Genomic DNA, 267766 nt, shown 5'->3' with positions numbered 1-267766 from the left:
CAGAACCATCAGATCTTTCTGCCTTAAGCTGTTAAAATGTTTACCTGCAGTTAAGATTATGCCCTTTACATTAGTCTTTATTTTTTATCATTTTGTTCAATTTTTTTGCTTTATATTGTCCATCTATATAATTGTTTTTTACACTAGTGTTATAGATTCCAGAAAGAATACAGTTCAATTTTGTTGTAAGTTATTTCATGACAATAAATGTTTTGATTAAAACATGCAAACCTGTTCCATTATTCCCATGAAATAAATGTTGACAAATACACAGAAACAAGTTCTCTGATTTGCATTATTCATGCCTAAACATCAAGAGTTGTGATTTATTTTTTTAATGTACCTTGTAAGGAGACTTCCAGGAAGTAGTCCGAATACTTGGCCATATATGACTTGGTCTTCTCCAAGCTGGCCATAGGCCAACCATCATGCAGATCTCCATCCAGGACGGCGATAGACAAATAGTAATCTATGAAATGAGCTGCTGTAGGAAGGTACAAATTCCAGCTGAATGTTTCCAGCAGGAGCAGCTCCATGTGAAGTAAGCCCTGCTTGGTCAGAACTAGGTTCATGGAGCTCATGGACCCCAGGCTGTTCAAGGTTTCCAGCTTTGGCACACGGTCCTCTCTTTCTTCAAATTTACCTGTAGGAACCAGAACAAAAGTGGATCTATTGGTCCTATCAACATAGTGACGAGCTACTCAAAGGCAGGGACGGAGAGATCAAAGATGCACATACTTGCCAGAAGAAGACAGGAAAGTGAGACCATGTGAAGCTGCTGGACCGTGACATCATAGCGGTCCATGAAGAGGTCCAGCAGGTAGACGGCCAGGTGTCTGGCCGCGGGGCAAAGACGGAAGCGGTTGCTGGTGATGGCAATGAGGTCTGCAAAGTATCGTCTGAGGTTCAGCTGAGGGGACTGACCTTTGTAGGAGGGCAGTTTGAGCTCCTGTTAGAAAACACATTGATTTTTAATCAATAATCCATAGTGAGGCTTAACTGTAAATGGGCTAAAATATTCAACAGAAGATTGTTTGGTTATGCATTGATTAAACACTGAGAATATACACTGATCTGGTATAACATTATGACCACAGACCATTGAAGTGCACCGTTGTGGCTGTAGGTAGTTGGCAATATTAAGCAACAGCAGGCCAGCTTTTTCAAGTGAATGAGTTGAATAAGGACCAAACAGTGATGGTATCTATCAAAGGTGGTCCAAGGAAGGAACAGCAGTAAACTGGTGACATTGTCTTGTGTAGCCAAGGCTCACTGATGCAGGTGGGGAGTGAAGGCTGGTCTGTGAGGAAGTTAATGCTGATTCTGATAAAAAGGTATCAGAATCAACAGCCCATTGCAGTTTGTTGCACCTTTGGCTGCAAATCAGTCAGGGTAACCATGCTGAGCCCTGTCCACTAACACTGGGCAATTGTGCATCAAAGCTACAACAGAAGACGGTCTGAAATTACTTTTCTCTTTTATATCACATGGTTGGTTGGGTGAGGTTTACCTGGGAAACCTATGGAACCATGATGCACTATGGGAAAAAGGCAAGCCAAATGAGGAAGTAGGATGCTTTGGGCAACATTCCGCTGGAAAACCTTAAGTCCTGCCATCCATGTCGATGGCAGGCCTTTGACAAATATCACCTACCTTAACATTGCTGCATCCATTTATGGAAACATTATTCCCTGGTGGATAGTAGCATAATGCATCCTGGTCCAGTTTGAGCTAATAACTGCCCTCAAACTCCCCAGATCTCAATCCAATAGAGCAAGTCAGATCCATGGAGGCTCCACCTCACAACGTCTAGAACTTTAAGGACCTAACATCTTGGTCCCAGGTACCTTAGCACATCCTCAGGGGTGTAGTAGAGCCCATCCCTCAACAGGTCAGGGAAGAAACAAGGGGACCCGCACACTGATAAGCATGTGGTCATAATGCCATGCCTGCCTGGTATAACATCAATCAAATACAGCATGAATTAAAAAAATCAAAAGCAATATAGATGCATTCAAATAATTATTTTTCTCTATTGCTCAATTTGATGATCAGTCGCCCTCACTTTGTATCTGAGTGCCTGGTAAATATCTGCAGCAAGTTGTCCCTTCCACCATTGGTCCTCTAGCTCCATTTAAGACAACTTCTGGAAGACAAAACCGGGAAACAGCGATTAGTACACTCATGCTATGGGCTGAAGATGCTCTCAACGTTTCAAACGTAACGTTTGCACTCAGAATTGTAACAGTTCGAAGCGTAAAGGCAACATAACCGTTCACGATTAGCGACCCGTGGTGTCAAAACTCAATCGGATTTTCCGATCCGTGACGTGGAAATGAATGATAAGTGCAGACTCACACAATGAGCACATGTGCCTAGCACTGCGTGTAGTTTCACTGGAGCAAAGTGCAGTTTAATCTAGCCGCTCATTGTTGGCTCGCAGGCTGCAGCAACACGAGTTCTTCAAACTACGCAGGTGCGTTCAAGTGCTGCTCGAAAAAACGCACTGCTCCGGGTTGTCAATCAAAACAACCGACCAAAAAACGCCAGGAGACCAAATAAATAGGATTGGTAAAGTGAAATGTAAATCAAGCTATGAATCAACCACTTTCAAAGTAATTTTCCGTTGTTGATTTATTCATCACATCATAAACGTTTTCATATCTGTCTGTAATCATTGTTTGTTTGTAGTGAATTTATTTGTTAAACTAAGGAACCCAGCTTGAAGAGTTTGTTTTGTTATACTGAACAATTAATTACAGCTGCATCTCTGGAGTTTCCCAGGGATCGTCTCTTAGATAAGGTGAGTTTTTTGTTAGGACTTGAAAGCACCACCACTTCACAGTGCACAAGACGCCGCCAATTACAGGCTAATATAATCCGTGCGTGTTTTTTAGTAATTGGATGTTTTCATCAAAACCATTAGAAGAAAACAGAAAAAAATAAATAAAAAAAGGAAAAATTAATGAATAAAAAACCAAGTCAAGCTCCTTATTCTGCCACCAGATCAAATACTTTGACTGTATAAGACGCTGTTTCGTCTGTACACCTTAAAGGTGTAGTCCCACATACTATTTCCACCACAAAACTATATATATATGAACAGGATCATATAAAATAATTAAATATCTAAAATATGGATGAGCTCGAAAAAAAGAGTCATGGGGGTGAAGTATACTTAGCACAAACTGAGCTATGGAGGGAGATACAATATGAGAAAATAGACCAATTTTTCCTTTTTCTTGGACAGTTTTTATTTTAAATTTGGACAGAAAATTAAAACTATTTAAAATTTCAACGCACCTACTGTATTTCAATTTAATACTTTTGTATTTTGGCTGCTCGATGGCGCAGTTGGTAGCACTGGATTAGGAAGGTCCTGGGTTCGATTCCCAGCTAGGGGTCTTTCTGCATGGAGTTTGCCTGTTCTCCTCACGCATAAGTGGGTTCTCTCTGGCTTTCTCTCTGGTACTCTGGCTTCCTCCCACAGTCCAGAAACATGACTGTTAGGTTAGTTGGTCTCTCTAAATTGAACATGGGTATGAGTGTCTGCATAGTTGTTTATCCTGTGTGTCTCTGTGTTGCCCTGCGATGGACTGGCGACCTGCCCAGGGTGTACCCCGCCTCTCGCCCGTAGACTGCTGGAGATAGGCACCAGCTCCCCCTCGACTCTGTATGGAAGAAGCAGGAATAGAAAATAGATGGATGGCGGGCACCTCATGCCCGCCATAAAGTATGGCAGGGGATCTATGATGCTGTGGGCCTGTTTTTCTTCAAAACTGCTGAGAACCTCATTAAAGTCAATGGTATCATGAACTCTTCAAATATTATAGAAGTGGTTTCTTGTTGGCAAAAGGGTGTCACACGAAGTATTTTAGCAGTAGTACCAATACAGGTCCTTCTCAAAATATTAGCATATTGTGATAAAGTTAATTATTTTCCATAATGTAATGATGAAAATTTAACATTCATATATTTTAGATTCATTGCACACTAACTGAAATATTTCAGGTCTTTTATTGTCTTAATACGGATGATTTTGGCATACAGCTCATGAAAACCCAAAATTCCTATCTCACAAAATTAGCATATCATTAAAAGGGTCTCTAAACGAGCTATGAACCTAATCATCAGAATCAACGAGTTAACTCTAAACACCTGAAAAAGATTCCTGAGGCCTTTAAAACTCCCAGCCTGGTTCATCACTCAAAACCCCAATCATGGGTAAGACTGCCGACCTGACTGCTGTCCAGAAGGCCACTATTGACACCCTCAAGCAAGAGGGTAAGACACAGAAATAAATTTCTGAACGAATAGGCTGTTCCCAGAGTGCTGTATCAAGGCACCTCAGTGGGAAGTCTGTGGGAAGGAAAAAGTGTGGCAGAAAACGCTGCACAACGAGAAGAGGTGACCGGACCCTGAGGAAGATTGTGGAGAAGGGCCGATTCCAGACCTTGGGGGACCTGCGGAAGCAGTGGACTGAGTCTGGAGTAGAAACATCCAGAGCCACCGTGCACAGGCGTGTGCAGGAAATGGGCTACAGGTGCCGCATTCCCCAGGTCAAGCCACTTTTGAACCAGAAACAGCAGCAGAAGCGCCTGACCTGGGCTACAGAGAAGCAGCACTGGACTGTTGCTCAGTGGTCCAAAGTACTTTTTTCGGATGAAAACAAATTCTGCATGTCATTCGGAAATCAAGGTGCCAGAGTCTGGAGGAAGACTGGGGAGAAGGAAATGCCGAAATGCCAGAAGTCCAGTGTCAAGTACCCACAGTCAGTGATGGTCTGGGGTGCCGTGTCAGCTGCTGGTGTTGGTCCACTGTGTTTTATCAAGGGCAGGGTCAATGCAGCTAGCTATCAGGAGATTTTGGAGCACTTCATGCTTCCATCTGCTGAAAAGCTTTATGGAGATGAAGATTTCATTTTTCAGCATGACCTGGCACCTGCTCACAGTGCCAAAACCACTGGTAAATGGTTTACTGACCATGGTATCACTGTGCTCAATTGGCCTGCCAACTCTCCTGACCTGAACCCCATAGAGAATCTGTGGGATATTGTGAAGAGAACGTTGAGAGACTCAAGACCCAACACTCTGGATGAGCTAAAGGCCGCTATCGAAGCATCCTGGGCCTCCATAAGACCTCAGCAGTGCCACAGGCTGATTGCCTCCATGCCACGCCGCATTGAAGCAGTCATTTCTGCAAAAGGATTCCCAACCAAGTATTGAGTGCATAAATGCACATGATTATTTGAAGGTTGACGTTTTTTGTATTAAAAACACTTTTCTTTTATTGGTCGGATGAAATATGCTAATTTTGTGAGATAGGAATTTTGGATTTTCATGAGCTGTATGCCAAAATCATCCGTATTAAGACAATAAAAGACCTGAAATATTTCAGTTAGTGTGCAATGAATCTAAAATATATGAATGTTAAATTTTCATCATGACATTATGGAAAATAATGAACTTTATCACAATATGCTAATTTTTTGAGAAGGACCTGTAATTGTGCCACTGAAGATTTTTATGAAAAACTACTATTTCCTACTATGGGATATTAACCTCACTAATTTATTTACTCAAATAAAATAAAAAAATCAGTGTATGATTATGCTACTGCACTAAAAGATGCATTTATTTTAAGGGTTTTTAGATGCTTTACTAAAGGTGCAGCAGTATAACAGTAAGCTTTAGAAACATCATTTTACTTCCCTTACAATCTTCCTCATTGTGTTGGGTGGAACATTTAGCTTCCTCATCCAGCGTTGTTTGTAACACTTTCTCTTGTTTTAAGCATTTTAATTACTACATGGACCATTTCCTGGATTGTGAAGATCAACACACGTTTGCCTTGCTTTGATTGCACATTCTCTATTATTTTCCATTTTAAAGAGTGGCAAAGAGAAATGGGCCTGTACCTAGCATCACATCTTTTGCACAGTAAAACAACATCATACATAGATTACTGCATGGAATCAGAATTCAAGTTAACTCAGTTTATTTATACGGTGCCAGGATGAACAGTTCTGATTGAAGTTAAGGATCAGCTTGTATTGTGTATTTGCCAAAGGTAGGTCATAAATCAATCCATGAATAAAATGATAGAAAATATTCTCTTAGATTTTTCATTCAGAGATTTACAGCCACCACTGTCTGTCTTGTATGTTGTTTTGACATGTAGTGGTTCTGACCCACCTCACTTAGCTCCTCATTGTTCTGGCACATAGGAGGAAGATCATGTTGGTGGGAATTGACATGTTCTTTTCCTCTCTCTCATGAAAGTGAAAGTGAGTGACAAATGTTTCCAGTGGTATCTTGAATGTTTGCCAATCTAAACAAATGAAAATAATCACATATTAAACATATGTATTCATGCGCATAGGCTGGTTAAACATCAGTGATGGTAATGCTGAGATATTGCTGTTTGGAGGGAGCCAGATTGACCAAACATCTCCTCGAAGAGGTCATCATGCTGTTGAGTTCAAATAAAGACAAGTCGATTTTAAATTTGGCCCCCTTACTTTGCACCACAACACAAATGCTGTTTAACTCAAATCACTAGAAGATATGTTAGCCTTCCAGTAGTTTGTAAGAGATTTCAGAAGCATGGGAGATTTTACTAAATTTCATATAATGCACTTTTCAAACTGGGTTTTAACCAGTTCTCCAACTGATGACATCCTGTTGTTTCACACTTCAAAAAATTAATCAGCCACTAAATTCCTGCAGGACATTTGTATAATTAGGCATTTACCTCCCAAAGGGAAATTCAGTAAAAAAAGAAAACGGATACTTGCATACACACCGCTTCCCTTTTAGATAGTTTTGTGTTTATGGCACCATTACCTGTTTTAGATCATCAAACAAGACAAAGATAACCTTAGTAAATGAAAAAAGCTGTTTTCAAATGATGATTTCATTTATTAAGGAAATAAAGCCATCCAAACCAATCTGGCCTTGTGTGGAAAAGAATAATTGTCCCAAGCCTGATTACTGCCTGATCTGTAAAATTCAAAAAATACTTAAACAGAACCTATCTGGCAACTTGAAATAGGCGAAAAGAAGGCAGCACATCATGCCTTGAGCAAAAATAATTCAAGGATATAAAACAAACTCATTGATATCTCTAAATCTAGCTTGATAACTTATACAAAACCAGTTCTGTGACTTTGGGACTACAATGAACCACAGTGAAGGCCACTATCCATAGATGAAGAAAACATGGAACAGTGGAGAACTTTCCCAGAAGAAGCCAGCTTACCAACATTACTTCAAGAACACATCAACGCCTGATTCAGGAGGTCATAAAACAGCCCAGAACAACACATAGAGCACTGCATGTCATGAGTGGAGGTGGCAAAGAACCAATGTGGGAGCAGGACATTGGCAGGCACATGAAGGATGAATACATTTTAATGAACAGACTAAAAGTTACAGGATACAAAGGAAAACTCAAAAATCAGGAGTAACAGGAAAAGCAAGATTAACAGCAAAGCAGCTGGACAAACAGACAATCCCAGGATGAGAGAACAGAAAACACAGACTTAAATACAACATAGGATTAACAGAAATACATGGAAAAACAGGTGGGCACAATTAACAGAAACACAACACAGGTGCGGATCATGACACTGCATGACACACATTTTCCTTAGCTAAGTTCAGAGTTTATGATTCAACAATGAGAAAGAGACTAGGCAAAATGGACCTCCATTTAAAAAAAATGCATTTATTTGCTTGCAATATTTATGTAAAGATATTAATTGCAAATCCCATTGTTTTCCTCTCAGCCCCAATGGGCTGAGACCTATTAGTAATACCAACTGCTCAATTGTTAACTCTACTGAGGTGGTGGAGAGTCTTGTTTGTAATAACTTGGGAATGTCCCTCTGAGGAAACCATGGCTGATCAGAGTAGGTGGCTGGTGGCATTCCTCTCTTAGGTGTCATCAGTTTCGTCTTAAAAAGCATGATTAGCATGATATAACCAATCCCGGTGTTTGCTGCAGACTTGACTCCACTATAGAAGTGACATCTTGCATTTTTACAAACATATTTGTGTTTCAAGTCTTGTTTGGATGTTTGCAGTTGAAAACATCTTCAATATGTTACTAGACAGTCAAGCCCTGTACACTATTTCTTAGCTGTTACAGACAAGGGAACAGCAGCTTGTTAAGTCAATTGTAAAATGTTTCATCTAATAACAAGAACATCTGGCTTCTCTGTGGTAAAGTATGGATAAGAGAACATTTCACTTCCTGATTGCTGTGAAAACATATTAGGTTTTTGAAAACCAAATCATGCATGGTTTTGATGTGCAACGACAGAATAGAAGGGGAGAGGAAAGGAAAAATAAGAGAGAAGAAAAAGCCAGGAGATTAAAACAATTTTCATGCTGGGATCACAGATGATAAGGCTGGCTCTACAGTGGTGCATGCTAAATTTTTAACAATAATAATCATCTTTATTGGTCATTGCACATGTACATTACAACAAAATTTGTCCTCTGCATTTAACCCATCCCTTATAGGGAGCAGTGGGCTGCCATTGTGCGGCGCCCGGGGAGCATTCTGAGGCTAAGGGTCTTGCTCAGGGACCCAGAGTGGTAATCTGTGGGAAATTTATACCACACAGGGATTTAGTTAACAGGCATGGTCTGAATGATGCAGCTGGAGACTTTGGTTAAGACATTTTGATTCAAGTCAGTCATGCATTTTTTAAATTGTTGGTACTCTGTACACTTCAAACTTTGAAGGACTAACAAAGCCAACTGTTTGAATACTTTTTTTTTTTTACCTAAAACGCAGTCATATTCAAAGTAATCCCAATTTGGACTCTGGCGCTTTATCCCAAGTTTTGCTGACATGACGCCAGGTGTGGACGAACCGCACAGATGACTTGACTGACGTACCCGCCATCTGCTGGCGGAATGCGGCACAGCAAGAAAAAAACAACAATATCCAGAGACTTGACTTCATACTTATGCATGAGACACACAAACGAAAACTAACCACATTATCTATATAAATTCAGTTAATTTTAGTTAGTTTTGTGAACACTTATTAGAGTTTCAGTTAGGTTTCATTTTTGGCATTGTCTCGTTTTTATTTTTATTTCATTAAACGAAAATGTTTTTTTTTTACTTCTAGTTTTCGTTATTTCGTTAGTTTTCGTTAAAGATAATAACCTTGATAGGAGCCCTCCTGGATGTTTCACACCATTGCCGTCGTTGCTCTGGCAGCTCTGACTCACCCACTGGGAAATCCGACCTAAGTGTAGTCTTCCTGTTGTATTTCTGACTGGGAATTTGAAAAATCTGACTTCCAAGTACAGAGAAAACGCACCATCAAACCCTGACCTGTCTGCTGTGTTCCCTGGTCTTTATCATGCTGTTTATTTATTGATGTTTTCTAACAAACCTTTGAGGCCTTCTCAGAACAGCTGTATTTAGAGGAGATTTTGTTGCACACATGTGCACTCTATTTACTGATTAGGTGACTGAAAGCAATTGGTTACAATTGGTTACACATTTTTTTATTTAGGGGTATCAGAGTAAACCAGGCTGAATGCAAATGCACACCTTGATTTTCTGATTTTGTTAGTTAAACTCATACTCGTACTCGTCGTCTTCCGCTTATCCGGGACCGGGTCGTGGGGGCAGCAGACTCAGCAGAGACGCCCAGACGTCCCTCTCCCAAGACACCTCTTCCAGCTCCTCCGGGGGGAGCCCAAGGCGTTCCCAGGCCAGCCGAGAGACATAGTCCCTCCAGCGTGTCCTGGGCCGTCCCCTGGGCTTCCTCCCGGTGGGACGTGTCTGGAACACCTCCCGAGGAAGGCGTCCAGGAGGCATCCGGTATAGATGCCCGAGCCACCTCAACTGGCTCCTCTCGATGTGGAGGAGCAGCGGCTCTACTCCGAGCCCCTCCCGGATGGCCGAGCTCCTCACCCTATCTCTAAGGGAGTGCCCGGCCACCCTACGCTTGTATCCGGGATCTTGTTCTTTCGGTCATGACCCAAAGATCATGGCCATAGGTGAGGGTAGGAACGTAGACTGACCGGTAAATTGAGAGCTTTGCTTTTTGGCTCAGCTATCTCTTCACCACAACGGACCGGCACAGCGCCCCCATTACTGCGGCAGCCGCACCGATCCATCTGTCGATCTCCCGCTCCATTCTTCCCTCACTCGTGAACAAGACCCCAAGATACTTAAACTCCTCCACTTGAGGCAGGAACTTTCCTCCAACCTGAAGAGGACAAGCCACCCTTTTCCGGTCGAGAACCATGGCCTCGGACTTGGAGGAGCTGATCTTCATCCCAGCCGCTTCACACTCGGCTGCGAACCGCCGCAACGCGTGCTGTAGGTCTTGGCTAGAGGGGGCCAGCAGGACCACGTCATCTGCGAAAAGAAGAGACGAAATCCTCTGGTCCCCAAACCAGACCTCCTTTGGCCCTTGGCTGCGTCTAGAAATCCTGTCCATAAAAGTTATGAACAGGACCGGTGACAAAGGGCGGCCCTGCCGGAGTCCAACATGCACCGGGAACAGGTCCGACTTAGTGCCGGCAATGCGGACCAAACACCTGCTCCGCTTGTACAGGGAACGGATGGCCCCTAATAAAGGGCCCCCGATTCCATACTCCTGGAGCACCCCCACAGGGCATTACGATGGACACAGTCGAATGCTTTCTCCAGGTCCACAAAACACATGTGAACCGGTTGGGCAAACTCCCATGAATCCTCAAGTACCCTGTAGAGGGTATAGAGCTGGTCCAGTGTTCCACGGCCGGGACGAAAACCACACTGCTCCTCGTTAAGCCGAGGTTCGACTATCGGCCGGACTCTCCTCTCCAATACCCTGGCGTAGGCCTTACCAGGGAGGCTGAGGAGTGTGATCCCCCTGTAGTTGGAACACACCCTCCGGTCACCCTTCTTATGAAGGGGGACCACCACCCCAGTCTGCCAGTCCAGAGGCACTGTCCCCGTCCGCCACGCAATGTTGAAGAGGCGTGTCAACCATGAAAGCCCTACAACATCCAGAGACTTGAGGTACTCAGGGCGGATCTCATCCACCCCTGAAGCCTTGCCACCGCGGAGCTTTTTAACCACCTCGGTGACTTCAGCCTGGGTGATCAAAGAATCTGACCCTGAGTCCCCATCCTCTGTTTCCACCAGGGAATGCGTGATGGCAGGATTGAGGAGATCCTCGAAGTACTCCTTCCACCGCCCGATAATGTCCTCAGTTAAAGGTCAGCAGCCTCCCACCCCCACTATAAACAGTGTTGGCGAAGCACTGCTTCCCCCTCCTGAGGCGCCGGACGGTTTGCCAGAATCGCTTCGAGCCCAACCGGTAGTCCTTCTCCATGGCCTCACCGAACTCCTCCCAGGCCTGAGTTTTTGTGCAAGGAGGAACAGGAGGAGCGCTGCCAGAGCCCTGCAAAATAACCTCCAGCAGGCCACAAATGTGCATGTGTCTCCACAAACGGTTAGAAACTGACTCCATGAGGATGGTATGAGGGCCCGACGTCCACAAATGGGGGTCGTACTCACAGCCCAACACTGTGCAGGATGCTTGGCATTTGCCAGAGAACACCAGGACTGGCAAATTCACCACTGGCGCCCTGTGTTCTTCACAGATGAAAGCAGGTTCACACCGAGCACACGTGACAGACGTGACAGAGTCTGGAGACACCGTGGAGAGAGATCTGCTGCCTGCAACATCCTTCAGCATGACCGGTTTGGCAGGGGGTCAGTAATGATGTGGGGTGGCATTTCTTTGAAGGGCCACACGGCCCTCTATGTGCTTGCCAGAGGTAGTCTGACTGCCATTAGGTACCGAGATGAGATCCTCAGACCCTCAATACTGAGCCTCATTTTGACCTGTTTTAAGGACATTACATCAAAGTTGGATCAGCCTATACTGTGTTTTTCCACTTTAATTTTGTGTGTGACTCCAAATCCAGGCCTCCATTGGTTAATACATTTGTTTTCCATTGATGATTTTTGTGTGATTTTGTTGTCAGCACATTCAACTTTGTACAGAACAAAGTATTCAATGAGAATATTTCATTCATTCAGATCTAGGATGTATTATTTCAGTGTTCCCTTTATTTTTTTGAGCAGTGTAATAAACTGTTGAAAGTTTGTCCATCTAGAGCCCACTGGTTGCCATTGTTATACTAAAAACCACAACGATTGGGGGTACCTCTCTCTGTAAGACTGATTATAACCATTGGAAAAGAGAAGGAGTCACACAGATAGCAGGAATGGAGGCTTTTTATATACATTTTCACTATAAGGTCCCCAGTCCAGCCTGTTGTTTAGGTGAACACTGAGGTCAATGCCGGTTATTGACCAGATATACCAGGGGGGCCAGGGTGGGGCCAGTGTTTTTTTTAGGGCAATATTTCATCATTTCATATATTAAGTTAGCCACAGAGCCCATTGCGGCTCTGGAGCTGCAGGTTGCAGCCCCCTGATCTAGCAGATAAAAATTGTGATCCTATCTCAATACGGCTGAAGCTAAAAGTGGAAAACCTTAATTTTCAAATCATTGTTTAAGCAAATCTGTAAAGGTAAAACATTAAGAGCATATCACCATATGTAATTGATTTAGTATTGTGTCTTCAGTCTGACAAACTGTAAGAAATGAAAATTACACACAGATGTAGTCTGTCTAATAATTAGGTGACCTCTGATGGCAGTTGTTTTCACTGAATATTATTTAGTAGTGTCAGAGTATAGGAGGCTGATTCCAAATGTATATGCCCCACCTTTTCAATTTACTAGTTGCAAAAAAAGAAGAAAACCGTTCATCCCTTCAACGTCCCAGTTGTGCATTGTTTCATGCTGCTCTGTCACATAAATCCCGATAAAATACGCTGAGTTCTGTGGCTCTTAACTTGTTAAACTGCGTAATGAGTTCCAGAGGAATGAATAATTAAGCAAAGCAATGTAAAAGCACTGAAGGCAGTTTGGCTGAAGGCATGAAGCGGCTCAGTATTTGTGTGGAGCTACAGGCCTGGGACGGCAGCAGTAGCAGCAGCAGCGCGGAGGCTAAAGGCTAACGTAGCTCACAGGCTGAAATCCCCGGATGAAACCATCATGGCTGCCATCCGCTGAGCTGTCAAGCTCTCCACAAAAGAAAAAGGTAAAGAAAAAAAAAAAAAAAAAACACTGGAGACAACTTAACATTTATTATGAATTTATTCAATCCGACAGCTTTGTCTGCGGTAATAACTCGAAGCTGCGCGAAAACGCGGTGGTGTGCGGTAACTTTATCGTCGCGCTTTGTGCTGTCTAAGTTATTTCGTCTTTGTAAGCTCCCCTTAAGCGTCACGTTAATTAGAACCGCTCAGTTCCCAACCGTTCTTGTCACTAAATACGTGTTCAGATATAAACACAGAGGCTCAGCCGCTCACTCGTCCTCTAACTTTATTTCTCTGGGTTCTCTGTGCGTTGCAGGGCCAGTTTGTATCGCTTTGTTGTGGTTAAGTTTAACTAAACAATGGACCAACGACCCCCCTGGCTGTGTTTGTGCACGGTCGTGTTAAGTTTCGGTGCATTTCTTGTTTTAGTTTTTTTTAACATGCCGCGAAAAATAAGAGTTTTTTTTAATTTGGCGTTTTTTTTAAGTGGTTCTGAGTCTTGTAGGTGAGGTAATTGCAGCTTTCTGCATGTTGTGGCTGATAAATATCCGTGTTTGTTGTGGCTGACAGTCATGTCCGCACAGTGGCATTTTTAACCAGGGCCAAGCAACAGGTGGACTTAAAAAAAAACAAGTCAGTGCAGCTTTTTATATGAGCTTACTGTTAATTATGAACCTGCATTTCAAACGCATAACCATGCTTGGTGTGAAAAAATTAAAGCACATTGAATATGTTTTGCAAAATGTGCCTTTTACCTTTTAAGCAATGCTGTTTTTATTAACTCGTGCATATTTTCAGCACCAGAAACCAGAAGAAAAATGGATATTTGCACAGCCAACTCCACAGGCCATACAAAACGACGCATCAGCAAGAAGAATAGAAACTGGCGCAGACGGCTCCACCTCAGGAAAACTGTTGTTCAGCCCCCAGCTATGCAAAACGAAGATAAGAATGGACCAAAGAAGATAGCAAAGAAGTGGGAGCAGAACAGCGTGTGGCCCCCATCAAAGGAGCCTCCCCAGGAAGCCCGCGTGACAAATGATGGCGGAAGTATGCTCAGGTTCCCCTGCTCTCAATGCGAGGAAATCTCGGAATATTCCCCCAAAGACCTTGTCAAACACTTTGTGGAAAAACACAGAGGGAGTCAACCAGTTTTTTCCTGTCATATGTGCACTTTTAGTGCCCATGAATTCTCCTACCTTCAGGTTCATCTTCTAAGCCACAAGGACACTTTTTCTAGCTGCAGCATGTGCAAAGACAACGTTCAGCGCACATGGCCTGAGTTTAGTGCACACCTGACAATGTATCACTGCTCGGACGGCAAATATTCATGTGAAACCTGCAAAAAATTCTCCACATGTGACTTTCGGATGTTTCTAGAGCACATATACAGCCATAATTTAAACATTGAAGAAGTTGATGGTGATAGTTCGCTGCACACAAAGGACAAAAATAATCTTCCAACCACTCAGACTCCATGTTGTCAATTCTGCGGCTTTGAGGCTTCTGAGAAATGGTTGATTAATAAGCACGTTAAAGCTACCCATCCTTGCCAGAATGGTAATCAGAGGAAAGACAGGAGGCAAGTTCATTCCATAGCAATGAAAGCAAATAATCCCATCCCCAGCGTAAAGACGAGGTTAACAAGAAGTACAGTTAGGGACACGTGCTGGTTGACACAGGACTGCCTTTCTCTTCCAGGGAAAGAGTTTCTGGATACATACTGCCATCTGTCTGATCCACAAACAACACTAGAGCAGACCCAGCAGTTCTTAATGCAATCTGTTGCCGTGGAAACCGACGACCAGAAGTGGACCAAGGCTCTCAAATCCGTTCTGTCGAACGTTCCTCAGAAAAACGTAGAAAATGGCATCACGCCAAACACATCAGATCTCGCCGTCCTCACAGTCAAGAACAAGATAACAGTGGCTCAGAATGGTGCTGCTTATGCTAAAAGGTTGAAAATGACCTCCACAGATAAGGAAGCTTCCTGTCCTGAAAGTACTGATGGCGACTCTCTATGTGCAAGTGACCAGAACGGATTTAATTTAAATTTTAAAAACCAGGCGCCGTGTTTGCCGTCGCAGGCTGAAAACAAACCCTGTAATGGCCTCTCATCATCTGGCATTGGCACGCTGGAAAACCGAGGGAACCACAAATTAAAGACCGATTTAGAAATCCAGGAAAACAGTCAAAAACGAGAAGAGCCCAATGATGGTTACAGGATCTGCAAGTCAAGTGATTTAAAGTTGACGAACGAAAGTGAAGGGAAGACATCTGCTGGTAGAGTCTTAACGAAAGGCAAGATACAAAAACGACGCCGGAGAAGAAAGGCAAGATTTAAAAAAGTGCAGAAAAGTTCTGAAGGGGAGGCCTTAAAGATAGTTATAAAGAAGAAAGCAGTGAAGGGGAAGCAGTGGATTTCACAAAGCTCTTTGTCTCCAAGAGAAGAGGTTAAGCTAGATGGTCATCTGGAGCTCCCAAATCATCACCTGGTGGAAAATGTTCAAAAGGTCCAACCAGTGCACGAAGTTGACCAAAACTGCATCAAAGGTTCCCCGGCAGACTCTCTGGACCAGTCTAAACAAGCCGCAGTCTGTGAATCTGTAAGGCCAACAGGGCCTGAAGATCTTGCGTCTGAAAATGAATGTGACATGCTCAGAAGCTTCCAGTTAACACATCAAGAAATTCAGGACGACACAGAAAAGTCGCAGCATTTCTCTGACAAAAGCAGGTCTGCTGAGGGAACAAGCCAGACAAATGCAGTGGCTGCATCGTTGACTGATGTGGGGATGCCTCCTGAAGATCTGATGCTCCAAACATCCCACTGCACCACTGATGGTGAAGTGATGGAGGAGAAGATAGGTTCTGCTGCTGTTATGCCACATGGTAAGATGGCAAATTGTTTCTGCACATTAGGCATGGGCCGGTTATCGGTATTAAAAAGACAAGGTTTCAAAACCGCTAAGACCACTTTCTGCTAGGAGAAAGTGCTGGAGCTTCCTCATTCTGTTTGTGGATAGAGTGCTGCCCCTCCCTCACCTGTTGGGGCGCGCTGAAATTTGGCTGTTTGGAAATATTTCGGTTCATGAAAAAAACCCAAAACTCTAAACCCAGAGGATTGCTAACACCCCTCTATGTTTTAAAAGTGCTTCACTAACAAATAGCCTGAGTAAATTACCTGCTTATATCAGTGTGTGTAAATTTATAAAGAACAGACAAGGGTAAAGTAAATTATTTTGAACAATATACCCTTAAACTACTAAATTATGAGGCTGTTTACAGTAAAAGTATCAATACCCCTTGACCTTTTTCATATTTGTCATGTTACAACCCTGCTGGAAGGGGAAACTTACACTTATTTTATTGATGTTTTATGTTATAGACCAAGCACATGATTACCTGCAGGAAAAAGGATTCGTGTTTTTCTAATTTTAACAACTACAAACCTGAAAAGCTTTTCTGATCAATTCTCTTCAGCCCACTGTCAGTGAATACTTTGTAGGACCACCTCTAGCTGTAATTACAGCTGCAGGTGTTTTAGGGTGTCTCAACCAGCTTCCTTCGAGCTCTGGCTCGGTCAGATCCAATGAAGGAGAACTGAGAACAGAAACATTCTTTCCATAGATTTTTAATTAGATTTAGTACTAGGCCGTTCTAACAGATGAAAATGTTTCAATCTAAAACAGGGGGGGGTAACTCCAGTCCTCAAAAGCTGTTGTCCTGCATGTCAACCTGGATGACAGAAGTGAAAGCTTCAGTGTGAGGCCCATACAGAACATCATGACATGCTGAGGAGGTGATTCAGCTGTTAACTGTGCTGGTTGAGCGGGGACACCGCCCTCTTAGGACTGGAGTAAACCATTCCTGTTTTGTTAGTTGTTCTGCTGGAAGGTGAACCTACACCCCAGTTTCAAGTGTTTTGCAGCCTCTAACAGGTTTTCTTCCAGTATTGTCCTGTATTTAGCTGCATCCATTTTTCCATCAAATGTGACCAGCTTCCCCAGCATGATGCTGCCACCACTGTTCTGAATCCCATACCAACTACAAAGTTGTACAATAGTATTTTTCTTCTTATTTTTCTTTGAATCCAATATTTCTTATTTTTACAGGGGAATTAAATTTGGAAGACTCCTGCCTCGAACGTCCAGCAGAGCAGAGTGATAAAATTGTTGAAGGATTAAGAAATGAAGAGGTGCCGTCAGATTCCAGCCTACATCTCTTCAGCGGCATCTGGTCACCTCAAGGTATAACGAGTCAACAGGAGTCCTCACCAGGTGCTAGACATCAGCAGCAGCTGGTCCCAAAACACCAGCTGAGAACCTTGAAGTTAGTTGCCATAAATCCCTCCCAGCTGGTAAAGCGTCCGGCGGGAGACCAGCCCGTCGTGGTGCTAAACCACCCAGATGCCGACATCCCCCAGGTGGCCCGCATCATGGAGGTCGTGAACAAGTACAGGGAGGTGCGGAAAGTCCTTCTCTCCCGTCGGACTTTGAGGGCTCTTTCTGCTCTGAGCGGCGAGGCCCCAGAGCCGAGTGATCCGACCGAGGATCTGGGGGAGAACTCCTCTGTACAGGAGAGGTTCACCCTGAGGCTGAAATTCCGTCGGCTGAGCAGAAAAAAGTACGAAATAGTGGGTGTGGCCTCCCCCAGCCAGGAAGCCGCATCAAAGTTCTCCTGCTGGTTTTGCGGCAGGATCTTTACGAGCCAGGCGGAGATGATGGTCCACCGGCAGCGGCATCTGGTGGACTGGAAGAAGCCAAACTGTGAAAAGTCTTAAACGTCACACACACTGGATGGAAAAACTCAAATCTGGAAAAAGGAAAAGAAATGTTGGAAACACTTTTTTTTGGTCTTGTGATTTCTTTTTACTTTTTTTGTTTTGATAAATTGATGATGCTTCCTGGAAGGTTCACGTTCTCAGGGTAAAAAGTTACCTTTTGTTTCTCTTCCAGTATGACTCAATACAAAGTGTTTCATTGATCTGTAATTATTTGTTGGGCGTGTACAATGTAGTTAATTTTTATTGTTTGTGTTTTGTTTCCGTCAATGCTTTATTTAAGGTGATTTAGGTACACTGTCACGTGGAATCTTTTATTAAAACACTGTAATCTGTTTATTTGCCATGCCATCTGTTTTCCGGAGCAGATTATGTACGGGTAGGCTATACAGTGTGGTAGCTGTCATATTTATATTATTAGAGGCAGAGAGCTGTAGGTTACTCAGATATACCAAATGTGTGTATAAAAAAAAAAAAGTACAATAAGCTGTTTTATTCAACATTTATTTATCCTGCTTAGATTTAGTCTTAATGCTTCTTTTATGCATTATTTTTGGACGTCAAAGGAATCGTTGTATTTTTTAATTCTTTTGTATAAACTCTTCTTGTTCAGAAAATATATTATTTACTGTGAGAGCTCTATTTTTCATGCATGTATGATTTGGATGTTTATATCCCTGATCACAAGATTGTTTTAAATTCTGTTTTTTGATGTCAAATTGACAAAAACAAAAGATCTAGAAGATTTGAGATTTCGTTGCTTTGGACTTGAAATCATGCTAATTGTTGAATTGCACTATGAAAGGAGTTTTTTTTTTCCCTGTTACCTCACCTTATTGGGCCTTAGCCTTTGACAATCTCAAATCCTGCTGTGGCTCTCTGTTTCACTAATATGGCCACTGTCCCTTTATTTAAATGGGAAATGTGTGCTAAGATCCCTGTTTCCAGAGCATCATCGATGATTTCAAAAGAATTTAACTTAATTATCCTTGTACATAGTCCTGCTTTTGGTACTGTAAAAAATAATTAACCTGAGAATACTCACCAAGTGCCTGGCAATTATTACTATGCAATAAATCTGCATGGGTGTGACGGCATTACTTATTGAACAAAGAATGAAACATTCTTGTATTCCCTTCCGAATGATGATATGAGCAGAGTCAAACAGTATAAAGAATTTTATTTAAACAAAATTTAACTGTTAAAATAAAATGTCAACCTCCCTTTTGCTGCGGTAACACTGTCTCATTCCGTATTAATTTCAGTGGATTGTTTCCTGAGCATGAAAAATCCTAATAAAACATGAGTTAAAAAGTTTTCTGGGTCTATGGTACTTTGCTTCTGTGTGGCCAGCAGTTCAGCTCACATGACCTCAGCTAAACAGGAAGTATTAAAAACGTGACTGTTTTACAGTGAGGCGGCTGAAGTTAAGAGACAGGTTGTAAACCTGTCTTAGAGAACACCTACCGGCAAAATTTCTAGCTGTAGATCATCGTTGATGTCACATTTAGTCATTTGCATTGCTTAACATGACAACATGAAACGGCTTTTAAATATATGAAGAAGTTGATGAGGTAAACATGCAAGGCCTTGCAAAAGTATTTACACCCCTCAAACTTTTTCATCTTCCAATTGGGAAAACTATTGAAGTTTGCAGATGACACCACTGTCATTGGACTGATCCAGGACCACAAATAGGCCCAGTAGAGATTGTACTTTCTGAGGCAACTCAAGAAGTACAAACTTCCACAGGAACTGCTGGTCATCTTCAACACTGCCCTCATTCAGTCTTCCTCCATCTCAGTGTGGTTTGACTCATCTACAAACCAGGACAGGTCCAGACTGTAACAAACAATCAGGTCTGGATCATGACCTTCCCTCTATCCAGGACGTATAAAGATTTAGGGTCAGCTAAAGGACAGCTAAAATCTCTGCAGACCTCACAGACCCTGCACATAAACTGTTTAGACTGTTACCTTCAGGTCGGTGCTACAGAGCGCTTTCTGCTAAAACTGGCTGCTAGAGAGACACTTTTCCCCCCAGGCTGTTTCTCTGATGAATACTTAACAGTTCCAGAACAACACCATGCATACTTTGATCTCACATTATATTCTATTGTAAAGTCAATTGTGTATATATGTACATATTGACTCTACCTCTGCTCCAGTCTCTAGTCTTATGCAGCCTCTAATGAGTTTTTTTCCTCTCCTCTCCACTGTTGCTACATACAGGGGTTGGACAGTGAAACTGAAACACCTGTCATTTTAGTGTGGGAGGTTTCATGGCTAAATTGGACCAGCCTGGTAGCCAGTCTTCATTGATTGCACATTGCACCAGTAAGAGCAGAGTGTGAAGGTTCAATTAGCAGGGTAAGAGTACAGTTTTACTCAAAATATTGAAATGCACACAACATTATGGGTGACATACTAGAGTTCAAAAGAGGACCAATTGTTGGTGCACGTCTTGCTGGCGCATCTGTGACCAAGACAGCAAGTCTTTGTGATGTATCAAGAGCCACGGTATCCAGGGTAATGTCAGCATACCACCAAGAAGGACGAACCACATCCAACAGGATTAACTGTGGACGCAAGAGGAAGCCGTCTGAAAGGGATGTTTGGGTGCTAACCCGGATTGTATCCAAAAAACATAAAACCACGGCTGCCCAAATCACGGCAGAATTAAATGTGCACCTCAACTCTCCTGTTTCCACCAGAACTGTCCGTCGGGAGCTCCACAGGGTCAATATACAGGTCCTTCTCAAAAAAATTAGCATATTGTGATAAAGTTCATTATTTTCTATAATGTAATGATGAAAATTTAACATTCATATATTTTAGATTCATTGCACACTAACTGAAATATTTCAGGGGTTTTATTGTCTTAATACGGATGATTTTGGCATACAGCTCATGAAAACCCAAAATTCCTATCTCACAAAATTAGCATATTTCATCCGACTAATAAAAAAAAAGTGTTTTTAATACAAAAAACGTCAACCTTCAAATAATCATGTACAGTTATGCACTCAATACTTGGTCGGGAATCCTTTTGCAGAAATGACTGCTTCAATGCGGCGTGGCATGGAGGCAATCAGCCTGTGGCACCGAGGTCTTATGGAGGCCCAGGATGCTTCGATAGCGGCCTTTAGCTCATCCAGAGTGTTGGGTCTTGAGTCTCTCAACGTTCTCTTCACAATATCCCACAGATTCTCTATGGGGTTCAGGTCAGGAGAGTTGGCAGGCCAATTGAGCACAGTGATACCATGGTCAGTAAACCATTTACCAGTGGTTTTGGCACTGTGAGCAGGTGCCAGGTCATGCTGAAAAATGAAATCTTCATCTCCATAAAGCTTTTCAGCAGATGGAAGCATGAAGTGGTCCAAAATCTCCTGATAGCTAGCTGCATTGACCCTGCCCTTGATAAAACACAGTGGACCAACACCAGCAGCTGACACGGCACCCCAGACCATCACTGACTGTGGGTACTTGACACTGGACTTCTGGCATTTTGGCATTTCCTTCTCCCCAGTCTTCCTCCAGACTCTGGCACCTTGATTTCCGAATGACATGCAGAATTTGCTTTCATCCGAAAAAAGTACTTTGGACCACTGAGCAACAGTCCAGTGCTGCTTCTCTGTAGCCCAGGTCTGGGGAATGCGGCACCTGTAGCCCATTTCCTGCACACGCCTGTGCACGGTGGCTCTGGATGTTTCTACTCCAGACTCAGTCCAATGCTTCCGCAGGTCCCCCAAGGTCTGGAATCGGCCCTTCTCCACAATCTTCCTCAGGCTCCGGTCACCTCTTCTCGTGCAGCAATTTCTGCCACACATTTTCCTTCCCACAGACTTCCCACTGAGGTGCCTTGATACAGCACTCTGGGAACAGCCTATTCGTTCAGAAATTTCTTTCTGTGTCTTACCCTCTTGCTTGAGGGTGTCCATAGTGGCCTTCTGGACAGTAGTCAGGTCGGCAGTCTTACCCTTGATTGGGGTTTGGAGTGATGAACCAGGCTGAGAGTTTTAAAGGCCTCAGGAATCTTTTGCAGGTGTTTAGAGTTAACTCGTTGATTCAGATGATTAGGTTCATAGCTCGTTTAGAGACCCTTTTAATGATATGCTAATTTTGTGAGATAGGAATTTTGGGTTTTCATGAGCTGTATGCCAAAATCATCCGTATTAAGACAATAAAAGACCTGAAATATTTCAGTTAGTGTGCAATGAATCTAAAATATATGAATGTTAAATTTTCATCATGACATTATGGAAAATAATGAACTTTATCACAATATGCTAATTTTTTAAGAAGGACCTGTACACGGCCGGGCTGCTATAGCCAAACCTTTGGCCACTCATGCCAATGCCAAACGTTGGTTTCAATGGTGCAAGGAGCACAAATCTTGGGCTGTGGACAATGTGAAACATGTATTGTTCTCTGATGAGTCCACCTTTACTGTTTTCCCCACATCCGGGAGAGTTACGGTGTGGAGAAGCCCCAAAGAAGCGTACCAACCCAGACTGTTGCATGCTCAGAGTGAAGCATGGGGGTGGATCAGTGATGGTTTGGGCTGCCATATCATGTCATTCCCTTGGCCCAATACTTGTGCTAGATGGGCGCGTCAATACTTGTGCTAGATGGGCGCGTCACTTCCAAGGACTACCGAACCATTCTTGAGGACCATGTGCATCCAATGGTTCAAACATTGTATCCTGAAGGCGGTGCCGTGTATCAGGATGACAATGCACCAATACACACAGCAAGACTGGTGAAAGGTTGGTTTGATGGACATGAAAGTGAAGTTGAACATCTCCCATGGCCTGCACAGTCACCAGATCTAAATATTATTGAGCCACTTTGGGGTGTTTTGGAGGAGCGAGTCAGGAAACGTTTTCCTCCACCAGTATCACGTAGTGATCTGGCCACTATCCTGCAAGAAGAATGGCTTAAAATCCCTCTGACCACTGTGCAGGACTTGTATATGTCATTCCCAAGACGAATTGACGCTGTATTGGCCGCAAAAGGAGGCCCTACACCATACTAATAAATTATTGTGGTCTAAAACCAGGTGTTTCAGTTTCATTGTCCAACCCCTGTACATGCTCAGTATGAGGGATTGCTGCAAAGTCAACGCCAGTGACTGTCCACTGTCTCTACATGCTCATCCAGGAGGAGTGAATGCTGCAAGTCTCTGACTCGATGTAATCTGCTGGGTTTCCTTAGATAGAAAAACGTTTTATCCAATTTGAATAAATAACTGAATCTGACTGCACTGTTCAATGGTTACGATTAATTGCAATGTATGTACCTGACTTTGTGAAGTGCCTTGAGACACCATGTGTTGTGAATTGGCGTTATATAAATAAACTGAATTGAATTGAATTGAATATAAAGGTTGTACTGTTGTCCAGGTTGCCCGAATTTAGCTCCAATGTCTTCCCATTAATTCTGACCAGTTTCCCTGTCCCTGCTGAAAAAAGCATCCCCACAGCATGATGCTGCCAGCATCATGTTTCGCCGTGGGGATGATTTGTTGGGACTGATGTGCAGTTTTATTGTCTTACATGTAGGCCAAAAGTTGCATTTTGATGTCATCTGACCAGAACACCATCTTCCAGATATTAGCATTCTCCTACATGGCTTGCAGCAAACTGCTGACGGGACCTTTTAGGACCTTATTTCAACAATAGCTTTCTTCTCGACACTCCTCCATAAAGGTCAGATTTGTGCAGTGTATGACTGATAATTGTCCCGGCAACAGTTTTGTCCACCTGAGCTGTGGATTTCTTTAGCTACTCCCGAGTCAACATCTAAGCTGCTTCTCTGATTAATGGTCTCTTGAGTCGGTTGGTGGATGGCCATGTCTTGGTAGATTTTAATTTCTGCCAAACTCTTATTTTCAGATGATGGATGGAATTGTGCTGTGAGATGTTTAAAGCTTTGAAAGTAGTTTCCTAACTCAACTTCCTTGGTTTTCATGATGCTGTTTGTCTACTGATGCTCTCTAACAAACCGATGATGTCTTCACAGAACAGCTGGATTTGTTCTGAGATTAAATTACACACAGCTGGACCTTTTTACAAGGTAGATGACAGGTAGTTGCACTGGATTTTATTTAGAGGTTTTAGAGAAAAGAGGGCCACACCATGTATTACTATTCTTCCACTTCACAATTATGGGCTACCTTGTGTTGGTCTATCAAATCTAAATCTAAATAAAATACATTGAAGTTTGTGGTTTTAATTGTATTTGACTAAACAGCTTTCTGTTATTACATAATTGCTGGTGGTGACAGTATAAATATCCAAGCACATATTATGGTTTCAATCACTTATTTTGATGAGATCCTAATATAATTGTGTATTTACACCCACTTTGGCATTTTCCCCCTTTGGATTGAGTTAAATATGGCCTATTTTCAAATTTTATTTAGGGTTTGAAAAGTCTGGTAAGTATGAAGAAAACTAAATTATATGTAGAAAAATAGTATTTTGACTTTATTGGTTATTCCAATTTCTAAAAAAACAAATATGTGATGTCATAAGAAATCAGTGTTTTTTTCTACATTGATTTATTTTTAATCAAAAAAACATTTTTCTCTAACTTGCAACTCTTTAACACACCAACCACTTCAGAAGCAAACGTCGGCCTTATGTTGGATTATGATTTCTGGATCCCCAACCCAGCTACCAACTATTTTCAAGGTAAATGTTTCGTACCCAATTGTTCCAAACAAACGTAGAAACTAGAAACGGGGAAAAGTCTGAAAGCTTAAAATAGTAAATGTTCAGGAATCATGCTTGTGTGATTCACTTCTACATCAGACGGTGCATAAAAAATAGGTTTATAACAAAAGAGAGAAAAATAAATCAAAAGAAAAAGCTTTGAATATCATTAGGAGAATTTAATACAATGTCAGAAAAAGAAAACAGCACCAAAACAAACATTTGGGGAAAGGTCTTACAGAATATTTCTACAGTATTTCTACACAAGACTAAGCATTCAAGTATTTTACAAAAATAATCTTTAATAGAAGTGTGAACATCTACTGCTTAAAAGGAGAATGCTGAAGCACACGAAAGAAAGTGCCAGATCCAAGAAAGTTTTATAGGTGGTAAAATGCAAAAGCTGTAATCACCTCAAACGCCCCCTTGTAAGTAGCACTATCATGATGCCTATATGCACCTAAGGAAATGGTCACAATGAAGGAAACAATAGGTGGAGCTAACGAAAATGTCATTCTGAAAAAAAATAAAAAAGTCAGCATAAAGCATAAACCACTGCTTATCATGTACAGCAAGAAGAACACTTGCTGTACTTTAAAACATTTCTCCTAACTAAACATCTATGAAGGCCAGTCCCATCCCCCATGTGGAAAAATCAAGACTGCAGTGGAATCCTGCAAAAAGCTGTTGAGCAGCTGTTGGGCTGTTTTAAACCGTAACTACCATGCAGCTGCATTTTAAACACATGCAACTCTGTGTTTACTTGGACACACTTTGAAAATGCAGTTAGGTGGGAAAGATGCAAAGAGAAAGAACACGGGCCTTGCACTGTGAACCTCAGAAGTTCTTCTACAACCATTTGGTTGAGATTGTGATCTATGGCTTTACAGGATAATAAAGCTTGGTGGCGTCTTTGGTGTTGCTCTGACTGTCGATCAGCACCAGAAGATTCCTCTGGTGGTTCTCTATGATGTGGGAGACACTGCTGAAGTACTGAAGAGTAAACAAGAGAGAAAAACATGAATTTTAAATATTTTGAGGTATATTTTTAAAGCTGGAATGCTCCGCTGTTCAGTTGCATATCTGATTCTATTAGGATGTCTAAACTTCACTCTAACACACTTATATCTACATTAACCTGCATGAATGTCCATTTAAGTTTGGCCTCGATTAAAAAATTCATTTTTTAAAATTCATTGTGAATTCATTTGTTCCATACAGGGTCAGACATATACTGTATACACAAGCAAGCCTGGTCAAAAGATTTGATTTGGGGTCCCTCTTCCAGTTTAGAACATCAGCTCCACAAGCATCATTTCTATGCAGATTTGGTGGAATCTGGGAGAAGGGGGGAAAGTTTAATTAGCTGAGCTTAAAACCAATCATGGATAATTGGTTCTTTTTTGCTGCTCAATTTATTTTATTTTCTGCTGGTCCTAAGAAGTGGCTTAGTTCACTTATGCCTTGGGCTGGCTCTGTATATGAGCTTAAGTATACACATACTGTATATCCCTAGCTAATTTGGTAATAATTGCACAAAAAAACACCACAGGTACTAGCAAGATTCTGGCTGGATATTTGAATGCCCTTCTGGTCAGAATTGGTATTGCTCATTAAAGTCGGCTGGTTTCCTGGCAAGAACTCGGTCCATTTATTTTCTATAGAACTGAGTTTCCAGAAGCTTTGTTAGTGTTAGTCTACTTTATCCATTCTAAAACCTGTTTCGATGTGTGTTTGAAAGCCTCGTCGCGGTGGGAAACCCATATTTATCGCAGTTTCAATCAGCTAGTTCAAGGTTCTGCAACCTGTGGCTCTTAAGGCCCTCAAAAGTGGCCCTAAAAACAATCTTTGGGTAAAGATGGTAAAGCACTGAGTTCTGTTTTTAAATAAAGAGTTAATAAATAAGATTAGTTCTAGTAGTTTTTCTGTGTTTTTATGAAATATGTTTTGTTAGCTGGACAAAGACTAAAGGCTGCTAACCCCAGCTCTAGTTGGTGATGTTAGATTAAAGTTAAATAATTTAGAAGCACTCTCCTTCTTTATTCCATTTACTGAAAAATGCCCTCAGCATGAAGCTGACACCTCCGTGCTTGACAATATTTTTAGGTTTGAAGCCTCACTTTAACTCCTCCAAATATTCTTCTTGTCACTGTGGCCAAATAGCTCAATCTTTGTCCAGTCTGACCATAAAACATTTCACCAGAAGCTAAATATTACTGTTGTACTTGAAGGTGTTGAGAGCAGGGGTTTCCTTTTTGATTGGTACCCTCAGTCCCTGAGGTTGTAAGACTTGCTTCACTGTGATAATGGCGTTCCAGCTACCTCCAGATTATATTTGGCTAGAGCCTTGGAGGTTTCACAACATCTCAGCCAATTTCCTTTCACCCCTACAGTAAAGACCAAAATTATTCATATTCCCCGGACCCATATAGGGATTTAACATTATTTCCGTTCAACCAAGAAGTTACTGTCTGATGGGAAAATAATTAGCCATCTCTAAAAGCCACTAGGACAATGTAAAATGTAAAAATCTGTGTGCATTTACATGTTATTAAAAATGGCATATCTAAAAAATAATGAAACAATCTTTACCGAGATTGCTGCAATAAAATGCTTCTTACAACTGCTGACCAACTTTTTTGCCTGTTTCCACTGTTAGTAACATAAAAAGATCCCTTTAAGTCTAAAGCCACCAGGGGTATGAATAAATACGTAACTTTAAGTGCAACAATTTGGGTGAAGTGGTTTAGTCATAGATTTAGTGTTTCAACACGGTAATGATCCCAAACACAAATTAAGACTAGCTTTAGAAAACCTATATGGACCTCCCTAAAAGCCCCAACCTCGACCCTATTCAAAATCAAAAGCCAGGTCCAAAACAGGAAACCAACCAGTTAGAAAGAGCTCTACCAGTTCTGTAAAATAGGGTCCAGCCAGAATGATCCCAGTAGCTTGTTGATCGGTATAAACAGTGTGTTTCATTGTACCAAGTTTAACAGTTGAACTTGTTACACTTGTCTATCTCCAGCGGTCATGAGGTGACAGCCTCAATGCAAAGACACACAGGTGCAAAAACCCATGCACCCACACTCAGACCTGAGGGCATTTTAGAGAGAACAATTAATATTCATCTTTTTGGACTGTGGGAGGAAGTCAGAGTACCTGGGGAGAACCCACGCATGCACGGGAGAACATGCAGACTGCAAAACAATGTCTCTGGCCGGGATGTCTCTGACCCAGGACCATTTTGTTGCAATGCAACAGTCCTAATAACTCTGCAGCCCCAATGAAACAGAATGTTGTATTATCATTCCACCCTAGAAAAGTTTAAAAGGATCCTAAAAATCCTCAAATTAATAGGGAATTTATCTCAAAGATAGGTGTATTTACAGTGCATTTATGACCGTAACCACACAAGCAACAACCTCTACATTACAAACTGGACAAATTTAAAAATGTGTCTTATGTTAGAAATTCAAACAAGGAAGCTGTACCTCCTCTCCTTTCTTCTCTCTTCCCAGAGCATACTGCCTAATGCTCGGCATGAAGCGGATTGGGATGTTGTAGACTCTGCCATTATAAAATACTACTAATGTGTAGGGCTGGCGCACATCCTGACCGGAGCTCTTTCTTACCATGAATGCACCGTCCTGAAACAAAAAACATTCCCAGTCAAGCCCAACAATTTTACAGACAAACACTTTCAATCACTTCTCATTCATTTCCATCAGATTCATACCTTATTTGATCGCAATAAGGCATCGTCTGCAGTCTTGCGGTCACACGTACTTGCAAACCAGGGTTTGTTATAAACATCTGCATCCTGAAATAAAAGCAGTTACAGGGCTAAAACATTTCAAATCATACCTCTTCACATTAAAGTAGATCTAAGAGCACACCTTGTCTTGGTCTGTTGACCCATTTTCAGCAGCAGCATTTCCCCTCTCAGCTGGTTCTGAGACAACAAACAGAAGAACTGGCATCAGTTAATTTTGAAGAGCAAAAGTTGAGTGTGAATAGTTGTGAACATGCTGTGCAACCCAGTGTGGACCAGAACTTACTTGGTGGTGTAATGTGTGGCAGAGGGAATCTGCATGAAAGTAAAAAAACAGCAAAACACAGTAAATAAACAGCAAGAAACTGCAGAAGCACTGGCAAAGCTTAAATAAATTGCATAGTAAAATTGTGCATTGAACGCCTTACTTTGGTCGTTTCAGATCCAGTGAGAAAGCTTTCGGACACGGTTTCTGTTCAGTGTGCATCACAGGCAGGGAGTTACCTTTGAAAACACAGGCATCCTAAAATTAGCCGTGTTTCTACTTAGTCATTAGAATAAACACAGTTTCTAAAAAATAAATATCTTCAGTTCTTTTCAGAAGTATGTATACCCTTTCAACTGTTTCACATTTTATCATGCTAAAACCACAAACCCCACTGTGACTGAGTTAGATTTTATGTTTAGATTTTAACACAAAGTTGCTCATAAACATGGAGCAAAAACAAAAATGATACTTGGTGTTCAGGTTTTTTAATACAGACTTGTTTGGACTGGATTTAATTTTGGGGTAAAGGGAGTTGAACACAAACGGCATGCCACACTTTTAGCATTTATTTGTAAAATATTTGAAAGCAGCGCATAAATGTGAAGTGGAAGGAGAATTATATTTGGTTTTCATGTTTAGGGGAATCAGAGTTAATGAGGTTGAATGAAAAAAGCACACAATGACTAATTTTCTTGCCATTTCCTAAATATTTACAATTTTGTGTTGGTCTATGATATATAATCTCAATGAAATCTGTTCAAGTTAGTGGTCATGATCTGACAACATTGTCAAAATTAATGTAATCCAGCATAACCTTTGACATTAAAATATACATTAGCCACAGAACTGAAAGTCTATTGTTTTTGTATTTCACTTACTTTCAAATTGTCTTGGTTTCATATCTTGTCTCTGCAATAAAAGTCATAAGTGGTCAGAATCACAAAATAAAAGGTACCTTATCAATAGAAATTCTTATCAAACAGCAGTCCATGAGAAAGAAAGTTTTGCCTTCAAGACTTTATTAATACATTAACACATTCCTACCGGCAATACAGGCAGCTTTGGTGACCTGTAAATATAATGGCAGATCAGATATAATTTTAATCCTGTCATCAAGTAAAGCTTAATGATGTGTTGACAGGGTAGGTAATGCTTACTCTCTTGTTAAAGGTTTGGGTAGACGGGGAGGGGGAGGACCACCTGGAGGTTTATGACAGAAACCTATGAGAGAACAAAGAGTACAAATATCTTTAAACTCTGTTTTTTAATGCTTTAATTTATACAAGTTACATATTGCTTACAAAATGGCCTCTAGATAACACAGAGTTATTCCTTATTTGAACCTATACTCACTATTATTTTGATCACAGAGTTCATATTCATCATCGTCTGTGGGTTGCTGGGCCTGTAGAATATGCAAAAATACAGTTTGTGTCCAATTTCTGCTGAGTCTAGAATTTTGATCCTGCTGTTCCACATTTGACTACACTTACAGAAGGTGTGGGTCCCCACTTGTTCAGCCTGTAAAAAGAGATTGCTATGGGTAAAATAATCAATAAAAACAGTCGTGCAATAAAACTGAGTATTTAGACTTATCAGTTCTTTGAGCATCTTTGAAAATGTCCTACCTAGGGCTGGGTTTTGGTAAAGGACACTGTGGTGGTGGACAAAATCTAAAGGAAAAACAGATGTAAGAAGTATTTCTAAATTTCTCATCACTATAAAATAAACAGTAAGGAGTATTTTAATTATTTACAAAAAACTAAATACAGGTCCTTCTAAAAAAATTTGCATATTGTGATAAAGTTAATTATTTTCCATAATGTAATGATGAAAATTTAATATTCATATATTTTAGATTCATTGCACACTAACTGAAATATTTCAGGTCTTTTATTGTCTTAATACGGATGATTGTGGCAAACAGCTCATGAAAACCCAAAATTTCTATCTCACAAAATTAGCATATTTTATCCGACCAATAAAATAAAAGTGTTTTTAATACAAAAAACGTCAACCTTCAAATAATCATGTACAGTTATGCACTCAATACTTGGTCGGGAATCCTTTTGCAGAAATGACTGCTTCAATGCGGCGTGGCATGGAGGCAATCAACCTGTGGCACTGCTGAGATCTTATGGAGGCCCAGGATGCTTCGATAGCGGCCTTTAGCTCATCCAGAGTGTTGGGTCTTGAGTCTCTCAACGTTCTCTTCACAATATCCCACAGATTCTCTATGGGGTTCAGGTCAGGAGAGTTGGCAGGCCAATTGAGCACATTGATACCATGGTCAGCAAACCATTTACCTGTGGTTTTGGCACTGTGAGCAGGTGCCAGGTCCTGCTGAAAAATGAAATCTTCATCTCCATAAAGCTTTTCAGCAGATGGAAGCATGAAGTGCTCCAAAATCTCCTGATAGCTAGCTGCATTGACCCTGCCCTTGATAAAACACAGTGGACCAACACCAGCAGTTGACACGGCACCCCAGACCATCACTGACTGTGGGTACTTGACACTGGACTTCTGGCATTTTGGCATTTCCTTCTCCCCAGTCTTCTTCCAGACTCTGGCACCTTGATTTCCGAATGACATGCAGAATTTGCTTTCATCCGAAAAAAGTACTTTGGACCACTGAGCAACAGTCCAGTGCTGCTTCTCTGTAGCCCAGGTCAGGCGCTTCTGCCACTGTTTCTGGTTCAAAAGTGGCTTGACCTGGGGAATGCGGCACCTGTAGCCCATTTCCTGCACACGCCTGTGCACGGTGGCTCTGGATGTTTCTACTCCAGACTCAGTCCACTGCTTCCGCAGGTCCCCCAAGGTCTGGAATCGGCCCTTCTCCACAATCTTCCTCAGGGTCCGGTCACCTCTTCTCGTTGTGCAGCGTTTTCTGCCACACTTTTTCCTTCCCACAGACTTCCCACTGAGGTGCCTTGATACAGCACTCTGGGAACAGCCTATTTGTTCAGAAATTTCTTTCTGTGTCTTACCCTCTTGCTTGAGGGTGTCAATAGTGGCCTTCTGGACAGCAGTCAGGTCGGCAGTCTTACCCATGATGGGGGTTTGAGTGATGAACCAGGCTGGGAGTTTTAAAGGCCTTAGGAATCTTTTGCAGGTGTTTAGAGTTAACTCGTTGATTCAGATGATTAGGTTCATTGCTCGTTTAGAGACCCTTTTAATGATATGCTAATTTTGTGAGATAGGAATTTTGGGTTTTCATGAGCTGTATGCCAAAATCATCCGTATTAAGACAATAAAAGACCTGAAATATTTCAGTTAGTGTGCAATGAATGTAAAATATATGAATGTTAAATTTTCATCATGACATTATGGAAAATAATGAACTTTATCACAATATGCTAATGTTTTGAGAAGGACCTGTACATTGTCACACAACATTTGACATACCGTATTTTCTGCAATTTTGTTAGAAAATGTATTGTATTTTACAGGGATTTTATGTGTCAGACCAACACAAAGCATAGCATAATTGTGAAGAGGAAGGAAAATTATACACACTTTAAAAAAATTCTTTACTACTACTAATGAAAAGCATTGTGTGCACTTGAACCACCTTTCACTGCAATCAGGAGCTACTTCTTGGGGTATATCTAGCTTTGCACAGCTGCTGAAGCTTTTGTATATTCTTGGTTAGAATAGAGAAGAGCATCTATGAAGATAAATTTCAAGTCTTATAGGAGATACTCTATTGGATTTAGGTCAAAACTTTGACTGGGCCATTGTAACACTTGAAAATGCTGTGATGTAAACGATTCTGTTGCAGCTCTGCCTGTATGTTTAGGGATGTTGTCCTGCTGGAATGTGACCCTCTGACCCAATCTTAAGTATGTTGGAGCCTCTAACATGTTCATACAGTTTTTAGATTTTTATTAGTGAAAAATGTTAAAAACCCTGAATTATTTTCCTTCAACTCTACAATTATGCACCAGTTTGTGTTGGTCTATCACATATAATCGAAATGAAATACACTTAAACTAGTGGCTGTAATAAGACAAAATGTGAAAAAGTACTAAGGGGTAATAATACCTTTGCAAAGTGCTGTATAAACAACATAAACATAAATCACTGTGAAAAGCTGACTGAAATGACAGTATCTATTAATTATTACTTCATATGTCTCATTACTATGCAACCAAGACTCTTTTAGGTAGTTTGTCTTTATTTCTTGTACAGTTGCAGCTGTTTTGATCATTGGGGTATATTTCTCCAACATATGACCAGATAAATTAGAGAGATTCTAGCAGAAGAAATACTTTTCTAAAAGATAATTAATAGATTGTTGGATAATGTTTGGGGGTTAGTTGTTGAAATTTGACTATTTAAGAATTACACTATTGGTCACAAGTTTTAGAAATGCTTTCTAATTAAATGGTTTTCTTTATGTTAACGACTATTTACATTGTACTTAGATTTTCACTGAAGGCATCAAAACAGTGAATGAACACATATGGAATTATGTAGCAAATGAAAAATTGTACAATAACTTTAAAAATGTTTAATATCTTATATTCCTTAAAGTAGCCGCCCTTTGCTGTGATGACTAAAATAAGAGGTTCACTGACAGACGGCTAAAGGATAATATTATTATCCTTTAGCTGTCTGTCAATGAACCTCTGGAAAGTTCTTTCAAGACTCTTTGGAAAACCATTTCAGGCAACCACCTCATGAAGCTCATGGAGAGAATGCCAAGAAACGCCAAGAGAGCAAAGCAGTAATCAGAACAAGGGGTGGCTATTTGGAAGAATCTAAAATATAAAAATGTTTAGAGTTATTTCACACTTTTTGTTTACTATATAATTCCATGTGTGTTCATTCATAGTTTTGATGCCTTTGGTGAGAATCTACAATGCAAATACTCATGAAAATAAGGAGACCAATTCAGTGAGAAGGTGTATCTAAAACGTTTGACCAATAGTCTATAGAAAAAAAACTGCTTACAGTCTGCTTACTGTGCCCTTCAAAAGTATTCACACCCCATTATTTTTTTTCACATTTTGTATCAGCACAAACAAAGCCTTCAAGGTATTTTATGTGACAGACCAACACAGAGTTGTGCATTATTGTGAAGTGGAAGGAAAATTATTCATGCTTTTTTGCTTTTTGTTACAAATGTAAATCAGAAAAGTATTCTATGCATACATATTCCTCTTTTTGATGCCACCCCTAAATAAAGTGATGTGCAATTGCCTTTTAAAGTCACCTTAATCAGGGATGAAGTGGTACAATTTAAACTGAGTTAGGTTATAAAACAATATCACAAGCTTTGGACATCTCACTTAGCGCTTTTCAATTTGTCAACTGCAACAGCTCTGGTAAGATGACACTAAAAGTTAACTTTTTGACCTAAACGCAACACGGTGTGGAGTAAAAACTAACATCACCCTGAGCATACCATACCCACTGTGAACAGCGGTGGCAGCATTATGCTGTGAGGATTCACTTCTTCTTCAGAGACAGAGGGGTTAGTCAAAGTTCAAGGGAAGATGGATAGGACTCAATACTGGAAGAAAACATGTTAGAGGCTGCAAAAGAACTGAGACTGATGTTAAATGGAATGGTTTAGATCGAAGTATATTTAAACACAACTTAAATCGAACCAAGAATTTATAGCAAGAATTGAAAACTGATCTTTGTGGACACTCTCCATCCAGGCTGGTCTGTTATGACTATCCACTTTAGAGTTACACACTACTTAGTATTGATTTGTCATATTAACGTTCAATTAAATGCATTGAAATGTATAGTTCAAATTTAAAAAGTTGTGTAAAATCCTCTGCTAATGTACATAGTGTATCTGGAGCCACATCAATAAAGTCTGAAACTGACCTGCTTTTCTGGGGAGGTGTAGATGCCTCCTGTAAAAGTGACAAGAAAGTATAACAAAATTTCGTTCCACATATTACTGTTCCTGTTGAATAATTACTGTTTATGAACACATAGTGAAGTCAAAGCAGCTTACCTGTTTTTCAGGTTCTTCATATAAATCTGTTAAAAACCAAAGGCAGAATCAGTCCTGTAGCAGAAGAGTCACCTTTGTCTTTGAAGCCAACAATTGTGATACTTTTATTCTTCTTTGACATGCAACTAAATCAACTGTCAGAAATTTCCATTTATACTTGATGGGTCTTTACATTTTATAGAGTATATAAGCATCTTACATGTTTAACTAGGCTTATCCTTTTGCTACTGGGCTTAGCTTCACCCTCAGCCTTTAGCCATTTGGCTTTGAGCCACTAGTCTTAGTTTTACCTAAAACTACCTGTAAGACTAGTTAAGAAAAACAGTAGTCTTGTTTAAACCTGATTAGCAAATGTTGTTCTCCCCGTGTATGAATAGGTTCTCCCACAGTCCAAAAACATGACTGCCAGGTTAATTTGTCTGTTTAAATTAGGTGTGAATGGATGTGTGCAGGGTTGTTGGACTGGCGACTTGTCCAGGCTGTACCCCACCTCTCGCCCGCAGACCGCTGGAGATAGGTACCAGCTCCCCCACCACCCAAAATGGAAGAAGTAGGTATAGACAATTGATGCATAGACATTCATAATAGCAATTAAAAAGAAGAAGAAATATTGAAAAAACAAATGTTTGTTAAAGGTCACACATTGGAAAAGTCAAGGCTATGACTGCAAATTCTAACACTTATATAACTATTGTTCTAGGGTTGGTCCTTTGATTTCTAAAATGTAAATACAACTTCCCCTTTATGTTGATTTGTGTTAATTTTGCTTGTAATTAAATGGACAAAGATTAGGCCAGTAACAAGTGTACATTGTAAGATATAACTGCTCAGTGACATGAGGCATTATGGATCTATGTAATAGTTTTTTCCAACATAACCAAGGTTTGGCTTCTAGCGAACACTGCTAGTGAGAAGCAGGACCTAGTTACTGGTAGCTAGCAAGTGGAATATGCACAATTAAGGAGAAACTTTATTTTTACAACCAGCTCTACACTACTGCTTGTTTTCAATTACAGAATTTATCCTCAAAGTTCTTTGCCTAAGCTTGTAATAATTGACTTTACTTTAAACTATGGAAGTTTCTTGTTTAACCTAAGCTGTAATCAGCTTGTGGCTAATCAACTTTGCATGTGGCTGATTCCGTTTGCTGAAAATTAGCCACCGTGGTTAATAAATCTGAATCAAGAGAGAGCACCTTATGTGTGGGAGTTATATGACCCAATGGAGATTTTTGAAGGAAGGTTTGGGTGAGGCAATGGGAAGGAACTCAAGCTTTTGATAGCTGCTTTGACATCCAACAAACTGGGCCAGAACGTCAGACATAAATGAGTGAAGGACATGCTGATTTAGGGTCGGTTATAGTCCAGCTTTGTGGTTCTGCCAATTGAACCTCAAAGACTGCCCAAGTCCTCACTTTGGTCTGGGTTCTTTGTTAGAGTCAAGGTTTTTGGGAGTTCAGTTATGAGGACTGCTTTCAAGTGGGACTTTTTAATTTTAATCATGGATTCCCTTCTGGATTTATTTAGTCTGATATCAAAGATCCAGTTATCTGTGGGTGGCTTCAATATAAACCTTACAAAACAACAGATTGGAAAGTCAGGGAAAAAAATTAGACTAGCTTAGTTTTTGGGAAATATGCTGTATTTTAGCTGCAGAAAGTGTTTATTTAGTTTGTTATGTACACTTAGAAAACTCTAGCAGGTAATTTAAGGTTCTCAGGAGAGCAGAAAGTATTTAAAGATAAAAAGTCAAATTTCAATGGTTGGTACCTGCTGTACAAACAGCTGATTACCTTTTATGTGCTATTTCAGAATAACCTGATTCATTTAATGTTTAACAGTACTCACAAATTCTGCAGTGGATTTCAGATTTGCTTCCATGTATTTTAAAAGCTAAAAGTAGGGTGTCAAATGATCAACATTAATCAACTCCTGGAAACTGGTACCCACCATCAGGACTGGATGGACGCTCTGGTATAGTTGGAGGCAAAGGTGGATAGTCGTACCCTGCTCGCTTTTCACCTTCCAACGTAGGACGTGATGAGAGGCAAAACAAGAAAAAGATTTGTCAAAGTGTTAATATTTCAAATATGAATTAACATTTTCTGGTGATGGTGTTCATATTGCTCTTTTCTATTTTTCTGTGTACATCTTACTTGGAGATGAATTCTCTGTGGGTTCTATGTAGTCATCCTCAAAGTTGGGATCTGGGTCTATGTAGTCTTCCTGCAAAAGAAATGGTTTTCATACACTTAATGGAAGGCATTTAATAATATTCAGGACAGGTTAAAATGAGGCACAGAAAGCTGCTTCACTTCTTTGTCACTCCCTTGATGGGGGGGTTCAGGAGGAAGTTGTTTGGAGACTTTAAGTGGGCGGAGGGGCTTCCTGGGGGGTCGGCTTGGTCGGGCATGACAGCTGTCTGGAACGAAGAAGAAAAACAAGAAACGTAGCATCGAGATTTGCATGAAGACATATTTCTGATGTCTTTGGTGCTTTTTTTGACAGCATTTCGGCATATTGGGGGAGTGTTTGCTGCAAAACAGCACTTGAAAATTACTTACATTGTGTGTAAAAGATTAGTCAAGAAATCTGATACTTTCTGGTAGCAGCAAAAAGCAACAACGAAAATACAGTATTCACCAAGATATTCCCCCCTTGGCAAGGAAGCGAAGGGACTTCTAGTGAACTCTCTATGGGGTGGGGGAGGCTCATAATTGTCGTCAGGTAGGTCATCGCAGGGGTCGTTCTGGAAACAACATACTTGTTAACATACGTGGTTTAAGATATATCTTAAATCAAAACAGCAAAAAATTACTCGCTTTTTATTTTTACTGATATGACTTACATATTCTGGATCAGAGCAGTGATCATTTTCTCTGGAGTCTGCAAACACAGAAATTCATTTCATCATAAACGGAAACAGAAACTCATTGAATTCCCAGGACACCTAAAAAACCCCAGTAACAACAGGTAATACACAGGTGTTGGAACCCTTTGTCTAATTTTGGAAAGATGCATGGCTTTGAGTACACCGTGCCGTTGTTGGGGTAAGTGGACCGTGTAATCTAATCTCCTGGACCCTGAGATACACTTTCAGCAGAGGGATTTGCGATGCATTTTAAACAGAAACTGCAATAATGTAGCTCAGAAATATTCTCAGACAAACGCTGAGGAAGTGAAACTGCAGTTAACCCAAAGTTCACTAATCTGTTTAAAAAGTCCTGATAACAACATTTTTATTGTCTTAATTGAAACCAGTGTGTGTGAACTTTGTGTGGTTGATCATATTGGGAATATTTAATACATTTTCATTTATACAGTCATTCAGGGTTAGGATTTTTGACGATTGCTATTTCTTGTTAGTTTGGGTATATGTAAAAAAATGCTGCTAATGGCTGAAGTCTTACCTCTGTAGTCTCTGACAGGAACGTTCGGACGTGGTTTGTTTTTCAGTCTGCCATAAACAAACAATAACAGTGGAAATAATTATATATGATCATGGATTATTGACTCCTGCCACATGTGTGAAGACACGTTTTCTTTTTGCCAGAGCAGGTGCTTTGGCTGTGAGATTGTAAATGTATTTACAGGTGACTTTCAGTAAGAAAGACTATAATTTCAAAGTTTATTTATTTCAGACAATTATTTGAAAACGTGAAAGCAATAATAGATTTGTTACACAAACTGATGCATTTCAGTGTTTATTTCTATTAATGCCGTTGATTATGGCGTACAGCTAATAAAACCCATACTGATTTTTGAATTTGAATATTACATAAGACCAATGAAAAAAAATTTTTTTTAAACAGAAATTTTAGCTCACAGAAAATCTGTTTCTTCACTTTACAGTATAGGCACTTAATATTTGGTTGGGGCTCCTTTTGCATAAATTATAGGATCAGTAAATTGTGGCAAGGAGGCGATCTTCCTGTGGCGCTGCTGAGGTGTTCAGGAAGCCCAGCTAGCTGTAACAGTTCTTACATTTCTTGGAAGTCAGCAGAGCTAACTTTGGATTTACTAAAATACAGCAGACCAATGATGGCCGCTGACATGACCCAAATCATTCCTGATTGTGGAAGCTTCAATCTGGAACTCAAGCAACATGGATTCTGGGCCTCTCCACTGTTGCTACACACTCTGGGACCCAGATTTCCAAATGCAATGCAAGATTTGTTTTAATCTGAAAAGACAACTCTGGACCACTGAAGTAAGACGCTTCTGAACTTGTCTCTGGTTTTGGAGGGGCTTAACACAAGGAATGAGACAGTTGTAGTCCATGTCCTGGATATGTCTGTCTGTGGTGGCTCTTGAGTCCAAGCCTGGCTTTTCTACAACATGCTTATAAATGGGCTTTACTTCACAATTATCCCAATGCTGTGGTTATCCCTGTTGCTGGAACACTTTTTTTCTCCCACATTTTTCCTTCCCCTAAATCTTCCTCTAAACTAGGTAAACTAACTTTTTCCTTCCACTATTAATGTGCTTGTCGGTGACACTCTTGTGGCTTCCCAACATGGAAGGTGTCAATGTTTTCTAGACAACTGACATGCAACAATCTTCCCCATGATTGTTTAGCCAATATCATAGGACTTCTGTAATTAAAAAACTTTTTCGTAGTTACTAGAAACAAAATCTTGAAATGCTCCATTCTTTGTTTAATGAAACTATACAATGTAGGAGTCTCACTTTGTGCACTGAATTACTGAAATTAATCAGACTCGAGAGCATATTTGCAAGGCAGGGTGAGAATGAATAGCATCTGTGGTATGTGCTGGCATCTATGCTCATGTGTCTTGCGGCAGACTCATTTCAAGAAAGGAAAGTGAGAGAACAGCCATCTGTTTTAGGTATTTTTGGTCCATGTGCTGCTCTCTCTTTCCAACGTTTGTGAAAGAGGAATTGGTATTCTCCAGTGATGCAAACCACATGGAGAATCTTTAGATCAGCACATTTCTAAAATAATTTCCACCCATATCAAACAAATGTTGACAGACATGTTTCAATCATGCATTTCTCTGGATGTTAGAATGTAGCTAAGCAAACTTTACTTATAAAACAGTGCAACTCACCAAAGTTCTGAACAGGTATTATACAAAAGCATTACAACTGTAGAACCAAGAAGACATTGAAGTCGGGACATTTCAGAGACTGACCTTTTGATTTTATTCAGCAGACTGCCATCATTTTTCTTGATGTCTTGAACCATTTTCTGAAGTTGCCTGAAAGACACAACACTGTCATTCAGAAATATGTCATCGGGACATTAATTTATCTGTACAATGTGAAGAGGTTTTTCACGCCATTAGGGTCATAAACTGACAAAGGTTTAGCTTCTTGCTGCTGCAGAAAAAACACCTTAAAAATGTTTTGTTTGCAATTTTTTAGACTCCTGGTCATTTACTAATTAAGTGGCCAGGAGTGCAACTGTTAAAACTTAAAATGAATTTCTTACCGAATCTTCGCTGTGGCAGGAGCCGCAAGTTTATTCAAAGTATCCATATTTACATTTAACCCAAGAGTTGACATGTTCCGATCCTAATTCCTCGCCTAGGTTTGGACCGTGCTGCCGGGTTATTGGCAGGTTAGAAACTGAATGCTCCGTTTGATTATCTGTCTTTAAAAAAATGGGAGGACTTTTGTTCCAGTTGCCTGATTCAGAAAAAAATTACTTCTCGTTTTTGACCACACTTTCTTGCATCACATGTTGTTTTGTGATTGTATTCAACGTCGGCATTTTCCAGTAGAAGAAACAACAATGTGAACAACTGCATAAATCCACATGGAACTTTATATCACAATTAAAACATAATTAAATAATATATAAACAAAGGGACTGCTTCGGTTTTGGTGCAACATGTCAAAATGTGAAGCCATGAAAATGTAATCATCCTATGCTATAATATTATAACAGCATTAGAACATTCTATACTTAATAGAGTGATAAAATACACATCTACATGCAGACTGACAGACCAGTCAAAGTCTGGTCATGTCTGTTGTATCATGGAAAGTATCATGTTGCAATCCCAAGTTTTGCTATTTATAGAAACCTGAAGAAAAAGAGTCATCAGCATGTCAGAAAGATGATCACAACATTATGCTATCTGTGGTTGGCATGGGGTTTTCTTTTACATGACTTTTTATTTGCTAAAATAATTGCTGGTACAGCACATGAATGCTGTCATTAGTATTGACTGAGAAAACAGGAAACTGTTTTGTGAAACATCCATATCATTCGCTGACCAGAGTTTTAGATGTTTAAGAAATTGTCCACATATGATTCATGGGAGAAAAACTGTCTTTAGATGCCGAAAAAGGACAAGATACTTCATATGGTTATTCTGTGAGGTGAGTAAATACTGACATACTGTGAGTTCATCTCCCATGTTCATTATTAAATCTAATTTTAAATTCTGAGTGTTAGATATTTCAATTATCAGATTCCTTATCTGTGGAACAAGCTGCCAGTATTTTTTATTTGTAAGAATGACAACATGTCTGCTTTTAGGACTAGACCTTTTATTTTTGATAAAACTCATATCTAGAGTACGTATGGTTATGCTGAGCTATCTTTGTTGTTTTTGTCCTGATATAGGTTTAGATTTCTGGAAGACATAATGACCAGTGATATTTCTCTTACAATACTCTCCATTCATGCGTTATTGCCACGTTTTGCTCATTTTTAATTTTGAGTTTTCTCTCTGCTTTTTCTCTCCACGGAAGTTACATTTGGCCCAGTGTTTCTGTGATTTGTTGTGGCTATTTACTGGACAACACCTTTGATCGAGCTATGGCTGCAGTTCAATAAATGTACTCTCAGTTTTTTTTTTTTCTCATAGAAAGTACACCTACACCAGCATTTCTATGCTTCTTTGTGTTTTTTCCATGGACAAAGACTTTGACAGAGCTATTGTTGCAACTAACCCTGTCTACTCTTTTGTTTTTCAGTCCCACAAAATAGGTAGCCCCTAGAATCTAGCTGTGTCTCATTCCTGTATAAAGTCATTGGTTTATTAATTACTTTAATTAACTATGTGTGTGGTTTTGTTTTTTGTTCCCACAGAAAGTACTCCTAGCTCAGTGCTTCCATGTTTACCTGAACAGAAACAATGTTGGCACTATTGCTGCCATTACCTGTGTGCTCTTTGTCAAACATACACCTGGTCTAGTGCTCGTGGTTTTTTATTTATTTGCTTCCTGCCCTGGCCCAACCTCCTATTGGTTGTAACAGATGGTCACACTGAGTCTGGTTCTGCCAGAGGTTTCTTCCTGTTTGAAGGGAGTAGTTCCTCTCCAGTGTCAGCAGATGTCTTTTCAGGATGTTTTCTTTACAGATACATTTTTTTAACCAACTTGCATTATGTGCTCAGCTGAATTTGGCTGTATTGTATTGTGACCACATGATTGCAAAGGAATGAAAAAGATTGATCTGAATTGAATTGACCTGGACTGGAATTGGATTATTAGAAATGAATTATAGCTGTTAGTCCTGTATAGCACCCTGAGATATTTATTGTGATGTGGTGCTATATAAATCAACTGAACTGCTTCACTATGTCACAGAGTAGATTTGTATAACATAGTCTATGCCCAACCATGTGAGACAGTGAAACATGTTGCAACATCACTGTCCTGAAGCATGTGAGAAATACTTTAAGCTGTGGTTATGTGTAGCTGTTGCACAGAAAACGACAGATCAGTGGTTGTTATTTGGGTTTAAAATTTGGTTTCCTGGTTAAACAGGGGCACAATGAACCGTAGAAATGCAGAAAATGGAAAAGTTAGGTGAATGGTACAAACAACAATTTGTATTTGCCAGGAGCAATCTACAAAACCACTAGAACCTGAATTCACACAGCCCAAGCTGATGATTGTACATTTATGAAGGAAAACATTCATAGTTTGAACTTTATGCTAGCAGAACCATACGGTTTGTGTCTTGGAGTGAGAAAAGATTTCATAAACATTGTAACTACAGATTTTCTACAAGGATTGTCCTTTAGTTTAGCACCAGCCATCTTCCCATCAACTCTGACCAGCTTTCCTGTCCCTGATGAAGAAAAGTATTCCCACAGCATGATGCTGCCATCACCGTCTTTCACCATGAGGATGAGGGCAGGGTGATGTGCAGTGTTACATTTCCTTTACAGAGATTGTCTTCACGGGTTTGCATTTTTACCATGCTGTACGTTTTTGATAACACTATTTTATGAACTAAACATGCTTTAAACCTCTCCACAACCCTATCTCTGACCTGTCTCCTGCGTTCCTCGGTCTTCATGGTGCTTTGCATTCACTAATGTTCTCTAACAAACCTCTTAGGCCTTCACAGAAGATGTAGATTTATACTTAGCTTAAATTAAGTGGTCTCCTTGTCCTAATTAGGTGACTTCTGAAGCCAGTTGATTGCACTTAATTATTTTAGGGGTATCAGAGTAAAGTGGCTGAGAATAAATGCACATTGAAGTCTTTAGTTGTAATATGACAAAATGTGAAAATGTTCACTAGCTATGAAAACTTCATCTAGGCACTGTACAGTAAAGAAGCTGTGGTCATTTTTGTAAATAGAAAATTATGAACTTTTTCTTAATCTGCATGCATATTGTTTTTAATCCTGTATCTTTAAGCTGTATATATAGTCCAATATCATTGTCTGGGCCTGACTGCCTCTAGTAGAAGACATCTTTGTGAAATGTAGATGATCTCTATCATTCTGCTGACCCCATCACTGCCACCTTTTGGTTTAACAACCTTACATAATTGGGATTCTTTATAAAAATGTTTATGGAAGTGAATTGCGTTTTGAATTATTTATGTATTAATTTGTTGACATTTTCTCATGGCTTTTATTTTTTGCGCAGTTGCAAAATTACGTTAGGGCTCCACCCGGGCCCAGTTTCAGGAAGCGGGGTTAACAAGCTCAGAGTAGAAAGCAAATACCCTGAGTAGACCTACTCCACTCTATCATACCCAGGGTTTTCGGTTTCAGAACATGGGGGTTAGGCACGAGCACGAGTAAATAAGAAGCCCTCTTCAATGGAAGACAGAAAACACAATTCACCATGGCAACGGGAGGAAATAAGAAGCCTTGCAGTATGTATTTCCTGCTGATGGAATTAGAAATATTAATGACAGCATGCGGAGAACATTGACACCTATTTAAGAAGAAAATCAATACTGTTGCTACAGCACAATAGCGAGAGATAGCGTGGCAGAGACAAGGTCAGCGCGTAAATGTGATTTGACTGAGAATTAAAGTTGAATCCTTGGCACTATGCTTATTCAACATCCTAAGTGTGTGTGTGTGTGTGTGTGTGTGTGTATTAAATGTGTGTCTAGGTGCAACCCAGCAAACACAAAAAGAACGTGGTAACAAATCAACATGAAATATAAAAATCCAGTTAAATCAGGTAAGGTCCACTTTTAAGCTATTGCTCTGTTTAACCTTTACCAACTGAATTTCACAGCATTCATTGGACATGCAACTGAAATTGAGATATTGTTCTGTCCCTAAAACTCCCTGTGCTGGAGCACATAACTGCTGTATTTTCACTTGCAGGCAATAAGGAACACCTAGTGAAATGAAAGGAATATTGTTTGTAGCCTGGAAGTTATTGGCAAATCAGAAATTATTATGAGCACTCAGTGTAGATTTACAATAAATATGTCATGCACAGACCCAGGCCACTTGGCTTCCACATTGCTGATTATGTGACTGGATCACATATTTAATAGAGAACAGAATAGAACAGCTAATCCTTTATTGTCCCACAGTGGGGAAATTTGGATGTGTCAGAAACAAAGCAAAAGGCAATGAAAGCATTCAGGTTCATACATCACTAAAACCTCAGAAAAAGTTGCCAGACTAAACGCTATAAGAACCAGTTGGGAAAAAAAATAAAAAATCAGGCTGTATAGTAAAGGAGAATAAAACCCAGCATAAATGACATTTATTTTTGAACATATTTTGTGGTTATCAACAAGGCATGCTCTGATTAATGAATTTAGAGGTGCAGCATATTCAGGTGACATTAGTGACAGCATCAATGTAAAAACTGTGCAATATAATACTTCAATAAAACATAATCTCCTTTATTTATTGAAGGAGCAGTGAATGTAACTGTTATGTATGCAACAAATTAAGCCTGGAAACCCAAAAATGTATGACTAGATAATGCTTGAAGTCTTAAAATGTGATAAAGATTAAATTACTACTTTCACTGATGCCCGCAGTTCTGTGACATTCTTCTTTTATTACTTGCCCAGTTTTTCAGATCAGATTGCAAAGCTACTTGGAGGTCCAAGGGGCTCCTGTTTAAAATAAACTGTAACTAAATCTAAGCTATTTGTGTCTGATGATAATGAAATAAAACACAAAGTCAATACCCCGGTGTTCAGTGTGACAAGTGAGGACACAAACCACTTTGCTAAGAGGACAATCTGACTTCACTGAATGTTAGTGATTGATATCATGAGCACCTCTGCCATACAGTAGCAGTATACGATAACATTCCTGACTTTATTTTAGATTCATTGCACACTAACTGAAATATTTCAGGTCTTTTATTGTCTTAATACGGATGATTTTGGCATACAGCTCATGAAAACCCAAAATTCCTATCTCACAAAATTAGCATATTTCATCCGACCAATAAAAGAAAAGTGTTTTTAATACAAAAAATGTCAACCTTCAAATAATCATGTACAGTTATGCACTCAATACTTGGTCGGGAATCCTTTGGCAGAAATGACTGCTTCAATGCGGCGTGGCATGGAGGCAATCAGCCTGTGGCACTGCTGAGGTCTTATGGAGGCCGAGGATGCTTCGATAGCGGCCTTTAGCTCATCCAGAGTGTTGGGTCTTGAGTCTCTCAACGTTCTCTTCACAATATCCCACAGATTCTCTATGGGGTTCAGGTCAGGAGAGTTGGCAGGCCAATTGAGCACAGTGATACCATGGTCAGTAAACCATTTACCAGTGGTTTTGGCACTGTGAGCAGGTGCCAGGTCCTGCTGAAAAATGAAATCTTCATCTCCATAAAGCTTTTCAGCAGATGGAAGCATAAAGTGCTCCACAATCTCCTGATAGCTAGCTGCATTGACCCTGCCCTTGATAAAACACAGTGGACCAACACCAGCAGCTGACACGGCACCCCAGACCATCACTGACTGTGGGTACTTGACACTGGACTTCTGGCATTTTGGCATTTCCTTCTCCCCAGTCTTCCTCCAGACTCTGGCACCTTGATTTCCGAATGACATGCAGAATTTGCTTTCATCCGAAAAAAGTACTTTGGACCACTGAGCAACAGTCCAGTGCTGCTTCTCTGTAGCCCAGGTCAGGCGCTTCTGCCGCTGTTTCTGGTTCAAAAGTGGCTTGACCTGGGGAATGCGGCACCTGTAGCCCATTTCCTGCACACGCCTGTGCACGGTGGCTCTGGATGTTTCTACTCCAGACTCAGTCCACTGCTTCCGCAGGTCCCCGAAGGTCTGGAATTGGCCCTTCTCCACAATCTTCCTCAGGGTCCGGTCACCTCTTCTCGTTGTGCAGCATTTTCTGCCACACTTTTTCCTTCCCACAGACTTCCCACTGAGGTGCCTTGATACAGCACTCTGGGAACAGCCTATTTGTTCAGAAATTTCTTTCTGTGTCTTACCCTCTTGCTTGAGGGTGTCAATAGTGGCCTTCTGGACAGCAGTCAGGTCGGCAGTCTTACCCATGATTGGGGTTTTGAGTGATGAACCAGGCTGGGAGTTTTAAAGGCCTCAGGAATCTTTTGCAGGTGTTTAGAGTTAACTCGTTGATTCAGATGATTAGGTTCATAGCTCGTTTAGAGACCCTTTTAATAATATGCTAATTTTGTGAGATAGGAATTTTGGGTTTTCATGAGCTGTATGCCAAAATCATCCGTATTAAGACAATAAAAGACCTGAAATATTTCAGTTAGTGTGCAATGAATCTAAAATATATGAATGTTAAATTTTCATCATGACATTATGGAAAATAATGAACTTTATCACAATATGCTAATATTTTGAGAAGGACCTGTACAGTGAGCATCATATCGGACACTCTGGTATACAGAAGAGTTTATGGTCCAGTGACTACAAGGTGTCCTGTGGCTGCAAAATAGGCCCAGTGCATAACCCTTCCAACACCATGATTGAAAGCTGGTGTGAGGTGTTTGGGTTGATATGTTGTGCTTGGTTTTCATCAAACTTGTTGCTGTGGATTATGGCCAAACATCTCTGGACGACATCATCTGTTCAGACGACGTTGTTGCCTTAATGTTTACCGTGAGAAAAGGCTTCTTTTCTTTTCTTTCCAAATAACTGTCATAGTATTACTGAGGTGTTTTGCAATTTAACAGAGCATTATACAGTCTGACCTCAATCTGACCAATGTTACAACATTACCATGGCAATGTGGCAACAAACCAAAAGCTTCAGATAATCTGCTTCTTTAGAGGTGGTCAAGCTTGCAAAGGATCAGTTCCTAAAGTGCATTTCATCAGCGCCATCTAGTTGTTACTTACCCTGATAATTTAAATGAAAATCATTAGAATGAACTTAACTGAACATCGTTACCAAAGTGAGCTGTCATTGCATTTTTGAGGATTTGTTTGCACAACAGTAATCCCTGGTTAGGACCAGATGTGTCATTTCTTTTTTTCACTAGTACTATTATGTCCTGAAATCTGCTACTTTATGGATGAAGGACAAAAAGAGCACAATTAATCTGTTAGGTTTTATCGCTTTTTCATTTTCTGCATAAATGTAAAATAAAGAAACCGTTACTTACGGCTGCTGAAGGAGGCTGAACTTCCTGATATCATTCTCGGACAGATTCTGTAGGAACATCAAAAAAAAAAAAAAAAAAAAAAAATTACAGATGCATCTCAGATGCATGACTTAGAAAATTATCAAAAAGGAAATGTATTTTAGTAACTGTGTGCTCTAAAACGTCCTTGCAGACGGTTGCAGTGACTTGGGACTTGATAAAACCCAGTGGACCAACACCTGCAGATTACATGGTTCCCTAAATAATTGATTACTGTGGAAGATTTACACTGGAATTCAAGCAATGAGGATTCTGTGTCTTTTCACTCTTCCAAATAAAATGTAAAATCTACTTTCATCTTTAAAGAAGACTTTGCACTACTGAACATCAGTCCAATCTTTTTACATCTGAGTGGGATGGTTCTTGAAGCCATGACACCGGCTGTAAGTATTCCCGAAACACTGGAATGGGGGTTTGTTCCACAATCCTAAAGATGCTACAATCCATGTTGTTTGTGCAACGTTTTCTACCACACCTTTTCCTTCCACTCAACTTTCCGTTATTGTCCTTGGATGCAGAACTTTGTGAATTGCCAGCTTCTTTAGTGATGAACCTTTGTGGCTTTTCCTTTTTATGGGTTTGCGTTTTATATGTAAGTCTCACTTTCTGAATAGAACAACCAAATAAATAAAATTGTATAGATATTTGAATTTATTGATATTTACGTTTGAAGGAGGCTGTCTTCAGTTAAACCAGTTTGAGTAGATGTATAGCAAACGCATTAGCATCTTACGAACAGTAGATGGCAGCATATCTCTAAAGGCATTGTCACAAACAGGTCTTACTTAAACATTTCATGCATTTATTGTACGCTTATTTGACAGGTGAAGTCTTCAGATCAGAGACATTTACAAACATTACATTAATATATTACATTTTCAACTGTCATATTACTCTTTTATCGACTAGATTAATACAGCAACTAAATCAGAAGCTGGAATAGCTAAAAACAATCACAAAGGGAACAGAATTTCTAACAAATAAAACAAAACAAATAATAAGGGTGCTTGGTTTTCCATGTTAAATGAAAAAATTAAATTAATCTAATAAAAACAACCAGAATGATCAAACATTCAAAATGAGTTTACATGCCTATTATACTGTACTTTATTTAGGGACATTTCAACATGTGTGTTGTTGCAGAAAGATAATTGTCATTCCTAAATGAAAGGAAAATGATTAGCATAAAATATGCAACAAGCCTTGCTAAATAATGTATTCCTCTCTTCATTCATAATTCATGGCTCCAGGTCGTTATTCACTCTAAGTTGCTTCTGTTTCTAAATTGCTGTAATGTGATGAAAACCCATGACAGCAGATTTCTGAAAGACTTTGTGTTTTAGTCAGAGGGATGAGCAGCGACAGAAAAGTTTGACCTAAGATGGGTTACACATGAGATACACATAAAACATAATGTAAATATCAATGATGTAGAAATGGGCCAATATGAGCTGATTATCGGAGTATTACTTCTATCAAAGCTGTTTAAAGATCCAATGAAATATTTCATGTGGAAGAGCTTTGCAAAGCAGCTCGCCCCACCTCAGTGTGTTGATATGGGAAACGGGGCAACAAAAGAATGTATTACCTCTAGGAATAAACCCATAGGATAGCTGGGAGACCTTTAGGCAAAGCTTGTGACTTAAACATTTGTAAATCAGAGAGAGAGAGATCACTTAATATGAAAGGCTTTACCTCCTTCAAAGAACTGAACCTTGGCCTCAGAGAAACACACTTAATCATCATACTGGCTTACAGGACAGCAAAAAGCATCTGTATAAAATCAGACTTAGCCTTTTGACACAGAATAAAATATCAAATAGTTCTCTCCAGTGGATACTCAGGTATTACTCCAAGCTTGAATTATTTATAGGAGTGTCTGTGCTTGTTTAAATGAGACACAGCAGCTTCTTCTTTGCTCTACAGACGTGGACTCATGTCTGTAGAGCAACATTCAGCTTTATTTTAATTCGTAAAGTGCTTTTTCAGGTTGAATGCAGTCCAGTACATGACCAGAAAATACATCTATGTGGTCCTTCTTTCATTGGATGTAGTAGAAACACCTTCTCAGTGTTGCCACCTTAATGTGGTTCTCCTGAGGGCTATGCTTTGTGAGACTTGGGGTTTCTTGAAGGGTCTCTCATTGAAAATTGATAACAGAGTACTAGTCAGTCTTATAGCGATTTGGGAATCTTGAAGAGGGAAAACTATATAAATTGGTGAATCCCTTTCCACTAAATCTAACCTCAATCACAAACTGCATTTATTAATGATTAAATTATGGAGTGGTTACTATCCAATGTGTAGTCATGAACCAGAGAACTTTGGCAGGTTTTCATCACAACTGTAAAGGGGTTTCAGACTGTGGAGCCACAGAATTGTGAAGGGGCTTAGAGTTGTGTCGCCAGCTATTATTGAATTATTAGAAAGTGCCTGGTGGTCGAGCCTTAGCTCCCGGGGCTCCACATGGGTTCACCACCTGCTGGGAGGGAAGATGAGGTTGGCCAATCATGTGAGCTGAGTGGGAGGCGAGGGAGGGCAACTAATCACAGCATCATAATCAGAACATGTTGAAAGGATTAGATATCCTTTCTGGGCTGGGAACACCTTAGCATCCCTTACAATGAGCTGGGGAGTGCTGCTGGTGAGAGGGAATGTTGGGGTTTCCTACTGTTACATTTGTGACCAAATCTTGGAAAAGTTGAAGATGGATGTATGGATGGATGGAGGGAGTTGAACAGCATATGCAGCCTCCAGAAAATGTTGATAATTTATAGCTGATTTATAAATAATAATGTGCCACTAATCTGTGCAGGATTCTAACATTTTTAATCACTTATGCCACATAGTCCTAACAAAAAAAAAGACTATAAATATTCCTGCTGCATCATCTGTGGCAGATAAAAAGACTAACGAGTGTTTATCTAACAAACTCATTTTAAAGCTGCAGCATGAGAGAAACGTGACTTAAACAAGCTTTTTCAAGCTAACACAGGAGAGACTTTGCTCCTCTGTACCCTATGTGTAAGGAATACCAAAGACGATATTCAAAATATATATATATCTATATAAATATATATAGATATATATATATATCTATATATATATATATAGATATATATATATATTTCTGCTTGTTGGATAAAATAAGAAGCTTAAAAGCACTTAACTATGGAAGCAAACAGTTTTTGAGATTTTAACATGTTATGTTAGAATTTTCAAGCACCACAAAAACATGTTCTGGGCTGCACAGTGGCACAGTTGGTAGCACGGCTGCCTTGCAGCAAGAAGGTCCTGGGTTCAACTCCCAGCTGGGGTTCTTTCTGCATGAACTTTGCATGTTCTCCCTGTGCATGCATGTGTTCTCTCTGATTTAGAAGGTCAGAGGTCCCTCACCAAGTCCTAAAATAATCCAACATGGCTGCCATCTAAAAGGTGGCGATACCTGTGGTAATAAACAGCTTATTTGCTCTTCTGACAGTTTGTTTCTCATTAAATCCGTTAGACACATGGTTTTGTTGAACTTCTGTCAGCGAACATGTTGCTGCAGTATTTAGCTGCTCAAAATGCACAGATTTCTGTCATTATTAGCTTAAATTGCTAGCCTGGTCACTGTAGCTGTAAACACAGTTGTGGCATCATTCCCACATAATAGTTCAAACATGTAAGGTAAAGGAATGCAAAAACAAAAATCAAAGATTTAACCAAATTTGATGCTATTCCATTCAAAAGTTGTTGAAACAATACAACTATTTGTACAAGATTTATGAAAGTATAGGCAAGAGAGGTAGCTTAGTGTACATACAAATACATATTGTTTTATTTTTTCCACTAAAGTTTATCTATTTATACTTGTCTGTATGCTGTGAGCATGTGAAACTAAAGTCAATTTCCTTGTTTGTGCACAGCTATAGCTACCACACACACCATTTCCACCTTCACAAATACCTCAGGCAGTTTTGTTAAGTTTAAAAACCAAATTAAAACAATAAAAACTTGGATTGGTAGCAATGATAAACATGGCACCTGTATATGTTCAAGTAGGCCCAGTAGCAAAAAAAACTCTGTTTCTTTTCTGTATGTAATTAACTTATCTGGCAAGAAAAAAGTGTTGTCTGAGTGTAAAATCTCAGTTTCAACCAAAAGCAGGCACATGGAAGGGGGCCATTGTTTCTGTTCATGTGTGGTTTGCTGCTGGAATGACAACCAGCTAGCAACGCTGCCTTTGACAGGTTTGTTCAAGTTGTTTTTGCTAAAATTGAGTTTCATATGGCCACAGACAGAACAGCTTCTTAGCCACATGCCCACAATAATACCTCTGGTTCTTTCACAGCAGCTACACAAGGTTTCCTGACAGCCATAAGCTAAACTATCTCCAACATGTTCACGGGTTGCCTTTAAATGATCCAGAATTACAGATGTTAAAAGCTAATACCTGGGTGAAGTGTTTTTTCCCTATATAACTCCAACATTTGGTCTGTTTTTATCTTTTTTCCATCCCACAGCAGCTGTGTTGTCCCAGACTGGGTCTAGTGAGGATATGATTGGATTCTATCAACAGCTAATCTGTTAAAGCTGTTTGTTCCTTCTTTTAAGAGACAGACTGTTTGTATTTTTAAAAAACCTTTAATGTTAAGGCTATTTCCTTAACTGGATGCTTGACACAACCACCAATAAATCATGTAATACATTTATTTAATGTGTTGCTATAAATGTATGCATGGGCTGTCCTCTCTGACTGGCCTTTGTTTGCAGTGTTAATGTGATACACAAAAGCTAAAAGTGACTTCCTTACAAAGCTGCCAAACGCAAGCAGCATCCCAGAGATACAGGGTGACACGTCTTTGATCTACTACAGGTCTACCTGTGTGAGTAAATCTGACTTCAAAAAGAGAGATTACCTTTATCTTCACTGTGCTGACTGGCTGTCATCCTTAGCCCTGCTGTAGTATTCAGAATTAGACTGTATTTTTCACACCTTTCATTCTACCTGCTAAACCAACAGAGAAAGTAAGAGGCTAACTTTTACCGTTCTTCATGGCAGAGCCTGCTTTTATGCAATGTCTCTCATGTTTATATACAATCAGCATGAATGTCGTATTAATTTCGGACAATTAATCACTTATTGGAACAGTTTCTTTTTTAGGGTGGAACAACTACAATCACTTCTAAAAATGAGAACCGGGTGCACAACTTTTAATTCATTGTTCATTTTCTTTAGTTTCATAGAGTGAAACTGTGCATGTTTGTGTTTTATCTTGTTTTATTTGCATGGTTTAATTTAAGATGTAAGCCTTTCCCTTTTTCACTTTAGCCTGTTAATTATCCATGAATAAGGAACACCTTATGATTTGAGTAACCAATGGGGAGTCAGCAGGTGGGCAAAAACTTCTGAGTGGCATCAAGGAAAGGTATTAAGAGCAAAAACAAGGAGCAAAAGGGAGAGACGTCTCACCCCCTGTGGGAAGGGGTGGGGTGGGGAGAGCAACAGCAGCAGGAACAGTAACGGCAGCAGCAAGTGGAACCAGTCATACCAGGGTAAGGAGACCCATACAAGGGGGAGGGCACTCTGAACAGGACAAAGTACGCAGAGCCTACCAAATCATTTCCCCCTTGCCAACACAAGTACTGGGGCTTTCCTCGTCTATTTAGGCGATGCCTACTGAAGGTCTAAAGCCCGAGAGGAAGTGCTCAAGAGACCTGCAGGTTTCTTCTAAAATGTTTGCTGCCTGCACATGACTTTTAGTTTGTACGTTTAGAGTCTTCAAAGCACTTTTAGATGCAGACTATGTGGTTATTGAATTGCCTTCGCTGCCTGATTAAGAACATTTGACCCTGATTTGACAAAGGCTACAAAATATATATATCTCAAAAATGCTCTGACAAAGTAACAGATTTATTTTTTGTTTTGCTTTATTTTTTGTCACACTTAAATGTTTCCAAATATCACACAATTTTAAATATCATGGTGAGCTGAGTAAAAAAAAAAAAAAACAGTTTTCAAATAAAGACTCATTTTTTATGGGAGTAGAGCTACCTAAACTAACCTGTGAAAACCTAATAGTCCCCTTGTTACATCTCAAATGTGGTGAAATACATTTTTTGGTTCATTTTGACTAACCACACTTACTGCCAAACCAGTAGAATCAAGAAATCACCTAAATGAAACCAGTCTGAGAATATAAAGTAGGCTCAAAGATCTCCAAAAGCAATAGATAATGCCACAATCTCATGAAATTCAAGAATGGATGAGAAGTGCAGAGATTGACATATATCAGTCTTAAAAGCATTGGAAAGCCATTTCTAAAGGCCTGCGACACCACCCAGGGCCCAGGACTTGGAACATGTTTTAAATATATATATATATATATATATATATATATATATATATATATATAATAAATATGAAAAAAATAAAAGCTAGAAAAAATAAAATGGCAAGAAATTCTCTTGTATTAAATAAACAACCGTATGATTTGAAAATTAGTGGTTTAAATAAAATTTGTGGATTAAAATAGAAACATATATATCTAATTAAACAATCAATTATTAAACAAATCTCTGCTTTGTATTATTTTGTTGCAATTACCGGCACACTAATTTAAATTTCTAGCTACTTTTTGGCCCAGTAATTATTTTATTTAGCCATTTATTTGTTTCTGTATGTATTCTTAATAATGGCAAGATGGCCCCTACATTTTATGTTGCCTTCAACAAGCTTTTAATACATTTCCAGCTGGATATTTGACCACTCTTGGCACAAATGGTAGAGTTCATTGTAACCGATTTCCTTGTAAAGATGGTGCTTTTAAGCATTGTCCATAAATGTTGAATAGGGTTCAGATCAGGGCAGCTGCGTTAACAGCTGAGTCCAGCAAGGAATCAGGAAACAGGAAGCCTAAATACTGGAAATAATTATCACTGGACTATGAACAAGTGAGACTGATTAATTGAAGGTCGAACTGCTGTAAAGAAACATGAATTCAGGGAGCTAAGTGAAGAAAGGGCAAAAAATAAAGGGAACACATCACAGAACAGATACAGAGAAACTAAAATGAATGCAACTAAAAACCAAAGTATTAAAAAATGTAAGGCTTAATAGGACAAAGGATCTCAGGAGCAGATGTTATATTAAAAAAAACAAAAACAGGAAGTTGTCAAGGTTTGAGGTTGTGTGGGACCAAAACGTAGACAAACACTGGGCAGCAGCATGATGATAAAAATGTTTCTTTAATGAAAGGTTTCCAAAAATTACATGGGTTGACAACAAGAAAATGTGCATAACCAGCAGGGAACCGCAAGGTAGTTAACGGTAGGAACCAGTTGTCAGGAATTGTGTTTGAGGAGTAGGACCAGGATGCAGGGAGATACTCGGGAACCATATGGTACAGTTAAGATCCATTCTTTATTGGAAGGCTTGAAGGGCAGAGTTGACAGTGCAGACTTAATCGAGCCCGGAGAAACAGGTCAAGACAGACAGGATGTACTGGACTTACTGGGAGCTGAACAGGAACAGAAACCTGACAGGCATGGAATCAGGAGCATAGCAGGACACGGCGAGAGAAACAAGTGAAACTGGTGAGCTTTCATACAGAGGGAAGTGAATAGTGAGACAATGGCAAGGAGAGGCAGGTAATCAGGGTGAGTACTGATAGGTGTGATGACCAGGTGTAGGGAACTGAGGGAAATGGGTTACTATGGCTACGGGGAAACTGAGATACGGAAACATGAGGGGAGACTGAACTAAACAACAAACTCAGGGAAACAGATCTGAAGGCAAACACTAACTGGGCAAAGTAGGGAACGAGAAACTAAACAGAACATAAGCTAACATTAATAGTAACTCTAGAAGGAACTAAATCTAAGGACATGGAAAGAACTAAAAGTAAACAGGCACAAGAATACTAAACGAGAAACTGAAACTAAGTAAAACAAAAAAGGGAAATAACCATAAGGAACAGACAAAGGGAACTGTACTACTAATAATAAACCCAAGGGAGAAACAGTTCTAAGGAATAAACAAATGAGTAAACAATAACCAAAGGGACCTACGGATGAGGGAAGAAGGAACTACTAAAGGATAACAGAAGGACTAAATAAACAGAACTATTAAACCAAAAGGAACAGAAACACCTAACTGAAAAAGTAAACAAACCCAAAATGGCAGATCCTGACACCAGCAAGAGACAATGAGAATCAGTGAGTTTTTAAACAGAGGGAAGTGCAATGTGGAACCTATGAGAAAGGGAGGCAGGTAATCAGATGAATACTAAACAGGTGTGAGGAGCAAGCTGCAGGAAACTGAGGGGGAAGGTATCTGAAGAAAACTAATTAACAGGGAAACCAAAACTAGATAACAAAACTCAGGGAACAGATCTAAGGAAACTATCAACAAACATGAAGTATGGGAATCTGGAAAATAACAACTAACAAAAATAACGTGAGGACATGAGGGAACCTAACTGAGAAAAGTATCCAAACACAAAACACTAAGTGACACACTGCAACGAATGACCTAACAGAAAGGAAATAAACATGAGAGACTAGAAAAGAGGACTGAACTGAAATAACAAAACCCAGGAAAAGTAGATCTAAAGGGAAGCACAAGAACACAAGAATCTAACTAAACATAAGTAAACAACTAATCTAGAAGAAACAGAAAAACACCTAAGAGAGAAAAAGTAAATCAAAAAACCCAAAATGGCAGATCCTGACAGAAATAAAGAAAATAGCTTAATTCATCTAAACACAACTGGTAAATGTGACCCAACAGCTCAATCTGTCCCTGGTCTTATTATAAAACATTTCTTCTGAAGGTATTTTTCTTGTCCATGAGGACAGCCTCAGATTGTCCTTCATCCAGAGCTCATAGACCAGAGACTTCGAGATTCTTGGGGTGTTCCTTGAACATCACTAGCAATCCCCTTTCATCTAAAGGTGACAGTTTGGGTTAGATGGTTGAAACTTGGAGACAACAGTTTTCCAAAAGGACAATGACCCTAAATGCACATTATAACTGGTTTCGGAAAAAACAAAGCATAAAGCTTCTAAACTGGCCCATAGCACCACCCTCAATCCTTGGAAATCAATGGACTATGCTTAAAAGCCATGTTCATGCCAGAAAACTAATAAAATTAAATAAACTCCATCAATTCTGCTAAGAACAGTAGTTAAATACCCAGTTAGATTATACACTTGTTAATGCCTTCAAAAAGCCTGGGATTGATAAGTTACTTGCTAAGAGACTGTAAATATAATTTTAATCTTATGTGAATCAGTAAAAATATATGATAATTTCAAACCTACAGTGCACCCAATTCATGTTTTTAAATGTTTGATTTCTTAGATCATTCTAACTCCTAAATAGCTCTTCTATTGAAATATCTCCTCACTGAGCACCAATAAAGACACCCATCTGCTTTACATTGGTTAAAATGAAAGCCTTCCTAATTATGCATGATCGGGGTTTAGAATATATCTATAGAAACATGTGGAAATGTTCTCTATGTTTCCCAATATTTTTTCCTCACTAAAACATTCAGCCGGGATGTCTCAGGATTTTTCTACATCAGACGTCCATCCTGGGCTGTGATGAGATTTTCACAAATGTAACAGAAAATCCTGCCAAAATGCTGAGCATGCTTTTACAAAATAAAGGAATAGACATTTCACTGCCAGATGAAAATATGGTTGGTCCAAATTAGAAGAATAATTTGAGCAGAAACAGTCATGAAACAAAGTGAGCCATTTTACAATCATGCCTCCAGAACAAATTCAGCTTTTACATTTGGTTGCTGTGTTCATGTTTTTGTACACGAAAATGTGTGTGGTTTTTGACTGAGGGAAATGATCCACCAATGTTTGGGTTTTGTTTTTCTTTTTTGCTTGTGTTGACCTTTTCCTTGTTGTTCATTATGTTCTTAAAGTCTTGCTTTACTCGGTTCATTTCCCTGTGCTCATCATTATTAGTAGGTGTTGCCTTATTAGTTAATTTCTTTGTATTTAGTCTCTTAGTTTATTCTCGTGTTCGGTTCTTTGTACATTTCAAATTATTTTCTGTTAGATTTTTTCACCCTGGTTTGATAGTTTGTGTCCAGCTTTGTCCAGGTTAATTAGTCTCCTTTCTTCGGTTTTCACTATGCCACAGCTGCTCCACATTTCCTCCGATCAGTCCATCTGTTTTTTTGTCTTGTTCCACCCCTGCCTCAGTGTTTATGCTCCAGACTTCTCTCTGTTCTCTACTGAATTCTTGTTTGACTCTTCGTTCCATGCTGTTCCATTTCCTGTGCTTCATGTCTGTTTTCTGTGTGTAAGGCCATTGTGTAAATTTTCATTACTGAATTATTAAGGTATTCAGTTTTACCTCAGTTTCTCTCTGCATTTGAGTCCATCATCAAAACGCAACATGACACTCAGAGCTTAGAAAAAACCTCCTTCTCTCAGCTGTTTTTGACACCAAGGTTGACATTTTGATTTTATTGTATTTGCATTGTGTATTACAGAATGATTTCACAGTCAGATAGTTTTTGTTTCTTACCTACTCATTTAATTCTTATTGTTTAATGAGATATTATTTTATTGCTCTTCGTTGAATAATTGTGCAGCACTTCGGAGTATCAGTTGTTTATTGTATATTCGTTTGTCGTCGTCGTTTGTCGTCTTCCGCTTTATCTGGGTCGCGGGGTCAGCAGACTCAGCAGACTCAGCAGAGACGCCCAGACGTCCTTCTCCCCAGACACCTCCTCCAGCTCCTCCGGGGGGAGCCCAAGGTGTTCCCAGGCCAGCCGAGAGACATAGTCCCTCCAGCGTGTCCTGGGCCGTTCCCTGGGCCTCCTCTCGGTGGGACGTGCTTGGAGCACCTCCCGAGGAAGGCGTTCAGGAGGCATCCGGTATAGATGCCCGAGCCACCTCAACTGGCTCCTCTTGATGTGGAGGAGCAGCGGCTCTACTCCGAGCCCCTCCCGGATGGCCGAGCTCCTCACCCTATCTCTAAGGGAGTGCCCGGCCACCCTACGGAGGAAGCTCCTTTCAGCCGCTTATATCCGGGATCTCGTTCTTTTGGTCATGACCCAAAGTTCATGGCCATAGGTGAGGGTAGAAACGTAGACCGACCGGTAAATCGAGAGCTTCGCTTTTCGGCTCAGCTCTCTCTTCACCACAACGGACCGGCACAGCGCCCCCATTACTGTGGCAGCCGCACCGATCCGTCTGTCGATCTCCCGCTCCATTCTTCCCTCACTCGTGAACAAGACCCCGAGATACTTAAACTCCTCCACTTGAGGCAGGAACTCCCCTCCAACCTGAAGAGGACAAGCCACCGTTTTCCGGTCGAGTACCATGGCCTCTCACTTGGAGGAGCTGATCTTCATCTCAGCCGCTTCACACTCGGCTGCGAACCGCCACAGTACATGCTGTAGGTCTTGGCTAGAGGGGGCCAGCAGGACCACGTCATCTGCAAAAAGAAGAGACAAAATCCACTGGTCCCCAAACCAGACCCCTCCGGCCCTTCACTGCGTCTAGAAATCCTGTCCATAAAAGTTATAGAAACACCGGAAACAGGTCCGACTTAGTGCCGGCAATGCGGACAAAACTCCTGATCCGCTCGTACAGGGACCGGATGACCCCTAATAAAAGCCCCCCGATTCCATACTCCTGGAGCACCCCCACAGGGCATCATGAGGGACACAGTCGAATGCTTTCTCCAGGTCCACAAAACACATGTGAACCGGTTGGGCAAACTCCCATGAGCCCTCGAGTACCCTGTTGAGGGTATAGAGCTGGTCCAGTGTTCCACGGCCGGTACGAAAACCACGCTGCTCCTCCTGAAGCCGAGGTTCGACTATCGGCTGGACTCTCCTCTCCAATACCCTGGCGTAGGCCTTACCAGGGAGGCTGAGGAGTGTGATCCCCCTGTAGTTGTCACCCGGTCACCCTTCTTATGTAGGGGGAACCACCACCCCAGTCTGCCAGTCCAAAGGCACTGTCCCCGTCCGCCACGCAATGTTGAAGAGGCGTGTCAACCATGACAGCCCCACAACATCCAAAGACTTGAGGTACTCAGGGCGGATCTCATCTAACACCGAAATTTCAAATTCAAGTTGATTTAAATGCCTAACAAATATAAAAAAATAAAACATATAAAATATGCAGTTTCAATTAGAACATATGATTTCTTTTTATTGAGGCACGTAGAAATGTTCTACAGCTCTGTAACATATCTGTCTACAAGGATGCAAATTAAAGAAACGCTGCTTTGTTTCATGCTTCACGTGGGGATGGTAAGTCACAAAGCAAGGCAAAATCACCTTTTAAGTGCAACGGGTGTTTACACTTTACACTGGACTGATTGCTTGAGCTATCAGCAAATATTCACACTATTGTCACATCCCAGATTCTGTCAAGCTGTGCTCCAGCTCAGCAGTGGTTTCAGTTATATGCCAAAATCAGCATGCTGGAGTTGCCACAGAGAAAACAGTACCTCAGTGTTGCTGAATATCAGTGGGCATATTGCTTCTCCAGGGATATTTGATCAAAGCAGGAGATCATTAGTGTCATTTGGATATGTAAATTAGTAAATATTATTATTGTCAGTCCATGTTGTTGAGACAGGCTACAGATAAGATAATACAAGACCAGCTAATGGGGATCATACTTATTGGTTGAACATTTGTTTCAAGCCTTAAAATAAAGGAATCTTTTATTGAATTAGCATAATCCCGTTTATGAAACCAGATTATAATTTAAGTAAATGTTTTCTGTAAAGAAAAAGAAATGACACAACAAATTTTTTTTTGAAAAAACAAAACAAAACTGGAAAGCACTAGAGATGCACCCATCAGGCTTTCCAGTCTGATGATAATTTCCAGCTCTTTTTTAGTTCTGACCTGCTGATTACAATTATTTACCTTATTCCTGGTGGTACTGCTGTAGGAATGATTATGTTACCAACTCCATAGTGGCAGCTAGAGTAAAGTGATTTGTTTTGGTACAGAACTGGTACCGAGAGCTGAATTTTTCCCTAAAACATTTAGCTTTCATTATGGTTGGGTACCATGGTCTGGTAAACAGTCAGTAGTTTGTCAAAATTTCTTCTTTTTTTGAGTGTTATAATAATACTCCTATGAACATGTCCTGTCATGGTCCTATCATGTCCAAACAGGCCCACTTGTTGTGCTGGTTGTAGCTGGACAAAACCAGACAAAGACAGACAAAGCTTAAGGTGTGGCTTCAGCAAGCAAAAGAAACCTCAAAAAGCCCCACAAAGGCTCCTTTTACTTGTGAGCTAAAGCCCAGCGAGGATCAGCCCAAACACCCTATTTGTGCTCGGGTTGATTTTAGGTTTCAGAAATGAAGAGTGACTATAAAGAGTAGCTATGTCCTTTTATGATCGTTAATACTTTATCACTGTATGACATCCCAGCAGTCTTTCCATCTCTGACCGCATTCACAACCTCAAGAAATTACCACTGAAAAATTGTCAAATACACAATTTATTCATAAAAATTTTTAAAAGCAACAAAAATGCCAAATCTGAATTAAATTATATTTCCATCTTTGTTTTTGTCTGTAGCAGATAAGTGGACTGGGCAGATAGATATGATGGAAATAAGTGATAAGAATCAATTTCCTCGTCTCACACCAACCCGCCTTTGAAAGAAAAAGGTCCTAGTATGACAATCGTATCTTGTTTAAAATGTAGAAGCTGATGTCCCCATATGTTACGTTTTACCCATATTTGCTATGTGAGGGACTGTTTGTGAACATGTATAAAAGCTGGACTGGACATTGCCAACAGGATTCATGCAGTGTATCTTGTCATCTGGGAATATGGTGGATGACACATTAAAGGGGAAAAAACTGTTCCTTAATACCGGCAGTAGTTAAAATTTTAAACAACTGAAAAAAGTTTATCAAAGTTTGTGTTGTTGGTAATAGAATGAAAAAGGTGGAAGTTCTTAGTGTTGGTGCATTTAATGAATCTGATTTTTCACCATTTGACCTGCCAGCGATAATCAGAGCCGTTCCGATTCTAACCTCTGGCCAAATAATCGGTGCATCTCTAGTAGGTAGCCCTACCAATACCTTTAAAATGAATACATTTTTTTATTCATGCTTTGCATTTTTTAAGGTTTTGAAGCATATTTTTGCCTTTCTTTGAGTGGACCATACAGGTCCTTCTCAAAATATTAGCATATTGTGATAAAGTTAATTATTTTCCATAATGTCATGATGAAAATTTAACATTCATATATTTTAGATTCATTGCACACTAACTGAAATATTTCAGGTCTTTTATTGTCTTAATACGGATGATTTTTGCATACAGCTCATGAAAACCCAAAATTCCTATCTCACAAAATTAGCATATCATTAAAAGGGTCTCTAAACGAGCTATGAACCTAATCATCTGAATCAACGAGTTAACTCTAAACACCTGCAAAAGATTCCTGAGGCCTTTAAAACTCCCAGCCTGGTTCATCACTCAAAACCCCAATCATGGGTAAGACTGCCGACCTGACTGCTGTCCAGAAGGCCACTATTTACACCCTCAAGCAAGAGGGTAAGACACAGAAAGACATTTCTGAACGAATAGGCTGTTCCCAGAGTGCTGTATCAAGGCACCTCAGTGGGAAGTCTGTGGGAAGGAAAAAGTGTGGCAGAAAACGCTGCACAACGAGAAGAGGTGACCGGACCCTGAGGAAGATTGTGGAGAAGGGCCGATTCCAGACCTTGGGGGACCTGCGGAAGCAGTGGACTGAGTCTGTAGTAGAAACATCCAGAGCCACCGTGCACAGGCGTGTGCAGGAAATGGGCTACAGGTGCCGCATTCCCCAGACCTGGGCTACAGAGAAGCAGCACTGGACTGTTGCTCAGTGGTCCAAAGTACTTTTTTCGGATGAAAGCAAATTCTGCATGTCATTCAGAAATCAAGGTGCCAGAGTCTGGAGGAAGACTGGGGAGAAGGAAATGCCAAAATGCCAGAAGTCCAGTGTCAAGTACCCACAGTCAGTGATGGTCTGGGGTGCCGTGTCAGCTGCTGGTGTTGGTCCACTGTGTTTTATCAAGGGCAGGGTCAATGCAGCTAGCTATCAGGAGATTTTGGAGCACTTCATGCTTCCATCTGCTGAAAAGCTTTATGGAGATGAAGATTTCATTTTTCAGCATGACCTGGCACCTGCTCACAGTGCCAAAACCACTGGTAAATGGTTTACTGACCATGATATCACTGTGCTCAATTGGCCTGCCAACTCTCCTGACCTGAACCCCATAGAGAATCTGTGGGATATTGTGAAGAGAACGTTGAGAGACTCAAGACCCAACACTCTGGATGAGCTAAAGGCCGCTATCGAAGCATCCTGGGCCTCCATAAGACCTCAGCAGTGCCACAGGCTGATTGCCTCCATGCCACGCCGCACTGAAGCAGTAATTTCTGCAAAAGGATTCCCAACCAAGTATTGAGTGCATAACTGTACATGATTATTTGAAGGTTGACGTTTTTTGTATTAAAAACACTTTTCTTTTATTGGTCGGATGAAATATGCTAATTTTGTGAGATAGGAATTTTGGGTTTTCATGAGCTGTTTGCCACAATCATCCGTATTAAGACAATAAAAGACCTGAAATATTTCAGTTAGTGTGCAATGAATCTAAAATATATGAATGTTAAATTTTCATCATGACATTATGGAAAATAATGAACTTTATCACAATATGCTAATATTTTGAGAAGGACCTGTATGTCTCTAATCTTTATCCTTTTGAAAGGCCCACTAGTAACCGATTGGTTAGTTATCTGACAGAGGCCTTAAGGTTTTATTGAAAAAAGTCTGGTATTTCAAAAAGCTTATGATGCCATGCAGTTTAACAAGGTTAACAGGGCCTTTGGAAAAGATACTGTACAGATCTGCAGCTTCACAGACCCTCCACCATACTTAATAATGGGCTTAAGGTGCTCTTCTGCATGTTTGCTGCTGAAAAACTCAATAGTCTTGTCTGGCCAAAGCACAAGGCTGCAGCTGAAGTCCGAGCAGTATTCTGCAAGTTCCACATGTTTACGTTTGTGATGATAGGACAGAAATAGTTATTTTCCTGTCATGCCTCTGGTACAACCCATTTAGAAAAAAACTAATGCTTGTTACAAGAACTTGTAACTGGGAGTTTTGGAGTTTTTGGCGCTCTTACAATTTTCCTGACCGTGTGTGGTGGCAAGATAAACCTAGCTCCTTCTCCAGCCTAAACGGCCAGTAGCTAAAAGAATTGAGTCTCTATGTTAAGTTTTGTTTATTGCCGAACAATACAAACGTCTTAGAAATAAGAAGCAGGATTACTGATGGCACAATCTCTGAAAAAAAGAAAAACAAAAAAAGCGATCCAAGAGTTTTCAGAGAGAGCTTCGAATCTGGATTATTGCCTTCCTCTGAGCCATTCTACTGTCATGGCTGAAAAATTTATTTGGTAAACAAAAGTCCACCATTAACCAACCGATGAGTGTATAACCAGGAAACGCTTGGTAACTTTGAAAGTAGTTAGACTGATACGCAGTGCAGATGTTCACATCAGGCAGCGGTTTACTTTAGCCTAATAGAGCTCTGTTGAATCTCTCTCAATGTGGGATCTATCAGCCAGTACACATGCTGTATGTATATGTATTTTTCAGCTCTGCACTGGCACCTTGCACATCAAAGCCTCTCCTCTGAAACATTCATAATTTGTTTGACTGATCATGTTCCCTGTTGAGTCTCAGCCTGTGAGATATAAAACTTCGCTCAAGGTGAGTAAATAATTTGAGAAGATCCTTCCTCCCATCACCAATAAAACTCTACAATAAAAACCTATAAATACACAGTACTCCCAACGCATATATGTTTCACCTTATTTATATCTATTCGTTCTATGTATTAAAGTGGCAGGTAGTATATATATAGTGCCTTGCAAAATTATTCATTCTTTTTTAACTTTTTTTGGGGGCATTTTGTAAGGCCATAACCACAAACATCAATCTGTTTTATTCAGATTTAATGTGATGTGATAGATAAATAAATTATTTTACATTTAAAAATCTATAAAAAGTGACACTAACATGAAATCAGCCCCTTTTACTTTGATACCTCTAAATTAAATCCAGTGACACCAACCGACTTCAAAAGCCTCTGATCTGTAAATAGAGTCCACCTGTGTGGAATTTAATGCAGGTTTAAGCACAGCTCTATGATGGCCCCAGAGGTTTATTCAAGAACATTAGTGAACAAACAGCAGCATAAAAATGGAGATGTTTAAAGCAGATTATATAGCAATTAGCACAATATGTTTGGTTAAAGGTCTCAGAAGTGAAAGGCTAAAAACAGGAACTCCCTTGAAGTTGAAATTCCAAGTGGAAAAATCAAAATGTCTCACTAATCCTGACCTCAAAACCTTATATGGCAGCTCTGTATTTAGAACACAGTGATAGTGACCATAATTAGCCATTTATTTGCACTTGTGGTGGTTTGTATCTCATGAAATGTGTGATACAAATAAATACACCTTCATTTGCTTGTAATGCTCATATTAGCTAGCTTTTTACTGATTGAACACAATAATATGCATAGGACAGTTTTTCAGACTTGGACTTTCTTTTGCAAGTACCGCTAAACTCACCCAAGTACCCTGGTTGGTATTTCTCCCCCTGTTTGAGAACTGTGGTGTTGGGGAACATGTTGAATCCATAATTCAAAAATGGAAAGAGTAACTCACAATTGCAAAGCTACCAAGACAGGGCCGTCCACCTAAACTGACTGGCTGAGGAAGGAGAGCATTGATCAGAGAAGCAGTCAAGAGATCCACGTAGTTTTCTGAAGGAGCTCGGGTGGTAAAATCTATCAAGAGTATTAGTCATGCATGTCACAATTCTGCACATCACTCTGAACACACCACCTTCATTATAAAACATGGCACTGGCAGCGTCATGCTGTGAGGATGTGTTTCCTGAGCAAGGAGAGCAAGCTGGATAGAGTTGATGGGAATATGAATGGAGGTAATAACAGGGCAATCCTGGGAGAAGATAAAACTCAAGATGGTAGTAAACATACAGCCAGAGCTAAAATGGAATGGTTTGCTGGAATGGTTAGATTGACCTAGTCAAAGTCCAGACCTACAGGGGTTGGACAATGAAACTGAAACACCTGTCATTTTAGTGTGGGAGGTTTCGTGGCTAAACTGGACCAGCCTGGTAGCCAATCTTCATTGATTGCACATTGCACCAGTAAGAGCAGAGTGTGAAGGTTCAATTAGCAGGGTAAGAGCACAGTTTTACTCAAAATATTGAAATGCACACAACATTATGGGTGACATACCAGAGTTCAAAAGAAGACAAATTGTTGGTGCACGTCTTGCTGGCACATCTGTGACCAAGACAGCAAGTCTTTGTGATGTATCAAGAGCTACGGTCTCCAGGGTAATGTCAGCATACCACCAAGAAGGACGAACCACATCCAACAGGATTAACTGTGGACGCAAGAGGAAGCTGTCTGAAAGGGATGTTCGGGTGCTAACCTGGATTGTATCCAAAAAACATAAAATCACGGCTGCCCAAATCACAGCAGAATTAAATGTGCACCTCAACTCTCCTGTTTCCACCAGAACTGTCCGTCGGGAGCTCCACAGGGTCAATATACACGGCCGGGCTGCTATAGCCAAACCTTTGGTCACTCATGCCAATGCCAAACGTCGGTTTAAATGGTGCAAGGAGCGCAAATCTTGGGCTGTGGACAATGTGAAACATGTATTGTTCTCTGATGAGTCCACCTTTACTGTTTTCCCCACATCCGGGAGAGTTACGGTGTGGAGAAGTCCCAAAGAAGCGTACCACCCAGACTGTTGCATGCCCAGAGTAAAGCATGGGGGTGGATCAGTGATGGTTTGGGCTGCCATATCATGGCATTACCTTGGCCCAATACTTGTGCTAGATGGGCGCATCACTGCCAAGGACTACCGAACCATTCTTGAGGACCATGTGCATCCAATGGTTCAAACATTGTATCCTGAAGGCGGTGCCATGTATCAGGATGACAATGCACCAATACACACAGCAAGACTGGTGAAAGATTGGTTTGATGAACATGAAAGTGAAGTTGAACATCTCCCATGGCCTGCACAGTCACCAGATCTAAATATTATTGAGCCACTTTGGGTTGTTTTGGAGGAGCGAGTCAGGAAACGTTTTCCTCCACCAGTATCACGTAGTGACCTGGCCACTATCCTGCAAGAAGAATGGCTTAAAATCTCTCTGACCACTGTGCAGGACTTGTATATGTCATTCCCAAGACAAATTGATGCTGTATTGGCCGCAAAAGGAGGCCCTACACCATACTAATAAATTATTGTGGTCTAAAACCAGGTGTTTCAGTTTCATTGTCCAACCCCTGTAATTCTAATTGAATATCTGTAGCAAGACTTAGCAATTGATGTTCACAGTTACTCTCCATCCAGTCTGACTGAGCTTGAGCTGTTGTGCAAAGAAGTTAAAATTTGGTAGAGATATGCCCTTGGAGTTATAAATTACAAAGAAAGGTTACTACAGAGTATTGAATAAGGAGTTCTGCTGTTTGCTTAACAGGCACTTTTACTGGGATGGCAAACCGATCTTAGTTGTGGGGTCCTAGTACATCACAGTTAGTTTCTTTCAGTTCTTAATTTTTATCCCCAGTCCAAAGTTTTAGCTGAAATTATTTATCAGAAACACACAATGAAAATAAATGGAACAAAAGGCCTGAGAGTTATTCTCAAAGCAGAAGTTACAACAGATTTACTGACTTCTGTATGAGGAAGGCCAAACTGTGGGAAGTAAAGCAAGCAACTGTGTTCAAATCAGTCATGCCCATTTCTTGTACTGTCTCTGTTTCTCTACTTGTTTGGATTCACATTGATGGTAAACTGTGCTCTTCTGGTTTGTGAAGAAATATTTAAGTAATTAAACAAATAGGGAAATACACACATAAACAAAGAAGTGGAATGAAAATGTGCTATAGTAGGTTCAGCTGTTTGTTTTCTTTTGTACTGCAAAAAACAATTATTTTGCTGTTTTAATACCATAATCCTGATTTGAATAATGTCTTGGGACGATTTGCCAGTTTTATGCTAGAAAAACAAGGTGAACAACACTACTGCCCTGAATGTAATCGCCTGTGAGATAAAACCATTATTTCTGCAGAATTAAAGCTAGAAAAATATAAAAAAATATTTATATTCTGACTCACCAGAAATCTGAGTCCATCAATTTTTAATCTGGTCACAGTTGCAGCACAGTCTTGCATGTTATTCTGATGGTAAACACAGAGAATTTAATTCAGCAACACTTCATGTCAGTCACCTGAGCCACAACATGAATCCCTGATCTTTTAAATGTTGAGGAAAATAGGTTCTCGCCATCAGCTTCTTGCCTCCTACTGAAATGTTTCTTGTCGTTCCTCTTGAACCCACCTTGCACATAAAAAGGGCCAATTTCACCTGGTCCCATCCTTCACACTCTTCTCTGGACGGCAGGTTCATGTCTGTCACCGCAGGGAACCTCTGAGCAGCAGTGTGCTTCTGAGCGATGTGGGAAAAGTATTCACAGCGAGAGTGCCTTAGAATGGAGATGCACACCCACTTTCATTCTTCATCATACATAAATACGGAATGTGCTGGAACTGTAACTAAAACACAGATGAACATTTCCCTATTAACCGTCTTCCGGCATCAACAAAAGGGAAGCTCGAACTTCCTGAAAAATATTCTATATTAAAACTTACAAGAAACCAAATGTGTCACAATAGGGGAGATATGTTTACACATCCCAGCTCAGGGCTTATTTAATGTAAGGAAATTTAAATGTATAATTTTTTACTTTAAGGTTAAATATTACATTTCTAATCAGCTTCCAAGAAATATTTTTTACTTCTGTAGTGAACAAACACACTTCAGATTTGATAATACAGGATAACACAGTTTAACATTGCTACCGTCTTGTGTAACTTATTTTAAAAAGACATTTTCAGTTACATTTTGGAATATTTTTATTTTAAAAATGGGTTGCCAGTGTGTTTAATAGATTATTACAGTGATCAAAAATTCCCAAAGCCAATCCACAAGTGAGCTCTAAAAATAGCAGTATTTCTGATCAAGAACCAGTTGGGAAATGAAAAGATGAGAGAGAGAGAGACTGAATTTATCTCACAATGGAGAAATTGTCCTCTGCATTTAATTTAATCTGCATTTAGGGAGCAGTGGGCTGCCATTGTGTGGCACCCCGGGGCATTCAGGGCCTAAGGGTCTTGCTCAGGGAGCCAGAGTGGCAGGCTGTGGTAAATAACATGCTCTCAAACCACTAGCCCACTACATCCCATCTCACATCAAGATAATTGTACTTTACTGATGAGTAATAAATAATACAATAAAGACCAAATGTCATTTTCTAGCACTAAACCTGCACATACCCTAGTTCCTGAATTATCCTATCCCTGTGTACTCAAAGGCCAAAGTTATGGCTGAACGTAAGTTCTTTTGAGAGCAAATATCAACATGAATGATGTTGCCTTCAATGCTTTTACATCAGGCACATAGTACTAAGTGCAGTTCTCATTTTAAAATGAGAAAAACCAGCTTTCATTCAATTTGTGGTAACAAAAGAACAATTTTGAGGAAGTGCTTCCCTTAAATATAACTCCAGCCACACAATTTGACCATATGAACATTCATTTTTGGCAATTTTTGAAGATTAAGTCAAAAGATTAAAAAAAATAATAAAAACTAACTCAGTGGTTACGTTCAGCTATACAAGCTAATATGAAACCAAACATGCTGTCAGGCTCAAGTGCACTTCCCGTTTGGTGGGCACCGATCCTGCGAGTGGAAAGTTATAAAAAGGAGGATTGGGGGATGTGCATGACAGATGCCAGCAATAATCTGCATAAATTAGGCATTAAGGGGCAATAAAAACAGGTGATAGATGACAAACACCTTGTCATGATCTAGAGGTGTGGGTTCTATTTTTCATTTGGGTTTGTGTTTTTCAGTATTTTTCTTTCTGTGTTATGCTATCAGGTTTTACCATATTCAGTTATTTTTGCTATATCAGTTTACTTCTCTGTGCTCAGACTTGTTAGGCGTGTCTCATGTTTGTATATTTCTTAAATTTATCTTTGTAGTTCATTCTTGTCTTCTTTATATTTTGAGTTATTACTGTTAGTATTCTATGTTAGATTATTTCCAGTATCTTTGTTCAGCTCCATTCATTTTTATTTGGCTCCACTCTCAGTCACTGTCACTTGATAATCAGCTTTACTCAGTTCACCTGCTTCATGCCAATCAGTCTCCTTGTTTTCGCCTGTCCACTATATTAACTGTTCTGTGCTGTTTACTCGTCGCTGGAGAATACTGTTTGCTCATGCCATGCCTGCTCATGTTTATGCTTGCTTGTGATCATCACATGCCAGAATGTACGTTTTAATTGTTCTTAAATATTTCAACTCCACATTTTGCTGCTGGCTGCCTATCTGCACTTGGGTCCTCTCCAAGATGATATTCTTGACACATTGAAAGATATACTGGTTGATATACTGCAATTCAACAACCCACAATGGTGGTACATTATTGGCAATAAATGACCAAATGAAGTCAGATTTAGATCCATTTACAGTCCAAATTTTAATATTCAGTTAATATTCAGTTGTTCAATTAAATTCAGTTGAGCCTAAAATGCAAATAACATTTTCTAAGGAAGCCCGTCTGATTACACTGAGTTATTGGATTTTGCTGTCATATCTCATCTGGAGAAACATCTGAGAAGAACCGCTTGTTTTTAACATGAAGAATACTCCAGCAGAACCAGCCTCAGTGTAAATGCCCATCTGCCACGACTGGCTGAGGGTTAAAGGAACAGGAAACAGACACAAAAAACAAAAGAAGCACTGAGCCAGGAAACCAAGTAGTGTACACAAAGTTAATGTTAGTGGTAGCTGCATCAATTTCTTTGTCCAGGAATAAGATGCAGCTAAAAAAAGAAGGCCTGGACCATGTATACTTTCTCTGAAAAAGAACAGCAGAGCAGGATCACAACGTTAATGGCAGCAATAACTCTTTTGGTGACTCTATCCAGGAAAAACACACAGCTATGGAGAATCACTGAGCAAGGAGTACCTTCTATGGTAGTGTAGTACGAGGAGATTACACAAATTTAATGGCAGTGGCAGTCCCAACAGTGACTCCACCCATAAAAAAAAACTAAACACAAAATCACTTGGCCAGGAGTACTTTCTGTTGGTAAGAAAGTCAAAGAGAACAGACAAAGGTAATAATAACTCTGTCTAAGAAAGAGACACAGCTAAACTCAAAAGTACATGGCCAGGGGTACCTTCTGTGGGAAAGAAAAAACATATAACACATTGTTAATTGCAGCAAGGAGGATAAATTTAATAATTGACAAGAGCATTAAACCCATTAAAATGCATGCATCAACTTAAACATAATATGCTTGTGACTGCAAAATGTTTTAAAATGAATGACAGTTTTTTTTATTGGTTTAATGCTTGAATATGATAAACATAACCTGAGGGCACTTACTAGACCTTATTGTTGTTACAAAGACATAAATAACAATATGCTAACTAAGAAAATATTTAGAGTTGTAAGTGTATATTGCTGAACATTTTCACGTAGAATTTCACTTTTCCTTAGGCAACAGAAACAATTAAGATGCACTACTCATTTAGATTATGGCTAATAACGACTGGGAAGAAATAGGGTTAGAGGTTAGATTTGACCAAAGTCTTACTCCTTGGAATAAAAATATAACAATAAAGCTGTAATTTATAGTACCAAACCCAAGCTATGAGAACATCAGATCTGGATGTTTTTGCAATTTCTGCACAATAATGAATGAGATTATTATATAAAGGGTCAGCATGTAGGTCAGAACCGCAGGGGGAGCAGAAAGAAGTAAAACAAAACACACACACACACACACACACACACACACACACACACACACACACACACACACACACACACACACACACACACACACACACACACACGCGCACACACACACACACACACCAGCTGCGCACGCACACACACAGCTGGAACACCAAATTACAGTCAGAAATCAAAATGGGGCAGGGGAGAGATTAGGAAAAATGCTCTGAACAGGGTCGTGATCAAAACTGCTTGCTAGACCTTTTTGTCCCTTGCCGTTTCATTGTTGAATAGTGGAAAAAAAAACTAGTAATGCAAGCTGCAAGCTTTAAACTTGTCTGTGCGGTGTTGATGCAAGCACTTTCCCTTCATTTGCTGAAGGGTTTGGGTAAATATGCAAGTCAGACTTCATGGTATACACAGTTTCAAAGTCATTAGAAATGTTGACACAATTCAAAGTCCTTTAAATTAGATGCAAGAGAAATGATGAAGTAACTAGAGGTTTCTTTGGTTGCATGCAGCACTGGGGAAAGCGTTGCTGTAGTTTCCCCCCACCAAGATTGCCTCAATCTAAGTTAAAAGAGTGCCACACATTATTCTAATAATAAAGTTTTAGGGGCAGAAAAAAATTAAATCTGTAAACTAATCAAATTTAGCCTTTCGATAAATTAGATTACTATTGAAAAGTTTGTTTATTTCAGCAACTCTATTCACTAAGTGAAGCACATTATATAGATTAACTACACAGAAACCGATGTTTGTAAGCCTTTATTTCTGTTAAATATGACGATCTTCCTCTTACATTAAGGTGACATTGCATTGGTAATTGCCTCTTTTCAACAGGAATACGTCAGATGGATTAGTGGAAGCATATTTATGACAGAAAAAGGATTTAGAGAGCACATCAGCTACAAAGATCATAAATCTCATCAGGTGAGGGAATTTTGTTTCGTCAGGAAAAATTAGCTGTAGCAGCAGCATGTTTTTTCTCCATGTTTTGCCAAACGTTGGAATGCCGATGTTGTCTGAGTATTCAAACTTCTGTTCCAATCCATCACTTGTGTTGCATTAGCATGACATTACATTTTAGAGTGAAATGATGTGAGAAAACGAACTGTACACCGACTTATAGTCATGGGTGGTGTGACGGACTGTGTCTTTGAATTAACATTTTGATAGCTGTAATATTGTTGTATTGTTTGGATTACACACAGACTTGGCTCACAAGTGCTTTTAAATCCCTCCCATTGGTGCAGGTTGGTTAGGTCTGTAAGATAATGCACTTAGATAACCTTCCTCCTGTCACTGTTCTCCTCATTGAAAATGTTATATTTCTAATCTTCACTTTTGAGCTAAAAACTTAGCTATTACTAGTTTTGTTTAATTCGGACATTGTGTCCTGCACCAAAGGAAGAGTTTGGTGTTCTCAACATAACATCATTACTCTTCGGCAACCTCAGCCAGTGTTTTTAGCTGCCTTGCGCTTGCTTTTTTTTTTACATTATTTTTATTAATGTCGGACATAGAAATAAATATAACTATAGTGAGCTACAAGCCTGGACATGACAGGTAGTAGCTCAAAAGCATTTATAGTTTTCCGTCACCTAATCACCTTAAATGTCTTGTGACATAACTTTTAAAGGTTTATTTAAAAGGTATGTTTAACAGCACTACTTGTCAACATCATTGTGTAAATGTAATTGACCTACTTTTCACAAGATTTACCTGTTATAGCTCAAATAACCACATTTACATGTCCGTACAATAGTGTGAGGAGCCAAATCAGGTTGAATTTAACGTCAGCTTCTCAAAGTCTGCCTAAGGTTCGTTGAATATGTGGTTTTGTTTTACTTCATGTCCCCATGTGGGGAGAGCATTTCCAGTTTTCTTTGTCAGATCCTCACCTTGTCTCTTTCTTGACAAGTGACTGTTTTGTTCATGTCAGCCTAATGTGTGAGTTGTCTCTCTTCTTGAACTTCCTGTTGAGTTGAAATGTTTTTTAATAATGATATAAAAACATGAAAACTTACAAGGATCAGGCAGGTAACATAACTTGGATAGGAAATAAATGAAAGGCATAAATGGGTAGCAAGCAGGATATTTAACAGGAGGAACCGGTGGAAAACAATGATAATCTGAGAGTATAAATACTGAGATTGGTTGGAGAATGGAGCAATGAACCAGGGGAACTAATCAGGAGGAATATGAGGCAACTGGTGATGCTGAACTAATGGAGGGAGGCTGATTAACACAGATGAGCAAGAAATAAAACAACTCAATATACAGGAATATAAGTAGTAAACAAGGAGCTAAAGAACATAAACAGGGAGGAACTAGATCAATAAGGAAATACAAACTAAAACATGAAACTCAGGAATTCCTGAATGTAATCTAAACACAAGAATGAAATCTAATAAACCTGAATGAACTCAAACAAATCAAGAGAGAACATAGCAGCGCAGAAAAAGCACATAACTCTTCAAAGCTGGAAAGACAAAAGAACATGATATTGAGGCAAGGTAGATATGTATTGATTTTCATAGGTCTGGGAATTGAAACAGAAAGTAGTTACTCGGCACTGGATAAACGTTTTTACACAACTGGAACTGTGATAAAATGGAGGTGGACCCAAGTTTATCTTGCCAATCTGCACAGAGCCGTAAAACTCCTTAGGGTCACCAAGGCCTTATAACAACCATTATACCCAATCTAAATGCCAACAGGTTGTTTCAGAATCAGAATCAGCTTTATTCGCTAGCAAGATATCTGAGTTCAGTTCACGTTGCTCAATGAAAATTTTTTAAAAATGCATATATAAAAAGGGAAATATAAACAAAAGCATTTTTTTGGTATATATGTACATATACAGTGTCTTTACAAAATAAAAGGCCATGGTTGAATTGGTGCAAATATGATTGGTATCAATCTGTTAAGTGTTCACCAGAGAAACAGCCTGGGGGGAAGAAACTGTGTCTATGGCAGCTGATTTTTACAAATAGCGCTCTGTAGCGCTGACCTGAAGTTTAAACAGTTTGTGACCAGGATGTGTGGGGTCTGCAGAGATGTTAGCTGCCCTTTATCTGAACCTAGACTTGTACAAGTCCTGCATGGTGAGAAGGTCAGCCTGATGATCCTCTTTGCAGACCAAACTGTTCATTGTAGTCTGGACCTGTCCTGTTTTGAATCAAACTGCACAGTGATGGACGAACACAGGACAGACAGAACAATGGCTGTGTAGGAAATGACCAGCGGCTCCTATGGAAAGTTGTACTTCTTCAGCTGCGGCAGGAAGTACAGTCTCTGCTGGGCCTTTTTCTGAACAGCATCTAGGTGTGAGGACAACCTCAGGTCCCGACAAAGGACGGTTCCTTGGAACCAGAAGTGATCCACAGTGCTGCTGAGGATGGGGAGGGAGTATGAGGTGTGTTCTCCAGATGCCCACTGTGATCTCCACAGTCTTGAGTGGGTTAGGCCCCCCTTGGTTCTGACTGCAGAACCACCTGGAAGGTATGGCAAAAAAAATGTCTGTTCTACCATAAAAAGTGGTCAGATGAGATGAAAACTGAACTTTTAGGTAATAAACACTCCAGCCGGGGTTTGTGTGAAGCAATAAATGGAAAAAACCTAATGTTCACTGTTAGGTAAAGTGGGGCATCTGTGATGCTGTGGGCCTGGTGTATTTCTGAAGGCCATGACAACCTTGTTAGTGCATGACAATATGAACTCTGGTTTTATATAAAAATCAGGTGGCCTTTGCCCTAAAACTGAAGGATAATAAAACAGAGAGAGAACCCATGGCTCTGAATTATGCAGAGAGATTGTGCCAAGAGGAATGAAGATCTCTCTATATGCATGCTCCAACATTGTGTTATAGGATCAGACTATTACCAAAGAGAAACTCTAAACTCAGTATTTAACACCCTGCAGGCTATTAGCACTGAGCAGGTGCAAACATCAGGTAAGAACTATGTCAAGAACCTTTGCAGAGATAGCTGCAGTCTTTGTAGGCACTATTTGTCTGAAAGATTGCAGAATTGTCTTGGTTTCATTTTGGATAGGGGCCAGCACCCTCATCTACTGCTGACTGATTGGAGGGGTAAACAGTCCACCAATTAGTCGTGTCTGTCCTCTGACATCCATTAACCCCCGGCACTCTGCACTAATGAGAGTCGTGTAATAATTCCTGTCAGAGGAAAGCAAGGTGTGCTTATTAGGGTGAGGAACAGAACAAGGCCACCCTAATTGGATGAAGAATCAAGGTCTGTAAAGGTTTTATTCTGTGCCAAAAAAAACAACTAATTTTCACATGTGCATCTGAAGCAGAAGCATCTTGCACATAATTACAGCTGAAACACATCAAGACCTTCTGCTTTGTATTGTTATTCTCAGTAGCAAAATGTCTCTTGTTGTAATTACCTCTTTGGAAATTAAACTGATCAATGGGTCTTGCATCGCAAATCTTTTTTCAGTCCGTGTTCCTGACCACAGCGCTTACAGTCACATTCCCGCTGGTAAATGCTACTAATCATCAACAGCTTGCACACGCAGTACCTGTGAGTGTGAAAAGGCTGTGTGTGAGTGGTGGGCCCCTCTGGGGAAACGCACACAAAGACTGTCATCTTAGGCAGAGAGCTAATTAAAGCCGGACAGCAGATGGCACAGACTTGGTCCGGACATAATGAGATGGTGAGTGGCGGGACGAACCGGACATGGCAGGACAGCTGTGATGGGGTTCGTAAGGTGACCGGAATTCAGTCGTCTCCCTGGGGGGACGTTTGCTTCTGCCAACAGATGTTTTACAACTCCATGAAAACTTCTAAGCAGTTTTATAGCCTCTGGATCAGACAACAAATTTCTTCTGTTTTTGCTTTTTTGTCACATTTAAATGTTTGAAATAAAAATACCCTAAGTAAATACAAAATGCAGTTTTTGAATGGTAATTGCATTTATTTTGGTAAAAAACACAAAAACTAACCTGCTTTTGTGTGAAAAACTGTATTTGTTTTAATTCAGCTATATTAGAGGGTTTCTGAGCTTGAGCGAGGTTCCACCACAGCCTCACTAAGCCATAATTAAATACCCTAATTTTTCTCTTTTTAGACATTCAGAGATATACATTTAAATTTGCTTTATCAACCAGCTGCATAACCCAAGTGTGCTTCAATTTAAAGTAATTTGTGGTTGCAATTTCCGTTCAGGAATTTATTGTGCAAGGCAGAATTCATGGTTCAGTTACAACGAGTCCTCCAGGTCCTCAAGAAGCAAAGCAGCCCTAGAGCATTACAGAAACAACACCATGTTTGACTATATGGTCTTTCTGACCTGCTGTTAGTTCTATGTCAGATGTAACTGGATGCTTACCTTTCAAAAGTCCCACTTTTTTTCTTGTCAGCCCACAGAATATTAACCATAAATTTTTGGGAATCATCAAAAATATGTTTTGAGATATGTGAGACAAGCCTGTGTTTTCCTTTTGGCCAGCGTGGGTTTTGACTTGATAACTCTCTCATGGAGGCCATTTTTTCTCAGTCTCTTCCTTTTTGTATTGAATAATGAACACTGACTTTAATTGAGGCAGGTCGCAAGTTTTAGAAAATGTTCTCTGTTCTTTTGTGACCTCCTGGATGAGTAAATCATGCACTCTTGGATTAAGTTTGGTGAGCCAGACACTCTAGGAAGGTTCACCACTGTTTCAATGATTCTCCATTTGCCATAAAGGTCTCTTATTGTGATTCGCTAGGGTCCCAAAGCCTTAGAAATAGCTCTGTAAACCTTTCAAAAAGGATTGATGTCAGGGATTCTGTTGCATGATGTTGTGCGTTTACTTCACGTTGTCAGACTGGCTCTGTTAAAGTGATTTCTTGATTCAGTAGGTGTGGCAGTAATCAGTCCTTTTTGCGTCAAAAACATGCAAAACATTGCAGCTAATTAATATAAATACAATTATCCGTCCATCTATACCCTCTTCCTCCATACAGGGTCATGGGGGAGCTGGTGCAACACAGAGACACACAGAACAAACCACATACACACCCATTCATATCTAAAGGCAATTTAGAGAAACCAATTACCCTAAGAGTCATGTTTTTGGACTGTGAGAGGAAGCTGGAGTACCCAGAGAGAATCCACACATGCATGAGCAGAAAGACCCTATGGCTGGGACTCAAACACAGGACCTTCTCGCTGCAAGGCAACAGTGCTACCAACTGTGCCACTGTGCATCCCTAAATAAATTCACCATTTTAAAAACAGCTTTTTATATTTGCCAAAGTTACCTTTGTCTTATTTTAAAATTTCGTTGATTATTTGAAACATTTAAGGTCTGACAAAATAGCAAAAACAATGGAATTCTTTTAGGGGGCAAATACTTTTTCATGGCACTGTACTTGCTACTTACAAGACAGCTTTCACTGGAAAAGTACAACTTTGTACCAACAGAATGTTTTTATGTTTTCTCCCCCTCTGGTATTATAATCAGTCAATCTTGGCAGGTGCTTTTTTTGGTAAACACCAAATCCTCAACACCTGTTGCCAGAACCCTTTTCAGTCTGGCTCTCAGCAGCTTTGTTTCAACTGAAACCATGTCCCAGAGAGCAACGAGTCATAAATAACCAACTGTGCCATGACCAAAGTGGGCGTTATTCCCCGACAGAAGCTGCACACAACAACAAAAAAAGATCACAACAGCGGGAATTCCCAGAGGTGCAGCTCTTCTCTAAAGATATGTTTTATGCTCCTGTTGCGCTCCGTCCGAAGAAAAGGTCGAAACCAGAGGAGGCTAGTTTTTCCAGGCATGAAGAGCCAAAGTTTCAGGATGTTCGAATATTCCTGGTAGAGAGGAAAATGGGCCATAGCAGGAGAAGCTTTCTGACCCAGCTGGCCAGGTCAAAGGGCTTTATTGTGGAAGACGTTCTCAGGTTGGAAAAAATATTTTGTTGTTCGATGACTGAGTTGTTGTTTGCTCCTAAAAGCCTTTCCTTAGTGTGGAGCTCAGACCAGCAGAGCAGTCTTCTCTTGTATATTTGGCACCTTAAAGAAAAGTTCTGATGGACTCCCATGCCCTTTACCGTAAGCCACGAAGATATGATTTAAAGGCCTCCTTCAGTCAGTCCGGCAGACAGGCTTATAAAGATACTGAATTACGGCTTATCTTTTGCTGCCTGTTTGTCACAGCTGTGGCTTTTGAGTCTTTTTATCTAATTAGCCAGTTAGCAGTGCCACTGATGCCTCATAAAGATCTAATTATGAAGGATTAAGGCCGGTATGATATTCCCACTGTATGGAAAACAATTATTCCTACTTCCGCTAAAATAAAATATTGACTTTTATGTTTATAATAATGTCATATAGAATTTATTTATTATTTTGATATTGATACATAGACTTCAGAAATTATTTAAACACCTGCTGAATTTAGTATTTATTTTAGGTGTTCGTTGCACAGTATATTTGACCTGTTTGTCATTCTGTGCTTAATGTTCAAAGGTCTGGAACAGCTAGTGATAAGCAAATCCATTTTTAATAAACTTGTGTAAAAGTCAATAGCAAAAGAAACTTTTGCTAACTTTTTTACAAACATGAAGTCTTACACTGACCCAACTTTTTTAACTGCATGTTTGCAAATATTTACAAAAATCCATTTAAGGTGTGCAGCTATTTTAGCCTTTATTATACTCACCACATCACATCATGAGCTCAGTCGCAAGCAGCAGACACATAAAGCTGACAAAAATGCCAAAAATAGTGAAGAAAATCTGCTTGTCTGTATCTAAAAACAGAAAAACTGGGTGGGGACAGAAAGGTCTTTATTCAGACTGGACGGACTCCTACATAGTCTTTGCTCTTGAGAGTGTTTAAACTTTGCAATGCACAGAGATGCAATGAAATTAGACACATTTACATTAAATCTCTGAGTTTCTAAAGAAAATACAGCCTCTGCTACCTACTTTGAACAGCTTTGATATTTGATTTTTCCCCCATTTCTGTCTTCATGTTTTGCTTTGAAAGCAACACTCTTCTTGTTTATTCGTGTTTTGCTTTGGCATAGAATGTGCACTGTTCCTAAAGCTTTTTTTCTGTAATTGTATCAAATCTATTATAAGAATTAAGAACTTTGCTCTTTTGTTAAACTCCTGGTCTATACAGCTGGAAAAAACTCTGCTCACTTTGAGAGTTTTTCTGGCATCTAATTAAAGGACTTTAAAAGATAAGAATAATATGATAAAAACAACTGTAGCTGGTTTGAAAGTGTAACTGGTAAAATTTTGATATATCTTCATAATGGCATCCACTATAACAGATTTCACCCTGAGCTATGGCTCTCAGTTCCATTGTTTTAATACGCTTAAAGAAAGAGATGAAATTGGCTTAACTTTCTGCAGATTGTTACAAGGTTTAAAGAGCTATTTCTAAGACAGAACAACAGAGGTAATAAAGCACAAAAAAACTTTTTTAATGACTTTGGTAACACTTTTTTATGCCAAGTCACACTTAAGAACAAAAGCTTTGTGTGTCTTCTCCATGGAGTGATGAATCCTCAGTTGTGTGGTAATTACAGAAGCAGCATGTCCTCTTCGTTTTTTCTGCCTGGGAATGAGAGTGTCTTTTCAATCACAGACTGTGAGCACAGCAGAAATCCTCTGCTTGACATCAGCCATATTTCAGAGTCAGTTTCTTTTGAGGCTGGTTGATACTCTGGATACAACCACCTCGCTTTTAAATATTGACCTTTTTGTTAAGTCCTGTAAAGCTGACACTTTAGGTTTTAGCTTCCACAGCTTTGCTTTCATTTAGAGGAAGGGAATAAAAAAAAATTAGAGAAAGTGGGGAGAAAAATGAATAAAATAGGCTCAATAAAAGGGTCCAGACACGTTTACAGTACTATATTAAATGTGCATGAGTGAGAAAGCGATCGTTTCAACACGTTTCTCTGTGTTCCTGCCAGCCGTACGCCAGCCCGGCCATGGCAACATTCCCAGAAACACAGCTTGAGCGTTCCTACGGTTACACTTGGCTTGATGCAATTGTTTGAAACCAACGACAGGAAGTGGAGCATGCCTGCCTCAAACTGACATTAATCCTGCAAGCTTACCAAACTGATATCAGCTGCAGTTTGATAGCAGCACCTCCCGTCTCTGATCTTGCACAAGTTATAGGCAGACAGGCTCGAGCAGAGCATATGGTCTGACAGTGAAATGTGCTCGCTCACACACCAGAAGCAGACACGCTCGTCTCCTCACTGATCTGCGTTTCAGGTCTGATGCACATAAACATTGGTCCAAATATCGACATGTTTTTCCTTGTTGACTGATGAGCTGTTTCAGAAATGGGAGTAACCCAAATGTTCACACATGCTGTTTTGGCACTATTGCTTTTTTGTAATAAAATAGAACAGTAAAAAACACACAAACAGCTTCCCCACTAATCTGACGTGATCAATTCTGAATTTATACTGTATGTTTACTCCCTAAAGAGCACATATCATCACATAAAGCATAAATAAATCACAATTGACAATTAGTTGATTTTCAGAAAGTAATTGTTTTTATATTTTTTGAGCTAAAATAACCTTTTGAGTCACGTCCACAAAAAAAAAAAAAAAAGGATGGCACGGCAATATATGGATGATGACCTTGGGTCCATAAACATACAGTCTTAAAGCCTGTTGCTCTCTGGCTGTAGACAGATTGTTTTCTTGGCAAAAAAAGACCTTTTTAACTGAAATATGTCAAACTGATGTCTCTTTACTGGAAAAAACAGGAAAATGATGTAGCAAGCAGTCAATCTCCAGCAAATTAGTTATCCCCATTGGAAATAGTTTTTGGCCTAGGATTATGAAACAACGGGAGTCTTGAATTTAAGGGAAGGAACAACCCAAAGCTGAGGGATGAGGACGCAACACAGTCCATGCCAAGGCAAAATTTACCATGGCTCCCCTTACAAGTTTAAACAATTCATACAGATTTTTGTTTTGTTTTTGTCTTATGCTTTTTTGGATATTTCTTGATTTTGGCCATGGCAAAAACTATCATGACCTACAAGCCTAAGCACAATTAAAAATTAAATTAAATTAACTCTACTAAAAGGTAATTGTGTTATTTCCACATTTCACTGCTACAAAAAAAATTAGTTGGTGTGATTTGTTTTATGTTGATAGGTAAATGTATCTTTTCTCTGGATGAGAATGTATATTTTTAGGTGACAGTTTTAGTTAGTTAGTGGTTCTACAATGACAATGTAGACATTATCTGTGGCCTCTCCTGCTCCACAAAACACAATTGATTAGGATAACTTTTGATGATGCATTAAAGATAATAGAAAACGTTTTATGGAGGACTCTGTAAACGACTGGTTCCACCTAATTTGAATGACAGATGCAGCTGGATCTTATCAGCATAACACTGGTAGGCCCAAACCTGAGAACAATGAGAATGCAAGGTCGAAAGAAATTACCTTTTGACTTGCAAAAAAATGAACACAGCTTGATAGCTGTGATGTAACAGTAATTCACTTACATTTCAGTTGAAACTGTAGATATTTATGTCTGTTGCAACGATAGTCTGATCAGAGACTTGCTTCTAGTAATTAAAATATTTATGAAACATATGAGTTGTGCTCATTGAAATTAGCTTTAGTTGTAACAGCTTCTACTGGCAAACCAGGTCGTTGTAAAATGTTTTTTTAATAACTCTTGAGTCAACTCAGAATCTAATCTAAGGAAACCTAAATTTGTCTCTTCAATAGAATATAGATTGTAGCTTTTACTACAACCCCACTTAGACTACTTCAATATGCAAACAGCCTGCCTGCTGTGGCTTAACTGCTCTTAAGTGGAGCCTTTTTAGCCAGACTCCAACCAGCTACTTCCTATGGTTGTTTGTGTTTTACGTGACATTTCCTTCAGTTAGGCATCAAAGCAAGTCTTAGGGAGTTGATTAAATAATACCTCAATACAATTACAGTTACATATTGATTTCTTAGTAATGATACAATTTTAACAATGAATTTGAACAATGAATTTGAGAAGATGCTGTAAACGGGGAAACGAGTGAAAAGCCTAAATGGGGTAAAATTTCCAGTTTAGAATGTGACACAGTGGAAGTCAACATGTTAAATCAGAACAAATCCGAGATTTACCATTTAGATTGAGAAGGATACGTTAAAAGTTATGCCAAGATCTTTAACAAAAGATCTAGCAAATGTGGCAAAATGAGTTTTATCACAGTAGGCAAAAATCTGCTGGGGGCCACAGTAAGGACTTCAGTTTAATATTTGTCAAACTGATTAATGTTCTTAGCCATCCTACCTCTAATAGAGTCAAAGTATCTGTACCAACATTTGTTGCTTTTAAACATCAGGTGGGTTAAAAGTGATGTAAACTAATATCATCTGCAAAGCAGTAATAATAAATGTCTTTGAACATACTGTGCTTAAGAGGAAGGAAATATAATAGAACTATTAAGGGCCCAAAAACAGGATCTTGTGGCATACTGTAGGCAAGAGAAGTGGAGGGAGACCTAAACATAGAAGAAGCTGCAGAAAAGGATTGCTAAGACAAATATGAAGAAAACCGCTCCAAGGCAGACCTGGGTACATCCACCTGGCATCTTATCTATCAAGCATAATGTACCTATTCGGCTTGACTCGACTCGACGCTGCTCTACTCTACACGGTTCGGGTCGTTCTCCACTACATTTGCGCACCATCTCGATGTGTGTCATAGCAAGGAGACCCCAGAGACCAAAAACTAACATGACGTGATTTGTTTGCGACACAAGCACATTGGAACAATGGAAGACATGGAAGCAATGGTAAACCTGCCACTCAGTCTATGGCTTTTTGTCAGACTCAAAGTAAAAAAAAAAAAGCAGTGGGTGGCAAGACGAAACACTCTGAATAAGTAGAGGAGAGTGTGGGAATAGAGCGGTATCAGACCGAAGGGTACTAGCTAGATGTTTGAGGGTAAGCTAATTGTACCCACTGCCAGCTTGCTACAGTGGTCATATACACAATAAGCCCAGTGTTCAATAAGTTAATGGCTGAAGATTTTTGTTATTGTAAATATATGCTGTGTGTGTCAGACGGCTGTCCTGGTGTAAATGTATCACCACAGTCATTCGGTCTGGGCCATCACTCGAGCCTCCCAGTGGTGGGATGTTATTGTTCCTGGTTTCACAAACGTGCAGTGGTTGCAGAGCTTCAGGATGTCTGAACAAATGTTCAGCTTCCTGTGCAACAAACTGCATCCAACTCTGGAGCAACAAGATGCAACTTTCAGTATTGCACATGTTTTTATACACAACTCACATCTCAGCTGTGTGCAGCAGTTTTGTTCTGCTGCAAAAATAAAATATTCTTGTTGCCCTTCTAGCCCTGAACCCAAAACATGTATCACAGTTTGATAAATCACTTTTGATTTAGTATGATTTGGTCAACAGAATTATAACCCATGAAGTAGTTGGTTAAAACTAATTTAATTCCATTAAACTCTAGCTCAGGATCAGAAAATACAGATACCAATATGGCACAGAATTAATTTATATAAAAGTGCTGTCACTAAAGAGTACGGTTCTTCTGCACTGGCACATCTGAGAATAGCATCATTTGTGTGATGACTCCACCCAGTAAAAAAAATACCTTATTTACCTATTCCTAAAAATAAGCAATCAAGGCACAAAAATGTAAACGATAAATGCTCGGGTTGTACTATTGACTCCAGTGTATGCACAGATAAAATAAACATTTGTCACAACGTTTTAATTACTGACAGCAGAAAAATATAAACTTTTTACAATAAGCAAAGGAAGACACCCTCTCCTTCAACAGATTAGGGTGCAGAAGCATGGAAGCTTGGAGGGTCCAAATTAAGACAGGTGGAAGAATACCCTTTGCATGTGGATGAGAGAGAGTGTGGTACAAAAAAAACAGACACACAACTTAAGCATACGTATAACACATAACTGCTACATGAGACAGTGAGCAAAAAAATACAAGCAGAGCACATTGATGCTAACTAGATATTTTATTTATTGTCTTCATGAAGGAGATAAGGGCATTACTTTCAGAACATAGTAAGCTTGCCACCGATGGGTTGACTAGCGAGAGATGCTTAAAGTCACAAAACACAATTATTCATCAGCAATGCAGTGGCTGAGTTGAGGCCACTCTTCTTCCCATTGCTCAACAGTAGTTGCCCATAAATATGTTCACTTGGTTGAACCACTTCCAATTTTATCGAAGTAGAAAAAGTTCGAAGCAAAGAAAGGCTTCTGACATCGAATTTTCAGCCTGACGTGGCTCGTTTGCAACCTCAGCCAAGGAGGGGCTGGTACCAAGTAACCAAGTTACTAATAGACTAAACACTAAAAACTCACTTATTGGGTAGGGGCGGCATCGCTAGTCACAACATATTTCAAGAATTGATATTTTCAACTGTTAAGTCGCTTTATGTTGGGCTTCTTGTGTATAAGAGCATTATTATAGCAAGCTAGCATTAGGTAGTGTTAGCTTATTCTCACACATCCTCTAGTTAGTATCCTTCCCATGTTCATGCTTGCTTCTGCTATCTTCTGCCTGCTGTGAGTTTTCATTTTTTTGTTATTTATTAAACTTTTTTTACTCACCAAGCTGCTGCCTGCCTGTCTGCATTTTGGGTCCATTTCTACAGCCATTCTTTGACACAATCTGTGGTAAACAGACTCGACCCACCCCGACTAGAATAGATTAGGTACTAATGGAAAAGGGATATATGAATAGCTGTTTCAGTTAAACAAGTATACTAGCCATTTTGAAAATCATCAAAAATGATGAATTGATTCAGAACATCTGCAAGCTGCCAAGCCAGAACCATTTCGGAAATCTTAGCAATGAACAGCAATGTTGAGATTTGTCTGATTTTAGTTAGCACAGGGACTCAAAGACATCTTTAAACAAATATGCAGGTAATATGGCAAGAGAACAAGAGCATACTTTCAATTAATTTGACTACCTCGGCAAAAACTGTTAACTTTAAAAAAAGGTGGACTGGTGTGTTGAGCAGATAGAATATTAGCTTTGCTAGCGATTTGGGCAATGGAGGCACAGCCTAAGCTTTACTGAGTCTTTCTATTTATTCACTGGGGCAAAAACAAGAGGAAGAGAAGGCACATGCTTGGGGTAACTATGCACGGTTGAACGCCTTGATTAGGTTCAACTCTTCAAAAATATCAGAATCAGGCAGCAGGAAAGAAGAAAATCAAATAAAGTTTCTCTTGAGATGAAGAGGGCACCGGTTGAATAACCTCAGAATCAAAGTATGAAGGGAGCCATTCATTCTCCATGGTGATTGTTGTTCGTCCAGTTCTGATCCCCCAAACAAAGCATGAATGTGATGCAGAGACCTGAACTGCATTTAAAAAGCTTGAAAGTGCATTCAGTCACTCTGCTGAGATCAAGAAGGGAAAGCGCTTGGTGTTAAGTTGAGCATTGAGGAATCACAAAAACCTTTTAGAAAATATCATTACATACTTAAAGAAAGTCATGGTCCAAATCAGAACCAAACGTTTTTACTTCATTTAAGCTGATTGTTTTTATTACTGGTTCTAGAAGATCGAATAAATGGGTTAATCAGTCAAAAATATCAGATTTTTAAAACAAAACAAAAAAACATGGATACCTGACAAAAGTAACTAGTTTCAACCTATATTTTGGAACATTTCATAAACTTTTAAAGCAAATTTTCCTTGTTGTCTCAAATTGAAAATGGTTGATAAAGTTTTTTTGGAACGACTGAAAATAGATTTTCAATTTGAACGTGAATTTGGGCGCTGTGCTATTATTTGGAATCCCAGACTGGTAGTTAAGGTATGGGGTGTCAAAACACAATATGAGATTATATGCCACATTAATTAACAGTAAAACAATTCGTGCACTACATATTTACCTGTGATTTGGAGCATGTTTTAATAGTTTGCCTTTCTTGGTAAATTCCAACTAGCAACTAGCCCTTCTGCTGTTTTAATTTTGAAAAGGCATTGTGTAGAATTGTTTTCTGTTCTTCAGTGTGTTCACAGGCTAAACCTAAATTCCTAGAATCTGAAATAAAATGTAAAAACTTGGAGAAGCGAACCATGACAGAATTTGTTCTCTTTTCTTCACAGTGACACAGTCACTCATGTGGTGTCAGAGGACAGCCAGTCGTCTTCCCTCTGGGCATGGCTTAAGGGTTGCTCTTTGTCGGATCTTTCCACAGTAAATGTGTTGAACATCAGCTGGTTCACGGACAGCATGAGAGAAGGAAGACCTGTTCCTGTACAGACCAAACACCTCATTCAGGTTTGTATGGGTCAGTTTTATCAAATTGGTAAATTAAAAACTTGTAGACATTTGTTTATGTAAGCCACTACATTTTAATTAAATTAAATTCAGTTTATTTATATAGCGCCAATTCACAACACATGTTGTCTCAAGGCTCTTCACAAAAGTCAGGTACATAGATTCCAATTAATCCTAAGCATTGAACAGTGCAGTCAGATTTTAGTCATTGTCGTGTTGAATGGTCCAGTTAAAGCTTTTCTTTAGCTGTCAAAAAGAAAGGGCCTCACATTTGACATACCAGTAGTTTAGTATACAAAGTTCATAGCTAAATTAATGACTGGTAGGAGTCCAACAAACACATTTTACTGAACACAGAGCTTTGCAGTTTGGCCAAACATCTTTACCTTGGCCTTGTTAACCCCTAAACTCTGCAAGTCTGACATGTAGTGTACATACGTCTGCAATATATCTGAGCATTGCTGAATCTAACCTCAGGGTGAACTTGTAACATTCAATGTTGTGGAAGATGTTTAGCTTCCTTGAATATATTTCTCTTTGAAGAAACTATCTTACACAGCCAAACACAATCTTTCATAATCTTTTCACAGTGTTGTTCCTACATAAATTTGATTGGCAGCTCCTGGTAGCCTATGCTCTTAATTAGAGACTTCTGCAGTGAGGCTTGTCAATAGAAATAGACATTATGTTGTCTGATATTTTGTAAGCTGACCTTAGACTTTGTAACTGGTTACTTTTAACTGACTTATTACAAATAAAGTAAGCTTGGATGTGATTTGACATTTTAAGTTAATAATACACTGTCAAAAACACAGTGATACTGAACAACTGACACATACAGAAAGTTGAAATTGTCTTGGACAAAGGGGCAGCAGCACTAACTCATAACTTATTTTTTCTCATAATTTTACAGCCCTAAACTCATAATAAATTCAGATTTCTTATATATAATTTGGTCACGATGCTCCTCTTTAATAAAATCAGGATATTGTCTGAGCTGATGAAATGGTCAGAGGGGAGAGTTCTGGCTGCAGCTATTCTGTGAGTCTCTGCAAAATCTTCCACTTATAAACAACTCCAAAAAACAAAAGAATCAGGCTGCCAAATTCCCCTTAGTGTGACCAGATGGTTTCATGGGTTTGGATCTTGAGCCTTCCATTAATATCTGTAAGCATAAAGCAAAGTCAAACTCGCCATAGTCAAGTTTAAAGTGAGGGAAGATGCATTGGAGTAAATGACCAATATACGACCTCACAAAGGTAAACTGTGTCTCAAGCACACAGACACTGAGCAGGCACTTAGGGTATGCCTTGAGGACAAATGGAAAGATGCTGCAGCTGTTTCTCAGTAAAACGTTTGCGCCTAAAAGTACTGTATAAATCGTTCTTTCAGTTACATCAAAGTGGGCTTTCTCTCCCTACTTAGCATCATTCAGTTAAAAGTTCTCAAAAATAGCAGCTTCACACATAGGAAGTCCTGGCTCAGTGCTTCTGAGTTCATCTGTGTCTTTTTCTAGAATAAAGCAATTAGAAAACTTGCTATTAAAGGCATTTTCGTGTTCCTATTCTTTCCCATAGAAAGTACTTCTGGCTCATGGCTTCTTCTAGGTTTAAGATGTGTCTCTTTCCTGGACAGAGCCGTTCATGGAGCTGTTGCTTCCAATAACGCTTTGGCACGTGCGCTGGGGCTTCAGGGTTGCGCATGCGTTGCTTTCTTAGATGTAACCATTAACAGAGCTATTGCTGACACTTCCTCTGTGTACTCTTTTTTTTTCTAACTTTCACACAGAATTTACTCCTACCCCTCTGCCTCTATGCGTTTTCGTTTAGCTGTGTCACTTTCCTGGGCAGAGGCTTTGCAGCAGCTATTGCTGCTATTACCTATGTAATCTTTGTTTTCCTCCCTTGCAAGTCACTCGCAGCAGATGATTGATCATATTCTGACCCTGGTTCTGGCTGAAGCGTTATACTTGATAAAAAGAAATCATTAATCTCCACTGTTGCCAGATGTTTACTATTGTTGCAGCTGACTGGACTTCCTTAGATTCCTAACCTTTTACTACATGGCATGACCTGAAATGTATTGTGTAATAATCTGGATCAAATTGGATTGTGTATAATTACATCTCAATTTAACTGTATGATTAGATTTTATTCAAATTAACTGGACTGATTTAAACTAAATCTGGTCTGAATTTGATTCCGTGTAACTGGAGTTGAATTGTACCAGTTTGTCTTGTAAACTGTCTTTAGACTGTTTTTCTGTTTAACAAGCAGTGCAAAGATAAAAACACACAAAAAAGTTGCCTGCCTATGCTGCTGCTGTGTACTTAGGTTTATTGCCTCTCATGATAGTGTGTAGATGCTGTATTTTAAACCCAGGGAAACTTGTGGTATTAAACCTACTGAAATGGGATATTTTATTTTCTGGTTTGCAGAGTGGCTGTAAAGCCTCTTTAAGTGGAAAATGTGGTAAGAATTCCTCACTTGAAAATAATGAAAATGTAAATGGCTTCTAGAAATTCAGAGCTTGTGAGGATGTATGTGCTTTGGGAGACAGGTGGGCCCGGTGTCTCAGGAGGAAGTGCATAGGTGCAGGGCCATAACACTTCCCAGAAGAAGTGGAATCTGGAAGATCCTTGGCCTGTTCGCTGCCCTAAGAAGATTTTATTAACCCACTCCTTGGCTTGTGTGACAGGCATTAATGTGGAGGGAGCTACAACCCTGGATTGTCTCGACAGTTTCAATGTTAATACAAGACTGTGTGAGATGTAGCCAAGCTTATGGTGCCCTTTCATCTCAGCATATGGTGTGTGTGTGTGTGTGGAGAAACGAAGCCCCAGCGTGCACACTGCACACATTGGTTTAGTAACATCTAAGTCACAGAGCAAAGGTGGAGAGGACACTGGAGAGAAGCCCAGGAGAGGATGTGTTACCTCTGAGCTTTAACTTCCTATCTCTTGTATAATATGCCTGCATAATAACTGAGCCCAGATGGGGAAACCAACCTCGCATGCTGATGCATGGAGGCTTTTCTCCATGGACCCACAATGACACATTGGATTAAACAAAGTGCGGTTAAGATAGAATAGCAAAGGTGAATCCCTTCTTGTTGTGTTGTAAGGAAAAACAGATAGGAAATGTTGAAGGCAGTATTACTTTTGGCTGCCAGACAAATTGTGGCATGAAATAAATTCAAAGCTGATTTTTTCAGGTGGGAAACAAGAAAGGATCCTGGAGGAGAATAAATGCTGAACATTTCTGAATCCCACCCAGCAGTGTGAGAAATATGTTAAATCCTTTTAACATATATTAAGGACAATGTTTTCCTCCCGCAGTATCAATCCCTGCATAGTGACTGTCTTTCCAAGAGTAAAAACATACTGATACCTTGAACGGTTTCTGGTTATAACCACAAACTTATTTTACTGGGATTTAACATGATAAACCAAAGCAAAATAGCACATAAATGGGAAGTGGAAGAAGAAAAATACATACTTTTACTTTTACAAATATAAGTCATTTCAGGTCTGCCATCAATTAGATTCAGATGTATATCTAAGCCATTTACATTGGACATGCTGTGATCTGAAGCATTCCACTGCAGCTTTGGCTTTATGTTTTAGGTGGACCTTCATGCCAGTCTCAAGTATCTGAAGGGCAGTCTCTATTTCCTCCAGGATCACCCTGTGTTTAACTCTCTCTTCCCATCAACTCTGACAGCTTCCCTGTGCATGCAGATTAAAACCATCCCCACACTGTGATGCTAACACCACTATGTGTCACTGATAGGATGGTGGCTTTTAGCATGTAGGTCATAATTTTTGTCTCATCTGTCCAGAGTACCTTCTTCCACATATTAACTGTGTCCCCAACGAGGCTTATGGCTATCTGCAGATGGAATTCATTGTGGATTCCTTGCAACATTTTGTCAATCTTGCCCCTTCTCCATTAAAGCCTGATTTGTGGAGCGAACAACTTATAGTTGTCCTGTCAACAGTTTCTCTGACCAAAGTTGTGGATCTCTGCAGCTCCTCCAGAGTTACTATGGGTCATTTGGCTGCATTTCTGACTAATGCTGTCTTGCCCAGCCTGTTTAGGTGGATGACAATGTATTGTGGGTTGGACAATGTAGAAAACTCTTTCTATTCATAGATAGTGGATTGAACAGTGCTCTGTGATTTGTTTAAGCTTTGGTTATTGGTTAATAACCATGATTTATACAGGTGGACTTTATTTGTTAGTCACATGATTTTTTAAGGCAATTTGGTTGATTCAATTTAAGGGGAAACGAGTAAAAGAGGATGAATACTTTGTATGCTGCACATCTTTGAATTTTATTTAAAATACTTGTGTCCTTTGCCATCAGCTTCACAATCATTGCCCTACTTAATTATATGTTTACCACATATAATTAAAATAAAATATATTGAATTTGTGGTTAAAATTTAACAAAATGTGAAACAGTGGAATGAATACTTTCCAAAAACATCCTCTCCACCCACATCAACGGATAATTGTTAAATAATGGCATGTTACATTTTATGATGTGTAATTGTTGCCACGCATATTAAAAATTACTTTGGTAATCCTCTTGCAGCTTATATTACAAACGTAGAACATTTTATTTGTCGAATGAAAAGGCAATTTACAGGAGGAAAATTGGATGATGACATGCAGATTTGCAATGCCACGGGTTAGGTAGTGTAATGGATTTGGATGCCACCAGACTGTGAGATGAGTGTCATTAGCCTGTTGCCCTGGAGACACATAAAAATAACTTCTCCAAGGCAAATGGCTGCATTTTGATGTAATTGAATTTGAACTCTTGACTATGTGCTCATCAGGAAATGGCCTTACACACATTTACACATTTAGACCATCAGCAGTTTGGACTCAGAGGAAAATATGACCATGAGTTTGTGAGTCTCTGGTAATTTTTTGTACACAGGAGATCCTGCCAGAAACTCCTAAGCCTGCTCCTGTGAACAAGGTTTCTCAATACGCCTGCCAGAGACGGACAACCACAGAAAACTACAACAGGATTTTCACAGTAAGACACACTTTGAATACACTGACGTTCAGCCACCAGAGGCTGACGGTCTTACTTTGTAATGTAAAACACTCCCCTAATCTGTTCTGCTCTAATTGGATAGCTGGCTTCCTTCACTCACCAGCACTCCAACACAAAGAAACAATAACCTTTGAATGAACAGCATCTGCATCCAATAAACACTGGAAGCAGAACAGATGACATGCTTGTGATCCCTGCCACAGGGGGGCAGACTTGGACATGCCCTGAAGTTCCGCGGCCATAGCCATCTCCCATCTTGTCAACGGGTGCGGCACTCCTCATCAGCAACAACAGATCTGTCTCTCTGCCATCTATGGGTGGGGGATTAAAATGCTAGGAAGGAGAAAATTGACACCAAAAGAAGAGGTTATTCAGGTTTACTAACTCAAGTATTGATATGCAGGAAAAGAACAGGGGCAGATGTTGCATTCACAATGAGCAGCTGCAGGTGGTGAGTGAAAAATTAGTAGAGAAAAAAAGAAATAAGCTGGTGTCAGCATGTGGTCAATGTAATTCTCTGATAAGGAATAATTGGCTGCGCATTTGCTGCTTCTTCTAGTTACATAAGGTTTAAAAGCTTTTTTTTCCACTTTGCTTAAATAGAAAATGAAAAGTTATTTCCGTCTAAAAAATAACAAATCAGTTTAATAGTGTTCGGTCCCTCTTTTGTTGTCAAAACAGCCCTGACCTACTGAGGCAAGGACTGCAGTGGTTCAAATGCCCAAGATGTAGATTTAGTAAATTCTTAAAGTTCTGAAAGTTGTGAGGTTGGAGCTAAAGGGATCAGACTTGTTTTTCATGCACATCACACAGATGCTTAATTGGAGTAAGAGGTCAAGTCAACATCTCAAACTGGTTGTTGCGCTCCTCAAATCCTTCCTGAACACTTTTTCCCATGTGGTAGTACAGACTCTCCTGCTACGGAATATTGTCTCCATCAAAGGTTGTACATGGTCTGCACCAATTCTTTGGTAGGTGGTATATGTCAAAGGATCGCAAGACCCAAGGTTTCCCAGCGTAACACCGTTCAAAGTGTTACACTGTGGTGCCTTGTATTTCCCAGGTAAGCAACCGACACACGTGCAGCTATCCATGGTATATAACGACAGCAAGTTTCATCAGACCAAGAGACCTTCTTCCAGTACTCTATGGTCCAGTTCTGATGCTTGTGTAGCTATTTTTGGCCCTTTGGGCTGAATAAAGGGATCTACATTTACATGGACATAAGTAATCGGAATAAACGCCGATCGGACTAAAAATGTGTCATGTAAACATGTCAGTCGGAATATTCTGATTGGATTCGGCAGGGTTGGAATGAAATGGAAATCCGATTGAGAATGGTGGTTTATGCTGATTGACAATCCGATTGACATGCATGTAAATGCCTGACAGGATCAAGTTATTCTGAATGAGGCAAATTGACCTGAGTGCGCATGTGCACCTCATGTCAACGTCACGTATTTACGCCTTGAGTGGCTGGTTGCTCTGGATAGATGCTAACAGAATATTCCAATCAGCAAATTTAAATGACACATTTTTAGTCCAATCGACGATTTTATTCCGATTACTTATGTCCGTATAAACGGTAAAATCCGATTATTTTTTGTTTTTTAATCCGAATACATTTTAATCCGATCGTGAAATTTTGTGCATGTAAACGTAGCTGTGGGCACCTGGACTAGTCTGCGCCTACAGTGGGGAACTGATAACAGGATCATAGATGCATGTGGGGAGCTGGTTTGAGATGTTGAAGCTTTAAGAGTGCCTTTCTCTGGAACTAGAGCCCAAGCCCAACTCTGAAAAAATAGCCCCGCAATTGCCAAAACCAAGACTCCTCCAATGGATTGCCAGACAGAGAGGCATTATTCATCTCCCGAGAACATCTCCACATCTCTGGAGTGCAGTGGTGGTGTGCTTACACCAGTGTTTCTCAATCCTGCTCCTCAGGGCCCACAGATGCTTTGTGTTTCAGTTGTCTCTCTGCCCCAGCACACCTGATTCAAATGATTGTAGCAGGCCACCAAATGCTTCAGACCCATTCATTTAAGTCAGGTGTGTGGCAGAAGGGAAACAACTGAAACACGTGACACAGTGGGCCCTAAGAACCAGAGTTTAGAAAACTTGCTTTACACCTCTGCATCTCGTATTTTGCATCATACCTGGTGATGCAAGCCTTGTATGCTGCTGTCTAGCCATGCAAACCCATGCCACGAAGCTCTCCACGCACTGTTCTTGAGTTAATCTGGAGGCTACATGAACTTTGGGGTCTGTAGCTATCTGTCACTGTACATAGCCTATCAGTTTGTTTTTAAGTTGCTGTTGATCCTAATTGCCTTCACATTGCTGACTATGAAATATTTAGTAGCAAGGTAATTTTTATGAATGAACTTATTACACAGGTGGCATTCTGTAATGGTACCACCCTAAGTGGTACCCTAAGTGAAGGTTGAGAGTTTACTCCCAGCTTCCCCACCACATGTAGATGGGCCATTGGGCAACGGACCTAACCTGAGGTCACTATAAATCTGCACATCAATGTATTGATGTTGTTGCGACCACCTAAAGCAGTGCTGTGTAAAAGCACTTCGAGTAATCAGTTTAGGAAAAGGCTGAATAAGTTTAGTTAATTTACAGGACAAAATCCAAGGTAAAAAAGAAAATGAACTGGTTTACAAGTACAGCGACAATAATTGGTTCTATATTCTATATTTTTTGTCACTTGTTTCAGAAAATAATACTCAAATATCAGAGAAATTCATTACACATAGAGTAAAATATTTCAAGCTTTTTAATTTTTATTTTGATGATTATTGCTTACAGGTAATATGAGTAATAAGTGTCCAAGAAAATTTGAATATTACATAAGATGAATAGAGAAAGGATATTTTTAACAGGAATGTCAGGGTTGTAAACATATGTTTATTTCTACGCACTCTACTTGGTCAGGGCTCCTTTTGCATGAATTACTGCACCAGTGCGGCATGGCGTGTTGGCGATCAGCCTGTGGTTCTGCCGAGGTGTTATGGAAGCCCAGATTGCTTTGATAGCGACTTTCAGGTCATCTGCATTGTTGGTTCAGATACTTTTTCATTCATCCTCTGCAATTTTCAAATCTTTGTGACAACATTTGGGCTTTTTATTATCTGTAAGCTATTATAATCAAAATTAAAAGACAGAACGGCTTTAATTATTTCACTATATGTGTGATAAATCTAAATAATATGAGTTTCACTTTTTGTCACAATATTCTAACTTTTGGAGATGTAGTTGTAGTTAACTCCTTATTGAAGTAATCCAGCTTGTGGCTTTTTTGTTCTTATTTTGTAGCTTGTTGTGTATTTCAAACATTTTCTGGATTTATATTTGCCCGTGAATATGAGGATGAGAATCTTCGGTGTGTGTTAAGGTGAACCAACTGCCAGCTATAAGTTTGTGCTTGTGTGGGAGCATGGAGACCCCTTGATTAGTTTTTGTAAGACCTATTAAGCACTGCTTATAAGGGCCTGTGAGGCATTTGTTTTATAATGAGTCTTCCCAGAGAAGAGAGGCTAAATGTTCATATTCTTGGCACACATGCAAAGCTATTTGCCCATGTGTTTTTGCATGGGTGTATTAAAACTCTTACAGACTCACACACATTTCCACACGTTTACCCACATGGACTGGCAGGTGCAGATGTGTACACCATCAACACATTCTCACCTGAGGGAGGCTGCTGTTCAATTTCTTATCCACAGTTTCTTTCCACGGCATTAACTCCATAATTAGCAATCCCACTCCGTTTTCCTATCCCCATGATTAACTCATTATCTCCGCATAAAGCCACATTGAAGGAGAGTTTCTGATTAGAGTGAAAGGTTGTTCTAGCTGTGGACTTGAAATAAACTCCAGGTAAAACACGTCACTGGGGGAGAAAAAAGCAATTACTCTGTCCAAGTCAGAAAGGAAGATGAAGTATTGCCCTTTGACTGTAAACCAAGTCCCTGCGTAGAAATTATAGCCAACCAGCCAGGAGACCTCCAATAGGGTAGCGTGGCAGTGCTAATGAGGAGAAACCAATTGATCCACATTGATGATCCCCGATCTGCTTTACTGGCTGCTTGTTTACAAAGTATACTCGTAAAAATGTACCTTCCATGTTATATCTGCATTTACTGTATTATATATTCTTTGGGGTACTCACTACCTGCAAACATCTACTCTGCCTTGCAAAATTATTCATACCCCTTAGCCTATTTCACATTTTGTCACATGGAGTTTAAACGAAAATTCAACATGGAAGACTCACCACCCTGCCTCGTCCAGTCACTCCTCACTGGCTGCTCCAATCAACGGCAGGTCCGCACTCCTCCTCAGCCAATCATCTCCCAGGGCATCACTTTCAAAGACCCTCTGCATGGAAAACACCGCTCTTCTGCTGAGCTTCGAAGATCAGCTACGACATGTCCGACTAGTTTCTGGCGACTTGGTGGTTCCTCACACTGTTTTGTGACGAATTCCGCCCTCCTTCCTCCTCCTCCGCTTGTAGGAGCGTTCGACTGGGCTCCTGCCTTGATGGCACCATTTCCCGTCGTCTCAGCTCCGGGCATGTGGACAGCGTCTTAAGAACTCCTCCAATCCTCCTACTAAGCATTGCCAAGGTCGACCTGCCTTCATCCCGGCTCCCGCCATGTCACCCGGCCCGGCTTCTGCAGTGGTCCTCCTCCGATCTCGTCTCTCAAACCGATATTCCCGCTCCCCAGGCTCCGACGTCTTCTTCTACTCCGGTCATCCCACAATCTTCCCTGCTTCATTCATCTCGTCCATGGATTCTCTCCAGGGCTTCATATCTTCTTTTACTCAGAACTGCAAACTTACCAAGGCTTGGCCATCCATCTAAGCTGGGCAAGGAGAGCATTAATCAGAGAAGCAGCCGAGGGGTCCATGGTAACTGCAGGACCTGCAGAGATATACTATTTGATGTTCACTCCACAAGTTTGGGCTGTGTGGAAGAGTATCAAAAATACAATTAAAAGTTTGTTCTACCCTCATGTGAGAAGGAAAACTAAAAGTGCACATCATCCTGAAGACCCCATTCCCAAAATGACACAGGGTGGTGGCAGCAACATGCTGTGGGGATGTTGTTCTTTTGGATGGACAGAAAGGTGTTCAGAGCTAGTTGGAAAATGGATGATCTGTTAGAGTCTTCAAGAGACTTGAGACAAGAGCGTGGGTTCACCAGCCAGCAGGATAACAACCATATGTTGTACATACAGCCAGAGCCACAGTGTGACCACAATCAAAGTGTGTTAGAATGGCCCAGTCAAAGTCCAGACCTAAATCCAGCATAGAATATGTGATAGGACTTAACAGTTAAAGTTCACTGACATAAATACCATAAACCTCGATAAATCAACTTGAAACTGTAGTGCTTCTTGAAGAAGTGTTTTTTGTGTCTAGCTGCAGGATGGATGGAAATCAGTATTCTTACAATGGTTGAGGCCATTTGTTCAAAGGAAGATATTGTTTTATGTGTGGCAAATATTAAAAAAAGAGATCAACCACTCAAATCGTACCTGAGTTAGTTTATTTTGCATTATTGGTAACAATGCCAATAATTCATATTAATTATCTTAATGCCTTGTTGCAATGTTCTTCATGGACAACTGATATCATTTTTGGAGGACATTACTAAACACCATTCCCACCAGCTATTAGCCACAGCTATGAATGAAAGCTCCACAAATAAGAAGCAAGTCAGTGGGTGAAATTTAAATTTGAATGTTATAACAAAATCCAATCTCATGGCAATGTGTGGAAATGTGATGACTGAATTTCTGTTCTGTGCCACAACCTTTGCTCTTTTCATAGACACAGGCAGAAACTGACCTGGAAGGAGATAAGAAAATTATGATTGGATGCCTCCCTGGGCACTGAAGTCCAATTGCTCTCTGACTGATTGCATTTTATATATATATATATACAGGGGTTGGACAATGAAAGTGAAACACCTGTCATTTTAGTGTGGGAGGTTTCATGGCTAAATTGGACCAGCCTGGTAGCCAGTCTTCATTGATTGCACATTGCACCAGTAAGAGCAGAGTGTGAAGGTTCAATTAGCAGGGTAAGAGCACAGTTTTGCTCAAAATATTGAAATGCACACAACATTATGGGTGACATTCCTAGAGTTCAAAAGAGGACAACTTGTTGGTGCACGTCTTGCTGGCGCAACTGTGACCAAGACAGCAAGTCTTTGTGATGTATCAAGAGCCACGGTATCCAGGGTAATGTCAGCATACCACCAAGAAGGACGAACCACATCCAACAGGATTAACTGTGGACGCAAGAGGAAGCTGTCTAAAAGGGATGTTCGGGTGCTAACCCGGATTGTATCCAAAAAACATAAAACCACGACTGCCCAAATCACGGCAGAATTAAATGTGCACCTCAACTCTCCTGTTTCCACCAGAACTGTCCGTCGGGAGCTCCACAAGGTCAATATACACGGCCGGGCTGCTATAGCCAAACCTTTGGTCACTCATGCCAATGCCAAACGTCGGTTTCAATGGTGCAAGGAGCGCAAATCTTGGGCTGTGGACAATGTGAAACATGTATTGTTCTCTGATGAGTCCACCTTTACTGTTTTCCCCACATCCGGGAGAGTTACGGTGTGGAGAAGCTCCAAAGAAGCGTACCACCCAGACTGTTGCATGCCCAGAGTGAAGCATGGGGGTGGATCAGTGATGGTTTGGGCTGCCATATCATGGCATTCCCTTGACCCAATACTTGTACTAGATGGGCGCGTCACTGCCAAGGACTACCGAACCATTCTTGAGGACCATGTGCATCCAATGGTTCAAACTTTGTATCCTGAAGGCGGTGCCGTGTATCAGGATGACAATGCAGCAAGACTGGTGAAAGATTGGTTTGATGAACATGAAAGTGAAGTTGAACATCTCCCATGGCCTGCACAGTCACCAGATCTAAATATTATTGAGCCACTTTGGGGTGTTTTGGAGGAGCGAGTCAGGAAACGTTTTCCTCCATCAGTATCACGTAGTGACCTGGCCACTATCCTGCAAGAAGAACGGCTTAAAATCCCTCTGACCACTGTGCAGGACTTGTATATGTCATTCCCAAGACGAATTGACGCTGTATTGGCCGCAAAAGGAGGCCCTACACCATACTAATAAATTATTGTGGTCTAAAACCAGGTGTTTCAGTTTCATTCAAGTCAAGTTTTAATAAGAACACTTCTATTTCTATCTCTGTCTTTTAGCTGCCTGACACTACTTACACTACTTGCAAACTCATCTCTCTGGCTATCTCCCTCAACAGCACAGAAGCATTATAGCATCGGGTCCACTTAAGTCCCTCGTTCTGAATCAAATCTAACATAACACATCAAGCCGTGCAGAGCATTTATAGATTTCTGCTTGAGAGTGTGTCTCGACAGGTGCCGTGTGAAGTGCAAGGGACAGTGTGAGAACTGTTCTATTATAATCAATGGAGCAGCTGTCACTTTATGCTGCTGGGATGCTGGCTTTACCTAAGTAAGACATGGTCCACTGAGGCACATAAAAGGTCAAGGTGGCTTTAAGAGGGGCTCATCTTGGTGGCCATTTTGTAGAGAATTGGGTTACATATTCACAAACACAAACAGCAGTTTGTCACATTCAACCACATGTAGGGAAATAACCCAATGTTGATGCCCAGGCTCTGGAAAAATTGATCCATTAAGAATAGTCACTGCATGACTTTTAGATACAGGTTATTAGGTTTTATAAGGTTAATTTAGGTTAGGAACTTGGTGAAAATAACATTTAAAGCAGCCAAGTATTCACAGGAACTTTCAGAAATTCCTCACAAGTGAGCTGCATAACCCAAACGAAACTTAACATAAAAAAGTCTGGTTTATTGGAAGCAGAATTTAAAATGAGAGTTGGCTCTAATTTTTGCACGATGCTAAAAAACAACAGCAACAGAAAAACATGGGATCCAGAATGAAATCAACCTTTTATTCATCAACTCCCTCTGTTCTTAGCTGGCTTTTTGCTTTCATTTCTTGGTTTCTTTTTCCATATGCAATGAAGCAAGGAACCGTGCAAAAAAACAAAAGGTTCTTGAAGGCATGTCCATTATAACTTGGTGGTGGGGGGTAAATGGGTACAGTACATCAACGTCACCATACACCAAGCCAATCTTATCTGCTCATTAATCAGATAAATACAAATGCAGCGTGAATTTTGTAGCCTGGAGCATTAAAACCACATGACAAAACTACACAGACCACCAGTGTGTATGAAGTTCTATTTTTCTACAGGTTAAACAAGTACACGGGAATGTTAGGTTGTTTTCACTGCTTCATTAATTTTAAACACCTTAAGGGTCAACAAGGCTTAATTACTCAGTTTAATTTTCCACAGTATTATCAGGGAACGTTTTAAATCAAGAAAGCAACTCTTTGGAAATGTCTCTTGACAAGAGTAAAATAAGGAGCAATTAACTTTCTATATCTCACACAGCCTATTTAAGGTGTGGCTGTTTTAGGTTTTCTCCTGGACCCTTTTGTGTTAAATACTCAGAACCACAAACCAAGAGACAATGTCATTTATAGTGGTATTATAGCAACATTGCAGTTTTTGTCTACACCAAATACTCGTACCCGTCGTCTTCCGCTTATCCGGGACCGGGTCGCGGGGGCAGCATACTCAGCAGAGACACCCAGATGTCCCTCTCTCCAGACACCTCCTCCAGCTCCTCCGGGGGGAGCCCAAGACGTTCCCAGGCCAGCCGAGAGACACAGTCCCTCCAGCGTGTCCTGGGCCGTCCCCTGGGCCTCCTCCCGGTGGGACGTGCCTGGAACACCTCCCGAAGAAGGCGTCCAGGAGGCATCCGGTATAGATGCCCGAGCCACCTAAACTGGCTCCTCTCGATGTGGAGGAGCAGCGGCTCTACTCCGAGCCCCTCCCGGATGGCCGAGCTCCTCACCCTATCTCTAAGGGAGTGCCCAGCCACCCTACGGAGGAAGCTCATTTCAGGTGCTTGTATCCGGGATCTCGTTCTTTCGGTCATGACCCAAAGTTCATGGCCATAGGTGAGGGTAGGAACGTAGACCGACCGGTAAATCGAGAGCTTCGCTTTTCGGCTCAGCTCTCTCTTCACCACAATGGACCTGCACAGTGCCCCCATTACTGCGGTAGCCGCACCGATCCGTCTGTCGATCTCCTGCTCCATTCTTCCCTCACTTGTGAACAAGACCCCGACATACTTGAACTCCTCCACTTGAGGCAGGAACTCACCTCCAACCTGAAGAGGACAAGCCACCCTTTTCCGGTCAAGAACCATGGCCTCGGACTTGGAGGAGCTGATCTTCATCCCAGCTGCTTTTCACTTGGCTGCGAACCGCCCCAGCGCATGCTGTAGGTCTTGGCTAGAGGGGGCCAGCAGGACCACGTCATCTGCAAAAAGAAGAGACGAAATCCTCTGGTCCCCAAACCAGACCACCTCCGGCCCTTCGCTGCGTCTAGAAATCCTGTCCATAAAAGTTATGAACAGGACCGGTGACAAAGGGCAGCCCTGCCGGAGTCCAACATGCACCGGGAACAGGTCTAACTTAGTGCCGGCAATGCGGATCAAACTCCTGCTCCGCTCGTACAGGAACCGGATAGCCCCTAATAAAGGACCCCCGATTCCATACTCACAGGGCACTACGAGGGACACACTTGAATGCTTTCTCCAGGTCCACAAAACACATGTGAACCAGTTGGGCAAACTCCCATGAACCCTCGAGTACCCTGTAGAGCTGGTCCAGTGTTCCACGGCCGGGACGAAAACCACACTGCTCCTCCTGAAGCCGAGGTTCGACTATCGGCCAGACTCTCCTCTCCAGTCTTGCGAGGAGCAACCCGGCCACCAGGCGCTCTCCGGCGAGTACCGACCCCAGGCCTGGCTCCAGGCTGGGACCTGCACCAAATACATGATTTGTAATCAGGTCCATGGAGAAAGACCTTTACTATGCTTTACTATGAAAAAAGTGAGGAAACAATGTTCATATGAAGCTGCTTGCCAACATATGTACTCCTGCAGGTGGATAAGCACAAATAGTTTGCAATATCACAAAATATAGAACTAAGGAAATCAAATTGCTATCATATTTGTTATTTTGAAACACCATATAAAAACCTAAGCACAATAGGATTATAAAATTCTAAAAAAAAACAAAAAAATACTAACGGTTATAATGACACAAACATTTAATTTATGATGAAACCTAAAAAAAGAGTAAAGACTAGATTAAAAAGATAAACATGGCTCCAAAATCAAATTAAAAATGCAACAGGTCCACACAAAAAAATTATTTTAAATTTGATAAACATTAAATAAATAAAATAATTGATTCTTGGCAGAATTACGGAAGTTCAATTTCAAGCCAGACTAAAAAGCTACATTTTTAAACACTCTCAGCTACCCTCAGGACTTTAGGAGCTCTTACTGCCCACCTTCGGGAGTTTCCAGGGGCAGATTTGTTGCAAGTTCCCTCACAGTGTTGGTTCTTCTACAAAACACTCAGAGATGGCAAGAAGAGATCTCCGTCCTGTTTTGGGATTTTTGGTGGAAAGTGCTTATACAGGTCCTTCTCAAAATATTAGCATATTGTGATAAAGTTAATTATTTTCCATAATGTCATGATGAAAATTTAACATTCATATATTTTAGATTCATTGCACACTAACTGACATATTTCAGGTCTTTTATTGTCTTAATACGGATGATCTTGGCATACAGCTCATGAAAACCCAAAATTCCTATCTCACAAAATTAGCATATTTCATCCGACCGATAAAAGAAAAGTGTTTTTAATACAAAAAACGTCAACCTTCAAATAATCATGTACAGTTATGCACTCAATGCTTGGTCGGGAATCCTTTGGCAGAAATGACTGCTTCAATGCGGCGTGGCATGGAGGCAATCAGCCTGTGGCACCGCTGAGGTCTTATGGAGGCCCAGGATGCTTCGATAGCGGCCTTTAGCTCATCCAGAGTGTTGGGTCTTGAGTCTCTCAACGTTCTCTTCACAATATCCCACAGATTCTCTATGGGGTTCAGGTCAGGAGAGTTGGCAGGCCAATTGAGCACAGTGATACCATGGTCAGTAAACCATTTACCAGTGGTTTTGGCACTGTGAGTTTTCTGCCACACTTTTTTTTTGATATGCTAATTTTGTGAGATAGGAATTTTGGGTTTTCATGAGCTGTATGCCAAAATCATCCGTATTAAGACAATAAAAGACCTGAAAAATTTCAGTTATTGTACAATGAATCTAAAATATATGAATGTAAAATTTTCATCATGACATTATGGAAAATAATTAACTGAATCAAAATATGCTAATATTTTGAGAAGGACCTGTATGTTTCTATGACCAACTGGCAGCACAGTTGTCTCATAAATAATAATTTGGAAAACTCTGAACCAAAGTAGTACCTAAAATTGAGCCTTGTGGAACACTATAGTTTAAATCCCTGTATTTGCTATAAGGATGGATGTTAATAATTTTGGTGAATTGATATGCATCTATTGATCATGTATTTTGGGAGCTTTCTTTAAAAGTTTTATTGAGAATTGTCCAGAGACACAATGCTAAAGATGTCATGGTATGACATCCTTGGACTTGGTTTGTGTTTTTGTGTTAACTGTGCTTAGGTCTATGTTTTCCTTTATTGTTAATTAGTTCCAACTGTCCCTTATGCCTCCATGTCTCCTTGCCACACCTGTTCTTAGTTCTTGTGATTACCTGCCTTTCTTTTCTCCCTGTATATTAGTTGGTCTGTGTTCTTTGTTCCCTGCTGGTTCCTCCATCCTCGTTCACTACCCCTGTTTATGCTCAGTTTTGCTACGGTACAGAACTGTGAACACATGTAAGTTTTTGGCTCAACTCATGTTTGTACATGCTGGATTATGTTACGTTTTGGAAACCTTTAATTAAAGAGAAGCCTTTCTCTCATCATGCGGCTGCCAAGCTCTTATCTGCACTTTGGTCCGATCCAAACCCAGAACGTGATAATAGAATATGCATAAGATTGGGAAAAATGTCCAATATCCCGAGTGTCACAGCAGTTTGATGTGTTCATTGCAGTCACAGTGATTGCTTACGCTTTACACAACAATGGTTTCAAGAATTAACATAATCTCCTATTCCACAAGATCAATTAAAACAAACTGACAGGTTATGTAAAGTTTTTATTTATTTTTATTTACTTGCACTGCATCATGATTATGGCTTACAATAAAGACATGGTCTGCAATACTTATGCAATAGCTTTTCCAATTTACACAATCCATATGTGCATGTTGTGACTGGAGTAGAGAAAATATGTGTGGGACAGATGCACAGTCTTCTCACATCAACTGCCAGCACATTTGTCTCTTAAATGACATTATGTTATAGTCTTAATTTGGAAAACTTCGAACAGAAAATATTTTTTCTATAATAAAAGCAAAACATTAGCTTATTGGAGCATATGAACATGTTTTCCTGTTTAAATTGAACAGATTTTACTCTGTTGTACTTGTTATTTGGGATGCTGTGGGTGTCAAAGTGCTAGTCTGAACACATCTCTACAATGTGCTCACAGTACCCCCTTCTCTAAACCCTTCCACATCACCAGTCAGCCCTATAACCTATTTATTAACAAGCTTGAATTTCCTATTTGTTGCATACTGTGAAGAAAGCCAGTGCTGTTTGTGTGTGATGTAAAGGGTCGTTTTCTTCCCATGTGCAGCACTAAACGGGTCAGTGCCTCTCTGGGGTGTGCTGGACTGAAGGCTGCAGCTCACTGACCTGAGGCTGCATGTCTACACTGGACCACGGGTGGTGCAGTGACCTCACATTCAGCTTGGCTGGAGGAGAGGAAAAGCAGGCTTAAATGTGCTAAAGTCGAACTTTGTTGAGTTTGTGCCCTGGATTTTACTTTCCTCAAATTTAGTCATCTTATAACAGCATTCACTATTTGTTATTCAGGTATACTGCACTTAGCTGTTTGGTATTTTATAGTTTTGTTTCTCTAGCATTGTGTGTGTCTTTTAACAAACAAAATTTCACCTCAAATAGAAATTCTGACACTGGAACCCATTAATAAGACTTAAGTTAGCCCAAAAATAAACCATTAATACAGAATATTAAATATTTTAACTATTTTAAAATTCTCAAAGTTTATCTCATGATTTTATTAACAGATCTCCGTAGGATTTACAATTTTTTTACAATGTCCTGATGTATAATGTTTTTAGTTTTCTTCTGTACATCACTTTCTGATCTATGTTTTGAAAGGTGCTGTATAAATAAACTTCTACTTACTTATTTATTAGTGTCATATGCAGTGCATTTTGGCCATGCTTGACATAGATCTTCATGAAACATGTAAGAACCTTCCCCAGCATTAATTACATACAGGGCCCTCCAACCCTACTATTTATGCCTGATAAAAGTAAATTATTGGCTGTTGTACTTTGTACAACCCTCCTTTGCCATTGACACACAAGTTAGTCTTCTCTTATAAAGCTTTAGAAGTTTGGCCACATACAGGGCAAAGGTCAGTCAATATTGCAAAAATAAACTGGAGGGTGTTGACATAGGTTTCAAAAATGTATGTATATTATTGCAATGTTTTTAAGCTTTTCACCAGTTTATTGAGAGACCAGCCACATTTCTATACTATAACCAGCAATAGCTGATGTCACCAGACAATTGCACCTTTTTCAGTTTGAAGCTGAAAGCATTAAAACTTTAATAGCATAACACACCAAAATACAAGCACAGCAAATAATAATAATAATATATATATATATATATATATATATATATATATATATCTGCAATCAGAAGGTTGTGGGTTCAATTCCAGCTTCCTCCTGCCATATGTCAATGTGCCCCTGGGCAAGACACTTAACTTCAAATTGCCTACCGATCTGTGTATCGGTGTGTGAATGTGTGAGCGTTAGTGAGTGCAATTGGGTAATGCAGCTCTAGTGTAAAGCGCTTTGAGTGGTCTGTATGACTGGAAAAGCGCTCTATAAGTTCAGTCCATTTACCATTTAACTTGTAATGTCCTATGAGCATGCCTTTAGTTGAAGTGGGAGCCTCCCCCTAGCTCACCAAAGGTTTAGCTCCTTCGTCAGACACCTCAACTCTCATCATTCCACCTTTCTATTTAAAAACATGTAAGCCAAGAAAAAACTGTTCCATTAAAATGTATTTATTAAAATTCCCCAATTAAAAGATCGCTAAGTTCATTATGGTGTCTTCTTGATAACAAAAGGTCAGCCCACTGAAAAACAAGTCCATGTTCTGTACAGTATATGCAATCAATACTGGGCTCCTTTTCCATAAGCTACTGCATCAATGCACCATGGTATGGAGGCAATCAGACTATGTCTCTGCTGAGGTTTCTTCAATGGTCTTCAGCTTGCCTGCACTGGTGGGTCCAGTGTCTCTCAGCTTACTCTTGACAATAATCCAGAGATTCTCTGTGGGTTTAGCTCAGGCTATTTTGCTGACCAACCAAAAACAGTGACACCATGGTCATTGAAGTAGATATAGGTACTTTTGACAATGTGAGCAGGTGCTGCTGGAAAACAAAATCAACCTCTCCCCAACGTTTGTCAGCAGAAGGAAGGATGACATGCTTTATAGCTTATTTTTAGACGCCTGTGCTGGATATTGATTTGATAAAACCCAGTTGACCAACACCAGCAGATGACATGTCGCCCAAAATCATCACTGACTGTGGAAACCTTCCACTGGACCTCATGCAGCTTGGATTCTGTGCATCTTCACTCTTCCTCCAGATTCTGGGTCCTTACTTTTCAGAGGAAATGCAACATTAACTTTCATGGGTTGCCGGTTCATCCCCCCCACTCTGTCCGTCTCAGTCGTTGTGACACTTAAGCAAGACACTTCACTCCCCTTGCCCGCTGATGGCGGTCAGAAGGCTGTGTGGCTGTATTGTATGGTTGCCTCACTACAATGCTACATTGTAGCCCTACAATACTACAATGCTACAAACAGTCATCCACCCATTCATACACACACTATCAGTGTATGTATGAATGGGTGGATGACTGATTGTAGTGTAAAGCGTTTTACAAGTACAGGCAATTTACCATTTTGTGGCTAAACGTACTTGAGGAACGTGTCAATGTCGACTTTTAAGTTAGCAGTCTTTGGCATGATTGTGTGGGCCATAACATAACATTTCTATATTAAAACCCATCTTTATTGTTATGTAAAATTTAAATTTTCTGAGAAACTGAATTTTTGTTTTTTTCAATAGCTATAAACCCTGTTTATCAAAATTAAGAGAAATATATTATTCTGTGTGAAAATGTAAAACATATGGCTTACCTTTTTGAATTGAATTACTGTGTTGAGATTTTTAATGATATTACAAATTAATCAGTGCACCTGTATATGCAGATAGACTAAATTCTAATCTTCTGTATGATAGTTTGTCCAAACCAGGCATTTTGTTTTTGGACCTTATATTCTAAAACTGCTTGATGAAAATAAAACTACTTGATGTCTTATTTCCAAACATCTTTCAGATTCGATATTTCGCAGCTGTCTTTTCCTGGAAAGTTCTGACTGTTAAGAAGAATTCAATAAGCCCAACATGATCTATCTCATTAAATTATTCTGCTCCAACCTAGAGACTTTTCTCATAACTCATATGACAGCATAACTTTTTAAGTAGGGCTGTATCATTCCTCACCTCACTGGAGGGCTCACGTTTCAATATCCTTGTCTGCTCAACAAACTGGCTACTCCACCACAATTGGTAGTGATGCCAAATGACCAAAAAGGAGGTGACAGCCAGTTTGTATTGGTTGGCAATTGGTCCACCATTGGTTGCTGACCTACTGAAAATCATTGACTTGTTCAGAGAAACATTGACGTCTGCTAAATTGGATGTACCAGTTTTGGGGCACAGTTTTAGCTCATAAAAGCACAACAATAACCATAAAATATAAATCATCCTAACCATAATTGTTTGGTCAATAAATCAGTTTCATTTAAAGAGTGACAGGTGAAGCAAAGTGCTAAAAACAAAGGGACAAGCATGCAAACAAACAGAAATGTTTAACTAAGTAAAAGCTTGTAATTATTGTACAAATAGATCAAAATCATCCTAAAAACCTAAGAACTGGGAAAGCCAAAAAAATTTGTTTGGATTTAAGAACATGCTCTAGGCTACCCTTGCTTCATAACACTGCCCATCAGGTGAGAGGCATCATAAATAATGCCTTGGTATAAGTTGCTATTTGTTTTTAGAAAGACCAGAAAGCAGAACATCGCAATAGTGAGTTTTGCAAGTTGTGGAAGACCCTGCATGGACTGAAAGAGAAAAGGTCAAACCCTGGCAATATGATGTTAGAAATTCTTTCTCCTTTTTCAGCTTTCCTATTTTGGCTTCATCTTTGTTTAATAAATAATGACATGGTGCGATCTGTGTTGTGTGGTTTTGTGCACTTCAGGTCAGATCCAAATAATTGCAGGACTATTTCAAAACCACAGAATTATCAAACTTTCTTTTTTCCACAACCGAATAAACCCATTGGCAAATTAATTTTGGGTCCCGGTTGTGGCCTTTTTCCGTGAATACTAAATGGTAAATTTGTAGAAAAGGAAACGTGCTGCAGCGCTGCCACCAAATCTCTGATTAACATGTGGAAAATGACAGGACGCTGTCTTATGTATGTCTCTGTATGATCATCCAAAGAAAAAGCAACATGCAGAAGATTCTAGACAGGGACAGTAACAGAGAAAATACACAGACTGAAGACAGAGGAGTGAAATGGAGCGTGCACCTATCTCTGTCTGGTGTTCCTTCATGGTTGAGTGAAGTGAATCCTCACCTGGTATATTTTTGCTTGACCTTATTTTCTCTCCTTTTCTTATCAGTCCCTCTTTTTTGAAAGCTTTACAATTGTTAATATGTCATATCTTAAAGGACAAAAACCTACTCCTCTCTCCTACATTATCCTTCAACCTGCCTTAACCTGTCCTTGCCTTCATCCCTTTAGGATGCATTCGAAGTTCTGGCTGTAAACTATGAATTAAATGAAATTGAGGGACGGTGCTTGGCCTTCAGGAGGGCTGCCTCTGTCCTGAAGAGTCTTCCCTGGGCTGTGAAGTGTGTTGGGGCCACACAGGACCTGCCATGCCTGGGTGAACATACTAAGGCTGTCATGAAGGTAAGGCCCAGAAAGACAACAGTAAACCAGTTTGTATTATGGTGCTAATTACCTTTGATAAATACACTACTTTGCAAAAGTATTTATACCCCTTGGACTTTTTCACATTTTCTCCTATAACAGCACAGTAGTAATTAATTGGTTTTTACAATGTTATATATTTTTTTTATGAAAATCATAAAGAGTTCAACAAGCATTTGTATTTAACCCCATGAATCTATAATTTGTAGAACTACCTCTCACTGCAGTTGTATTTTAGCAGAGTAGCTCTGGCTGTATGTTTAGGGTTGCTGTCCTGTTAGAAGGTGAACCTCGCTCCAGTCTCAAGTCCTTTGCAGCCTTTAAAAGGTTTTCTTCCAGGAACCAAACTCTGAGAGCTTCAGAGAACAGCTGAATTCATACTGAGGTTGGATTCCACACACACCATTTTCTCATTAGCTTATTTTTGATGGCAATTGGATGCACTGGATTTTATTTAGGGGTATTAGGATGGTGAATATAAACACATGCCCCATCCAGATTAGATTTTATGTTTAAACTGAAAACCATGTATCCCCTCTATGTCCCTTGACAACCATGCAGTCCTTTGTGTTAGTCTATCAGGAAAATTCCCATAAATACATAGAAGTGTTGGTTTGTGATAACATGTGAAAATGTTCCATGGGGATTACTTTGACAAGGCAAGTGTAGAAAGGAAAAACAGAGTTGAAAGCCTTTTTATAGGCCCAGGTCCATAAATATTTATATTTTACCATTTGGGAACAACATAATTTGTAAATATCAACTTTTCAGGGAAAGACATACTTCCCTGCTGAGTTTCCTTGCTGATTTAGCATCAGGAATTGAATCAGATGAGAAAACAAAGACATTGATCAGTGATTTTGCTAATGCGTAGTTCAGTCGGTGATAATGAAGGGTGAAACCCAAAGGAAAAGTTGTTTCTTTTACAAAAATATGACCTTCAGTTTCTTTGATTATATTTATTAACTAGTTTTATAGCTTAATACTAACACTTGCAATGGTAGTTGATCAAATATTAAAGGCAGTTTGAATATGGATGCTAATTAGCGTAATAAAAAAAACAAAGCATTTTTACAGAATTTTCTTTTAGATGGTAAGTATTATTTAAAGATTATCTTCTGTTTTTGCTTTTTCATCATAAATAAATGTTTCAGATCATGAGAGAAAGTTTAGTATCAGACAAAAATAAGGAGATTAAATTCAGAGGCAGTTTTAAATGATGATTGCATTCATTAAGGTAAAAACGGTCATGCTTCACCATTTTGGGTTTTGTTTTTGTTCACTTTTTCCTTGTTAGGTGTTTTTCTGTTCTTTTAGATCAGTTATTTACTGCTGTTAGTTATTACTTTCTAGATTCTTGTGTTCATGTGTTGGTTTATTTTCCTTTTAGGTCAGAGTTTCCCCAGGTTTTGTTATTTAGTCTAGTTTCCTTTGCTGCTCAGTTCTGCGTGCTAATTATTATTATTATTACACATTCCCCTCAGTCTCCCTGCAGCCGGTTCCACAACAGTTCCTTGTTCCCCATGATTACTCTATCCCTCTGTTCATTGGTTCTCTCCTGTATTTCCCGTCTGTATTTAAGCTGGTTTGTTTTCATTGTTCCCCGCTGGTTCCTCTCATTAACTACCCTGTATGTTCCCAAGTTCTTCCTAGTGGTTTATTTTCTGTTAGCCTCCTGAACCTGTTCTCTTTGAATGACCTGCCTGTACTCAGTAAGCTGCCTGCCTGTAAGTCTGTGTGCATCTACAACATTAAACCTCAATCTACTCACCATGCGGCCTCCATGCCATGTTCTGCGCTCTGGTCCTACCTCCAAACCCTCGACCCTGACAAAAACATGGTATCCAAACCTGACTGTCCCTATATAAAAATGTAACATTACACTAAACATGCTAACTGGAAGTGTCACACTTGGTGGCTTCATCGGCTGTCAAGCATTTGCACTAACTGACCATAAGTGTTTTACATCATTGTGATGGAAATTTGGCCTACACTTCTTTGCAGAATTGTTTTAATTCAGCCATACTGGAGAGCTTTCAAGCATGAACTGCCTGTTTAAGGTCACACCATGGCATCACAAGTGGTTTTTACCGCTAGACTTTGACTAAGCCTTTCAAAAAAACCTTGTTTCAAGTCCATTCAAGTTGGACTTGCTGGTATGCTTTGGATCATCATCTGGAACTAGCAAAACAATTAAATCCAGTTAAAATTCAGTTAAATAAAAAATACTTTATTACTTCCTTAAAGAAATTAATTGTTGTCAATCCCAATAATCCATGTTTGACCATAGGTATGACAAAAAAAGCTCTGTTTTTGTCTATTTGTCATGGTTTATAGATGCTTAGGTTTTGTTTTTCTTTTGGGTTTGTTTTCAGCATCTCTTATTACTCTTCAGGTCTTGCCCATGATCATTGTTGTTTATTTTCTCCAGGTGGTGGTGTATTAGTTAATTCTGTTGGGTTTAGTTTCTTATTTATTCTAGTATTCTGTTCTAGGTTAATTTTTTGTTCTCTTATTTTTGTTAGAGATTTTCTTTGGTTAGATTGTGTCCTGTTTCGTTTCCAGTCATAATTTGGTTCCACTCTCAGTCTTCGCTACGATAATCAGCTTCATTCAGTCCACCTGTCTCACGCCAGTCAGTCTCACCTGCATGTGGCATTATATATTCCCTTTAGTTCTGTTTGCTCCTCGCTGGTTAATACTGTTTGCTTTTGCCATGTCTGGCCAAGTCCATACCTGCTTCTGCTGCTCCTTGTCTGGATGTAAGTTTTCATTTTTTATTAATTAAACTTTTTCTACTGCTTCTGGGGTCCATTCAAAGAACACTTCTTGACACTCTTTGTCTCATCAGTCTACAGAATACTTTCCCCAAAGTCTTGTAGATCATCAAGATGTTAGTTTATGGTCTCTGGTCAGCAGCGCTTTTGGTTTTGGAACTCTCCCATTAATACCACTTTTGCCGAGTCTGATTTGAATCATGAATACTGAACTTAACTGAGGGGAGTGACGTCTGTGGTGTTTTAGATGTTTTTATGGGTTTTTCTGTGACATCCTGGATTAGTCTTCTAGAATGATTTTGGTAGGCACCCTATTCCTTAAAAGGTTCACCAGTGTGCCACGTTTTTCCCATTGTGAATAATGCATCTCCATGTGGTTCTCTGGAGTCCCAAAGCCTTAAACTTTGCAACCCTTTCCAGGCTAAGAGATACCAGTGACATAGTTTCTGATCTGTTCTTGAATGTCTTTAGAGAGGGGCATGATGTGTTGCATTTTAAGCATATAGCATTATATGTAGGAATGTGTGGTCAGGTTTTCAACCAGTTGCTGTGTGAAGGAAGGCAGGAATAAAATGAACAATAATTAACGTTGAATTAAATTGCAACTGACCTATTGGTTAATGCACAGTGTGTTGAGTTTCTTGCTCTGTAAAATGAGTAAGAACACAGTAATTACAGTCATTTGAGAACAAATTGCAGCACAAGTTGGAGAATGAATGATAAGGAAACCACATAGGGAAAGATGAAAACATGAAAGAATTACATCAAATATGACAAGCACAGAAAATCAATAGATGGTGTTCATCCTTGGAAGGAACTGCACAACTGGAGATCTCATTTCAGGGCTGATCAATACAGTTCGAAACACATAAATCACCAAATGTTTAGTGTATACATTACAAATGTATTTTCTGTGTTAATAAGGCAGCATCAAATAGCAAAATAGATTTGTTGACCCCCATGGTAAAGTATAAAAATATAAAAGCATATATATACATGGCATCTAGAAGCACAAATAAAAACATATATGAAAGATATATTTACATAAAAACGAACTGATTTATGTTGCCAGCAGGACAATCCTCAGCTTTATTAAATAACATCTCACAACCATTCCTCTTTGCACAATCTTCTATAGTGTTTTTCAATTTTGTAAGTGTCTATAACCTACATGAGTATCTTTTGCAGCAGGTCTCAAGTTTCATTATGGTGACATGATGACAAGAATCTTGAATCTTTCTAGATTGTCAATAGTATTGGGGCCTTTCCTCTGTTGTCTTCTCTTCAGCTCAACCCACAGATTTTTTATAGGAGATCTGATTTACACGACATAAGACAAATTTTGTGTATAATTAACCCTTTTACTGTTGGTTGACCATGTGTCTTGGATCATTATTCTGAAAAACCAAGTGAAGACCAGATTTTAATTTAAAATGTCCTGGTATTAAAAAAAATTAAAGACAAGTTTCTGAATGCCTTTGGAAGACAAGCAGGCCCACAGCATCATAAGTCCTCCAACATAATCAACACTGAACGCAATGTGCTGTACCTAATAGTCATCCTTTGTTTAATGCCAAACCCACCTGGAATGTTGGCTGCAGAAAACCTTTAATGTTTATCTCAAATAACTAAATGTTGAGTTTAGCAAACTCCACATGTTAACGTTTGTGATGGTAAAAAAGAAAAGGCTTTTTCCTTACATCCATCCCAAACCAGCTTGCATGTAAATTGGGTTTAAATCTGCATCTATCATATTCGTAATAGCTCTGACTCACATACAGAGAACACTCAGGAGGAGGAAGTAAAATAAAGACTGTTTTATTGATGATGTAATCAGGAACGAAATGGACGAAAATCTCACTGTAGGGAGAGAAGTGAAGAGAATGGATGAGTACGGGTAACGGGAAGAAAAACAAAACTAAGAACAAATAATTAACATGATTCTGAGATCGGCTTACTGAGTAATGGCGTTCAGGTTGCCAGGGGGAATGAGATTCAGGATCCAGGTCTTAAGCAGGGATATCCATAGAGAGTTCACTTGGTGCTGTTCTGTGTGAGCTCGGAACCAAGGAACAAGTTCGATGTGCGGTGGCTTATGTAATCGATTCTTGCTGCACTCCAAAGTCTCAGAGCAGACCAAATGACTTACGTTGGAGGGTGGACAGGGTACGCTTGTGGCTTGGCTCAGGAGACGAAGAGAGCAAGAAGCTGCCAGCTTGATGCGAATCCAAACGAAGGCAGATGACAGGATAGGAATCTAAAGAACGTAGAGGGGCTTGATCATCCAGAATAACTTCCAGAAACATAGTCATAAACTCAGTGACATAGATCCAAAGCTTAGGCTTTCAAAATCTGCAGAGGAGCAAAAAACAACGCTAAACGAGGTCGAAGAACGAAGCATAAACTTAGAGGGTGGCTCGAGTTTGTACCACTGGTGGCTAAACACTCTCACATTGAAGTGCTGGCAGCCTCCTGCTTAAGTACTCCTCATAGAAATCAGTGGAACAAGTCGCACCTGTCACCCAGCACACCTGAGAGCTCCAGTACCATCTGAAATAGAGCACATGTAGCAACACCAAAACACAAACACAGCCCAGATCCTGACAGCATGTAGATATGGGCAAATTTAGTTGAGTAACTGTTTTCTTATAGTCATTTTCTGACTCATGAAGAGCAAAACACCCAGCCACCTTTCATGGAGTGTACTGTTGTCTTTCCAATTTTGAAGAGAAACTAAGAGAAGCAGGACTCTATGATCCGTCAAATTTATACTCCAGGGAAACAGAAAGTAATTGATAATTAATTAGAAATACCTCTAGACTCCTTTCGACATAAAAAAGCTAAAAATAAAAAAAAATTTAAATGCTCTTTTAAACTAACATTTATATTTTCACGATGTCTTTTGACATTAGCATCTTTTTTAAGGTAGACTTGACCAAGAGGCCCACCTTTACAAGCTACAAGCTAAACGTTTACCATTTGCATTAAAATACATAAAATAAAACTAGTCAGAGTGAACATAATACAAATACAAAGTCCAGCTTAAAAACAGCACTGTTTGGGCACATAGTGCTGTAATAGCTTTTAAAGCTCCTAGAGAGACAAAAGGATTAAGCTTTTGTGTACTCAGAAGATTTTTTCTATGAACACGGTGCAAAATAAGAGAACACAGTTCAACCTTGTTCAGAGAAACATTAATGCATACTCCAAAGAGAAACCAACTCGGGGACCAAAAATCACAGCAGTGTTTGAAGGTGTTTGAAGGTGAAGAATGTATTCGGAAGGGAGGGCAGTTTAACTCAGTATAGCTTTGTACACAAAAACATGCTAGTGTTGTTGTCTTCTTAGGCCTAATGAGGGCAAGAAAACAGCTTATAAAGTCCAGTGACATGGTCTATATAGAGAATGTGTTATTAAACATAAAGAGCAATGATGCATAGTATCTGAATGGCAAAGTGTAAAGTGGTCTGCCTGTACATAAAGTCACAATAATCAAGAGCATTCATAAATTCCTCTTGAATAGTGTTTACAAGTTTGTGCGTGACTGATAAGTTAAAGCAGTCTGTATTTTGAAAATACAAATCCAGCCCAATCTTCAGCATCCAGTCAAATACGCTTATATTTGTTGAATTACACCCTGTCCATCTCCCTATAACATAAAACAGCAACATTATCTGAGTTTTGAGTTTTCTTTCTTGAGAACAACATCAGAAATGACAAATTAACAACATATATAGTACTTTTCACACATAAAGGGGATTTTCAAGGAAAATGTATATATACTATATATATATACAGTACAGATCAAAAGTTTGGACACACCTTCTCATTCAAAGAGTTGTCTTTATTTTCATGACAATGAATATTGTAGCTTCACACTGAAGGCATCAAAACTATGAATTAACATGTGGAATTATATACCGTATTTTCCGCACTATAAGGTGCATAGAATAGAAGCTACTGCAGTCAAACGTTTGACTGGGGTTGCGTTATGCATCCACTAGATGGAGCTGTGCTAAAGAGAATGTCAACAAAACAGTCAGATAAGTCAGTCAGTCAAACTTTATTAATACACTACAAACCAGCTTTCTGATAACTCCATTCACTGTCATGGTAAGATCTCCTCTACATAGAATTCTATTGAATAGAGCCAACCGCACGTTAGGAATGCATTGGAGTCTATGAAGTTGAAGTTGAAATCAAACGTTAGTTAAAACGTGAAAGGGAACTTTTCCCTGATTCAGTAAACACGTAAAAGAAACAGTTTGATGCACTAAATCAAACGTTAGTACTGTTAACCTTTCCTGTTTCTGTCCCCTGACCGTAGTCTGATGACACAGGGGAGACGCTTTCTCCAGGGCCGAAGTTACTAGTTTCCTCGGGGTTAACTCCCTCACTCATACGTTGCTGAGTTGAGCATGAAGAAACAGCATCAAAACACTGAGTTGTTGACGAGATTCGGGGTTCTTTTTAATGACTTTGCAGCACGTAAAAACACAGGGCTTACAGACTCATACACCGCTGCTCCGGTCGCCGTCTCTACCCACCCCACACACACAATAATACCGAAGTCACTCCTTCACTCTTGATTCTCAGCTACGGCAGCACACAGCGCCACCTCTGTCCGGAGGAGTAATGTCAACATCTTCCATACACACACACGAAACATACACCCCACACACTGAGCTTCTAATCACATATAGTTCAGGCAATTCCTGCAACAGTACATTCAAACGTTATACACACACAAGTGGTGTTGGACTAGGAGTAAGCACAGTACAGGTGTTTACCGCTATTACTTCGGCGACACCCCTGACTACGGTAGCCGTAATGCTGCAAGCGGTGCGGCTTTGTAGTTTACCAGTTGTACTGAAACATTTGACAGAGCGCCGTGTACAACCAGTATGGATCAACCAATTAACCAATTGATCCATATATAAGGCGGTCTGGATTACAAGGCGCACTGTCATTTTTTGAAAGAATTAAAGGTTTTTAAGTGCGCCTTATAGTGCGGAAAATACGGTACTGAACAAAAAAGTGTGAAACAACTGAAAATATTCAATTCTATTCAATTCAAAGATACTTTATTGATTCCCGAGGGGAAATTAGAATTCCAGTACAACCCATCCAAACATACATCAAGACACAAGACAATGGGGGGACGGGTCACCGGGGCTTTGCTGCCCACTCACAGGCGCTGCCCTTGTTAGATGAGAAAAGAGGCCACATTAGGTAAGTAGAGGGAAAAAATCATATTTCACACTTTATCCTTAGCAGGATACAGTTTGAGATTGCAAAAAACCTCAGCACAAAGAAGCAACAAGTTTACAAAACAACATCATGCTGGGAACGGTGAAGGTGGTGTGATATGTGCTGTGCATATGTTTATCTTGAGCATGTGTGTGTGTGCAAGTGAGTCCATGAAGCACTGTCACAGAGGCCATTGTCCTTGATGGTACATTGGAATGTTCATCAACCGTCTTTCTTATATTCTAGGTTCTTCAAAGTAGCCACCTTTTGCTTTGATTACTGCTCCGCACACTCTTGGCATTCTGTTGATGAGCTTCAAGAGGTAGTCACCTGAAATGGTTTTGACTTCACAGGTGTGCCCTGTCAGGTTTAATAAGTGGGATTTCAAGCCTTATAAATGGGGTTGGGACCATCAGTTGTGTTGTGCAGGAGGTGGATACAGTACACAGCTGATAGTCCTACTGAATAGACTGTTAGAATTTGTATTATGGCAAGAAAAAAGCAGCTAAGTAAAGAAAAACGAGTGGCCATCATTACTTTAAGAAATGAAGGTAAGTCAGTCCGAACAATCGGGAAAACTTCCAAAGTGTCCCCAAGTGCCGTCGTAAAAACCATCAAGCGCTACAAAGAAACTGGCTCACATGAGGACCGCCCCAGGGAAGGAAGACCAAGAGTCACCTCTGCTGCGAACAATAAGTTCATCCGAGTCACCAGCCTCAGAAATCGCAGGTTAACAGCAGCTCAGATTAGAGAACAGGTCAATGCCACACAGAGTTCTAGCAGCATACACATCTCTAGAACAACTATTAAGAGGAGACTGTGTGAATCAGGCCTTCATGGTAAAATAGCTGCTAGGAAACCACTGCTGAGGACAGGCAACAAGCAGAAGAGACTTGTTTGGGCTAAAGAACACAAGGAATGGACATTAGACCAGTGGAAACCTGTGCTTTGGTCTGATGAGTCCAAGTTTGAGATCTTTGGTTCCAACCACCGTGTCTTTGTGCAACGCAGAAGAGGTGAACGGATGGACTCTACATGCCTGGTTCCCACCGTGAAGCATGGAGGAGGAGGTGTGATGGTGTGGGGTTGCTTTGCTGGTGACACTGTTGGGGATTTATTCAAAATTGAAGGCATACTGAACCAGCATGGCTACCACAGCATCTTGCAGCGACATGCTATTCCATCCGGTTTGCGTTTAGTTGGACCATCATTTATTTTTCAATAGGACAATGACCCCAAACACACCTCCAGGCTGTGTAAGGGCTATTTGACCAAGAAGGAGAGTGATGGGGTGCTGCGCCAGATGACCTGGCCTCCACAGTCACCGGACCTGAACCCAATCGAGATGGTTTGGTCAACATTATCAAAGGCCTTGGGGAGATCAACATGATGCTTCCTTCTTTTCAAAACCTTAATAATTTATTTATAATTATTTATTTTGAAGGGTTTGTTGAAGTACCAATAACTGGGCCACCAGTGATATTTCTTAACATTGCAGTTTTTCTACACTCAACAAATATTCTCAAAAAAAAGTTTAAATTTTTCTTAATTTATTTGTGTGATATTATGCTGTTGCAATAAAAAATGAATTCATTTTAAGGTGTTTTTGATAAAACATTTTTAAAGGTGCCAATAAACGTGGCTGGCACTATTTGCTGTAAAGTTTTTATTTACCTTTTTTTAAACTTTTACAAGTATTGTACACCTGGATCACACAATCGGAGAAAACAGACAAATGTGGTTGTCTGTTGAGTGGAAAACGTCTGCTCAAATTACTTCATCATCTCACTTTGTCAAGCACAGGTCAGAAATCATGGCAGCTTGTCAGAAAAAGTTTGCATGGAGAGAGCGCAGAGTCCCTGCAGATAAAAAAGTTAAAAAAGGGCGAGCTTGCAATCCAACTTTCTGACACGTTAAACCTAACATCGTCACAGCAGGTCTGAGAGCGAGCCTCTAGATCTGTCAGAGCTGTCAGCGTCGAGGCAGAATTATAAAACAAAGTAACATAAATGTGCCGCAGAGACCAAATTAGACAGTCAGTGGATAACCTCTCCTTTTTGTGTACGATTCAGACACCCACCTCACAGTGAGCTATTCACTCCCAGTGTTGTCTCTCTGAACAGATTGCTGAAAAAACAAGAGAAATGACATGACATGAAAAACAAAGTGAAACAGAATTGAGTTGAAAAACAAAATGCTCGATGTGCCTGTGAACATTGGAGCGACACCATCAGCAGTCACTGAGCTCCTTGCTGCCAGCTGAACATCCAAAGTGGGGAGAGGGCATAAGCATAGTGACATAAAAGTGTGGCGGCGCTGAGGCAGAGTTGGAATGAATGGGTTGCATGTGTGTATCACAGATACTATGCTTGTAAAGGAGTATCTTTCCAGGAGCAGGAAGTGTGGCGATGCATTATACTCCCGTTTAAGTTTGGCTTCAGCTGGAGGGTTGAAAAACAGAGGTGGACGGTTGGATGCTTCACTGAGCACTGAAGGCTGCTGCACACTGCTCTGTACTCACAGTCTTGACCTTTGGATTAATATTTCATCCATGCTGGTTGCCTTTCCTTTATGCTCAAGCTTAAAATGTGCGCTAGGCCCTGCAGCATTGAGAAACATTTCAATCTCAATGCTTTTTTTCCCCCTCTTTTTGAAGCTGGCTGATAATAACCAGGTAACTGCTGCTTGGGTTTGCACCTTTACACAATGAAAACATTTAAAATGGAAGTGCAGATGATTTAATTAGGAGCAAAGTTGTTTCAAAGCAAATACTGGAATCTAAAGAGAATTCACCCTGGGCGTTTAATGAATGTCATTAAACTAGTGTTAATTCCAGGTTTCATAGCAACAAAAATGTTATTTTTGGAAACAAAATGGAAATAAAGTGGAAATGGTTTTCAAATTAGGAGCAATTTTAGGCAATATGCTGACAGCAAACGGAAAATAAAAGCCCGGGAATGAATGCTTTTCTCTCTAATGTCATTTGTTTTTATGCTTCACAGGAGATCCTTCAATATGGCCGCTCATTTGAAGTTGAGAAAATACTCTCTGATGAAAGGTGTCAAACCCTGAAGGTTGGTGAATGGAAACCAACTTCATTCAGTTATTTATTTGCTATTCACTTATAAGCTCTAAAACTCTCTCAAAATGTTCAAATGCAAACCCCTTCTGGACATGTCTCCTTAATTATGTCCGTACCTTTTTCCCTGCCAGCTGTTCACAAGCGTGTTTGGGGTTGGACCTAAAACAGCTGAGAAGTGGTACCGCAGAGGGTTTCGTTCATTCAGTGGCGTTCTGTCGGAGCCCAGCATTCAACTAAACCGGATGCAGCAAAGTGGTACATCAAAGTCTCCTCGTCTTCAGCAAACCACTTGACAAATTATAGAGCAGGGAATTCAACACAAGCTTGCTTCCAAAAGACACTCAGAAACCTAATCATTAAATTTTCAGGGTGACTGTATCTCAATTTAATGTCTTTTTGTCCTAAAAAGGAGCTTATGTCAGGGTTTAAGTGTCTTACAAAAATATTCACATTATATTTGGCCTGTTGAAGATTTTCTATGACCAGCAGAAAGTATTTTATAATTGTAATGTGAAGGGAAAAAAGTTTTGGGATGCACGTGGCATGCATTATATTCAGCCCTCATTACATAGCCAACTGAATACAATACAGGGAAATCTAAAACAATATCCTTAGCTTTCAACATCTCACAAGCTTCAATCCATCATCTGAAGATGGAAGGAGGATCACACAACTAGAAACCCACCAAGACCTCTCCCTCAACACACCACAGTAAAACTTGGTGATGGCAGCGTTATGCTGTGGGAATGTTAGTCTTAAGCAGGGACAGGAAAGCTGCTTAGAGTTGATGAATGGATAGGGATGGATGGAGACACATTCAGGAAAGTCCAGTTGGAAAACATTTAGAGGCTTCCTGCAGGATGACTCTAAAATCGCAGCCACAGTCTAATGGTGGAATTGTTGGATCAAATATTCATGTGTTAGAGATCTAATGGATAATTGTTGGCAAGACCTGAATATCATTTTCACAGATGCTTTACATTTAGTCTGAGTTTGAGCCATATTGAAAAAAAAAAAAAAAGTTGTAAAGAAAAAGCTGGTAGAGACAAACAATCTAAAACACTTGCATCTGTAATTATTTGCAGATTGTTATACAAAGCATTAAGTCGCAGGTCTAAATACAAATTAGATTTTCTTATTTAGGCTATTTTATTAATTTTCTTTCTGTTTATGCTGCTGTTATGTCTGAATTTACCTTGATGGGGATCATTAAAGGAATATATTATATTCTTTTTTTATTAATTATTTTTTAATTATTTTGTAAAAAGGTAAAAACTCTGTATCATTTTCCTTACATTTTACAGTTATGTGCTATTTTGAGTCGATTCAATATATTCCCATTAAATACATTAAGGTTTGTGCTTGTAATGGGACAAAAAGCGAAAACGTTTAAGCTGTGTACTTACTTTTGGAAGACCCTGTAGGTGAAAAAATCAAACAGACATGCAACTGTTCAAAAACTAACTTTCCAAAGTTTGTTGCTTGATACAACCACTGTTACATTTCATGACTTGGGGATTGAAAACCTCAAATTGCAGTGTTCACAGGTTGCCATTCATTTCAAACTCCATTCCATAGTTTATAATGCTGACAGACACGTCCATCAAAACGGTCAAAATCCATCATTTAGAGCGCTGTATTCACCACTTTGAACCGAGAAATAATGTAGGTTTTTCAAGTGGAAAATGTCTTTGAACCCTAATCGCCTCGCTGTATTCTGGAAATCTTTACTGAGCAGAAACAAGAGCCATCCCATTAATTTTCTGCAGCACAGACATAAAAATCATTAAGGGTTTTGTAATTAATTGGAGGTGCATCACTGTTCATCTGTGGAAAAGAAAAGAGAATTAAGTGCTTTTTAAGTGGCACAAAGACAGGATAAAATGCAAAGTGAGATGCATAAAATGAGATAATCATCAATGCATCAATTATAATTAGGAACAATTTGTAGATGCTGTAATCCTCTTGTGTCTGTAGCTGGTGCACGCTGTTAGTCGGCTTCTATCAACCAGTGGAGCATATCACATTTCTACCTTTCTTTTAATCCACCCTGACTCTGTGCTTCCCCAGAGCAAATGGCTGTGATTGATGGCTAGCTGCCAGACTAATAACCATGTGGTCTTTTCCCGGCAGGTTTTCTGCATTATGGAGACATCTCCAGGGCTGTCAGTAAAGCGGAGGCACAGGCAGTGGGGAACATTATTGACGAGGCTGTCCATGTGATCACACCGAATGCCATACTAGCACTGACAGGTGGCTTTCGGAGGTACAAGGCTTGTCTCCTTCTTTCAGAGTTGATATTGCAGATGAAATAGAACAGCACTTCTGTCTTTTTTTCCTCTTCGCTATTGTTAAATATCTATTTGTTATGCACAGGAAAATACAGGTCTCAGGTGGTGTTGTTGATTCCCATTTGAATATTCTCTCTAACCTGCTGTCAGAACAGTAAGTGTGTTAGTTAAATTGGTTAAAATAATTAGTTTGGCATTAAAACTGGGGCTGATTCTTGTCCCATTATTCTGTTTCCTGGTCTTTAATAGAAAAGAACAGGTCAGTCCTGTTTTGCACAAAGTCTGGGTCATTGAAACACATTACATTGTCAGTATCAGAGTGCATAGTGAGTGCTCTTGTAAAGCAACATGCTGAGTGCAACTTTTTGGTCACAGACAACACCTCCCACATCTCCCACCTCTTTGTGCTTCTCTCTTTTTATGTGCACTGCTTTGTGCCTGAGTAAGCAAGGAGCACTCTGCTCTGTCGCGCTGTAAAAATTCAGCCATAACCCAGCAGTTTGTGAGGTAAATAATTCAAAGAGCAGTCTGGCAGTGAGGACATGCACTTTCATCTCAACAGGGGTGAGAGAGCTGCAATGACTTAGCTGATGACCTTTAATGCTGTCTGGGCTACAAACGTTACAATTTCTTCTCTTTCCTCCATAAAACCTAGAAAGGTCTGTGTTCTATATTCTTACGTAGACCTAGTTTTCATATTTCCTATAGTGCAAAATAACTTTAGGCTGGGTTTCAAATGGAAAGAAAATAACTTGGTTAATCTACATTTAAAACTATTTTAATAATTGAATAATTATAATTCCCTGTCACATCCTGAATAAGAAGAATAAACTCCTTATATAAAATTCTGCTTTTTTTTTTGGTTGGATTTTTAACCTTTTAACATGAAAATAACAATGCACTGTGGTGATACAAAATCTGTGACTAGTTACATGAAAATAAATGCCAAACAGTAAACCTTTATATCGGCACTTTACATTCACATTACATTCATTTATAACCAAGAACCTTTTTCTTAAATGGAAATTTAAAACTTCAAAATACAACAAATTAACTCTACCATAACTAAAACATGACTTTTTAAATAGTAGTTCTAATGTTTGAATACATCTGCTTGTTATTGCTTGTTCTTTTGAAGCAATGAAATTAAATTATATCTACCCTCAGAAGGTCCATATATTCTTCTTAACATCTGGTCTGCAGCATACACTTAGTCTGTGGTTATACTGCAAATTTACAGCAAATTAAGACCACGTCAAACACCACAAAAGGAGAAAACTTCAACATCCCCAATCTACAGAAGGACAGATGACAGCTGGAGAGATATCTGATCATGTAAATAATGGCTCCTCAGGGATGGAGTGTTGTAAAATGAGCTGAGGAACGTGATTAGAGCATCATGGATAGTTAACATCAAGAACAAAGGGGAGGAACTACTTAGGATTTATGTGCCAGCAGCTCGCTGCAGAATATAAAGGGGCCTGTGAGAGAGCAGTTATGAATTTAAACTCGACCAGATGAAGCACCCATTTAGCTCACGTTGGATTCATGCAGACTTGGGAAGTGTCACCTGAGACCTTATTGGAATCAGGAAGAGATGTAATTGAAGAGTAATAACTTGTAAACTATAAGCCAGTAAGTCACTAATTTAGAATGTTCTTGCTATAAAAGTTGATTCTCCAGACAGCATCACAACGCCTGGAACATTTCAAACGCTGTCTAAGCTGCCAGCTGCACCACTAATAATCTTCTGATTCTCTTCAGTGTGACATATTAGTAAATGTTCTTTTTGAAAGACCTGTCAAAGCTCAGTTTAATTACCTATAATTTAAGCATCACTTTCACTTTGTGGCCAATAGCCCTTGTCAGAAATGAGAAGTGCAGTATCCTATATACCTCCTTGAATAGATATTTTCGGCACTATCAGATCTTTTTATCTCTGGATGAGATACACAGAAAATAACTCTGCTCCCAAAAGTTTTGCAAAATAAGGACTATGCTTCACAAGCTTGAGTTGTCATCCACTTCAGAGGGAAACAGCATGGCAGGGATTTGTTGATGCCACTGACATTAGGCTTATTGAAAGGACAGCTGTGGAAGGCGGGTGACAAGCCTTAAAAGCGGTTTTGTTGGGGTGGGGGGGATTAAAAATAGATTAGGCGTGAAAATGCAGCTTCTACCAGCACTGTGTGTGAAAAGGCTTGCACAGTGTCAATGGAGCGATGTATTTATTTCTGCGTGTTGCCAGCTAGTCCCTGCTGTGGATCTTGTGTAACATCAGATTGTCTGGAATATTAACTCAAAGTGACACTGATGAGGGGGGCCTGTGGTGTCTGCTCTCTAAAGCCTCAACCAGGGGCTGAGTCTTATGCTTTGTTTGCCTCCATCAACAGCTGAGATAAGGATTCCTTATCAGTTTAATTCATGGTGTCATGATTGTTCAGCCCAACTCTATTATCAGCTCACAGGAGAGGAGAGCAAAACAAGATGTCTGGTCTTAATGTATGATCCAAAGTACTTTGTGCTTCTCCTTGCTTTCATGTTGCATCCATAAAATCAGACGGAACAGAAGATAGAAGGTGAGTTAACACATTGCCACAGATGATATAGTTTCTTGAGCCGTTCCCAGTGATGGTTGGACTCTGCCAGATCTGCCACTAATCACTGATTTTTTGTTGTTGTGTTAAACCGTAACCCTCAGTGTGCAATGAAGCAGTATGCAGCTGATTGTGAAGCAGCCAGGATGTAAGTTAGATCATCTACACAGGAGGTCAGGGTTCACAACCAGGGAAAGAAAGCACCATTCCTCCAGGGTGGACATAAGCATCCGTCTCAAGCGTATACTTCAGGTGTCTTAGTGTATTGTGCATGAGTAATGGTAGGTGGCTTGCAAGATGAATAAACAAACTGGAGCATTTGCTTGTTTCCTGTTGTGGTGCTGTAAGGAAAAAAAAAACAGCTGAGTCGAAAAGCATAGCTCTTGATTTTCTGGTCCATTTACATTTGAACTCACCTATTATTATGGGAGATGATCATGTCCAAAGAACCAGGATCCCTGATACGAGTCACTCTCATTCCTCTGTAGACATAGGTGCAGAACTCTGACATTTGGGGTTGAAAGGAGTCAGATGAAGAGGATCTGGCATCTAAATTGGGGGCATATCCCATTGGGAGGGGATCCATTGGTAGATCCAAAACTTACTGGATGAATTATATTTCCCTTCTGGCCTAAAAGCACCTTTGGATTCTTCAGAACAAACTGAGGTGTTACTCATGAGAGGGATGTCTAGGTTTCCCTCCTAGACCTGTTACCTCAGTGACCCAATGCATTGATTTATAGATGGATCTGGTTTCTTTTTCTGGACCACCTTCTTTTGAGTGCAGCTGAGCTCCCTGCTGCAGATCACTTCATTCTGTGGATTTTCCATTAGCAGCAACAACACTTCCCACTTATTTATTATTCATACATGTCGCCTTGTCGTCCATAGAAATTTGTAAATAGCTATGTCTATTTTATAGGCCTTGTGCATACCTGTGAATAATTCAACACTTTCCGTCACGCAATAAAAAAGAGGACGGGCTGAATTCACACCAGGTGTTTATAATGCTTTTCACTTCAGCTCTGTGTTGCTCCATGTGCAGAAACAACAAGACTACTACTCTACACATTGCATCAATGAAGAACCAGAACCTCTGTTTCAGCTCAGAATAAAAAGAAAAATAACTTCTTTGCTGTATGAATTTATCTGCTTTTTTGTTGTGGGTGCATTAAACAAGGTGTTTGCACTGACCTGACAGACTTTAGTGAAAGAGATGAAAATTATAAAACCTGTAATGCCCTGGTGTCATCTCTACATTTAACAACTGAATAGAAATTTCTAAGTACTGAATATCACACAGAAATTAGGTTGCAATAATAACCTGATTTGTCTACAACTCTGGCGTATTTTCATTCATGGAGCACATTTTTTGAATTTTGCATGATCGGAAATTAGCACACTGTACATGCTGGAGACATAAGGGAATCTCAGCTTTGCCAATTAAAAGCATTAAATTAGAGGAATGACTCTCGCTCTGCAGAAGGAAATCTTTGATGCATTTTAAAACAGTAGAATCCTACCAGTCTAAAGTTTGTATCTTTTATGACAAAGGACCACTAAAAGAAAAATATGAAAATGTTCCCTGTTCTGTTATCTTAAAGTTGGAAAGAATAGTTAAAAATAAAGTGCAAATACCAAATTTTAGAGCCAGACACAGAAAAGTCCTAAATTATTAATCAGAAATGAATCACAATCTTCATTTTCATTGTTTTTCATTTACATAAGTAATTTTAAAACTCACTTTTCTGACACATAAACAGCGATTTGAGTCACAACCTCAACACTGGCTAAGCACTTCCATATATAGATGATAAAGTAGTGTCTGTAACCGCACTGCCTGGGAGCCTGCCACTGTCCATGGCTAAAAACAGACAAAAAACTCTGGAATATTTTGGATGTGTTGCAGCTTATTGGACATTGTGGCCAGATTTTTGTATTTGGGTTAGATCTGTTTGTCTTGTAATGTGTTTGAGTTGACATCTGTTGTTCGGTCATGGGCCAAAATTCAAATGAGCTAAAAGCTTGAGCAAAACTGCAAAGGAAAAGTTGTAAAAATTATGACACATGCTCTTCAAGCCTTTGCCAAGTCATCCCAATGTTCTGTTAATGCCACTGTAACCGTAAGGGCACAAACTTTCCTTATTGTGCTTACTTGTTACCTGATTTAGCTACGAGAACCTTTGAAGCTTTTCCCACAAGCCATTCACAACTTTCTCCATTCCTTTAATACCGCTCACTCTGACTGCTGTCAGTCATTTGCTAGTGGCACGAAGGAGAGATCAAACGCAGAGCCTTGTGGATGCAGAAACTTCTTTGGAGGCATATCGCCCACAACATTCGCTGACATTTTGCTTTGCTGTTAGCAGCGACACCAGAGCACACCTTTGAAGGATTTGGTCTGTTGTTTATCAAAGGATTTTTGTGATAACGTGTGTGTAATGTGTGTGTATTTGCTGTGTGTGTGTGTGTGTGTTGTGTGTGTGTGTCATAGGCAATGGTCAGTTTAAAATGAATCTCCGTCACATTAAGTTTTTCCCACACACACACATAGACAAAATCCCTGTGATATTCCTGTTTGTCACTTCTCTCAAATGTGCTATTTTCATCTTCTTGCTTAAATGGCAGCCAGCACACAAACCTACAAACAGAAACAGAGAGAAACATACTGTGGGTCCTTGTAGACAAATGCTGTAAACTGCTCAAATTCAATTTTATTTGAACTATTCCTACCAAAAGGTTATTGCAAAAAACATGTAAAATACATGTTACATCCATGTTATTTCAAACATGGAGGTGTTTTTTGCAATAGCTACTATATCAACTATTGCATAGTTTTCAGATACTACAACACCCTGTGAGGATATTCATACCTCTTGAAGGTTTTCCACATTTTGTCATATTGCAACCACAAACTTTAATGTATTTTACTGGGATTTCATGTTTAAAAAGTTTTTACAAATAAAAATATGAAATGGGTGACATTTACACATATTAAGCACCCCTGAAGCAAAATTTCTGCCAATTCTTTTTTTTTGCAAATTTGCTCACATTCAGTTAGATTGGACACTGGGCATCAATTTTCAAGTCTTGTCATACATTCTCAATAGGATTTATAATTAGACTTTGACTAGGCTATTCTAACGCACAAATATACTTTGATCTAAGCCATTCTATTGTAGCTCTGGCTGTATGCTTAGGGTCATTGTCCTGCTAGAAGGCAAATCTCCATCCAATCTTTTCTTCTAGTATTGCCCTCTGTTTAGCTCCATCCATCTTGTTATCTATCAACTCTGTGTGCATTTCCCAGTTTTGGCTGATGAAGAGCATCCTCACAGCATGATGCTGGCACCACCCTGTGTCATGATGGTAAAGGTGTTTTCAGTCTAATTTGATTTTGAATTTTTCACCACACAAAGTGTGGAACCTGACATCTGACAGGGGCATCTCCTTCTGCATGTTTCACTGTGTCCTTTAGATGTTTGTAGCAAACAGCATAGAGTTCTTCGTATGTCCTTCTTTAAACAATGACTTTCTCCAGGTCACTCTTCCATTATGATCAGTTTTGAGTAGCGCAGAGATATATTGTTCTATTACAGTATATTAAATAGGTGTCCTGTCAGTGTTAGCATCTGCCATATTGGACTTTGTTTTGGTTTCATGTTTGTTTACTTTTTCAGTTAGGTGTTTCTATTTCTTTGGGTTTAGTAGTTATGTTTGTTTATTCCTTTTGTCATCCTGATGTCAGTTTTTGTTGTCTCTTCTGCCCCCTAGTTTTAGTAGTCCTTTCTCCCCTTGCCCATAGTTCCCTTTCCTCTTTGGCCTAAGACCCCTTTTGTTATTATTTACCCAGTTGCTTGTTCCCCTTATTATTAGTTGTTCCTTCCCCAGCCTTGCCTTACAGTATAGTTCCCTCTTGATTAGTTTTATAGTAATAGTTCTCTTCGTTTATCCCTCATGTTTTAGTTCCTGTCAGTCAGTTATATTCTGTTATTTAGTAAGTCTGCTTATTTACGTAGTCCCTTCCACGTCCTGAGATTGAGTTCTTCCTAGAGTTACTTTTTATGTCAACGTATGTTCAGGTTTCTGTCCCTGTTCCTCCCAGTTTAGTTTAGAATTAGTTTCCCCTCCTGTCTCTGCGTTTCCTAGCTCTAGTCACCATAACAACCTCCATTACCTCAGTTCCCTTCACCTGGCCAGCACACCTGTAAGCATTCATCTGATTAACTACTCCTCTCGTTCCCATTGTTTCACTATTCACCTTCCCTGTATATAAGCTTACCGGTTTCATTTGTTCCCTGTCACCTCGTTCTGCTAGATACCTGCTATTCACCTTTCATGCTTCTGCGTTATTCCTAGAATCCCCGTCAGCCTAGTTCCTGTTCAGCTGATGTAAGTTCCGTATATCTTGTTTACTGCTTCCTGAACTCCTGGCAGAGTATCCTGCGCTGTTCAAGCCTTTCAAATATATTATGAATCAAAACCTTACCTTCTGGCACCCGAGTATCTCCCTGCAAGCTGGTCCGACCCAAACCCACTCCCTCACAGTCAGTAGATTATCCCACATAAGCTGTGGATCTCTGTAGTTTCCTCAGCCCCCCAATGGACCTGTTGGCTGCTTCTTTAGGTGTAGTTTTATGTCTTGGTAGGTTTGCTGTTGCACCATGCTGATTCCCTTTTCAGATGATGGATCGAACAATATTCTGTGAGCATTTCAAAGCTTTTTTTGAAACTTTATAGTGCTTTAATTTTTTCCTGGCTTTCGAAGACAGTTGGTTGCACAGGATTTTTTTGAGTTATCAGAGCAAAGGAGGCTGAGAACAATTGCTCGCCCCACTATTTACTTCATACTTTAAATTATTTACAGAATGGATTATATTCCTTCCATTTAACATTTTGCATTAATTTGTGTGCATTATATCACATTTTGTGTGATATAATGAGAAATTACATCAAAGTGTAAGTTTTGAAATTGTGACAAAATGTGCAAAAGTTCAAGATGCATGAATGCTTTAGCAAGTTGCTCTTCATTTATTTCTTCTATCAGTGTTTCACAGTTGGAATTCCTTGACAGATCAGATTAGTTGTGTATTCAGATCCAGTCTGGTTTTGATTCTCAGCTTGCTCAGTGACTCTATTTGTGTCAGTGTATCTTTTTCTTCATCTGACTGCCTTTATAAAATTGTCTGCCCAGTCGCCCATACCACACACAACTTTAATAACACTATGGTACTTTGTCAGGCTATTTGACTGACTGGGATTATTTTAACAGACTCACAAAGACCTTATTTTACATCTGATGTCTTTAAGGAGGGCTTTATTTAATGCAACACATCGTAACCCTAAAACCATGAATTAATGAAAATTTACTACATTTAGAAGACACAACTTTAAAGTAATATTATTAGAAATACTTAAAGAAATGGAAACCTGCTATGAGAGTAAAAATAGGAATTTGTAACCTGGCTGTTGTTACTCATTCAGCTGGCAGATAGAAGCTTCAATATATCTTTTGTGTACATACTGTTCATGTGGGGGTTCTGCTGAGTTTTATCTGACATGTGTAACTGGCAGATACAGTAATCCTGTCATAATAACCTTACAGAGCTGAAACCTGCCTTCACCACAAACATTCTCAGCTAGCTTCAAGGTTCATTTCATCAATCCAAGCAAAAATGTTTTGCTAGTTTTGTTAGTACAAGAAGCCAACAAGGCCAAATAATAGCTACTGTAATGCCTATTGCTAGTTACAGTATAATACGTTTTCTTTTTAAGATCCAACAATAATACTGTAACAATACTTTGTGTTTGATTTTTAGGGGGAAGGAGATTGGCCATGATGTAGACTTTATACTGACCACACCAGAGCTGGGAAGGGAGGAGAGCCTTCTGATCAGTGTCATTGATCATCTGAAAAAACAAGTAAGTAGATGTTTTTTGCTCAGAAACAGCAACAATTATATAGACCATCCATAAAGTTAAAGATATGTGTTGTTTTATGAAGTTTTAAATTCATTTTTATGATTGATTTTACAGTACCTCTCAAAATTATTCATACTACCTAATTTTTTCCCATGTAGAAAAAATGTGCCACATAATTTTGTTTGTAGTTCAAAAATTTACATTTTGGTTTCAAGCACCTTTCTGCACAGGGGTCTGTCCCCTGCATGGTTTAATATCCATGCTGGTGCTTGTCCACTCAAAGTCCTATATGTAGGAAGCAAGATTTCATCCTCTGAAGTGAATGTGGAGCCAGTGTAGCCAGTCTAGTAATTGTGTGATGTGAGAAAAATTTGATGACTTGGTCAGCAGCTTGGCAGCAACATTTGTTACAAGCTGCATATATTCCTAGGATGTTTTGTTCTTGCATGTGAATGGCGAGCCATAATAATCCAGTCTCAAAGAAATAAATGCATGAGTAAGCATTTCCAGTCCTGAACAGGAACATCTAACGAAAAACCAAGTCATAGTTCACCCCAAGGTGCCTGATAGAAGACTTGGTATAAAGGACAGTTTCTATTACTAATGGTACAGTATTTTCCAGAGTACAAATTCTGTTTTTTCCATCATTGAGCTGGAGAACATTTTCAGCCATCTAACTTTTTACACATGTAGTAAGGCGACCTTTCGCAGCTGGATTTACAGAGGCTGAGTCAGAGTACAGTGGAAACAGCAGGTCTTTATTTGTCCACATTTAGCACCACTTGATGAACAACTGATGGCATGTTAGGATTTCCAACAACAGCAAAGATCTTCCCTCTCTAATGACAAATGGCAGCCTTAAATAGTCTCGACTGTTAAATGACTAAACCATTATTTACCGACAAGTGAGTTTACCATATTCCATCATTTATCCATATACACTTAAGCATTAAAAAAGCAAATATATAGAAAATGGATCATTTACTATTATTAATGAAATATTGTAGAACTTGACATTTATTATCATTTATGAAAACACAAAAAAAAACCATGTATAGAAAGTCCCCCTAGTCTTGTGCTGGGCCTGGAACAAAAGGCTGCATGCTAATTATTAAAATACAAGGCGGTGCTGGTGGTGTAGGGGTGAAAGCGTGCGACCATATACAGAGGCTACAGTCCTCGAATGGCAGCTGTCCCGGGTTCGAGTCCCGGACCCGGTGACATTTACCGAATGTCTCCCCCTCTTTCTACCACTCTTTCCTGTCTACCTACTGTCAAAAAATGGAAAAATAAAGGCCACTAGTGCCGAAAAAATATCTTAAAAAAACAAATACACAGTAAATACTCAATACATAATAAAAGCTTCTTGTGTGCAAATGGTTATTGATGTGCACCTTTTTATTATATATGTGTATATTGTACATTTACAATGTACAATATACACATATATAATAAATCGTTGCATTTGCAACATCTGTATGCTGTTGTTTTGTACTTTATTGAATGTTCAACAGAGAAAAAAGTACAAAACAACAGCATACAGATGTTGCAAATGCACCTTTTTATTATATATGTGTATATTGTACATTGTAAATTTGTATATTCTGTAATGCAAAAACAGAACAAAAGAGCAAAGTGTACCGGAGTCAAATTCCTTGTTTGTTTGTACGAATTTGGCAATAAAGCTGATTCTGATTCTGTTTCTGAAAGCCTACGCGTAAAATGCAGTGCTAAATAAAAAACTAGTTAAAGTGTTTTTAATATAGTACAAATGTGCTCATAAAGTTCTGTTCAAATTACAACAATAAAATGGAACCAGTAACAAAGACCTCTTCATTACAGACAGTCCAAGCACTTCTGAAACACAGTTTAATGATCTCTTGATGCATAACTGAAATAACTAAACATCATCTGCATAACAGTGTTATTAGACTTCTTCAAAAGATGCTAAAATGTGACACTGGGCTAGGGATTGGGGGTCCTTTAAAAAAACAAATTCATCAAGGTCTGCAACATAGAAACCTGTGGTACACCATAAAAAAGTGGACCTATAAATTGTAACAGCCACACAAAATAAAACAAACTCATCACAAGGCAGATCCTGAAACACTGGCCCAATTCCCTCAGCCTATTAAGCAAGATCTTGCAATCAGCTTGATCAAAGGCTGAGGTAAGATTTAGAGAAAGAAGCATCAGAGTACAATATTCTGTCACTTTGCACTAGAACATCACTTGAGAAGAGCCATTTCCATTGAAAACCTTTGCGGTAGCCTGATTAAGACTTGACTTGTTGATTGCACAACTGGTAGTTATCCTGTCAACAGATTCTTTGAGCTGAGCTTTGGAAAAACATTCAGTTTTCTGTTGAAAACAATTTGCAGTTGCACTCTTCTGTTATATATGCTATATCTTCATCCATATGTGTTTTTAGGAAACTGTCTCTAAAGGCTGTCTTTGAGAAAAGATTTGTTAAAGTCCTTATTTGATATTCTTTATAAACGTTTAGATGTTCCCATGTTTGCCCTTTTTAAACAACAAAAAATGTTATAAAGTTCCCAAGAAATGGAAAGTGAAGTTCAAGCAACACTGCTCATCTGAGAATTTCATGCACCACGGTGCTTCATCTTCACTCTGCTAAAATACACTGCTAAAAAAAAATAAAGGGAACTCTTTAACAACACAATATAACTCCAAGTAAATCAAACCTCTGTGAAATCAAACTGTCCACTTAGGAAGCAACACTAATTGACAATCAATTTCACAGCTGTTGTGCAAATAGACAACAGGGGGAAATCTTAGGCAATTAGCAAGACACACTCAATAAAGGAGTGGTTCTGCAGGTGGGGACCACAGACCACTTCTCAGTACCTATGCTTTCTGGCTGATGTTTTGGTCACTTTTGAATGTTGGTGGTGCTTTCACACTCGTGGTAGCATGAGACGGACTCTACAACCCACACAAGTGGCTCAGGTAGTGCAGCTCATCCAGGATGGCACATCAATGCAAGCAGTGGCAAGAAGGTTTGCTGTGTCTGTCAGCGTAGTGTCCAGAGCCTGGAGGCACTACCAGGAGACAGGCCAGTACATCAGGAGACGTGGCGAAAGGCCGTAGGAGGGCAACAACCCAGCAGCAGGACCGCTACCTCCACCTTTGTGCACGGAGGAACAGGAGGAGTACTGCCAGAGCCCTGCAAAATGACCTCCAGCAGGCCACAAATGTGCATGTGTTTGCACAAACGGTTAGAAACTGACTCCATGAGGATGGTATGAGGGCCCGACGTCCACAAATGGGGGTTGTGCTCACAGCCCAACACCGTGCAGGACGCTTGGCATTTGCCAGGAAACACCAGGATTGGCAAATTCTCCACTGGCGCCCTGTGCTCTTCACAGATGAAAGCAGGTTCACACTGAGCACATGTGACAGACGTGACAGAGTCTGGAGACACCGTGGAGAGCAATCTGCTGCCAGCAACATCCTGCAGCACGACCGGTTTGGCAGTGGGTCAGTAATGGTGTGGGGTGGCATTACTTTGGAGGGCCGCATGGCCCTCCATGTGCTCACCAGAGGTAGCCTGACTGCCATTAGGTACCGAGATGAGATCCTCAGACCGCTTGTGAGACCATATGCTGGTGCGGTTGGCCCTGGGTTCCTCCTAATGCAGGACAATGCTAGACCTCATGTGGCTGGAGTGTGTCAGCAGTTCCTGCAAAATGAAGACATTGAAACTATGGACTGGCCCGCCCGTTCCTCAGACCTGAAACCAATTGAGCACATCTGGGACATCATGTCTCGCTCCATCCACCAACGTCACGTTGCACCACAGACTGTCCAGGAGTTGGCGGATGCTTTAGTCCAGGTCGGGGAGGAGATCCCTCAGGAGATCATCCACCGTCTCATCAGGAGCATGACCAGGTGTTGTAGGGAGGTCATACAGGCACGTGGAGGCCACACACAATACTGAGCCTCATTTTGACTTGTTTTAAGGACATTACATCAAAGTTGGATCAGCCTGTAGTGTGTTTTTCCACTTTAATTATGTGTGTGACTCTAAATCCAGGCCTCCATTGGTTAATAAATTTGTTTTCCATTGATGATTTTTGTGTGATTTTGTTGTCAGCACATTCAGCTTTGTACAGAACAAAGTATTCAATGAGAATATTTCATTCATTCAGATCTAGGATGTGTTATTTGAGTGTTCCTGTTATTTTGTTGAGCAGTGTATAAAAAATAGGTGTTAATTTGTGAGTTAATCACAGTTTGAAATAGTGCAAATACCTCCAACCAAAACTTGTAGATCTCAGTATATTCCATACAGTTCTCTAAAAACTATATAATTCAGCAGAACCAAACCTTTCAGCAAGACTGTTTTCACACACAGTGAAGGTTTTAGAAAGCTTTGACAGGAAAGAGATGCAATCAGAAACACATTCGTTCTGTACTTTAACTTACATAAAATATCTTGCACATCAGCAGATGATGCAATGTATGAACTTAGCAACAAATCTTTAAAAACATTTATTGCAAATGAGTGAGTGGGTGCAGGAGAGAGCTATTTTATTTTACACTTTGCATTCAGACACATTGTTTCATTATCAACACAAACCCAAAGAGTCTTCTTGAGGAGTTGTTAACATGTTTTTTTTGCATTCTGTCCTTCCTCTCAAGCAGCGTCGATAGATGCTGCTCAGTTGAATAGAACCAGATTGTCAGCACCTTTCCCAGAACATCTTTGGTGTTGATGTGTGAAAATGGGCTTGAGTTTGTTACAAATCTGTTCACAAGCCATAGTGCTGGCTCCCAAAAATAATACAGCTAAGTGCTAATTGTGTTTGATGCTCAAATGTTTGCTTCAGGCATTTTTTTTGTTATTTTCAAACTGAATAGCCAATTTCAACCCAGAATGTGTGATAGTTACACAAAAATGTATAACTTTTACAATATAAAATTTAAAGACATCAGACCCTACTTTTAAATGTTCATACAATCATTTCTTTAAAGATTTTTTAAAGCTATTTAGAGTTTCTAAGCAGTGACATTTTGGGGTCCATTTGGCCATCTCCAATCAAATATCCTGAATGCATAATCACTTTTTATAACTGCATGGATATATTTTACTGGAGAACTTTCAATGATATGTTAAATGAAGCTGACCAATTTTCAACATTTGTAGCATATTCCTATTGGAACTTTTCATTTAATGTGAAGGAAATGACAAGAGAAATCTGGGTTTTGGCACTTTAATTGTCTAAAATTCAAAGAATAAAAAAAAAATATGGCTGAATTTAGTAATAGATTATGTACAATTGGTTATATCACAAACCTGTAGGAGAGCTTTTAAGGCCCACAGATGGCTCTGGACAGTCTTTAATGGAAAATGGGTCCTTTAATCAAATGTGGGGAGGATGGAAAAGTAGTTGAAAGGATGAAAGAAGAAAGGAGAACATAAATTTAGAAGGTAGACAGCTGATGAAAGCAAGGAGAAAGCCATTAGAAAACGGTGAAGTGAGAAAATGTGTCAACTAAAGATTAAACATGGGGAAACATGATTTTTATGTTTATGTTTACCTACACTTGATGTTTTAATTAATGTATGCATTAAAATGATAATTATTTGCTTGTAATTTTACAGTAATGTGACAAATATCATTGTGCCACTGGGGTGTCCAATTTAAACTCACTGCATACAAGCACATTTCTCTAAGTACACTGAAGCTGGGACTTAATTGGAAATCAGCAAACAATGAAGCATTTTTACAATAAACTGTTTAGGACTTAAGCAATCTGTTGAAGAGAACCAACAAAGCTTTTCTGTGTTTTGTTCTCTTTATGATGCTTGAGTCTTGTCTAAGACTTTTTTTCCATAAGATGTTTGGCTGGGTTAAAGTTTGGTGGTTAGAAATCCCAAAGGATTCAATGCCTTGCAAAATTATTAATATACCTTGAAATTTAAACTGAAGCAAAAATGCTACATGGTTTAATTCTTCTTTTACAAACAAAAATCTGAACAATCTGGCAGGCATTTGTATTTAACCCCACTGTGTCAACACTTTGTAAAACCACTGTTTGTGGTAGTAACATCTGCAAGTCTCTTGTGGTATGTTTCCACCAGCTTTGTACATCTAGAAATGTTCTGCATTCCTCTTTAAAAAAAGCCCTCCAGTTTAGCCAGATTGCATGAAAGCACACATGAAAATCTTCTCAGTTCGTTTAAGGTCTGGACTTTGGGAGATGAATATGGCTTGATGGAAACCACGTACCCTGTGATGGTAAGTTTAGGGTCTGGTCTTGCCAGAAAGTAAACCTCCACTCCTTCTTCCAGAATTGTTCCCTATTTAGTTCCCTCCATCTTCCTATCAGCTCTGCCCAGCTTCATTCTCACAGCATGATTCAGCCTCTACCATATTTTACAGTGGTGATGGTGTGTTTAGGGTGATGCGGAGAGTTAGTTTTACACCACATATAGCGTTTTGCATGAGGACCAACAAGTCAGATTATGCTGTCATGAGACCAGTGCATCTTCTACACATATTTGCTGTTTCCACTACAGGGCTTGTGGCAAACTCCGAATCAGGAATTCATAGTGCTTTTTTTACATCATTGGCTTTCTTTATGCCGCTCTTACATAAAGGTTACATTTGCAGAGCGCACAACTATAAATTATCCATTCAACAGATTCTCTCCACCTGAATTCTGGGTTTCTGATGCTCCTCCAGAGTTTTCATGGGCCTCTGGGCTGCTTTTCTGATTGAGGCTCTCTTTTTGTTTGTCTAGTTTTTCACATCAGATGAACAGCTGTTTCTTGGTGAGTTTGTGGTTGTTCCATATTATTTCTATTTCAAATGATGGATTGAACAGAGCTCTGTGATATGTTCGAAGCCTGGGATATTGTTTTATATCCAGCTTCAAACTTCTCTCCAACTCTCTTCTTGACCTGTCTGCTGGATTCTTGGGTCTTTATAAAGCTGTTTGTTGAATAATGTTCTTTAACAAACCTCTAAGGGCCTTAAGATTTGTATTTGTAAAATAAATGAAAAACAAAATCCTGCATTTATTTTGAAAATGGTGTTCTACTTTTGTTTAGCAGGTCACACAAGAACCCTAAAAAAGTTGGTGGTTTTCACCTGACAAAATGGTAAAAAGTAAAAGAACTATTGATACTTTTGCAAGTATCAGTATTTGAACTGCCCATAATATATATATACAGTACAGACCAAAAGTTTGGACACACCTTCTCATTCAAAGAGTTTTCTTTATTTTCATGACTATGAATATTGTAGCTTCACACTTAAGGCATCAAAACTATGAATTAACACATGTGGAATTATATACTGAACACAAAAGTGTGAAACAGCTGAAAATATGTCTTATATTCTAGGTTCTTCAAAGTAGCCACCTTTTGCTTTGATTACTGCTACGCACTCTCTTGGCATTTGTTGATGAGCTTCAAGAGGTAGTCACCTGAAACGGTTTTCCAACAGTCTTGAAGGAGTTCCCAGAGATGATTAGCACTTGTTGGCTCTTTTGCCTTCACTCTGTGGTCCAGCTCACCCCAAACCATCTCGATTGGGTTCAGGTCCGGTGACTGTGGAGACCAGGTCATCTGGTGCAGCAACCCATCACTCTCCTTCTTGGTCAAATAGCCCTTACACAGCCTGGAGGTGTGTTTGGGGTCATTGTCCTGTTGAAAAATAAATGATGGTCCAACTAAACGCAAACCGGATGGAATAGCATGCCGCTGCAAGATGCTGTGGTAGCCATGCTGGTTCAGTATGCCTTCAATTTTGAATAAATCCCCAACAGTGTCACCAGCAAAGCACCCCCACACCATCACACCTCCTCCTCCATGCTTCACGGTGGGAACCAGGCATGTAGAGTCCATCCGTTCACCTCTTCTGCGCCGCACAAAGACACGGTGGTTGGAACCAAAGAGCTCAAACTTGGACTCATCAGACCAAAGCACAGATTTCCACTGGTCTAATGTCCATTTCTTGTGTTCTTTAGCCCAAAAAAGTCTCTTCTGCTTGTTGCCTGTCCTCAGCAGTGGTTTCCTAGCAGCTATTTTACCATGAAGGCCTGATTCACACAGTCTCCTCTTAACAGTTGTTCTAGAGATGTGTCTGCTGCTAGAACTCTGTGTGGCATTGACCTGTTCTCTAATCTGAGCTGCTGTTAACCTGCGATTTCTGAAGCTGGTGACTCGGATGAACTTATCGTCCGCAGCAGAGGTGACTCTTGGTCTTCCTTTCCTGGGGCAGTCCTCATGTGAGCCAGTTTCTTTGTAGCGCTTGATGGTTTTTGCGACTAAACCTGAGGAAACTTTCAAAGTTTTCCCAATTGTTCAGACTGACTGACCTTCATTTCTTAATGTAATGATGGTCACTCGTTTTTCTTTACTTAGCTGCTTTTTTCTTGCCATAATACAAATTCTAACAGTCTATTCAGAATCAGAATCAGAATCAGAATCAGAAAAGCTTTATTGCCAAGTACGTTTTTGGACATACAAGGAATTTGTTTTATTCAGTAGGACTATCAGCTGTGTACTGTATCCACCTCCTGCACAACACAACTGATGGTCCCAACCCCATTTATAAGGCTTGAAATCCCACTTATTAAACCTGACAGGCCACACCTGTGAAGTGAAAACTATTTCAGGTGACTACCTCTTGAAGCTCATCAACAGAATGCCAAGAGTGTGCGGAGCTGTAATCAAAGCAAAATGTGGCTACTTTGAAGAACCTAGACTATAAGACATATTTTCAGTTGTTTCACACTTTTTTGTTCAGTATATAATTCCACATGTGTTAATTTATAGTTTTGATGCCTTCAGTGTGAAGCTACTATATTCATAGTCATGAAAATAAAGAAAACTCTTTGAATGAGAAGGTGTATCCAAACCTTTGGTCTGTACTGTATGTGTGTGTGTTTTGGCCATTTTACTAATCAACCAATGATATGCTCCTAATGTTAAGTCCCATTCTCAAGTAAGACATAGCCAATTCTAATTTTTCCCAATGCTCTCTATACATATGATGAGTCTTTTTCATGATATTTAAAAAATAGTCCATAACCTGAAAATCTGGGCCTAAAATGTTGCACAGTTAGCCCAGCCTTAAGGTGTGATAACTTTAATTCATTCATTGTAGCCAACTTCTAAATTTAGGTGAATTAATTATCAGTCAGTACATTTCATATCCCATTAAACATAGTCTTTAACCAACTAAATGTCAGAATTACAGATTTCACATTGTTCAATATGGACCTTAAATGTTTATCTTCTACATCAACGAACACAAGAGTAACAAAGTCTTTTTTGCCATGAAAGTTAAAACATGTTTCTGAGCATGACATCCCGTCCAAAGCTAAAAACTGATATTATGGATACATGCAGTGTAGGCCTGAAAATATGAGGGATTTGCTAATTGTTGCAATGTTAACCACTATTAGCTATACAGGCTGACTTATTTTACCCAGTATTATACAATCAAACACTAAATACAGTATTTGAGGTTGGAAGGCCTTCTTACCATCACCCTAATCTTTCGTTCCCTACATTTGGTTCAAGTCAGGAGTCTGGCTGGGCCACTCCAAAGCGTTTGTTATTTTAAGTCAGAAAGACTTTAAATCTAAATATGCCAGGAGTATGCATAATTTTTGGCTTAAATGTAAACAATGACTTTAAGTTTAAATTAAATTTATGACATAGTTTTTTAAGGCTAAAAGGCTGCAGCAACCCGAGTTTGCTGATTCCAATGTTTGATGCAGGTGTAAGATCATATGCTTGTCTGCACTGAAACAAGTTTTTACCAAAAGAAGCTTCATTTGTAAGAAAAATGCTGCCTTAAAGCTATTTCATACTGCTAAATAAAACTTTGAGAGCCAGCATAATTTATATTGAATTGTATAGTATGAACCTCAGCACCAGAGACTATAAGGTAGAGAAGCAGGAGCATTATTTTCAGTGAACACTGTCCTATTCATAATTGGAGAGGGTTATAACAAGAGATAAGTGCCTCATAGACCTGCACTGTCTAGCTACTCTCTTCTTTTTGTCCTCACTGGATTTAAAAATAAATCCCTCTATCCTCATTCCCTGTTTCAACCATACCGCCTTGTGTCTGCACCCGATCAGAAGTCTATCCTTATGATAATTACCTCCTACTTACTGTCTGTTATCACAGGTAACTCTCATATTCTACAGCCAATTCCATTTACTGTAGGGAGACAGAGCAGGATGAAGGTGTGAAAGCATGTGTGGATATGTGAGGACAGCGAATTAGATGGAGAGGGCAGGTGTTAAAAAGGCATTCATAGCCTAAGAAAGGACAGCGTGATACAACTGGAAGCCTTCTTCTCAGTGGGGCAGGTGAAAAAGGGATGAAGAGAGGAGGAACTGCTCTGCAGGGAAGAGAACAAGAGAGATAGTGATTAAGTGGAGGTAGCAAAGGTTGACTTTAAGTCGTGTAACCTTGTCATCTGCAATCGAGCCCCCTGGGGCCATCGTGTCTTCACTCATGCCTAATGTCATAGGCAGGCCTTACAAATCCCTACCCCACCCAGTCCATCCAGTTCCACTTGTACAGCTCGAAGATAAAAATACTTCCATCTAAAAACGTCCTTGTAAAAAGGGGATCATAATTTTTGCCTGCCCCTTCTTCTGCTGATATTCAGGAAGCATAACTTGGGGGCAGAGGCAAGGTCAGCAAGTAACATCTTTAGCAGATAGATGAGTTTCAGCTTTGTCCTACTAATGGTAATGGAGATACAAATGATGCCATTGATCATCTTTGTCTCTAATTACTGTATAAGCTCTACTGTATTTTCTGAAGTATTATCATTGTATGCTCCCACTCAGCTTTGGGTTTCTTTTTTTAGGTTACATATTTGGTCATTTTTTGGCTAGTAGTAAAACGGATACATTCAGAGTACAAAAAACAGTGTGTTTAAATTCATGACACATTTTCTGAAAAGGTCAACAGTGATGTTGGTGAACTAGAGAATCAGGCAGATTGAAATTTGTCAATTTACCCATGATCAACTCGGACTGATGATCTATAGGTTAAATACTAAAAAAGTTTTTTTTTTTCTCCAATTCATTAGAAACACAGACACAAAAAACACTGTTTTAGAGCCTTGCCCCCCCAGCTGTCCCCCTACTTTTATCTCCCTAAAATACTTGTAATTACTAATCACTTGTTTGTCTAAAAGCCTCTTACAGCCTTCAAATTAAACATTAATTTACCAATTATTTACCAAAAATATATAATATATGTTTGTAGATATAATTTCAGGCCCCTGAAAAACGTAGTTACACCCCTACATCAAACACTCTATGGCCACACACGCGTGTCTCTCAGGCACATTAACGAGGTCTGCAGCCCAGCAGAGTGGAGCAAGGTTTGTCCAGGTGATGTTTTAACATATAATTATAAAATCAACTTAAGTTTGCAATGAATGTAACGGCTGCTGAAGTGGCCGACGTTCACAGTGTGATATGATTATTAATTATTTGGCAACAGTGACTCACTGGCATGTAATTTCTAAGAGCGTTGGCATATTTCCCTTGTTAGTTTAACATACAATAAGCACAATAACTGTTAAGGAAAAGTTTAGCTATGAAGAAAATGTTTGTGTTTGCTTTTTTAGGGACTGCAGTCTCACTGACGACTGTATATGATCAATATCATAGCAATGGGGCACAATTAAATCAAGTTACATTCGTTTGGTCAGATAGGGAAAATAATAAATTGGCTGCAATGAGAATCCGTTTTCTAAATAATGCACACTGCTTGTGTGACCTGTGTCAATGTCATTTCCTGTTTCATATTGTTATAGACTTCTTGTGGTAATAAGGGGTCTAGTTTTTCTAAATCTTGATGCTTGCAGATCACAATGAAAAGGAAATTTAAAAGTGGAGACATTTCCAGCTTCTTTGGCAGAAAGGTGAGGGATGAAAAAGAAGAAGAGACTGTGATATTTGAGGACGGAAGAGTGATAGAGACCAAGAGGGTCACAGGTGAAGGTGGCCACTGAAAGTACAGGTGAAGAAATGAGTGAAGATGAGGAAGATGATGTTAGTGTCGTTAGATAGTCAAGACGTTAGAGATTTGTATATTTATATATGTCAATTTATAATATAATTTTATGTTATAATAAAAGCAAACCCTACAACACAGAAACACAGTGAAAACTGTATTTGACCATTCTGATTGTCAGATCAATTAACTTTAATGAAGAGGTCCAGCATTGCCGCCCTGCATTTAGAATTTTCTAGATCCGCCACTGTAGCAACCACATGTACTTTGTTGCCCTTTTTTCTTGTTCATGATAAATCGGAGAAACGTTAGGGATTTAAACTGTTGTGTCTGTCAAAGAAAGTACAGGACAATTTACTAGTATGTCTTGTTTAAAAAATAAAAAAAATGAAATCAGCAGGTCAGACCTAAAAAATACTGGAACTGGTACAGGCCAACACAACCCTTATTGGTGCATCTCTATGGTGTACCTCAAGGTTCTATATTGGGTCTTGTTCTTTTTAGTTTGTATCCTAATGATTTTGTAATATATGTCAGATATGCAGATGACACTGTAGTATATTTACATGCAAAAAATAGCAAAATCGCACAGAACTGTCATTTTTATTGGTGAATATCCATAACTAGTTATGTAACTTATGTTTGCATCTCTGTATTGATAAAACTATGCATTCATTTTTATAGTCTTTAAATATCCAGATCCAGAGCTTATATAGGCAGGGGAAAGAGTGTTGAGAGTATTTGGGTGTAATAATGGATTCCAAACTTAATTTTAAAACATAGGTAACAAATAAAAAATAATAATAATTCAAATTGATGTCATAAATTTTAGACATTAAAAACATTTTACCTAGTGAGGCTTTGCAGAGACCGAATGCCATGATTTTGTCACAACTGTATAACCATTGGGGCAAAAACAGGATGGACTATGCTACAATCAATAACTAATAACTATGTAAGCAAATTGAATAAAAAGTAAAACATATACCATGACTGTAGAGTTTAATTATACATAATCTTTGGAAACCTGGATTAAATACTCAGATATTTCACAATTTAGCATGGTCTGGTCCCTCCTCTGCTAAATAATTTCATCAAACACAATCAAAGCATGTCAGTGAGACTGTAAACAGAGACGACTGTTGGATCTCTCACAGGAAAAGTGCCTTTGGGCAGTCATCTTTCTTTTGTTGGGCAGTTCATACTGGAATGCTGTACTCACTGGGTTAACACTTTTAATTTAAAAGGCTTCTTCTGATGTCAGGAGGGAGTGCATTCTCCCTCCAAGGCAGTTATCCACATTTATAAAACAGTGGTTGGTAACTAATCTGTGAGATTATATTTAGAATAGTGATATGTTGACCATGTGTTTTTGCTTTCACTTGTGTAACATTTTTCAGTATTTTGGAATTATGTATTTTAATCATTTTTATACACTCAGTCTGCCAGGTACCTCATCTATATATTTAGCCCTATGCCTAAATCTGAAACATTTACATAATAGACTAAAGTTGTTGATTAATGTGCATGGTCTGTTTTAAATGGAGAACAAAAATAAAAATATTTTAGTTAACTGACAAGAGACAGGACCTAAATAAAAGCTGGACAGGAACTACTACTTTGGCACACAGTTACACACAAAATATTCCACTTTCATTACAGTAATCAGCCTCTTTAGTTCTGGCAAATCTTTGATTCAAAGCCATAGCCCAGTTCAAACAGCCCTGGCTAACGCACACTAATCTACAACTCGAAGGCAAGTTTTTAAGTCTCCCTATTTGTGAGTCAGAGGGAATTCGAGATGAGATCAGAGCACCTCACGGGCCATCGATAACATATCGCTCGTCCTCCGGATGCAGGTTGCTGCTGTGGCCTCGTCATACTCCCTGAAGGAAGGGACCTTGGGAACTAAGCGAATAGAAATTGTAACAGCGTAGTCTTTAGATCACTTTTTTAGAAGGCTTGTTTACTTGACTAATGTTTTTTTAAACCAGTGCTCAAAGAGAAAGCTTTGGGGAAAAGATTATCTTCCTGCCGTCTTCCTTTATAATTCTCTGTGTAAACAGTTCTGGTAGAATAACCTTTCTCTCAGATGTCGTCTAGCGTTACCTGCTGTGAGTGAAATGATTACAGGGAGCTGTTGGGCTAAACAGGCCTTGGAACTGCTGAGATAGGGGGACTTCATGAGATCCTTTTTATGGTGGATTTGTTAGTGAATGGGCCTAAGACTGAGTTAGAAAGAGCTTGATACTGAACTGTGCAGTGTGGTATATGGAGACAAAAAGGTGAAACCTCAGAACTAAGTAATCCAGTGGTTTTTGACTTCTATCCCTAATCTCTTGTGGCATTGCTAATGTTTCATAGCTTCTACTGTATCTACTGTATCTGCTGAATATTCTGTTTAGTATAACATATACGAATGATTTTTATGATAGGTGAAATGTTCATTTTGGGAAGAAATGTCATTCTAGATATCTGAAATGTGCATTTTTACAGGGAAGAATTGATTTATGGGTCTTTTGGCACAAAGATCTTGCCTGGGACTGTAATTGAATGTTAAAATGTCTTGGCAAAGGCAGTGAGCTATGAGCTTTTTTTGGTCGGTATACATGAGATGAATACTACAGTATAGAAAAAAGAGGTAGAAAAATAGAGACATGGTTGTCGTTGTCAGATACAAACCATGTAGAACCCTCAGCTTATCAGAGACAGCTTTACTTTGTGTTCCCAGAGCGAGGACTAAAGAAGAGGAGGAAATATTTAGTTTGTCTACTCCTCAGCACTGGAACCAAGTGCCTGAAAACCTGAGATGTGCAGAGACTGTTTGCCGTTTGAAACAGGATAAAGACATTGCTGTTTACTGTATCTTGACCATAAAGGATAATGATTTCGTTATTATTTCTATCATGTTACAGCTTTTTATTGGCTTAAATTTTGACATTTTAATGTTTTTTTTTATTTTGATGTGATTCTGCCTCATGTTTTTCTGCTTTTATGTGATGTGATAGCTTCTCTCTTTGATGTGTTTGATTTTTCTTTATCTTTATTCATTTGTTCTTCCTATAAAGCACTGCCTTTACGAATAAACCTGCCATGTAAGTATTTAAACATATCAGATGATATTTATGCCTGTAAATCATATGTATAAGAAATGTAATTTCCTCTCTTTGCTTCACTTTCTTTGAGTGGTTTGCTAACCAGTCAGTTTTCTTTCCCACTGTAAGTGAAGTGAACCAAGGTTTACTTGCAATCACATTGAATACCAGAATTCGCTTGTTTGGTCCACATCTGTTTGAATGAGCTTTCACACCTGCTCGAATGAAGCAGACTATCAGATAAAAAGAGAATGTCTGGTTTGTTTAAAGCAGACCAAATGGCTCTGGTGTGATAGCGACCTAAAGATTGGAAAAGACTTATAACTATAGGGTGCTGGTTCTTCTTCCGTCAGAACAATGGTGTTGTGACTATGAATCTGAAAATATTAATATTAATATTTAATATTAATAATTTTATCAGAATCAGAATCAGAAAAGCTTTATTGCCAAGTACGTTTCTGGACATACAAGGAATTTGTTTTGGCGTAGTCAGTGCAATACAATACAAATTGTGTCAGTGTGGTTTCCGGGCTTTGTTAACAAGGCTGGTGGCAGATGGGAAAAAACTGTTCTTGTGGCGTGAGGTTTTGGTCCGGATGGACCGCAGCCTCCTGCCAGAGGGGAGAGTTTCAAAGAGTCTGTGACCGGGGTGGGAGGGATCAGCCAGAATCTTCCCTGCCCGCTTCAGGGTCCTGGAGGTGTACAGTTCCTGGAGCAACAGTAGACTGCAGCCAATCACCTTCTCAGCAGACCGAATGACACGCTGCAGCCTGCCCTTATCCTTGGCTGTAGCAGCGGCGTACCAGATGGTGATGGAGGAGGTGAGGATGGACTCAATGATGGCTGTGTAGAAGTGCACCATCATAGTCTTTGGCAGGTTGAATTTCTTCAGCTGCCGCAGGAAGAACATCCTCTGCTGGGCTTTCTTGATGAGGGAGCTGATGTTTGGCTCCCACTTGAGATCCTGGGAGATGATGGTTCCCAGGAAGCGGAAAGATTCCACAGTGTCAATTGTGGAGTCACAGAGGGTGATGGGGGCAGGTGGGGCTGGGTTCTGCCTGAAGTCCACAACCATCTCCACTGTCTTTAGAGCGTTGAGCTCAAGGTTGTTCTGGCTGCACCAGTCCAACAGATGGTCCACCTCCCATTTGTACGCGGACTCGTCACCATCAGAGATGAGTCCGATCAGGGTGGTGTCGTCCGCAAACTTCAGAAGCTTGACAGACTGGTGACTGGAGGTGCAGCTGTTGGTGTACAGGGAGAAGAGCAGAGGAGAGAGAACACAGCCTTGGGGGGAACCAGTGATGATGGTCAGGGAGTCAGAGACGTGCTTCCCCAGCCTCACGCGCTGCTTCCTGTCAGACAGGAAGTCAGTTATCCACCTACAGGTGGGGTCGGGCACACTCAGCTGGGAGAGCTTCTCCTGTAGCAGAACTGGGACGATGGTGTTGAAGGCAGAGCTGAAATCCACAAACAAGATCCTGGCATAGGTTCCTGTGGAGTCCAGGTGCCGGAGGATGAAGTGAAGGGCTAGGTTGACTGCATCATCTACAGACCTGTTGGCTCTGTAGGCAAACTGCAGGGGGTCCAGGAGGGGGTCAGTGATGTCTTTTAGGTGTGAGAGCACAAGGCGCTCAAAGGACTTCATCACCACAGAGGTCAGGGCGACGGGTCTGAAGTCATTAAGCCCTGTGGTCCTTGGCTTCTTGGGAACAGGGACAATGGTGGAGGACTTGAAGCAGGCTGGCACATGACAAATAATATTTTGGTCTGTTAAAGGTTGTCCTGTGAATACCAGCCCAGTAAGGCAGTGGTAATAGGACAAAATCAAAAGGGTGAGCCAAGCTCTGACATTATTGAACAGCATAAACTCTGCACACATGGAATGAATTCACACAATTTCTTAAAATACAAGAATTTATTAACAAAAATAAGTAAACTCAAAGTCAAACATATTTCAATCAACAAACTCTTTACTATGCTAAAACAATCCAACTAAACTACCAAGCAGAATTAAAGAATAAGGAAGATTAATGGGCTATGTACAATATAAACAAGTTGATTAAAGATGGTTAAAATCATGATCAAAAGAGTGATGCAACATTACCATGCAATGTTTATGTTTGAGAACCAAGGATTATCTTGAAGAATCTGGAAATGGAGTTAAGTTAGTCTTGGAACTAATTTAAGCAATAATCAGCATACCTTTAGACAACCATTCACAATGCAAGATCAGATAAAATATTGTTTTAATAAAATTATATTTTGGAGAATGATCTGCCGAATAAAATCGACCTTCTGGATGACTAATTCTCAACGGTGTCTCATTAGCGGCCTTTATTTATTGAAATAATATTTGAAGAAATATTATTAAGGAAATATTTTTGGAAAATAGCCAAATCTTTCTTGGGAAATGGGGCTTAATGGTGTTTCATTAGCTTTTAGCAGTTAAAGCTAACAAAAGAAGCTGATAGCTTAGCACCAGAATCAAACACACACCTTTAAAATACCATTAATAAAAAGGGTTAAAATGCATAAGCGCGGACGACGCGTTATGATCAATCTTCTGTGTTTAAAATCACCCTTCAAGTAAAGTTTGTCTTAACTTTAAAAACACACAAACACAGAACACAAAACTGAGCATGTGTGCTGCAGATAGCCTGCTAGCACTAAGACAGCTGAGTTTCACACAAACCAAACGTCATAAAATGAAAAACGTTCAGATCATAAATCTTTCTTTATTACTCTGCCCAAACACCTAAACTCATATGAACCGTGCTGAGGAGTTGTCCGGGCGACGATGAAGTTTGAAGAAACCTCTGTAAACAAAAGGGTTACCTCCTTAGCTGCGGAGAGTGGCGGCTGTTCTGTCGGGCCACCAAACTGCACGTTACCGTAACCACGGTGATGTGGCTCCTGTTGTCCTCCTTTCAGACCAGGAAAACCGCTCCACTCGGCTTCGTAGAGACCGCGTCTCTACAGGGAATTCTCTGGAACATAGTTTGCTTCTGCAGGCCTCAGAGAGAAAGTCAAGCCAGGCTTGTACCTTAATTCCCGTTCATGAATGAATCTCCCAAATACACAGACAGTATTTCATTCGTACTTAACTTAATTTAGTGCATATGATTGATGATCGTATGACACTCTCGGATCCAGTTGAAGAGTTATGTCTGTTTGCCAGCAAAGAGACATTAGCGTGCTGTCTGTCTGGCCAGCCTCGCACGGAGTCTGGGTGGGAGAGATCGGACCATTGGGAAGGTGGGGGTTTTATGCGGGCAGTGGCATCATGGGAAGTCCGCTGTTACCCCCCTTCCCCTGGAAGTCAGTTAAATGCAATTTATTTTGAAAGTTCCTGAAAAGTCTGTACCGGAGTTTTCATGTTGCAATCCATGGCTGTTGGTCCCAACAATGGTCTTAACCATACAAGCAGAGCTACAATAGAAATATTTACATTGAAGCATATTCATTTGTTAATGGTCCAGCCAAAGTCCAGACCTAAATCTAACTGGAACCTTGGGGCAAGAACTGAAAATGTATGTTTACATATGCTGCCTATCCAGATTGACTGCAGCTAAGCTTTTTGCAAAGCAGAATGGGCAATTGTTTTGTTTTACAAAGACTGAATACAAATGCATCAGAGACTTTTTACATTTTAATTGGTGCACAAACTGTGGAATCATGTGTTATTTTCCATACACATCACCATTATGTGCAATCCTTTGTTGGTATATTATATAAATCACAGCAAAATGCACGGGTTTTTGGTTAGGTGACAAAATGTGAAACAATTCAAGGCTCATTAATAATTTTGCAAAGCGCTGTATTTTCTTGATACTGCATAGAAATATCTTTATGTTTCAATAGGATGGGAAATGCCCTATATTTTTAGCCTTAGGCGTAGGTCTGCTGCCTTTTCCCTTAACTTGTGTGCAGCTCAGGGGGATTTTAATTTTAGATTTGTCAGTATTTTTGTGCTTTTATGCTGTCATCCCGGCCTCATTTTAGTGAGTACTTTCAGTACCTTCAGCTACACTATTACTGAACATTAGGCAAACTTTAAGAATCCAAGTCCTCTCCTATTATTGGAAGGTGAATGGTTATCTGTAATTGCAGAGAGCGAGTTATCAGGGATGCAGATGAGGGGTGACATCAAGAATTTCTCCCTACATTTGCACAAGAAATGAGTCCATTTTATGAAGATATTTAAAGAAGGGAAAGTAAAGAGAGGCTTGCTGGTTACTTTAAGGTTTTCCTCTTCCCCATCTGTCACTCAAGCTTTTCCAAACTGCCACTGGATTTCTCATTGCCTTCTGAGAAACGTTATTCCTTTCTGGTGACCTATGCTCAGGAGCAGCAATTCACGCTATGCTGACAAGGTGTTAAATGTTTTGTAATTACCCTCTCTCATCAGATGAGTGAGGCTGCTTCCTGGATTTACTTCCACAGTTATTGGTCTTTGAGGAGAATGAGGCAAATTTATGGGCAGTGTGAGGGAAGTAGTATCCCAAACAATCACAGTGGGCACTGGACTTAAATTGAAAATTTGTAATCTAAAGTGCACTAACTCTTTTGGATCTCGGAAAGACCTTAATCTTCCAGGGAGCATCCCTAAGGAAATCAGTCCATTGACTTGTTTTATTTAGCCTCAATCTAACTCTCCCACTTTGTGCTCAACTATGCCCCAGTTTTCTTCTTTAGGGTATAGCATTTTCATCTCTAAAACATTTTTTCAGCTGTAATTTATTAGTGTCTCAACAGTCTAACATAATGTTTGACTGAGATGTACACTGCTTAGAATAGAAATGGCAGAACACCTCTACTGATGTCAAATACTACTGTGGTATGGATTAGACAAAATCCCACTTCAATTCAAGCTTTTGCACACAGGTCCTGGTTTAAAAATCAAATAAAGTTGGTTTTGTGTACGGTTGAAAGCAGATATTTACATACAAGACAAATACCCACATAGCAAAAGAGTTCTGGCCTAGTTGTGGTCCACACAATGCAGTTACACTTGCCCAGCATACCCCAAATAATGATGGCTCTTTGGTGGCCCAGTTAAGGTTTTCCAGTGGAGGGCCCACACACAGGCCAGTACAACACCAGCCTAAAACATAGTGGTGGTTTCAGTACTGGCACCAAATACCATCCTAATATACTGTATCTCACAAAAGTGAGCACACCCCTCACATTGCTGTAAATATCTCATTATATATTTTAATGGGACAATACTGAACATGTGACACTTTGATACAATTTAAAGTAGTCAGTGCACAGCTTGCATAACAGCATAAATTATTGAAAGTGGTTTATAAATGAATGGCTGCATGTTGAGATATTTAGAGGGGACAGCAAATTTACATTGTTATGCAAGCTGTGTACTGACTACTTTACATTGTATCAAAGTGTCACATGTTCAGTGTTGTCCCATGAAAAGATATGATAAAATATTAACAAATATGTGAGGGGTGTAACTGTAACTATTACACATTCTGTAATAAGGCCTTGTTTCCTGTTTACAGAGTAGTTTATATATATATAGGAGAATTATTGTCAACAAACCCAATATTTATAGATGGGTTTTTTTCTTGAAAACATATGTCAAACCTCTTGGCAAAACCAGATAAAAAAGAAGAAGAAAAAACAAATGGCCTGCAGCAATGACATCCACTGGATAAATTAAAGTTAGTTTTGCTAGGAGAAGAGACAGGAGATCAAAGTTTTTGTAAAAATCCTCTGGGGATGTAATTCAGAGCAAATTTCATACCAGTTATTCCAATAATTATTGATGGTTCTTCTGAAGTGAAAAGCTGTCCAACTGGTCTTCACCATCAACAACAAACATATTCAGTCTAGATACTTGCACTCATTTACAGGCTATCACAGTTACTAAGAGGATGTTCAGACTTCATCTATATTCATCAGCACTCACAGGAAAAAAACAGGGACAAATTAACCTCAACATCACAGCGTCCACTTGTCAACGAGACTTCATCCCTGGTGAATTTTACTCCTTCCTCAGTTCGCTACTTTAAAAAGGTAAATATCCAGCCTTGTTTAAAGAAACATAACTTTAATGCAACCATTTTGACCACCTCTGGGCTTGTGTCTGAGATGCATTTTATCTCCAAGATTAGTCTCAGTCTGGATCTGAAGCTAGCTGAATTGCACCAATATTTTCTAGGAAAGCAGCAGTTTCTAACCAAAAAAACTTTATTTTCTCATCAGCTGAAATTTTACAGAAGTATGAGAATTTCAGTCAGATTGGTGTTTAGTTTTGTTGTTAGAAAATATGGGAGTAGGCCTGAGTTGGTATGAAATCCTTACGTAATGAGGAATAAATAGACATGCAGTGCCCATGGTAATTCTGGACGAGCTGCAGAGATCCAAAGCTCAGTTGGTGAAATCTGTCAATACTACTGCCATTAGTCTTGAATTTCACAAATTTGACTATGCAAGAGAGGCCAGAGGAGATCCTATTTGTAAATTGTCACATGTCATGTGACAGTAACGGCAGACACCTGGAAGATGGAGCTCTGGACAGATAACACCAAAACTGTACTTAAACATTTATATGCTAGAAAACTAACTTTGCATCACAACTTTGGTGAAACATGGAAGAAGCAGCATCATCTTGTGGGGATACTTTGCCCAGCTGTGGCAGAGAAGGTGGACAGTGCTGATGGGAAGAGGAATGGAGCTAAAGTCAGGACAGTCCAGCTGGAAGACCAGTTGGATGCTGCAGAGGACTTTATTCTGGGATGGAGGTTCACATTCCAGCAGGATAACACCCATAAATATGGTTTCATTGTAATATAGAATTACAATGAAATGGTTTGGATCAAAACATATTCATGTGCTAGAAAATCTGGACACAAATCTTATTGCGAATTTGTGACAAGACTTTAAAATTGCTGTACACAGATGCTGTCCAACCGATCCATCTGAGCTATTGTGAAAAGAGGAATTTGCAAAAAGGTCAGCTAAAGCTTTGGAAAGCTGGGAGAAACATATGCCAAAAGAGTTGCTGCTGTGTCTGCAGCAAAATCTGGTTCTGTAAAGTATTTTAAATGTACAAATGCTTTGGCATGCCACTGTCAACACTAAAAGTATTTCTGTTCTGATTGCTCCTGCCACTGAATTTTATATATCCCGATAATGAATCCAATAATAACATGTAAATAGTGTAAACTTGTTTTTTATTATACTTTCAGAATATATTCGCTGCATGTAATTGGTCAGGTTTACATAGAAACTCAGTTAGTTTAAATGAGCCTGATGTGTGTTGAGATATTTTGAGAGGACAGCTAATTTACACTGTTATGCGAGCTGTACACTGACTACTTTACATTGTATCAAAGTGTCATATCTTCAGTGTTGTCCCATGAAAAGATATAATAAAATATTTACAAAGATGTGAGCGGTGTAACTATAACTATTACACATTCTGTAATGAGACCTTGCTCCCTGTTTATAGAGAAGTTTATATCTATAGTTCTTAGCTGCAAGTTTCAAAAATACTATATCTGGGAGAATTACTGTCAACAAACCCAACATACATACATGTTTTTTCTTGAAAACATACGTTGAACCTCGTGGCAGAAACTAAAAGTATTTCTGTTCGGATTGCACCTGCAAGTGAATCATTTACAGGGGTTGGACAATGAAACTGAAACACCTGGTTTTAGACCACAATAATTTATTAGTATGGTGTAGGGCCTCCTTTTGCGGCCAATACAGCATCAATTCGTCTTGGGAATGACATATACAAGTCCTGCACAGTGGTCAGAGGGATTTTAAGCCATTCTTCTTGCAGGATAGTGGCCAGGTCACTACGTGATACTGGTGGAGGAAAATGTTTCCTGACTCGCTCCTCCAAAACACCCCAAAGTGGCTCAATAATATTTAGATCTGGTGACTGTGCAGGCCATGGGAGATGTTCAACTTCACTTTCATGTTCATCAAACCAATCTTTCACCAGTCTTGCTGTGTGTATTGGTGCATTGTCATCCTGATACACGGCACCGCCTTCAGGATACAATGTTTGAACCATTGGATGCACATGGTCCTCAAGAATGGTTCGGTAGTCCTTGGCAGTGACGCGCCCATCTAGCACAAGTATTGGGCCAAGGGAATGCCATGATATGGAGCCCAAACCATCACTGATCCACCCCCATGCTTCACTCTGGGCATGCAACAGTCTGGGTGGTACACTTCTTTGGGGCTTCTCCACACCGTAACTCTCCCGGATGTGGGGAAAACAGTAAAGGTGGACTCATCAGAGAACAATATATGTTTCACATTGTCCACAGCCCAAGATTTGCGCTCCTTGCACCATTGAAACCGACGTTTGGCATTGGCATGAGTGACCAAAGGTTTGGCTATAGCTGCCCGGCCGTGTATATTGACCCTGTGAAGCTCCCTATGGGCAGTTCTGGTGGAAACAGGAGAGTTGAGGTGCACATTTAATTCTGCCGTGATTTGGGCAGCCGTGGTTTTATGTTTTTTGGATACAATCCGGGTTAGCACCCAAACATCCCTTTCAGACAGCTTCCTCTTGCGTCCACAGTTAATCCTGCTGGATGTGGTTCGTCCGTCTTGGAGGTATGCTGACATTACCCTGGAGACCGTGGCTCTTGATACATCACAAAGACTTGCTGTCTTGGTCACAGATGCGCCAGCAAGACGTGCACCAACAATTTGTCCTCTTTTGAACTCTGGTATGTCACCCAAAATGTTGTGTGCATTTCAATATTTTGAGCAAAACTGTGCTCTTACCCTGCTAATTGAACCTTCACACTCTGCTCTTACTGGTGCAATGTGCAATCAATAAAGACTGGCTACCAGGCTGGTCCAATTTAGCCATGAAACCTCCCACACTAAAATGACAGGTGTTTCAGTTTCATTGTCCAACCCCTGTATATCCCAATAATGAATCCAATAACATGTAGATAGTTTAAACATGTTTTTTGTTTTAATAAATTACTCTTTACGATTTGAACAAAGTGGTTAAAATTCCCAAATATGGAATCTCTAGCCTGGTTTCGTTTTCAGAATATATTCGCTGCATGTAATTGGTCAAGTTTACATAGAACCTCACTTAGTTTAAATGAGTCTGATGTGACTTTATGGATTTTGCCAAACTTCAGCAGCCCATGTATTTTGAGGCAAAGAGAAAACATTTTTGGATTCTCACTTTTTTCACTGTATGGTTGAAGAAGGTAGACTGGCTGTCCTCAATATTTATGGCAAAAACTATGTTTCTCATAATTGTACTTATTTACTAATGTTTGAAATCTTATGAACAGAGATGTTAATACACCAAAGGAATTGTTAATGTTTTGAAGGGAAGCAGTATTTTATCTTTAGAGAAATAAACACAAATGTTTATTATTTGTTTTTTATTTCTTCATCAGGGCCTTCTACTCTTCTCTGATCATCAGGCCTCTACCTTTGACATTTCAAAGCTTCCCAGCCACAGGTTTGAGGCCATGGACCACTTTGCAAAGTGCTTCCTGATCCTGCGTTTGGAGGGCAGCAAGGTGGAGGGAGGTCTTCAAAGAGCTGAGGGGGACAGCCGAGACTGGAAAGCTGTGCGCGTGGACTTAGTGTCACCACCGGTGGATCGTTATGCCTACACTCTGCTCGGCTGGACTGGCTCCAGGGTATGAAGGATTTCATAGACTTGTTGACTGAAGGTTTGAGTGGAAAAAACATCATTGGACATGTGGACATCATTTTGAAGCAGCTTCTACACAGAAATTCTGAACCTTTTTAGACATCTCAACTAATATTTAGCTATCATAAAGGTAAACATCTAAAGAAATTTTTTTAATTACATAAAATAGGGCTCCTCACAAAAAACAAAGTACAGCTGGGCCTTACCTGCATAAATGAGACTGCTGACTTTAAACTACATATCTCCTCTTTCACAGATGTTTGAGAGAGACCTACGAAGGTTTGCTCGATTGGAACGACAGATGCTTCTGGACAACCATGCCTTGTATGACAAAACTAAGGTACTGTTTACTCTAAGGTACACAAAAAATTTAATATAGACCTGAAATTGTTGCTTTTAAAGTAAAAAACAAGTGAAAAAAACTGCCTAAGGAATAAAAAAAGAGTACTCAAAAAAGAGGCAAAAAGGGTTGATCGGGTAGTGGCCTAATAAACACATAAAAAGAAAAAATGATGCTTAAACAACTAATTTCTTACCTGTCAAATGTATGCTCATAACCAACACCTGCAATTGCCTTGACGGTCTAGCTGTTGACTTCCCTCAACTCTCTGTCATCACTGTGGCAAGACCTGTGAAGTATTTGTATTTTTTTTGACAACACATCCAGCTGTTTCAGAATCCTTGTGCAAAAAGTGCTTCAAAGACTGTTCTTGGTTTTAGATTAAATATCTATGCTTAATAGTGATAACTCTATTCATCCAACTTATTCACATTGAAAAACCTTTTATTTCAAGAAAACCATCCTCTTCTGTTCGGTTCCACGTGTGGCGTAGAGGTAGAGCGGGTGCCCCGTGCACAGAGACTTTTAGTTCTTGACGAAGCCATCCAGGCTTCTACCACTGTCTCATCAGTCTACAGAAAATTTTCCCAACAGACTTCAGGATCATTAATATGTTTGTTTTATTTTTTGGCAAATGTGAGACGGGCCTTTGTGTTGTTGTAGGCAATAGTGGTTTTTACATTGGAATTCTGGCATGGATGCAATTGTAGCAATTGTTGAATCATGAACACTGATTTCAACTAAGGTAAGTGAGGCATGCAGTGCTTTAGATGTGACCTCTTTTGTGATCCCCTGGAAGCACACTTTTAGTCATATTTGTAGGTTGGCCAGTCCCGGGAAGGTTGTTACTGTTCCATGTTTTATCAGTTTTCGTATATCTCTCACTGTGATTCTTTGTAGTCCCAAAGACTACTTATAGCCTGCTTATAACTCTTTCTAGACCGATAGATGTTAATGAGTTTGTGTCTAATCTGTTATTGAATTTCCTTTTTCTTTTTTTTGTGATTTTTTTGGCACTAGTGGCCTTCATTAATTAGTAACTAGAAGGCAGTTGGGCAGAGACACAAGAAGAAGATATGCAGTATATGGCTGAGAATTGAACACGGGACAGCTGCGTTGATAAATGTAGCTTCAGCATATAAGAATTATGATTATTGATTAATTAATATTTATCAAGACTTATAATTTAAAATCATAATTTGAAAAAATTTATTTCTTAATCAAAATCATTACTTACGAATAGAAATTAGAGATGTCCTCTGGTGTAGTGATTATGCGCTCAAAGCTCTTTAATAATTACAATTAGCTATTCATCATTAATAATTGATAAAACTTTAACCAAAACCACAAAATGTCACTATTTATTCAACCGCTCCACCGAAGGTGGGGGAACTTCGACCTTGTTTTGACAGATAAATCATTCTTGCACGAAATAAACACAAACGCTTCTCTTAACTATATATATGAAGATTTATTGAAGCCAAATAATTCTGATATACCATTATTCTGGTCCAAAACCTTCTCCTAACTAACAAGCACTATTCTACACAAAGGGGATAAAAATGACTACCTAAAAATAATAATAAAAGAAAAATCTATGCACATTTAATGTCTATGAAGATCAAACCAGCGGTTTTATGGACAAAATGTGCAATTTGGGTTAAATGGAAAGAGAAGTTCTCCTGGTGTTCTGATGTCTCGATTGCAGCGATCAGCTGATAAAACGGTGGGGCCACGCCCCTTTAGCCGTACAGCTGATTGCCCAACAAAGAGTCATAAAACTGAGGCGGGAACTCAGTGGAAAAACTCCAGTAATAAAACTAGAACAAAGAGTGGTCAGGCGAGGCCCACACTGCAGTTGCTTTGAATGAAAAAACTTTTAAAGGTCCAACTTCTAACTTCTAACTTCTAACTCCTGGCTGATTTGGGATCAGCCGGACAAAAACATGAACACGCACGATTCAGCAGTGCTTGCACAGCAAATCAAAAAAAGCTCAGCATAAAACACTTCAATCAGTATTGCATGCAACAAGTTAATACCTTAGATTAACTACTGGTGATTCTAAATCACCTTCACTGCGCCTTGTCCTGCCCAGACCTCTAAATGCACCTATCCAGTTTAATATAAAAAGAACGAAATTACTTTGACGTTGATTTATTCTCTCCACCAGTCGAGGATGGGTCAGGTCTGAGGAAAAATGAGGGAGGGGGGATCACGCATCCATGATCACCTCAAGGAAAAAAATGGTAAACTTCTAATCTGTCCAGGAGGGAAAATATGAAGAACCGTTTAGTCGACTGAATCAACAAGGAGGAAACTCATCTCCTTGGAAATAAAACCTCTGTGGGTTTTCACCTGCGCCGGGTGTCTGCGTGGTTTTTGATCGACATATGAATCTTCTCACCATCTTGTATCAGACAGATTTCCAGCTCTCAAGCTCTTCCGGGAATGGCTTTGTGGAGCACAATTTCACCTGCGAGCTTTTGTCTCTTAAGATATGCGCCTCCGTTGCGTCGTCCTGTGAGACCCGCTGGAAATGGCAACAAAACTTTATTTTCAGCGGATTTATAATCCCGGAGACGTCAGAGCTGCGATGTCTGTTGAGCTGCGCATGTCAAACTGTGTGACCGAAATGGATTGACTCCAACAAGCATGTAGTGCACCTGCTCTCACACTGAACCACATGACACCCTTGTCCTTGAATTTCTTTTTAGATAGATGATCTTTTTGTGATTTCTTGATTCTACAAATCTGGGAGTGATCAGGCCTGGGTGTGGCTGGAGAAACTGAACCAAAAAAAACGGTTCATGATTTCACAAGACAGGAGATTTAGTTTTTCATATAGTCAGGTTGGTTTGGATAGCTTTGTCCCTTAATAAATTAAATCACATTTTGAAAACTGATTTTGGTATTTGCAAAGGTTAAGTTAGCTTGATCTGAAACGTTTAGGTGTAACAAAAGGCAAAGAGAACACAGTTTTAAGGGACAAATCATTTTTCACATCACTATATATTTTTGAGATTATAACACTTTGAAAAATCTGTATTTTATGTAGGTAAGAAAAAATAAAAATCCGTGTACAATATGTTAAGTGAGTATGAACCAGAGTATAAAAATATATTTTCTTATGAGTAAAGATTTGTGTATGTTTTAAATCTAACCGAAATTATTTTTATGTCTTGCACTGGAAACACTATTTCAGCTTTCTTTTATCCACAAGACTGATTTAATGCCATAATAATCTTAGCTCCACTCCTGAAAGAACTCATATCTCAGTGTTAACTTTAAATACACTGACATGACTATTTGCTTGACAGACTTATTATTCAGCAAAGAAAATTTGATGGTATTGACAGGAGGACAACAAAATTCCAGTAAACATCAATCATACTGACGGGCATTGTCCAAGCATCTTTTTATCCTGAGCTTGCAACAATTCATTGCATCCTCTGAGGTGGCCCCAACGTATTTCCAATGCATGGAGCAGACAGGCGAGCCGATTGAGTTTCCAGTCGAGTGGGACAAGGGTATAAGGTGGATCAGCATGCAGATCGGCAGGGAAGAAACCCTGTCAGTACAATGTCCCGTCAGCTGCTCCCCGGGGACGGAGGTCAGAGTCCCTGAGATCACTGGGTGGCAGCTTCCTGACAGATATTATATGCAGCCAGCCAACTCAGATGGTGTTTATTCAAATGCAAGGGCAGAGTGGTGACAGTGCAGTCACCCATGCACTGGCGTGGATTAGAGGGGAAAACACACAGTCTTTTCCTTCCTTTCTTTTTGTTGAATTCTTGAAGCTTTATTTGTATTTTCGCAGTTTTTGTTTTTGTATTTGAAACTGGCTAATCTATTTTTTGCATTAACTGCTTTGCTGAGGCAGGACTGTCACTTCTTCTTTCTGAACCAGCAAGGTCAACAGAAAGCTTCACATGTTGTATTTAAACAGCATTATACAACAGTGTGACCCGTTTTTTTATTCTCTGCTCCACATCACAGCCATAATTAACTTAATGAAGAACAATTAAGCATCCTATATCTGTCCTTCCTCCGCCTTCACTCAACATGGTTCATATTCATTCTCACTTTGCCTTGGGTGAAAGGAGACATGTGTCTCTGCAATTTTTTTTTGTCCATGCTCACTGCAGTTAATTGGTTTGACATATGGGTTAGGACAAGGTGGTAATAGGGCTTTCATCTTTCTCGTGTCCCATGTAAGTGGTCGGCAGTTTTGAAGAGGGTTCTGCATGGCTTGTGTGACTGGTGTCCGAGAAACAGGGGGAGCAATGAGGACTTATGTCTGATTAAAGGAGAAACATCTCAGCTAAGGACCAAAGGCGGTCATTTAGAGGACTTTAATCATCTGGGCCTCAGAGAGACTCTCATTGGACACCAGCTGGGGTCTGTCTTATTATAAAATGCTTTAAAGAAGATTAGAAGTCTACAGCATCCAAATGATCTCCACTCAATTATGAATACACTCTGGGGAAGTCCTTGAATCACTGTGGGAGGGGGCTTAACAACTGTCACACAGAAACACAGTGACTTGGGGTTCATACATGTCAAAAATATTCCCGATGTAACACATTTAATGTCAGCCAGTTTTAGCGACAGAGAGTGTGGGTTATTGGCCATTGCTGGAACATAATCCAAACCAATTACGGAAAATAACCCTACAACACAAGGCTTTATGGGCAAAAGGCGATGGATGTTGACAGCTTTACTCATAAAGGCTCACATTACACAATGATCACACTGTTGCTGTGGATATGACCAGAGGATTGGAGTACATGCTTCTCCACAGAAAACCCACCTAGTGTATGCTGGGATAAGATGTGGTATTTTTTATCAGGACATGGGGGGGTTGACTTAATTTGACTATTTGTTTAATTTATTTTTTTCTCATTTTTTAATCTCACTTAATCTTCTTATTTTCACATTATTTTTCACAGTGTGAAGACATGCGATTGCTCACAATTTTACTCAGTAAGTTATGGGTTGCTTGTCCTAACAGATTTTAATGGCAAGGCAGAACAGGTGTGTGTGCCGCAGCAGACAATGCCCCTGATAAAGACAAATCTCCCTCCATGTTAGTCAATATTGATTTTATTTAGGTTGCAATGTAAAACAATGTATTTTAACTAGTTTTTCACCAATTCCAGTGTTCCTTTGTTAATTTGTATGGCTGCTTGGTTGTACTATATAACTATAACACTTTATTTTACTGAAAGCAGCAAGCCTGATGCCTGGCCTAATACTTTTGTTGTAAAAGTTTACTTTACCCTTACTGTATTTTAATATTTTACCCCATTTCCAAAGTGCTGCCAAAGCATTTAAAATGGAGTGAGGATGGGTTTTTCTATTGTCAGAAATCAAGATGAAATCAAAGAGAAACCGTTTTCCCACACAGTGACATACTTATCCTTTTCTATGATGCTGTTCACTGTAGATCATTTTGACCAAACAAAACAAAACTGCTAACATTACAATCCTAGTCACTACATTACCCCCTCTATTCACATCTTGAAGGAAGTTTTTCCCATTTCCAGAGGGCTATGGGAAATAAGGTTTTAATGAAGCCATTTGAGACCTCCAGTATAGAAAAAGGTGCATACAGGCTATGGTCTATTGCTTGTTGATATTCGTCATGGCGACAGTCTAACAAGCAAATGTTAGAAGTTAGAAGACAGGCTGTCAGTTTGAAGAAAATAACTTTTCAAACCGCTCTATCTTAGGGGACAAATATCTCTTTCCTGTGCTTTAGAGCAGGGATATCCAACTTCATTCCTGAATGGCTGGTGTTCTGCATGGACACAGTTGATTAAAATACTTGAATGACCTACTCAGCTAGTTGGGCCTGGAAATGAACCTTACACCTGGAAATAAACTTGATTTAAGTGTGGTTGAAACATGTAAACATCTAAAACATGAAGCATACAGGCTGCTGAGTGGTGGACACAAAGCTTTAAAGGGTTCAGGTGTCTTCGTATAAGTTTTGGAAAACACTCACTGTAGTGTGATACCTAGGTCAATCTTCCAGTTTAACACTGTATGAATCTCCTATATGCTACATGACTTTATGTAGTCCTCCTGATAAATGCAATGCCTTTGTACAAGGCGAGAGATGGTGAACAATGGAAACACCTTGGATACTCAGAGAACAATGTAGGTCTCTCTCATGGTGTATATGGAGTTATGTTATCAAAGAAAATTAAGTGGGCCTGAGGATTAGCTTATATGGTCTCCATGCCAGGTTCAAAAAGCAGCTTTGGGTTTTTCTGCATGGAATGTCCATGGTCTCCCTGTGCATGGTCTCCCTGTCTTGGGGTTATGTGGGTTAGACTTAGGAGTGACTTTGTGCGACCATGGTTGTTTGTCCTGTGATGGCCTGGCAACGTGTCCAAGGTGTACCCTGCATTTTGCCCAATGACGACTGAAGATGGGCCCAGCTCCCTGGTGATCCTACTAGGATAAGCGAGTATAGACCATGGACAGATGGATGAATGACTGAATAGATGGATTTTCTTTTAACTCAGCAGACGTTTCTTTAGGTTTAATAGGTAAACATGGCTGATGTTGTTGTCATTCTGTGTGTGGATTAGGTTTCAGACAACCATACATTTTCTATACACACCTAATCCTCTTTAGAGTTATGTGTAGGATGGAGCCTATTTGAGGAGTCAGTGAAACAAAAGGCCGACTCGGTTGCTAGTTCTTTGCAAGAATAATACACACACACAGAAGTGAAAGAGCAAACATAATCAAGGGAACACGCAAGTTTTTAGGCTGCAACAGAAAATAGAGTACATGAAGAAACCCCATGGTTGGACAAGGAGAACATGAACATTTTGTTAACCACCACTAATAATTAATTAGTCTTTTATAAACATGTGCATGTGTGCAATGAGAAACTGACCTGGGAAAGGGTTTTGTCCCTGATTTGTAACTAAGAATTTTTTAAGGGTGGGCACAGATAGGCAACAATACACTACTGACATTTATTCATCCTGTGAAAATGTTCGTACCTCAAGTGTGAGAAGCAATTACAACAAACATCAGTTCCAGAGCAGCATACTTTTAGTGAAGTGTAAGTTGGAGGAAGTGATCTTGGCTTGGGTAGTGGACCATCGAAAGGAGATGGGTCTGTGTGCATGTGTGTGTCCTCTGCTGTAAGTCTGAAGGTTTGTGATAATTAATATGTGGAGTGGGCTTGATGAATGAGGACAGGTGGAGGATTTCATCATTCCTAGACAGACTGACTCCCTCCCCGGGCAGGAGGGTTCCATGACCCTGCGCAGCACCTCGAAAAACACACACCTCTGTACGTGTCAAGATCTACCCTTGAAACTTGCTGTGTATGAGTGTGAATGATCAGCGATGCAGCTCAATCTCTGCCACTATCAAAACCCAGGTACACATGTTAAAGATATGTTCAAGAAAATTAAATTATCTGTCATTTGTTCTGACTGTTCATGCATACTTTCACAAAATGTATGCATGGAATATATTCTATGGTGTGAAAAGGAATGTGCGTATATGTGTCTTTCTCAGCAGGTAATTACTCTACGTCATGTGTAGGAGTGTGATTAATGAGGCTCTGGTCAAAAGGCTGTGAGCATAGATGTCCTGGCTTTGGTCCTGAAGCACAGATTCAGATATGAAAGGTCCATTTATATTTTCTTTCTTTTTACCCTGACATCCTCCAGCTCTACATCACAGTGAACTTCAGAGTGATGTGGAGCTGGAGAACAAGAGGAGAACACTGCTGATATGACACCAAACTATCAAATCAGCACAGGGACTGAACTGAAGTAAAGAATTTAGTTTTTGGGCTTCAACTTTTTACAATTTGTAATTTTAATATAACACTGATTTACTCCTCCTGGTCTATAATTATTTGTAATATCACTGGGTTTAATGCGAATGTGTTGACTTGCTCTAAATGTGGATGTTTGTAAAATAATTTTAATCTAATCAAAGTAAATGTACTTGTCTGGAATGACACTGCTTTAAAATGAGTGTCATTACATATAATTGGACTGAATTAAAGCTCTATTTATTCTCTGTACATTGTCAGCAAGGCTTGAATGGAACTAAAATAAATGTACAAAGTCCTGCTTAATTTTTACACCCCCAAATGAGCCACTAAACCAAAATAAAAATTCACCATACATTTATTTAACTGGATTCAAAAAGATTTTAAAGAAATTAATTCCACCTTAAACACACAGTTCCGATCAGAATTTCACATAAACTCATCATGAGCCAGGAAATCAATAATTTTACATGGTTCAGTGAATATACAGCCTAAAACTGCTTTGAAACACCACCCAGTAATATTTGGTTTAATGAACCCTAGAAAGTTTCTCTTATCTACACACTTTTTGTAGCCATGAACAAGCTTCAGGTATCAATCTGGGTGGATATTTCACCTCCCTTTTTGGCAGAATCGAAAGAGTTTATTCAAATTTGTTGGTTTTCTTGAATGGACATTGCTTTTAAACATATTGCACTAGCGTTTTCAATATGGTTGAGAATGTATTTTGAAAAGTTTAAACAATCTGACCCCAGCTGTCTCACTCAGATACAAGGACATTGCTTAGGGTCTTTAGGAACAACACAGGAAACATGACAGCTCAAGTTTCCCATGAACTGAAAACTGTTGTAACACCAGGGTGACTCTTTATAAAATCCAGTTTTATAGTGCCATGTACTGGGATATAAAAAGAGCTCCTACTCCTAAATCCAATTCAAGCCTCCATAGACAAGCCAAATGTGTTCTGGAGAAAAGTGTTAAGCTAAGATGAAAACGATGGCATTATGTGGCCATAGTGACATGTTTGAAGGAGTGAAGGTGAGACTGAGTCTGTCAGTGCTGTTGGTGCATTGCATATACTTCGCCACAAATGAACAGCTAGATGATTAAAACTTGGACTCCAAAGAGACAAAGATCACAAACACACATTTTTTTTATTGAAAAACCTTAGTTTTGTGATACTCAAGACGTGTCTTGGTGTGAAGTGCCACAATTTCAAATTTTGGTCTCAGTCTCAGTACATTCTCTAGACACTATATTTTTACTCAGTCTTGTCTCTAGATTTTTTTCTGAAGACTGGTCAAGACCACAACTTAAACATGCTACTTTAACTGCAACTTAGTATGAAACTACTGGCTATTTTCAACGTGTTTTGGCTTGTGGTCTTCATCAGGGTCCCTGAAACACCTAAACCACTGTTAGATCTCTGCATTCAAATGCAACCAAGTTCTGAATTTTAAAGACTTTGAACATTGAGCTTTTCTTTTAATGTTTGCAGCAACAAATACATTATTATGTTTATAGCAATGGTCTTAAAAATGGTTTTGCATTGGTATGGTCTTGGTCTCGCCTCTCTTAAAGTCTTGGTCTTGATTTGGCCTCGGGTTAGTCATAAGGAAACTGTATAGACAACTAAATCAAATAAACCGGCAAACCCCCCCCCCCCAAAAAAAAAAAAAAAAAAATGTTGGAGTTGCAACATGCTAAAGGACATTTAACCAAAGGTTAGTCGAGGTATATGTTTATATTTGATTCATTATGTATAATTCTTATGCTGTGTGGATTCAAGAAAATCCTCCAGATATTTGCAAATTATTGCAATTGCATTGCCAAAATAATCAAAATTAATCCAACTTGACATTCCTGCACATTATGACTGTATGTAAACATCCCACCCAAACTTAAATTGTACATATAGGGTAAAAAACCCAAAGTATTTTGCTATACTTATAATTATAAATACTGAATATGAATAGAAAGATTAAACAGTGCATCAATAAAGATGACAAAGTGCCCAACACAGTTACCTAAAAAACTCAACCATCTGTGGGAGGTATTACCCAGCAACATTAAAACATAAAGAAAGAAACATTTTTTCTTTTTACTGCCATGGAGGAAACATAAAAAATTATCATAATTATTGGCTGCTTTAAAAGGATAAACACCAAATGGCCATGCCTGATCTAGCACAAATTGAAACACCAAGAGTTGCATAAAGAGCCACTGGAGATTCTCTTTGAGGAGTTCTAATTACTTAACTAAATGAAAACCATTCTGCAGGTCAGTCTGCCAATTTTTGTTGAAAGGCATAAAATCTTTAGTTTAAAAGTGCTGCGAATTTTAAAATAGTTCAGTTATCCACAGAGTGCTTCCATACTTCTACTTCTGTGTCAAGCACATGGCTAAAAGCAAAATTTAATTCAACTCTCAGTCAAATTATTGTATCTTTGCTATTAAGTTCTAGAAGCCCCCCCCCCCCCATACCCTACCACTGCCTTCTAGCAGTGGATGAGTGGACAATAGCAGGGCAATTGCACTGGGCTTTAGGGAACTGCCGCTCCCCTCTCACCCTGGCCGGCTGCTTGGTGCTCACAGGTGGCGTCTGCATTGAGGACAGCAGGCCCGCCTGGAAGGAGGGCCCTATTTTGCAAGCCGAGAATAAGGGAAAAGTTTAATTTAGCAGTTGTTGGCATGTGGACTCTAAGGGATGTCACTTACTGTAATACACATACATACCTAAGCGTACTTTCTGACAGACAAGTCAGCCAAAATTGGGGTTATGGTGGGACTTGTGTCCTCTAAATATCCTGCTGCATGTGAGGAGAGCCTGAAAAATTGCCCTTTAAAGGGAGACATAAGATTACAAGTGGCTACAATGCCTTGCAAATGTATTTATACACTTAAAATTGTTTTCACATTTTGTCATTTCACAACCACAAACTGCAAAATATTTTAATGGGAGTTTTTGTGATAAACCAACTCAAAGTATTGCAAAATTAATAGAAGAACAATAATTAATGTTTTTCAAATTTTCAACAAATGAACATCTGAAAAGTGTGGCATGTGTATGTATTTTGCCCACTTTCCTTTCACACCCATTAACAGAATCCAGCAGAGCCAACTGCCTTCAGAAGTCACTTAATTAGTAAATGGAGTCAACGTGTTTGTAGTTTATATAAATCGGTAAATATAAATAACAAACGAGGTTTGTTAGAGAACTCTGGTGAAAAAACACAGCAGATAGATCAAGCTTAAAGCTGTGGAGAAGATTGAAGCTGGGTTATGCTATAAAACAATATCAGTAGCGTTGTCTATCTGGCTTTTCTGGAAGATTGGCAAAATTGTTGAACTCCTCAATAGAAGCAAAAACAAATCCTCTCTGAAATTAGTCACAAATCTTATATGAGACACTGCAACTTTATCAAAGAACATGCTCGTCAGATGAGACCAAAATGTAGCTGTCCGACTGACGTGCAAAATGCTTTGTGCAACAGAAATTAACTCCCTGAAGACCCTCCAAAGGACTTGAACTGGGAGCGGAGGTTCCCCTTCTAGCATACCAACAACCCTAAACATACAGGCAGAGCAATAATGGTTGTTTCAGAAAACTAGATGAGGTAAAAAGCAACATGGGCAAAATTTCAGTCTCAAGATATGCTAAGCTGGTAGAGACTTGGCCCAAAAGACCTGAAGCTGTAATGTAGCAAAAGGTGTTTCTACAAAGTATTGACAAAGAGACTTAATAAAAATGCCTGCAACCTTTTTAGACTTTTAGTTGTAAATTGTTTCTTTTAACTTTCATTTTTCTACATTATGCACTACTATTACAATTAATCCCAATGAAATATATTGAACATTGTGGATGCAATGTGACAAAATGCTAAAAAAGTAAAGGGGTGTGAATACTTTGGAGAGACACTGAATGTTAGGTTCATATTATTCTCTTCACACACTTTTTTTTTTTTTACCAGCGATAATACTCAAGATAGAAAGGTGGTACAGGAAAATATTTTTTAAAATGAACAAGAACAGAAGATCTAATCTAAAAATGATTTTTGAACCATTGTCCTCCTGATTTTATCAGGCGTTGAACAAATTCCTTAAGGGCACTGTTACACTTAGATTCACTCTCCAATGGTTGTGAATCTAATAGAGCAAAGATGACCATGTCTCAAATTAAAAGCTTGCTGCACTTTCTTTGATGCCATAACAATCTAACAAGCTTTAATCCAAAAAGTTTCATGATATCTTATTATAGGTGCATGAATGTTCACTGTGCACATTTTAAGCAATGGATTTTAAGCTGTTGCAGAAGTCAAATTAGTAAAGAAAGGGTAAACAGCTTTGTCTATAAATGATCCATTTAAAATATGGCTGAGGAGGGTGGCCCGTAGATAATTAGAAGCGAGGGGGAAAGTTTATTTTTTCCTCTCCGCCTTGTCTTATATTTGCCACAAACAAGATGCTGCATTTCATTAAACATACTTAGTGGCTCTCAGGCCGAATTATTGTCAATGTTTATTACTGCTGTGAAAGGAGAGTATTCCTGGAACATTACCCTGGTAATTGCTACATGGGCAAAACTATTTTCAGGAACAGAAACTGATTTAAAGTTTTTGTTTGCTTTCTGCCTTCCCTTAGGCTTTGTCTAATTTGGTCTATTTTATTATGGGCTGTGTGATTTGTTAGTGGTTGGTTTTGCCCACAGAACTGAATTGTTCTCCCTTTTGCTTTTAGCAGTTTACTAACCACTTGAAACCTCAGAGTGCAGTGAGGGATATAAAGATTGGACTAAAAAAGCAAATGATCAAGTCCAGTACTGCTTTAGATTTCTTTTTCCAGGAAAGAAACTAGTATGGCTTTATAATCATATGCTTGCATACAGTTAAGCCCACAATTTTTCATGCCCCTGGGTTTAAAGCTATATTTTAATTTTACCACCATGTTTTCTTTGATATGTAGTAATATTACCTTTTTGGAGTCCTGACTTGAATCTGATAGAAAATATGTGTCTGGAGTTAAAGATTAGGGTGATGGCAAGGAGACCTTCCAATCTCTTAGAGTAGGAGCTCATCACCAAAGATAAATGGTCAAAATACCAGTGGAGACATGCAAAACACTGGGCAGCAGCTATAAAAAGAGTTTGATTGCTGAATTGTCTTTTGGGATGTATTTAGCTTTGCACTCACTTCACTCCATTTTAGTTTCATGTTTGTTTGAAACTAACTGGAATCCTGTAAAATCAGTATCATCAGCTCAATGCTTTACAAAAACTGGATATCAGAATAAACCTGACAAAATCTAGATCAATAAACATAAACAGCCTTGCTTTATACATAGTGTGTATGACTGTATACTACAAAAGTTGAAGAGGACTCAGCTAAAGTCAACTTGTGGCTTTACGATGGTGATAAAAAAAATACTGTGGTGTAATACAAATTAAATTCAAAAATATATTTTTTTAATCCCAAAGGCAAATTAAATGTTGTTGTAGCTCATATCCAGGATAAGTGACTGCTACAAGTCACTGACTCGGCGCAATCTGCTGTTTTTCTTGAGTCTTCACGTTTGTTCATTAATGTCTTCTAACAAATCTTTAAAGGTCTTCCCAGAATAACTGGATTTATACTGAGATTCAAATACACATGTTTGGAATCTATTTGCTAACTAGGTGACTATTGAAAGCAATTGGTTGCAATGTGCTGGTATTTTCCTATAAAATTATGATAAAATAAATTGAAGTTAGGGGTTGTAGTGTAACAAATTGTGGAACATTTCAAGGGTTATGAATACCTTTGGAGGCAATGTATTTTATTGGGCGTCAGCACTGTGGCCTGAGGCAAATGCCAACCTTTACCCAACAGGTATCTACTATGCTGACCCCTAACCTAAATACAAAGTAATTATAAAAGGCGTTAAATTATAAAATAATGTATTTCCCTGATGTATGTGTGGGTGGGGTTTCAGAATAGCTATGAGAGTCCACAGCTGTTGAGAAGGCAAAGCAGCATCATAAATAAAATAGTGTTTCAAGATGTGAGTGACCTTCAAATGCCAAAATTAAAACAATTCTGGAAAATTATTTAGCAGAAAAACCTGATACATTTGGTTGTTCTGGGAACGATGTGTTGAAATGTTGTCACCATGAGTGGAATGTTTCTCACAGTGGGTCGATTAGTCATCACTATAAGCTCAAATATTCTCATTGCAGATAGAAATGTCATCGCTATAGGTATCAATGTCAAAACTACAGGTGGAGACGTCACCCTGGGTAATAACATTTCTTCAACTGCTGGTCACATTTCTGAAAATGGTCAATTATCATCCCCAGAGACTGCAAAGATTTACAAAAGCAAGACTCCATGATGTGAAAACTCTGCCCAATAAAAAATGGGCGGTTAGAAATGGACCAATTCACTGCATTTAAGACAGCTCCAAGCAGAGGTGGATGTGAAATAGCCTCTTAAACTGGGATCAGACTCCAGGATTTAAAGAATCTCTACATATCTCATATTTCCAGGCCGTCAGCTGCAGATTTAACTCATAATACCTTGTCTTACGCTCCACAAGAACCTTGCACCTACCAGTGAGATAAGGACAGGAAATGACAGATTACAAGAGTCACCCGGATTTGTAAATAGGATTTGGAAAATTGGACCACCTCAAATGTTGCAAACATGAGCATTCTCACTGCATGCAGTCACAAAGTTGAGACAAGCCTGGTGCTATGCCAGCAGTAACATTTCCAACAGATGCACTTCATTAGGAGGAAACTGAGAAGGAAAACTTATGAAGCTAACATGATCATGAAAGCTTTAAAAGGCAAAACATATTTCAGAACAGAAAACCAAATTTGTAATTTTCTAAACAGTAAAACATCTTCTCATCTGAGACAAAGCATATGGGGGACTAAAGCATGGCAAAGAAGAAAAGCTATACTTCTTGTTCTGCTGTCATTGCAGCTCAACATTTGTGATGAAAATTAGCTTGGTGAAAAGAGACTAACTTTATACATTAATCACGGTGAAGTACAATACCAGCATAACATCAACAGCTTCACTGATAGAACTGCATTTGTATGCGGGAAAAACTGAGGTGTACTCTCAGTGTAATATCATAGTATGATCCTTTCAATGGTAGAAACTTCTCATTGTAAAGACTTTAGATGTTCAGCCACTCTCAGCACCACATGCTTTTTTTCAGTGAGGGCAGGGAGATTGGTCAGACTGGATTGGAAGATAGACACAAAAACATTTAGCAGCTGAAAAGAATGTGAGACTGAGGTGGAGAATCAACTTCTACCCGGACAACGATCTGAAACCTGACATACAGCCAGAGCTGCAGTCGAATGGTTTAGAAGCATGTTCATGTTTTAGAATGGCCTAGTCAAAGTGTAGACCTAAATTAGGTTTCAGAATCTTTGGACAAACTTGAAAAATTTATGTTTGAACCATTCTGACTTTAACTATTTTGCAATGCAAAATGGGCAAAATATCAGTCTCTAAATATGCAAATGTGAGTGGTTCAGAAACACCCCAAACATTGGTTTCATAAAGTATTGAATCAGGGATCAATTTTTTGTGTTTGTAAAAAATTTTTAAAACTCTGACTTTTTTGGGACTTTACAAGTAGGTTCCTTTTTTATCTTGGTCTTTCATATAAAAACCGCTTATAGCACACAGAAGGTTTGGTTGCAACATGACAAAATTTGAAAAGTACATTTTCTCTTATGAATCATGAAAAAAGCTATTTTAGCTTAAAGATGGCATGCTGACTGTTCCATGCAGTCTGGCCTTCTGAATATTATTTTTATTTATCTGCATTACTTTACAAGCTGCTATTTTTGTCTGCTGTTACATGTATGCAAACAAATAGGCTTTTAAGGAGCACCTGGCCACCCTATTAATGAATCACGCAACATCCAAGGCCATAACATGAAAAATTTTCTGTGACCTAAATGACCTAAATGTATAGCACACATTTACTCGTTAAGCTTGGTCTCTGCTGATTTTATCTTGTTTCACCAAAATAAAAACAAAACTAGCTGAATGTTTTCAGACACAGCGCTGAACAAATTATCTTAAATTACCTCAAAAGTATTTATGGATGAACAAAATATTTCAAAGTGCAGTGGAAATATTTGTTTCCTTGTTTATTATGTACTTTGTTTAAAGAAACTAGCAGCAGTAGGTAAAAAAGAGAGAAGGTCCTGCTGAACATTTTCACTGCCCTTTGCCTTGCTTGTCATCACAGATTCACATTCATTCGCCTCCAGTCTGTGTCCAGGCGCTGTAATTAGGATGAATGTGTTTATCAGTTCTCGGTCCATGTTAATACTGCAGCCATGCAACAGGTCTGACTTCATTTTTGTGCTTTCTTTTCCTCCTTTAAGAGAACTGTCACTCAGCATTACCAGTACTGGAGTGTCTTTGTTTTGTGGTGCACAAATTTCAATTTTTTTCTCTGTCAGTCAAAACAAGTTTAAGGATTTTTTCATTTCAGGGATTTGCTTTGATCAGAGCTGTTTGAATGGTGTCTCTGGTCCCTGAGTTCGTTATAAAAGACTAGAGGCCTTGCACAGGTAAATTATAATAGACCCAGAATGGCTAGAATGGAGGTGAGGTTTATGACCAGCAATGTTTCAAAGGTGTTTCTTCCCACTCTAAAAACACTGAAATGTTTTGTTTTTTGCATGTTCTGATAAATGTGTCTGTTAGTTCTGCTTCCCCTCCAAATTAGCTGTTGAATTAATTTTAACTGGTATTTTAATGTGAAACCCGCCTTATTCTCTTTCTCTAAAATTAAGATGACTGTTGCCTCCGGCTGCCTTGGAAACAACGCTCCCATGACAGGTGAACAGTGCAAATATGAAACGTCAATTTTAAGACATAGTTCCCATGTGACTGGGTCGTTTGCATTGGAGGTCAGAGAAACAATTAAGGGACTTTAATGAGGAGGATTGGAGAGTGTGAAATGGGATGGCTGCTGTAATAATGGAAGACATTGATGGAGTAAGTGTGGTCATGTGAGGCCAGTTAAAAATGCCCTTGCTTTGCTGGTTCCATTCTGTTTTACTACTAATGACAGTTTTAATCTTTAAGGCAGATTTCAGACTGTATCGACACTAAGCATAGAAAGTAAGGGGATTTTTTGGTCCATTGTTTTTTTGTTGTGACACTGCTTCTTGGCAACAAATCTCACACACTCGAAAAGACTGTTCATTTCCCCTTACATGGTGCCACATTTGTATGAAAAATGCATTTCTGGGTTGTGCTCATTGAAAACGTGCCAAGTCATCTCTGCCAATGCTAAACATCTTTTGATGGAGGTAATGTTGCTGGAAAACAAGGCTAATCATCACTGGAGGCAATCCCAATGAAAAAAGATTTTGAGATGAGATTCTGCAACCACCGACAATGCATATGTCCACTCTTAAGGACCGAACTGTTTCTTCCAAGACGATAACGCTCTCCTCCACTAAGTGGGGTTTATCAGAGTACCTCCAGATTTGGGATTGGAGACGTTAAAATTGCCTCTTTACAGTCCTGACCTCAGACCCAAATGTCTTCTCATTCCAAATCATCTGATTGTCCTCTAGTAATTCACACTTTATGAACACTGATAGATAAAGCAAATAAAAATGATTAACGTTTCATCTCTGGACCTCTTTGTAAGTGGGATATTTTAGGAAGCAAGTGAATATTTTGCCCTCAAAGTTGATGTGTTCAAGGCAAGAGAAGGATTTGAGCAAATTTTACAACAAAAGAACTGTGAAGGCTACATTAATGCATCTGCAACATTGCAGCCTCTCTGGGGTGTTAGCAGCCTGCAGTTGTCAGTATCTATCAAAAGTTGTCCAAGAAAATAACTGAGGTGAAGTGGTACTGGGTCATGGGTGGCCAAGGCTCATCAATGGATTAAAGCAGCGAAGGCTGATCAGATCCAAGATACGAGTTACTGTGGCTCAAACTGCTGAAGAAGATAATGCTGGTTTTGTTTGAAAGCTTTCCGAATACCCAGTTCATCACATGGTGTTGCATATGAGGCTTCATAGGAACAGATCAGTCAGACTGACTTCTGTCCACCAACAAAAGCACCAATCAATATCAGAAATGGATCATGACGCAACAGCAAGTAGTGTCCTGGTCTGATAATCCTAATTCCTTTTACATCACACACGATGCATGACAACAGCATGCATTATGGGAGGCAGCCTGATGCTTTGGGCAATGTTCTGCTGGCAAAAAAATCCATGTGGATGTTACTTTGACACATACCACTTTCCTAAGAATTGTTGCAAAACATGTACACACAATCATGGAAACAGTATTCTTTGATGACTATGGCGTCTATCAGCATGATAATGAACCCTGCAAAAATTATTCAGAAAGGGTTTGCCGAGCACAACGAGGTGATGACTTGGCATCCAAATTACCCCTTTTTGAATCCGATTGAGCATCTGTCGGACATACTGGACAAAAACGTCAGATCCATGGATGACACAGTTTACCAGACCTAAAGGATCTTCTGCTAATATCTTGGTGTCAGATACTACAGCACACCTTCTGGAAGCAAGTAGACTCCATACCTCAAGGGTCTCTGCTATTTAAGCAAGAAAAGTTTACAGAATGCTATATCTGCTGTATAAAAACATGTTAAATAATCCATATTCTGGGAAACATTATTTTGGCTTCTCATCAGCAGTAAACCAAGATTATTAAAACTAATTAAAATAAAAGAAATGCAACATATCACTACATTTTGTAATGTATCAATACAAGATATTAAGCTATTCACTTTCTGAAATGAATTATTGAATTAACATTATAATACTTGTTCAGATGCACCTGGAGCAAGTAGGTTGCTGTGAAAGTTATAATGTGGGACCAAGTTTACCATGTGTCTTGGCTACAATTGGAAATGTCTTGACTTTTCACATGTCCACTGCCCTGTTGTAACTCGTCGAAAAAAATTATCCAACTTCATTATTCAGGTAGAACATTACTAAAATGAAATGAGCCTGTATTTGTAGATACGTGGAGTTCTGCAGAACTGGAGCCTCCCACAGGTGCTTACTTTGAATTACAAACAGACACTGAAATGCTCTAGATAATAAATGTGCCACTTTGTCTGTATCACAGTTAGACTTAGTATTTAATTGTTTAATCAGATGTGTTTACCAAATAGCTGTTTAGTCAAATTAGAAATAGTAGCCCTTAGAATATGCTCAGCATAAAAATGGCAAAGGCTGTTCTTAGAGCAATAATCTCAGATAGATAATATGTATAGTACGTTTCCAATTTCTACACAATCCGTTCTCCTCAGACGCCTTACTCAAATTTAAATGATGAAGCAGAGGAGAAACGTGCTATCAGGATTCATCCCCTCAGGATCATGAATGCCTGTATTTGGTTTCAAAATAAAATAATCATTGAGATATTTCAGTCTGGTGCAAAGCCATAAAGCTATCACTTACCAATACTGTTCAAGGGAAAAAAGACAGTCAAGCAACTCTCTGCAAACCATACTGCAAGAAATCAAAGCAGAACGCCTTATTAATTACCAGATATAATCAGATACCCCTCTCTATCAAAACAGATGGAAACAAATAATGAAACAAATGAGCAAAGTGCAATTTACTTTATTAAATAATAAAATAAGTCAAAAAACAACCTTTGGTTGGTTTGCTTCACCTCTTATTTCACTTTAAAACAATTTTCTTTCTCTAACACCACATTTTCTGTGGCAAACAAGGCAAACCTGCAACATCAAAGAGAATTGAATAAATATTGAAAAAAGAAACATGTAACACAATTTATATGCTAACAGGATGGGATTATTTTTGAATAATTTCCATGTAAAGAATGAAAGTGGGCCAGCTTGGGGCTACAATATTTAATATGGACAGATAGTGAAGAAACAAAGGAAAGAGACTAAAGTAAAAACCTAGGAAGCATTAACTGTAGCTTAGAAGGAAGATTGGTTTTAGGAATATTGGTCGTTCAGTCCCAGCTTCCCCAGTCCACAGGTATTTTATTCAGTCCTTTGGAGGTGTAGATTTTCAGACAGTATAAATAAGAATGGTGGTTTTCTTCAAAGTATACCAAGGTTTAACAAGTTTTCAAAACTGATTACATGCTCTGTCCTGCTATTCCTAAGGTTAAAAGTCTTTTAAATTAGATACCAGAAAAAGTGCAAAGCTTATGAAAGCTGCTTGATTTCCAGGTGCAAAAAATATGTAGATGTGGAAACTAAAGGAGCTCCACCCATCACTCCGATTAAAGGTGAAGCTATTTTAAAACTACAGCTGGCTAGCTACAAACAGGGGGTCTGTTACTGACTGACTGCAGGCTCTAGCCGAGAAGACAGCCTAACTAATCAGCTTAGTACTACTTATTACATTGCAGAATGGCAAAAAGTTATAATATTCTGTGCAAAAAAGGTTAAAAATTACCTAATGAAGTGCATATAAAAAAATGTATATATTTGCTGAAGTCCATGTCCATCCATCCATCCATCCATCCATCCATCCATCCATCCATCCATCCATCCATCCATCCATCCATCCGCAAATTTCACTCTTTTGAATATTTGGCTCTCCAGGTAAAGAGCCCAGTCCGAACCATGTTCTTGAATATTTACAGGGCTTCTAAGTCCAAAACAAACTTTTTCAGTGATTTTAATGAGCTTTTATCTGTGATATGTGTTGATTATGACTGTTTAATTATTGTGGGAGACTTCAACATTCACATGGACAATCCTGAAGACAGAAGTGCAGTAGATCTATGTGACACTCTTAGAAATTTTGGTTTGACTCAACATGTTAAACAGCAAACGCACAAACAGGGACATATTTTGGACCTGATCATCACTAAGGGTCTAAACATTTCCAAGGTGTCTGTAACTGATGTTGCTCTATCTGACCACTTTTCTGTTATTTTTGACAGCATCATCTCCAATGGCTCAGTTTGCCAAAGAGACATTATAAGAAAATGCATCTTTAAGGATGGTGCTGCGGAAACCTTTAACCAGATTTACTCTTCTACCTCAACTTTACCCTGTAACACTGTAGATGAGCTGGTAGACAACTTTAATTCTAAAATTTCGGACATCATTGATTTAATTGCTCCAATTAAAGTGAAAGTCACTTCTGGGAAGAAAATGTCTCAGTGGAGAAGTGCTCCACCAGTGCTCCACTCATTGAGATATTTCAGTCTGGAGCAAAGCCATAAAGCTATCACTTACCAATACCGTTCAAGGGAAAAAAGACAGTCAAGCAACTCTCTGCAAACCATACTGCAAGAAATCAAAGCAGAACGCCTTATTAATTACCAGATATAATCAGATACCCCTCTCTATCAAAACAGATGGAAACAAATAATGAAACAAATGAGCAAAGTGCATTTTACTTTATTAAACAGTAAAATAAAAAAACAACAACCTTTTTTCTCGGTTTGAGGAGCTCTAGCAGTGTGCCAAATTTCAGATCTCTACGACTTACGGTTCGGCCTATCTCACGTTTGGGGGACGTGGCTAAGTGGTTTGGCCACGCCCACTGACAACGACATTAAGGAACAAGAATTTCACATGAGGGACAATTTTGGGTAAAATCTTGTGAGTTTTGGTGCATGGCAAAGTCCCAAAATTGCCCTGCAAAGAGGCAACGGAAAAAAAGAAAGGATAAGAAATCCTACGATTACAATAGGCCTTTGGAGGCTTCCTTCTCGGGCCTAACTATTTCGTAAACATCTTCCATGGTTCCAAGGTTTCGCTCTAATTCATCCTGAAGGTGTTGAAGAAGGCTGAGGTCAGGACTCTATGCAGGCCAGTCAAGTTCTCCACATCAACATTTATACACCTGCAGCCATGGAAAAGATTGGAACACTGGAATTCATTGATTTGGTGATGTGACCTAATACTTTTGGCAATATAGTGTAAATGCTGTGTGTGTATGTGTTTGTGTGGGTGTATATTGTATGTTTGTATGAAACTGAAAAAATTACCACTTTACTCCCAAAATTAGAGCAACTTAGAGCTGCAAAAAAACATTTATAGTTACAAAGAGGATGTTTTTTGCCTTAAAGTTGCAATTTGATAAAATGGATTTGTTCGTCGCAAGTGGTTCTTTGACCTTATTTAAAAATCAGGTTTTGGACTTTTGAACATTAGGTTAGAGAACACCTTTAACAGATTACAAAAATTACAACTGCAATGACCATTATGTAATATCATTGTTTTAAATAGATGCTATTAAATGAGCTTATACATTTTTGTATAGGGATTTTACCTAAGTACCATAAAACTGTGGTATTTTTTAGGGTTATGATACAATAAGAATCTCACACAGACCAGTCCTATTATAGACAATATGCAAATGCACCTGTAGTGTAACTAGCAGTCATTTTACTATTTTGCCACTGCTCTCTAAGTCTGAATGTTTAATAAATCATAATGGTCATCTATTCAGTCTTCACAGCAGGACGAGTAACCTCAATAATAAATCCCATTTATTCCTGCTGCGTGAAGGAAAGGGTTACTGATAGCATAGGAAGTTTGGAGCTGAAAAATACACCAAAATTAAGCTGAATTACAAGCTTAGGAAGAATGATGAACACATGTAGCAGAGGGCAAATTTAAAAAGGAGAGACACATTTGAGTAATGTGATAAAACATTATCTTTTCCCTTAATCTACTTAAATTCTACTATCTCTTTTTCCTCTGTCACCACCTCAGCCTCTACTTCTCCAGCCTCCCATCCACCCACGCACTGCCTGTTGCCATAGCCTAATGAGTGAAAATAAAGGATGGGAAGTATTTATAGATCCCATTGAGCTTGTGTTTTGCATTACTAAAGAATGGAATTCAATAGCAAGCTATTATCCTCTAAATCCTGTAACCTGCAGTCTTTGTTTTCTCTGGATTTACAGCATGAAGACAAGAAATGATTTGAACTCAGGAGACAGAGAAAGATGATGAGGATGGATGATGTGAGATAAAGGGCTGAGGTTGGGAATGAGCCTGGACAAGGACGAATCAGCTCATTTGGCACACAGATCCGCCTTTATTATTGATGAAACCAAATGGCCGAGGATTTTAGGAAGGCCTGGTGGTTAGTTGTGTCTGCTCGTCATGTAACATTAATTGACACTGCTCCTGCTGTAGCTCTGGGAATCGCTTAGTTCAGAACTCCTATTTCTGTTATTTATTCACAACAACACTCAATTCAATGGTCATTAGGTTGCTTCAGGTTTGTTGTGTTCTCTCTGTTCTGTCTTGCTTTTGAAAATGGACAGATTCAGTGAAGAGCCCGGTAAATAAAAAGAAGAAGAATTTATATTTCCTATGGCTGTAAAGACAAAATTTCACCATAAGACCACCTGAAATAAATCACTGAATATTATCACTAAGAGAACACATAGTACCACAGTTAAAAGTGACATGTAAATATGTCAATGGCCCTTTTATTCTTTCACATTTTGTCATGAAACTTTCACAAACTCACATGAATTTTCTTTGATATCGTGGTATATTACTTGTTAAATAAAAGAAAAAGGACACATGGGTTCCAACATTTTTAAAATAATCTGACATTTAATTCAAACAATGTATAATTTCAGGTTTTCTGTGGAGGTCTCAGAGGTTTGTAAGATAACATTAGTGAACAAATAGTATCATAAAGACTAAGGAACAAAGCAGACAGTTCAGGGAGATAGTTGTGGGGAAATGTAAAGCACGGTTAGGTTACAAAACAATATGCCAAGCTTTCAATTTGTCAAAATGGAAAGAGGAGGGAAACCATAATTGCAATATCTGCAAAAACACTGCTGTCCACTTAAACTGAAGATATGGCAAGGCGAGCATTAATCAAAGCAGCAGCCAGGAGGTTCATGGTACCTCTGGAGGAGCTGCAGAGATCCACTGCTCAGGGCCCGTATTCACAAAGAATCCTAAGACTAAAAGTAGCTCCTAGTGACTTCATTCCAAGAAGTTTCCCTCAGTAAGATAAAATTGATTCACGAAGCATCTTAGGCCTTAAGAGAGCTCCTAACCTGAGTAAATGTCAAGAGTAGTGAGGAGGACCTTTAGTGAGCTTGTGTAGAGTGTATTAAGCAGACCAAGAGAGAACGGCGAGATATTCTCCGTACAATGAATATCAGCGAATTATAAAATGCTACCAGCTTGATCGCGCACGAATCCACGCCCTTAATAGTTGAGCAAATAAACTTCTAATACAATCATACAATTATTGATGTAGAGATAAGATAAACTTTATTATTCCCCTAGGAGGAAATTAAACAGTTTCAGCAGCAGGAAAGATTAAAGGTGCACCTCTAGTAAGGTTATTTATTAGGAAGGATAAATAAATAATAGAAACAATTATAAATAATTGTGAATAAAAAGTGAACAAAATTACAAGCAATATTACAAACAAAATTTAGAATTATTTAAATATTTACAGGATGTAAAACGCGTTAAAAAATAAATTTGGAAGAACTCGAAACAATATACATAAATACAAACTCTTGACAAGAGACAGAAAAATAATTTAAGCACTATATACATAGAAGGAAGATGTAAATTAGGTAAATAAGTATGTGCTGTATGGTACATGCAGCAGGTATTAGCGATGCTCACATTTCAGGCTGGTGCTGAAAGCAGTGGGAATGATGCATTGATCGGCTCGGGAATGCCTGTTTGTTCGTAGCTCATAGAAAACTGCGTCGCACCTAGGAACGGGGTGGACCACACCTCCTCACTAAGATAGGAATCTCTGTCGTCTCCTCGTTCAGTCGATCTCAGCAATGAACAGAATCACTCTTAAGCTAGGAGTCCTTGCCAGGAATTCTTAGGCTAATATAGGAACTCTCTGGGAGGACTCTGAGAATCTTTGTGAATATGGGCTCAGGTTGACAGGACATCTAATAGTTGTGTACTCCACATATCCAGCCTCTAACACTAATTGATTGTGTAATTTCAAAAACAATAAAGGACTTTAATATGTAACACTGCGGGAGTGCGACATGATAGTATCTCTTGTTACCCTGAACAATGGAAGATGCCGACTTGTTGCTGCAGCAGTCAGGTTAGTAAGCTCTGTGAGAAGTATTAGTCAACAATAAAGGAACAGTAAGTTTTTGATGTTACTGCGTTTATTGTTTGAGTTGGATACAGTAGAAGCGATCATGGCAGTGCAAAAGTTGACACCTATCAGACGTTGGTTGCAGCAATAGTTACACTGCTTGATTTTTCTAGAACATTTCTGACACTGCTAGACATTTGCAGTAGGCCCTCTTTAGTTGTAAAAGAGCTAAATTAGAAGTCAGTGCATCTGTCACACTGAATAACAGCACACCACAGATTTAAGTTCAAAACAAACAATTTCACAACCAGAGATTATCCCCGACGATCAATAATCTCACAGTTTGAACCTGCCTTAGGTCAAAAGACTTCTGCAGTTTTCTAAAAGCCATGTAGAGGATGCAGCAAACATTTGGAAGAAGGTGATCTGGTCAGATTAGACTAATTGAATTTTTGGCATATATACCAAAAGCTATTTGTGGGGGAAAAACACCTTGAACACATTATGTCCACACTAAAAAGGCTGGTGGCAGCATCATGCAGTGGGGATACTTTTCTTCAGCAAGGAACTGACTGAAGATTGCACTCTTTTGAAAACAATAGGCAAACATGTAGGTCTCTTGCTGGTAGAACTATACCCCCAAAAGCATATGTGATTGCAGTGGAGGATGGTTTCACAAAATATTAGACTGGGTAGTTGAATAGATATGCAAGCCACGCATTTATCTGTAAAAAACAGTGTACAATTTTTCTTTTGCTTCAAATATGCACTGCCTTGTGTCGGTTCATCACCTAAAATCATCACAAAATACATTGAAGCTTGTTGTTATGTTACAAGATGTGAAAAAGTTTAAAGGGTATAAACATTTGGCAGGGCAGCTCTCCCTTTTGATGATTATCAAAGAACCACCATTAGTTGGCTCTGTTAATAACTAGCACATTTAGATGCTGACTAATCATATCATTCACATTTTATATGAGCAATGTGAGCCAGTATCTTGGTATGCCAGAGCTAAAAATGTATTTATTTATTCAAAGAGGATGATGTTTTAAAGCAAAATGTTCTCGAAAATGGCAGCAAATGTCTAAATAATGACCTATTTAAGCCTATTTTTACAACTTTTTCCATGATTATCAGAACAAATCCAACTGGGATAATAAACCTGGTTTCAAGAAATAACTAAATCATATCCAAAGTCATTTTGTTTATGGTTACCATGCGTTTTGTGTGAGTGTATTCTGCAATCAATGATTCCCTTTAAAATAAATAAGTAATCCTGCAACTCAGTATAAATTAAAAGCATAGTTCTGACTTACCTGGCATTCCATTTCTGCTGGTTTGACAGGATATAAATTTGTTCCTTAAACTAAAGTAATTCACTTTAGTTTAGATTAGATAGATTTCACTGACTATGACATATGCATAACCTTATTTCACTTGAGTTAGGATTTTTTGCCTGTTCAGTCAGTGGGGCGTTGGAGTTCCCCAGTCTTGTATCTAATGATGTTGAAGATACTATCTGATTCATAACTTCTAAATTAACCACAAGTAAATTGATATTTCTGTGTTTTTTGTCTGGACTGCATGACCATATCTCTGCTTAGACTAATTAAACTTGAACTGGATTATTCTACATTGGACATAGGTCTTTCAAAGCAGTTTGAGATTTATGAAGTCTTTATTGTCCATCCAAGCATACATAAATACCATGCATTCAGGCTCTCTACACCAGTAGTCTAGTCAGTCTTAACTGTTATTTAATGAAGCATAAAAATGTTTTAGAACACAAAGAGGTGGTCAATCATTAACCAAGGAGCCAGAAGCAAGTAGTTACTTCAAAATAACTGACATTTTCCAAAACCAACATGTCAGTGCTTAGTACTGCAAGTTTTTCTTTTTCAAAGTTAAGATATCCCAACTGTAAAATGACAAATCTGTCTCACTTTTATCCAAACGTGTTTCCAAAACTCTAATATTTAAATTGTGGTTTTTGTTAAATACAGGCCATGGCATTTCTTTTGTCCCGTGTACAGTCATATTGAAATGATCAGAATATGCGCTGATGCTTGTTTGTCAGATTAAACATGCATTTTAAAAATAACAACTTTAAAGTATTAAACCTAGTTTTTATTAAGCCCAGATTAGGTCCAATTGGTTTTTTATTGGTCTGATGTATTATTCTAATCTTAAATGTTATGTTTTCTTTAGCTGTGAGCGGAAAATAATCATACTTAGCAGAAATGAAGGCTTTAAAACAGAACTAAACCTCAGTCTGCTCTCTCTCTCTCTCTTATCTATGTGAGCAAGATCAAGACTATTTGAAGGGGGAGACCAATGCACTCAAGTAAACATTTAGCAATGCTTATATCTGTTGATGTCATAAAGCAATGGTTCAGTCTGCACCGGATTCATGAAAGGTCGAGCAGGAGCCATTCCAAGTACTGCTTGTTGATTAAAGACTGTCTGCACAAACATAAAAGCAAAGCAATGATGTGATGTTCATGTTCATGCAGAGCACCTCTTCTATTATGATGCAGGCTCACAGGATGTGGCTCGTCACCTTCTGGCCTCAGTGACCAATACTGTATGAAGTCTGTAATAAACAGGAATACATTATTCAGGCCATTGACATGAGTCAGACCAAATAAGATCCTTTTTGCTTTGATTTATTTTAAACACTCTCCTCTTCGAGTGACAACTTTGTAATTCAGAGAACAGTTTGGAAAAAAAACCCACCACCACTGATGTAACAGTGAACTCTGATTTCTAATTAAGTTTTAGACCATATGTATTTCTGTAAATTTTAACATTGGGAATACGAAGATAAATTCCATGAGAAAATTGGCATTGCTTTTACCTTGTCTTGTTATGGCTGTAGCTTTTTCAGAGGTATAAAGCAAATCTACATTTTAAAGTTTTAAACACAATGGGCAGAAAGTATTAAGTGAAGCTTTCTCCTTTGTTTTTTTACTGTTTTACACAGGATGTTTGCTTCAGTGGATTCGCTATGAAGACACAAACATGTCCAACAAGTCCAGCCAATGGAAGCAATTTGCACATATTTTTGCATCCGGTCGCAGTTCTTGAGCCACAAGTAAAGCATATGTAGTAAAGTGAACATAGGAATCTTCAATGTTTTAGCATTACTTTGAATCACAGAAAACAATAGGTCCTGACTAGCTGAGGAATTCTTTAAAACCTAAAGAACAATCTGATAAGAGGAATCATGTCAGAATGATGTTTCTAGATCAACAAATGATGCTGCAGATTGCAAAATACAGTGGAACGATGCCCCCCTAAGCCTATTCATTGAGATATATAAAGTACTGACGGTGATGGTGCATTCTTTTTGTTGATGGAAATACAACAAGAATGTCTGCTGAAGTTTAAGTTTTGAGTTGGAAAGTCACCAAGCATTCATGGGTTTAGTAACCAATATGGCTGCTGTACATACTGTATATAAAATGTACTCAAGCAGGCCATTATAAACTATTTATGAGCACTTCTGACAGTTTGTACCTCTTTAAACCAATGTTACACATGCCTTTAAATCATATTCCTATTGTGTTTTAACACATGAAATGGAGACTTGGTGCATCACAACAATTAACAAATCCCAGTGTCCTTCACCTTGCAAAAAGATTGCTCCAAACTGAGGTGTGACATCATTCCCAGCGATGTCCAAGACATTTTGAAAGCACCACATTATGCATTCACACCTTATTTAAATGTGGCCGAAAGTGTCATGCGAATTTAGGTTTGCGCAAATTTAGGACGTCTCCTGGGCCTCCTCCCGGTGGGACGTGCCTGGAACACCTCCCGAGGAAAGCGTCCAGAAGTCATCCGGTATAGATGCCCGAGCCACCTCAACTGGCTCCTCTCGATGTGGAGGAGAAGCGGCTCTACTCCGAGCTCCTCACCCTATCTCTAAGGGAGTGCCCGGACACCCTAGGGAGGAAGCTCATTTCAGCCAGTTGTATCCGGGATCTCGTTCTTTCGGTCATGACCCAAAGTTCATGGCCATAGGTGAGGGTAGGAACGTTGACCAACCGGTAAATCGAGAGCTTCGCTTTTCGGCTCAGCTCTCTCTTCACCACAACGGACCGGCACAGCGCCCCCATTACTGTGGCAGCCGCACCGATCCGTCTGTCGATCTCCGGCTCCATTCTTCCCTCACTCGTGAACAAGACCCTGAGATACTTAAACTCCTCCACTTGAGGCAGGAACTCCCCTCCAACCTGAAGAGGACAAGCCACCCTTTTCCGGTCGAGAACCATGGCCTCGGACTTTGAGGAGCTGATCTTCATCCCAGCCGCTTCACACTCGGCTGCGAACCGCCCCAGTGCATGCTGTAGGTCTTGGCTAGAGGAGGCCAGCAGGACCACGTCATCCGCAAAAAGAAGAGACGAAATCCTCTGGTCCCCAAACCACTCTGGCCCCATTGGCCTTTAGATTAACAACAGGCTCATCCTGTGTAGCTGTGTGCAGATCCCTCACCTATAACAATAAATAATTTATTTTTTAATAGTACACAATGTTTTTTCCTGGATTATGTGGTTCATATTCTGTCTTTTTCCATGTTAAAATTAAGCTATCCTAAGAATTAGAGACTGTTCTGGTCTTTGTAAGTGAGCAAAGTTAATAAATCAGTATACATGATAATGTTTAAAGGGTACTGTACACTACATTTTCTTTCATCCCATTTCATTCTTACCCAGTTTATTGTTTGCTACAGTGTCTTATAGTGAAATATATTCACTATTATTAAAATCCCTTTTAAATGCTCTTTGCTGTGATAGGGGTACCTTTCTATAGCAGAGTGAAACATGAGAAGACTAAAGTTTCACAAAGAAAATTATTCGACAGTGGTGCAAAGAAAAGATTATAGATCAAATGCTGTTTTTAAAAGTAGTGGAGTGACCTAATTGAGTGCCCCAGAATGCTACCAAAGAAGCATTTCAGGGGAAACATTCAACTTAAGCATTTTAACCCAGAATGAGAAAAACATCTAAAAGCCAATATATTATAGCTCCAGAGATTCACGGGATTATTATTCCCTGGAAGACTTAAGCCTCCCATTGCTGCCCAAAATGTTGTAACAAATATCTCAGAGAAGAAAACATGTAAATAAATCTGAAAAAATAATTTAAAACATTTGCTTTGTTGTGCCATTCTTTGAAGTGAGTCTGAAGGTCTGGGCTCACATCAACAAAAAGGTGAGAGTATAATTCACAAACAAAGCTTACATTTAGCCAGTGGGCTGTTATAATTAGGCATAATGAGAAGAACGCTGACAGTGCAGGATCCATCACACTGTCTGAAACAGAAAGCTAATTGGTTGTGCAAAGTTAGCCCCTCTTCAACAAACCAATTAATTATGTATAAGCTTCAGTGGAGCAGAGAAAGGTAATTTATTGTTATCATTAGAAGACCTTTTTGTAAGGGTCTGTATAAGGGACAGTGAAGAGACTGCAACAGGCGCCACCAATCGGAGTTAAATTCACACATTGTGTGGTTTAATAGAAAAATTAGGCAATACAACTTAAATTTCCACTACAAAGTAAAACCTTAAGCTATGTATTTTTACTGTGCATTTATCATCCTCTTCAATCACTTCTAAGACATGCAAATTCTGCTTGTAGGTTCAAGTTGGTTTAAATTATGACACAATCTTAACTCATAACTTTGCTCAATCATAAGTGCACAGAGTGCACAGCTGAGATGGTTATGAGTTAGTAACAAAGTCTGGGTCATTTGGACAAAATCCAGCATTAGATAGCATTGAGAAGAATGGCGATGCACACGTTCTCAGCAGCCTCTCTAGCTCCAGGAAATGAACGTTGATTTTGCCTCCGTGCAAGACTACGCAGTTTTTCTTTTATATTTCAAAGGTCATCGGTGATGATCATGATCTTTTAAGATGTTCAAAAGATAATGGATGCTGAGAAGGTAGCCAGGTGACAAACTTTGCTCCACAAAATTCAGCCTGTTTGGAGATGCTTGGTAGCAGAGGCTTGGAACAAGCACTGCTTAAAGCCAGCCTTAATGAAACAACTAGAGTTAAGCTCAAAATTATTCCTAGCCCCAACAGATTTGGATTTAAACTTTTTTTTATACAATGTAGAAGTTTGTTTCTAATAGGTATGAGATGGGCTTTTTTCAAAAGTTCAAGAACAGGAGTAGGAGTATTAATGTTAAAAAAATATATACTTGTTTTTATTTACATTATTTAAAAAAAACATCATGCCATACATTATTTATACAATTCTCAATAACCAGAAGAATATTTTCTGGCATTGCAACAATCAAACCATTCTTGTAATTGCTGATCAGCATTTTGCATATTTTCACTGGTATGTATGTAATCTCATGCTACACTATGAAGGTGCTCTGATGGACTAATTAAGAGTTACCCTTGTCAGCGTGTTGAAACCTTCAAGTGGCGGACATGGCATGGAAGTCAAGCCTATTTTTTAATTGTTCTGCTAATAATTATTTGACCCCTTGGGACACTTAGGCTAAGTACACACTGTAGCTCTTAATGCTTAATTCTGAATCTTTGCTGAAACCGGCTCTTTTTCATATGGTGATGCAAATGCAGTCCCCATCAGACTTCAGTCTGAACGGCTCACAACCCCAAAGCGACCTGCATGCGCAGAAGGAGAATGTAGACGTCACACAGCAGCACACTGTTTACAGAAGTAATTATGAATGTCGGGGTTTCTGTGTTATTATTAAGGTATTGAGCAATCTGAGCTGACAATATTATGATCAGATCATAACAAGAAGAGAATGGAAAGAAAGTCATATACAGTCGCATACTGTGTATTGAGCATTAAAAAACTAGACAGTTACATCATGGCAAACATATCTTACTCTGTCCTGATGCTGTAACACACTGTAAAGTTTCCAGTCTTCATCCCAATATGCACACACTATGCAAACCGGGGCTGCTTCACAAAATGCTTTTTTCACCTTCGATCTCATGTAGAACACAATTTTGGACACAGATATATATTGAATTGACTTAAAGTAATTTCAATTCATCTTATGTATAAAGCACTAGTTCACAATAAATGTCATGTCTAGTGACCTTACATGACAAACACATCTAATTTGTATACACAAAAATATAATCAAATCAATGCATTCATGTAAATTATTTTCCAAGTATGTTTCAGTTCAATCCTGGTTATAGTAAAAGACAATGAAATTTAGTTCGTTATGCCAAGTGGTAAAAAAAAATTCTGTCTAATTAAGCCCTTGCATCACATCATTGGATGGTAACAATCCTTCATACTGACCAAGCATGTGGTGAAACTGGAGTGGAAAAACGTCCTTTTACAAGGAAATAACCTTGTGTTCATTAGCCGTAATTGTGCAATAATGTCCTCTTTCACTTTTTTTGTGTAATTGAGCCATAGATATAACTTGAAAATTGAAAGTGGGTGTTTTTCTTTTTATCCAAAAAAATATACCTTTAATGTGTCAACCAAACATATTTTTTTTGCCTTCATTGTGAAGATGAAACAGTTTTACCAAGGAGCAAAATGTTGCAAGGATGTGCAATAAATTGTCATTGCTTACTTTAAGCTCCTTTTATCAATGAGGATACATGGAAATGGAAATATGAACTTTGAAGTCTTAAACTAATGCTTTGGTGACATTAGAAAGGCACCGAAGAAACATTAAGCTTTTATTACACCTCTCCCCGGCGCTTTATGCATCTTTTCATTGCCTTTGGGCAGCCTAATCAGCTAAATAACTTTGATTTGCAAATGTTTACTCCTCCATGGGAGCAGAGCACCATAACACCGCAGATGTCAAGTGAAGATCCCATTGTTTCTGATTTGAAAATCATTCATTTCTACCTGTCTGCCTCTCTGCCCTGTGCACAAGCTGATTAGCAAGCCAGAGAAGAATAAGTAATGACGATACCACTAAACGCGATAGCTCTTTTATAGACAGTGGTGCTTTATGATGCTTGCACTAATTGCTGGTGTGATTAGTGAGGTGTTTGTCCCCCTTTGGTTTCTCAGGCTGTCCTGTGAACTGAGCGCTACCAGAATGCAGCCGAGGAGAAACGTGGGTGTGCCACAGATTGTTGAATGGGGAACACACAGGGACATAATTGACTTCCTGCTTTTTCTGCCCCCATCAGCCCTTTCCTCCACAATGCAATAAAAACAGATTAACTTAAAGGCAATCAAATATTTTTTCCTAATCTCCGGTCAATAAACTGTTTCCAACTGTGAAAGAGAGGTAGAAAGTGGGCACATTTGTGGACTTAATAACATAAAATGCCTGAAAAAAACAAAAACCATCATTCTGCTATGGTTGTGAAACTTGCCTTACTCTCTTTTCATCAAGGGTACTAGATTCACACATTAAAAAAAAAACCTGCCCCTTAAACCAATAGATCTATGAAAAGACAAGCCAAAATGTTTAGCTGTGAAGTTTTATGCACACACCATCTCTCACCTCTCAATATCTGGCTCTTAATGATTGCTTGTGATTGCAAGCAAAGTCAAGGCCGGAAAAGAGATGACCACACTGGGTGAGGTCTGAGTGCAGATGAATTTCCCTGCTAGGGAACTTGCAAGAGAGCATTTGCATAGATTTGAGTTGTGTTTGCATATTTCTTTGCCTGACCTTAAGCTCAGCTCCCTTAGCTGACTTCCTTTTTATTAGTATCACAGAGTTTCCCAAGAATATTTTCTGTGGAGAGTTTTCTGGTATTATGCAACGTTGATGCAGTCTGCAAGCATTAGGACATATCACTGAAGATGCAGTAATCTCACAAAATTTTTAATTAAATATGCATAGAAGCAAGTTTTAAAGTTCATCTTTTTATTCAGAAGACGGACTATGTTGTAAAACACTGACATAGCTTTCGCCTTGCCTGCAAAAAGAACTAGTTCAGTGAGACAACACCTTCAAGCGCTTAACTATACAGAGTACAGCTGAAAATATTTGAATATTGGGAAAGAGATCAATATTGTTTGTCACTTATTTCAGAAAAGGAAACTCATATCAAATAGATTTATTATATTTAATGTGAAACACGTCACACCTTTTTTTTTATTGTAATTTTGATGACAATGGCTTGCAGACAATGAAAAGCCAAAACTCAGTGTCTCAGAAAATTTGAATATTACATATGATCAATAAAAAAAGGATACTTTAAACCAAAATCCCAGGCTTCTGAAAATCATGTTTATTCGCATGCACTCAACGCTTTTTGAGTTGTTATTCTGCTTCTTTAATAAAAATATGATATTAATATGGTTTTGCTCAATTAGACAATTATATTTCTGCTACTCCATGAGCATGTTGCGTAGTTTTCCATGGAGGGATCTCATTCTAAACATGCCTGGGAGTGATAATAGTGTCTCACCAAGACTCTGAATCAGGTGGATGCTGGAGGGGTAAATGGGCTGAAAAGAAACAAGCATTCAGCAACCCACAGCACTGACATGTGAAGTGAGTTGGATCTTTGCAGCTTAAATAGACCACCCAGATTGAACATGTATGTATGGTTGTGTGTAAAGCAGCTGCACAGCTAGAGCTGCTTGACTGAACTAGCTCATATACATTGCCTTATTTAATATACAGTAACGACAATCTGTTGGAATCCTATTTTTGACCCTTGGAAGTCTAATTTAGGACAGGAATGACCCAGCAAATAGTAAAATGTATCTTTGTAATTCAAACCATGATGCCCACAATAATCAGTACTGCATACTTTACTTTGCCTTGAGGTCAGAGGAGAATTGTTCCAGACCATAGAAAGGTCACAGCAGCTTAAATAACCACCCACTACAACCAAGGTATGTGGAGTAATTTCCCTGAACAAACTGCAACTTAATGCCTGAAGCAGGGCTGCAGCAGCAGAAGGCCACACCAGACCAAACACCTACAAGAAGAACTGAACATGTGGTAATTATCTCCAAGATGTGTGTATGAAAATTAAATCAGCATTTTCATAAAGCTTGTCAGTAGAGGGAAGCATGACATGCTTTTCTTTCCTGGTTGATGCACTTTAGACTTAGTAACCAGTAAATACTGTGCTTCCCCAAATAATCACTGAGTGTGGAAACTTTACTCTATGGTCCGATCCTCTAAAATCTTCCCCAAACTCTTGAATTATCCCTGCTGCTTGTGTACATTTTCTACCACATTTTCTATCCTCACAGTCAACTGGCCATAAACATGCTCGAATGCAGCACTCTATGAACAGCAGCCTCTTTAACAATTAACCTTTGTGGCTAACTGTCATTTTGGATGGTCTCAGTGACTATTTGCCTTAGGTCAGCAATCTCCCCATGATTGTGTGGCGATAACATCTCTGTATTAAAAATTAATTTTTCCTTGGTTTATTGTACTATTTTAATTTCCTTCGAAATAAATTTTTTGGGGTTTTCACTAGCTGTAAGCTGTAATGATAAAAAATAAATGCTTAAAATATAAAACTGTAATGAATATGTTTAAACAGTTTCCCTTTTTTTAATCAAATTACATAAAAAACATTTTGATGACAATTTGAGTTTCCCAAATGCACCTGTGTGATCTCACATGCAACAGAAATATAGTCAAAATAAAGAATACATTAAGTTAAGCCATACAGGTTATTTAATCACATGAATAAAGTTAATTTCACCAAATGTAACTGATGTAGCAATTTAGTCCACAGTTTCAGTGCCACTTAATGAATTTGAAATTATTTTCATCTTTTTCTGTGAAGAAACTCATTTGTACTTTTTTGTTTTATTCTGTGCGTCCTCCATACTTCCCTGTTTGCTTCCTGGCAGTGTTAGCATTGAGTAGCGATCCCAGTTTTCCCCTCTGTCGCTCTGTCTACCTCTCCCTGCTTCATGTGTCAGTTGATTCGGCACAGAGTCGGGCAGCCAGCCACGTCCATCAGCTCCTTCCATCAAGCGCTACACCGGGTGGCAGGGAGAGGATGACAGGCAGCAGAGACGCAGCAGATGTTTTACTGGAACTGATGTGTTCACATCCATGAGGGATGTCATTATGCAGTGGACGGAGGAACGTGTAGCTGATTAGTGCCTTATTAATTCAAGGACACAGGCTCGCAGGAACACACGCTCTGGCATGTGGCGCTGATTGTTTGCCAGTTGCAGACAACATGAGTGTCTTAGACAGATAACACTTCTTTCTAATTAACTGCCTCTCTGTTTCTCAACTCTGAGCTCCTTCTGGTACACCATACAACTCTGAAATAAAAGCATCCTTTGCCATTTTAAATGTTGGCTTCCTGTGTGTGCCCAAAGGGGAGAATTTAGAGTTACAGAAGGTTTGTGGATTCATCGCCCACTGAGCCTGTACTGTGTTGTGGTAAGTAAATAAAGCAGCATCTACCTGAGGGCATATAAGGATTGTGGGAATTGAGGGTATGGGACAGCACAGTGAACCAAGGACAATAGCTAAATTGGTAATATTTAGAACCTTTTCTTCAATTCCCTTGTGTACAATGAGCCTTCCCACGTGATGTTCAGAAGCTCTGTTCTCCCCAATACACACTGACCTTGTCTATCACTCTTATTTTTTTCCTTTTTCCTTTTGTTCTTCCACAATTAACTACTATGACTATTACTGGTTAGTCATCTTTAACAAGTCTGTCTGGAGAAACAGAACATATTGGCAATTTAATAACAGGGGCTATGAAGGGTGTGGGAGACCCTTACACATTAACGTCCTGACACTTCCTCTTTATGCTGGTCACCAGCTTGGTCACACACTGCTGTGGGGTGGCATCCCATTTCTTAACCTCAACACTTGTCACCAGTTAGCTGATTGTGGATATGTTGCAGGTACAGCATGCCCAAGCTGATTCCACAAGTGTTTAAAAGTGTTGAAGTCAGGAGCGCAGGCAGCATAAAGCTTATTTTTCATATTTTATATAACAAGGAAAGACTCAAAATAAATTTAAAATCTCATTTACAAAGGGGTACCAGCCAAAATGACAGCAGTTCATGTTCAACAGTATAATTAAACAAATCGTCAATTAAAACAGCTGCAATTAACTGCTGCCTCTTTTCAGGTTCAGCATCGCACTGCTTCAAATGTTTAGTATTTATGTAAAGTCCTTTCAGTGGCGCTGACTTTTCCCCAACTCCATTCAAGCCCTCGGTGCCGTCAATAGAAACAGATTCGGTGAATGATATGCTAAGTTCCTGCATTTCTTTGAAGAATGTAGTATGATATAAATGAAGAAGACCAAAAATAGCTATAAGGATATGCCAAAGTTTGAGATTCATTCGTGCAGTCCTGGAACCTTGAATGAAAAAGAGACAGGTGTCTGAGTCAAGAGTAATTTAAGCATTGTGAAGAGACATTCATATAAACTACATAATCAAACAAAGATATGAAAGTCATTTATGTGCCTCAACAGAAAGACAAGAAGTAATTCTGAACAAAAAGTGAAGTTTTAACATTAGTTTTCTTATTGTTTGATATGCGACTTGAAAGAGAGAATCATTAGTTTAAATTCCTAGGGTTTTGTATTTAGACAATAACTGAGTATACTATCCATAAGGACATGTGACAGAGGGAAGACTCAACGATTTTGAACTTAAATTTCGTTTTTTTGTAGTAAGTCTAAGCCTACTAGTAAAGTGTTTGGTCTATAAAGGTTGAGATATAGAGATTGTCCTTGGCTTCAGAATGTCATCTCAATCTTTCTCTGCATTGACATGGCCTCCCCACACCATCACACTGCCTCCACCAAAAGCTGTTTGGCATTGGTGCAGAGATTTTGCAGGTTTTTCATGAGCACAACACACAAACTAAACTAAACTGCTTAACCAACTTGTGCATTTTCCTAACAGATGTGTCACCATTTGAGGGGAGATAAACTGGCTTTCCAGCTGTAGGATTTATTGCCAAAATGGCCACAAATGTCCTTTTTTTCCTATGTTTATATTCACCAGAGCCAGCCTAAGCATCCGGGAGGGGCTCGGAGTAGAGCCGCTGCTCCTCCACATCGAGAGGAGCCAGTTGAGGTGGCTCGGGCATCTATACCGGATGCCTCCAGGACGCCTTCCTTGGGAGGTGTTCCAGGCACGTCCCACAGGGAGGAGGCCCAGGGGACGGCCCAGGACACGCTGGAAGGACTATGTTTCTCGGCTGGCCTGGGAACGCCTTGGGCTCCCCCTGGAGGAGCTGGAGGAGGTGTCTGGGGAGAGGGACGTCTGGGTGTCTCTGCTGAGTCTGCTGCCCCCACGACCCAGTCCCGGATAAAGCGGAAGATGACGAGTACGAGTATATTCACCAGCTTACTTAATTTTGACCTATACAGCAGGGTGAGCCTGAACAGTCGGTGTTATTTTTGTAATGGAGTTTAAACGAAATTTCAACATGGAAGACTCACCACCCCGCCACGTCCAATCACTCCTCACTGGCTGCTCCAATCAACGGCAGGTCCGCACTCCTCCTCAGCCAATCATCTCCCAGGGCATCACTTTTAAAGACCCTCTGCATGGAAAACACTGCTCTTCTGCTGAGCTTCGACCCTCCTCCACCCCTTCTCCACCATAGGCTCCCAACTCCTTCCATACCAAGGCCTACGCCACCACCAGGATCGGATCCCAGGGGGGAAGACGTACTTATTTATAAACCTAAGATGTTTATTCAAACCTACTTTATCCTCAGCGTTTACGTCTTCCTCAGGGGTCCGAGCGCCAAAGAAATAATATTTCATTAATAAATTCTTTAACCGTCTTCTTGTTGTTTCTCCATTATGTGAGTCTTTCCAGGTTGAAATGCCATTTGTCAGCTGTTGTGCTAGGTCTTTGCTTATTTTTTCCTTTTGTATTCCAGACATGAATTTCAGGCACTGTTTATCTTTCCTCACTTTTCTTTAACTACGCACTGCACTATAGGCGAAAATAGCCCAGTACAAGAAACTCAGGAAAAAGTGTCCAAAGTCCTAAGAGAACATTAGCCCCTTTTCCATGTGCTCTACTTTGGATGGCTCCACTTCATTCAGCCCATTTTGCGACTGTTTCCATTACTAGCTTTCCGGCCCAATACTGCCTTTTTAGGTACCTACTTGGTAGCAGGTCCAGTTGCCGCTGAGCAGGAATGTGACATGAACAGACTGCTGTTCACTGATTGGTCATGAGCATGGTCAGCTGTGTGAGTCTGTGAGTCATTTTCTAACTTGTTATACTACAGGCAAACTATGGAATCCTCACAAGCAACCAGCAAGTCTAACCATTGGTGCAACAATGAGGTGCAGGCTTTTCTGTGCAGAATGCAATATTCAGAGACAGTTTAATAGTGTCTTGGAAAAATGACGACACACGGTTATGAAGCACAGCACAGGGTGCTGAGAGATTTGGTGCAAATTCTTATTGGAAGATGTAATTGGTAGCAAATCACATCCTTAGTTACTAACTGAAAACATCCTTGTTTTCAGGTTTTATGCCATGTCAGGGAAATTAACAAACTTTGTTCTGTTGCACTGATGAAAGAACTGTGGTGCAATGCCAAATAAGATTAATAGTTTAATTTCAACCAATCTCCATCTGGAAAATAATAAAAGAGGGTACTGATATGACAGTGCTTCCTGCAGTGAGCACTCAAACCTCCTTGCAGCAAGACCAACTTGTCATTTGCATTAAAAATAACAATCTGCTATGGAGGGACATGTGCCTTGTGGTCGATTTCGTTTTCCTGCCCGCCTGCTAGTTTCCCTCAGTTAACTCTGCCTTTTGCTGGCTGTGGGAGCTGACAAGCTCTGGTGTCAGGTCCAGTTTAGCACTTGAAGGCAGTATGTGTCACAATCACAGGCCGCTTTCTCTTTCTCTCCAGGCTACCTCACTCCCAAGGTGAGTCATGCCTAGTCACCACTCCTATGGAGACATAAGCATCACATTGTGCTGGTAGACGGCCGGCACTTAATAGCCCTGCCTTGACTTGTCAGGGAAAATATTCATCTGCTGAAGAGAGCAATCACTTAGAGCAAGGTTAGAGTGTTTATGTGTTGGAGGTGAGTGGGATTCTAAATCCACGCAGAGCCAGCATGTCTAAGCATATGTGCAGTCAGGGTGTGAACAGTCCTGAAGTGATATTAGTTTGAAATCAAAGTAGAGTTCCTACAAAAATAAAGTTTTCCCTAGTTGATTAATCCTATTGTGCCTTTTAAAAGTATTTATAGTCCCTGAATTTATTCACGTTTGACATCCACAAACTTTAATGTTTTTTGCAAATTTATACCTGACCTGGTGTGTCTTGCTCTTTTGATGCTGTTTGTTCATTGATGTAATTATATGATTAGTAAATAGATCATTTTGATTTCAATTGATTTAAACAAGGGGCATCAGAGGTAACGGGGTTGATAACAAATGCATAGCACACTTTTCAACTTTTTATTAATAAAAAAAAAACATTGAAAACAATGAATCCCTTTTCTTTTACTTCACAATTATGCACTACTTTGTGTGGGTCTGTCACACAAAATCCCAATAAAATGCATTAAAATCTGTAAACCTGTAAATACATGTTTAAGAATATTTGCACATTTCTGAACATGTCTGTGACACAGTGTTTGCTTGTCCCGCCTCTAGAAGGAGTTCCTGACAGCAACGACCGAAAAGGACATATTTGACCATCTTGGCCTTGAGTACATCGAGCCCTGGCAGAGAAATGCGTAGGGCTCAGCTCCTCCCAAGATGGATGATACCCTGTGCGTACATTAATGAATACCCCATCTGCTTGCTGTTATCAGGCTTCTCTTGTGATTTACTCTCAAATGGATTCTGAATCCTATATCCCTTTTGTATTGTTGTCGCTAGTGTTGTTGTTGCTGTTGTCACCTGAATTACACACTGATGCATGATACATAATTTGCCTTTGTTCACTATTGTCTGACAGTGAATAAAAAAATTTCATAACATTCATGGCCTGCTTGTCTTTAAGTGTCGTAATCACGGGCAGGACAAAGAGGCAAATCAGCCGGATAGGAATCGCCTGCAGTGCCTGAGAAGATGTAAGACAGAAGGAGCCTCAAAAAATAAAAGCACAGCAGTAACAGGGATGACCACTGTGAAAAGAGAGGGATGAGGGTGAAAACAGGAAATGATGAGAGAGGGAAGGGGGAAGGGAGCTTTTTTGTTGAGCAAAATGTTGTAATCACCCTCCTCCTGGCAGGAAAACGCTCAGTGTGAAGCTGAGCCAGGCCTCCGGGGGAATGGAGAGGCGGGTAATGAGCATCAGATAGAGGAGTCCTTCACATCGTATTTAGCTTCCATTTAAGTCTTCGTCCGCTGGAGATCATTTAGCTGACGTTCCCTTATATGAAGACCCGTAGTCTCAGCTCATTGTTCCACAAAGAATCACCTTCCCCTGATGGTAAGCTGAATTGGAAGTAATCAGCTGCACTGGGAAATCAGGAAGAATTCAAATGGAAGTTAAATGAGTTCACTAAACACATGCATGTTTCCTGGCACAGCAGATTCATTATCCTGCTTTCACTTTGATTCTGTTACATAAGTAATGGTTGTGTTTCATGATTTTTGCCTTTGTTTATCATAACAACGATCCACTGATGAAAAAAGTTTATTAAGTCTTAGCTGCTCCTTCAGCAATGACAAGTTCCCACCTCAACCCATGTTATCATGATGCTTTGCCTGCAGTTTATCCCATGGTGCCTCAACAAGAGCAGAGACAGATGAGACCAAAGCATTCTTGTGAATAACCCTATTTAAAGATCTTTAACTAGACCAGTCCTTCACTTTGAGGACTTGACCCAGGCCTCAAACTCTCCACCTCTTCCTTCTTGCTCCCTCTTGGTCTCTGTCATTCTTTCTCTCCTGCAGTGCAACTCGGCTCTTTCAGTTTCACTAACCCAAACAAACTTTAAAGCTTCTATGCTACGAAGATTAACCAGGTGTAGTAAGCTCCAGCACCCTGATGTTAGGGGTTTTTATGTTTGGACATTATAAACATGGGAAGAGCCTGTTATTGCTCCATGGAAACCTCTTTGGAGTGAAATGAAACCAAGCTGACCTCAATACATTTACATCAGTCCTGCTCCCTTTTCCCTAATTGTTTTTCAAGTGCAAATGGGATCTCCTTCCACTTTTACATTAAGCATTCATAACTGGAAACTGCATATTAAAATTCACATTTTGTGACTTTGAATGTAGAAACTAACTCAGTTTCTGAAAATTAAAGATTTTAATGCAATTTCGTAAATTTCTGCTCCTGATATAAGCTCTATGTTGCAATACACTTGTGCAATATTATATGTATTCCATTGTTGGGATTATGAATCTGAGAATATTATTTAATATTTAATATTAATATTTTAATATTTTATCAAATAATATTTTGGTCTGTTAAGGGTTGTCCTGTGAATACCAGCACAGTAAGGCGATGGTATTAGGACAAAATAGAAATGTGTGGAACCAACTTAGGCAATAATCAGCATACCTTTAGACAACCATTCACAATGCAAGATAAGATAAAATATTATTTTAATAAAATAATGTTTTAAAGAATGATTTGCTGAATAAAACCAACCTTCTGGATGACTAATTCTCAACGGTGTCTCATTAGCTGCCTTTATTTATTCAATTCAATTCAACTCAATTCAGTTTTATTTATATGGCGCCAATTCACAACACATGTCGTCTCAAGGCACTTCACAAAAGTCAGGTTCATACATTCCAATTAATCCTAACCATTGAACAGTGCAGTCAGATTCAGTTATTTATTCAAATTGGATAAAACGTTTTTCTGTCTAAGGAAACCCAACAGATTGCATCCAGTCAGTGTCTTGCAGCATTCACTCCTCCTGGATGAGCATGTAGAGACAGTGGACAGTCACTGGCGTTGACTTTGCAGCCAGGAGTATGGGAAGGAAAAGTAAATGTTAATGGATGTAGCTCCTTTAGTCGTTTCATCTAGAAAGAAAGAACAAATAAACTCTGAGCCAGTTTTCAAGGTTAGAGTCTGAAAGAGAGCACATAGAGTTAGTTACAGTAGAAGCTCAGTCAGTAGCCATGTCTAGGAGAGAGAAAGGGTTAAACACTAAAAGACAGGGCTATGTGGATCATCGGTAGAGGGTGTCAAAATAAGGTGAGATCTTTCCATGTAACCCATGCAACATTTAGTAACTGCTCATAGTTAACTCCATAAAAGTTACAATAAATATCCTTATATCCTTATGTGTAATCCATGCAATAATGATTAAAATACACAGTTGAAGCTACTAGCTAACCTCTGTAGCTGTGGATAAAAGACGGCCCGTTCTGTCCGCCAACCGCACTGCACGTTACCCTAACCACGGTGATGGGGTCTCTGCTGTCTTCCTTCCAGACTCGGAGTCGCTCCGCTCGGCTTCATAGAGACCGCGCGTCTCTGTAGGGAACTGTCTCTTGGACAGTTTGCTTCTGCAAGCCTCAGAGAGAAAGTAAGCAATTCTTACACCTTAATTTCCCCGTTCATGGATGAAAATACTGGATACACAGACAGTATTTCATTCGTACTTATCTTTGCATATGATTGATGATCGTATGACATCCTTGGATCCAGTTGAAGAGTTTATGTCTGTTTGCCAGCAAAGAGACATCAGCGCGCTTGTCTCCCCTATCCGGTCCCTCTCGAAGGCCGTGTGGAAGAGGTCAGCTTGTTGGAGAGGGGGTGCTCTTATTCAGACAGTGGCATCATGGGAAGTCTGCTGCTACCCCACCTTTCCTCAGTTGCTGGAAGTCAGTTAAATGCAATTTATTTTGAAAGTTCCAGAAGAGTCCATACCGGAGTTTAATATTGAAATCCATGGCTGGGTCCCAACACCATCTTTGCCCTAAACTTCTAGATACAGCAGGAGATAGCTCTGAATCGCTTATACTGTGCCTTGTAAAAATGTTCATGTCCCTTTAACATTTCACACATTGTGATGTTAGATTGACACACTTTCAATGTATTTAAATGGGATTTTATGTTATAGACCAACACAAAGTAGTGCATATTTGTGAAATGGAAGGAAAGAGCTGTGTGGCTTTCAAATTCCTACAATTCAAAATCTAAAAAGTGTGGGTGTATTTGTATTCAGGCTGATTTACTTTGATAACCCTAAATAAAATTTATTGCAACCAGTATCCTTAGTTAACATTGTTACCTGTCTAATTTTATCCCAGTATAAATAGAGCTGTTCTATCAGGGCCCCTGAGGTTTGTTAGAGAGAACATTTGTGAACAAGGACAGGAGTTAAGTTCTGGAGAAGTTGAATGCAGGGTTAAGTTATAAACATCCCAACCTTAAAACATCTTACAGAGGTCTTTTTGTAAAAACACTATACATACATATAAAAATGACAAAACTTATTTTTACTCCCCTTATACATTTACAATCAAAATGTTTTAACTGAGATCAAAGTGGAACTAAAGTCAAATTCCTTGTTAATGGGTGCAAATGGGCTGCAGAAGTTTAGGGTTAGTCACAGCTTGCATTCCATAAACCCGGTTTTCAAGAGTGGCAACAAAAAGCCATTATTGAAAGAAAGCCAAAAGTAGTCGTATTTCCATTTAACCACAAGCCATGTAGGAGACATTGTAAACATGTGGAGGAACCTAGTTTGGTCAGATGACACCAGGCCTGCATGCAAAAAGCTCACCATAAACACACCATTCCCACAACGGAAGACAATGAAAGTATCTCCAAATCTGGCACTTGTTGAGAGTCACATCAGGTCAGTAGGGGGTTCTTGGTGTGCCACAATACATTGCTTTAAAACTCTTAAACTTAAGTAGGAACAATAAGTTCCAGACCATCTGCAAAAGTGGTCTGATCAATATATTTGGAGTATTTTCACCCTGGATTCAGCTGAGTGTATTCGTAATCAGATCCCCAACATGCATGTTGGCACCAGGTCTGAGGGTCATTGGTACAGGAGTTTGTGCAACGTGTCCAATTAGTTTGTGAATGTTACTAACATACATCCAAAATCACCTCAACACATGTGCTAGTTCATTGGTTAGCCCTGTGGAACATTTAAGTCTGAGTTACATAAGCTGCAACAAGACACAAGGTCCACTCAGATCAAGGCAGCAGCAGCTGGGCCACAGCATAGAAAGAAAACTTTCAGAAGGTACACTGCAGGAATCCTCTAATGGCTTCTGTGTTGCACCTTGGTGCAAGCAATATTTATGGCAAGAAGGTGCAATAAATAAGCCATTAGTGGGGTCCAGCACTGTGTAGACTGCTTTTTGAGGTTTCGCTACAGCAGGATCTCTGGCCATTTGTCCATGAGGTGAATAATTAATCTCAAGTTTTAAGTTTTGGAATGGTAACAGAAATATTGCAAGTGCACCTGAAGTGCCAAATATAACCTGAGCTGTTCAACAAATTGGTCAATTGCATGTGCCTATGTTCTATGCAAATCATTGCATTTGGCTCTCCACTACTACCTTTTTTTACATGCTTGATGTTTGAGGTCTGACTGGATTGAAAGATGTGAATAAAAAAATAAATGCTGGCAGAAATTTGCATAAGGTGCTTGATTTGCTGACATGATGTTTTTTCGCCATCCAATCAGTTTTTATTTTTACCTATGCAATCATTTTCTCCTCTCAGTTCTCTTTCATAGACGTTTCGTTTATTGCCTAAAGCCTTCAATCATCTCTGTCAGACACCAAATTCTTTAACTCACACATCCATCACAGCAAATGGGCTTCATATGGACATTTTTCAGCCTCACTCTGTGACCTAATAAACATGAGCACTGTGATACAGAGATGAATGGACTACTAAATGGGCTCAGAGATATTAATGACTTCAGCAAAATGCAACCAGGAGTGGCAATGACACAAAGTACACACACAAAAATAATTATTATAATAATTTAAAAAAGCTACAAAGTAAAAGTATACATTTTGTACTTTGGAAATGTGAACTCAAGAAGTACAAGTTATTTAATCTGAAGAATTATTTGAAGCAAAAGAAAAAAAAGGTTTGATAGTTTGAAAACATGGGTTCCTTAGCATAGAAACAATACTCCCATTGGCTGTGTTACTAGCAGAAGTAGTACTACTTAACAAATGCAAAGCTAGATTTACAGGACAATTGCAAATAATTTTTACAGCTATCACTGGAAAAAGCTCAACTGATAAAAGAATATGAAATCCAAAGTAGAAATTTAAATCCCAGATATCAAAAGTAAAAAACAATATACCCAATTACTGATGTTTCCTTTAGTATTTTTTCCAAGGCTTTATATTTTATCAGGACTGGGAGGTAATTAGTTACATTTAAAGTATTGTGTAGATTTGTGTATTTCAATTACAAAATAAAAATAACTAATTTCTTTGTCATTAAAAAAAGTTTTAATTTAGTTTGAAAATACTTTTGATTACAATTTGTGTTAGAGTTTATCTGTGAAAATGTTCTTTTACATTTGATTCTTTTAATTTAATTACAATTCTTTGCCGTCCAGCCTGGTGCTTGCAGGGTAAATATGACATTTTGAAGTACAAGTGCACGCATCATTGAATTCTACGCATCTACTGTGTTGGTGGAGCACAACTAGCAGGCACGGGGAACTGCTGAGAGTGGAACTGTTTAGCAGGGCTACATGATTGTGCAGCGCTGGATAAACATGTGAGTGAACCTTAAACAGAGTTTGTGATTAAAGGTTATTTGTAGTAACTATTACAGAGCTAACATGTAAAAGCCAGATGAGACATCATGAGAGGACCCTGCTGCAAACATCAGAACATTTCTACATGAGTCTCACCATGCCAGCTCTGTTTCACATTATACAAAGACGCATGTTAGGAACAAATACATTTTAGGTAGAGGCTGTAAAGTCACTACACTACTAAACTGAAATAACTGTACTGAATTGTCTAGATTACATGACAAGAATGAGGCTGAGAAAAAAACCCAGATGTTCAAATCTAGAATTTTTAAAAAGTACATTTGCATGCAGGTTGTACATTTTTAAATTAACTGAAGTGATGGATTTATTTTCTTAGGACAAGCTGTCAGAGTTAGCTTTTCATTGGCAAGATAGTAACAAAAAAACCAGGGATAGCATCATTATTTTTCAGTGTGAGGAATGAGAATATTAGAATAAAAATGTTAGAGTAAGACAATGAGAATCCCACTTATGAATATAGAACCCCACAAACATTTTCTTTAAAATGTTTATTTTGTTTTTCTTTTGCTAAATGAGAACAGTATCAGATGAGAGTATGAGTTGATACTGTACATTTTAGCCGTGGATAAGACAGTTGCATTTGGATGTATTTTCTGATGAAAAAAACACTAAAACCAAGTGTAGTTCCAGACAAATCTCTCATTAAAGGTTGGGTCAAGGCTGCAGAGTGGACCAGTTCTGAGAACTGTTGCCCTACGGCAAGAAGGTCCCAGGCTCAAGCCTGGGGTCTTTCCACATGAAGTTTGCATGTTCTCCCTGTGCATGTGTGAGTTCTCTCAGGGTGCTCTGGCTTCTTCCACAGTCCAGAACGTTCATGTTGGGTTAACTGCTCTCTCTAAATTCCGTGTAAGAGTGTGTGTGTGTGTGTGTGTGTGTGTGTGGATGTATGGTTGTTTGTCTTACCCAAGATTGGCTTCTTAAACACAAAAATTGGCTTTTATTTAATTTTTTTTTTAAAGGAACAGATCCACAACAAACACCTCCATTCAAAGGGCTCTTCATATCAGGTGGCAAGTTGAATTTACTTTGCCATCCACTTATGATTGATCCAAATAAAAGGGATTAAAATGAAACTAAATGTAACTAGTTACATTACTTTGTGGAAGTAACTAAAATAGTTACGCTACTAATACATTTTAAATGGAGTAACTTGTAACTCTAACCAGTTACATTTTTAAAGCAAGTTACTTAACCCTGAGTTTTACAAACACCTCTTTAAAGTGTCACCTGAAATCCATCAATTTGTTTGGTTTTACTCACTCTTATTTACTGTTTCCCAGTTAATCCTGTAAATTTGTTTACTAAGGGCCATAAGAGATATCGGGTACGCTGTGAACAGGTTACCTGTCCATAACACATGCCTGTGATTAACACTAAAACTTGCCACATGTGCGCATCTCTTATAATGAAGCACTGCAGTCTATACCTACTGGGATATGTTACAGCGACAGTGATTCTTTAGATACTTGGCCTCTGTTTGTCTGGGCTGGACATGGGGAATGCAGAAATAAATAGATGGTCAATTACAGGACAGAAAACAAAACACATGGTGGCTTTTATCATGCAAAACATTTTCTTTTTTTAAATGGCTTCCATCTGAAAACACATTGTAGCAATTAGTTTGCATTTGGTCCTATGAAATAAACCATTTGCTTTTGTTTTAAGTTAAGTCAGTTTGTAGAGAAACTAAATGGAAAAATCCATTACTTTTATGATGTAAAATAATTACTTTATCACTTTTCTTCATCGCCCAAGACCAGAACGCATTCCTCTAAGTGTGTAAAACAAACAATCTCTAATGGAGAGAACATAGCTAAGCTTAAGCCAAACCTGACTTTTTCAGTTTGGATGCCGAGCTCTTATGGAAATACCCAATGGAGCGTTTTGCTCGCTCATGTCTCATAATTTATCCACACACACATTACAATGCAAACTGACAGAAGGTCGTTCTACAACTCCATCAGTTTGTCACTATATATCATGAAGAGTGTTGATGTGAAGACGGGTTGCATTTAGAAGAAGTGGCCAAAGATTAATAGGAGGCCTTCTGAGGAGGACACATGTACCTGGAGGAGAAATGCATCAGCAACAAAGCTTCCCTGGAGATGCTCTGACGGCAGTGCCACCTTTCTCTCAAAGTTACATTTACTAAAGGTCATAAATTGTGCCTACACCGTGTAATGTGAATAGGTGTTTGGATACATTCATCAGAAATGAAAGGATGCACCTGTAAATCAATTTATTTGATTTGTTGTTGCGTGGAAACATTAGGTTTCATCATCAGTTGAGTCACCAGCATATTTCTCCATTTTTGAGAAACTGAAAGGAAGGAGGCCAATAATATTGTGACCAAACAGATTGTGTCTAAGCTGTATTTCTTGAGCAAACTTTTCTATTTTATTGTATCAGAAGACAGTGATTTATTGGCTGCGCTGTAGAGGCATGAATGCAAGTGTTGGGGCCAGTCAAAGCCAATGGGGGAAGGTGACAGAATAAGGACACGATATTTCTGCCTCTCAAGGCATGTCAAGGAAGTGAAGTCGATGCGAAAAACAAAGGAACAAAGAGGGAACAGAAAACAACCTGAAACATATTTATTTAAAGGTCAATTAGAAAATGCTTTTGTCATGAGTGTATATTTTTGGAAGAAGCTGACTTTATAGTCATTTATAGAATGTTTTTCCAAAAAGAATCTGAAATTTAGAGTATGTACAATGGGGCTTAAGAGATAACTGCCTTGCAAAGGAGAATTCACATTGGTGTCACAGTGACTTTCAAACTGAGTGCCAAACTAGGAGTTATGCACAGAGAGCAAAAGAAACAAACTTTACTATGAGGTCATCTGCTCCTTTCGTGATGAATGACCTACCTCACAGATTTTAGGGAGGGTGGGTGGTTTTCGGATTGAGAGTGTCCACCTCCACATGTGGCACAGGTATGGGAGAAAGAGACAAAGAGGATGTGGAGGAGGAGATGGCCCATCTGCTGCCACTTTCCATCTGGTATGTTCTGTTTTTGTCAAAAAAGAAATAACATTCCTGATGTGGTCGCCTTTGAAAAACAGTATCTCTGCATAGAGTTAACAGTGTTATAAAAGGGAATTCTGACAAAGTTTAATAATTAATAGTTAGTCAAATCTTTCTAGTACCTCTAACTTAAAAAAAAAAATGCATTTTCCTGTATCTGTGACTTTAGAAGTAAAAGCATTTTTTTGATGCAGCCTTTTGGTCCAATAAATGGCTATACTATAGGGTTTAAATTATCAAATATAAAGCACAATAGCAGATTAAAATAACACATATAAACTTTAGTTCTTGTTAAAATGTTTAATACCTACAGTTCAGGAAGCCAATATATCAAAGATTACGTATATAACTTCTGTGTGACTGGAGCATTAAATGCTCACCTGGGTTTTATATCTGTAGATTGATGTTCTAAAAACATTTAAAGACATGACTTACTTAGACTAAGACTGAGTCTAAAAGAGGTAACTAAGTGAGATTAATGTCAATACAGCCATCTGAAAAAAGGCACTATCAGGGGTTTGAGAATAGTTCCAGTGCAGAGGACAAAACAATACTTGATATAGCATTTAAGAGACATGATTATAGCAATATTTTTAGGAAGAATAAGAAAAAAGAAATTACAAGTCAGAATTTGTAATCAGCGTAGAAAATTTCCATCTGGGTTTGACTAGTTCCTATAGCGCAGTTTTTATGCTTGTCTAATTCTAAAGGGACCATTATGTCAAATAAGCACTGAAAATGCTCCCCTTTGTAGATTATCCCTATTATACAGGTACATTTTAGCAAATTACAACAAGTGTTCTAAGGAAGCTTGTTTTTCAGAACAAAGTACCTTTTAAAAATACACTTTAAGACAGTAATAAACACTTTTCATTAAGTCCACATTTCTGTATTAAAATGTTTTTAATTGGTCTGATGTAGTATTCTAATCATAAATCTCAAGTTCTTATCAGCTTTAAGCAGAAAATAATAGTTAACAGAAACAATGGCTTAAAAACATATCTATATTTAATTATTCTATATAATGTCTATGAGGTACTAATTTAAATTAACTTTTCAATAATATTGTAATGTATTGAGATGCACCTGTAGATTTTGTGCTACAGATCAACTGCAGCTAAGGCTGATTAAATAATTCTGATACAGCCTTTTAGTTTAGCACCAATAATAAGCTGCAAAGCAGATGCTGAGTTTAGCGAAGTTAGCAGGTCACAGTTAAGGTTACTCTCACTGTGCTCGCATGTTGTTTGTGCTTTCTCTGAGACTAATTTGATTTCTCTACCAGGATTTTAAATTAACCAAGTGTCATCAGCTTGCCCCAAAGAAACTCTTTCTCAGTTAACTCCCTCAAAACAACAGGGCAGAGTGTCAAGCTTAAAGTACTCATCTTCATAATAATCATTCACAATTACTTCAACAGACTGTTGCTACTCATACCAACTGGATAGCACTTTGCAAGACACACTTCACTATGACGTGAAGTAGTTTGCGTTTTGATATTTCATTATCTAGTGGCGTGAGATCTGTTTTCACCCCTTTCCACCATGTGCTCTAACATTGGTTGCAATGCAATCGCAAAGACAGGACATGTAAAAGAGCTGTGGTAAATTAGTTTTCTAGTATGGGGACCAAGTCATATCACAACCATTTATGTATGATTTAAAAGGAAGTTAAGAGGAAGTTGTACTGGAAAACTGAAATTTCCAGAAAAGCTCATTACACTGAGATGTGTGACAAGGCTTTCAAGGAACTCTAAAATGCCATGTGTAAGGATATATCTCTACAGACATGAGATTTTGACAAGCCACTTACTCTCCAAACAGATGCATCTGGAGCTGGCATCAAAGATGCATTGTTTCCGGAGATGTAAAGCCACTTATGTCCCAGAGATGCACAGTAAAGTAATATATTCTGTGAGATATTCAACAAGATATAAACATAAGAAGTGCTAAAAAGCAGTGTTGGGACCCAGCCATGGATTTCAACATTAAACTCTGGTACGAACTCTTCTGGAACTTTCAAAATAAATTGCATTTAACTGACTTCCAGCAACTGAGAAAAGCAAACAGTGCCCCAGAGAAGTCCCTGCAGAAACGCTGTCTCTACAAGCCAAGTGAAATGGTTTTCCTTGCCTGAGAGGAGGACAAACGAGTAGCCGCATTACGGCAGTTAACGTGCAGTGTGGTCAGCGGACAGAACGAGCCGTCTTCCAGCCAGAGCTACGGAGGTTAGCTGGAAGCTAACCCTTTGTTCACAGAGCTCTCTTCAAACTTAATCGTCGCTTGGACAACGTTCCTCACCACAGTTCATGAGGTTAAGTGTTTGGGCAGAAAAACATAGAAGTGATTTAGATTGAAATGATCTAAACGTTTTCATTTTATGAAGTTTGGTTTTGTTTGAGTTGAACTCAGCTATCTTGGTGCTAGCAGACTATCTGCAACACACATGTTCAGTTTTGTGTCCTTTGTCTGTGTGATTTTAAAGTTAAGACACACTTTATTAAAGGGTGATTAGCCTCCTTTGTTAGCTTAACTGCTAACAGCTAAGGACATGTGCTTGCTGCTAAATAATATTTACCCAGAAAGGTTTAGTTTTCAATCCAGTAAATAATGTGTCCCTAACATCATTTTACTAAATGTGATAACTAAGTAAACACCAGTAAGCCCCATTTCTCCAGAAAGATTTGGCTCTTTCCAAAATATTCCCTTAATAATATTTCTTCAAATATTATTTCAATAAATAAAGGCAGCTAATGAGACACCGTTGAGAATTAGTCATCCAGAAGGTTGGTTTTATTCAGCAGATCATTCTTTAAAACATTATTTTATTAAAATAATATTTTATCTGATCTTGCATTGTGAATGGTTGTCTAAAGGTATGCTGATTATTGCCTAAGTTGGTTCCAAGACTGACTTAACTTCATTTCCAGATTCTTCAAGATAATCCTTGGTTCTCAAACATAAACATTGCATGGTAATGTTGCATCACTCTTTTGGTCATGATTTCCAATCATCTTTAATCAACTTGTTTATATTGTACATAGCCCATTACTCTTCGTTATTCTTTAATTCTGCTTGGTAGTTTAGTTGGATTGTTTTAGCATAGTAAAGAGTTTGTTGATTGAAATATGTTTGACTTTGAGTTGACTTATTTTTGTTAATAAATTCTTGTATTTTAAGAAATTGTGTGAATTCATTCCATATATGTGCAGAGTTTATGCTGTTCAATAATGCCAGAGCACGTCTCACACCTTTCTATTCTGTCCTAATACCATCGCCTTAATGGGGCTGGTATTCACAGGACAATCCTTAACAGACCGGAATATTATTTGCTAAAATATTAAAGTATTAATATTAAATATTAAATAATATTCTCAGATTCATAATCCCAACAGCAGCCAATATAATGTCACTTTTGCTAATTTACATTATATGATAACTGACTTTGATTGTATTGTATTATAATTACAATTCTATTGGATTTTATGTGACTTGATCTGAATCTGGCTATATGATTGGAATGTCGCTGAAGGAAGTTTGGATTTGGATTCTTCTGTGATCAGACTTGAGTCTTTACAACAGATATACATTGGACCAGTATTTCGTTTGTGTAAAGGTCCGTAGATAGTGACCTCATCTACTTATTTCCATAGGATTTAACAAAAACTAATAGAAGCACAATCCTTACTGGTTAAGAGTGGCAGTTGTCACAATGTGGGTTTTGTCTGTGTGTTTGTCTGAGTCTGCCTTCCCTGAGGAGAGCCACTGATGGGCGTGTCGCGCGGCTTAATGCCGCACACCTAAGAATAATCCTGGCTGAAGTGTTTATAAGGAGCTGCAGAACAAGCATTCTTCACCTGATGGTCCCACATAGTGGTAACTCAAGCCTCCAAGAAACTCCGTTTGTTGAAGACGCTTTAGAATCTTTGATTCTTGCCAGCTTAAGCCTGTCTAAGGCTGTTTTTCTGCTGTAACCTCCAGGTCCAGTAAGCTGCTTGATTTCCAGAAACCTATCCTGCCTTCCTTAGAAGACAATAACCGAACCAGACAAACTATTCCTTGGCTGTTCCCCGCAGTATCCAACCGCTCCCACCTGCCCGCCCGCTCTCCAATGGTTCCTTGGACAAACTGACTCAGACACCTGGATCCTTACCCTCCTGCGGCGCACGCCTCCCACATCGCGGCTATTCCTCCGAGCGTCCTTCCCAGCCCAGCACAGTAAGCAAACCCCTTCATTATTCATCAAACATCTGATGAGAGACAGCAATTTTCCCCACTAACCTCATCTGTCCTCCACAGTACTACTGCCTCTTGCTCCTGTACTGCCCCGAGAATTTGCTCCTGTGAGAAATAAAGCCTGTTTTAAATGTTACTGGTTTCTGCTCGAGGTTCTGCATGTGGGTCAGAAAATTTAATCCTAATATGTCAGCAGTAGCCTGTGACTAATGTTTTCTTTATCTGACTGGATCAGACTGATGGTTCAGTACAACAACAGGCACTTAATATAACCTCCAGTTTAAAACTTCAACTTCTGTGCTGCTCCGTGCTTATTGAGGTAGTGAGCATGTTGCGTTCAGTTAATCTCTAAGCTGTTCCTGATCCTGCTCTCTCTGTGCAGAACCCTAGTCATTGCAGTTGACTTCCGCACTGTTCCACATGTATCTGCTTCCATGAAGGGCCACTAATGAAGTGGAGCTGTTCATCCTGTGGCTCTTTGAATGAAGGGCCAACCATTTAACCTCAACTAGAACCCCCCCTGCAACCTCCAATTATTTTAGGTCCTACTTCATTTCATGCCAAATAAATAGCTACTCTGCCCACACTCAAGGTTTCTAAATGTACCTTCCTACTGAAAGATGGGAAGTGTTTTGCCATAGCTGGACATAGCTCTGTTTTTTGACATGACCAAAGTGACTGTTTCATTCTTTTGATGAAATGACTATACTTATAATATTTTGATGATTATGACATAGCTAATAAAAAGTGAGATGGGATGCTGATAAAAAAATGTTCGTTAAGTAAAAAATTAGATCCAACTTAAAAGATCCCCATACAAACGCACAGTACACACACACAGCACTCCCCCCTCCTTAACCACTGCACTGCTATGACATGGAGAGGACCAGCCCATGGCACCACCAAGGTGCCAAGGAAACCCAAGCCGGACCAGTAGTGGGCCCCTGCCAAGAAGTGTGGTAGCCTTTGAAACCCCTACATTTGCCACAGCCTATGCCCCCAAACCCCTGAATAGATTCTACCCAAGAATTCATAAGTGACTGCATATAAAATCTTTTGCTTTCTTACCACACATTTGGTCATGTGTTGGTTTAATTTATTTTGTTCATCTTTTCTAAATTATGACCCTGCTGTTTCTGTGGCAGAGCTGTTTATCCTGTGGCTTTTCAAATCAAGGGCTTATCTTGCCCCAATCCTCTGTTATGTCCATGTATTTTTAGGTCCCACCTCATTTAATGTGAAATAAGCATCTATATCTCCCCACGGTCAGAGGTCTAAACCTACCTTAATTTTGGATTGAGCCAAAGATGAATGGGAAGTCTTTAGCAAATCATAAGTCATCTTTAGGTATGATTTTAATTGAATAGGTGTTGGGCTCTGCAGTTGGAGGAACAAAAAGGACTGAACTACACACAAAGAACAAATGAGAGAAAAACGTTGAACCCTAGAATGCACAGTATTAACCCATTTTCATGCACAACTCCCAAATGGGAGTCATAGCTGGAATCCCTTTGACATCTCTCAAAATGAGGTGAGATCTTTCCATGTAAACCATGCAGCAATTATTTAATGCTCACAGTTAAATCAATAAAAAAGTACAATGAGTATATCTTAACATTCTGAGACTGAAAGACAGAAAAAGCCTATATGGGGTCATATGTTAACCATCTTATCTTTTACAGAAGCCTAGCTATAAGTGGAACTAATTAAATTATGTATGAAGGTTTTCCACAGTACTAAATGTAGTGAGTGATCTTTGACTATCAAATTAACACTGATATAAATTGTAATATGATTGAATTATGATTGTGGACTGATGGTAGAGAGAGCTACCCTACTGAAGGAACCGAATGTGCCTTTGTCGTACGGTCCGGCCAGGCCGGCTGAAAGCCGACCCCTTACAGCTACTGAGATTAGCTGCAACACTAGTCCCTTTCGGTCTACACATAGATGACTGGACCTCCCACATCTCGTCACCCGGAAACCTTTTCCTCAGCACGGTTCATGTAAGAGGTAGTATTTGGGCAGAAAAAGAATAGTTTAGAGTTAAATTATCTAAATAATGTTTGTTTAATGACGTTTGTTTTTGTTGGTGTTGAGAAAAACTCAATTTATTGCCAGCAGACTAGCTGCTCAGCTAATGATATGTTCTGTGTTGTGTTTTTAAAGTTGAAATGGTTTGCGGGCGCAATTTTTGCATTTGGAATTAGCAAGTTTAAAATGCAGATGCCAACTGGGACACAAAAATGTCTGCACTGGGACACAAAAATGTCTGCTGTCACTTTGACCAGAAGGAGGCATAGATAGAAGGACAGATGACAGGGAGAGATAATCTTCTGTACATGTGCCACCAAATTTGGGTTGTCAAAAATAAAATTATTAAAAATAGATGAGAATAGAGGATTCTATGTAAGATTATCTAAACTCTGATGCGGAGCCAATCACAATCAAAAGCCATGATATTTCTCCTATCGTAAAACTCCTTGCAACCCTTCATTTAACATCATTCCAGCATAACATGGCTGTCAGTGATCATCTGCTGAACGTGCACAAACCTGATCATCGCAAAATGCGCACATAACTGATCAAGCACGCACAGCCTGTAATCGCACATAATGCAAAAGACCCACTGTGCTTTGATATTGATAACATAATTAATAGGAAATAACTAAAGACATTATAAACCAGATTAAATCCTTCATTTGCAAACTGGATACTAAAATCACTCCTTAGCAGGTGAAAAATCACAATTTTAAGGCAGCTTTTCCATGTGGTGACAAAGACAGTGTATACTTTAACCTGGTCACTAAACCAAACACATTGCTTTTTTAACAGTAACATGTCATTGCAGGGCATTTGGAGCCGGATCGGTTTGATAAAGTTGTTTAAATGTGAACATTTGCCAGGGGAGGGATTTGTTTATGCAGTAAAAAATTATTTTGTGTCACCAAAAAACAATTTAAACAATTAAACACGTATATTGTTAAATATTGGCAAAACAAACCAAATGAATTTAGTAAAATAATTGGAAAAAAATTATTTTTACGTACATAAATGTTTGAATTAACTTTTTTGCAGGACAGTTATGTGATGCTATGTTTTAAAATTAACAAAGCTATAACATACAGATAACTAACTCCTACAACAATCTATTTTTATGTTGCTAATATTACATTCAGCCTTAAATATTGTGACTGTTTATGATAAACTCAGAACTTTTATATTGTTAATATTGATTGGCCAATTTGTTGCGAGTTACTAGCAAGATAAGAGAAATAATCTTGTCGGGGGAGATGACAAACCTGCTGTGAGTAGCACAACAAAAGTTAACAAACTGTAACAGTCCAGAAAAGCAAGAGCCGAACAGAAAATAAGGAACAAAATCAGAAACTGGATCATTTATAAGGATGTAGCATAACAATCCCTGCATATTTCACAGCAGATGATCTGTGTGCTTTTCCTCTTGTTCCAGCCAGTAGCACACGCAATTTCCTCCTTTAAATATTGCGGTCTGCACCTGTTTTGCACCTGTTATCCATCGCACGCGTAATCTTTGAAAATTGCATGCAACTAGCCCACGTGCAATCTATTTATAGTTCACGCAAATTAGTACCCGCTATTTGGGATCTTTGAAGATCAAGGCCCATAGAGTGTATAAATAATGGTGTTCATATGAATGTCTTTATATGTTAGTTGTATGTTAGGTTTAGGAGTTTTAATGAACTCAGTGCCCTCATCTCAAGATGTGCATGGGTGGGCTACATCTAGAGTTGCCAATTGTCCCTTGAAAAACGGAATCGTCCTGTATTTAGAATAAAAAGTACGCGTCCCGTATTGAGCTGAAACGGGACGCACGTAGTCCCGTATTATTAGGTGGATCAAAAATCTTCACTAAAATGTCAATAGAATTAATAAATGATGGGTTGCTTTATATTTAACATTACGGTAAATTCATTACCAGCCATATCCTGCTCTGTGACCAATGAGCTGACAGAATATTTCGACTCGTCTCATTGGCCAGCAGGTACCGTTGCTAAGGATAGATACAGGTGTTACGTCGATTCGCATTTTCCCATCAGATACGGTTTCCCCAACGTCTCCTCGCCGCTTACGCGACAAAAAAGGGCCGTGCTTGTTCAGCGCTCGTAACCAGCGCTCCGTGCTTCCGCCGCAGGAAATCTACGGACACCGTGAAAATTCAAACAACGTGTTTCGGCGATGTTGTCCCACATTATTACAACTGTGCTCTCCTGATAGATAGATAGATAGATAGATAGATAGATAGATAGATAGATAGATAGATAGATAGATAGATAGATAGATAGATAGATAGATAGATAGATAGATAGATAGATAGATAGATAGATAGATAGATAGATAGATAGATAGATAGATAGATAGATAGATAGATAGATAGATAGATAGATAGATAGATAGATAGATAGATAGATAGATAGATAGATAGATAGATAGATAGATAGATAGATAGATAGATAGATAGATAGATAGATAGATAGATAGATAGATAGATAGATAGATAGATAGATAGATAGATAGATAGATAGATAGATAGATAGATAGATAGATAGATAGATAGATAGATAGATAGATAGATAGATAGATAGATAGATAGATAGATAGATAGATAGATAGATAGATAGATAGATAGATAGATAGATAGATAGATAGGTTAAACCTGTCCATGGATAAGCTTTATGAGGAATGTGTTCCTGCAAACTGCCTACTAGAGCGCCTCACTACAGTCTCTCGGAAAAAGGCGAAGTGTCAGTCCAGTGGAACAGCAGAGAGGTGGATGCAAGTTCTTCAGGCAGCTGACATCCCCAACATCCAGGCTATTGTACCCTTTGTCCTCAGCATCCCTTCTTCTAGAGGGTTTGTGGAAAATATTTTCTCCATCATGAAAAATACGTGGACTGATGTGAGGAACAAATGTTCTACAGAATTAATGAGAAGTGAGCTAATTGTCAGTCTAATTAATGAAATGTCCTGCTCAGAGTTTTACACGGTAATCCTGCAAAACAAACAAGCTCAAACAAGAGCTCAAATGAAATATAAATGGAAAAAATAGGTTGTTTCTACATAATTCAGTACTGCATTTTTTAGTTCACTAGTTCAATATTTTTTTCACCACAACTATACAGTCATGGCCTTTAAGGCACAAGTGTTTATGTTTACAACTTTTCTACAGACTTTTTGTTTGCACTAAATGCACTATTACGAAAATGTTTTGCATTATACTGTTATGCTTTTTTATATTGTTTTAAGTTAAGCAGGACGGAGGACTTTTCAATAATGGTTTATTTATTTTAGAAGGATATTTGTTTTTGTCTAGTAATTTTATTTTGCAAAAAGAATAAATTATTTTATAAATTGCTGTATAATTGTTTTTCCATGGATATTTGTATCAGTCAAAAACATGCATCGAATTAAACTTGGGTTCGAGTCAGTCATTTCACACAAAGAAAAAGGGTGAAAAAAATCACCAGGCCGGTAGAGGTGCAGACAGTGGGGTTGGATAGCCCTACCAGGAGGTGTTCCTTATTTATTTATCAAGGAGTTGGCAACCCTAGCTACATCATGTTTAAATAGACCAGGAGTGGCCTCTCTAGCCCTCGAGGGCTGGTGTCCTGCAACTTTATGATGTGTCCATGGTCCACCAACCCTGAATCAAATGAATGTCTCATTATCAGGCCTGTGCAGAACTTGACTATATACCAAGGAGATAATTCAGCAATTTGATTAAGGTGTGTTGGACCAAGGGCACGTCATAAAATTGCAAAACAGCGACCCTTGAGGCCTGGAGTTTCTCAACCCTGAAATAGACTGAAAACTACTGATGTACACTGTGTACAGTACGTCTCTAATCTTTGCTACCATTTTAACAAAATTAATTGTTTTATTGGGTGTTACGGGCTAGTGGACACAGAATAATACCAACCGACAAATGTTACAACTAATTTCTCTGGTGTAAACAATTAACCAAGTACTTGTTTTGCATGACACACCCACAGGTGAAACTCATCAGCCTAATCAAGGCAGTGCACATCCTTCTTGGTGGTGCATTTGCTGCTGCAGAACATTTGAGCATCAGACAGAAGACAGTTACACTACATACAGGTCCTTCTCAAAATATTAGCATATTGTGATAAAGTTCATTATTTTCCATAATGTCATGATGAAAATTTAACATTCATATATTTTAGATTCATTGCACACTAACTGAAATATTTCAGGTCTTTTATTGTCTTAATACGGATGATTTTGGCATACAGCTCATGAAAACCCAAAATTCCTATGTCACAAAATTAGCATATCATTAAAAGGGTCTCTAAACGAGCTATGAACCTAATCATCTGAATCAACGAGTTAACTCTAAACACCTGCAAAAGATTCCTGAGGCCTTTAAAACTCCCAGCCTGGTTCATCACTCAAAACCCCAATCATGGGTAAGACTGCCGACCTGACTTCTGTCCAGAAGGCCACTATTGACACCCTCAAGCAAGAGGGTAAGACACAGAAAGAAATTTCTGAACAAATAGGCTGTTCCCAGAGTGCTGTATCAAGGCACCTCAGTGGGAAGTCTGTGGGAAGGAAAAAGTGTGGCAGAAAACGCTGCACAACGAGAAGAGGTGACCGGACCCTGAGGAAGATTGTGGAGAAGGGCCGATTCCAGACCTTGGGGGACCTGCGGAAGCAGCGGACTGAGTCTGGAGTAGAAACATCCAGAGCCACCGTGCACAGGCATGTGCAGGAAATGGGCTACAGGTGCCGCATTCCCCAGGTCAAGCCACTTTTGAACCAGAAACAGCGGCAGAAGCGCCTGACCTGGGCTACAGAGAAGCAGCACTGGACTGTTGCTCAGTGGTCCAAAGTACTTTTTCGGATGAAAGCAAATTCTGCATGTCATTCGGAAATCAAGGTGCCAGAGTCTGGAGGAAGACTGGGGAGAAGGAAATGCCAAAATGCCAGAAGTCCAGTGTCAAGAACCCACAGTCAGTGATGGTCTGGGGTGCCGTGTCAGCTGCTGGTGTTGGTCCACTGTGTTTTATCAAGGGCAGGGTCAATGCAGCTAGCTATCAGGAGATTTTGGAGCACTTCATGCTTCCATCTGCTGAAAAGCTTTATGGAGATGAAGATTTCATTTTCAGCACGACCTGGCACCTGCTCACAGTGCCAAAACCACTGGTAAATGGTTTACTGACCATGGTATCACTGTGCTCAATTGGCCTGCCAACTCTCCTGACCTGAACCCCATAGAGAATCTGTGGGATATTGTGAAGAGAACGTTGAGAGACTCAAGACCCAACACTCTGGATGAGCTAAAGGCCGCTATCGAAGCATCCTGGGCCTCCATAAGACCTCAGCAGTGCCACAGACTGATTGCCTCCATGCCACGCCGCATTGAAGCAGTCATTTCTGCAAAAGGATTCCCGACCAACTATTGAGTGCATAACTGTACATGATTATTTGAAGGTTGACGTTTTTTGTATTAAAAACACTTTTCTTTTATTGGTCGGATGAAATATGCTAATTTTGTGAGATAGGAATTTTGGGTTTTCATGAGCTGTTTGCTACAATCATCCGTATTAAGACAATAAAAGACCTGAAATATTTCAGTTAGTGTGCAATGAATCTAAAATATATGAATGTTAAATTTTCATCATGACATTATGGAAAATAATTAACTTTATCACAATATGCTAATATTTTGAGAAGGACCTGTATTATCTCACAGCCAAAACCAAAATGTAGGGGGAAACTCCTGTTACTTTTTACACATAGAAAGCCAGGCCTTCTCATCCAACATCAGTGTCTGATCTAACAATTGGGCCTCTGGGGGAATGCCTTAAACTCCCATTAACACACTGCAGCACCCTATGGAAAAACTTTCCATAAGGGCTGTTATAACTGCAACTGGTGGGCCGACATCATATTAAACCCCATGGATTAAGAATTGGATATCATTCAAATTCATACATATGGATAGGAAAAACTGTGAATACTTTTGGCAATATGACGTAGAAAGCCAGTGTAGAGCATTGGAATGCTATTTTTATTTATAAATTCCCATGCTAACATTTATAAAGTAGGATAGAAATGCAAAACATGAACGTGTAAACATGTATGTGAAAAAGCTTTGGTATCACTTATTTCATCCAACTCTGGAAAACAACTCAGACTGTTCCTTACGTAAGTTTAAGTAGACAGGTCAGAAGGCCTTTTTTCGTGAGGACTCATTGTGTCAATCCCGTTGATTGCTGCCTGTTAAATGGATGTAAAAAAAAAAAGCAAATTGATGTTATAACTTTGTAAATCCCAAGGCATCTTTAAAAGTCGGTCTGGCACAAAATGAGCCCCTGTCCTAATTTATTTGACTTAATTCATCAACACACTGACATTCCATTCACATGGGAAATGGCAGCAGTTGCATTAGTCTCTGCTCACACGCTGTTGCACATTGCTTTTAATAGTAATCTTTCTTGAGAACTGACAAGACACTTCCTACTCCATTTCATTACTTCCATTCAGTGCTAATCACAGAGTAAACTGTTATTCAGCCCATCATCTTCAACAAAGCCGATTTTAGGCTCAGAGACAAGGATGCAATCAAAGAAGACCAACATGGATCAGACACAGCAGTCTCAAATCAGTCTCCCACTCACAATTTACTTGTCTTTTTCCTTTCATCTCGTTTTCTTTATTCTTGTCTCTGTCTCCTCTCATTTTATTGCAAACACTGATTAGCCAAGCAGCAAGTGGAGATAATATTTTGTTTGATGCAATAATGGCATCATTAAATATCTTTGCCTATTCAATGGGACAGAGCAAACATTTTCACATGACAGGGCTTGTGTTTTGCCATTCATACAAAGCACTTTGACCGTAAACAGTAAATATAAATATGACTGTTTTTCAACATATGTGTGCTTCTTTTTTATTTTTGAATTCTACCTAATGTTGAAGATGAACTCCTCACACAACAGCAGGTATATTCAAGGAATTCAAAATGATCTAACAGTATAAGCAGAAACAAATATGTGTTTTTGTCTACAAGCACAGATAGATCAAAAAAAGATGGAAATGAACATAAAACATTCATCTCACATGGGGTCAATGGCCTCAATAACGAACTTCTTCAAGGTAAAATCAAGTAAACACACAACAGTTAGGTGGAAATGAAACCCTGCATCTTTAAAATCTTTAGTGTGGCAGGGGACATCAAGAGGTCAACGACACATTGGGGCTGATACAAGTGTCATTAAATCATATTTCTGGTCTTTATAAATAAGATGGGTTCTGGTGATGTTAACCTCTTTTTAGAAATTTGTTACACTTAAGGGCCTGAAAATGTTTTTTGCACCAAATATGTAGCCAAAGTGAGCAGTTATTATTTGGGCCTTGCAGTAAGGCTTCCTTCACGTTGCATTGAGAGTGCCCTTCTGTCTTCGTGATGTTTCAGATTTAATGGATTGTTTCTCTCCACTCTTCCCCTCCACTCCTCCTACAGAGTCTGACCCCTTGATTTCCAACTAAAATGTAAACTTTACTTTAATCTCAAAAAAGGATTTTGGACTGCCAAACAACAGTCCAGTTCTGTTTCTCTTTAGTCCAGGTAAGACGCTTCGGATGTTGTCTCTGGTTGAGATGTGGCTTGACATGAGGAGTCTGTCATCCTGCCTGCCAATTCTGACCCAGTGTGGCCTTCTGGGATGATTCTTTGGCATGTCTAGTTAGAAGCAATTATATACACAAAAAACAAAATTTGTATGTTTTTCAATGATCACTGGAAGCTCCTCAAACTGAAGCTCTAACTATTTAAAAAGGGATGTTATTAATCCAGTGAGACACTGGTGACTTTTTTTCTTTTTTCTCTCTCCTCATTCCAAAAAAACCACACAATGCAAGAATTGTCTTGAAAAACTCATTTGGTCTTCCAGCAACCAGCACAACCAAGCCAGTTTGTGTGCACTTTAATTGGGAGAAAAATTCCACTAGGAATACATTGCATAACGATTTCTTTGCCATGAAAAGACAGTGAAGTATTCTTAGCAGCTGCATCATAAGATTATCTTAATTTAAAGTCAGAGCAATGGCAAAACCAAGAGCATTATAACTGACTATCACTACCGGTCTGGTCTTGACTTGGTAAACCTTGCCCTAAGCCCAGTGGCATGCTAGTCCTGCCTAATCCTAATATGTTTCCAACTCAACAATAAACTACCATAACATTACCAGGTTTTGTCCACTTTGCAATGCAAATTTTGAGCATTTTTTCTGTTTTCTTTTTACTGAAAACTACTTTATATGGATTTGAGCTGCAAACAAATGCTAATTTTCAAAAATCCCATTTACTGCTATTTAGACAATTGGAGGTATGAAATAAATATGGTAAAAGTCAGATACCTACTGTATTTCTATGCAAATGCATCATCAAAGCATGTTTATATGCTACAATCATTTATGTGAATGCTTTGCATATGTAGAAAATAGGAAGATAGATTACAAAAACATTACAAAAGCATCAATTTCGCCCTTGCTGTTTATTAAAGATTAGATATGAATATTTCGTTATCATTACCGAAAACTGTCAGTCTAGTTTTAATTAGCCTGCAAAAACATAGCCAGTTAAAATCTTAGTTAGTAAATGCTAATTGAATGACAAATTCAAATGCCAAATATTTGAATTGAGTTTGATTGCTGATACTACTGCTGATAAACCAATATTAGTATGATTAATGTACTAACATTCTTATTTTCTCTATAGCCTTGCCCTACCTGGTCACTTAATATTGCTGTTATATTTTATTTGCGCTTTTGCAAGTCTCTTTTGTAGGACAATAAACTCCTTTACTATAAATTCCATAAACAACACTCAGACAAGGGTTTGGTTTTACAACATTGGTGTTACATCCCACAACTGTCAGATTTAGCCCAACCATAAAATTCTGCATGCCATAAACAAACACAGCCTAAACAATTTAAATTGAAAGATTTCTGCTCTGCTGCTTTTTAGGTTTTTCTGCAGGTTCTTCAGACATTACCAGGAAAAAAAGGGAAAATATTTGACAGTCAGAGCTAACATTGAGTTAAATAAAACAGAGCCCACTAAGCATCTTTACATATACAGTGTTACATTTTAACAAACAATTGTATGTTATTTAAAAAAGAAATGCAAATGAGAGTGACCAGACCGAAGAAATAGGTGTATAAATGTTTGACCTGTTCTGAAATTGTATGTTCAGCCTATGCACAATATGTGACTTTAATGCAGTAATTGTTCTTTGTCTTAAACCTCTCAGTGAAAACAGTTGCCGGCAGATTTTCCCACACAAGAACAATTTATTGTTTTTTTCATACAAACGCTGTATATAAGCTTTTCTTGACTTCTATCCGTCATTATAACTTTCATTATAACCCTTTGCACATTACAGGCCCTTGACTGTGCGTCTGCAGGCTACTGGGTGACAGCTGAAGGTAATTCACTTTGCCTCGTTTAGCTTCCTGTTAACAGCTCATGGGATGATAACGGGAGAGCAAAAACTTTAATCATATTCCTCCGCCTTCAAGAGAGATATTGCTTTTTCTCAGTTTATTGAGCGGGTGGGGGTTTGTGCGGGTATGTGTGTGTATTACAGTAAAAAGGCATGGCAGGGTGGAGGGTGTATGTGTGTTTGCCTTGTAGGTGTCATGAATGGCCTGGGGACATGTAATATTGATCCGTTTCTCGAGGCTTCCTGTACATGGACTGGCATTAAAATGATCCATGGCCTCTTTCCTGTTCTAATACAGCTGATATTGAGATATCAGACTGCCCCTTTGTGTGGCAGTGTGAAGACAGGAGGGGTGGATAGGTGGTCAGGACAAAGGAGGACGGAGATTTCTCAGATAATAATCTAATAGGGACATTTGTTTTCGTCTGCTGCTCACTTGCTGCTCACTTCTGTCTTTTCTCTGCGTTGTGAAAACATAGGCTTTCAGCAACTGTGGGCCCCTGCCGCCCCTGTTGCGGATAAACAGCCATGCAGCAGGAAAACAAGTGTAACATACACCATCTGGCTCTGCACCCGTGTCTGCCTCACTTACAGAGATAGGCAGGAATTGTGAAAGGAGGGGGAGGAGAAGGGGAGTAGATGATCAAAATGACATCTCCTCCTCACCTCAACAGGGATGCCACATTGATGCCAAATTTCAACTAATACAAATGTGCAACTCTTCCAGGCTTAGCCAGCCGAAGTCAGTGGATTAGCGAGGGTTCATTACAAGGTATATGTGGTACATCTTCTGCCATATGTATAATTACTGTTGGCCACAAATCAAATCACTCACCATAAATCGGTCCACAAGCAGGATGTGAGCTGGCAGCTAGCTGCCCACATACAGTGGAGTATTCCAAATTGGTGGGATTACAAGGTAGTTTTCTTGCGGTTTGGGCAGAAAATATAACCTGGTAATGAATGATTTTGTTTATTTTTGGTTTCCCCCTGCTGCCTTACCTCTATTTCTACTCCATCAAGTTAGAATCAGCTCTTTAGAATCAGCAGGAGCCCATGGTTCCCACATGTAACTGTCCCCTAATATTCTCTCTTTTAAATATTTCCCAGATATTTGCTAATTACTTGAACTTTGATCAATTCTTTCAGAAAAGCACGTTCGAATATAAAACTTTAGCTCATAGATGGGTGTGATATTATCCAGTGCAAACTTTTCAGGGTAACCACCTTGTTATTCTCTCAAAGGCAAACAAAATTAGTATTTGCTTGTGTGCTCATTGTATGGAGTAAAGGAGAGTAGACATTATGAATAGGTATTGATCATATGTGAAGACAGAAATACATGATCAATACTCAGTTAATGAGTGCATCTTTTGAGTTTGACTTTTAATTTGTGTCATTTGAGAGCTTATTTGTCCGATTTAAATTGCTTGTATGTTTTTTTTTATTCCATTCATTTACAAGGACGCTATATGCAGCCACCTTTATACACATAATAAAAACAAAACTATTAATGTAGTGTGTGCATAGACAGAACTGCCCCTTAAATAAACAGCTTCATGGTTGAAACGGTTGGGATGGATTCAAGAAAACCCACAATTAAGTCAAAAATATGCATCCAAGTATTGTTTTAAAAAAGTAAGTCGACCCCAAAAAGAAGACTGGTTGAAATAAATACACAGAAAAACAGAGCATCTTACAGACCTTCCCATCAACCTTACAGTACATCAGCCATTGCCACTTGTCAGTATTGAAAAATACAACAGATTGTCTTACTGAAAAAAATGAATGTAAGCACTCTTAAAGCTATTCTGAACCATTAGCGTTTCTCACATCTTCATATTCAGCTCAGATTTTATCATAATGCTTAAGTTAGCTAAGCACGGAAAATTACTTTAACACTTGGGGTTGAGAGCTGCAGCTGCAACTTCTCAGCATCTATGACAGAACACAGCAAACAGCAAGGAGGAGGCAGTGCAGACAGCACATTTAGTTGAGGTGAACAACTTTACCAGACTCATCACTGGAAGTGCTATAACAGGCTCACTAATGAGAGGCCAGTCAGAGCCCTTTGAACAACAAACTGAAAAGAGTTAATTATGGATTTTTCACTGCTGCTGCTACTTTCCAATCAAAGCACAATTAAGGTTATTATTAGCTCCATTGGCAGTGTGACAAGTTGCTGTGAGAACACAAAGACATCATAGGGAATATAGTTCAGCTGTTTTCTGGAAAAACATCATGAAACAGAACAACTTCCTAGCAATAACTGCCTGTGGTCTGTTGAGGTTTACTTCATCAGTGTATGCTTCCCTGGATAAAATTAAAAGACCTTGTGAAGATGCTAGCTGATGCTGGTAAGAAGGTGTCATTATTGTTGTGATTATGAATCTGAGAATATTATTTAATATTAAGATTTTAAGATTTTATAAAATAATATTTCGGTGTGTTAAGGGTTGTCCTGTGAAAACCAGCCCAGCAAGGCAGTAGTATTAGGACAGAATAGAAAGGGATGAGCCAAGCTCTGACATTATTGAACAGCATAAACTCTGCACATATATGGAATGAATTCACACAATTTCTTAAAATACAAGAATTTATTAACAAAAATAAGTCAACTCAAAGGCAAACATACTTCAATCAATAAACTCTTTACTATGCTAAAACAATCCAACTAAACTACCAAGCAGAATTAAAGAATAACGAAGAGTAATGGGCTATGTACAATATAAACAAGTGAATAAAAGATTGTTGAAAATCATGACCAAAAGAGTGATGCAACATTATCATGCAATGTCTATGTTTGAGAACCAAGGATTATCTTGAAGAATCTGGAAATGAGGTTAAGTTAGTCTTGGAACTAATTTAGACAATAATCAGCAAACATTTAGACAACCATTCACAATGCAAGATCAGATAAAATATTATTTTAATAAAATAATGTTTTAAGAATGATTTGCTGAATAAAACCAAGCTTCTGGATGACTAATTCTCAATAGTATCTCATTATCTGCCTTTATTTATTAAAATAATATTTGAAGAAATATTATTATGGGAATATTTTGGAAAACAGCCAAATCTTTCTGGAGAAATTGGGCTTAATGTTGTTTACTTAGTTATCAGATTTAGTAAAATAATGTTTAGTGACTATTATTTACTAGCTTGAAAACTAACAACCTTTCTGTTAAATGTTCCCTAGCAGGCAAGCACGTGTTCTTAGCTTGTTAGCAGTGGAAGCTAACGAAGGAAGCTGATAGCTTAGGACCAGAATCAAACACACACCTTTAAAATACCGTTAATAAAAGGGTTAAAATGCCTGAGCGCGGACGGTGCGTTATGGTCGATCTTCTGTGTTTAAAATCACCCTTTAAATAAAGTTTATCTTAACTTTAAAAACACACAAACACAGAACACAACCTGAGCACGTGTGCTGCAGATAGCCAGCTAGCACTAAAATAGCTGTTTCACACAAACAAAACCAAACTTCATAAAATTAAAAACGTTTAGATCATTTCAATTTAAATCTTTCTCTATTACTCTGCCCAAACCTAACCTCTGGCCCATGCTGAGGAGGAGTTGTCCAGGCGACGATGAAGTTTGAAGAAAGCTCCGTGAATAAAGGGTTAGCTTCCAGCTAACCTCCGTAGCTGTGGGTGAAAGACGGCTCGTTCTGTCCGCCAACCAACTGCACGTTACCGTAACCATGGTGATGCGGTCCTCCTTCCGATCGGGAACACAGTTTGTTTCTGCAGGCCTCAGAGAGAAACTCAAGCCAGGCTTGTACCTTAATTCCCATTCATGAATGAATCTACCAGATACACAGACAGTGATTCATTTGTACTTATCTTAGTGCATATGATCGATGATTGTATGACACTCTCGGATCCAGTTGAAGAGTTTATGTCTTTTTGCCAGCAAAGAGACATTAGCGCTGTCCCCCCTATCCGGTCCCTTTGGAGGCCTTGTGGAAGAGGCAAAATGTAGCAAGAGCGGTGCTTTTATTTGGCCAGTGACGTCACAGGAAGTCCGCAGTTACCCCGTTTCCTGGCTGTGCTGGAAGTAGGTTAATGCAATTTATTTTGAAAGTTCCAGGAAAGTCTGTACTGGCCTTTCACGTTGTAACCATGGCTGTGGTCCCAATATTATCCACATTGAAATGCGTACTTCACTGACATAGGCTAAAAGGCAACTCAGCTAAGAAGAAGTTATTACTCCAAAAGCAACATATATAGCCAGATTACAGTTTACAAATCCACAGAGGGGAAGAAGACTCTTATTTGTGGAGACATACCATGTACTCTAATGAAACTAAAGTTGTAGTGTTGGGCCATTATTAGCATTTTTACATTTAAAGAAAACAAGGGGAAGGTTGCAAGACTGAGATCAGCATCTCATCTGTGAAATCCGGGCATGACAATATCATCTCATGTGGGTTTTTCGCTGCACAAGGGACTGGTGCACTTTAGAAAATAGATGGTATCCTGAGAAAAGAGCTAATAACCAACTGTTATGGCCCAAGGTCATTCAGTTTGCATAGGACTACAGTCTCAGGTTGGTGATTTGCTGGCCCAGCTGTACAATTGAATGTCTGGGATTGGCTGGCCTCTCCTGACTCCAGATGGACATCCCTATGTCTTCTGGTTCGACTGTTTGTCTCTTGCTACTCCAACTACAGAAGAAATATTTCAGACTAGTTTATTGCCAGGTCTGGTTTGTGACAAAGTGTTTGGTTTGAGGCTTGTCTTGTGCTGACTGTAAAACATTTGTGAGTTTCTGAAGGCATGCTTAGAAGTCTTGTCAGTAATGGAAATCTTTGGTTTTGTTTAATTTGATTAGTGACTGGAAGTTTTTTTTCAATTGAGCTCCTTTTGTTATTCAAGGTTTTGTAATCTGTCACATAGTTTTGGTAAAGTCCTTCTTAAACTTTATTTGTGGGATGCCTTTTTTCATGTTTGTACTGATAATAGCCTTCTTTTGTTTTCCTTTTGTTAAAACATTTGTTAAAAAAGACAAAACAATAAACCACTTTTCATTTTTCAAACCATCTACATCTGGCTTAATGTTACTTCCCCTTCTTCCTGATTGAACCCGGGTCATAACACCAACCTACAAACATGACTCAGCTACAGCAATTCTGCAGGAGCTTGCGGAAGGAGACCAAAAAATATCTGATTTAGGTCATACAGTTCAATGGACATTCTACTAAATTCTAAGTTCTAAGTATATAGACTTTAACAAAGTTTAACAAATCTCATAATTTTCTGGCATTTAACAAACAAAAATAATATTGGAAATCATACCTGACCTAAATCAGAAAAAGCTTAGTTTCATTTAATGTTAGATACTGAGATACAAGGTTGTGTATTTTTCTGCTATGTATGTAAATATCTAGTTTCAGCTATATTGAAGTAGAAATGAATCAAAATGCTTACAAAATTACTCTGAATTATGTAATGGTAAGTGCAACTAAGAGCCATAGCACTTCCAAGCTTAAAATGTCCAGCTAATGAATTTTCCAGCTCTTTCCTGTGGCCTCACAGGTCATCTTTGGGCAACGGAGAATCATGTGAACAACAGGTTGGTTGAAACGTGGCACTAGGGACAACAGCGACCATAGTCAAATGTCTGCCAGGGGCCAGAATGGCATCAAATCCTACCTGAAACTGCTGGCTAAGGATAAACATAAATACAGTAAGATTGTTATTCACGCTGGCGCTAATGAATCCCGGTTACTTCAACCGGAGGTCACCAAAGTAAATGTTACTTCAGTTTGTAAGTTTACTCCGTAATTTTCTCTGGTCCCCTCCTCGATCTGACCAGTGACAACATGTTTAGCCGCATGCTCTCATTCAACCGCTGGCTGTCTAGGTGGTGTCCAGAAAACGATGTGGGCTACATTGATAATTGGCGAACATTTTGGGGAAAACCTGGTCTGATCCGGAGAGACGGCCTCCATCCCACTTTGGATGGAGCAGCTCTTCTTTCTAGGAATCTGGCCGAATTTATTAGTTCTCCAAAACTCTGACAACCCAGGGTTCAGACCAGGAAGCAATGTCGTAGTTTAACACTCCCCTCTGCAGCTTCTGTGCTGCTACCCACCCGTTACCCTATTAAGACAGTGTGTCGCCCACAACCAAAATTGAATAGATAAAAAAATAATCTAAAAGGAGGAAATCATGAAAATCTCATAAAAATAAACACAACTCAGACTAAAAAGAAAAATAAATCTATTAAATTCATTGTCACAGAAAAGCACAGTGGAGGGCAATAATTTGGTTTCTTCCCCTTCACAAATTGATTCTCTTGTTCATAGTGTTACTTCATCCTTGCATGGTGCATTAGACAATGCAGCCCCCTTGAAAAAGAAAGTAATTATTCATAGGAGGATAGCTCCCTGGTTTAATTCAGAGCTGCGTACTTTAAAGCACAATGTTAGAAAATTGGAAAGAAAATGGCCCTCTATACACTGAGAGGATTCCTACTTAATCTGGAAAAATAGCCTACAGTTGTATAAAAAGACTCTTCGCCAAGCCAGAACAGCTTATTTCTCATCATTAATAGAAGAGAACAAGAATAATCTTAGGTTTCTCTTTAGTACAGTTGCTAAACTTACACAGAGTCATAGCTCTGCTGAGCCATCCATTCCCTTAGCTCTTAGCAGCCATGAGTTTATGGGATTCTTCTTAAATAAAATTGATTCTATTAAAAATAAAATCTTTGACATAATCGCGAAGATGATTACTTCATCCTCAGCAAGTGAGACAACATTGGAAGTAACTGTAGAACCTGATCTGTGTTTGGACTGTTTTGATCCTGTGGAGCTTCCTGAGGTATCAAAAATATTAGCATCATCTAAACCTTCAACTTGTATGTTAAACCCAATCCCAACCAAATTATTTAAGGAAGTGTTCCCTCTGATTTCCAGCCCCATTTTAGATATGATTAATCTATCTTTAGTAAATGGATATGTACCACAAGCTTTTAAGGTAGTTGTAATTAAACTTTAACTTAAGAAACCTTCACTTGATTGAGATGACTTAATAAATTACAGACCTTACCTTTACCATTCTTATCTAAAATTCTTGAGAAAATACAGGTCCTTCTCAAAAAATTTGCATATTGTGATAAAGTTCATTATTTTCCATAATGTCATGATGAAAATTTAACATTCATATATTTTAGATTCATTGCACACTAACTGAAATATTTCAGGTCTTTTATTGTCTTAATACAGATGATTTTGGCATACAGCTCATGAAAACCCAAAATTCCTATCTCACAAAATTAGCATATTATTAAAAGGGTCTCTAAACGAGCTATTAACCTAATCATCTGAATCAACGGGTTAACTCTAAACACCTGCAAAAGATTCCTGAGGCCTTTAAAACTCCCAGCCTGGTTTATCACTCAAAATCCCAATCATGGGTAAGACTGCCGACCTGACTGCTGTCCAGAAGGCCACTATTGACACCCTCAAGCAAGAGGGTAAGACACAGAAAGAAATTTCTGAACGAATAGGCTGTTCCCAGAGTGCTGTATCAAGGCACCTCAGTGGGAAGTCTGTGGGAAGGAAAAAGTGTGGCAGAAAACGCTGCACAACGAGAAGAGGTGACCGGACCCTGAGGAAGATTGTGGAGAAGGGCCGATTCCAGACCTTGGGGGACCTGCGGAAGCAGTGGACTGAGTCTGGAGTAAAAACATCCAGAGCCACCGTGCACAGGCGTGTGCAGGAAATGGGCTACAGGTGCCGCATTCCCCAGACCTGGGCTACAGAGAAGCAGCACTGGACTGTTGCTCAGTGGTCCAAAGTACTTTTTTCGGATGAAAGCAAATTCTGCATGTCATTCGGAAATCAATGTGCCAGAGTCTGGAGGAAGACTGGGGAGAAGGAAATGCCAAAATGCCAGAAGTCCAGTGTCAAGTACCCACAGTCAGTGATGGTCTGGGGTGCCGTGTCAGCTGCTGGTGTTGGTCCACTGTGTTTTATCAAGGGCAGGGTCAATGCAGCTAGCTATCAGGAGATTTTGGTGCACTTCATGCTTCCATCTGCTGAAAAGCTTTATGGAGATGAAGATTTCGTTTTTCAGCACGACCTGGCACCTGCTCACAGTGCCAAAACCCCTGGTAAATGGTTTACTGACCATGGTATCACTGTGCTCAATTGGCCTGCCAACTCTCCTGACCTGAACCCCATAGAGAATCTGTGGGATATTGTGAAGAGAACGTTGAGAGACTCAAGACCCAACACTCTGGATGAGCTAAAGGCCGCTATCGAAGCATCCTGGGCCTCCATAAGACCTCAGCAGTGCCACAGGCTGATTGCCTCCATGCCACGCCGCATTGAAGCAGTCATTTCTGCCAAAGGATTCCCGACCAAGTATTGAGTGCATAACTGTACATGATTATTTGAAGGTTGACGTTGTTTGTATTAAAAACACTTTTCTTTTATTGGTCGGATGAAATATGCTAATTTTGTGAGATAGGAATTTTGGGTTTTCATGAGCTGTATGCCAAAATCATCCGTATTAAGACAATAAAAGACCTGAAATATTTCAGTTAGTGTGCAATGAATCTAAAATATATGAATGTTAAATTTTCATCATGACATTTTGGAAAATAATGAACTTTATCACAATATGCTAATATTTTGAGAAGGACCTGTAGTTGCTAATCAAATGTGTGAGCATTTACACAGCAATGACCTGTTTGAAGAGTTTCAGTCAGGTTTCAGACCTCATCATAGCACTGAAACAGCTCTGCTGAAAGTCACTAATGATATTCTTATGGCCTCAGATAATGGACTTGTGTCTGTTCTGGTTCTGTTAGATCTCAGTGCTGCATTTGATATAGTCGACCATAATATTCTCTTAGAAAGGCTGGAATATGCTGTAGGGATCAGGGGAACAGCGCTAGGCTGGTTTAAATCTTATTTGTCTGACAGATTCCAGTTTGTTCATGTAAATGATAAATAATCTTTTAACTCCAGGGTTAATTGTGGAGTACCACAGGGTTCAGTACTTGGGCCAATTCTCTTTACTTTATAAATGCTTCCAATAGGTCAAATTATCAAGCAGCATAAGATACATTTTCACTGTTACACTGATGATACTCAGCTTTACTTATCCATAAATCCTGATGTGCCCAACCAGTTAGATAGACTACAAGCATGTCTTGAAGACATAAAAACTTGGATGACTTTACATTTTCTGCTTCTAAAGTCAGACAAGACAGAAGTTGTCATCTTTGGACCGGAGTCTTTAAAAAAGAAACTGCTTAGTCAATCACTTAATCTGGATGGTACTAAATTGACCTCCGGTAATAATGTAAAAAACCTTGGTGTTATTTTTGACCAGGACGTCGTTTAAATCCCATATTAAACAGGTTTTTAGGATTTCCTTCTTTCTCCTCCGGAACATTGCCAAAATTAGAAATATCCTATCCAGGAGTGACGCTGAAAAACTAGTCCATGCATTTGTTACTTCAAGGCTGGACTATTGTAATTCTTTACTATCAGGATGTCCACCAAATGCAGTTAAAAGCCTTCAGCTGATTCAAAATGCTGCAGCAAGTGTTTTGATGAAAATTAAAAAGAGAGATCATATTTCTCCTATTTTAGCTTCCCTCCATTGGCTCCCTGTTAAATCCAGAATAGAATTTAAAATTCTCCTCCTCAAATATAAAGCCCTTAATGATCTAGCTCCATCATACATCAGAGATCTGATTGTTCTATACGTTCCTAACAGAGCACTTTGTTCTCAGACTGCAGGTTTACTGGTGGTTCCTAGAGTCTCTAGAAGTAGAATGGGAGGCAGATCCTGTCATAGTGTGGTTTGAGGGCGGACCAAAGTGCAGACAAGAGCTGGGCAGCAGCATGTTGTAAAAGGTTTTAGCTTTATTTCCAGAGGTTTTCAAAAGAAACCAAACAAGGTACTGCAGATACAAACAAAGTCCTGATCCAAAAAACTTACAAGAGGTTCTGCAGGCACATGGAAAAAACTCTGCACGAATAAGTGGGTTAAGAACGGGGTATGACAAACACAAGGAACCAGCAACAAACAATGACACAAAACCAACTAATATACAGAGGGATAACAAAGGGCAGGTAATCAGAGAAAACAGGGAACAGGTGTGACAAGGAGGAAGGAAGGCAGAAGGAACAGGTGAAACAAATACAAAGGCTGAGGATGGGCAAAGTAACTAATAAACAATAAACAGAAACACAGACCAAGCAAACCTATAGACAAAGATAAATAATCAAATGGGGAATAAGAAAACTAGAATAATCATGACTAAAGTAAACAGAGAAACTAGAGGGAACTTAGGAACAACAATAACAACATGAAAACAAACAAAGAACCCATAAAGAAAACCTGAATACAGAAGTAAACAAACCTAACCACACTGACTGAATTAACTGGAAAGGAAACAGAAAATAAACTAGTAAACAAGAAGAGTGCACAGGAACAAATAATAAAACACAATTAAACATAAAGATACTAAAGAGAAATATAACTAGAGAATCCAGGGAAGACCAAGAACTATAATAATTACAATAATAATAATAATAATAATAATAATAAAACATACAAAGTAATAAGAAAACAACCATAAAAGAACTTAAGAAGTAAACACTAGGAGGCGGAAGAGGGAGAAAAGAAAACATGATACAAAAACCAAAATAGAAACATCTAAGCAAAAGGTAAACAAACACAAAGCCACAAACAAAGTCCAAAAATGTCACTCCGTGACACATCCTTTATTTATCAGGCTCCTCTCCTGTGGAACCAGCTCCCAGGTTTAGTCCGTGAGGCAGACACCCTGTCTACTTTTAAGGCTTAAAACATTCCTTTTTGATAAAGCTTATAGTTAGAGTGACTTAGGTTATCCTGAGTTATCTCTGTAGTTATGCTGCTATAGGCTTAGGCTGCTGGAGGACATAATGACAACTTTCACTCTCTTTGCTACATTCTCATAATACTCTCCAATTTTGCATTATTTGCTGTTATTTCAGCTTTTAATTTTATGTTCTCTCTCTTTTCTCTTCCTAGAAGCTACACCTGGCCTGACTCTGTGTCTACCTGTGACACCTTCATGGAGGAGGCCATTGTCCAAGCTGCTGCTGGCCACAACTTAATACTCACCTTCTACTGATGATCCACATGGCCCTGTCTTTCAGTGTTTAACCCTTTCTCTCTCCTAGACATGGCGATTGACTGAGCTTTTACTGTAATTAATATATGTGCTCTCTTTCAGACTCTAACCTTGAAAACTGGCTCAGAGTTTATCTGTTCTTTCTTTCTAGGTGAAACGACTAAAGGAGCTACATCCATTAACATTTACTTTTCCTTCCCATAGAAAGTACTCCTGGATCAGTGCTTCTTTGTTCTTTTTGTGTCTCTTCTCTGTTCTCTCAAACCCCCAGTCGGTCGTGGCAGATGGCCGCTCACACTAAACCTGGTTCTGCTGGAGGTTTCTTCCTGTTAAAAGGGAGTTTTTCCTCTCCACTGTCGCTACATGCATGCTCAGTATGAGGGATTGCTGCAAAGTCAACGCCAGTGACTGTCCACTGTCACTACATGCTCATCCAGGAGGAGTGACTGCTAGAAGTCACTGACTGGATGCAATCTGCTGGGTTTCCTTAGATAGAAAAACTTTTTATCCAATTTGAATAAATAACTGAATCTGACTGCACTGTTCAATGGTTAGTTATTAATTGAATGTTTGTATCTGACTTGAAATCTATATGATTCGATTGAACTGACTTAGCCCATTCTAAAGTTACTCACCTTTCACACAACACTCTCCAAGTATTTTTACCTCTGCCTTTCTCCCTCCCTGTTGGATGGAGTAAGGGGGAGTCAGGTTTACCCTAAACCGGCTTGAGGTGCAAACACACCCTCCATTTCTGCTACCTGTATGACCCCTTCTCTTTTCCAATGGTTCTAATCAATCTGACAGAGAGAGGTACCCCCAATCCTTGTGGTTTTTAGTATAACAATGGCCACCAGTGGGCTCTACATGGACACACTTTATTAGTGTATTATTTTACTTAGTACCCCTACACATAGCCCGTTCTAAAATGGCCAAACTCTAACACTCAGTAGTTTAATCTAACCTCCCCAACAACCCTATACCATTCCAAACCCTTTGTGAAGTGCCTTGTGACGACATGTGTTGTGATTTGGCGCTATATAAATAAACTGAATTGAATTGAATTTTCAGTGTCTCACACCTCACCAGCTGAACCCAACGCAGCTGAAGGGCCATCATTATGTGTCTCTTTATCAGTGAAAATCAAGCTGACAGAGATTTTGCCCTGCTGTCCCTATTTTCTGGGAGAGTCCTCCTGGTGGTACTGAGTTAGGAAGGAGTACAACAGTAAAAGTTGAGTAAACAAAAAATGTATTCATAATTTTAGTTTATTTCTAAACCACACATTCACAAGATATGTAATCACAAAGAACTGCACAAGGCAATGTCCAATTTAGGTCCAGTTATATTGAATCCAGTTAATTTCACAAAAGTTTATCCCAATACAGTCCTATCATATTGTCATATCACCAGTTCACACTTGTTCAATCCAAATTTCCATTTTCCATTTATTTTTCATTTCATTCATTTAAAAATCAGATGATTGAGAATGAGAAAGAAGCAATGGCCTTATAATATCTGCCCCCATCAACACAAAATTATTTACAATTTCCGTTCTTTGAGCTGTCCAACACTGCAGTACTATCAGATCATAATATCATAATAACAACAACTGAAGTCGCCCTCCTGCTCAGCAGACTCACTTTTGTAACATCAAAAATGTCAAATTGTTTTAAATATATAAATTTACTTGAATTTTACAGTTAAGACTGTTTCATAAACTGACCCCTCTGACTGATATAGGTCTGTAATTGGAAAAGTCAAATTTATTTTTCTTTTTTAAACAGTGAAATTATTTAGGCTACTTTCATAGGATCAGAAAATGTCCCTGAAGTACATTATAGATGACTAATATTAGTAAAGGGCTAAATAATTACATCTATAATTTGTTTTATCAATATCATATTCATATCGGTATAATTATTGGACTTTTTTATTTGCACACTTCTGAACAATAGTCAATATTTCGTTTGCCTGTACATTTTCAAGAAAAATACTGTTAACATTATCTGGTATTGTTCCTCCATCAAAATTTCTATAATTTTATTGTACAGAACACTCAAATTGAGTGTTTTGCCAGTTGGTAAGACGTTATTTATCAAACAAAGCTGATGTCACTGAGCTGTTTGCTGTCCTTGTGAGAAAGCATGTAGCAACAGTAGAGATGAAAAACACCAGAAGGACCAGGCTCAACTGATAAGGGTTGAGAGGACAAGAAGGACATGATTTATGGCAGCAATAGCACAGGTGATGGCTTTGTCCACTTTGTCCACTACAAAGATACAGCTATAAACTGAATCATTGGCCATGAGTACTTCCTATTAAAAACAGACAAAACACACAGGTGATATGGCAGCAGAAGACACCTAAACACAAAAGTACCAGGCCAGACAAACCTTCCATGGAAAGAGAAAACAAAGTTAATGGCAGGAATAACTCCATTTGTTTGTTTTTTATCAATGACAGAGATACAGACAAACACAGAAACACTGGCCCAGGCATACCTTCTCTGGTAAGACAAAACCGGACCAATAAGACGAAGTTGTTTAATTAATTAGGTAGAATTAGGTTGAAATTTGTCATGATTTGGGGTTGTTTGGTTTTTGTTTTCGGGTTTTTTCCTTATGTTTTTCACTGTTCAAGTTTTGAATCATGTTTCTGTTTATTTTCTTGGTCATGCTTTTGTTTTGTCGTCTTGTTCATGGTTTGTCAAGTTTGGTTTGCAGATCTGGTTATGCTTTTGCTTCATGTTTTTCTAGTTTGTGTTCAAGAGTCTCTGTTTTGCTCCAGTCACGTTTTGTTCTGTTAATTAAGTTTATTCGGTTCACCTGCTTCAAGTTAATCTGTCTCCTTGCTCCACCTGGTTTTCACGCCATATATTCACACCGGTTCTGTTAGTCGTCTCGGAAACATCTCTCATGCTCATGTCTAGTTCTCTAACCAAGTCTTGTCTTTTTGATCATGCCATGCCTGTCTTGCCTGCCCGTTTGTTTTGTTCCTGCCTCCTGCTGAGTGTGAGTTTTCGTAATTAAACCTATTTTTTCACTTACCATCATGCAGCCTGCTCGTCTGCATACTGGGGTCTAATATCAAGTAAACCGTGACAGAAATTAGCTGATTTTTAAAATTCTCTGTAACTAAGGCTATATTTTAAAGTAAGTGAGAAATCTCAAAAGATTTGTATGGTTGAAAAACACCAAAGCATCTTGGTCACCAATCCATCACATTTGCCCTGTGATGGATTGGTGACCTGTCCAGGGTGTTCTCCGCCTATTGCCCGTAGACTGCTGGAGATCGGCACCAGCTCCCCCATGACCCACTATGGAATAAGTGGTATAGAAGATGAATGAATGAATGAATGAATGAATGAATGAATGAATGAATGAATGAATGAATCTTGGTTATGTGAAAATGAAGATCTTACTAGTTTTGCATTTTTAAGCAGGAGATCAATGAATATTATTTGTCATGGAGATTACACAACACTACAAAACACGTAACAGTGCAAATGCTTATGCAAACATGTCCTCTGTGCAAAGGCTTCTACCTACTTCTACTTTGGTTACAAGTATAGGAAATCCCTATCAGATGACACTTACCCAGCGTTGGTGCTCATTCTGAATGTAAAAACAAGTGTCAACATAAAATATTTATTTTTTAAGTTCTAACTTCCTGTAGTTTATACATAAAGTTTTAAATGTCATTCAGTGCACTTCTAGGACACCAGCTACTTACAGTATATTTATTTATTCTTTCTACTGTGACTTTTTAAAACGTTATTTTCCTGGGTCAAAAGGTAATGGGCAGTGAGGGCAGGTTCACACAGTACCCATTAAATTAAAATGAGGGCAGAAATGCTTCAATAATTAGGAGTAACAATTTTCGCAGGTAATGTTTTTTTTATGAACTTATTAAATTTTCACACACTATTCTGACCTCTGGTCCCTTTGAGTCATTCTAGTGAATTTTGTTTAGGACAGATATAGTCTTTAGAGCTGAGTCTGCAGAAATAAATAGGATAAATCAAGGTGCATGAAGAGGAAATCCATTTACTTGAGATGGTTGTAACAATTTTCACTGAAAAATGTATTTGCATTTACCAAAACAAATGAAATGCAACACGTCATGGTAAAAATCCACTTTCAGATCAACGATTTTAAGCATATTAAACAAAGATCTAATGGAACAGATGTCTGTAAATCATACTGTGATAACTTGTAGTCGTTTTCTGACTGTGTTAGTCTTTTATATTGTTGTGGAGGACCATTGGGCCCCTCTGCTGTATAACATTACATCAGTTCATCAAGGTCTGCAGAAATTTGCTTTTGGATAGCTCTACTACACCGCAAAAAAGGAAAATCTTACCAAGTATATTTTTCTAACGTTTAGTCAAAACCTCTCATCACACTTAATATAAGTCAAAACCATCTACAGAGATAAGTTTAAGTGAGATATAACAACTTGTTTTGAATCAATGCATCTTGAAAATCTTGATAAGTGAAATAGTCTTGAAAACGTCTTGTTTTGAGTAATTTCTTAAATGAAACAAGTTTTTTTCTGACATTTCAAATGAGTTTGAAGTTCCTGTGAGGTTTGTAAAACATAAAGTCTTATTTCAAGAAAAACAATAACTTGAATTAAGACAAATCTGCTTTATTGATAATCAACAACGATATCAACAACATGCCCAACTCACAGTGCATTACAAAACATTCTATAAGTGTAGCTTAATACATTTCTGTCAAACAAACATTCACGTTATTTGGAAAAAAGACAGCTAAAATAATATTTCATTCTCTGTTCTGTTGCACTCTGGACAGATTCCAGCATATCATTCCAAAGGTAATGAGTACAAACACTGTTCTATACTACAGTAATTGGCAATGCTCTAAAACATTGTTTGGTCCAAATACCCAGACTCACCACTGAGTCAAGACTGACATTTGATAATATCTATGAGGTCATATTTCACTGCAATGTACTTGCTATTATTAAAATTCACATAAGAGTATGGTGTATAATTAATACGCTTGTCTGCATCCATAAAAATATTGGCTTGAGCTAGGGAGGGAACAATACTAAGATGAAAACAGGTTGGAGAAGGGTTATAATGTTGCGAATGCATTTCTTAATGCTAGTCAGGAATACATACTTAAAGGTAATTTGTCTTAAAATGCAATGTTCAAATCTTAATTTAAGTTGGTTTTGGACCTGGATCCAGAGCATTGCCACAATTATGAAACTATGAATGAGGTAAATAAATTTTAAAACAAGAGGATGACTTTCAGCTGAAAAAAAAGATGCTACCTCTGAGGGGAAGGACACTACTTGTGGGCATCACAAGCTTATTATGAGACGCAAAAGCTCACAATTGTAGTAAAATACTGCTCAGAATGAGTTTTCGTGGCTATTTCAAGATTCTCCATACCTTGTGAGGATTTAATGCAATGTCTTATTTCTAGAAATCTTGTCATGTTCATTTTCACTTGTTCCATTGGCAGATTTTTTGGCTCATTTCAAGCCAAAAAATGTAATTTTATTTTTTTTTTAACTTATTTTTAAAGTGGCATTTTTTCCAGTGTAAAGTCCCACTCAAGCAGTTCAATCATTTTAAGAGCCTGGACTTTAACTGGGTCATCGCAAAACATTGATTGTTTCCTTCTCATTTTGTTTTAGATTTGCTGCTGTGTTTGGAATCATTTTTCTGTTGATAACCCGGTTGAGGCCAAGCTTTAGCTGTCGGACAGATGGCCTCACATTTGCCCATGGAATGTTTTGGCATAAAGAGGAGTTCATGCTTCACTTACTGACTGCAAGGCACACAGGTCCTGTGCATCCAAAACCAGAAAAATAATAAAAATATTACCTCTTCTCAACTGTGCTTGATAGTTTATATTGCCCTGTGTTAGTTTTTTCTCCAAATATGGTGCTTTACATTATCACCAAGCATCTTTTTTCCTCATCTGTCCAAAAGGCATTGTTTCAGAGGTCTTAATTAGCATTCAGATGATAATTGTGCTACAATATTATTTTTCTGGATTTGAGACTTCTTCAACACTTACACGTCTCATCATAAACCTCAACAATACTCATGCTAACCGAGGAAAAGAATCTGAAATGAAGCTCTTGGATTTTTTGTAATTTCTCTAAACATAATCTGACCTTGGCAAACATTTGCTGTAACATCAACTCCAAGAAAGTTTGGCAGCTGTCTTAAATGTTTTCCACTTTTGAATAATCTTTCCATCTGTAGAATGATTCATTAAAGTAGTTTGGAAATTGCAATGTCACTTTTCCCAGATTGATTGGCAACAACAGACTGTCATGATTTAAGGGTGTTTTGATTTTTGTTTGGGTTTTACTCTTTTGGATCTTGCTTCTGTTTTAAAGTCTTCAATTCAATTTGCGTCATCTTTATTTAAGCATTATTGACCCTAAAATTATTTCCTTTTTACTTTGACTTTATACAGGATTAATCATGAAAAATCAGAGTAAACGATTCATAGATCATGAAGAATCTAACAGTGTTGGTTTCTTGTCACATCATTAATCTGTCCTTGATTCCATCACACTGTGTTGGAGAGAGCTTTAACGCATTATTCTTGCAACCTGAGACTTTGAGATAATCATATAATTTATGAAGAGGTTCAATAAGTGATACAGATAAATTGTGCCTGTAACTTACATGGTGAAAACATGCTAAGATTTATTTTCATCAGTGCAAAAATCAATTTACATCATTTGAGCAGCTGCAGTTTGATTCCTTTGGGAATTCATGTATCCAGCTAATATTGCTCAAGTGTCGGCACAAACAAATGACAGATTTCAGTGCCTCCTGAATTAATCAAAGCTCGCTCATGTCACTGGCTTACACAAACCCAATTCTGCAATGTTACATAAAGAAAGTACACCAATTCCTGCAGAGGGAAGGACTCATGGGTCTATTTATGTGGTCTATTTTATACTGAGGCTATGAAAAGGTAGAATGAAAAAGAAAAATGATACAGAGGTGAATCAAAAGGGGTGAAGAAGAGCATGTTCTGGCACACTGAGTGTTTCAGCTCTCCATGTCATAATACTTAATAAACAGTGTACAGTCAGAGAGTCAAATATTAATCACTAATACCAGCATGCTTCTTGTCTTCATGAAGTGCACCACTGCTGCATATGAACAACCTATTATTACCAGAGAGAAGAGATGACAGGGTTGTGATTTCTGTAAAAATGTGTTGGGGGGGTTGGCCTTCAAACAATGATGAAGAAATGATCAATGTTGTTCACGCCAGCCGTCATGCATGATTAGAGTAGGTTACTATTATGGGCCTCGGATTTGAATGGGAATACATAAAGCTTCACACTATTTTGTATCTAGGTCTGAATCGTATTTTAAGGTAAAAAAGAGTGAAATAATGAGGAGTGCTTTATAGTCTTCATTAACCAGCCACTTTAAGAATGTTGCGACTGGTTAACCATTAGCCAATATACAACTGGTGCTAAACCAAAGGTCTTTTTTCTCATTTTCAAAGGAATCTGGACTGTACTATCATTTGTGCTTTAACACATAAAATACTTTCACTGGTCAGAAGCTGGATTGCACAGCTGGCCGGGTACCGTGGCTCCCTTCCACAGTCCAAAAGCATACTTGTTAGGTTAACGGTGTCTCTAAATTGTCTTTAGATTTGAGAGTGTGCATGCATGGCTACTGTATATGTGTCTCTGTGTTGCCTTTGATGTTACCAGTTTTTACCCTGCCCCTCGCCCAATGACCTGTTGAGATATGCATCAGGCGACCCTGCAGGGATGAGCAGTTATAGACAATGTATGGATGGATCACCAAAACCTAAACTTTATCATGATACACCGAACAGAGATGTTTAAAACAGTTTGGGATTCATGAAACCTGTACTCTATTTGTGTAAGCTCAAAATGGGGGTTCCTATTTTTCCTTCCTTCAAAAACCATGAGCTGACTGCATTGTTTCACCTACAGACTATAGGCTAGTAATGTCAGGCCAGTTGTAGGATAGTGTAAGATGCATTACATTTATACCAAGCAACAAAAGTTTTGATGTGTTTTTTCTAAGTTTAGCATCATTTTATTTACGCTGATGTCATAAAAGTTTTTTTTACAAATCAGTTTTTTCCCAAATACAATAATGCTGGCGCATCGCTTTGTATATTTGCCTTTGGGGGAACCGTGAATATCTAAATATTGTGAATCTCCTTGCATATTGCCTGCAGCTTTTCCTATTCTGCATTTTAGAGCTCCCATACATCAAGCCTGTATCACGAATCAGCACCTATGCTTAGCCCACCTGCTGCGTTCTCTCAAGTTGCCAGAGGCTGGGAAGTTAGTTATACTTGAACACAGTATGGAGACGACTCCATTTGCCGGCTACGCCTATGCAAAGGGACAAAGTTTCGTAGAGCAGAACAAAACATTGCAATGTTTGTAAAAAGCTGGGTCATTTCTCATTTGGTTTTTATGATAAATCGGTCTAACTCAGACATTTATTGTCAGAAAGAGCAAGTATTACAGCCTCCACTCATTTCTGAAATTTGAAGATTTACTCTATATACAAGGTGCTGGAGGTGCTAGAAAGTTCAGTTTGCTGCTCCACCACTCTTACTGCTCCCCACAGACTGGTGTTTAACCTATTTGAATGGAGAAGAACGCCCAAAGCTTGATTTTAAATCCGAAGGTCCAAAGGTGTGGTTAGATTTACACTTGTGAAGCATTTTTTGTGTTAACAGGCCCAGTAGATATCTGTTAATATGTACTATATTTACAACTGTTCTCAAGCGGTGGGATTATATGTATGCTTTTCTTGACTTTGTGCTCTAGTGAGCTCTATAAATAAAGTTAGAAATGTTATGCTTAGGATAGAGTAGCTACTGTTGTTTAACTGCTTGCTTGTTTTTACTGCCTTGATGTGCACAATATATATTGTGCATGTTTCTGCTGAATATGAATCTGAACAATTCAATAAAAAGGCACTTTCTACTAAAGCAGTAGAACATCTAAAACCTGCAGGACACTGGTCATTGAGAACCAGAATTGCCCAATTCGATTTCTACCCAGTGAGTTGATAATTACTACAACTTTCCAGCCTTCACAAGCTATTGCTCATCCAAACGATGACTGATATAGCAAACTGCTGGTTTTGACACAAGGACTTTCTTTTTAATTTCCCAAAGTTCATCTATGTTCTCTCAGATTTATACAGCAGCATTGTACAGTTGCCTTTATTGTAACCAGAATGACCTTTAAATCTCACAATCTATTCACTTTAAATATGTGTCTTTTTTTAGGCCAGTAAATCAGGATACAGTTAACTTGTTTGAGAACAACTACTTGTTTTTTGCAGCTCTTTCTAACAGGATATTCTAATTCACTTAGTTCTCAGCAAATACAAATGCTAAATATATCTGACCTTAACCCAGCCTTGATATATCTGGACCTCAGCATCTACTTTGCGTGTCTAGCCCTTTCTAGGCTTTCCAGTTGCATTCTCTTTGTATTTCCTGGTGTTTTATTTGCTGTTTTGTCTTTTTCCAAAATGCATGTTGAGCCGATGTGTGATTATAAATTAACTGAAGGAGTGTACATAGTAATCTATCTTTAGTATTTAGAGTCTGCCATGTTTTGTCAGGGATAAACTCCAGTCTTAAATGAGCTTTCGAAGTAAAGGTACAGATAAGGTGTCTTTGTTGCTTAAGGCCTCTTTACATTGGAAAAAGAACGCTCCATGGCCTTCAAGACCGTGTTGTGTATTGGGGTTTTTTCACCTTCAAACTACCAATAGGGGGAATCTTATGCTAAAATGTAGATTTCCTCAATAACAAAGGACACAGCCCATTATAAGCAGTTCATATCCTACATCTGGTTTTCGTTATCACTCAGGAGACAGCTCTGAGGTAGGAAGGCACAGTCAGATCTCCACTCCTTGCTTGGACAAACATGGCCTCATTAAGGGGCCTCACGATTTACTGTGTTATGGCCAAGAGTTATCTCTCCCAGAAAAGGTCTGACATCTGTTTTGTTTGGACACATGTGTGGACTGCTAGTACGGGCTGAACTCATGATGAACTCTATCAGGGATGAAAACATGTCAATCCATCATGTGTGTAACCTCCAGACACTACAACTGTTCAAATGTTGCTGAATTGCAGCAAGTGTTGAAAACACCCTTTACACAGCAAATTCTATAATCTATGTGCAAGAGACCTGATCATGGTACTGTACTTGTTGACAAAGAAATAATGGATTATTTGTTTCGACCACTTGGTGAGATGCCAGCACCAGTGGCGAGACAGGATGCACATATTGCCACCCTGCCAAAAGAGAGTGTGATGTGGATGCTCCCTTGGCATGAGGTAAGAAAAACCAACCATGCTTCGAAATCTCAAACATCTAGTCCACATCAGTGAATGCTGTTCATAAATTATGGAAGCAACCACTCCTTCTAGGCTCCTCAAGCTTTGTGTAAGATTGAAACAGTGCAGCAGCTTTATACTCCATCACAAGAAATGGAGAGTACATTGCGTTTTTGATGCATCTCGGAAGACTTTTCCAAACCACTGTCTGGCAAATTTTTTCACAGTTCTGCCAACCACTTTCTGGCTTATTTTTTACAGTTCTGTTTCAACTTTACCCAATGTGAGTGGGAAGGGAGAAAAACGTCTTACCTTCATCCCCTGAACACCTGTGACTGTGCCAGTGAGTGTAGTGTATAAACTTTTATGAGTAATTTTACCATTTTGTGCCGGTTAAACTTTTTATTGTAACTTTAATTTCTATAACGAAGTCTCGTGTCTGTTCAATTTTAGCTGTAATATGCTTGTGCACAAACACATTAGCTTTCTGTCATAAAGAGAATATTTCCAGAGGCAACAGCTTCTTCTCCTCAGATTTTTCAGCCACCTCTTGTCAGACTGAAAAGCTCACAGACAGTATTACTTTTGTGAAATTGAGGATGAAAGAAATTACTATTAACACTTATAGCAGATGTAGTTGAGAAAATCAGTATATTGAAAAACTAAATAAATTCTATAAATGCAGTCAATATTTTATTGAAGGGCTGCACAGTGGTGCAGTTGGCAGCACTGTTGCCTTGCAGCAAGAAGGTCCTGGGTTCAATTCCCAACCAGGGATCTTTCTGCATGGAGTTTGCATGTTCTCCCCGTGCATGCGTGGGTTCTCACCGGGTACTCCGGCTTCCTCCCACAGTCCAAAGACATGCCTGTTGGGTTAATTGGTCACTCTAAATTGCCCTTAGGTGTATGAATGAGTGTGTGTATGGTTGTTTGTGTGTTGCCCTGCAATGGACTGGCGACTTGTCCAGGGCGTACCCCGCCTCTCACCCATAGACTGCTGGAGATAGGCACCAGCTCCCCCGTGACCCACTATGGAATAAGCGGTAGAAAATGACTGACTGACTGACTATTTTATTGAAATTATGTTTAACCAACAATATTGCATCTACATGTACAAAACACTGTATTACCATTAAGCAAATAATTTCCCTCTGAACAGGCAGTCACTACAAAGGGAAACAACGTTATCATAAACATTGATGGATAACTTTTATGATTTTTATTACATTTAAAGAGAATTAATACAAATCTCTGTCACTGAATATGTGCATCCTTAAAAATACTTTGTTTTTCATGACATTATCCTTATGCAGTTATTTGTGCTCTGTTGGAGCTTGGAGCATACAAAAAGGGGAATCTCCAACTATCTTTATATCTGTTCTTTATATATATGGTCTTTATATAATCCCTCCAGACAATCCACAATCTAGGGTTTTCTTATTTTTCTCTTTTCTTGAGTTCTCCCAATGCGTTTTCTGTGAGATGCAGGCCTGAGAACTGTAATGGCCATGTGTGATTGTATGTCTTGAGAAATAGGCTTTAGTGTTACATGATATGTATGCTTTAGGAAACAGGAAGTCATGGATTAACAAGTAAATGTTTCTAGATGCTCTGTACAATATTTATGGTTCAAGAACATAATTTCTCAGCAGTGACTAAAGACATTCAGCCCCTCCAGAACTTTCTCACTCTATGTTTATCTATTTCTGACTTCTGACAGTGACTGTGTCTTGTGACATTAATTCAGCAGCAGGATGCTATTTAAGTGGAATAATTACATATTTGCCTGTTAGTTCAACAGGCATTAGGCAGTCCACAGACATTTTTTAGGCTTCCTCTGTGCCTCTCAATGATGCTCTAAATTCAGTGACACTGTGGGAGTAATTGTGCTTTCAGTAGAAAGTGTGTTGCATCTGGTTTCTAACTGACGAGTACATTGTCCAGCTGCACTGTGGGAATAAATAGCTTCAAACCACTTAAAACTCCTCTTTTTGCTTGTACTTAACCTCGAGGTATTTCCTGTCAAGCTTATTAGAATCCCTCCAGTAGTGCTTTTTCTTCTGAGAATCACATTTCTAAAGAAAATATGTTTGTTAGAAACAAAAATTTAAACTTTGCCTTCCATGAAGGGGTATGGTTGGTGTTGTGACTGATTCAGGGTGCAAGCCCACACATCCCAAGGCACTGTGAGACAATAAGGGATGTATATAAAGGTACATCTAAATAATTGTAATAATAATATTATTATTATGTAATAATAATAATATTGTGAAAAAGTTCAATCTTTTTTATCTCTCATTTCAGAAGGTCAAACTCATGTATTATATTGAGTCATTGCATACATAGTGATATATTTAATTCCTTTATTTCTTGTAATTTAGATGTGGCTTACAGATAATGAAAACCCAAAATTCAGTGTCTGTGAAAATTTAAATATTACATTAAATAATGGACACTTATGTTGTCAGCCTATCAGCCAATTGACTTCACACCTGCAAAGATTTTCTGATGGTCTTTCAGTCTGGGTTAGTAGGCTACACAATCATAGGGAAGACTACTGACTTGACAGATGTCCAGAAAATATTGCCCACAGAGTTGTATCCAAGCATATTCAAAGAAAGTTGAGTGGAAGGAAAATGTGTGGTACGAAACGGTGCACCAGCATCAAGGATAAACCCAGCTTTGAGAGAATTGTCAAGCAAAATCCATTCAAGAAGCTTCACAAGGAGTAGACTGAGACTGGACTCAGCGCATCAAGAGACAATACGCACAGAAGAATTTATCCTAAACCGGAGACCATGTCAGAAGCATCTTACTTGGACTAAGAACAAGAACTGGACTGTTGCTCAGCGGTCCAAACTCCTCTTTTCATGTGAAAGTAAAGTTTGCATTTCATTTGGAAATCAAGGTTCCAGAGTCTGGAGGAACAGTGGAGAGGCACAATATTCAAGTCGCTTGTAGTCCAGTGTGAAGTTTCCACAGTCAGTAATAATTTTGGGTCATCTGCTGGTGTTGGTTTACAGTATTTTCAGAAGTCCACAGTAAACACAGTTTTCTAATAGGACATTTTAGAGAACTTCTTGATTCCTTCTGCTGACAAGCTTTTTTGGAGATGCTGATTTCATTTTCCAGCAGAACTTGGCACCTGCCCACACTGCTAGTCCATTGAACATGGTGTTACCGTTCTTGCTCAACCGGCAAACTCACCTGACTTGAACCCTATAAAGAATCTGTGGAGTATTGTGAAGAGGAAGATGAAAGACACCAGATTCAACAATGCAGATGACCTGAAGGCTGCTATCAAAGCAATCTGAGCTTCCAGTACTCCTCAGCAGAATCACTGGCTGACTGCCTCAATGCCATGCCTCCATGCATTAATTCATGTAAAAGGAGCCCAACCAAGTATTGAGTGCATAAAAATGAACATACCTTTCAGAAGCCTGACATGTGCATTTGAAACATGCCTTCTCATTTATGTATTCTGTAAAAAAGGCTAGAAAATGTATCAGGTAGCCCCCTGCATGTGGCTTACCACCTGAACATTGGGTTGCAGCTGGGTTGTAGACAAGGTTGGGGGCCTAGAAAATATAATTCCATTATCTGACTTAAAAGCAAATTGGCTCCAATGACTATTAAAGTTGTATGTGCTTTAATTCACTCTCTCACTGTCAGTTCTGTTGACACAGCTTGTGATTTTATTAACTCTTCAAAGACAGACTTTAAATCCATTCATTGTTTACAATATAGTATCTGCTGAGCTACAACATCAAATGTTCAATTTCCTCAGGATGGAAAGTAGACTAAAATTATAGCCAGACAAGAGTTCAGACTTTAATTCAGGTCTATCATTTTGGCCGAACCTTACTGCCAGTTTGTGCGGATGGTGCGCTGCCATACATACAGAGCAATTTGCATGGAAAATAAACTTTTTACAACAATTTTAGAGATATTACACAGAACTCACACACGTTTCTCATATCACAATCTCTTTCACCAGATGATATACAACAGGTTTAAATGAGCAGACATTTTACTTTCTTACAGACAGGAATAAAATTGCAGATATGATTTTGGTAGTAATAAGTACTTCACTCCTACATTTATCTGTAGCTTGTCCTGGGTAACATTGAGAAAGTTTTGTGTGAAAGGTAGGCACTTATGCATATTGAAAAATACCACTGGCAACAACAGATGGAATGTAATGATGCATTATTAAACATTAACTTCATGTTGCACATTGTGAGTAAATAGCGATGAATTCCTTTAATGGTGTCATTACATCCAAATATCTTTTAAGATTAACCTAATGGTGGTTTCTAGCTGTATTAACTGAAGCTGTGTGCTAACTTTTCAACGCTCTTCCTTTGGTCCAAAGATTATTACTTCAGTTTTGTTTTGATTCAGCTGAAGAAAATTTTGGCTCATCCAAGCATTGATTTCTTCTAAACATTTACCCAGCGCTTGAATGGGTTCATAGTCACCTGGTGACATTGTAATGTACAGGTCCTTCTCAAAATATTAGCATATTGTGATAAAGTTCATTATTTTCCATACTGTAATGATGAAAATTTAACATTAATATATTTTAGATTCATTGCACACTAACTGAAATATTTCAGGCCTTTTATTGTCTTAATACGGATGATTTTGGCATACAGCTCATGAAAACCCAAAATTCCTATCTCACAAAATTAGCATATCATTAAAAGGGTCTCTAAATGAGCTATGAACCTAATCATCTGAATCAACGAGTTAACTCTAAACACCTGCAAAAGATTCCTGAGGCCTTTAAAACTCCCAGCCTGGTTCATCACTCAAAACCCCAATCATGGGTAAGACTGCCGACCTGACTGCTGTCCAGAAGGCCACTATTGACACCCTCAAGCAAGAGGGTAAGACACAGAAAGAAATTTCTGAACGAATAGGCTGTTCCCAGAGTGCTGTATCAAGGCACCTCAGTGGGAAGTCTGTGGGAAGGAAAAAGTGTGGCAGAAAACGCTGCACAACGAGAAGAGGTGACCGGACCCTGAGGAAGATTGTGGAGAAGGGCCGATTCCAGACCTTGGGGGACCTGCGGAAGCAGTGGACTGAGTCTGGAGTAGAAACATCCAGAGCCACCGTGCACAGGCGTGTGCAGGAAATGGGCTACAGGTGCCGCATTCCCCAGGTCAAGCCACTTTTGAACCAGAAACAGCGGCAGAAGCGCCTGACCTGGGCTACAGAGAAGCAGCACTGGACTGTTGCTCAGTGGTCCAAAGTACTTTTTTTGGATGAAAGCAAATTCTGCATGTCATTCGGAAATCAAGGTGCCAGAGTCTGGAGGAAGACTGGGGAGAAGGAAATGCCAAAATGCCAGAAGTCCAGTGTCAAGTACCCACAGTCAGTGATGGTCTGGGGTGCCGTGTCAGCTGCTGGTGTTGGTCCACTGTGTTTTATCAAGGGCAGGGTCAATGCAGCTAGCTATCAGGAGATTTTGGAGCACTTCATGCTTCCATCTGCTGAAAAGCTTTATGGAGATGAAGATTTCATTTTTCAGCACGACCTGGCACCTGCTCACAGTGCCAAAACCACTGGTAAATGGTTTACTGACCATGGTATCACTGTGCTCAATGGGCCTGCCACCTCTCCTGACCTGAACCCCATAGAGAATCTGTGGGATATTGTGAAGAGAACGTTGAGAGACTCAAGACCCAACACTCTGGATGAGCTAAAGGCCGCTATCGAAGCATCCTGGGCCTCCATAAGACCTCAGCAGTGCCACAGGCTGATTGCCTCCATGCCACGCCGCATTGAAGCAGTCATTTCTGCCAAAGGATTCCCGACCAAGTATTGAGTGCATAACTGTACATGATTATTTGAAGGTTGACGTTTTTTGTATTAAAAACACTTTTCTTTTATTGGTCGGATGAAATATGCTAATTTTGTGAAATAGGAATTTTGGATTTTCATGAGCTGTATGCCAAAATCATCCGTATTAAGACAATAAAAGACCTGAAATATTTCAGTTAGTGTGCAATGAATCTAAAATATATGAATGTTCAATTTTCATCATGACATTATGGAAAATAATGAACTTTATCACAATATGCTAATATTTTGAGAAGGACCTGTATAGCTGTGTGTCGTCTGAATAGTTATGATAACTTACGTTGTTGTTTATTAAAATCTGAGTTAGGGGGAGCATGTAGATATTGAATAGGAGGGGCCCTAAGATGGACCCTTGGGGAACGCCACATGTGATTTTTGTGGTCTCTGATGTAAAGTTACCTACTGACACAAAAAAGTCCATGTCCTTCAAGTAGGATTTAAACCAATTGATTGCTGTACCAGAAAGGCCGACCCAGTTTTCAAGGCGCTCTAATAAAATAGAGTGATCAACAGTGTTGAACGCTGCACTAAGGTTGAATAATACCAGCACTGTGGTTCTTCCACAGTCTGCATTTATATGGATGTCATTGAACACCTTGACAAGAGCAGTCTCTGTACTGTGGTGACCATGGAAGCCTGACTGGAAGACACCAAAGCCGTTGGTCATTGTTAGGATGTTGTTTAACTGTTGAAACACAGCCTTCTCAAGAATCTTGGCCCCCTTGCTTTGTCAGGCTTCTACTTAAGGGGTGTGGTGCAATGGGGTCTTGAGTTTCTGGGTCCATGGCTGGATCTGCTCCAGCATAGACAGCTGCCATTTGCATACGCGATGGGCCTGTGGACTCATCGCTGCAGCTCCCTGGGGCTTCTGCACTGTGGCTGCAAGGTGGTTCTCCTGGGGCTCTCCTCTGCTCTTCTCTGGGAAGGGTTGTGGTAGTCCCGACAGTGGTTCTCCCAGGTTCCCGTGCTCTGGGGGCCTTTTGTTGTCTGTGGCTAAGATCTCCTCCGTGTCAGTCTCAGGTCCAGGGGGGCAGGTCTGTGGTTCCTCACACTGTGTATTGCATATTTTTAAATGGAGAAATCTTGTATACACAAGTGCACCGACTCTTACAACCACAGGTGTTTAGATTTAGGTGTTAATAGATACACAGATGTTGATCCACATTTACCACTGAATACATCTTGCATTCATTAGTATCCTGTAGTTTTTGGTAACATTGCTGTTGTTACATATGTTTCTGCAGGTGTAGAAACAGTCTTTAAGGGTGTCATCTTGTATTCTCTTCACCCTTCTTTCTCTCCTCTATTGTTTTCTCCTCCTCTCCCTTTTTTGCCCGACCTCTCTCTCGTTCTTGCTTCTTTTTTTCCCTTTTCGTTTCCGTCTCCATGTCCATTGCAATTTAAATTATCCCAAAGCAGTTTCTAATAAAGTTTTTTTTAAATATATACAGGTCCTTCTCAAAAAATTAGCATATTGTGATAAAGTTCATTATTTTCTATAATGTAATGATGAAAATTTAACATTCATATATTTTAGATTCATTGCACACTAACTGAAATATTTCAGGTCTTTTATTGTCTTAATACGGATGATTTTGGCATACAGCTCATGAAAACCCAAAATTCCTATCTCACAAAATTAGCATATTTCATCCGACCAATAAAAGAAAAGTGTTTTTAATACAAAAAACGTCAACCTTCAAATAATCATGTACAGTTATGCACTCAATACTTGATCGGGAATCCTTTTGCAGAAATGACTGCTTCAATGCGGCGTGGCATGGAGGCAATCAGCCTGTGGCACTGCTGAGGTCTTATGGAGGCCCAGGATGCTTCGATAGCGGCCTTTAGCTCATCCAGAGTGTTGGGTCTTGAGTCTCTCAACGTTCTCTTCACAATATCCCACAGATTCTCTATGGGGTTCAGGTCAGGAGAGTTGGCAGGCCAATTGAGCACAGTGATACCATGGTCAGTAAACCATTTACCAGTGGTTTTGGCACTGTGAGCAGGTGCCAGGTCGTGCTGAAAAACGAAATCTTCATCTCCATAAAGCTTTTCAGCAGATGGAAGCATGAAGTGCTCCAAAATCTCCTGATAGCTAGCTGCATTGACCCTGCCCTTGATAAAACACAGTGGACCAACACCAGCAGCTGACACGGCACCCCAGACCATCACTGACTGTGGGTACTTGACACCGGACTTCTGGCATTTTGGCATTTCCTTCTCCCCAGTCTTCCTCCAGACTCTGGCACCTTGATTTCCGAATGACATGCAGAATTTGCTTTCATCCGAAAAAAGTACTTTGGACCACTGAGCAACAGTCCAGTGCTGCTTCTCTGTAGCCCAGGTCTGGGGAATGCGGCACCTGTAGCCCATTTCCTGCACACGCCTGTGCACGGTGGCTCTGGATGTTTCTACTCCAGACTCAGTCCACTGCTTCCGCAGGTCCCCCAAGGTCTGGAATCGGCCCTTCTCCACAATCTTCCTCAGGGTCCGGTCACCTCTTCTCGTTGTGCAGCGTTTTCTGCGACACTTTTTCCTTCCCACAAACTTCCCACTGAGGTTCCTTGATACAGCACTCTGGGAACAGCCTATTCGTTCAGAAATTTCTTTCTGTGTCTTACCCTCTTGCTTGAGGGTGTCAATAGTGGCCTTCTGGACAGCAGTCAGGTCGGCAGTCTTACCCATGATTGGGGTTTTGAGTAATGAACCAGGCTGGGAGTTTTAAAGGCCTCAGGAATCTTTTGCAGGTGTTTAGAGTTAACTCGTTGATTCAGATGATTAGGTTCATAGCTCGTTTAGAGACCCTTTTAATGATATGCTAATTTTGTGAGATAGGAATTTTGGGATTTCATGAGCTGTATGCCAAAATCATCCGTATTAAGATAATAAAAGACCTGAAATATTTCAGTTAGTGTGCAATGAATCTAAAATATATGAATGTTAAATTTTTATCATGACATTATGGAAAATAATGAACTTCATCACAATATGCTAATTTTTTGAGAAGGACCTGTATATCAACCACAGCATTATAGCGTTAGCTGTAATGCCCCACTTGTGAAAGTAAATCCGTTGGGCTTCTTTTTGGCACTCGGACAACAATTCTAAGTGCTACTCTTCCGGACAGGACTCCTTAAACAAAAAAAAGAAAAAAGACGTTATTTTTAGTGTTTTTCTAAAAAATATTTGTAGAGGATCAAACCATTTTAGGTGGGATATTTTAGGGAACCAATTAAGTGCAAAGGCTGGCTTTCCTTTTCATTGATTCAAGCACTCTTGTGTAAGCAGACTGTAGTGAGTGGTATAGATCTGGGTTTTTGCCACAAAGTCTTCTCCTGCCCTCAGAAAAATATGTGCAGGAATCTAGCAACTTAGACAACCATAATGTCCCTCTGTGATAATATCCAGACTATTTAGAAAACAATATTTTGTACAGATTATTATTTGCACTTTTTCTAATTGAATTCATCTTGTGTAGTGACTGAATCTACCATTTCAGAAATTGTCTACAAAACTTCCTTAAAGCTACATTCTTAGACCTCAGTTTTATTTCAGAGCTCAGTTACTCAATTGAACCCTATAAGTGGAAACTCATTGAAATATGTAAAATATTCTACATTGAACCATTACAGCATATAAAATAGCATACATTTAAAAGGAGTCTGTGGTTAGAAATAAAAAAGCTGTAACAGTTAAACATGCTTAATCATCCTGCTCCAGTCCCAGTTAATAACCTCACTGCCATTGTGTTTGACTTATTTGGCAGAAAAGTTTTACTTCAACAATAACATGCCTGTTCAGCACTGCCTCAATAAAAGGTAAAAAAAAAAAAGAAAAAAGAATGACTGAGACTATCTCACAGCTATAGTAGAATAAGGACCTCATATTATTAGGCACAGCTCCACTTTCTGCCTAATGTGGTGTGGAACAGGCTCGTACAAATATAGTGTAACTCCAAGACGATTCAGAATGATTTCAACCCTTGCACTCTCCATTTACTGCTGCTTGTATAGACATCGAACAATGATTCAGTACATAATGTGCTGTACACAAGGGTTACAAATACATAAATCATGCACATGTATATTAATATACATATTTGGCTATAATATACCTCTCTTTCCAACTTACTCTTATGCCATAAGCTTGTCAGGATTAAACGGGCGCATCCAGGAAGTCAGTCTTGGGGAGGATTTATTGATGCCCTTCTGTCACTTGGTTGTTAAAGATTGTTTTGGAGATTTAGAGGCAGCCATTTCCTCAGTACATCATCTGAAATTGGGTAGAGTTATTGCTGAGGCTCTTTACATCTTTCAGATTTTATGCACTTCTAAAATGAGGAATGATAAACAGGACTACAATTAAAGATGCAATTTGCTTGCAGCCCTCAGCCTTTGATCTTAGAACCAATCCCTGGTGTCCTCCTCGCATGTACAAACAGACATAAACATTTTCATCAAACTCTAGTATTCTCAGTCTGCCATTCTTGTTTGCATTCTGGTGCAGTAGGCTCTGGGACCTTAGCTGACCAAGAATATTCCTTGCACATCATTAAATCTCCAAATACATGAATTATTCACAACTGCAAATAAGCCTCAACAGCATGTCATTGACGTAATATGGTTGTATACATAGCTGCCTGTAAGTGCCTGTGTGTGAATGCCTATGGACATCCTCATGGTCATGGTACAGAGCTCTCCATGCATGCCTAATGAAGCTTGATTCACAGGGTAGCAGTGGAAAAATCTGTGAACATGCCATGAATCTGATTTTAATCTCCCACAGAAACCAAAGATTTGGAAGTATGATAACACGCTCATGTTTACATAAACTAATGACCAAATAATTTTAACATTCCTATGTCTAGAAACAAAAACATCGTACAATATCTATGCATATCACATGATTAGGAAGCATTTTTTAGAAAACATCTCCTGCTCCAGCATGAATCTCAATCAATCATTTTAGCATTAGCAGTGTATATGTACGTCTTAGTAAACTAGACAAACAAAAAGTTTATTTATTTCAGTAATTTAATATAAAAAGTAAAACTTTTGTTATATATAGTGTTGGGACCACAGCCATGGGTACAACATGAATGGCCAGTATGAGCTTTTTTGGAACTTTCAAAATAAATCTCATTAACCTACTTCCAGCACAACCAGGAAAAAGGGGTAACAGCGGACTTCCCGTGACGTCACTGTCCAAATAAAAGCACTACTCTTGCTTCATCCTGTCTGTTCCACATGGGTCCCTGTGGAGCAGGAAGGAGAGACACAGTGCGCTAATGTCTCTTTGCTGGCAAACAGACATAACTCTTCAAACTGGATCCAAGAGTGTCATAGGATCAGCTGATCATATGCACCAAGTTAAGTACAAATGAATTGCTGTTTGTGTATCCGGTATTCATTCATGAACGGGGGTAATTAAGGCTGACAAAGCGAGCCGTCCCACCCCACAGCTACGGAGGTTAGCAGCAGCTAACCCTTTTGTTCACTGTGGATGTTCTCTTCAAATTTTGTCACCCTGGACAGTTTTTCCTCAGCACGGTTCACCAAAGAGGTTAGGTTTGGGCAGAGAGAAGTAATTTAAAATGAAATGATCTAAAAATGTTTTTCATTTTATGAAGTTTGGTTTTGTTTATCACAACTATAATACTTACTATTTATAAACCAAAGGTTGATCTCCTCAAGATAGCACATCCCTAACGACCCAAAACGTAGTAGGAAGTTGCCCAAAAACATGCAGAAGGTTTAGATTTTAGTGTTGAATTATTTTTTTTGGCTAGCCTTTTTCTTTTTCTGTGACAGATAAAAGAGTTCTTTCTGACGCCAAGAAAAAGGATAACTAATCAAAGTGCAGTGTTGTGACAACTATGTATGTTTGATCTAACAGCTTGTCAATGAAAATCTAAAAATGAAGAATTATTAAAGAATCTATTGCCAGTTATGTTAAGCAAAGATGGTTGTGCGACAATTGTACCATTAAAAGAGACACAAAAATCAATCTGCTACAGCCTTGTTGTCCCTGTAACATATTCACCACTGACATTACTAAAGCATCCATGTTGGAAAACCTTTAATCAGACAGGCTTTACAGAGTGTATATTCTCTTTCTGAGAAAAGTCTAAAATAGAAAGAAAGGAAGAGGATAAGCTATTTATCTTTGGCTCATTACGGCTCCACTTTGCCGGTCTGGCAGAAAATCTCTTCTCTTCACCGAATCAGAAGGCCATTCATTTTTAATGGAAGACCTTCAAAAGAAGGAAAAAACACTTCTGTGCTCCCCTCTCCTGTATTCTCAGAGTCAGGCCAAGAAGAAATGGGAATTATGAATAGATTAGCTACAAGACTTTTTATGCACTACTATAGTAAGAGATGGTTTTTATGTGGCGCTATATGGACTGAACCCTGTGTAAGACAGAACAGGCAGAAACAAAATACCACTAATTAAAGGAACATGTTAAGAAATGTCCTGCTGCTATGACTGAAATGACTTAGCTTTGTTATTATGTTTGGCCCATAAGACTGAAAATGTGCTTGGATGAAAAGATTTAGACAGGTATGATTTTAACTGCAGGGGTTTTGCTTATATTGTTGACAATAATAATATCTTTAGAAAGCAATGTTTTCTGCCTGGTGGAGCTGGAACGTACATATCTTGCATTACACTCTGATTATTTAGTTTACAAGTATTTGGAAACAGAACGGTTCTGTTGGTGAGGTTCTTGCCAGCCCTCTGATGACACAGAAAGGCTTGCAATCATTAATGACACATATGCTCAAGGCCACTTAATTGGGAACACCTCTCTTTAACACAAATGGTGAATCAGCCAATCATTTGGCAGCAATTCAGTGCATTTATGAATCTAGAATTGCTGAAGTTCAAACCAAACAACCACATGTAGAAGGGGATTTAAGTGACTTTGTTGGAGCAAGATGGACTAGTATGAATATTTCAGAAACTGCTGTGGTATTGGGATTTTTCACACACAACTATCACGCTGGTTTACATAGAATGGTCCCAAAAAGGTCAAATATCCAGTGAGATGCAGTTATGTGGATGATAATGCCTTGTTGATTTCAGAGGTCAAAGCAGAATGAACATACTGGTTTGAGTTTATAGAAAAGCAAAAGTAGCTCCACTAATCATTCTTTACAACCATTCAATAACATCTCTGAACACACAAATATGCTACTTGACTCTGGTTTGCCCATTGCTCAACTGTTTGATTTTCCTTTCGTGAAGTCATTTTATGTGGATTTGGATATATGTTTGGACTAGATCCTTCATGTTCAGCTTTCATGCTAACACCTGTAGGTTTTGGGTCAAAACTGACTGACTTTTTATAATTACATCCACATTGAACAAAAAAAAAAAAAGAAGAAAAACACATTTCCATCTGCAGAAAAGTAATCCTGGCCATGTTGCTGCCACCACCACCATTTCTTAAATTTATTTAGTTAATATGGTGATTCTCAGTGGTGTTGTGCCAGACCTACTGTATTGGCCGTGGACCACTTCAGGAACCACCATCTCTGAGGACCTGAGATGGTCTTCACACATAGACACTGTTCGGAAGAAGGCCCAGCAGAGACTGTACTTCCTGAGGCAACTCAAGGAGTACAACTTTCTACGGGAGTTGCTGGTCATCTTCTACACTGCCATCATTCAGTCTGTCCTGTCTTCATCCATCTCAGTGTGGTTTGGATCATCCACAAAACAGGACAGGTCCAGACTGCAATGAATAATCAGGACTGTAGAGAGAATAATAAGGGCTGACCTTCCCTCCATCCAGGACTTATACAGGTCTAGGGTCAAGAAAAGAGCTGCTAAAATCTCTGCAGACCCCACACACCCTGCACATAAACTGTTCAGAACTTTACCTTCAGGCCGCCGCTACAGAGCACAATTCGCTAAAACCAGCCGCCACAGAGACAGTTTCTTCCCCCAGGCTGTTTCTCTGTTGAACATGTAATAGAGTACAAAACAACAGCATACATATGTTGCAAATGCACCTTTTTATTTATATATGTGTATATTGTACATTGGTTTTGTTTTTGCATTACAGAATATACATATTTACAAAGTGTACCGGAGTCAAATTCCTTGTTTTTATGTACAAATTTGGCAAAGCTGATGCTGATTCTATCTTCCATAATTTTCTCCTAAAACGTCAAATGTTTCTTTAGACCATTACACATTGTCCCACATGGTTTTGGGAGATTTTAGTTCAAACTTGCAGTTTTCTTGTGAACTCCACTCCTTAGCCTACATGTACAGAAAATACAGGAGCTTGCTGCTGCATTAAAGCACAACCAGTCCTTCTGGAAACTCTGCAGCTCTTTCAGACTCCCTGAACATGTATTGTATTTTCAACAATTTTGGAGCAGTGTGCAGTTTTTGTAATGTCACAGTCATATCATATTTTACCTCTATGCAATCTATGGCTTTAGCTAATGGTTGCAAAGTTGGGAAATTCTATTATGACTGCTGAGCTTTATTTCATGTTAATCAGGTTTACTATAACTGATTGCAGATGTAAACTCAAGAAGATTGATGCTGAAATTAAATCAGGGTGCTTCAACCAGTTTAAGGGTGTATGCTTTTAAGTGGCCAGGTTATTGAAGCTTTTTAAAAGATTTTTCTACATTATTCATTTTTCCTCAAATAATATTTCCACTTGAAATATTACATTATAGTTGCAAAAGGTTTTTTTTTTTAAAAAAAAAAGACCCTGCCATTTTAACAGGGTTTTGTACATTTTTAGGTGCAATTTATCATTCATTTTAAATAAAAAAGTATACAATGAAACAAAACTGAGATTTAACAGCACTTTGGAGAGGAGTAGCACCTGTCTGCATTTGGTCTCCATGGTAATCAACTGTAGCAGTAGTCAATGGATGGTGTTAGTCTCCAATACTTCCATTTGTGCTTGGGTTTTTTCTACAATATGCATCACAACAGCATTATACAGGTTTTGCAGCCAACAATTTGCAGCTGAACAGAAAGGTGTAGCTGTAGATGTCAGCACCTCTAGTCCATTCAGGTTAATTCAGAGGTGTTGCTATGGAGACAGTAAAAAACAGCAGTGTTTAACTTCTGATTGTACATGCTACCTGTGTACCTGCAGCTCTAAATAGCTCAGCCTGTTAAATAAAGGCAGTGTATGTTGATTGTTGACTTTTGCCAGCTTTGCAACTATATGCTTCATTACCTCATCCTAAGACAATCAGCACACCCTCAACTTTTTGTTTCCAAAAGAAGTCAGCAGTCTCTAAAATGTATTCTTTAAGAATGGCTCTCCTTGTCTCAGACCATTGGTAAACTGCATTTTTCACTTTGACACCAGCTCATGCCACAGATAGCCTTGTCTGACACACAGGTAATTGTCTGGCCCCTGATCCACAGGGAGCAACCATAAAATTCTGCTTAGAGCTCAGGATTGACAGGGAAGGTGCCGTTAACCATGACATGCATTCCGGTACCTCTGTTTGAACCAAAAGACCAAATGCTGGTATTGTGGTTTAATATGCTACTTCTGAAAAGCCAATGACTCAAGTTAATAAAAAAAGCATAACCATAATATTGTCAGGCCACGTTGAAGAACACTATTGAATGTTAACATATATATTAGCCTTAACTTTTGGGGTTGTGAGGAAATGGAGCTCTACAATGTCGTTTTTACTTGAAAATTGTTCTTAATTTTCTATTCTTTTCGAAGTTAGAAACATCTTATACAACTGAAATGAAAAACCTTCAACAAACAGAGCACACACCTTAATGTTCAGAGTTAAAGTTCTTTTGGATGTTATTTTCCAATGCTTTTTATGTACTAGAAAGCTTCATCAGTCCCTCCTTAAACTGATATCAAATTGTTATAAAATAAGGTAAATAAGGAATAAATAATCTAAGAGGAGAAACATCAAGCAATATATGTGTGCTAATTTGCCTCAGCATTAAACCACCAGCTTCCACCACCTTCACATATTTCATCAATCAACATCAATGATCAAAAACAATGAATGTTAGTTTAAGTGAGACCCTGCTGTGCAAAAAAAGGGGCTAAATGATCCCCCTTCAAAACAGTGAGACAAAACTAGAATCAACATTTCCTTTTACCTAAATCTAAAACCACTTGTGCCTGAAGTGCACCTTATCTTTTAAAATAAACCTTTGCTCCAAATTAGTGTGCTGCCATCAGTGCTGATTGGAGCTGGGTCTGATAAATAAAATACCTGCAATCATTGTAAAGCAATACACATGCATGGAATATAGACATGCTCAAATCAAATTTGTAAATTTAGTTTTCTTTTTGACACTCAGCCTCTTAATTAGTCTCTCAGCCATGAAAACATAATCCTTGTATACAACAGCATTGAGCGGTAATCATTTTCATTCAGTCCACTTTGCTAATGTCTAGAATCCATTTTGTTCAAAGCATTAAAAGGCTAAAATAGTCTGTTTAGATGTTGTCAATTTCTCTGCAATCTGCTTCCAAGGAATCATCTCAGGTAACTATATATATATATATATATATATATATATATATCCTGGGAAGCCCTCCTGGTGTGCTGATGTCTCCATTTTCAGCGATCAGCTGGTAGACGGTGGGCTGCGACCTTAGCCACTAGCAGCTGATTGCCCAGAGGCTCAAACAAAGGGTCATAAAACTCTGAGGTGGGAACTAAGTGTAAAAACTCCAGCAATAAAACTGGGATAACGGAGTGGTCAGGCCACGAGGCCCAGACCGCAGCTCCTTTGAACGAAAACTTTTAAAAGTTCAACTCCTACCTGATTTGGTATAAGCCAGACAAAAACATGAACATCCCCCCAAAATTACCCCAACAATTGCTTTCATTACCTACTTTGTCTGGTATCACTTCTTTCTATTTTGTTTCACAGTAAAAACAGGTATTATATTTTATTTGCTTTTTAAAAAAAAAAAAAGCAAACAATATTTTTATTTAAATCTCACAGAGTTACATAGAGAAATTGATGTAACTTCCAAGGCATGGAGGCCAATTTATTTAATTCAAGGTAGTGTTTCTTTTTATCTTTTCCATGGCAGCATTAAAACAAAGTATATTACTGATGGTGTTCTTCCACGATTGGACAGAGACCACGAGCCTCAGTCAGGTAGCCTGAGCAGTTTGAAAAACTCATAGCGTGTCATTTATTAGATGCATGATTTGAAAAATCTGTCATGCAGTTCCAGCTTTATGACATTGTTTCTTTCATCAGAGCAGCCCGGAATGCATGAATGTGTGCCAGTTGAGATTGCAGACCAGAGTGCATCTCTGAAGGACTAAACCTGCTTGTGCAGGCGGCACACAAATTATTCAGACATGGATGCTGAGGTGTGTTCACACATCGGTGTCACGCGGAGTTCACAACGTAGCGGTACTGCGCAGGCGGACTCAGAAGCCTCCGCAGATAGCCAGAGGGGTTATTGACACCTGCTAATTTGAATTTGACCATGTGGGTGTTTGCATGAGTTGCATTAAATTGTTGTGGTTACTTTGCACAGGTTTTGAGAGTGTTTTGTTGAATTTGCATTTTGTTTGAGAGTACTTTAGTGGATATGGCATGTTGAGCTCTATCTAGTTATATTTCACAAACAATTGTTTTTTTATGCAGTTGACTTACATTTTTAAACTGTTGTGCTTTACTATCAAACAAAACAGATTAAATCATTTTTGTGTAAGTTTGACACATTTATTTGCATTTCAATAAAGATACACAATTTGACAACAAAATTACTGACCTACAGATCACTAACAGCTTGAAAAGATTTAGATATGGATACAGCTAATGCTTTTTTACCATGTTCTACAGCCACAGTTTCTCATTAATATCATTCAGGAAATGCAATTTATCTATAGCTTTGAAGGGCTCAGATCAAGTTATTAAATCTGATTTCTAATTTGTTCCCCTACCCAAGTTATAATGTGTTACATTTGAGTATATTTTATATAAACTTATTTATCAGAATGAGAGAATCAGAAGAGAATCAGAAAAGCTTTATTGCCAAGTACGTTTTTGGACATACAAGGAATTTGTTTTGGCGTAGTCGGTGTATGTTGTACAAATTCACAGCAAATTTAATCAAAAATGCACTTTAATCCAGTTTAAATCAGTCTAAAATGATTAGATCAATTTGATGAATTATTCCAATCATAAAGACTGAATCAATTTTATTACAACCCCAAGTCCAATAAAGTAGCCACGTGTAATACGTAAATAAAAACAGAATACAATGATTTGCAAATCCTGTTTAACCTATATGCAATTGAATACACTATAAAGTCAATATATTTAATGTTCAAACTGATAAACTTTGTTGTTTTTTTGGCAAATATTCACTCATTTTGATGCTCTCAACACATTCCAAAAAGCTTGGACAGGGGAATGTTTACCACTGTGTTACAACACATTTCCTTTTAAAATCACTCAATAAGCATTCAGGAACTAAGGACACTAATTGTTGAAGCTTTGTAGGTGGAATAGTTTCCTATTCTTGCTTGATGTACGTCTTCAGCTGCTCAACAGTCCGGGGTCTTAGTTGTTGTATTTTAAGCTTCATAATGCTCCACACATTGTCAATGGGAGACAGGTCTGGACTGTAGGCAGGCCAGTCTAGTACCTGCAGTCTTTCACTACAAAGCCACGCTGTTGTAACACCTACCGAGTGTGGCTTGGTATTGTCTTGCTAAAATAAGCAAGGACATCCCTGAAAAAGACGTTGCTTGGATAGCAGAATATGTTGCTCCAACCACTGTATGTAACTTTCAGCATTAATAGTGCCTTCACAGGTGTGCAAGTTACCATGCCATGGGCACTAACACACCCCCATACCATCACAGATACTGTTTTTTTTTTTGCACTGACAACAATCCAGATGCTCTTTTCATACCCAATTATCACAGTCACCTGTTTCCAGCTAACCTGCTCACCTGTGTAATGTTCCAAACAGGTGTTTTTTGAGCATTCTTCAACTGTCCCTGTCTTTTGTTGCCCCTGTCCCAGCTTTTTTGGAATGTATTGCAATCATCATATTCAAAATGAGTGAATATTTGCAAAAAAACAATTTTATCAGTTTGAACATTACATATATTGTCTTTTTATGGTGTTCAATTGTATACAGGTTAAACAGGATTTGCAAATGATTGTATTCCGGCTTCTTAGGAATTGGGGTTCTAGACATATATCCCGATTAACAATTAATTGGATTAATCTAATGGATTATTGAAATAATCGTCAACTGATTTAGTAATCGAATAATCGTTGGCGTATACAGACTATGTGCTGAAAGAACCACCCACTCAGAGCAGTAACTAGGCTAAAATTGTAGAAACAATATATACATGTTTAATTTCAGATGAAAATCTTCCTTTGTTAGTAACTACGCTCTATCCAGAACTCCTCAAGTGGCATAGCTATGGCTTCACCTGATTCAAATTCTGTAAAATATCTCCTATTAGGCACATTTTGCTATCAAATTATTAATTGAAATAAAAAAAAAATAAATCAACATATTATCAAAATAATCATTAGTTGCAGTCATAATTCCAGTTTGGCACTGGTTATATTTAGTAAAATTCAGTTTATAATATTACAATAAAAAAGGTTATCTTTGAATAAAGCCTCAGCCAAATTCCTAAAGTTAGTGAATTTGCAGCAATCCCTCCTCCTGAGAAGCCTTGTTTCGACAGTGGAAAGGAACATCTCCGTTTTAACAGGTAGAAACCTCCAACAGATTGGCTCAGTGTGAGAAATTGAATATTTCTTATTATTCACCGATGAAAATTAAAGCAGGATTAATTGATATACCTGGCCTGAGTGTCTAACCAAGGAAACAAAACAGATATAGGAATATATTGTATCTTTAAAAAGAACAATTTTATTTATTGTATTTGGAGCTGGAAATCTTAGGTCTCGTTTTAACTCTAAATAACTATAAATATATGAAGGATCAAAAGGCATTAATTATCATCTGTGACTATGTGTGTGTTTTGTTAAATAATCAGTTAATAAACACAGGGATGTTTTTTTCCTACATTATGTTCCCTCCAGTTTCCTCTCTATGATGAGTCAATCCATAATGGAACAAAGCATATTTTTTATTTTTTGAAATGTGGATTGAAGAGGATGTGATGATTTGCGAGGAGAAACACAGTGCAAAAGAAGTTAACATTTGACTGATGAAGCTCTTTAGATCTTGTTTTACTAATGAATCACATGATTGATTTACTTTGTTTTGCAGCATTTCTTGTTGAAAAACAGAGCAGTTAATTAAAGAGAGTTGTTGTAGGAATTATCAGTCTAATTTTTTGCAATATGATTTGAAAACAGTTTGGAAATGTAATCTGCAGAACAGGCAATTTTTTAGCAAACACAATCTGACTGCACAAATTACAACTCTTATCACCATACACCACTGATTTACTACAGCATGAGTCTTCGGAATCTGTATAGTCATCCAGGGAAAGTGCTGATTTTAATTGTCTGGTTAGATTTTTTCTGAATGATCTCCTCTAATTCAGTTATTATGAGAGTCTTTATGGTCTGTTAGTTGGGATGCTCTGCGACATTATCTAGGAATGTCAGGTTACTGATAACAGGAAAAGGAGCTAAGGCCCACTGTGTGTGCTCCATGACAGTCACTACATAACAGATGTGAAAATCAAAATGAGTTATCTTGTTGGGTTACAGCTTTAAATAAATAGCTATATGTGGGGGCTTTATGCCATTCAGCTATGCATAATAAAAGGAAGAAAAACCCGACAATGAAGTAATAGATATATGAATAAAACATAACTAGGGACAACGTTGAATCACAAAAACAAAAGCATTTTCTTGTACTATCTGTTCAGGCTTGAGAGGAAACAATAAACACCACTGTCTGTCTAATGTCAGATGTGATTTGCAAATGGCAGCAAATACTTGTCTATAGACTTCTGGGCAGTGGTTAGAAAATGCCATTGATTTTAATCTTATTTAAAAATTCCCCTTTATTTTTTACAGCATATTGAAAAGAAAAACATTTCTTGTTCCTCAACTGCCTTTGTATGTGCCCTAATCCATTAAGATGTCCATTGTTGCCACGTGTTTGTTCAAGATGAGAGATTGTTGCACTCTTTGGCATCACCCGTTTAGTTTATAATATTACAATAAAAAAGGTTATCTATGAAGAAAGGCTTAGCCAAATTCACAAAGTTAGTGAATTTGCAGCAGTCCCTCCTCCTGAAAAGCCATGTGTCGACAGTGGAAAGGAACATCTTCGTTTTAACAAGTAAAAACTTCCAACAGATCAGCTCAGTATGATAATTGCCAAACTGAATATTTCGTATTATTCACAGATGAATATTGAAACAACTGCCATTGTAAGTGCTCTAATCCAATTACACTGTTTCCACGTGTTTGCTTAAGATGAGAGATTGGTGCACTCTTTGGCATCACCCGTTCATGCTTAAAAACCCTTTATTGTGGCTAAATATACAAAAGAGTGGAAAAAACTCCTCCACAGCCAAGTGAAAGACATTTTGCCAATTGTTGCAAGTGCTGGTTAGTCGCCATCAATGTGGCACAACAAGCTAGATTTTTGGATCAAATACTTCCAAACAGGGTCAGGTTGGTTTGCAGAGCCTTTTTCCCTTAATGAATGAAGTAATCATTCGAAAACTGCATTTTGCATTAACTAATATCCTTGACTGATATTGAAATTGGTGTCATGATCTGAAGTCTGTGAGAGGGCAAATACTTTTTCCCCAACCTTGGAAATAAGATGAACTGTACTTTTTTAGCGTGAAGCCTATTTTTCTTTACCTTGCAGTAACTTATGCATTTGAGATCTGGATTTTAGAAGGATAGACATGTACCGGCTTTCAACTGTCAAGTCTTTTTAAACCAATGCTGATCCGACTTGAGGGGATCGAGAAGGAAGTGGACATGGTTCAACTCTCATCATCCTTTATTACTTTAATTCAAGATGAGTTATGCAACAGCAGATTTATCAGCAGCAGCAGGTTGAAAACTATGCAAGCAAACAAAGCAAAATTTGTTCTAAATTGAATCTCAATTAAGAAATATGAATTACAATCAATGAAACCAAAACCTGAACTATCTGCCTACTAAATCTCCCATTAACATTTTCTACAGCAAAATAATGCTTGAACCCATTTAACCCACGTTGAAACAAAATCACTATTAGAATGAACCAAACAACGTACAGCAGCATCAAATCAACACAGACTTCACCAGGCCTATTAAATACACACAGCCTATTGTGCACTAAAAACACCTCTGACCATAAACCCAACTTAAATTTAAATAACTACTCCAAAGTTCTAAGCAGTTTAATAAATTTACTTTGCTAGAACTAAGGTTCTTACTCACCGGTGCATGTCCACACTTCTCTCCAGCATTGATTCAAACAAAGGATGCCCACCTGCTTTTAAAACCCAATCAGTGCCATAAGCCGCATGTGCAGCCCCCTGCTGTCTGAACCAGGTAAATAAAATGGATCAAGAATAATTCAACAAACAGTTTTAGGCAGTTCTGCCATTTGACACAACCATATTGTTTCTTTCAGCCTTCTCTTTCTTTAAGACAAATTGATTCTTCTGAACCTTAACTTTGGTCTAACAAAAGAGAAATAACTTAATATTTCTATACATTTAGACAGAAGACGTTAAGAAATTAAACCAGGCATGTTAGTTCTATTATCCTATAGCAAAGCTTCTCTGTTAAATAATTTCAACTTCTTTATTGCAGCTGTAGATTAAGGAAGTGAGACTGAAGCAATAAAATAAGCTGTAAAATTGGGGAGACAAACAGATACTGATACTCAGCAATAACGATCAGGACAACTCATCTTAAATGTGTTTTTTTGATTTTCTAGTAAGAAGCAGAACAGTCATTTCAATTTAAGGGTGTATTGTCTATCACTCCTGTTTGTAATCTTAATTTACTTGGTTGGGCACATTAGGTTTCACTTTATAATGTTGTTGTGAAGAAGCTCAAAGGCTAAAGAGATAGTACAATGATAAAAAAAACAACCTTATGAATAAACATTTGACATAAAATTATATGCACACTGCTGAAAGTAAAACAACAGGCAGATCTATACATTTTTAAATTTGACATTCCAGGAACCAAAAGCAAATCCAACTCTGGTAAATAGGTACACAAGCAAAATATAAAAGCCAGCACTATGAGAAATAAACTTGCCAAGATAAAATACAGAATCCATTCATCTTCCAAACACATTTTGTCCTTTCCCGACTCACTGGTGCAGGAGCCTTTACCAGCTGTCAACAAGCAGAGTACAACCTGAGTAGATCACACAATCCACACAGACCCAACACAGACACACACAACCAGCCACGGCACAGCGAAAGCCGCCACAACAGCCGAATGTACAAAATTATGCAAAAGACACACAAAGACCATGAACAAAACACCAAATCTTTGTATCATAACACCTCAACATGTAATTCAAATAATTAAAAGCCAGATGTAAATACAGTTTATATCAACTACACCTACACTCAACTGATTAAGAGAGCAGTTATGTGTTATTTGTGAAGAGGCTTGGGGCAGGTTGTGATGTAGTGGGTTTCTGCTTGGCCGCCTATCGTTCTCAGGGATGTGTCAAGTTGACTGCGGGCTGCAGGGAGCAGTCTGGGCTCAGGTTGGGTTCCAGTTCTCTTGACCTCCCTGCCTCACCAGGCATGGTTGCACTGTGTCCTCCCACCCTGGGTACTTTGGAATTCTTGGCACTGAGGTGGGCTGATGCCTGCCCGGGACCTTAGGAACTGTGAGGGGGATACACAAGCATCATGGCCTGTATACATTGCTGCCAGATGCACTCTTGATGTAGTAAAGTCAATCAATCAATTATTCAACCATTCACTGTTTTGAATACTGATGCTGACAGTGTAAATTTTCAACTACAGGCTCAACTGTTCCTTAAAGATACTGACAAGTTTCTTCACTTTATTCTATAGAATATTAAATCACAATTTGGCTGTTTCTGCTGAGAAGCTTTTAAATCAGACAAAACAGAATCCAATACAGAATGAAAACTGGAAAAATATGGTGCTCTGTTAAGAAAATATGAATAGAGTTGATCAGCAGTCTCTAGGAAACTTTTTCATATATTACTATATTACAACCAGAGAGGATTTCATGTGCACATGGTGCATAACTATGAAAAATAAGCAAAATGATTCAAAATTTAATTTTTTTTCTCAAATAAGAAAAGTCTGTGAAAGAACACTCTATGAAGCATTGGTCCAGGGGCGTTGAATACACATAGTTCAGGTCTTTGTTTCAATATTATTTTCAAAAAGGGTATCCCGCTTCACATTTATGTAAGAGTCTGTGTTGGTCTATAAAATAAATTTCCTTTAAAATTAATTGAAGTTGGTGCTGGTAACCTAATATATTTGAAAAAAAAAAAAAAAGAAATTAATAGGACACTGTAAATGAAAAAGCTGAGTGTTTTAGCTGACACATCGTCAGGACATCATGGTAGCCTGGTTAACCCTCTATACATGTCTTATTTTACAACCCTAATTACTTGTTGAGGTTTATACATAATATATAATTAGGACTCAGTACCAAGGAAGTGGTACTGAATCTTAAATGGGACATCTATAACTTTTAGCTTTGCTTGGCCTGTGGCAAAAGGTAAGGAGACTCTATGTTGCTAACTAACTTCTAAACTAACTACCAAACAGAAAAAAACAATTCCAGATACTGAAACATCTTTGATTTGATACCATCCATAAGCTACTGATTAGAGAGCAGACAGTTACTTCTTCTATAATGACTGTATTAACCTTGATAGTCACTGTAATCTTATGTG

At 39.1% G+C, this 267766-nt stretch overlaps 4 protein-coding genes and 1 long non-coding RNA gene across 12 annotated transcripts in view; 2 read left to right on the top strand and 3 right to left on the bottom strand.

Moving 5' to 3' along the window:
- Positions 1–7519, bottom strand: part of ccnj (cyclin J) — a 10525-nt gene extending 3006 nt beyond the window's left edge. The window contains exons 1-5 of one of the 5 annotated variants that reach the window (XM_047350954.1): positions 7435–7519; positions 6195–6330; positions 2066–2146; positions 739–949; positions 344–643 (exon numbers count right to left, since the gene is read on the bottom strand). In XM_047350954.1, coding sequence (XP_047206910.1) covers positions 344–643; positions 739–949; positions 2066–2134 — 580 coding nt within the window. In that variant the 5' untranslated portion in view covers positions 2135–2146; positions 6195–6330; positions 7435–7519. Of the gene's footprint in view, positions 1–343; positions 644–738; positions 950–1847; positions 1954–2065; positions 2147–2358; positions 2517–6194; positions 6331–7434 lie in introns of those variants that run through there. The other 4 variants (XM_047350956.1, XM_047350951.1, XM_047350953.1 and 1 more) reach the window with 4 other exon arrangements.
- Positions 7520–12840: 5321 nt separating this feature from the next.
- Positions 12841–19238, top strand: LOC124859608. Of its 2 annotated transcripts, none has more exons than XM_047352493.1 (3): positions 12841–13143; positions 13940–16030; positions 17254–19238. In XM_047352493.1, the coding sequence occupies exons 2-3, from the start codon at positions 13960–13962 to the stop codon at positions 17919–17921; spliced, it is 2739 nt and encodes a 912-aa protein (XP_047208449.1). In that variant the 5' UTR covers positions 12841–13143; positions 13940–13959; the 3' UTR covers positions 17922–19238. The 2 variants fall into 2 exon arrangements, with proteins under 2 accessions (XP_047208449.1, XP_047208450.1); XM_047352494.1 differs by lacking the exon at positions 12841–13143 and adding an exon at positions 13150–13774.
- Positions 19239–24803: 5565 nt separating this feature from the next.
- On the bottom strand, positions 24804–68125 carry blnk (B cell linker). 3 transcript variants are annotated; one of them, XM_047350674.1, is made up of 24 exons: positions 67960–68125; positions 67737–67799; positions 47464–47510; positions 39815–39880; positions 38069–38115; positions 37507–37544; positions 37302–37407; positions 36974–37080; positions 36815–36884; positions 36609–36680; positions 34660–34685; positions 34527–34555; positions 30311–30355; positions 30176–30203; positions 30036–30087; positions 29840–29903; positions 29727–29751; positions 29561–29591; positions 28843–28918; positions 28701–28729; positions 28539–28594; positions 28379–28462; positions 28134–28289; positions 24804–25632 (listed from the first exon to the last, which is right to left on the bottom strand). In XM_047350674.1, exons 1-24 carry the CDS (start codon positions 68026–68028, stop codon positions 25516–25518), a joined length of 1503 nt encoding a protein of 500 aa, XP_047206630.1. In that variant the 5' UTR covers positions 68029–68125; the 3' UTR covers positions 24804–25515. The 3 variants fall into 3 exon arrangements, with proteins under 3 accessions (XP_047206630.1, XP_047206633.1, XP_047206631.1); XM_047350677.1 differs by lacking the exon at positions 47464–47510 and having other exon boundaries at positions 67960–68112; XM_047350675.1 differs by lacking the exons at positions 47464–47510; positions 67737–67799; positions 67960–68125 and adding an exon at positions 40114–40272.
- Positions 68126–78056: 9931 nt separating this feature from the next.
- On the top strand, positions 78057–196954 carry dntt (deoxynucleotidyltransferase, terminal). The gene is made up of 11 exons (XM_047352093.1): positions 78057–78350; positions 86571–86745; positions 91696–91797; positions 108882–109052; positions 120103–120174; positions 120314–120437; positions 122316–122448; positions 130890–130992; positions 155536–155784; positions 156055–156138; positions 196626–196954. The coding sequence occupies exons 1-11, from the start codon at positions 78157–78159 to the stop codon at positions 196710–196712; spliced, it is 1494 nt and encodes a 497-aa protein (XP_047208049.1). The 5' UTR covers positions 78057–78156; the 3' UTR covers positions 196713–196954.
- A 54939-nt stretch (positions 196955–251893) lies between these two features.
- LOC124858580 lies at positions 251894–254334 on the bottom strand. The gene is made up of 3 exons (XR_007035878.1): positions 254043–254334; positions 253024–253164; positions 251894–252024 (listed from the first exon to the last, which is right to left on the bottom strand). It is a non-coding gene; the product is annotated as an uncharacterized LOC124858580 (long non-coding RNA).
- Positions 254335–267766: the final 13432 nt, after the last annotated feature.

This window comes from Girardinichthys multiradiatus, chromosome 22 (genome assembly GCF_021462225.1).
Source record: "Girardinichthys multiradiatus isolate DD_20200921_A chromosome 22, DD_fGirMul_XY1, whole genome shotgun sequence".
Classification (NCBI taxonomy): Eukaryota; Metazoa; Chordata; class Actinopteri; order Cyprinodontiformes; family Goodeidae; genus Girardinichthys; species Girardinichthys multiradiatus.
This window is presented reverse-complemented; position numbering and strand designations above follow the sequence as displayed.

Excerpts from the sequence above, each read along its gene's own strand:
- dntt (XM_047352093.1), top strand. The coding sequence starts at position 78,157 with ATGTTTTATGCTCCTGTTGCGCTCCGTCCGAAGAAAAGGTCGAAACCA. Across the intron at positions 78,351-86,570 it reads ATTGTGGAAGACGTTCTCAG|TGACACAGTCACTCATGTGG; the intron begins GTTGGAAAAAAT and ends TTTTCTTCACAG. Across the intron at positions 130,993-155,535 it reads TTGATCATCTGAAAAAACAA|GGCCTTCTACTCTTCTCTGA; the intron begins GTAAGTAGATGT and ends TTTCTTCATCAG.
- blnk (XM_047350674.1), bottom strand. The coding sequence starts at position 68,028 with ATGAACCTGCCGTCCAGAGAAGAGTGTGAAGGATGGGACCAGGTGAAA. Across the intron at positions 30,356-34,526 it reads ACACCTCCCCAGAAAAGCAG|ATTTTGTCCACCACCACAGT; the intron begins GTCAGTTTCAGA and ends TTTTTCCTTTAG. Across the intron at positions 29,752-29,839 it reads CCCAAACCTTTAACAAGAGA|GTCACCAAAGCTGCCTGTAT; the intron begins GTAAGCATTACC and ends TTATATTTACAG.
- LOC124859608 (XM_047352493.1), top strand. The coding sequence starts at position 13,960 with ATGGATATTTGCACAGCCAACTCCACAGGCCATACAAAACGACGCATC. Across the intron at positions 16,031-17,253 it reads TGCTGCTGTTATGCCACATG|GGGAATTAAATTTGGAAGAC; the intron begins GTAAGATGGCAA and ends TTATTTTTACAG.